Consider the following 214,588-nt stretch of genomic DNA (forward strand, 5'->3'; position numbering starts at 1 on the left):
TCCTCTAAAAATGAAATTTTCCTCTAAGAGAAATAAACAGACATGGTAGGAGCGAGACAACGTTTTAATATTTTATATTTTTAATTCACCTTTATTTTCTTGTTTACAATTACAAGAACAAAACCTACTGCACAGTAAATTACATATTATATGAACAGAGAAGCATATGACGTTTGCTGACATCAGCAACAAGCTAAAAATGCCTCATCTAGATATGCTCTGAAACGCGTACCTGTCGCTGCTCCATAAAAAAACAACAGAGGAGTAGTAGAACAAAGCCAGGGAAAAAACCCACAAAGAAAAGCTCCTTTGAAAAGCATGATCTACATTTAAATGGACTAACTGCAACCTCACTGCTTAATACAATTGTAAACACACACACAAAAAAAAGGGTGAAATTATTAGAAAATATGATTTGGACTTTACTTTTGTCCACTCTTCTGTAAGTTTAGCAACACAAAACTTCCTTTATGCCAGGAATCACTTCATGCTCTAGTGTAGATGGTACACTGTTCATCCAGGCCTGCCAAGTTGATCTACAGTTGGCTCCATGAATACACCATCATAGACTGCCTGGAGAAGGCAGATAAAGAATGAAGCCAACAATAGGTTTTTTAATCCAGTGACTCTGCAGGCGCCTGGTTAGTCAGATTGGTACAATAGGCTATAACTTCCCAGAAACCAACCAGATCAGTACTAAGTTATTTTGTTACATGTTAATCTACATTATATACTGTAAATACTTTCTGTAAATATCATATAAAACAGCTATGCAATTTAATTTTATCTAATCACAAGATATGTGATATTATGATAATGAATGCTAATAGGATATAGGAGAGCATATATTGGCAAATATTTTGAGGGAGCAGTTGATTCCCACATTTGAAAAGAAAGCATTCAAAAAAAGCAACAACGAAAAGCTATAGATTTTTTCACTGGCATCTAATTTTTCTAAAAAAAAAAAAAGTCACCCCTGTACTTACATATACACACATATTCATGGAGCCTTAGTGTCTAACTTAGCTACTTTAACAGGCACACAAAGCAACAACCTACACATAACACATACAGGAATCTTTGATCACACAGGCAATACAGATGCACCCCTAGCCTGGCTTCAGCTCTTCACAGATATGTATCACAACCTCAGTCACACTGATACAGGCACAAACTATTGTATGCAGCCTTGATCTCACATACACACAGCCTTGGTGACACTTAGGACAGTCATTGGACAAAACAGCACCCCAGAGCAAGGGTTGCTTTGGTGTCCCTAGTCCCTTTCAGTTCAAATTCAGATAACTTTCTTGGCATGACAATTTTAATAAAAGTGGCTAGATTTAACTGCACAGCTGCAGTCATACAAATGGCTGTCCTAAATCTAAATTAGCAAACAGAGCAAAGACTGTACTCAGTAATAACAGTTCCACCACAACAAGTGCAGAAACATGTCACATAGTCCAATTTTTAAAGTTCCAAATCTTTTTATTTTTAAATGAATGGCAACTCCACTGTTATCATATAAATACTTCAAAGGGTCCCCCGACACGCACCCGTGTTTCGCCGAGGCCGCGTCGGGAGGGACAGGCAGTATTTTAACGAAGTCTAAAAACAAAACATAAAGACGGACTATGTTAAAGTGGGCTACAATACCAACACCCTTATGTTTTGTTTTTAGACTTCGTTAAAATACTGCCTATCCCTCCCGACGCGGCCTCGGCGAAACACGGGTGCGTGTCGGGGGACCCTTTGAAGTATTTATATGATAACAGTGGAGTTGCCATTCATTTAAAAATAAAAAGATTTGGAACTTTAAAAATTGGACTATGTGACATGTTTCTGCACTTGTTGTGGTGGAACTGTCCTAAATCTATCAACAAACTCTTTCCAGCTAGACTGAAGAGGATTTTCAGCTGCAAATCTGGCAGATGAATCTGAAAATCTGGATAATTACAAGTTTACTCACTGATGGGCCGATACAGTAAAAATTGAGGGAGAGCGGGCAAGTTCTCCCGGCGCGCGCGCACAGGCCACTCTCCTGTGCATGCGATTCAGTAAGTTAATTTATTTAAATTATGGCCCGCGATAAAAAGAGGCGCTAGGGACACTAGTGCGTCCCTAGCGCCTCTTTTTTGACAGAAGCGGCGGCTGTCAGCATATTTGACAGCCGACGCTCAATTTTGCCGGCATCGGTTCTCAAACCTGCTGACAGCCATGGGTTTGGAAACCAGACGCTGACAAAATTGAGCGTCCAGTTTTCAAGTCGCGGGCCCATTTTATATTTTTTTTTTTTTATTCTTAACTTTTTTTTTTTTTTTTTTTTTTTACTTTTGGGACCTCCGACTTAATATTGCCATGATATTAAGTCGGAGGGTGCACAGAAAAGCAGTTTTTACTGCTTTTCTGTGCACTTCCCCGGCGCCGGCAGAAATTAACACCTACCTTTCGGTAGGCGCTAATTTCTTAAAGTAAAACGTGCGGCTTGGCTCACATTTTACTTACTGTATCGCGCGGGAATGACTAATAGGGCCATCAACATGCATTTGCATGTTGCGGGCGCTATTAGTTTTAATTTTTATATACCGATGTTCCTGTATAGAATACATATCGCACCAAAACCGGTGCGATATGTATTCTATACAGGAACATCGGTATATAAAAATTAAAAATAAATAAATAAATATTAGTCTCGGGGGGGGGGGGGGTTTTGAATGCGCGTTTTCGACACGCTATTACCCCTTACTGAATAAGGGGTAAAGCTAGCGCGTCGAAAACGTGCGTCCAAATGCCGGTTAACAGTGCGCTCCAGTAGAGCCTTGTTTGGGCCTTGTTCAGAAAGAATTTTCACCCTTCTCTATTTATAGAAAAAGTCTTTGGTGAACAAGGTCTTGTGTGTTGCAATACTTACAGAAGGGTGGACAGATGTTCAAGGCAAAAATTCAAAAATTTAAGAGTACCTCAGTCAAATTTTTTTTTTCTTTTTTACAATTATTGTGGTTATTGTATTAGTCCATTTGAATTGAAACAAGCATAGAACATATTGCATAATATATTAGTAATGATATATGTGAAGTACCAAACGAGACTGAAAGTTGGACAGCAAGACGTAGCATGGAACATAACAGATAAACAACCATATATTATTGTAGCAAGATGCTTCCCACCCCTCTAAACCTCTTATTGATGAGTTCATGAAGTTCAGCACACCTGAAAAGATCTAAAAAAGCAAAAGAATGTAAAAAATGTGAAAACTGTGCAGCTTGGACTTGATTCACCAGGTATTCAGGACAGAAATAGTTCCAGCAAAATGTAAATTTGCTTCATCAAGTGACTGGAAATAAATGTATACTACACTGGAAAATAAAGAGAGAAGAGTGACAAGTGGAGTGCCTCAAGATTGGACCGAAGCGATATTGCGGTTGGGTTAGAAGAAAAAGTTTGTCTTCTTACAGATGACACTAAGATCTGCAACAGAGTGGAAACACCTGAAGGAGTAGAGAGAATGAAATGTGATCTAAGAAAATATGAGAAGTGGTTGGAGTTTTGGCAGCTGGGATTCAATGCCAAAAAGTGCAGGCGCATGCATTTGGGATGCAGAAATCCAAAGGAGATGTACGTGATGGGGGACAAAAGACTGATGTGCATGGACCGAGGGAGAGCCCTTGAAGTAATAGTATTTAATGATTTTAAGGGCAGCAAAGCAATGGGCCAAGGTCATGGCTAAGGTCAGAGAGATGCTGGCCTGCACAGAGGGAGGCCTAACCAGCAGAAAAGAATGTACAGGTCATTGATGAAACCTCACTTGGTATACTATGTTCAGTTCTAGAAAGCATATCTCAAAAAGAGAGACAGGATGGAAGCGGTCCAGAGAAAGGCAACCAAAATGGTGTGGGGTCTGCACTGAAAGACTTATGAGACTGAAGGACTTAAATATGTCTCCTGGAGGAGAGGAGAGACAAGGGAAACACTTAAATACCTGAAAGGTATTAATGATGCACAAAAATCAATCCTTTTCCAATGTAAAGAAAGCTGTAGAAATAGGGATCATGATATGAAACTCCAAGGGGCTAGAATCAGGAATAACATCAGGAAATATTTTTTCACAGAGTGGATGGCATACCCTCCCAGAAAAGGTGGTGAAGCCACGAACGGTGATGGAATTCAAAAAGACATGGGATAAACACAAAGGGCCCCTAGTGGCTATAAGATAGAAAAGAAGAAACAGGGTAACTTGTGTTAATTTTAGGTATAACATTTCTATAGGGGGTAACCTGCACAGAGTGCAATTACTATCCTAAAGAACTTGCTGGACAGGACCACTGGGGTCTGTTTCTGCCATCACTTACTATGATACTATGTAAAATGCAGCCATTAGGGTGTGTAGGCCAGCCCCCATTCTCCATCACATAATACACAATTACCTACATTACAACATGCACAACCCTTATTATCCATTTTTGGAAACAGTACTAAGATCTGGAAAAGGGCAGAGGAAGATCATGGAGCATACTGACAACAGCAGCAGCTAAAGAGGCTTGCTCTAGCTTCAATTACTGCTGTGTCTTATTTAAATATGCTCTGAAACGTTCACCTGCCCCATTCTCATAGGAAAAATTGGCAAACAAAGCTAAAAGAAACCACAGAGAGAACCTCCTGTTAAAGTATGATGATCTGCAGCAACGGACCACTAACAAAACAGAAACCTAGAACTAGTTCCGTGCATGTGTTCACCTTAATTATTTAAACACTGTCCTGTCCAAGAAGTACTGTGATAGAGCACATTTAAAAATAGAGATTTTATTTCTTTATAAAATTCCTGCACCTCTTTGTGGTTTGTTTTCAGAAATCAGTGGAAAGTAAGTTTCACAAAAGTATTACTAAAAATAAAGAAAATTAAACATATCTCCCTCCTACCCATGTCTTTGTTTCTTTTGAAGGAAACAAATTCTTATTTGGAGGTGATAACGCCTCTATACAGATGCTTGGTGAGGCTTCACCTGGAGAACTGTGTTCATTTCTGGAGCCCTCATTTCAAAAAAAAGGATAAGGACTGAATGGAAGCAGTTCATAGGAAAGTGACCAAAATGGTGTGGGGTCTGTACGGAAATCCATATGAGATGAGACTGCAGGACCTTAATTAACATGCATAACCTGGAAGAGAGAAGAGACAGGGGAAATATGATACATACCTTCAAATACCTTAAAGAAATTGATGCACAAAAATCTTAACATTTTCTGATGGAAAGGAAGCTGCAAAACTAGGTGTCAAGATATGAAACTCCAAGAGGGAAAACAAAAAACAATGTCAGGAAATATTTCTTCATACAAAGACAAGAGGAATTGAATTCAAAAGGGCATGGGTCAAACACAGAGGATCCCTGCAGCCTAGAAAATGGAAATGAACAAATGGGTAACTTTACTGTTTACACCTACAGTTTACATTTCTGCTTGGGGGTAGCCTACATGAAGCAACAGTTTCTACTATCCTTACCAGAAGGCTTGGGGGTGAACAGCACGAAGGGTTAGTTGCTACTATCCTTAAAAAAAATAAAAACCTTGCAGGGAAGGCTAGATGGAACCATTTTGGTCTTTATCTGCCTTCATTCATTATGTTACCAGGCGAGCAGCACAGGAAACCCAGTGTATTCGACTTGACGTCAATCTCCCCCACTCCATTAAATGTATTGAGGTAACTGCAGACCTGCTGCTTCCACATATAACAATCGGTAAGTATTACAGATATCAGAATGCACCAGGAGCAGGCCGGGGTTTAAGAAAGCCAAGGCTGGTCTAAAAGCACCTGACAGGAACGGGGTCCCTAGAAAACCAAACGAAGGGTAAAGTAGCAGACTCTTCCCGCTCGCCTATCGCCTTCTTCTAACAAGTCCCACTCTGTTGCCCACCCTAACCACGCACGTCTGCCACCTGCAACATGGCGTCGGAGCGGAAGTTCCTGCCTGGGAGGGGCGCTCTAGCGCCTCACTCTGTGACGTCACAAGTCGGTAGTCTCGGTTTCCTCATCCCGGGCGGCATGAGGAGTGTGGCGCATGCGCGGAGCGCGCCGGGCAGCCGTTGCTTGCTGTTGAGAGACCGTAGCTAACGGGCAGATACCGGTAGCGGCGGGAGTCGGCCTGGCTCCGGGCCTTTTCTCATTCCGGCCCCGGCGCACTGCACTCTCCGCGGCTACTGAGAGCGCGGGCGCTGTCCTGCCCGACAGCCAGCGTGTACGGGCCGCTGGAGGATTTCCGCTTCCCGACGCCGCGGGATTTCAACAGCAACGTGTAGAGAGATTCACCCACAACAGTGAGTGCCTGGGTCACGGGGCCTGGCCTACCCCACACTTTTACCCTTTGTACATAGTAAACCCCCCCCCCCCCACACACACACACACAATGTCCTGTTGTCCCCGAACCCTTATCCTACTTTTCTTCTACCCTATATCATCAAAGTATCCCTTTATCCCGGTATCACCATGTCCTGTTTTACGCGATATCCCCAGTATTGTCATGCACTCTTCCCTCCCCACATCACCTCACCTCTGTTTTGACTCACCCACCCACCCAAATCGATGTACTTCACAACACTTAATGCTGACCCACCACTTTTTCCGACTCTACCCTAGCTCATCTTCTCAAAGTCCCAATACTAACTTTACGTCTCTTCTATCCCCATAGCCAACCGCTACTTATTGTATCACCGATTGCACGAAGCCTTGCTTTTTCTCAAACATTCTACTGTCCCGCTCTGAAATCTTAACCCAGCACCCCAGATTATCCCACAATAATAGAGAATACCTATCTCCATCCTTTCCACTCCCCATCCTTTTCTCATTTGTCCTCATCCTGATTCTAACCATTGTCATCCCACATTCTCTCGTCACACGTCATTACCTTAAGTCTTTGAGAAATTAACTTCAGTTCTTGATTTTATATTTGCAGCCATTTTTGAAAGTTATAGGTTACACACTTTACCATTTTTAATGTTAAATTATAATTTAATGAAAAGTAATGTTTTCTGTAATATTGGTCTCCGTGTGCATTTGAAATAGCTTGTTTTGTGTTGTACTGCAGGGAGGCTTTTCAAAGTGTGAATAACGTGTCTCGTACCCTTTCCATGTCTTTAAAATAGTTTTACATTCCCATGACTAAGTGCATAATAAAGAAACAGTGATGACCTCTGGACTCCAGTTTCTACTCAGAGCACATTCACATCAGCTAAACTCACTCAGTCACAACTGAGCCCAAACATTAATTGGATATTGGAAACTGAACTCATGTAGTATGCACATCGCAGGCAGCTTTCTACAAGCATTCTAGTCAAGATTAGAGTACTAGGTGGACCCTTGCTGTATAACTCTGACTTAGGTTGCACTTTATCTCCAGTTCTGCTAAACTGCTGTTAGTATTGAATGAGTGCATGTGATCCCACAAATGGATCTGGGGACTAGAAATAGTTTGCTTATTTCTTTCAGGATTTATTTAGTGGGTAAGAACATGAGAACATAAGTTGCCTTACTGGGTCAGACCGAGGGTCCATCAAGCCCAGCATCCTGTTTCCAACAGTAGCCAATCCAGGTTACATTCACCTGGCAAGTACTCAAACATTAAGTAAATCCCAGTAATAGCAGTGGCTGTTCCCTAAGGGATCGATTTTAAAACCCACACGTGCGTGGCCATACACACAAGGTTCCTAGTGTGCGTGCAAGGACTGACAATTTTGTAACATCCGCGGTGACATGCGCATATTATAAAATACAATTCCCGCGTGCATATGAATGGCCGATTTTTAATATGGGCACGCATATGTGCAGGCGGGTGGCATCACATTTGCACAACGGGGGAGGGGATTTAGCAAAAATACACACAGTGACGTAAGTAGGGTTTTTCCATTTCCCTATACCCCTTCCTACTCCGCCTTCCTTTTCCCCTCTCCTTCCTGACTCCTAACACCTACCTAGCTAGTGTAAATTTTTTTGTTTTCTTACTGCTCCTTTGGAGCAGAAGTAACTTCCGCATGCCGGCGCACGCTTCCCCGGGACAACATCAAATGGTGTTGTCCTGGCCAGCCCCAGCCCAGACTCTGCTCCCCAGCCCTCCCCTTTTTGATGGCCTGGCACTTCTGCGTGTACTGGGAGATACGTGCATGACCGGGCTGTTTCTAAAATGTGCTCGGCATGCGCACGGCCCCTGCCATATGCGTAAGTCCCAGATTTTGTGTGTGCCGGGCTTCGAAAATTTGGGCATAAGTCAACTTGATAAATAGCAGTTAATGGTCTGCTCCTCCAGGAACTTATCTAAACCTTTTTTAAACCCAGCATCACTGTCTATCTTAACCACATCCTCTGGCAACAAATTCCAGAACTTAATTGTGCATTGAGTGAAAAATAATTTTCTCCGATTTTATTTTAAATGTGCCACTTGCTAACTTCATGGAGGCCCCCTAGTCCTTCTATTATCCGAAAGAGTAAATAACTGATTCACATTTACCTGTCATAGGTACAGACCGCTGTCCTCTTCTCCAAGTTGAACAGACCTGACCTCTTTAGCCTTTTCTCATAGGGGAGCTGTTCCATCCCCTTTATCATTTTGGTTGCCCTTCTCTGTACCTTCTCCAGTGCAACTATAACTTCTTTTGAGATGCGGTGACTAGAATTGTACACAGTATTCAAGGTGCAGTTTCACCATGGAGCGATAACAGTGGCATTATGACATTTTCCGTTTTATTCACCATTCCCTTTCTAATAATTCCCAACATTCTGTTTGCTTTTTTGACTGCTGCAGCACACTGAATCGACGATTTCAATGTGTTATCCACTATGACGCCTAGATATCTTTCTTGGGTGGTAGCACCTAATATGGAACCTAACATTATTTATTTTTTATTTAACAGTTTTTTATACCGACCTTCATAGTAAATAACCATATCGGATCGGTTTACATTTAACAGAGGGTATAACTGAAGGAACAATTCATAACATTGCATAACTATAGCATGGGTTATTTTTCCCTATATGCATCACCTTGCACTTATCCACATTAAATTTCATCTGCCATTTCGATGCCCAATTTTCCAGTCTCACAAGGTCTTCCTGCAATTTATCACAATCTGCTTGTGATTTAACTACTCTGAACAATTTTGTATCATCTGCAAATTGATTACCTCACTCGTCATATTTCTTTCCAGATCATTTATAAATATATTGAAAAGTAAGTGTCCCAATACAGATCCCTGAGGCACTCCACTGCCCACTCCCTTCCACTGAGAAAATTGTCCATTTAATCCTACTCTCTGTTTCCTGTCTTTTAGCCAGTTTGTAATCCACGAAAGGACATCGCCACCTATCCCATGACTTTTTACTTTTTCCTAGAAGCCTCTCATGAGGAACTTTGTCAAACACCTTCTGAAAATCCAAGTACACTACATCTACCGGTTCACCTTTATCCACATGTTTATTAACTCCTTCAAAAAAGTGAAGCAGATTTGTGAGGCAAGACTTGCCTTGGGTAAAGCCATGCTGACTTTGTTCCATTAAACCATGTCTTTCTATATGCTCTGTGATTTTGATCTTTAGAGTAGTTTCCATTATTTTTCCCAGTACTGAAGGCAGGCTCACTGATCTATAGATTCCTGGATCACCCCTGGAGCCCTTTTTAAATATTGGCGTTACATTGGCCACCCTCCAGTCTTCAGGTATAATGGATGGTTTTAATGATAAGTTACAGATTTTAAATAACAGATCTGAAATTACATTTTTCAGTTCCTTCAGAACCCTGGAGTGCATACCATCCAGTCCAGGTGATTTGCTACTCTGGCCTACTATATCTTCCAGATTCACCATGATTTGGTTCAGTTCATCTGACTCATCACCCTTAAAAACCATCTCCGAAAATGGTATCTCCCCAACATCCTCATGAGTAAACACAGAAGCAAAGAATTAATTTAGTCTTTCTGCAATGGCCTTATCTTGCCTAAGAGTCCCTTTAACCCCTTGGTCATCTAACGATCCATAGAAATGACCACAGAAAAGGACCAAATGGTCCATCCAGTCTGCCCAGCAAGCTTCTGGTGGTAGTGTCTGCCGTGCAGGTTACCCCCATGTATCAGTCAGTCCTGCTGGACGTGCTGTGCTTATGGACTTGACCGTAGAAGCAGTCCTGTGGTGGTGTTTTGTTTTTTTTCCTTAATGTCTGCACTTCAGTACTCCAGACTTAAAAAAAAAAAAAAAAAAAAAGTCATTGATCATGTTGGTTGTCCCTGAATCCAAACTTCTCTTTTCCTCCACCCCCCTCCTTTGAAGCAGAGTGCGATGTTGCATCAAGGCTTATTGGGTAGTAATCCATATCCATAATGACCTGAAAAACATCTACTACAACTTTAAAATTGCCAAGCTTGCTTAATATAGCATTGGCATCCATTCATAGTTCCTAATGAATTTAAAATTATGATTTTTTAGCAGTAGCAAACTTTTCACCCCACCTTTCTGCCGAAAGGTAGAGGGAGGCCCTTTGTCCGGTACTTTGGGAAAGTAAAGTAATTAAGATTATTTTGGGAAAATGTTTACAACAGTGCCAGGCTTTCCTGAAGATCCGAGAATCTGTGATGGTTTAATTTAATTTTACAGTATAAGGGGCTTATTCACATTTTCCAGTAGGCACAGAATGGGAATAGTCCTTTTTTTGAATAAAGTCCTAAGGGTCTTGAGGGTGTGTATATTGTATGAAACAAGTAAATGTCATTCAGCCTTTTTTTTTTTTTTTTTTCAGGAGCAGAGAGGAGTCAGGGATAGCACCAGTAGATAAGTTTAAAAGGTGTTTTGCACTCTGCACTTACCTGCTATATTTTAGATGTGTTGTGGAATAAATGATGTTCCGTAAACTGTTGGAAGGTAGACAGTTTTAATTTTGAATATGAATTATAAAAAATTTTGAGGATAAATTCTTATTTTATGTAATATAGAGCATATAGAAAGGACAGTAATTTATCTATTCTGAATATATTGATGAGCAAAATTATTTTTATGTTAAATATCTCATGGACATTTCTGAATATTTGTCCACTTTTGAGCTAGATATATGGAGGTAGCTGTTTGTTTTTAAGCATGTGCATTGGCTTACTGAAAATGACAGTTCTTTTTCAGTACATCTAGTCACAGTCAGGGCCGCCATCAGGGCAGTATTCTTGGGCCTGCAGTATGGGGCCCCAGGATCTACTGCCACATATTGGGGGCCCGCTGTAGCGGGCCCTCAGCAGCACATCCTGTTTTATGCGCACAGAACTCCTTGCTGTATCCGGAGCAAAGCGTGCACATGGCTGCAGGTAAAAAAAAAACAAACTGCTCTGCTGAGATCGTAAACCCTGCCATAACTCACTATACCTACAGCTCGGATGGTGCTGTCGATTGCGGGTAAGACTGAAAAGCAGCCTCGGAAAGGTGGGATTTTGCACAGCACGTGAGTAAGTCTAGGGAGGGAGCCTATTCCAGCCTAAGGGGCAGCAAGCTCAAAGTTGGGAACTGGGTGGTGGTTGGGGTGGGGAGGAATATGGGGAGACCCTGGGCTGAAAATCCGCCTCTTAAAACATTTTCTTTCCCTGCCCCCCCCCCCCCCCCCCATGACAGGTAGGAGAGTTACTCCGTATTCAAAAGTTATCCGGCTAGGGAAGTTAATCGGATAAATCCCCCCCCTCCCAAATAACTTTAGCCCTGCTCATGTAGCCAGGTGGACTGGACTATGGCCGCCTAGCAGGCCCTCCCTGGGCATTGGTAGCACGGCCGCTGCATGCTCACTCGCCGCTTTCACTCCTGCCCTGCTGTGGCCCACGTTGTTTCCGGGTTCAGGATTTCCTCAGGAAGGAAGTTGGGTTTTCAAAGAGAAGGGACCCAGCGATGGCCGCGCCCGTGCTCCTCCGGGTAAAGCTTTGCCCTCCTCCTCCCCTCGTGATGTCAGCGATCCGGGGCCCCGGGACAGGAAGAGGAGCTGCGGTGGGCTGGAGAGAGTCACAGAAGAGGTTTTTTTTTTATTCTTTCTTTTCGCTTTGAATTTGCAGATAAAACAGCTGCAAACATTGTTGCATATACTTTATCCACTGAATGCTTGTGGCCCAGACATTTTGGCTGTATGGGGCCTCAAAATTCCTGATGGCGGCCCTGGTCACAGTGAATGCTTCTTGGGCTTGCTGTAATTTTTTTCATTTGCTGATCTAGTGTCCTTGACAACCAGATTGTTTTTTCTTTAATGTTACTGTGCATCATTGAAAAGATACTTTACGTCCTCAATTGTTTCCAAAATTTATTTATTTAAGTGTTTATATACCACTTTTACAAATATAATTTAATCAAAATGGTTTACAGTTTCATTTTAAGACAAAATAAGTTTAAAAATCTTTTGTACACAAGTGAATAATAATTCCACTCTCTCCTCCCCCCCCCCCCCCCCCCCCCACCCCCCCACTGCCTTTTTCTTCTACTGGACAAAAATCCCTCCAGCATGAGCTTTGAATGGTTATATATTGGATTTCAAAAAGAATGGTACAAAAGGCACAATTACAAAGAAAAGAACTTTGTGTTAAAAAAACAAAAACCAAACATACATTTTTTTTTGTTTGCTTTATCTTGTGTAGTTAAAATGCATTTCCCAGCCTGCTGGCCCATTGTGGGAGACCAGGGCTGAATTCCCAGCCTCTGCTCCTCCTCCACTGGTTGTCAAATCTAGCTTGACACCCGTCTCCTCCCCATCCCCTCCTCAGCCAGTTGGTTTTTCAGGATATCCACAATGAAATACATTGGCATATGTTGGATCTCTAATATATGCAGTTGGTGCAGCAAAAAAAAGTATGTACTCTGTGCTGTGCCTGATATTAATGCATGCATCCGCCATCTCTCACCTGCAGTATCTTCTAAGGGACTGGGATTGTTAAAACTAAAATGCTATACTTTTATTTTTTTTTTTTGTAAGTTTTTTACATCAGAACATTATCAACAAACTGAATTGTCTCCTTTAAATCTTTTAGTTCAGTTATTTAGCAAATTTATAGCCCCCTGGTCCTCAATACTTGCCCTAGTTTTAACACGTCTCATGGTTCTTTTAGTAATTTTCAAAGGTTTGCTGCCAAGTAGATCAGCAGGCTGAGAACCAAAGAAGCCAGGGTTGGTATTCCTGCTGATGCTCCTTGTGACCTTGGGTAAATCACTTCATTTTCCATTGCCTAAGTTTCAAATTTAGTGCTGGATTTTCTATCGGCGCACAGCTTACTGAATTTCGCGGTGGCGGGGGAGGGGGGGGCCTGCGAACACCGGCAGCGATCACACCACCGCGGTGTTATTGCTGCCGGCTTTCACACCCAGTAGCGTCACCGTGAAAGGCGGTGCTATTGGGCGCCCTACTGGCGGCAATAACGGGTCTTACCTTATCGCCGCCAGCAAAGTTACCGCTGCGTCCGCCCTGACACCGCCCTGACTCCTCCTCTTCCGATCCCGACTCCACCCCATCAAGCTATCGCACATGAAAAGGGACTTTTTGCGTGCGATACTGATAGAAAATGACCCCCTTAGATAGTAAGTCCTTTAGGGACAAGGAAATACTTACAGTAGCTAAATGTAACTTGTATTGAGCTATTAATTAAAGAGCCTCAGCTAAATATAAGTAAAATAAACAAATAATTTTCTGCCTCTGATAAGTACAGAGTGCTCCCTGAACAGCACCAAGTTTTCAACCCAGCTAAGTTTGCCTTACATAATCAAAACATATTTGTTTGCTTGTATTTTTGGCTAGCGTTGGTCATACCTGTACTTTAGGGTTCTAACAATGGAAATCCCACCCGAAGGCTGAGAAGTTACTAGTTTCCCTGCTGTTTACTCAGATTAAAAAAACATTGTTCCTTTGCTGTTTGGAACAGTGTGTAATGTCTGTGTTTTACATTCTGATTTTGGATTGGAAGTGTCCCTTTGGAGATTTCTCATTGAAAGGGTGTATAATTCCATACTTGTCCAAATCTTTTTAAAACCCATTTATACTAACTACCTTTATCACATCCTCTGGCAATGAATTCTAGAGCTTAATTGTGCATTAGGTTAAGGAGAGGTACTTTGGTTTTAAATGTCCTACTTATTAACTTCATGAAGTGTCCCCTAGTCTTTATATTTTTAGAAAGAGTAAATAACCAATTTATATTTACCTTTTCTATTTGACTCATGATTTTAGGCCTCTGTCATATATCCCCTCATCTGTCCCTTCTCCAAGCTGAACAAAGAAGCGGACTGGGAGGGAACTTCCCTAACCCCCTAGCTACTGTTCCTCCCTTTTCTGCCACAACCCCTAAACCCACTCTAACCTAATTTTTTTTTTTCAAGAACGTACCTGCTCTCCTGAGCAGAAGTAAATTCCACGTGCTGGCAGCTGGCTGGCGCTGTCCCACTCCTGGCCTGCCCCCTTTCGGAAACCCAGCACTTCCGTGCATACCGGGAATATGCACGCTCTGAAAATGCGCTCGGCACGACCACGCGCATATCTCCCGGAATTTGTGCATGCCAGCTTTTCAAAATCAGCCCCATAGAGTGTGACAGAGATGGTTTTAGGGAAATTCTAGATACTACTTTAGAAAAGGAAAGATTGTGATTCTCGGGAAAACAGATTTGCTTGAGCGACTCTAATGTATTTTTTATTTTACACAGTCTGTGCTTCCTAATTAATATTTTACCCTTCTTCCATTTTCTGGTCTGTTGTGTTAGGAGGTTTTGGAATCTGTGACTGTAATTATAAGGTTTTGATATTCATGCATGTCCATATTTTTAGACATCAAAACTGAGTTTTTTTGGAACCAAAGACTTTTATTAGAAGTTGATTTAAATAAATGCAATTCTTCTATTTTGCTAGTAAGTTTAAAAGTTACAACCCCATTTAACAGTACTGATCCATGGCATTATATTTTAATACATTTTTTAAAATTGTGAGGGAGGGCACAACTAATTTTGATTAATGTGAAAATCAGTTTCACTTTATTACAAGTATTTCCTCGCTCTCCTACCACAGTACTCAGTGAGGTACAGAGTTATCTTTATGTATTTTTATGTTCTTTGTTTTTTGCTCAATATCTTTTAGTGATTGTCATTTGGTGGGAGTCCATTCTGGTCGCTGCTGTACCTGTTGATGCTTTGAATCTGGACTTGCACTCGGAGTATGCTCCATTATTGCTAAATATACAGTATCTCTTTCTGGCAGCACTCCTTTTTTTTTTTCTTGAGCGTTTTAATCACTGTACCATCCCTCTATACCATGAAACAGTTTGGGTCCTGCTGCAGTTAACTTTTTTTTCCTTATCCTGCTAGACCAGTCATTACAAATGGGATTTCCCTCCTACGCAACCTAATCAGACAGAGGACATGCTATTTTCATGACCTCACTCTGGTATAAAGGAGGTGTGGCCCTAGCCGAAACCAGTATTCCTCTGGCTCCAGCAATGATAGACACGTGAAGAGGACATAGCTTCCAGAGTTGGGGTGTCCCCTGGGCTGCTTGAGTCCTTTTTGCTTCTGAGATAACTACCCCAAGGGGTTACTTCTCCCAGTGGAAGCAGTCTCCCAGGTCCTGCCCTGGTTGAGCTCCTGGGTTGTTTCAGTGGGAGCAGTCTCCCAGGCCTTGCCTGAGGACTCAGGGGTCTCCCAGTTGCCTGTGGACCTTTGAAACTCCCAGAGCACTGTGCATGCCCTCAGTACCCTGTGGGGGCTGTAGTGTTGCCAGAGCACATTGGCAGTCACCTATGTGTAGAGAGTGATCCTGGATTCTCAGGAGTCTTGCAGCTAGGAATAATGGACTAGGACTCCAGTTCTGTTTTGTTGGTTTTTGGAACTGAGGCCATGATTAAGAGGGATGGCTGGGGGCATCTCTATAATTAGAAGTGAAATTATTTGAATGGTGAAAAACAAACTAAAGTGAAATAATATGCCATGAATGTTTTCACCAGTCAAAAATGAAAGTCTGAGTTTCAAAAGACTATAAGATGCTGCTGTAGTTCTGATCATAAACCATGCAGGCTAGCAGTCCAGTGAAGGTCTTAACCATCATCCCCCGAGCAGCTTCCGGGAATCCAGTCTTTGGATTTCAGGAAGAGTGTGGTAGCAAAGGTGAAACTTAAAGGAATTGACAGAAGGACACCACCAGGAGTGGAACATGCAGCTTAATTTGACTGAATATGTAAAATCTCACCCAGACCAGATATGGAAAGGATTGGCAGATTGATAGCTCTTTCTGGATTCTTTGGGTAGTGGAGTGATTTCTCTGATTAAGTCCAATAATGAACAAGACTCCTCCCATGCTAACTAGTTGTGTGACTCCCCAGTGGTCTGTGTCCAACCTCTTAGAGGGACAAGTGGCAATTGAGTAGTAACAGGTTTGTTATGACGGTAGAGCTCCGGGGCTGCACACACGCTATGCTAAACAGATTGGCATGTGTCTACTCACTGATCCCTGTTCGTGATGGAGATTGGGAATTGCAGTTATTTTCCATGAACGAAAGACACCCAGTAAATGCAAGTTATAAGCTTGCATTGATTGTCCTTGCCCTTTATACACACTGTCCGTTGTTACCACTGATTTGATAGTTTACTGAGTTCTTTGGAGCAGCCCCACTGAGGTCGGCAGTGTTCCTGGTGGAGAGTCATGAAGATGATCAAACTTGACTAGAGGAAGAAAAAGTCATAAGAAAAGGGTTTCCATACGAGAACCTGCAAAAGGGTCACTCACCAAGATGGAGGAAAGTGGTGCAGGCTTGCTGCCCTATTTTTGTGTGTGAAAGCAACCTTGGATAATTTACATCCATGGGTGGGCCTGGTGAAGTGGTCCACCAGCTGCGACACAGGAGGGCCAGGTCCAGCAGATTACAATGACCTTCCCATCTCACAATTTGCCACTTATCCTCAGCAGTAGAGGCGGTGAAGAAGGGGAATTTGCCTCATCATATTTCATGGGTGCTGGGACAGGACCCTTACTGGCTCTGACTGTCATGTTGTTTCTCTACCCAGGTGAGGGCTTCAGATGTGATAGGGCCAGCACCCCTCTTTTTCTCATCATGGGACCTGGGAACCAATGGAATGCCAGCTTCTCTGAAAAGGGGTAGTGACACGTGGTAGACCATCTGTGCCCTATGTGGTGGATAGATGCCCGGTATGCTGGATGGCTTGACATTCTGGGCCTGGATAAATGGCAGGCAGGTGCTGTGTTCTCAGTCTTGAAGGGCATGGATCCGACCGGTTGAGCACTCTTCCCTCTGAATTCCGGGTACCTAGCACTGTCCACCCTTTGCCCACAAGCTGGGCAAGGGGCATGGTGGACGTTTAAAGACTTGTGGCCCGATGTAGCTGTTGTGAGACATGCTGAAGGGCCTTGGTACCACATGCAGAAGTGGTAGGGTCACTGGGAGAGAGGCCTGCCTCTCGTCTCCATGAGTCTCTCCTAGCAGCAAAGGGAGAGGAGAAGCCTCTCTGAGCGCCTGGACTTTTCTGTGGCTCATTCAAGCTTTTTCAGATGTCAGATTTCTGTCTTTTGTCAACCCTAGTGTCCTGTTTCCTCCCTTCTCAGATCTCTCTCATTGTAAGAGAGATGTACTTGAGAAACTGCTCACTTGTGAGTCTTAGTGGTGGATGACTGTGCCTTGATGAAGAACACAGCTATGAGAAGTAGTGTGAATTGCCAGACACATTGATCGTCGATAATTTGAATAGGAGTAGAGGAGTAGCCTAGTGGTTAGAGCAGTGGGCTACGAACCAGGAGACCAGGGTTTGAGTCCCACTGTCTCTCCTTGTGACCTTGGGCAAGTCACTTTACCCTCCATTGCCTCACGTACAAACTTAGATTGTAAGCCCTGTGGGGATAGGGAATTACCTACAGTACTGAAAAAAGTGCGAAAAGCGGAAAATAAATCTAAAATAATAAAAAAAGAATGCACATTGAAGCACTAGGGTCCTTCCAGGGCTACACTTGTATGTCAGTTGCCTCAAGGTTTTCCAAGTATGCAGTTGGGGCTGGTCATAAGATTCCACTCGGGACCCTTTGTCCCCTCAAGCACAAACTACTGGGATGCCCACCTTGACCCCAATGGAGCATCAATACAACTTCTCATTTCCTACACATGTCCCTTTCCCTTTGCAGGGACTGATGTTTGATAGAAATGGATTGCTGCTTCCTAGGTGGAGGCTAGCTATTCCATCTTCCTGCTTGTGGAGCTATTTTTGATCATGCATGGCTACCCTTGGTACATGCACCTCACCCTGCATTCCAGGCATGTCCTTGCAGTTGGGTAGTCTGCCCTCTTTGCAGTTGACATGGTATCCTTCCGCTGGAATGTCTTCTGCTCTTCTCCTCTTGGGCCTGCCCACCTTTTCCCTCCCTTCCCAAGAGCCCACTCACCTCATTCTTTGTGAGGAGGGTGGTGGGAAAGACCTCAGATCAGACGTGGTGACCCGGTGAATTTAAGCATATTACTAAGCGGAGGAAAAGAAGACTGCCTCCCCAGTGCCACTCACAGGCCCAGATCTTTCTGATTGAGGCTCAGCTCGCAGATGGTGTTAGGCTGGTAGCACCCCCTGGTACATAGGCATCAGGTCTTGGAATCGGATTGCTTGGGAAAGCAGCCCAGAGCAGGTGGTAAACTCCAACTAAGGTTAAACACCGACACAGGACCAATAGCCTAGGCGAGGGCATGAGTGGAGCCACTCAGGTGCAGATTTTGATGGTAGTAGCAAAAATTAAAAAGAGAACTTTGAAGGCCAAAGTAGAGGAGCACCAGAAAATGGGTCAGTCGAGGTGATGGCCTCTGTTGTCCTAAGCCAATTGAAAGGGAATTGGGTTCAGATTCCCAAACCCAGAGTGGCGGAAATGGGCACCACAAGACATCCAATGCGGTAATGCAACCAAGCCCAGAGAAGCCAGTACTCATATCGGGGAGAATTCTCTTTCTTCATGAAAGGTAGGGTACTTTGGAATGGGCTCATCCTAATACAGGGGCCAGAGCCTTGGAAAGTGTAGTGTTTCTGGTGGCCTTGAAAATCCTGGGGAGATGGTATTAATATAACATCGGACCATACCCATCTTCCCAGAAGGTCTCCAAGGGGTAAACAGCCTCTGGCATGTTAGAACAACGTAGGTAAGGGAAGTTGGCAAGTCAGATCTGTAACCTCAGGATAAGAATTGATGCTTAAGGACTGAGTTGGTTGGACTGGGGTGCAAAGCAGGGCTAGGCATGTGCCATGGCTGAATAAGGTGCCACCCCTAGGTGGTGACTCTGGATGCAAGCCAGGCCCTTCCTGAGGATCACCCCAGCTATGGAGGACTTCTCTTGCCCTCCCTCCCCTGATGGGAGCAAGGGTCGGCCAGTGTTCTGCCTTGGCTGGCAGCTAGCAACTAATTTAGAACTAGCCATTCTAAAACCTTTACTAAAAAAAACCTAACCTAACCTTCCGACGTCTGACCCTGCTAATTTCCGACCAATAGCAAACCTACCCTTGATCTCCAGAGTCATGGAAAGAATTGTAAACAAACAGCTGTCTGACTACCTCGAGGAAAACAACATTCTCTCTCCATTCCAGTTCGGATTCAGAAAGTCGCAAAATACTGAAGCCCTTTTATCCTCACTATCTGACACCATCCTTCTTAATCTGGAAAGAAAACAACCCTACCTTCTCGCACTTCTCGACTTATCGGCCGCTTTCGATACGGTTAATCACTCCATCCTACTGGAGCGCTTATCAGATATCGGTATCCAAGGAGAGGCATTTAGTTGGTTCAAATCGTTCCTTGAGAACAGATTCTACAAAGTCAGGATTAATAACAAGGAATCACACCCAATCAAATCGAACTGGGGAGTCCCACAAGGATCATCCCTCTCCCCCACACTCTTTAACATTTATCTGCTGCCACTTTGCCAATTACTTTCCAACCTCAAACTAAAGCATTACATATTCGCCGACGACGTACAGATCCTCCTACCAATCACAGAATCCCTGCAAAAAACGTGGGCACACTGGAACAGTTGTCTACAATCCATCAATAGTCTGCTTACCAGCCTTAACCTTATCCTCAACTCTAACAAGACTGAGATCCTCATTTCACCAGACGAAAACCACGTTCTCCTCAACTCTCAAAGCACATCCCAATTCGCCAAAGCATTCATCAACCATTCTCCTTCCGTCAGAGACCTAGGGGTTCGGTTCGATAACCACTTCAACTTAAAATCTTTCGTCCTCAACACAACCAAAGAATGTTTCTTTAAACTACAAGTACTCAAAAATCTGAAACCTCTCCTGCATTTCAATGACTTCTGTTTAGTAGTTCAGTCAATTATCCTCACAAAGCTAGACTACTGCAATTCTCTACTGCTAGGTCTCCCAGCGACAACTACCAAACCCCTTCAGATGGTCCAGAATGCCGCGGCAAGGTTACTCACAAACTCTAATAAAAGAGCCCATATCACACCCATCCTTCATTTCCTTCACTGGCTTCCCATAAAATCTAGGATTACCTTCAAAGCGTTGATGATGATCCACAAGGACATTCACGACATCGCCCATCTCAATCTAAGCTCTCAACTCCGTCTGCATACATCAGACAGACCAATCAGAAATGCATATAAAGGTTCATTATATGCCCCACCGGTCAAAACCTCACTAAGAAAGCATGCAATCTCGACAGCTGGACCCACCCTTTGGAAATCTCTGCCTCCAGAGCTTCGTCAAGAACCTTGTAATCAAACATTTAAGAAACACCTCAAAACATGGCTTTTCAGAGAAGCCTTCCCGGATTCCCAAGACCATTTTGACACAGGTCAAAGGACATAACAGAATATAATTGTCCTTCAGGGTCCCCTTTACGCTCCATTTGATTTGTTCACTTGTTCTCATATTTATACTTGTTCACTTGTTCTCATTTTTATTCTCATATTTATTCTCATATTTATACTAGACCCTATGTTTTAATGTAACGCCTTAGCTGCCACTGTTATGTTGTTCTATTTACTCTATTAGAAGCTTTGTTTTAATGTAACGCCTTAACCGCGATTGTTCTGTTAGATTGTAAACCGATATGATTTGTCAATTGTACAAGAATGTCGGTATATAAGAATTCTAAATAAATAAATAAATAACTGATACAGATCAGGGGAATCCAACTGGTGGGCGTCGACTTGATATGATTTCTGTCCAGTGCTCTTACTGTGAAGAAATTCAGTGAAGTATGGAAAATGGTGGGAGTAACTAGGACTCTCTCTTAAGGTAGCCAAACACTGCCTCATCTAATTACTGATGCACCTGAATGGATGAGCAAGGTTCCTACTGTCCCTACCTACTATCTAGCAAAACCACAGCTAGGGGAACAGGCTTGGTGGAATCTTTGGAGAAAGAAGACCCTGTTGAGCTTGACTCGAGTCTGGCACTGTAAAAAGACATGAAAGGTGTAGGATAAGTGGGAGACCTTTGGGCTGACTGTGAAATAACACTACTCTTACTGTTTTTCACTTTCTCAGTGTGGTGGAGGAGGCAAGCCCAGCGTGGCTCTCTATTTTGGTTCCCTGCACCTGGTTCATGCTGGATATGGCTCGTTCCGGGTATAGTGGCAGATGAGTTTGACTGGGGTGGTATACCACATATGTCCTAAGGCATGCTCAGGGAGGATGGGGCAAAAGCTTGTGTGATCTTAGTTTTCCGTTTGAATGCAGACTTTGAAAGTGGGGCCTCACAATCCTTCTGACTTCTTGGGTTTTAAGCAGAAGAATTACCACAGGGATGGCTTGTGGTGGCCAAGCATTCATAGCAGCATTTTTATCCTTCAGCATCTGCTCTTCCTGTCATTGCGAAGCAGAATTCACCAAGTATTGCATTGTTCACCCACTAATAAGGAAGGTGAGCTTGGTTTAGATGGTCGTGAGTCAGGTTGATTTTACTCTACTGATGATCTTTATCTTTATTAAACTTTAAGGACCACCTTATGCACAGAGCTCTGGTGATTTACAAATGTATATACACAATAATAAAATTCAAAACACAGGACAGAACTAAGCATAAAACAAAAGCCCATTAGAAAATCATTTATATGCTGAACTGAACATAATCGCCAGAGAACACATTTATTGTTACTCTTAAGCAAGCCTAAAGAAATATGTTTTCAGCAAAGATTTGAAACTTAGGACAAGAAGTAAGCCATAACTCTTGAGGTAGGGAGCTCCAAAGCTCAGGTGCCACAGTGGAGAAATCTTTTTGTCTTGTTTCATTCAAGTGTGCCATTTTGGGTGATGGCACATCTAACAAACCTTGCCTAGCTGAAAGTAAAACACAAGTTGGAGGATACATCCCGTAAAAGAGCAGCAGCTCAGGAAATAGAGTCTAGTCTTAGTAAATTAAACACCGCCTCTCTCCTATAGTGTACCTCTTGTTCATGGGGAGCCTAGTGCTAAATTACTCATAGACTACCTGATTCTGGGTCAGAGTTTGTACATAGCAGAGTAACTACCTTGTGATCTCTTGAAAATCCCACGTTTTTGTCTTCTGCTCCAATCCAACTGGGAAATCATGCCTCCTGCACAAGGATGATGGCTGGGGCCTATCAGACAGGGAATCACTCTGGCAGGGGAGTGTTTCAGTTGCTGGCTGTCCTCTGCTCTGGCTCAAAAGAACCAGATGGTCATAGATTGAGGGCGGCATGGCTGCCGAAGAGCATGGTCCCTTTGTAAGGAGGACGTGGGGCTTAATAATTGGCCACCAGAAATAAAAGGAACAGATGGCCAGAAAGCATGATCCTTTGTAAGGTGGACAGGAGGGCTTAATCGTCGGTGAAAACAGGTAGTCCACATTGGGACTTAATGCTCGCCCATTCAGAGTAGATAACAAAAGGAAGAGGAGAAGAACATGTGGAAGCGCAACAATTTTTTGGTTTATAGTGGATGTAATATCTAAGAAACAAGAGCTTGGGTCATTTTCTAATAGAGGAGTGCTTCTATTTTCTAATAGAGGAGTGCTTCTAATAGAGGAGTGCCGCAAGGATCATCACTTTCACCCACCCTTTTCAATGTCTACCTGCTACCACTCTGCCAACTACTAACAAAATTAAGCCTGAAACATTTCCTTTTTGCAGACGACGTACAGATCGTAATCCCTATAAAAGAATCAATCTCAAAAACAATGGAATACTGGGACAGTTGCCTATTAGAAATTAAACTTCTCCTCAACAGTCTAAACCTTGTACTCAATGCTTCGAAAACAGAATTCCTGCTCATATCACCGGAAAACAATAACACACTTCCTAAACCACCCACACTCCTTCAAACAACCCACGTAAGAGACTTAGGAGCCATCCTAGACAATCGTCTCAACCTCAAAACATTCATTAACCAAACCACCAAAGATTGCTTCTACAAATTACATATCCTGAAAAGAATAAAACCGCTGTTTCACACTCAGGACTTCAGAACAATCTTGCAAGCAATAATCTTTTCCAAACTAGATTATTGCAACTCATTACTATTAGGCCTCCCAGCTTCTTACACCAAACCTTTACAAATGGTTCAGAACTCTGCAGCCAGAGTCCTTACAAATTCCAGGAAAATTGACCACATTTCACCTATTCTCAAAAACCTCCATTGGCTTCCGATCCACTATAGAATCATGTACAAAACCATTAACATCATATACAAAACTATCAACCAACACACGCAACTTGACCTACAAATACCACTTAAAAAATTCACCTCCGCCAGGCCTATCAGGGAACACTACAAAGAGTCACTCCAAATTCCAAAGGCCAAAACCTACCAACATAAATTCTTGAGTCTCAGAGCCTTCTCATCAGCAGGTCCAGCTCTCTGGAACTCGATCCCACCTGATTTGAGACAAGAGCCATGCTCTTTAACATTTAGGAAAAGACTAAAAACTTGGCTTTTCAAAAAAGCATTTCCAAGCCTTGAATAAAACCTCCTCTCACTAGCACTAACTCGTATGCAATAATGGAATGTAAACACGAATCAACCAACCTCAAACCCTCTCTCACTAATTCCTGCTGAATATTTATCATACTATTACCATTCACAACTGTCATATTTATTCATTTGATTACCTATGTACCGTTTCATTTTTCACTTGCTATTCTAATGTATCAATAGGCTGAAATGTAAATATTGTGCTGTTCAATTTCTCCCCTTCCATCCCAAGTTTATTTTCCTTGTTTTTTGTAACTTTCCCTCTCCCTTTTTCTGATTCACTGTATTTAAAGTTCAAGGTTCTTATTGAAAATATTGTTTTTTACGTTACGTTATGCTTTACACTCCTTGTTATTTGTAAACCGGGTTGATGTGATGCCTATCATGAAACTCGGTATAACAAAAACAATAAATAAATAAATAAAATTTTGAAATGATAGCATATCTATATCACAGAGTGAATAAAATGCAATTCAGTGATTTTTACATAAGGATATAGACACGCCAGGTAAATACCTAAAGATGGGCTTTAATGTTAACAAATTAAGGGAAATGCACTCAGGGAAAGAGTGATTAGGTATGATTCTTTCTTCAGGGAAATATGTTTAATTTTGATTTGAAATAAAATGCAAAGCTAAGCAGCAGCGTTAGTTTAGGCATTTGTTGGCCTTCATTAAATGGTAGTGGGAGGAGGAGAGTGGTGATCGGGTGTCTAGATTAGGGTGCCTGTCCTCTAATGGGTATCCATATGTTAGAAAATATTCCATATATACCACTAAGTTAATAAAGGTGACACGAGGGCTTACTGTTCAAACTTGGACTGTTTTCCTTAGGAACAAATTCAGTTGATATATATATTTTTTGAGAGGTGTTAGGAGAGCGAATGGCGTGTGGGGGTTTATTAGTATAGAATAAAAACTTGTTTATAATATTGTCTCCTTTTACAAAAGGAAGACAGATTGTCTTTTGAATAATTATAAAACACAAACAGAAAAATTAAGATGAATATTTGGTTTAATGACATTTCAGTTTGTTGGCACAAGGCAATTGTGAACTTAAATGTGCATTGTATGTAGTGAATGGGAAGTTCTAATAAACTGATTTATTTAAAATTTGCATGATTGTATTTTTTGTAACATTTATATTGCAGTTGTAAAAATATAACAATTGCTACATCGAATACATAAAGCTACATAAAAACTAAAAAAAAAAAAAAGAGAGCCTGGAAGATAGTGTATAGCAATATATTTATAGTCTTAAAATATGTATTTGTTTGAAAAATATTTTTGGAGCGTAGTCTCTAATTTGCTGTGATGTGCTGCAAGTTTTCAGCATCTTTAAGATGGATTTGTTCTAACAACTCTTTCATCGATGGGTGTAGATAGAGAAGCAGATTTCCAGTGTGAAACTGATCTTCTGACAGTTCAACACAAATTTTATTTAAAACAGATAATTAAAAGTGGGTTTAAAGTAAGTGCTGGGGATTGAAGAAGGCAAATTTAATGCTCAGCTACCAAGTGCAATTTTTCTGAAAATGTAGTTGCTAAAGGTCTTGCCTTAACATTGATATTCTCTCATCCCACCCCTGCCCCAATTACTTATCTATTAAACAGGTGTCTGCAGAAAGGTTTCTCTCTTTTTTTTTCTTTCATTTTTTTAATCTTTGAGCTGGTTACTTTGGCAACCTCAGAATGTTGCTAAGACACTACTTGCTATAAATGCCCTTAGAGCTGATTCTGCTCTGATAATTAATTATATGACTGAGGCTGAACGAGGAGAAAAAAATCACCAACTTTACCATAGTTACAGCACTTTCTGTATATTGCAGGCTTACTGCTCAGCATGGAAAGGGGTGTCTTTCTCATCTTAAAAAAAAAATTAAGCAGAGATTCAGATTTGCAGAGAGTGGATTCTGTTAGCCTGCGGTTGTAAACAGGCGTTATCTACCTGGCAACTGTGCCATTTATTCATCACTTAGATGAAATTTAGATTGAAAAGAAACAAGCTTGCTGGCTTTATGGCCCAAGTATGCCACTTAAGCGAGATGCAGTTAATGGGGGCAGCTGTTTAATGGTATATTTTTCTGAGAATGGATTGGGTTGACTACTTTTGCTAAGATCTCATAAATTGTATAGCTAGAACACTATTTACTTGCACTTCGCTTACAGGAAACATATGGCCCAATAGAGGGCAAGGCTGAGAGGCATAAAAAGTTTGTTTTTGTTTTTAAGGTGCTGTGGCCTGTATTAGGTTTTAAATTGAGTACCTTTGGGAAATTGAGGTGATTCACTTAATTTTTTGCATTAAGAAACTTTTACTTTACTTAGCTATTAGAGGGGAAGGTGCTGTAGGAAAAAATGATCTGAAAACAAACTTCTGAAAAAAAATTTTTTTTTAAGAGGGCTGAGGAAGAGCTGTGGGTTACGAACTAGGGAAACCAGGGTTCAAATCCCACTGCCACTCCTTATGACCTTGGGCAAGTCACTTCACCCTCCATTGCCTCAGGTACAAACTTAGATTATGAGCCCTCTGGGGACAGGGAAATACCTACAGAGCCTGAATGTAATCTGCTTTGAACTGCCAAAAAGCAGAATAAAAAATAAATACTCCAAGTACTCTGATCCCAAAGAAAACAGGGAGACTCCATCCCATCCTACACCTGAGGGCTTTGAATAAGTTCCTGAAAAGGGAAAACCTCAGAATGGTTTCCTGGAACACCTTGATTCCCTTTCTCGAAAGACTGGCTATGCGCTCAAGACTTAAAGGATTCTTACTCCAAGATAGAACATCAGGTCACAGAAAATATCTCATTTTTAGTAAGGAAACAGTTCTATCAATATTGAGTAACGCTGTTTAGTCTGGCAACCTCGTGTGTACTCACAAAATGTCTCACAAATTGGGGATGCATGTTTCCCAATCTGATAATTGACTGGTCAAGAGCACGTTTCAAGGCAGTGCTTCAGAATCAATGAACAAAATCATCCCAGATGTTGGAGTTGGTAGGTTTCGTCCAACTATTCCAAGTCCTACTTGAGCCCTTCATCTCATTTGGAATTTATAGAAGCGTTGTCAGACATGATTCGGATGAGAATCTTCTTCTCGCAAGAGAGGATGATTATGTTGATATCCACTACAGAAAGGATAAGAACGAGTCAGCAGGCATCAGAATAGAATATATCGATGATACTGGGTCTCATGGAATTAAAAGTCCATGTTACTCTCTTGGCACAAGCCCAGTTGACCCTCAGATTGCAATGGGGTCCAGATCTCAGATGTAATCTGCTTCTGAAGGAGTCTTTCCTACTGGCTGATTCCTTTCAATCTGGCCAGGAAAATACCTTTCCAAATTCCTCCTATGCAAATTATGCTAACCATAGATGCATGCAACCTGGGCTGGGGGACCCACGTAAATGGGCTGTGCATCCAGGTTTTTTGATCTGCTCAAGAAAAGCTTAATCGGGTATACTTCCTAGAGCTAAAGGCAATACAGTTTGCTCTGAAAACTTTCAAGGATCGGTTAGCAAACAAAGCTCTCCTCATCCAGACGGACATCCAAGTAACAATATTCTACATCCACAAATAGGAAGGAATGTTATCATACCTTTTTTTTTTTTTTTTTAATCAGGAGACTGTTCCGATATGGGACTGGACCATTTCTCAAGGAATGGTACTCAGGGCCACATACATGTCAGACTAGGAGACTGACCTGACAGACGGACTGAGTTAGGTCCTGGAACCCCACTCATGGTCTCTGAGCAAGGGGATAGCATACCAAATATTCTGCGAAAGGAACGCACCCATGGCGGATCCATTTTGCATCTTCTCTGAAAAAAGATCCCATTCTTCTATTCCAAAAAAGGGGTCTTGAGGCAAACTATCCTTAGATGCCTTTGCCCTGAATTGAGTTCAAAGTCTGTTGAACCCAATTTGTATCCTCCAGTTTGTCACTTTTTAGTCAGAATTATGTAATACATATGTTTTATGTGCGTAATTATAGATTTTTTTTTTATTGGAAACCATCTAGAAATGTTGAAAGTGTGAGGTATAAATCTTAGCATTAAATAAATGAATCCTTTTGCAGCAAAGACCTTCTGAACTCAGAAGAGATTGGCTGAGACAGATTTGGTTTCCACTCCTCTGGGAGATGTCCACCAGAAATTCATTAAGATTGGGGAATTCCCCAAATCTTATCTCTCAAGATTAGGGGCTGTTGCGCATTCCCAAAATTAGGTCTTTGCTCTCACAGCCTGGATGTTGATAGGGTAGTGTTGTAAACCCTAGATCTTCCTGAGGAGATCTGTCTTGCAGTCTTTTGGCTTCCAGGAAGGATTTCACAAATAAGTCCTTCTAGTTTAACGTGGAGGAGGTTTGTCTTGTGGTGTGAGAGGCCTTTAGATCCTTTCTCCTGCTCTACACAAAAACTGCTTGAGAACCTTCTAAATCTGAGTAACGTCTTAAGACCAACTCAATTAGGGTTCACCCCAATGCAACTGTCACTTAGCACTATCATGTAGTAGGTAAACCCATCTCTGTACATCCTTCAGTTGTCTGTCTCTTGCACAGCTTGCTTTACTTGAAGCCTCCCATAGAATCACCTGCTGTGTCTTAGAACCGTAATGTGGTTTTGACCTAGTTAATGAACATTCCCTTTGAGCCTTATAGACCCATTTGAGCTGAAGCAACTTACCTGGAAGATCATATTGCTGGTGGTGGTCACTTTGGCTTGCAGAATCAGTGAGCTCCAGGCCTTAGTGACTTATCCACCATATACCAAATTTATTTTACAATAAGGTTGGCTCTGTGCATGCATCCTAAGTTGCTGCTTAAGGTAGTGTCGAACTTCATCCTTAACTATTCAGTCATCCTTCCAACATTCTTTCCTAGGCCACATGACCACAAAGGTGAACACAGTTTGGACTGCAAAAGAGCCCTGGTCTTCTATCTGGAGCAGACTGAAGCCCATATAAAGTCCACCCAGCTTTTTGTTTCTTTTGACACTAACCAGCCTGGATTTGCCATTCCTAAATGCCCCCTTTCAAATCGGCTAGAAGATTGTAACTTCTGTTTTATGGCTAAACAGACCTGAATCTGAAAGTCATGTCTAGGCTCCTAATTTAAAACTCCAAGTAGTTTATTTAGCAATGTGTGTTCTAAGAGAAAAGTGGTCATTTTTCATCCGTCACTAAATTTTTTCAGAAAAATGTGACAGAAGTCAATCTCTAGTAAAACTGATTTAAATGTGTTCCTTTTATGCTGCTTTTCACAATTTTTAAATTCCCTTTCACCTCTCTGGTTGTTTTCCCAGTGTTACTCATCAAAGTTGAAAAATCTTCTCAAAAGGGATGCAAGATCAAGAATCAATCTGAAAGGACTGATCTAAGATCTTTTCTTTTACATCTCTAGTTGCTTTTCCACTGCTTTCCCCAAGTCAGATCTTGTTTTATTCGCATTTCAAGTCATTTCTCTACTATTTTTGTTTTCAGATTTCCTGACACTTGCTGTGAGCACACGCCATCATGGAGTATAATGAAAAAGTTCCCACCTTGCTGTAATTCCTTTTTATTCATGACTAGGGCTGGATTTAGGGGTCGGCGAGCTGAATAGGTGCCGTTAGCAGAGGGGGGAGGGGGCACTGCCAGTATCACCCATCTCACAGCAGTGTGGCCAAAAAGAGGCATGGGGGGAGTGAGGTACTTTTCACAGAGTACCATTTCCCCAAAATCCGGCCCTGTTCATGACAATTTATCTTTGTTTTCATAAGAATCTAGGCATTGAAGAAAATCTACAGGAAAACTTAGTTTCTTAAAACTCTTTGAAGAATTGATGCCATTGTAGTAAGAACTTGGATTGAACATTCTGCACTTGTATAGTTTGAGTTAATAAAGAGTCATATTAGAATACCTTGAACAGTACTTTTCCATCCTCTCCCCTTATAATAAGATCTGACAACATAATATAGTGACTTGAATTGCAGTGTTCTTACTTCCATGTTATTAAGCTGTTTTTGGCCAAACTTGCTTGAATTATACCAAACCAGGGATGGAAAAATATTTAGAAATGTTAGGGTAGCCAACATTTTTAGGAGCCAGCAAATGTTGCTTCCACAACAACCTCAGCACTGGCTAGCATGGGATACGAAAGCGGTATCCAGGAACTGAATACAGATTTTCTGCATGTCAGTATGCAGCACTGATGCTGAACCATTGGGCCAGTCCAAGATCCAAGAAATATTTTTAAAGTTAATTATTTTTGTCACCTTACTGTGGGAGAATGTTTTTTAAACTAAAAAGTCTATTTTAATTTTAAGTTCTGAGCATAGTTGTAAGTCGTGACAGCTGCTCTTGTTTTTCATCTTTGTTTTAGTGTATTTTATTTTCTTAGTTTTATTTGTAATTGTATTTTAATGTTTAATAATTGTGTGATTCAGTGTGTTATGGTTTTCATGATTGTAATATTGTAAACCACATAGAAATGTTGGAAAGTGTTAGAATATGTATTTATAATTTTTATTTCTCAAAGAAGTGGAATGTTTTGGGCAGTGACTGGATTCTTTTTTTTTTGTATTGTACTAAAGAATTATCAAAAACATTGAATTTCACAGTTTTTCCCTACTGATTTCTATCTTTTCCTTTTTTTTAAATGTAATGTTTTAGTAATGTTTTAACAGTAAGGTAAAACTGTTTCCTATATTTTTGAGAAATGTATGAAATATTGGCCACCCCTGGTGTGTAGACAGTAGACGTGATGAACAGTGCTTCCTGGTGTTTAAGCTTTCCGAATGCTAATTTATATCCTTCCTTTCATTTAACATAGAGATAGGGGGATATAATATGCATTAAATCTCAAATAATCCTCCCAGCCTCAAACTATTAATGAAAATATATTGTGTGATTGTCATAAGCATTATCGAAAAATACTTGAACGTAACCTTTTCTCCACCTTATTCTTAATCATTGGTCTTAATGACAACCATTAGAGTATCTATATACTGATGCAAGTGCTGGACACAGTGTTGCACGAGTGGAATTTTTATATGTATATATATCTATCTATATATATATATATATATCATTAGTCTCATTGATATATATCAAATAACAGAACTTATCTCTCTTTTGAAATGGCAAATATTGCTATTTCTTTTCGTTCTAGCCCAACATGGGACCATGTTTCTGGCTCAGTTCTTCAGGGTACAGTCACCACATACTGTCTGTAAATGAAAAATGTATTATTGCAATGAAGTATGTTCTAATTTGTCACCTTGGGAAAATATATACTTTCACTTCGTGTTTCCCCAGTAGTCTTAACATGGCATGTCACAGGAAATGCCATCAAAACTGTCCTCCATTTCCCCTCCTACTTAATTTAATTGACATAGTCCATTTAACAAATGCTAGTCTGTTTTGTTGTTCAGCCCTTTAGGATGTGCCATGTTAAAATAAAAAAAAAATCCAGTATTGCTCTCTCCAATTTAAATATTTCAAGGGGTTCCTCCGTGTGCACTCTGGTGAACTTGCTCAGTAACCCTCCACTTTAAGTCCTCAAACTGATTCAAGTACTGGACACAGTGTTGCACGATTGGAGTTTGCAATTTTTTTGTGTGAACACAACTCCAATGTTCAATGAGGCGTTTACATACATGGTGCAGAGTTCTTCCTATATACTTTTTTAAGCACAGACATATGGACATATACACAATGCTTGGCGTATGACGGTCCAAATAAGATTTAGCCTTATAGGTCTTCCCCATGTCCACATCATTCCAGTTTGGACCTATAGGCCACATATCCAGTGGCCCCTAGGGTGTTCTTCCTCCTTGGCAGCGAGAATGCACTACATAGTCACATAAATATTTCCTTTAGCATACGCTATTAATGGTGCTTGTGAAAAGATGGAATATATCCATAGAATTGGCCAGTGTTTAAAAATTAAAGAAGCCACTGTATATCTCAATACGCATACCAGTCTTGTATCCTCATCAGTTGATGCATTATCAATTAACAACCACACTCTGCAGATACAGAATTTATTCAAACTGAGCTAATTGTATTTGCATCAAAAATTAAAAAAATATATATATTCTAATGGTTGTCCCTAAGACCTATGATTAAACATAAGGCAGAGAACAGATTATGTGAAAGCATTTCTTGATGATGCCTATTTTGATGGACGCATAATGTATTTTCCTCACTGGTTTGAGGTGGCAATGATTATTTGAGATTTAGTTTGATTTCCATATATGCTGAAGTTTTTCACCAAGCATAAGCATGTGTACAAAATAAAATTTTGGCAGCAGTAATTAGAAAATGAAACACTGAAGGCTGAAAAATGATTCTGGTTCTTAAATTTTGAGGTTGGCTCCTAAATCCAAAAAAAATGTCAAGGCTTGACATAGCATGTGATATGGGAGGGGTGGGGTGCCTTGTAATCTTCCAAGGAGATGTGTTTAGTCCATTTCTGAGCAGATTGAGAGACAGATTTAATGATTCAAATATGGGCGTTTGTATGAAACAGGCACCTTAAGCCCGAATTGGAGACAGAAGGGAAGAAGAAGAAAAAAAAACAAATGCCTTGTTTAGATCCCCTAGTAAGGGAGTGAGACTTCTACAGCTGCTATGGGAGAAACCGTTCAAGAGTGGTGATCCCTAAGGCAAACAAATTAACCAAGATAAAAGAAAAGGCTTAGTGCTGCATAGAGCATATTGTGGATACGGCTATAACAGTTATTTGTAGAATACATTTATTCCAGAAGATGGTGCTATCGGGCTAAAGTCAGTCAGGAAAGAGTAGCTACAGCTCTAAAAAGATCTTGAGAGATCCTGCAAGCTGCAGTTTCTGCTTTTTGTATTTGGAAGCATGACTGAGTTGCTGTTTAGCTTGGGGAAAGGCTGTGTTTCTGTTGTTGGAATCTGATGCCAAATACATCAGATGCTGCATATGATTCAATATCTGAACCAAGCCACAGCAATGGGTTTTGGAGTCTTTCTGGGAAAGGGTTTATGGCTTTAGCAGTGATCGAATAGTTTCTTCTTAGCCCCATCTGTTAAGCTTATCTGACTAAGGGACCATCTTTCTAGTTGAAGATGGGGTAAGATTATTAAACACCAGGTTGAAAGGAACAAGACTTTTTTTTTATTCTTGAATAGACAAATATTTAAGGCTTTTGCTCACAGAGGGACAATAGGACTAGATACAGTTTTTGACCCTTTAGAATCTTCTTTTCGTAGAGGTGCAGATATCAAGAAAGAATAGTGGCAACAGATTTAGACAAAAATCTCAAGAAAGTACTTCCTCATAATAGAAGCAGGCAAGTATTAAGCTTGGCTGATTCATTCTGCTGTCTGCAAAGAGCCCTGTTTACTGGTAAGCAACATGATTTCTCAGTCAAGGAGCAGGCATGAATTAGCCATTGCACATGGAGGATCCCAGGTTGAGGATTGCATTGCGGAGCACTTAGACAATCTGGTCCCACCAGGCGGGACAGTAAACTACTGGGCGAACAGGCTGTACATAACCATTCGTCTAAAGATCCTGTCACCTAGGGGCATGTTTGGATAATAATGGAACATGAAGGTTTCCACAGACGACCAAGTAGCAGCTTTGCATATATTTGTAATAGAAGTGTCCCAGAGGTAAACCACCAAAGGCATCATGGCTCTCACTTGATGAGCCTTGACAGGTTCTGTAATCTATAAGACAGCCAATGCATAATAATGTGCAATACAGTCCACTAGCCAACTGGACACATTTGTTTGGCTATTATCATTCCCAATCTTTTGGGGACAAAAGATACAAACAGTCGACATGTAGGTAATCCATAGTTTAATGTGACAAGCCCAACATGGAATTAGCCAAGGGAAGTCTTACTTCACCAAATCTGCTACATTTTTTTGAAGGCATGAATAAACATGTGGATAAAGGTGAGCCAGTTTATACAGTGAATCTGGATTTCAGAAAGCATTTGACAAAGTTCTTCTTCACAAAAGACTCTTAAGGAAATTAGTCATGAGATAGGACCCAATGCTCTATTGTGGATTGAGAATTGGTTAAAAGTTAGAAAACCGAAAGTAGGGCTAAATGGTCAATTTTTTCATTGGAGAAAGGTGACTAGCGGAGTACCCCGGGGATCTATGCTGGGACTGCTGCTGTTTAACATTTATAAATGACCTAGAGATGGGAATGATGAATGAGTTGGTCAAATTTGCTGATGATACAAAATTATTAAAAGTTGTTACATCACAAGAGGACTGTGAGAAATTGCAAAAGGACCTATGAGGAAAGACTAAAGAGGTTAGGATTTTTCAGCTTGGAGAAGAGACAGTTGAGGGGGGATATGATAGAGGTGTTTAAAATCATGAGAGGTCTAGAACGGGTAGATGTGAATCGGTTATTTAGTCTTTCAGATAATAGAAGGACTAGGGGGCACTCCATCTGGCACATTTAAAACTAATCGGAGAAAGTTCTTTTTTACTCAACGCACAATTAAACTCTGGAATTTGTTGCCAGAGGATGTGGTTAGTATAGCTGTGTTTAAAAAAGGATTGGATACGTTCTTGGAGGAGAAGTCCATTACCTGCTATTAATTAAGTTGACTTAGAAAATAGCCACTGCTATTACTAGCAATGGTAACATGAAATAGACTTAGTTTTGGGGTACTTGCCAGGTTCTTATGGCCTGGATTGGCCACTGTTGGGGAAAAAGGATGCTGGGCTTGATGGCCCCTTGGTCTGACCCAGTATGGCATGTTCTTATGTTCTTATGACCTTATGAGATTGGGCATTGAAATGGCAGATGGCATTTAATGTGGACATTGATGCACATAGGGAAGAGGAACCCTAATTATAACTACACAATGAAAGGTTCCACATTGGCAATTACCACCCAGGAAAAAGATCTAGGCCTCATTGTGGATAATATGTTGTAATCCTCTGTCCAGTGTGCGATGGCCAAGATAGCAAATAGAATGCTAGGAATTATTAAGGAAAGAATGAAGAATAAATTAGAAAATATCATAATGCCTCTGTATTACTACATGGTGCAACCTCATCTTGAGTATTTTGTGCAGTTCTGGATACTGCATCTCAAAAAAGATATAGTAGAATTAGAAAAGGGAAGGATGACCAAAATGATAAAGGGGATGGAACAATTCCCCTATGAGGAAAGGCTAAAGAGGTTAGGACTCTTCAGCTTGGAGAAGTTACATGATAAAGATAAATAAAATGAGTAGATAGGAAAAGGGTAAACACAAATCGGTTGTTTACATTTTCAAAAAGTACAAAGACCAGGGGACACGCAAATAAGTTGTTAGGTGATGCTTTTAAGACAAATAGGAGAAAATATTTTTTTACTCAATGCATAATTAAACTTTGGAATTTGTTTCCAGAGGATGTGGTAAAAGCAGTTAGTTTAGCTGGGTTTAAAAAAGATTTGGACAAGTTCCTGGAAGAAAAATCATGAAACCATTAAGATGGACTTGGGAAACCCACTGCTTGTCCCTGGGATAAGCAACATGAAATCTATTGAATTTAGGATTTCTTAGTGTCCAGTCAGATGAATCCACAAGTGGGTTATGCATCTCTACTAGCAGATGGAGACGGAGCAAACTGACATCACAGTACATATGCCCCTGTAGTGACATCAGCCTGCCAGTATTCTCCATCTCCAGCAAATGGTGGATGTGCATCTTCCCTCTGGGAATTGCTTCATTTTAAAGAAAAGGAGAATTAAGGAAATTTGCCCCGTTCTCCTGTGGTGATACCAAAAGCTCTCTCCCACAGTTGAGAATTCCTGAGGTGATTTCTGTGGGCCCTGAGACGAGCGCCTTGATCTGGTAGTTGGTTTCAGCCAGCATGGACTTAGCTGCTTGAGCAGCTGAAAGGCAGCGGGTGAAGGAGGCAGAGCGTGGCGGTGACCGTACATGCCCTCTCCCCCCACAGCCGAAGACAGTCTTTGTAATCAACCAGGTAAGGCTGAGCTCCGGTAAGTTTTAAAAAAAAAAAAATTATACAGAGACCCAGAAGGAGGTTTTTGTTGTGTAAGGCTTTCTCCTTCTCCCGGTCTCCATGCTCGGCGTGCCGGTCAGACGTTCATCCCGCTCCATGGGAGGTCGAGGGGCGTGGACAGCTTAGCGGATTGAACAGCCTCTTTAGGCTAGGCCCCGCTCCGAGTCTTTTTGCTGTGTGCCGCATGGTAGGCCACAACGACATTTCGCGCGCTTTCTAAGGCTGCCCTCTACAGGATTGTCGGTCCGGCATGTGTGTCCATCTGTATGTACAGTCAAGCCTTGTAGTCTGTGTGTCCACGTTAAGCAACGCCGTAGTGGCCACTCGCCTGCCTTCCTCTGCGCACAGGTAGTACTGTGTGCTTGGTTTTTTTTTTGTGCACTTATTTTTGGGCACCTAGGTAGGCCCATAGGTGTGTGACGCCTAAGTGTTGAATGCATAGTTTTTGGATGCCTAGGTTGAGCGTGCATTAAAAAAACAAAAAACAGCTAGATGCATGCCTTTGACTGCCGCTCAGCACACCGTCAGCCATAATGGCGCCTGTACCTAAGAAGCCTAAGCATCTTTCTCTTTGCACTGCTTGTTATATTCGGGCATCTCAGCCAGGAGTACCCACTAATTTGTGCCAGCTCTGTTTTGGAGGTTGAGGGAGAATTGTCTTCCTCTGATTTCACTCAGCCTGGTTCTTCCCAGCCGGATGTGGGTCTGAGTAAAGACTACTCAGGTGGGGCACCTGATTTTGGAACTTTCCTAAGTGGTTCCTCAGCAGAAAAGGTAGCTCAGCGAGTATACCTCAGGTGCCTCCTGGTCTGGATACTTCTACTTTTTAACTGGTAGAATTTTTTCCAGGGGGTGCAATCCTTTCTTCAGGTGCAATCCTCAGCCCTGTCAAATGCTCCCAGAGCAGAGGTGCAGGGTAGGATCCTTGCCTGGACCTTCTGTCAAGCCCTGGAGTACTCCTGGAGCGGCAGCGGGACCTTCAGATAGAGATACAGATGGCATGGATGATGCTGATCCTGACTCTCTTGAGGATGGTGAAATTCCTCCTGGATTAGAATTATATAGAACTGTTATGGTTCTTTCATAGAGGTGAACTGCCAGCTCTGATTTCCCAAACCTTGAAAATGCTTGGAGTTCTTGGGGCAGATTCAGTGTCTGAGCCAAAATGAAATACCATTTTGGTTGCCTTGCGTAAAGCCTCTTACTTTTATCCCTGTGATGGAGGCCATTTGAGAATCGATTGATCTTGAGTGGGGCGCCACAGAAGCTAATTTCAAAGGGGGTTGAGTTTTAGAAGACCTGTACCTTACTTTCTCATTCTCTCTGGCAGCTGTGAGAGAGTTCCTAGAACATGCAGTGTAGCAACTAGGAGGAGTCAATAGTGGGAAGGGTCTTATCAGTGCCAGTGGTAGTTTTTGTTGTTAACTGCTGAGAATTGATTATTGAGTAGGATATACATTTTTTAAATAAATAAGGGTGTTCTTGGCGCAGGTGGGCGGACATTGAGTTCCAAATAGTTGGTCCAGCAATGGAGAGGGTCCGTTCTCTCGTGGCTGTGTGATGGAAGATTTTGGGGGGGGGGAGATGAAGAGGGTTCCTTTATACGCCTTTATCATGGGTCTATTCGACGTGTGATATTGCAGGGAGTTATTTAGCCAATGGATGTCTGGGTTGTGCAGGGTTTTATGGATGATAGTAAGAGACTTGTGAAGGATTCTAAAGTGTATAGGGAGCCAGTGAAGGTCTATGAGTATGGGGTAATGTGATCTCTTCTACGGGAGTTGGTGAGGATTCTGGCCGCCGTGTTCTTGAGCATTTGGAACGGCTTGATCGAGGGAGCAGGGAGGTATAGGAGGAGGGTGTTGCAATAATCAATCTTGGTGAAAAGTAAGGCCTGGAGAACTGAGTGAAAATCATAGGAATGGAGAAGTGATCTTAGTTTTTTTAGAATGTGTAATTTGTGGAAATATTCTTTTGTGGTAGCGTTTATAAATTTTTGTAGGTTTAGGTGATTGTCTAAAGTGACTCCTAGGTCTCTGACCTGTTGGACCTTGGCTGTTGGTGAGTCAGGTTGAGGACTGTTGTGATGGTCTGGTGAGATGACAAGGAGTTCGGTTTTGGTTGTGTTGAGGGCGAGGTTGAGGCTGGTGAGGAGGTGATTAATTGAGGCTAGGCAGTTATCCAGGATCTTAAAGGATTTGGGGAGTGATTCTGTTACGGGGATGACGATTTGGACATAGTCTGCGTATATGTAATGAGTAAGGTCTAAATCGGCGAGGAGTTTGCAGAGGGGCAGGAGGTAATATTGAACAGAGTGGGGGAAAGGGAAGAACCTTGGGGCACTCTACGTGTGAGGTTTATGGGGTTAGATTCTTTGCAGCCAATATTAACCTTGTAACTTCGATTGTGGAGGTAAGATTTAAACCAGTTAAGGGCTATTCCCTTGATGCCTATTTCTGAGAGTCTATCTAGTAAGATGTTATGGTTGATGGTATTGAAAGCTGATGAAATGTCAAGTAGAGCAAGGATGAAAGTTTGACCCTTATCTAATCCAGTGAGGAGGGTGTCTGTAAGGGAGATAAGTAGAGTTTCGGTATTGAAAAATTTACGTAAGCCAAATTGGGAAGCGAATAGCAAATTGTTTCTTTCCAGGTGATCCGTGAGTTGGAGGTTCATCACCCTTTCCATGATTTTTGCTACAAAAGGGAGGTTAGAGAGAGGCCTGAAATTAGCTAGGTTCATGGGGTCAAGATTAGGTTTCTTAAGGATGGGTTTGAGGATAGCTTGTTTGTGTGTCTGGGAAGTGTCCTTGAGTAAGCGAGCAGTTGATGATGTTCGCTAGAGGGAGGGAAATTATGTTTGGGATGGTTAGTAAGGATTTTGTGGGAAGGGGGTGGGAGGATGGATTCGATTTCTGATGGGGTGGTAGTTTCGAAGGAATCCAGGGGGTGATCAGGAGTGGTTGGAAGGTAGGAGTTGGTGGTGGGGAGATGTGGGGAAGGAGAGTGGAATCTAAGGAGAAGCTTGGTAATTTTGTCCTGAAAGAAGAGAGCTAGATCATCGCATTTGTTTTTGGCTTCGATATCGGGAATTTGGGGGGGGGGGGGGGACTGTTTTTGTGAGTTCAGAGACTAAAGTGAAAAGGGCTTTAGCATTGTACTGGAACTTATGGATTTTTTGCACGTGGTAGTCTCTTTTTATTTTTTGTATGGATGTTCTATAAGTGTGTAGTGCTGATTTGTAGGCAGCTTGCAAAGGGGCGGACGGGTTTTTGCGCCATTTCTTTTCCTTTGATCTTAAATCCTGTTTGAGTTTTTTTAGTTCCCCGTTGAACCATGTTTTTTTTGAGTTCTGGGTAGGGTTTAGCTTGAGGGACTTTAACGGGCGGATGTTATTGATTATATTGTTCCAGGAAGAAAGGGCAGCCTCTGTGTTGGCCAGGTCTAGGTTATCAATGGCCTCTGAAAGGGCAAGAATTAGATCTTCCTGGTTGCAAGGAAAGAGTATCGTGTTTTTTGAGAGTGGGGGGGCGGGAAGGGATTTTTTTTTATATTGAGGTTAGCTTTTATGAGGGAGTGATCTGACCAGGGGACTGGAGTGCAGGAGGGGGGGTTGGCTGTGAGGAGAGATGTGTTCGTGAAAATTAAATCTAGGGTGTGACCGGCCTTGTGTGTAGGTGAGTTGATTATTTGTTTGAAGCCCAGTGCATTGACGGATGAGAGAGGTTTCACAATTAGGGAATAAAGGGGAGGCATCAACGTGGAGGTTGAAATCTCCTAGGATGATGGATGGATAGTCGGTCTAAATTCTCAGCTAAGAATTCAATGAGGGGTGAGGGATTATTTTCAAGGAGGCTGGGGGGGGGGGGGGAATACATGAGGCAAACTTGCAATGAGGGTGATTTAAAGAGTCTGATTTCGAATTTCTGAGGTGAGTGTATGGGCTGAGAGATTAGTCTAAGTTCCTTTTTGGAGGCTAGAAGACCTCCGCCTCTTTTTTTGAGTCTGGGTAGTGAGATAATGTCATAGGATTGTGTGGGAAGTTGGTTCAGGAGGACAGTGTCAGTGGGTTTGAGCCAAGTTTCAGTGATGGCCCAAATGTCAGGTTGGGTATCAATAAGGAGGTCATTGAGGATAGGAGTCTTTTTTTGTAAGGGATTGGGAGTTGGAAGAGTAGGAGAGAAAGGGTAGTAAGGCCAAGGAATTGAGTGAATGGGGAGACCATGATAGGTATTAGTGATCTGTGGGGGTGTGTGGTTGTTGTGGGGTTTTTGATAAGAAGAGTAGGGCGCATGACTGATGGGTGCGATAGAGAAACGTTGTGAAAAATTGTTCAGGATTATAGGGATTCGAAAGAGAATTGAAGGGGGTTTGAGGATGAGGTTAGCTAGGAACGAGAGAGGGTTGACTGTGAGGGGGAAGGCGTGTAGGAGAGCGGAGCTCTGAGGGGGAAGAGGGGTAGGGGAGTTGGGGGCAGATCTTATGAACTGAGCCTGAAGAGGTGAGGGGTAGGGTCGGGGTCGCACAAAGGGGCGCAACAAGGGGCAGGCTCCTTGTTTGCGCTCCTTAGGTGCATGACGCCTGCATTCGCGGGCAACTTTTACTTGCAAGGGGGGCCGGCTGGAGAGACGTCGAGGAGGTGGTCCCAGCGAACGGGTCGGGTCGGCCTTGCCTGCAGAGGCTCCGGATGGCAGCGGTTGCGGCGATCCGGAGCCTCTGGTCCAGGGCCTTGCTCCGGACCCCGATGGGTCTGCATTGATCACGTGGGGCAGCAGAGCCAGGTGGGTCACGGGCGCCGAGAAGTGAAACAAACACTTTTGCATCACCTGAGAAATTACTGGAACATCTTAGTGGGGGACACGCTAAGGGGCACGACAAGGGGCAGGCTCCTTTGTCATGCTCCTTCGGCGCATGGCGCCAAAGGCGCGCTTACTGCTCTTTTAAAGGTCCCTTCAGGTCCCACGTTGCCGCCTAGGGAGCATCGATGGGCGGGGTCTACGATGGTGGTCTCTGGGTGTTCTGGGAGAGCTCGGATGGCGTCGGTGTGAAGCTGTTGTTGTCAGGGCCGCTGGGGTCCACCGTGGAGGTGAGTCCGGTGGCAGAGGCGGAGGTCTGGGCCTACCGTGGAGGTAGGGCTAGGCCAAAGCCTGTGTTCCGTCCGTCTGATAGGTCCGGAGGGGCATTGTGATATTTTATTGAACATTCAGTTCAATAAAATATCACAATATCGGCTGCATTTGACACTGTTAACCACTCCATCCTCCTAAACCAGCTGTCAAAAATCGGAATAACAGGCACTGCATTGGCCTGGTTCAAAACATTCCTTGATGACAGAGGATATAAGGTCAAAATACACAATAAAGAATCACACAGTCATCATTCCTCCCTAGGAGTTCCCCAGGGCTCCTTCCTTTCCCCCACGCTTTTCAACATTTACCTTCTCCCACTATGCGAGCTGTTATCCAGAATGAACCTAAAACACTTCTTATACGCCGACGATGTCCAGATCGTGATCCCCCTTAAAGAATCCATCACTAAAACACTTGAATACTGGGAAAACTGCCTTCAAGAAATCAACAGCCTCCTCACGAGCTTTAACTTAATTCTAAATGCTTCTAAGAGCGAACTCCTTCTCATGTCCCCAGAAAACAGTACTATTACTACGAATACACCAACAAACCTGCATATCACCCAAGCAAGAGACTTAGGGGTTATTATAGATAACCGGCTAAATCTAAAATCCTTCATCAACCAAACAACTAAGGACTGCTTCTATAAACTACATGTCCTGAAAAGAATAAAACCACTCCTTCACTTCCAAGATTACAGAATGGTTCTGCAAGCTATAATCTTCTCTAAGTTAGACTACTAGGCCTCCCCTCATCTCACACCAAACCTCTTCAGATGGTCTAAAATGCGGCAGCCAGAATACTAACAAACACGAGGAGAAGAGACCACATTTTTCCCATCCTTAAAGACCTACACTGGCTGCCAATCCACTATAGAATCATTCATAAGTCCATTACCACTATCTCTAAAGCCATCCATAACTATGCTCCACTTAACCTTCAAATCCCATTCAGAAAACATACCTCCCATTAGACCCATTAGAGAAGCTTACAGAGATTCACTACATGTACCTCAAGCCAAAACCTCTCATCATATAACATTTAGAGACCGGGCTTTCTCTACAGCAGGACCTTCTCTATGGAACTCCATCCCACCGGATCTACATCAAGAACCGTGCCTCCTAACTTTCAGAAAAAGGCTTAAGACGTGGTTGTTTAAACAAGCCTTTACAGACACCAGCTGAACCACAATTCAACAACAATCGCAATCAGACGTTCCTAGAACATTGTAAATAATTGCTCTCTATGTTAAATTCCTTTAGACTTTCCTCCTCCCAGTTTCGAATCTCCCCTGTTTTATTGTAACTTCAGTTTTTTCTTTTCACTTGCTACAGTTTGTTAATTTATTTATTTATTTTTTCAACCCCCCCCCCCCCCCCCCCCCCCCCCCCCCCCCCCCCCCCCCCCCCCCTGTTAAATGTAAACCGGCATGATGAGATGTTTATCTTGAATGCCGGTATAGAAAAGCGCTAAATAAATAAATAAGATATCACAATGCAATAAACAAAGTACCATAAACTTACCAAAATGGGCCATCTCACAGGAACTCTGGTCTCAGAACCAAAATAACCCCATAGAATGCATGAGCCATTAAATCCTGGATTAATAAACAGAAGGCATCACCCACTCCCAGTTGCTCAGAGTTCCTGCCATCAGAGGCAACCCACACCATGATCCTAAAGCAAACTCCACTGACCTGGATAGGATTTTGCAATACTAGTCATTAGGAAGGTAGACCATTACTCTCTCCCCACTTGCTGACCACACAATAGTGTTGGACTAACAGCACATGGAGAACGCAGAGGCCTCCAAAAAGAGCTGTTTGTAGACCATTCAGGTGGAGGTGCGGTAGATGTGTTGCTCAGACCAGTGTGATTGATTGCACCTGCTGCATGGACAGATTAACCAATCTCTCTCTGCTGGGGCTTTGACACACACTGCATGCAGCAACCCCCTTGTCTAGCACTTCCTTCAAGCCCACACCATCCCCCCACCCTCAGGAAATCTGTAACAGGCCATGGACCAGATATGGAAGGCCTGGAGTTGGACATCTGTGCAGTGGGTGCTGAAGAACCAGTACAGCACGAGAGTGCCCTGTGATGCTTTACTGCTGAAGGACTGCATATTTTGCAGATGGCAACTGGTAAATCCCATCATCTCCTGCTTTCCTTGTGAACTGTTGGTCTTCTTTTGGATATGAGAATGAGTCTGTTTTACACACTCAAACTCAACCAGTTTTATTTGTCTTTTGTATTTGCAACATTTGCAACAGTGTTGCAATATTGTTTGTCAATACAAATATTTTGTTTTGGAAAAATTCTTTGGTTTATTTTCAAGTGGATTTGGTTATTGAGGGAAGGGACCTTCCTTACACATGCTCCTTCCTACTGAGCTGATTGAGGGCAAATAAGAGAGACGGATGTGAAACTTGGAGAGAAACAAGGTAGGAGATGTTGTCACCCCCTCACTTGCCCTCTCTCTTTTTATACTTTTTAGGCGTTTGATTCTACCACCTGCACGCTAGGCTGTTGTATTCCAGAGCCCACACCATCTGGTATCTTCCTCCATCCTTTCAACCAAGGTCCTGCATTTCACAAAGACCCAATGAGTTAGGGCCAGTTCAAGATGTGCAACCACGATTAGTATTCAAGAGGGACTGGTGACATTGTTGCCCAAAGCAAGGTTATTCTGGGCCTGAAAATCCAGGGACATGGCCACCTTCTTTCTCTCCTCTACTTTCTCTTTCCTTCCTTCTCTTCCTTCTCCTTCACTTCTGCCTCTCCTCCTTTCTGTCCCTTTCTTCTCCTTGTTCACTGCAGCATTTTGCGACCTTGGCCCAAGACACTTCACCATGTATTGCTTCAGGTACAAACTAACCCCATCATTCATCAAAATGCGTTATGGCGTTAATGCATGCGCTAAAGCCATAACGCATGCAGTAAGAGCAGTAACGAATAGCGCGAATGCAAATTTTTGGGAGGGGTGGGATCAGGGAGGAGTTTGGGTGGGATTTAGTAAAATGAGGGGCAATATCGCACCATGCGATAGCATAAGGCATGCTATTGCATGGTTTTAACACCAGAAATAACTACACCTTTTTTCCTGGCGTTAGACTATGCAATATGCCCAAAATGGCCATAACGCAATTTGCAATACATTTTTTTTAAATGCATTTTGGCCGTTTCTAGGCTTGGGAAGGGAGAGGGGGAGAAGGAGTGGAGTAGAGAGAGAGCAGTTATGGGGGGGGAGGGCCTTGCAGTGTGCAACTATTTATATCTCTATAGGAGGGCCATCTAATAGGTCAAGGTGAGGTTTTGGTAGTGCTTTAGGGTTTAGGGGCCAGTTTCTCATGTAGTGAGATATATGAGCAGCACAGTACACCTTGGTGAAGATTTGACTTCATTTGGAGTGAGGAAAGTTTCACAAAGATGAAATTTCTACTGTTATCTCACCCTAGCTTGATGGAACCCTGTTATGGAGTCCATCAAGCTAGGGTGAGAGAACACAGTAGAAATTTCATCTTTGTGAGACTTTCCTCACTCCAAATGACGTCAAATCATCACCAAGGTGTACTGTGCTGCTCGTATGTCTCACTCTACATGAGAATGTAAGCGAAATCTAAATAAATTAATTTAAAAAGCAGTATTTTTAATGAATATAGATGAATAGATGGGGTTAATTTCCTTGTGCTGCATTTTATTTACATGAAAATAAACTTTCTGTGCTCTGATATTACATGAAAAATTCTTGCAGGTGTTTGGTTCTGAGTAAGAGCTGACTATCTTTTGTGTGTGCGTGTATGGGAGGGGAAATAATTTTCTATTTTATTAGATACCGTGCAGGATCATTCACAATAATATCACTATTCAATATCTTCTAACATCACCCTGCGCATTCTGAGGGTGGACATGGTGAATGATGGCAGATAAATACCAAAATGGCCTGTTCAGTCTGCCCAGCAAGGTTTTTAGGTTGTTATTGCTGCTCCATGCAAGTTACAACCCTCCGCAGAAGGCAGAAAAATTACCACAGGATATCTCCATGGTTTAAGCTCCATTCACTCACCTGGAGCTGAAGTGACACACCCATGATGTAAAGTAAATGCACATATGATGTGTATATAATGCTGTACTTTGTATCAGCATTTGGGAAATGTTGACAATTAGCTCATGCTATTGAAATTGGCTGTTTTTCGTACTTTGTCTAGAGCTATGAATACACGTGTACTTTTTAGTTGGATTTGTTCAGATTTTTTTGGTTAAGATATGTTGTCTATGACATGAAATTAATAAGTTAAAAAAAACCAAAAAACTTGTGATAAGCTCCAGTTTTTACTACTCTATTTTTCCTTCCTTTTGTTAATTATTTATTTAAATTATTTCTCACCTTAAAAATATATATTTAATTTTATTTATTAATGTGCTTACACAGTTTGGAAGTGAATCCAAAGTTTAGCATATTGCTTGCAGACTGGCTTAATCTGAGTAAGCTTTGTGGCAGCTACAAAAACTCTTATGAAAAAAAAAATTGTATTTTGGGGCTGATTCTGTGCCTTGACTATTTGCTCTATATGCTATTACTCAAAAGATCTGGGTTTGGATCTCCTTTTTGCTGGGTCGGTATAGTTCTGTCATGTTATGAAGGTGATACGCTGTGGTGGAAGGAGGGAATAGTTCATTTCTATAACACTACTAAGCTATAGGCAGGGAAATATCCACAGTGCCTGAATGTAATCTGCCTGAAAAGCAGAATATAAAAAATCAAATAAAGTAAGCAGCATTGCACAGATACATATAAGAGAGAGTTTCTTCTCCATCAAGCTTACAGGCTGAAAAGGAATATAGTGGTCTGCAGAGGAGACTCCCTGCAGGAGGGAGAGAACATGGCCCAGCTTAGTTTTGCAAGCTTACCTTTTTAGCATTCAAGCGAGAAGAGAATTTGGTGATCACCAAAAGGGCTGCTATATTTATTTATTTCTTATGCTGAGATAAAACCATTTGAGATTTTGAATTCTTTAGGTGTGGTAGGTAGTCCTGGCTATCAATGGCATACTAAGGCGGAGGTGCGGTCTGCCTCTGGTGACAGCCAGCAGAGGGGGGGTGTCATCAAGAGGAAGGTTGGCAGCCGTGAGCTGATCCCATACCACTCGTGGAAGAAGGCCGCTGGGTCACGAGCGGTGGAAGACAGTGAAGAGAGCTGCCAGATAGCCGCAGGCGGCTGAAGAGGAGGGAGGGGGCCAGAATGATCGCATGTGAGTCTATTATTGAGAGAAAAAGGGGTGTGTGTATGTATGTGAATAAGAGATTGGGAGCTTGCATGTGTATATGGGAGTGTGTGTATGTAAGTAAGAGACTGGGAGCATGTGAAAATGGGAGTGAGGGTCTATGTTTATGTGTGTGAGAGAGGGAGCCTGAGTGAGGGTGTATGTATGTATGAGGGAGAGACAAATGGAGGGGAGCCTGTGTGAGGGGGGGTGGGGGGGAGACGGAGAAGTGAATTTTGGGGTGGGGTGCCAAAGGATGTATCCACTCCGGGTGCCAAATACTTTAGGTACACCATTGCTGGCTATGATATAATTTCTGTTCTGTGCAATCATAAATAGTACTTAAAACGTGAGGTTTTTTTGGGTTGTTTTTTTCATGTGTATATGCACTTTTATGCTGCAAGTTAAATGGTTTGCGTAAAGCACAAGTACTTGGCAACATGCCATCCTGATCCTCTGATGTGACAGGTTCTAGAGTAGTAACGGGTAACGCTTCCCTTGCTGGCACGGGTCTTGGAGCAGTCACACAGGGCCTGATGTACTAAGCCTTTGGGAGAGAAGCCTTAGAAAATAAGCCCCCAATTTTCTTTCTTTTTTTTTTTTTAATATTCTACAAGTGCCACCTGGTGGATTCATTTTGTATAGAATAATTGTTTTCAATGAGAAAAGATTTTACAAAATAAAAATATATCAATTTCAGGTTTTTTTAATCTGACACTAGCCAGGCTTCCAACAGTTCATTCTTAAACATTATTTTGCTTTCCTTAGCTGTATTTGTGAAGTAAAAGTATTTCCTGATAAACTGGTAGCAGTAAAAAATTGAATGACACTGGGTGAGAAAATGTAACACTAATGATAAAGTAAGAGCCCAGACTAAAGGTCTGTGAATCCAATTCAAATAAGATTGTGGGGCAGACTGGATGGGCCATCTGGTCTTTTTCTGCCGTCAGCTTCTGTGTTTCTGTGACTCTAACCCTCATATGCAAGCTGTTTTTAAGGCTGAAGTGCAGTTCTGTTTAAGTTGTAATTTTGTTAAATCACTTATTTGTTTTGTATTCTGGGTTTTGCTGCTGTTCTCTTGTTTTGTCATATTTTAACTATTTCTTTTTTTTTTTGTATTTTAGTTTAAATTGTAAACTTGACTGGGCATTTCTTATTAAAAGTTGGAAATTAAGGATTTCTTTTTGTGGTTTTATAAATTGTATTTAATCCATAATAAGGAATTGAGTTGTGTGTTGTATATGTTAATTTTGAATTGTATTTTATAGATTGTAAGCCACCTCAGGTGGTCCTTTGAGAAAAAGATGTAATTATAAAGATGACTGATGCATTTAATTTAAAGCTTTAATTCTAGTTGTACTTCTCATAATGTCAGTGTCCTCATTCTGTGACTTGTTCTTTCACTCTAGAGGTAATATTCCAAGAGCTTCTTGTATGCAGGAGATTTTTTTCCTTGTTCCCATGTTTAAAATGTGTTTCTTGAAGAATTTGTTGACAGTGCTGCTGCATATGCCCCCTGAGTTAATTCTGCCGCTGCTCTGGATATTTCATTCTTTGACTATACATGAGTAGCTCTTGCATGGTATAATGACCAGCATAGTAGCACCATGATTTGTATATATCCATAAAGGAGGAGGGGGGGGGGGGGGATGGGGACGACAGTGATTGGTGGGGGAGGAAAGATACTTTGAAAAAATTCAAATGTATTCCAGCTTCTGGAATTAAATAAAAATTAGATGGATGAGAGCAGTTTTAAAAATGTTGTTTTAATTGCACTGGAATTATAAAAGCTGTAGAGTGAATATCTTGTGAATGCTTACTCTTCAGGTTTTGGGGGACAGCGTGCATATGTCAAAGTTTAATATGTATATTTTTTTCTTATCAATTTTGGGTATGGAATCTCGGGGTAGAGATGGACTGAGATTATGTATGTGTCAGAATTTCCACACAGTCATAGCTGCCTGACAGAGCACACCTGGACCAGACAAAAGTGATGATCTTGATCTGATCTCACACATTCTGTGTGTGTGTTGAGATATATTACATAAAGTAGCAGTTCTTAGTAGCTCAGTGCCCTCTGTTGACAGATGGTCTTTAATACAAGTTTCATTGTATATTCAATTTGATTACTGGAGAGTTTATTATGAGATTTTTCTTTCTGATTTGCTTTGCATTCTGTCCAGCAGAGCACATAGTAGTATTAACAGTCTTCACACATAGTCCATTGATAGGAAAGCTGCATTTCATTTGATACCATTTACACTCAGAACTTTTAGTGTAGGCTGTTTAAATTGTTTGACTTTAATTTTATGTTTCTATTTAATGTTGTCACGGATGTTGATATGTTTTATTCTGCGCCTTTAACTCTTTTAAAATGGTATGTTTTGTGTTCAGTGTCATTGTTGATATTAATGTGTTTTATACTTCTGCACCTGTCCCTGAGCACTTGAAAAAGGAAATCACAAATTTGATAAAACTGAACATTTAATGGCTAAGCAGCAACAAGTTGCAGTTAAAACTGAAATTACTAACTATACAATGGATTTCCTTGTGGAAATTTTAAAAATGTTCTTTCTTGCAATTTGTTTTAAAGTAAAACTCAGCTAGGCTGAAACCATAGCCCACTTGTGTAGTGGGATAAAACAGTTCCAATAAACCGTCAAATGAACAAGAAGAAGAAAAAAACCTATACGTGCAGCCAGTTTCTTTTTGTGTTTTGAGTGCTTAAGAGTGCCGCAGACACAGCTGCTGTTGGCTTTTGGGAAGAAGGCGCCTGATGTGGGGGTGGGAGGAGTCAGGGGTCTGCTTGGAGAGCCTAGATCTGTTTGTTACGCTCAGTAGGGCCACCAAAGAGAAACCCAAGAGCCTGTTGGTTCATGGCAAGTTTCAAAATTACAGCAGAAGAGGACATTTGCTGGTGTGAAGGATTATTGTGGAGTTTTATATTCATCTACTCGTTTGATGCCCCTGTGCCCAGGAGAACATAGCTTTGCATGTGTACATTGATATTCAGTTGACTTATGTCAGTAGTACCCAAACATTTGTCTTTCAGGGAGCAGCATTAACATTAGTCACAGTCCAACACAGCCTCTCTGTTTGCAACCATGGCCTTCAAATATTTACTCCATTATTAGATTTAAGAAAATTGTGATGGTCAGCATTCACCACATTTCTCAACTTTAGAGTGGAACCCTGCAGCTCCTGGATCTTAGCTAACATTTGAAGGCCTAGAGAGTTGCATAGATTTTACCCTAAATGCCAGGGTAAAATCGGGGATATTGAATATTTGCCTGTGACTCCCCACTCTTTGAGGTAATACTGACAGCACTGAGAACATGAATTTTGACCTGAGCCTTAAAATGAAACTTTGCTCGTGTCAGAGATTTGTTATTGTTACCAGCTAGGAACTAATGATGTCAGGTGCCATGTCACTTGAAATATGTACCAATTTGCTCCCCATGGGATGGGGAAAATTGTCAGGGAACTGCTGACAGAATAAAAAAAAACCAAAACTAAAATAGTTGAACTGTTAAGTGAAAATGACTGTGTTGGTGAAAGTGGTTTGTATCTGGCACTCAGGTCACAAGGGTTGGCGGTCTTTTTTTCAAATAGCTTTCATGTACCCAATCAGAATTACACTGAGTGTGCCTACAGGAGATGCTTAATCAGTTCGGTACTTTGTTTAAAAAAAAAAAAAAAAAGAAAAAAAAACTGTTTCACAAAAGAAGTCATTTACTAAGCATTTTTCCCATAGACACAGAATGGGAGAAAAGTAAATAAACCCCAAAGTTTGGTATTAAGTTTCCTTTCATACTCATGCCCTTATAGCTATAGCAAGGTGTCGTTGGCTGTAGATTTGATTGCATGAATTGTATAATCCTGGTCTTTGAAGCTGAGAAGTGCCCATAAGCTTGGAATTAGCATGCACATATTAAATTAAAAAGTGTGATTCCAGCCTAATAGGCGTTTAACTAGCTGAGTGGCTCGGCCACAGGAAAAGTTTGACATCGAATCCTTTGAGAGGCTGCACCTGTAACCTTACGTTTTGGTTTAAAACTGGGATTTTTTTGTAGTTATAAACAAATGGCATTGCTATGTAATATCCTAGCTTTATTTTTAGCATAGGATTTACAATGCCATAGTGTGTTTAAATTATACCCTTGGCAACGGAAAACAAAAAGGTAACAGATATGCTCTTCATGAAGGATGAAGTTGTAGCTTTTTTTCTTCCCCCCTCATTACCTTGAACAGGACTAGGTAAACTTTTGTTAAATAACTACAAGAATATTGTGCCAGAGAAGAAGCATCTTCTGTTCTTCCTCTCATGGGGAACCCTTGGCATAGTAGCCTAGTAGATCTGTCCCTTCCTTATTCAGGAGTTTCTCTGGCTTTAGTTTAATGTAGAACAAAAATGAGTTTTTTCTTCAGACTCGGCTGGCAAAATCTGTAAAATTAACGTGTGCAGCATAACTTCAATCAAGTCTTACCATGTTTTTGTTTGTTTGGTTTTTTTTAGCTCTCTGTGTGTGTGAATTTAATGTGTGCCCTGCAGTTAGTTCATCAAACACGTTCTCGCTATATGATATTCCTTTCAAGACTTGTGCTCAGTTACTAAGCAAAACAAATAGCACTTCATTCTAGCAATGAAATGTGATATTTGAGTCTGACATTTTGTACAAATATATTTTTGTCAATAGCTCTGTACACATTATAATGCTGTTCCAATAGGAACATTTTCTGTAGCCCATCAACCTTCAGATGTGAATATTTTTTAAAATCTTTTTCAAACACATGGGGAAATCCTTTATCTACCTGAAGTAGTATTTCTTTTCTTTCTGTTGTAATGAGGATTTTAATAATCCAATTTCCAGGACCCAGGTGCATTTTAAATAATAAAGTTAGCATGTTTAATATTAGTTTCCAGACTCGTGTGTGTATCCTTTAAACTCAACTTTAGCAAGCCTGTTTTTCAGGTTTGGTTGCATATCAGAATTGGAATTCAGTTTATTTTTTTTACATGTATGTAGTTCTAAATGGAATAGTGTAGGGGTGTTGGATGGGCAGTAACTAGAAGCAAGGCAAATGTCTAGAAAATATAGTGTGATGATTTGATTACTTGCCTTTCTAAACCCAAGCATTAGGCGAGTTACAGTTAAGGTACAATAGGTAGGTCCCTGCCCAAGAGGGCTTACAATCTAAGCTGGTATCTGAGGCAGAAGAGGGGGACATGACTTGCTCAAGTGTCAATGAGAGAAGCAGGAGAAACAGTTTGGATATAGGAGAGGTGTCATTTTAAAATTGCAAGAGAAACAAATTGAACGGATATAGAAGAGAGGTGTCATTTTAAAATCTGCATAAACTGGTAAACCAAAGTGGTTCTACTTTTGTACTGGAGGAAGCTGGTTCTACCAGAAGGACCCGTCCTAGATGAACACACATGGTGATATGGTTTATGGCTCTTGAGACCGATCACTCAGAGCAAAGTGTCTCTGTTTTTTAATATCTTGCAAGAAGGCAAAATGTCTGAGGAGGTCCATTAATCATGATTAGTCTCCACCTCTTATTTGTGGGAGTGAATATGGAATGGATTTTCCTATTGGAATCTGCTGGATACTTATGAGTGACCTGGACTGGCCACTGTCTGAGACAGGATTCCGGGCTCAATAGAACATTTGTCTGACCCAGCAAGGCATTTCTTATATTCTAGGATCATACATAGTCTTTTATGCAAGGATAACATTTTTACAATGGTGTTTTAACACAAATGGAAGTTAGGAAAGTCTTAAGGGACAGGCAGCGATGTGAGTTTTGTATGAAAGGATTCAACTGTCCAATAGCTTCAATCTGAATTAGCTGAAGAATTTTTTAAAATCCAGCTGGAATATTGTAAGGCCATGAATCATTTTTTTGCTTAGCAAAGAAGATTGTTCTTTTACAAGTATTAAATAGATGAAAGCTGTAGGATTTTGCAAGTGCTTGCGATGGAGTGGTACAGGTAGATTCCAGGGTAAGTCTTTGGTTCCTCCTAGCTGATGGAGACATGGACAAATGTTAAGAATTGTTTGACCAGACAGGGGTCAGGAACAGAAACAGAACAAAAGGGGAATGTTGCTTCCGCTTAGAGGCCTTTAATTTAAGATCATATGATGATATCTGTCTGGAGCATCTGCATTTTAGAAAAGATATCCGAGAGAAAGGATGTCTTGGATGACAGAGCTACCGACCTTTGTATTATTTCCATAGAGATGATGTAAAATGCAGAGCAATAAATCAGACCACCTGGAATTAGATTTGTTATGATGGAGAAGGCCAAGTTGTGATACCATTTGTGTGATGCCGATTTGTGGCCCAGCCTGTGCTTCTCCCTTTAAGGAAATATATAATTCCTTCAGAGTGTATAGGGCACATGGGTTACTCTGCCAGCTCTTTCTTCTGTAAGGGGAGGGGCGATATCTTGGACAGAGTCCTGCTAAATAAAAGACAGAAGGCCTTTGTCTTTGAGATCTGTGGTCCATTTTGCTCTTGTTTAGAAGACTGCTGTCCTAAAGCATCAAGTAGTTCCCTACAAGACACCAGGGTGGTTTTGGAATTCACATTGGAAGTGAAGTGGAATATGTAGATGCTGTTGACAGTTTCTTACCCTGGAGACCCTCCATGAACAACCCAAAGATCCAGCTTGATCTTTCTGCTAGGATTTATATCACTAGTATTTTATTAGTGGAATGTACGAGCAGCCACTATCCATTGAGAGATTCCAGAATGCAGGGATAACCCTCAAGCAGTCAAGGCATTCATCCCTGTGTAAGCTGGCTATCTTTGTGTTCTGGCTCCAACCACTTCCGCCTAAGTGTTTAGAGCAGTGGGCTGAGAACCAGGGCAGCCAGGATTCATATCCTGCTACTGCTCCTTATGACCTTGGACAAGTCACTTCAGGTACAGATTTAGATTGTGAGCCCTCTGGCGACAAGGAAATACCTACAGAACCTGAATATAATCTGCATTGAAGTGCTTGAAAAATAATGTAAAATAAAGAAATATCTCGGAAAAAGAGAGATTATGTTGGGAGCATCATTGTGCAGTAGTTTAAATAGCTTGGCTGTGTATTGTGCCACCACAAAGCTTTAGTTTATTTGGAATATCCACCTGCCCCACCCCCATTGATTTTTGTTTTTATAATTGCAGTTGCCTGGTTTTCAAGATAGTATTTCTCATGCATATTCACTCTGGCTATCATACATTAGCCTGTGAACAGGTTAATTTGTATATATTGGTTATTTTGAAAAACATTCCAACTCTTCTAAATAAGTCTGAGAATCGGATACAAGAAACAATTGTGAATATGGAAATAGAGAGCAAGGACCGAGCCTTGTGATGCCCCAGCAGAGAGAGGAGAAGGGAAAAGAATGTCAGGGAAGTAATGTGAGTGTAGATGAGATTGAGATCGGGATAGGGAAGAGATAGGTAGGTTCTTTTTGGTTTTTTGTTTTCTAAATAGCTGGGATCTACGCACTGTGCTTCAGAGCTCCTGCAAATCTGTCAGGTTTTCACTGTATCCAGAATATATATAAGAACCAAATTGCATCTGGGCAGAGCAAATGTGCACGAGTTAACTTAAAACCCTTACCTGTCCTGGCATGTAAGGAACAGTTACCTGCCCCTCATATAAGGCTTTTCAAGAGAAATGTAGGTATGCTTTTATATGAATATAAACATGTGAAGGTTGCTTTGATATTTGTGATGCTAGAACCTGTTAGACTTGTAGAGGAAGCATTTGCAGTAAGAAGAATGGAAATTGATATTCCTGTGCATTGGACCCAACTTTTCAAAATGACACGGTGAAGCAGTTTGCTCAGTATTGGAGGTGTTTTCTCAATTGTTTCTTCCTGATGTCTGTGTATATTTAATCTGCTATCCATTTGATAACCTGTTCTGCTAGCCAGTAGTAATGCTCTTTGGGGAGGTTACTATTCACAGACCTCTGTCTGCAGGCTGAGGACACAGGACATTTAAACGTTTCACTTTTCATCTTATTTGCAGGTAATTTGTTTTAAAAGATTTCATTGAACTCATGTTCCTTCAAGAAGTGGTAAAAGATGTTTTCAAATGAATCATTTGATTTATTTTGTATGGCACTTAAAATAGCCATCAATCTGAATTGGCGATATTCCAGCATTGTTTCAGGGAGGACATTAGCTGTATATTGTGAAAGTCGACGCCATAAATGGAGAACTCAAGACTGTTCCCTCAGATGTTGCTTTAATCTGGGAACTAAATGTGTTTTAGCAGATTGTTTGTTTGACCATATATATATAGAGAGAGAGAGAGAGAAAATGATTACTACAAATCAATTAGAATATCTTTAGCCTCTGAGAGGTTGGAAAAAAATGTAAATTATAAATAAGTAAGTAAATGCTTGCTACTGAGAAGCAGCAGTCCCCTTTATTTAGGTTTTCTGAGGCTGTGAGTGGCAGGCCAGCATGTCTGGTGGCATTGTTTGTCTCTGCTCTCAAGGTGGTTTCACATTTCGGTTTTCAGGTTTCTGACCACCTTTTATATTCTATTTACGGCACCCCATCTGTGTATAACAGAGCAGAGGTTTTTCTTATTTCTTTAGTTATTTTTTAAAGCTATTCATTTATTCTGATTTACATATTTTCTATTTGCAATGCAATTTTTGCTAGATTTTCTGAACATTTCAAACTGTTCTTGTATGAGTTTGTAGAAAAGTGTTTCTGTAAGTTATTGGACTATTAGTAAATATCGGTCAATGGTATTTTATCCACATTTGGCTTGAGCCAAATAGAAAATGAAAATTTTGTCAGCAAGTCAAAAGAACTGACTGTCCACTCAATTTTGTAAGGCAAGTCTGCTTTTTTCCCCCCTGTGGTTGTGACTAAATAGAAAAAGAGAATTAGAATTAGCTAATGAATGATTTTAGAACTTTTATTTTGGGTGGGGTGGGGGGGAATAGGCATGTAGGAAGAGGGGACCATTTTTTCTGGATGGACTTTATAAAAAAAAAAATCATTTCTGTTTAGATGTAACTGCGTGAAATGTTCATAGGATGTGAATGGGAAAGGCTTCACTGGGCTCTGTATGAAATGTTTTATAATACCTTTTCTCCTAGCTGAGGCTATAATTCCAGTAAATGAAACAAAATGTGGAAGATGAGACTGCTCGTCTGTGTTCAGCCTGTAGATTCCCGTAAGCTGGTTAGACAGTTTTTCATAGACTCCCCTAAAAACACTGTTCATTTAGTGAAAATACTGCTCAAAGGAATACCATTTTAGATTGCCAGCCTATATAAGAAGGCAATAGCTTAGTGGGGCATGAAGAGTTTTATTTTAGCAGGAGAAAAAAAAATATATAATCATAACTGTTAGTATGTGGTCATTTCTTCGAAAGTGGCAGAAAGCCAAGTGTAAACCCATGGGTAGTTCCACTGATTTCACTGGTACATTTTATAAGCAACCATATGTTTGTGTATGCATATGTGGGTGTGTATGTATGTTTATATTTATATATAGTAAAATCGCTGCAGGTGCCTGTCACTTACATAGAAATGACGGCAGAAAAAGACCAAACGGCCCATCCAGTCTGCCCAGCAAGCTCCCACACTTATTTTCCTATACTTATCTGTTTCACCGACCAGCAAGTTCAGGGCCCTTGTTGATAACTGTTTGATTTGAATTTCCTGCCACCCCCTGCCGTTGATGCAGAGAGTAATCTATTAGAGATGATTCACTAGTTGGTAGCTTTCCTTACATCTTTAGTAGTTTTATTCTGACATTTTATTTTTATAGGATTGTAGGGAGGAGGCAAATAATTGCAGTAGTATAGCATTGGTGATGTGATGGAAATTAAACATTTTATTTTTTATACTATGAATAATTCATAGAGCGTCAATGCATAAAGTACTGTACAAGAGGTGATGAATGTAGGCATTCTAATGACTTTATGATGACTTCTGTGGCACATAAAGTCGATAAAGATATTGATGCATTATGGAGAAATAACAATAAGCGATCACTATTTTTTGGTGATCTAAAAAATTCTGCTTTTCTCTCATTAAAGTCATAAATGGGTTTTTTTTGTCTTTTTTTAAAGATCTTGAAAATAAAATGGTACTGTATATAAATACTTTTTTGCTTTGTATTTTTTGGGGTGAGGGGTTTGTTTACACACCAGTAAATTATTTCCAAATGTTCTAACAGTTTCCTAGAACCCTTTTCTAGTGTACAGAGCTGTGGCACGTGTCCTGCTCTTCCATCCCCTTATGCTGTATTACTTTGGGGGCAGAGAGGTGGAGGAATCAGGAAAGTCAGATTGACAAATACCATTTTTTTTTAATGTAGATCTTGATATGTTTGTAAATCATAACCTAGAATTTTTAAATTGTAAACTGTAACCTATTCCCATTGTGATGGCCAATCCTGTTGGAACATGCTTTATACTCTTCTGCTAGAAAAGTATGATTAGAAATGTACAAGGATGACTGAATTTGTTGGCGTGAACACGGCTGCTATTCTTCTAGAAATGCCATTTCATTGACTTAACTGTGCATGATGCTCATATAAATATGTATTATGAAAAAAAACCAACCTTTACATCCAAAGTCAGATTTTGACTCCTGATGGCAGTTCCTTGTTGAACAGGGCACTTACTGTCAGTTAATGCCTTCTCTGTTAGTTAATGCCCCCCAGCATTAATCTGCATTGAATGACCTGCCCAAGAGAGGATTTTGTCTCTGCTTTTGAATGCAGGTTTAAAAGGGTCCTAAAATTCTAGCTACTTTTTTTTTTTTCTAGCCAGGCTGCCACTTTTCTTTCTTTTCAGCCTCCCTCCCCGAATTGGAACCTAATACAGCTGTGTGCACTGCCATGGTGATGTTGAAGCCTGAACCTGAAAGCTCTTAAACATCTCTCAGAATTTCAAAGGTTTTATTGTAGCACTTTAACCCTTTCACCATGGCTTCTGAAAGAACCATAATATGGCATCTTCCTGGGATTTATATTATACAGGGTCTAGGCAGTACTGTAAGATGTGACATGGTGCTTTGTTACCACATGAAGGTTTTCTTGTTTTGGTTTTGTTTTTCCAAAATTTGGTACAGCACTGCTTGCATATTACCATAGTGAGTGTTAGAAACTGGATTCTGGGCATACTTCATATTCTTCCCTCTCCTCCACAGTTTCCTTGTAGGTCTAGTGTTGCTGCGACTGGCCTTCAGCTATAGGGACTATTACTTCTACTTAACATTTCTATAGTGCTACTAGACATAGACAGCCCTGTACAAACAACACACAATAGACAATCCCTGCTCAATAGAGCTTACAATCTAATCAAGACAAACATTCAGGATTAGAATATGCCTATGAAACTTTAGTTGTAGTGCATACCCTTGGCCAGCAGGTGTCACCCAGGAGCACCCTCCAGTGTGTGAGTCCTGTGGTTGGAACAATAAGCTCTTCTGGTAATTTTCTAAAATCAAGGTCCCAGGTTGGAGCCAGGGGCGGCCTCCACCTTCTACACCTGCTGCAATGGGGAAAAGGAAGCAAGTTATTTTGTGTATGAATTTCTGTTATTTGTATTTTATGATTGTATTTTATTTGTGTTGTGTAATTTTATGACTGTAAGTTTGTTACCCACACTGAATGGATTTTTTTCTAAGAAGTTATGGGATATGAGATTTTTAAATTAAAATAAGCAAGCTCACAAAGGCTCCAGGTTGATAACTTGGCATGACCTTGCCAAAAAAAAAAAAAAAGCAATCACCATTGGCTGGCTTCATAGTGCTACTGTCTGCTCTAGCCAGAGGATGGGGCATCTGGAAATCACAGTGATTGTTAGAATTTTGTAAAATGTATAGACCACCTAGACAAAGTTCAAGGTGATTTATAACATTACAAGCATAAAAGCAGGTTTGATTTCATAATAAGAATACTATTAATTGTCATGAGTTTAGTTTTTGGTGGGTGATGGGAGGCCGAACTGAGATGAGCAGCTGATTTCTCCTAGACCTCCAACAAACCACAAACTGGTAATATCTTTGATTATTGACTTTGGCCGGAGGTGAAAGTCAATTTCCTTGCGCCAGTTTCCAGAGCAGAACTGAACATGAAAACTCTGTATCTCAGTGCCAATCCCTTTGGGCATCTGATCCTAGAGATGAAAGAATTTGCATCCTCTTCCAGACCGCCGGGCTATGGTCGTTCTAGGAAGTGAGAGCTGCATGGAAATTTCAAGTAGAGGAGTAGCATAGTGGTTAGAATAGTGGGCTGAGAACAAAGGAAAGCAGGGTTGAAATCTCCCCGATGCTCCTTGTGACATCACTTCCTCCACCGTTGCCTCAGGTACAGATTGAGAGCTCACTAGGGACAGGGAAATACCTACAGTACTGAATGTAATCTGCATTTGAAGTGCCTGAAAAGTGGAATATAAATAAAATAAATTATATTCCATACAATCAACTAACATAAAATTATTCTTAAAACAGGTTGACTGACAGCTGCTTCTAGATAATTACTGTAGCTGTCAAATTTCAAACGGAGAGCAAGAAAGTGATTTGAATCTGTCTGGAGCTGAGAACCCTTCTAAATATTTATTTATTTATAACTTTTCTATACCGAAGTTCGTTTGCACATCACATCGGTTTACAGTGATGTTTCAGGGCCCAGTGTAATATCTGCAGCAATAGTTTTTCTTGCTTAGGATTGTTGCTGTATGTGGGATTCTCTTACAGAGTAGAACGCATAACATCGTAACGGGACTACACACGAGATGGTTCAGGGCTCGTATATTTAGGAGCATTTTAGGGGGAGTGAGGGCAGAGGTTTGTCATGTATATTTTAGTTGGATAAATACGTTTTAACAGACCTTATCCTGCTGTCAAGAATTAGCTTTTTCCTTTTCTTGTTCACCTCCATTCCAAGGCAGAGAACAGAGAAGGGTCCAGTGCCTCAGAATCTTTCAAATCCATGTGTTCATACTGCTTTCAGTTTGTGTTTAAAAATTAGTGTATTTTCTAAATATTTTAAGAACATAATGGGAGATTTTTCTGAGCTATAATAGCTCCTATCTGTGGCCAGCAAGACCCTGGAAAGGTTCTTCTAGAGCTCCCAAGAAGACGGGGTTAGCTTTGTTCTGAACTTGCAAGTATTAAAATATCCTGGTTGATTTTGCTTGATTAACTATATTGTGTATATGTGTTAAACTTTGTGGAATGTCTTGGATATTTAGTGCACAAGCTGCACCTGCTTGGAAAAATTACCTGCTGCCTTCAATTTTGCATAGCAAAGATTGAAGCAGGTTAAAATTTAGATGCATACATTTATTTTTAAAATCCTTTCTTCCTTTCATTGTCACACCAATTTCTGTAATTAGGGCTAACGCTCCCCTGTTGTTTTTTTTTTTTTGTTCCAGTAGCATCCTCCTGTGTTGTGGGGTTTTGTTTTTTTTGGGGGGGGGCAGGGTGGGGTTGGGTTTTTTTTGTTTTTTTTTAACTTCCAGCTGACATGAAACCAGCCCATATCAGGACTATAGTGCCCTAAACTTTCAATCATAATTACTTGGGTCTCTGAGCCTCTCCCCCCAATTCCAGTGTAGCCCGGACACTGCAATGGCAATCCTTGTCCAGCGTCTCCCTTTGGAACCTCCTATGTGCACACAGTATTTTCAGTAAATGTTGATGTTAAGCAGTAGCTGGGATCCCCTTTTCCCCCCCCCCCTGGTAGATGGGTGGGGAGGTACTGCAGATGTTACCTCTGAAACACCACCTCCCCCCCACCTGCCCCTGACTTGACTGTCCCATGAAGCCAGGTTCAAGAACTGAATTCAGATTTCCTGTGTGGCAGTGCACAGCCTCTCCTTTTTACCCATTTGAATCATAAATGTAGAAAGCTGCCCTGGGTACAATAATTTGTAAAGAGTACTTTTCAGTCGTATTAGACTATAAAAATATTTGGCAAGCAACGTTGCAGACACATGCAGCCCCCTCTGGGGGTGGATGATTGCAAGGCTCACTGTTAGCACATGTGCACGGCATCCTGTTTTCTGAAGTCAGGAAGGGGAACGACATTATACTTCAGGGTTGATGGGTGGAATTGATCTCCTGTTTGTTTAATCCCAGCTGCTTGTGTAGTGGACAATCGTGTTATGTTACATTGTGACTGATCTGATAAACCTGGCTGTATCTGAGTTGCTTGCTTAATTAATTTTTGTTACCAGCAAAGAAATAGCAAGCTGAGTGAGGCCCTGCAGGTCAGGAGAATGCTGTGGTTTATTTCACAGTGTATATTTTACATCTAGCCTGTTTTATTTTTTAACAGCAGCATTTGCTGTCACGGAGACTGTAATGTGAATTGTAGCATGAGATGATAAAGCTTTGGTTTCACAGCCAGTAGCTGCATTTACATTTTTTTGGCAAAACCTTTTTGCTTTCTCTATGGTGCATGGTCAAGTGGATTGCGGCCCTTCAAATTTAATTTGAAGGGCCCCTAGAACTAAGACAGGAACCATGTCTTCAAACCTTCAGGAAAAGACTGAAAACATGGCTGTTCTTGAAAGCATTTCCGGACCCTTAAAGATTCTCTACCATCAAATGCAGCATTACTGATCATTTCCTATTAAACTGAAACAGTCTCTATCTACCAATCATTACAATGTTTTACTTCTCGTTAAACTGTTTATCTTTCCTCTAACTCTAATCCCAGTTAGAATGACCCCGTTTTATTGTAACTTTTTTCTTCCATGCACTTGTTTTACCTTTTAATGTATACTCTTATGTTATTAGTTATTTACGTTATAATGTATTTCTCACCCCTTGTTTTATGTAAACCGACATGATACGAACTCCGTGAATGCCGGTATAGAAAAATACAAATAAATAAATAAAAAAATAATTTGGACCCCTGGTTGTGGAATATTTCACTTTTATGAAGCTACCATATGGTACCAACATTCTGTAATTTAGGACACTCGTTCTATCTTGTGTGTGCTTCGACAAGGACATTCTCTTGTCAGTACCAAGCTCACTGGCCCTAAAATATGTTAATTTAAATTGCCACCAAATTCTAATTTGTTACCAGATTCTTCTCCTCCCCTTCCACATCTTCTTCCAGGACAACGGTGCATGCCAGTGCAACTGAATATACAAGAATATGTCTAAACCTTGTGTTTTAACAGCTCCTTAGTATTAAGGGCACAGTTCATAACTGTGACAATATTGAGCCTTTTACTCCATGTTAATGTATATTAAGGAGACAATCATCTTTTTAATGTCTTCAGTTTTATAAGCTTTTGTTGCACCTGTTTCTTCCTGTTTTCTTTGTGTTTTGGAGACTGCTTTGATTCTTTCTATTATACAAAGACCCAGAATAGGTGGACAAAGTGATCCTTACTTACCAACAATTTCCTGTGTTTTTAGGAATAAAATAACTTGGTGTCTGTTTGCAGTTAATTGGGTAGACATTGCCTTTGTGCCCAGCCCTGCTTCTATAAAGCCTTTTAATACTTTCCCCATATGAAATCTCAAGTAAGAAAGGTAGCTTAAATTCTGCCTTTTTAAAGTTGCGTTTGCATGGGCCCTTAAAGAGGATCTTCTCTGTGCAAGGTTTTAGAATGGTTATGCAGGTGTTGGTACTTCGAAAGTTGGATTATAGCAATTCCCTACATTTGGGGTTACCAAAATATTTAATCCACGTTTTGCAATTGATACAAAATGCCGCAGACGCCTTATTTGTGGGCTGCCTTGAGGAACGAGTGTTACCCCAAACAGGAATCAACTTCATTGGTTGCCTTTAAACCAAAACCGTAAGTTTGAGGTTCTTACATTAGTTTATAAAGCATTGTTCTTTGATTCTCATTGTTTGGCCCTTAAGAGCTCCATAAAAAAAAAAGTGTTAAATTATACCAGCATTCACAGAATTTTATTTACAAGAAACAAGGCTGAAAACCTTTCTATGGCTGCTCCCTCTGTCTCGAATTCTTTACCTGTTGAGGTTAGAAATGAGCGATTAATTAAAGTTCAGTAAAGCAGTGAAAGCAATATTTGCTTAGGCATTTTCAGATTGGGTAGTATAGTTTTGGTTAGCATGTCCTTTACAATTTCAATTGTAAATATGTTCATTTGTTCTGTGATTATTGTATTCAGTTTTAAATATTTTATGATTGTGTATGTGTCATGATTTATTTTATCTGTTTTATGAATGTGATTTTGTAATCTGTTGAATTTTATTAGAAATTGCTGAATATAAAATGAGGTAAATATTATGGGGAGCCAGGGCAGCTGTGGCAAAGCACTTTTTATGTGTGTGTCTATACAGTATGTTGGAGGCAGGCCATTCTGTTGCTATACAAAAATAGACTCTCTTTGGATAACATACTTTTGCAATTCTGGCTCAGTATGCTCAGACTGTAGCAGATTCCATGAAATCCAAGATTTTAAATGCACTTTATTCTTGTACATTTTAATGTCAAGTTGTGTGCCTCAGTGGGAGAGGGTGGATATAGGGCAATTAAAGTGGGAAAGGTGGGTCATCTCTTTAAATCATGGGTATTGAACTGGCATTGTGTTTCCTAGTAAGGATCACATTGATGTTCCGTCTTGGCCTACTTTAATGTTTTTTATGATACAATTTGGCAAATGCTGCAGATTAGAGCGAGTTATATTGTTTTTAGCATTGAGTTTTATGGCTTGGTAGTAGCAGGGACCTGATTATTCGGAGGGACACCCAAATTTGTAATCCCTCGAAGCTGAAAATTACCATAGAAATCTGTTTGCTGAAGTTCTGTGGCACATTGTCATTACAAACAAAACCAAGCAGACCTTGTACCCCTTTTTGGTAATGAATGAAATAATTGAATAATAATTGAATAGTGCTTATTGGAGATCTTACAGGTGTTCGTTTTACAAACCCATACCATACTTATTTTATTTCCTAAAATATTTATAGGCTGCACTATTCACATTTCTAAGTAGCTTACATCACAATATATGTAGATAACACACATAATAACCCCACCCTATGCTGCCTGCAAAAATTACTATGCTTCCATCTGATATTTCCAAAGGTAAACCTGAAATGCTTGCCCAAAAAGATGTTTTCAGATGCTGCTTAAAAGTTTTATAAAGCAGACCTCTGCGCAGTTTCTAGAAAGCCATTCCATAGCAAGGTGCCTGAAACAACAAACAGGCAGTCCCTTGCCTCGGCCAGCCAGACAGCCTGCACAGACAGGACATCTAACAGAAACTGTCCTGAAGATCTTAAATTCCTCTCTGGCCTGCATATGTTTAGCAGAGAATTGATACATAAAGGGGCATAATTATTTAGTGCTTTGTGAATCAGATAATTCTCCATTTAATTGGTAGTCAGTGTGGTGAAAAAAGGAGTGTTATGATCCAACCAACATGAACCAGTGAGGGTACATATTGCTGAATTTGAATTTTGAGTCTGCTGTAACTTCAGCATTGGAACTGAATAAAGAGAACGGGTAGGCTTTTTCTACCCAGAAGTCTAAATGATAACGCACTTCTAAAAGTACATGAACCAACCACACTTTTTTTTTTTTTTTTTTTTTTTATTGTAAGCAGGCTTTGAAGACTGCAGTGATTGTTTTTTTTTTTTGTTTGTTTGTTTTGTTTGGTTTGGTTTTTTCACCGAAGCATCCAAGAACCTGCCAACACCCATGGACGACGCACAAGATTTACCTGAGCAGCCCGTAAGTCATGTTTCTTTACAATTTAATTAAGTAGACTGCAGATACTTACCCTGGTCCTTGATGTACACTAAATTAAAGTTGTATTGTGCACTCAGTAAACACAGCCTCTTAATGAATTTCTCTAGGGTTTTTTCCTGCTGATGGCAATTTTACTGTCTGTGAAGCAGTTTATTTCAAGATGCTATCCCCGTGCTCTGGTAATTGTGCAGATGGAGAGAGAACCTAAATATTTGTGGTTAGGCTGAGGTGCATACAGTATCATTTTCAAAATATCTTTAATATATATTCTCTTGTGTAAGAGAGGGAAGATACTAAAGAAGATCCAATACATTTTCACAAAGTAAATTAAGAATTAATGGGCAAGGATAGTAGAATCTTGTCCCAAAGGATTATTCTGCCTTGTAGATACACTTTTTAATTAGTGTTGTTTGTAATAATTATTGTGAAGAACCATGTTTGTACAACACTGTCCAAGAAAAGAGCGATAAGTGAAGATAAGTCATAGAAGTCAAAAGAATAAGCAAATAGGCACAGGAGATTGCAGGTCCCTTTTTTGTAAAAATTGCTAACTTAAAACTACAGACAACTTTTTTTTTTTTTTTGCATTTATTCCTTGTTATTGGGCTCTGTTAGGAAATTGTCACGTACAGACTCTCTCATTATGTCTTTCTGACTGATTCTAATCTGGGAATCGTCACACCTCCCTCCTGTACTTGCCAGGGAACCATTATGGATAATTTCTCTCCTTTCTGTCTGGCATTCCTGACAGATACATCATCCATAAAATGTACTGTCTTCCTATGTCCAGGCCAGGTAAGTGCTGTAGTCAGTAACCAGGGCAGCAAGATGCAGCTCCTTTAATAAACAAGTGCAGCGTGTGTCTGGTGTTGGCCACTGGGTGGTGGCCTTTCCCTAAACTCTGTGTTCCATTTCCATGGACGCTGTCAACCTGAGGTGGGAGTCAAACCCAGATCCTCTGCTTAAAAGTTCAAATTAACAAACACTAGGCCCTGAGGCTGGTCCTACAGACATTCTATTCATATCTTACGGCAAGAACATGATTGCTTGCCAGTTTTAATGTTTAGAGGAAATAACTTTTGTCCAAATAAAATGACAGTTTATGTAAAGCTGATCCTGCACCTGGTTTACTAGTGCAGTTATCAAAGCAAATGATTAATCACATGCACATATTCCTCAACACTATGTTTCATGTTTCTATACTTCTGCTGTAGAAAGAAACATGTAATACAGATGTGTAATGGCCAAAATGTAATTGCATTTGCTGAAAATGCTCTTTCACTGTTTACATTGAAGTATTTTCCATAGTACTGAGACTAGGTAGTTACAGTGTAAATTTGGGTTTTTTGCTTCAGTATTGTACCAAAAACTGATCAACACTGATAACCTTAAGGCAAAATTTCAAAGTTATCTAAGCAGTGGATACTTGGGGATCATTTGAGCTAGATGATGGACATGAACTGCAAGGGTGGGAAGTCCAGCACATGATTGTACCTATCCCTGCCTGTTCTTTATTTATCCATGGGCAGCAAGTGTAGAGAGGAGCAGTATCCCTGCTATAATCTGTGTATATGAATCTAGGAGAGAGAGAGAGAGAGTGGTAGCTCAAGTGGAAATGGCTATGAGAGGAGCTCTTCCTAATGTTTTTTTCTGGTTGTCCAGCGGGGAGACTCAAGCTGTTAGAGGTAATGGACAAAGTAGTTCCTGATATGGATGGAGGATGGGACAGCTACGGCTTGTTAATCAGGACGTGCCTGTAATACAGTGGCGGTGTGAGACTTGTAAATACTACACTGACCCTATTCCTTTTGACAGAAATTGCCTTGCTTGTGGACAGCAATACTTTCCATGTTTGTGATCCAGAGATGGCAGGGCATTATATAGCTAAAATATTCCCAGGAGAAATTCCAGACTTGGATGTTATGATGCAGGGTTGTATTTTTTTCCCAACTCTGTTTCAGAAGGCATACACTATGTCATGTTGAGTGATTTCCAACAAGAATTGTTTTGATTCCGGTTCTGATAGGACCCTAGTGAGGATACCTTAACTGGGACGGCCGTTTTGAATTAGGCTGCTAATGAGCAAGAGTACTAATCTTGCTAGTTTTTTTTGTTCAGTCTACTACCTCAGAATTAAATGTTAAAATGTATCTTGTTCTTGAACATTAGAAACACTAGCATGCAATCTTCATGTCCTAGTAACTATTCCTCTTTACACTTTTAGTTAGGATAATGTGTTTTAAGTTCTGTTAATGAGTAGCAAAAACTGGAGGTGGAAGTTATTATAAGGCAAGTTAAAATACTACTTAATATTCTGTGAGGTGCAGTTTAAAGCTTTAGTCTTTAAAATATCCACTTGGCTATTTTTGACTCCCATTTCCCTTTTGCCTTCTTCTAGTTATCTTTTCTTTTCTCCCAATATATTTTTAGTTCTTATAGTTTTCCACTTTTTGGGATAAAATGTATACTTGCTTGTGTTGTGACTGCAACTTCTGTTTTAATAATATCCTTGCCTGAACTCAATGTTCAGCTCTTCATAGTGCATTTATATGCATTACAGTAAAAATGCCGAGTAGTTGACTACATGGTATTTTTAGGAGGTTCATGAAAGATGCAGACACCTGCCCAGAGTGGTCAAAATTTTACACCAGCCAGCTCATAAGCAGCTCATGGAACAAAGATGGGTTTTTGGCTGTGCCCTGTCAAACTGGACCTGCAAAAGTGTTAACAAAAAGAACCTGTGCTTTCACATGGTGTCCAGATTTATTTCAAAGTGACATAATTTCTCATGCACTAGCATTTGCCATCCTTCAGTGATCTATTGTGTATAATCCAATGCCCTTGATCAAGAGTGATTACTTAAACTGTTCTGAGCTTTATAGGATGACCTATTTGGGTTTGATTATCCACTGTATCGTGTTATACCCCACAGCGCAGTACAGTAAAACAGTTGTAAATACAATGCATCCTAAAACGTAAACACAGAACATTGTAACTAATACTCTAAAAACATCGCATTGTAGCCTCACAAACATCACAATAGGTTCATCAGCACCATAACTGGTAAGAATTTAGAGGCTGTCTGTTTTACTGAATCAGATTATAGCTATTTTAGTAGCTAGCATATTATTAATTGGGGATTATATTTATATTTGTATTTGTTTTCTATGTTTTATTGTGCTCACTTTAAACAACCTTTGAAAAAGCAGACTATAAACACAAGCATAAAAATCAGTTTTTCTTAATCAAATTGTGTTGTTGGTTTGCTAACGTGGAGGCCCCCTTTTTATTTTCTGATATGTGCTATCCTGATGAGATCCCTCATTAGTGTCCCCATTATCTGTGAATAAGTCGGAGACGTTGTCAAAGTCCCTAAACACTAATATCCGCTTGGGAATTGAAAACCAGAATGAAATGGAGACTTCAAATGATTTTGTCCTAACAGTTAAATTATGTAAACCAGGATTTCCAAAATTCTATCATTGGGATCCTCAGCCAGCCTGTTTTCCTAAATATTCATGAGTTGTATTTCAGTATATTTGGTCTAAGAACCAAGCTGTTCTGCATATTTTGGTATCTCGAGAAGCAGATCTGATTGAGGCTATTGAGGATCTGGTCTGTAGTTTGTTTTTGCAAGTGCAGCTACTTTAGTACACTTTTTTTTTTTACTGTAAATTTTACGTAGCCTTTACTGAAAACAAAGATAAGTAATATAAACTCTTGGATTTATAAAACTTGTCTGACTGCTTTTAAGAGAGACATAACATTTGAGGAGTTTGTTCATTAGTACCTGTGATGTGCCAAGCAGGCAGTCCTGGTAGTATCTGGTGATGCCAAAATGATTAATTACTCTATAGTCACTTTTATAGTTGATTACTTAAGATTCCATTGTTAGTTTTTCTGGAATGCCACATTCTATTCTTTCTGCCTCCTCTCTGTGCCGACCTTGTAGATCTTTCCTAACCCAGATCATTTAAAAAAAACTCCTGCCTATGCCAGTCTGCTAGGCTGTCCCCCCAAAACTGAAACAGTGATCAGATCCACCCGAGAGACAGAAGTCACAGTTCCTGAAAAGGCAAAACGTGATTCAGGTTTGCTTCTCCCTGTCCCAGGCAAATACTTTTGTGGGAAATTTCATGCGTTGGGATAACATTTTAATCTCGGCCTGAACTGTCCACTTTGATAGCCCAATGTATATCGGCTGATCTTTCTCTTCTTCACTGGCATAGCAAGTCAGTATTGCTAATCTGGCATTGTTAATTACATGGTATTTTATACCCTACTGAAATGCTCAGGTTTTTTTGGTTTTAATTAAAAACAAAAACAAAACACATCTCATGAATTCCTGAGAAGAAATAATGCTTTGTTTTTCCTTCTTCTTCGTCTGTTAATGATAATCCTATCAAAATATAGCAGCTCTGAGTTACCTATGTGCATTGTCAGACTTTTTAAGGCTTATCTGCTTGCTTGGGTCAGCTAACAAAGCTGATGACTTTGTATTTTATTCTACCTGTGATTAGCAGTAACATTGAGAATAGGCCAGTAACAGCCTTGAGATTCCAGATTCCCTGATGTGCGTTTTAAGGTTTGCAGAGAAATAAAATGTAAGAAGTTACATGTTGTAACCCCAGGCTGTAAGTTTAACAGAGGGGCCCCCTAATGATAAGTCATTCAATATACCTCAACATGCCCAGTGTAAATGAAGTGGTTACACAAAATTTGTATACATAGTTTTTCAAGCATGGAAAATAAATTAGTACATATGAATTTGAAGCCCATTTGTTTCCATCCTGATGACCTGCTTAGTTGCTGAATCAGTATCTGGTCTCTGCAGGCTTTATCTGGGTTTTTGAATGTTTGAAGAGAAAGGAACAAGTTTGCAAAAAAAAAAAAAATATATATATATATATATATTGTGCTGTACTTATACTGTGCATAGGGGCCAGTGGTGGAGGGGGGGTGGTGGTGGAAGGTTTTGCCCTGCGGTATTAGTTTGTGATTAAAAATGTGGCTTTGAAAGTACTTGCAGTTAATCCCGTGCTGTGCGCTAAAACGGCAGAGGATTATATTCTTTCATGAGTAATAAAGGGCAAGCAAATAAATAAGGAATACGAAACAGTGTTCCTGGTTACCTAGCAGAGCGAGACTGAGAGAAACTGATCAGCAGCACATTCTGCAGTGCGGGGTAAAGGGTTTTTGTTCTGTTTTTAATGCTTGCGGTATTGAAAGCTTCAAAGTGTATGCTAGCATCCCAGAGATGCATTTTGAAGTAGAATTTAGTTAAGAATAGCACTTTGAAATAAGATTTGACAGAAGGGTATTAGATATGTATATGCTTATGTATCTTTTTTTTTTTTTTTTTTTTTTAAAGCACAAAATAAATTAAACTTAGATGTCTAGCATTTGTTCAGAATTTTTTCCTAATAAATAGTGGGTAGACATACTGCTTTATAGCGGGCTGAAAGGTTTTTTGTTTTGTTTTTTTTAAGAGGCAAATCCTATTTTGTTAGTGTAACTTGTATGAATCATTTCTTGTATCTTTGTCTTGACAGTCATTGTTTGTATAGTGCTGTGATAAGGAATGAAATTGGTGATTAAATATAGATGAACTGTGGGTTTTGAAGTTGAGAATTTCAGCTGGAAGGTGAAGTTTGGTGTTGTATAGATTATTGAACAGATTTTATGCAAAAAATGGCAGTGGGACTGTTTTTTAGGGACGGGGAACTTGACTTTTGCCTTTACCAGTACAGATCAAGGAAGGAGCCTATGGGCAGAAGTAATCCATCGCTATTTCGTACCAGGTATAGCATATTTTTTGTACTTCATAAAATGTGCAGTAGGTACAACATTAACAGAGACATTAGTAATCCTATCCCCTTTTGACTACATTTGTATTGCTGCTGTCTGTTAGTGTTTTGTTACGTGGACACTTGACTTTTCACATCTGCAGGGTTATAATAATTTGCAGGCTGTTGTAAACTGGATTCTACCTTTCACTGGCCCAGCATATATGAATAATCCAAAAATGATGATGTATACAATTTGAGGTCCCTTCTTCAGATGTGACTTATGTGGCCTCAAACTCACCAGCCATATCTTTGGATTATTCTAACATAGGCAGCTGCAGCCTTCCCAGCAACTCTTCCCCTACCAGTCTCAAGAATCATACATTGACATGTTTTAAGGTGTAGAGGAATAAGATGTTAAAGTGGCCATTAACTGAGTAGATATTAAAAAATCATAGTCAAGTTGCATGTTGGTTTAACAGATTAACTTTTATCATTAGGGAGCCATTCAATATACCACAACAGGCCCAGTGTAATCGTAGTTGTTGCACAAAATTTCACACATGGAAAATAAATTTAAACAATATGAATTTGAAACTCGTAGAGCACGTGACTGTGGTATGAACTCTTCGGAGTTCAAAAAAGGAATGGGGAAGCCAAGAGTGGTACTGTGATAGACTTGGTCATGCATGGGACAGATAAGAGAGGAGGGTTAAAAGATCAGGTGGAACATCAACCTGGGGATTTGATGTTGGGTTGCATTTGGGAATTTTATATGCACAGCTACCAAACGAAGATGAATCTCAACTGGGCACTTTGGATGGGATATTTTGGTCTTTATGTGCCATCGTTTACAATGTTACTTTGTCATTATTTCTGATCAACAGGAATAAATGACCCATTCTTCATGGCATAATAAAGGCTGCAGCTTTATGTAACAATACAGCAATATCTTGTTGTGTATACCTCTCTACTAATCATGTGCCCTCCATGGGGCCAGCTAGTCTAGTCTGAGCCATTTTGCCTGCCATAAGACCCAGCAAAGCCAATTCAGCTCTGCCATATTACTAGCTAGGTTTCCCTTTTCTAGTGCAGCTGAACCTTGCTTGTGCCATGGAGCTTCATGGGTTACCTTGTGCTGTACCACCTACCAGCAAGGTGCATTGGGGACAGCGCCAACGCATCTGCTGCTCTATTTGCTTCAGGCTTTCCAAAGGGAGGGATCTCCATCTGAAGAACAGCCTCACAAGATAATCTTCTATCTGTAAATGGCATCTGGCTACCTTAATACCTTAGGTTCAGGTACTCTCTAACCCTCCTCCAGGGGTAGAGCGTACAGTAATATAGCCTTCCTTTTATCCTGACTTGTGCAAAGAACATCTGCAATGAGGGATGGTGGGAGAGAATGCCACTGAAGAAGGAGGGCAAGTCACCTGGCTGCTCTCCTTTGAATCCCTTTGCAAAGGGCTCATAATACATAGGGAGCAAGAGAGCTGCAGGCATAGTGCCATGTTAGAGGTGGCTTCTTACAGGCTGGCCCATCACCCCGCCATTTATCCTGGGCATTAAAACGTTTAAAGAATCCAGATATCTCCAGGATCATTGTAGCTACTAGAGCTCCGCATTATGCTGAGTAATTCATAGCCCACCCCCCCTCAAAAAAAGAAAAAAAGCAATATAGTTGGTCTTCTTTGCAGGGGATTGTGAAGAACTGCAGAAGGATCTTGAGAAAGACTAGGAGACTGGGCTTCTAAATGGCAGATGCAATTTAATGTGGACAAGTGCAAAGTAATGCAAGTAGGAAAAAATAATCCCATTTGCGGTTATATGATGTTGGACTCCATGTTAGGAGTCATCACCCAAGAAAAGAACTTCTGAGTCCTTGTAGACAATACGTTGAAATCTTCGGCTCAGTGTTCAAAACGGAGAATGTCATAATGCTTTATATAGATCCATGGTGCAGCCACTGTTGTATTTCTTGTTACCCCCATCTCAAAAAAGACATAGTGGACCTAGAGAAGGATGACAAAAATGTTAAATGGGATGGAAGGGAGAGAGGCTAAAGAGATTAGAGCTCTTTAGTTTGGAAAAGAAACGAGTGAGAGAGGATATGATTTGAGATTTATAAAATCACGAGTGGGGAGGGGATGGATAAATAGGGAATTATTTCTCTCTTCAACCAGCACTAGGACTAGGGGATGCTCCATGAAACTAGCAACCAGCAAATTTAAAACAAATCCTAAGAAGAATATTTTTTTCGCTCAGTACACAATAAAGCTATGGAATATGTTGTCTGAGGATGTGGTCAAGACAACTGACATAGTGGGGTTCAAAAGAGGATTGGACAAGTTTCTGAAGGAAAAGTCCATAGCCAGTTACTAGCCAGGTAGACTTGGGAAAGCCAGTGCTCATCCCTGGGAGTGAGATAGAAGAAACAGATCGACTATTGAGGATCTGACAGGTACTTGTGACCTGGACTGGCCACTGTTGGAGACAGAATGCTGAGTTCAGTAGGCATTGGTCTGACCCAGGATGGCACTTAAGTTCTTAAAGTAAAAATAAAACCACAGACCTGACGCTGGCTCTAAACTGGACAATGTTTTTATTGCACAATGCATGTTTTCCTGTGTCATCTGCAGGGAAGCTCATTGTAAAGACCACTGTAATATTCTGCGTGCTGTGCTCTGATGTAGGAGCTCTCTCTCGTTTATACTGCAAGAACGTTTGTGGGTCACCCTAAAACGTGTCCTTTAAATTACCAAAAACACATTCCCCCACACAATTTTAGGATTTTTTTATATTTTTAGATAATACAATTATCAATTTGAACAGATATATTTGGATGTCACTGTTAGGCAAAATGAGTGTTTGATTATTATAATAATAATAATTGGGATTGTATTATGTGATTCAGGCAGGCAGGTTCCCAATGAGAATTACACAAAAACAATTAAGGAACTGCTGGAATATCTGACATGACAGTACGTGTCTTGCACATGGACTGTAGCAAGGGAACAAGGAACAGTGTTATCCAATTATACATTTTTGCTTGAAATATTTGCCAGGTTTGCCGCATATCTGCGATGGTGCATTTGTAGATTACAATACAAGCTCACAAAAGTTAAGTTGCTCTAAAGAAGGTACACTAATATCTTTCAGAGAATGCAAATTGGTTGTTAAAACAAGCTCACCAAGAGAGTCCTTTTTTTATACTTTGCTTTATTTTGGAGGAGGATTTAATGTTTGAAGCTTTAAAAAAAACAAAACTCAGCCATTCCCATTTATAAATTTTTAATAAATCAGTCTGCTGCCATGCTTCCTTCATCAGAACCTCCAGGAATTAATTACCACCGCACTAATTCATATGAAGTATAGCATCAGTAGGGGAGTTGGGGCAGATGTTTAAGAAGAAGGTGTAGGGGCCATAACAAAAGGCTTGTTTCAGAATAGCATAAAAACCAAGTGTGGCACTGTATTTGATTTAAAAATGTCAGGAAAAAGCAAAGGAGGCAAGAAACAGGTTAGTTTCTTCTAAGCAATTTAGGTAATACTGCTGCTTTAAGAATTCTGTTTAAGCAGCTGCTACTGCCGCCATGACTTATCTCTTTAGAGCTGCTTGATCTTCACACCAGTCTTCGGATCTTTAATATTAAAATTGGTCATATCTCATCTCCTTTTTATTCTCATGTCCAAGTTCTTGTCCTCTTTTTCTTCCTGGCACCCACCAAACGTTGCTTCTGCCTGCTCTACTAGCTTTCTTTTTGCCCTGCCAGCCCATGATCTTTCTGGTTGTGTAGTAAGGTGAAGGAGGGAAACAGGCTGAAGCCTTATCAAATTAATTTAGCTTGAAAAGAAAATTATGGCTTAAAAAATATTTTTAAAAAACCCCAAACAAAAAGAGAGACTTGATTAGACCTCACAAGAATTTTGTATTTTATTTATTATGCTCCAGATTTTATAGGGAAACATGAAAATGGAATTTGCAAGATTCATTTTTATTTTGCAGGCAGAGATTTCCACTGCCCTGAGCTAGGAATATTTCCTGAAAAGTGACATTGGGGGACAGGGGATGGGAATTTTTTTTTTTTTTTTAAAGACCAGCAGTGTGGAATAATTTCAGAAATATAATGAACCAACTGTTAAGATATAAATGATACTGGAGCTTTTGTTCCCTGGGTCTACCAGGCATGGGGATGCTGTGCAGACAGTTGACAGCCTCTAGTGGGGCAGGAGAGAGAGTCTCAGCTATCTCTCCACACTGACGCCGGCTGGCTGGACTTAAGATGCACAAATATTGGGCTCTGGAGGGAGTCGCCATTTAGTGCACTAGCAGGGCCAGGCAGGGAGGAAAAACACCAGGGACTTGCAAATGAAGGTTCATGTCGGTTGTAGCCCAGTTAAGGCTGGTTTTAATAGAGGTGGAAACCCAAAGGAACAGGAAGAAAATCCTTGACCAAAAAAAAAAACAAAAAACCATGAATCGGGAATAAAACTGATACAGGGAGGAGCCGGGGCCAAGCAATGGATAAGCTGACACGGAACATCTAGAACAGATGATTTCACAAGGATTCCACTGTAAAATAAAAGATGTAATGTTTCATTGGGAAATTGAAGAAATATAGCGGAACCTCCCTATGTCCACAAAAGAAATACAATTGGAGAGGCAAAATCCTAATCGGTTAAACTAAATAAATGCTTATTTATAACAACCTGAACACAGTATCAGAATAAATGTGCAAAGATTTAATCTACTGTCTCCCCTCCTCACTTTTTTAAAAGCGTTTGCACCATATTGAGATATGGTTATTCTTGGTTGGAGAGTTTGTTACCCTTGAAGCAGGCGGCGGGAGATCGCTGAAACATGGCCTTTGTTGGGGTTTTATAAGTTGTAAATACTACCTGGGAGTGTTTATAGATCAACCATAGAATGAATAAGATAAGTAAAACTGTTTTTGGTTCTGTTTTTTTTGTTTTTTTTTAATAAAGTTTTTTGTAAAATTGTTAAATGGTGTTGAGAGGTAATATAAGGAACTGAACTGGTAAATGATTGAATCAGAGCGCTGTTTTCTGATACTGCTTGAGGCCCATTGTGAGGAGGGGAGACCAGTAGATTAAATCTTTACACATTTTTTCTGATACTGTGTTCAGGTTGTTAAACTAAATGCTTATTTATAAATGATAAGGATTTTGCCTCTCTATGTTTCAATGGGAGATGTCATGACTTAACACCTCTGCTTTGGAGCAGATGTACTAAAGGGGTTGTCCCAGTTTTGTGTCTGAGGGGGAACGATGCGCAGTACAATTGGCGCTTTGAGCCAGTAGATGAAGCCATATCATCTCTTAATTGTAAGTTCTGGTACCTCAGTGACAGAATGTTCTTAACTGCATCAATTTTAGGAATAATGATCAAAGTAATTAGCTTTGATGGTATTTTTATCTTATTAGTTGTGTTTTCTGGGGGTACAGTGTGGCAGCTTCTGAAATACAGATTCCCAAAAAATAAAAGAACAGGTTTAAAGCAAAGTAAGAGAGTATTTCCTGTGTATGAATAGCATCGGGGCTGACCTTGGAATAGCATATGGTTCGTTTTTCTGTAATTGAGCTATATGGACTGATAACATTTCTTATATAACTGTTTTACCCAATGAAGATTACCAAGCAGTGCATACTGATGCTGCTTTTAATTCTTCTATAGGATGAGGGGGACAAAATTAACCTTCTAGTGTGGTGCTTTGAGTTTTGCAATCAGTCAGGCCACACCTCACATCCCAGCAAGGTTTAACCACACTTCACAAGAGCGTGTTACAGGTCCCCTTGGGTGTTTACATGCAGTTTGGTCTGGAGAAGCTGAAGACCTAAAGCGAACCTAACGGAACACAAGGTGTTAACTGAGGACAAGATCCTCTGGTTACTACTGTCTGAAAATGTTTAGTGTTTGATTCTGCTTAGGCGAGGGTTTTTCTTTGCTTGAATTTATTGTAAAAAGCAGAACACATGAAAATTCCAACTCACCTGAAATGTCTGTTGAACCAACCAAATAGCAGGAATGAATGCTGACAGCCTGTTTAGCTGACATCTGAAGTAGTGTTGCTTGACGGGACGCGTTCCCTGGGTGACTGTTGGGATTACTTGGGTGTGCTGAGGTATGCATCCTGCCATCTTGAATGTTCAGCAAAACTCACTATTGGCACCAACCAGAATTTGCTGAAAGGGGCCTGCAGTGTTAAGCTTTGCGCTTTTTTTTTTTTTTTTTAACATTGTACGGAATGCTGCCATACATATGGGTTTGTTTTCTAAACAAAGACATGTAGTATATGATGTAAAATAGTTTGCAACAGAAAGCTAGATTAGAATAAAACCAGCATAAAGAGAAGCGGACAAAAAATGCACAGATCTTGCTGTTAGTTTTTAAATCCCGTTATGTGCAGAATCTGTGTAACAGCAGAACAGTACAGAATGAATTACAGAAACAGATCTAAAACAGAGGCTATGAGGTATATTATTTTGGAAGAACATATGATGCTTGTGGCCTTTAATCCCAGGACATCAAGATAAAGTTGTTCTCCATGAAGAGAGAGTAGGTGATCTGCCATCTAGCTGGATCCATTATCCAAACTATGTTTTCTTCAGCCCTTAAATGGAATGAACACTGAGACAGGAAGAGGTGCTGACATTGCTTACCTCTTTCTCCGCTTGTAGTAATTAACTGGAATTTCATTGGGTTCAGGCCTCGAGATTACGGTTATTAGTTCTTAACTACTTTGGGCTGTTATTGAAAAGCTATTTAACTGCTCTCTTTGGAAGTAATTTTCAAAGGAGTTAAGCATGTAAATGTAACATGCTATCATAGCAATTTTCAAAAGCCATTTACCCATATTAAGTGCAGGTAAAACCTATGGACAATTCAATAGCATATATTGTAGTAATTTTCAAAAGTCCACTTGCACTTGTAAAGTGCATTTGCATATGTAAAACCCAGTTTTAAGTGTACAAATCCTTTCAAAAATTACCCCCATAATATTCTATCACCTTCACATGCCAGGGATAGAATTTAATACACAGATGGTATGATACTTACAGAGAGAACATTTCCATGCTATTGGTTATCATCCTGTCTTAACTAACTTTGTTCACTGTGGATTGCATGTAAGGATAGACTGCACTGGTACTTTCTGTTCTGTACCTTTTACTCACACTGACCACGCATTTTAAAGAAAATTCATTTAATTTAATAAAATTCTTGTTTCCATTTTTTTTAGAGTGTTTCTTCTGAATTAATTTAAGAGCAGAGGCTGCTGAGTTGTACCTGTTACTATATATTGTTTTTGTCTCAAGGCTCACAGATAAGGGGATATTATCCACCATATTACCCCCAAAATACTAAATAATCTTTAAAAACTGGAAAAAAATTTTAAAATAGTGTTTCACTTTCTGGAGAACTTCAGACAACATAGTAGCATAGTAGACTGTCTGATCCAATTTTTCATATTTGTTCACTTGAATACATTGAAATAAAATCAATAAATAAATTTGATAAAAAAATGACACTTTCATTGGCTTATGTTTCTTGACTAGTTTTTGGGAACTAACACTGCCTTCCTATTTATTAATCTTTATTTCCTCATAAATTACTCAAATTTCAAGGTGTAATATACAGGAACAAAAAGCAAATGCTACCTGCATGAGGTCTAGGGGGAGACAGAGTTGTAAATTTCTATTCACCCCAAATAACCCTCCTCTGTATTGCTATTTTCTATCAGTTGAACACAATAGAAATTCTATTAAGGATAAAGGATTGACTTTCATGTTTGCTCTTCAGTACAATGTTATAAATTCTATGTGTAGTGTTCCTTACTACACTGGTGAACTGTATGGAAGGAATCACCAAAAACATGGATTCAGTAGTATTTTACTAATATATAAATTCACATTTACTGAGAATTTATGGGACTTTTAAAGTTTAGGGAAAATAGAAAAAGTTGTCTTGTTTTATACAGAAAAATATCTTTGCATATATTGGAGACAAGTTTGTAATTTGTGAGCACGTGTACTAATCGTCAAGGCTTCAAACCCTAGTGACTATCCATTTGTGTAGCTTTCATATGCATTCATAATTCAGTCAGTTCATAAAGGTCTATCTGAGTGAGATTGTCTCACGTTTTGTGTGAGGAGTGGTGGTAGTAAGCTCATAGTCCAGGAAAGGCATTGAAAGTTGGCACAGAATTCCTTTAGCTGTAATTTAAAGACTTATATAAAATACTGCACAATTTAGAATTTTCTATGATCTTATTCCATGAAGTAATTTCTGTCAAATGGCTATCTTATCTACACCGAGGTCCCAGATTTACTTTAACAGGTCCAAGAAAAATCTACCTGTCTTGACTGCCTAGTAAGAAAATGTTTCTTTTTTTCATGTGTGGATCTGTAGTTAGAAAAGGGTTAGCAATTTCCAATTTTGCTTCACAGACCTCCAGTTTTTCTCCGGTTAAGCACCATGTGCCAGGAATCTTAAATACCATGAAAATAACATTGAATTAAAATGAACAGTGAATCGGGTTACAAAGCTGCATGGGGTACAGTTCCATGTTGAAGGCAGTACATAGCTGCTGGAGACATGGAAATAAAATACAGGCATCAGATAGCCCAAACAGGTAAGTATTAAATTAAACAAACACGTTGAAAGGAAATTGGAAGAATAATAAACGAGCTATTGTTGACAGTAATGGAAAGACAGTAGGGCCCCGGAGCAGGTAAGAAGCACGCTGCAGTAGAAAGCTTTGCCACTCTACAAGATGCAAGACTGTGATTACAGACATGTATTCACAACTGAAATATAGGGGTTTACTCTCTTGGCTTAACTTAGTTTATTCATGGTATTTAATCAGCAAAGACTTCAGTTAGATTGGGATTTTGTTTTCCTGAGCATCTTGATGTTAACAGAGACTGGTTAAAGCAGTAGTTTTTTACCTGAACCTTCTCTCCTCCTTATCCACACCCAACCACATAGCTCTCTCAAACATAATGGGGTGATCTCATTAGTTAGCCAGAGTTATCTGTACTTTGTTGCGTGGTACAATTATAAGAGCAGCACACATTTGGAGCTGTGACCTGCTGCAAAGTCTAATTGACCACCTCTGGGAGGTAATGGATAGAGCTATGGTCACTCACAAGTGGGTGCTTTGAGTTATCAGAGATTGGTACTGTGGGTCCTTTGTTTCCTCACTGCCTGCTACAGTGTGAAAACTATTCCTGGAAATTGGGGAGCTAGAGTGTGGTGCTTTCACTGGACCCTACAGCGGGCCCAGAAAGGGACTGAACTCAAAAGAGACATCTTGCTTTTAAGTATCTCTAAGTGCAAAAACATGAATTCTGTTTATGGAGCAGCTGAAAAGATGTGACACCATTACTAAGGTAGAAACTGAAAGGTCTGTAAATAAAGGAACTATAAGTTTGAGAAAGATATTGGTTGAGTATGTATGAGAGAGATGGTTAAGGACAAGGGGTGAAATCCAGGAACAGCAGTGATAGACAAGGGGAATAGAGAGAGAGGTTAGAGATGTACAGTAGAAGGAAGAGAGTAATGAAGGAGAGATTGAAGAAGAAATACACAACCGGGTGAGATCTGGAGAGGAGAGATTGAAGGGAGGGAAAGTTTGAGAGAGCCTGACAAGAGGTAGAGCAGGAAAAAGAATGAAGACAGTAAAACATTTGGAGGAGAGATGGAGGACGGAAATGCATACTAGGAAGAGAACTCACAATTAAATAGAGGAAGTGCTGGAAAAGTGCATTTTTAAATATACAAAAAGAAGGTGGAGCATGCAAATAGTCTAGATTTGGCCTTCAAGGAGGTGAGTAATCATTTTGCTTTCCCTTTGAAAGTTAAATGTTCTTGGTTTTGAGACAGTACCATGGTATAGCGGAAGATCTGTTAATGCAGATGAATTATTAGGCAGGTTGGAGTGGAATTTTGACACCTCAGCAATATGCTAGTCTGGGATGAGAGGGATGGGTGTAGAAGACTGCATATTCATCAAAATAAGGCAAGGTCATTGACAGAGAAGAAAAAAATGTTAATTCTGTGGATGACAGCAATGCAAGTACTCTGATTAGAGCAAATGCAAGGATTGTCCTGGTCTGTCTGTTATGAGGAAAGATATTTGTACAAGTGGGAGATGCTGCTTTTCTCAAATTTTTGATACATCCGTGGTAAGTGTTCTGATTGATTGTTTCTCCATTGGTGCAGTAAAAGTTCTTCATCTTAAGCCAGTACAGATCTTGGAAGCATAACAATGTCTGCCAAGCACCGGAGGGACCTTCCCATTCTTAAAAGAGAAATGGAGATGCTGTTACACTTTATCACACAGCAATGGGAGGGAATCTGTCCAATTGAGCAGAATGAAATCATATCTACACATGGGGGAATTTGTTTGCTTGTTTTTGTTTGGGGTGGGGAGGGGAGGGGAGGGGAGGGGGGTAAGGCATGGGCAGTAGCTGAAACACGCTAGGTGGCAGCCCTTTAAAATACATCCTTGTTGACCAATACCGTGAAAGCCCCTTCCCTCCCATGCCTGTTCTGTGCATGTGGCTCTGCTTGGCTACTTCTGATTCCATGTGGAAACAAAGGAGGAAGCCTGAAAACTCCGCTGTTACACATCCCTGGAAACAGAATCAAAAGCTAGTTAAATTAAATAACAAGCTGATTCTGTCAGCCCATTGCAGTGCTTCAATTTATGATATGAGCTTGTCATTTGAGTAAGATTATATCAAGGACAGAGAACTCATTTTAAAACATTTCTGTGCCTTTGTGTTTTTTTGTTTATTTTTTTATTTGCATTTGCAGGTGAAAAAAGCCAAGATGCAGGGATCAGCAGAGCAAAGTTTAAGGTTGGTGCAATTTTAAGGGTTGAATTGCTGCTTTGAACATTATTTTTTCTTCTCCTCTTACTATATGCCAGGTAATAGAGGAAACCGGCATTTACTACGCAAGGGCCTATTGTACATAAATTTATTACTCAAGCAATGCATTTTCTGATACAAATTTGAATAAAACAGTCATAAGCTCTTAAAATAAGTTAATATTCCCTGTATGTACCAGGATCAGTCCAGACGGTGGGTTATGTCCCCCATCCAGCAGATGGAGTCAGACAAAGCTTCGGAGGGTGCTGCCTTATAAACCAGTGCACCCTCTGACACTCTTCAGTATCTTTCTGACTCCAGCAGATCGGAGCAGGGGAACCTTTGTTTCCCCAGTATATGGAGAGAGGCATTCTTTCTTTCCTTTCTTCTTTTAAGCTTTGTTAGATGGATCAAGTTGTTTAGATTCCAGAAAAAAAAAAAAGTTATACTGCTTTAACTTGCAGACAGATCTGTTCTTTCACACTGTCTGTTTTCTCCTTTCCCTAATTGGCTGTATGGGGTAAGTTACTTTATACCACCCAGTGGGAAGATTCCATACTACTCCCCCCTTTTTGTTTTTTGCTTTATTTTAGTCCTGGTTGAGGAGAGAAGGTTCTTAGTAGGGATGTGCATTTGTTTACTTTCTAGTACACAGGGGGAAAGGGATATAGTATGTGTGTATCTCATTATTAAAAATAAACATATGCTATGCTTTCATCGCGTGCACTAGAAAGTCAGCGAGGTACGCGTATACCCGCCAAATCAAGGAAACAAATGCACATCCCTAGTTCTTATATGAGAGATGTTACTGTCACTGGGAAGGTGCCCAGTTGCCTTTATGCATGGCAATGTAGGAGTTTGAGCCCCCAGTTTACAAACTAGGTATTTATTCACAGATGTCAGTTGCTGCTTAGTAAGCTTACAGTGTACACTGCTGTTCATTATATTGACCCTCTATTTAAAGAGTCAGGAAGTTGTATTTCTATTTGTTTATAAGAATTGTCCCAGGTAACTACACTTGATACATTTTTAATGTAATTTGGTCTACCAGAATGTTGTAATCTGCCTAGCATGAATTTTTATTGCTATAGGCGGAATAAAAATATTTTTAAATAAAATAAACACCAGTATTTGTAGTGCAATGAAATTTAGTGTGTGTGTGTATATATAATATATTATCTATCTATATAATATATTATCTATCTATCTATATCTATCTATATCTATATATAATATATATGTATGTGTGTGTGCTTTGTTTGTCCTTAATTGGCAGGTAAGTAAGTATAAAGCAGAAAATATATTTTATTCTGTTAATATAAGGTGAGAAGTTTGGTGGTCAGTTGTTATAAGAAAACATATAGTGAGATGCAGATATTGCTTTATTTAGCCATTAGAACGTTCAGATTCATCTTCTGTAAGTAGATATGCCATCCACAAAAGAAAAGACCTTTGCAAAAAAAAAAAGTGTGTGAAGAATAATATTGGGATAAATATCAAGATCATTCAGAATCCTCGCCCATACTTTTCCTCTCTTTTTATTTATTTATATTTCTTTTGGGTTGGGTGACTTGCTTTTTTGTTTGAACTCCCAGCCCACTCAGAGCCTACACAAACTGCTTACTGCAGTTAATAACTAGGTTTAGGGATCCAATAATAAGGTACAATGGGCTTTCATTTGCAGTTTAATATTGTTCTGCATTGGTAAACAGGATTAAATCAGCTATAACAATAGGTGATATTATCCAACAACTCCAACACGAATCCAGCTTTCACCACTCAGAAACTATTTCTGAGCATGCATAAAAGCTCACACATGAGACCACTGCCTTGTAAGCGTTTCCAGTCTTTCTTCATCCAAGTTACTGCACGGATGCATTACCGCTCTCTTGTATTTTTAGCATTTTTGCCTGATCATTAAAGTTTGTTGTATTGATTATTTTTTGCTACTGCCTTGCCAAGCCCTCTTAAAACAAAAATAAAAAGTTGTGGTTTCATACAGTAATAAAATTACTGAAAGGTCTGGAGAAGGCTAAATCCAAAAACACCTTTGTCAGTGACTTTAAGGCCTGTGAGTGCATGCGGAAGATGTCATTACAGATACCTGTTCCATCTGCTGCTATTGCCTAGGCCCAGATCATGAGGTCACTGGCTGTGCAGGCTGAGGTGAGGTGTTCTCCAGAGTGTTCTTCCACTGATGAAAGATGCAGATTCTATGATCCTCGACATTGGGCAAGACCTCAGCACAGAGTCAGTAAACGAAGCCATTCCACCTTCCGGAGTGAGGTTTTGTCCTCCACCACAGACAGTGCTCCGGTAATGATTAAGAATTGACCTCGCCCCCCTCCTCCCTTTTGTAAAAGCATTTTAGGGGAAGCTTACCCCACCCCACCCTCCCTTTGGTGCCATTTAATGGATCTGCGTCAAGATAAGAGTGGGAACATGACGTGGATGAATAAGGCATAGGGCAAAGTGCTGAGAAGAGCATCTAAGAGACTCAAGGGGCCCCCTCCAGGACCAAAGCTCCCAGAGTCGAAGATAACTGCATCATTGGCTCGGACTACCATGAAAGATGGAGCCTAGACCTTGATATCAACAAGGGCACCATCCGCATCATCTGTGAGGAGCACCCTAGTGCAGAAGGCAGCCCATGTGTTGTCATCTTCAACTTCGGCCTGGCACCTGGCAGCCTATTCTTTCCAGATGATTCTCAGTGATGAAGGTGACTTCGGTGTCGTCAATGCCAAGGAGGGATCAACTGGCAACCATGGAGCAGAATGCATTGGCAAAGAGGGAATTGTTGCCTGTGCCCATGGTGAAGTCTGCTTCAAGACTGGTGTATTTAGTACATAGAACACTGCAGGAACCAGTCATGGTGCCAAGCTTATATTTGGCACCTCTAGCTGTTTTGCCTCTGTATCAGAGTGAGAATTAACCTATATGATATGAGACTGAAGGGTCTAAATATGTATTTCCTGGAGGAGAGAAGGAATGGGGAATATGATACAGACATAAAATACTTGAATGGTATAAATGATGTATGGGAATTGAGCCTTTTCCAATGGAAGGAAGGCTATAGAACTTGGGGTCATAACATAAAGCTCCAAGGGGTGTAGCCTCAAGAACAATATCAGGAAATATTTCTTCACAGAAAGGGTGGTGGATGTATGGCATTCCCTCCCGGTAGGGGTAGTTAAGAGCTTGTGATAAACACAACAGGATCTGTAGTGGTTAGGGGGATGGAAGTGATGATATGGGGAAACCTGCATTGGGGTAATCTGCATAGAGCGGCGGTTACTACACTTAACAGAATAAAAATAAATGAAAAGAATACACAAATAGTCTTCTGGGCAAATTGGATGGATCACTTGGGTCTTTTACTGCCGTCATTTACTGTGTTAGAGGATGTCTCTCTGCTCCTCTATGATCAAATTTGATTTAATGACTGGAAGAGGAACTGTGTGCAAATCCAAGGCTCTCGTGCTAAACTTTCAAAAGGGAAACTTTGATAAAATGAGAAAAATAGTTAGAAAAAAACTGAAAGGAGCAGCTACAAAAGTAAAAAATGTCCAAGAGGCGTGGTCATTGTTAAAAAAATACCATTCTAGAAGCACAGTCCAGATGTATTCCACACATTAAGAAAGGTGGAAAGAAGGCAAAACGAATTACCGGATGGTTAAAAGGGGAAGTGAAAGAAGCTATTTTAGCCAAAAGATCTTCATTCAAAAATTGGAAGAAGGATCAAACAGAAGAAAATAGGATAAAGCATAAACGTTGGCAAGCTAAATGTAAGACATTGATAAGACAGGCTAAGAGAGAATTTGAAAAGAAGTTGGCTGTAGAGGCAAAAACTCACAGTAAAAACTTTTTTTAAATATATCCGAAGCAGAAAGCCTGTGAGGGAGTCAGTTGGACTGTTAGATGATCGAGGGGTTAAAGGGGCACTTAGAGAAGATAAGGCCATTGCAGAAAGATTAAATGATTTCTTTGCTTCGGTGTTTACTGAAGAGGATGTTGGGGAGGTACCCATAATGGAGAAGGTTTTCATGGGTAATGATTTAGATGGACTGAATCAAATCACAGTGAACCTAGAAGATGTGGTAGGCCTGATTGACAAACTGAAGAGTAGTAAATCACCTGGACCGGATGGTATACACCCCAGAGTTCTGAAGAAACTAAAAAATGAAATTTCAGACCTATTAGTAAAAATTTGTAACCTATCATTAAAATCATCCATTGTACCTGAAGACTGGAGGATAGCAAATGTAACCCCAATATTTAAAAAGGGCTCCAGGGGCTATCCGGGAAACTACAGACCGGTTAGCCTGACTTCAGTGCCAGGAAAAATAGTGGAAAGTGTTCTAAACATCAAAATCACAGAACATATAGAAAGACATGGTTTAATGGAACAAAGTCAGCATATCTTTACCCAAGGCAAGTCTTGCCTCACAAATCTGCTTCACTTTTTTGAAGGAGTTAATAAACACGTGGATAAAGGTGAACCGGTCGATGTAGTATACTTGGATTTTCAGAAGGCGTTTGACAAAGTTCCTCATGAGAGGCTTCTAGGAAAAGTAAAAAGTCATGGGATAGGTGGCGATGTCCTTTCGTGGATTGCAAACTGGCTAAAAGACAGGAAACAGAGAGTAGGATTAAATGGACAATTTTCTCAGTGGAAGGGAGTGGACAGTGGAGTGCCTCAGGGATCTGTATTGGGACCCTTACTTTTCAATATATTTATAAATGATCTGGAAAGAAATACGGCGAGTGAGATAATCAAATTTGCAGATGACACAAAATTGTTCAGAGTAGTTAAATCACAAGCAGATTGTGATAAATTGAAGGAAGACCTTGTGAGACTGGAAAATTGGGCATCCAAATGGCAGATGAAATTTAATGTGGATAAGTGCAAGGTGATGCATATACATAGTGGATAACACATTGAAATCGTCGGTTCACTGTGCTGCAGCAGTCAAAAAAGCAAACAATGTTGGGAATTATTAGAAAGAGAATGGTGAATAAAACAGAAAATGTCATAATGCCTCTGTATCGCTCCATGGTGAAGACCGCACCTTGAATACTGTGTACAATTCTGGTCGCCGCATCTCAAGAAAGATATAATTGCGATGGAGAAGGTACAGCGAAGGGCTACCAAAATGATAAAGGGAATGGAACAGCTCCCCTATGAGGAAAGACTAAAGAGGTTAGGACTTTTCAGCTTGGAGAAGAGACGGCTAAGGGGGGATATGATAGAGATGTTTAAAATTATGAGAGGTCTAGAATGGGTAGATGTGAATCGGTTATTTACTCTTTCGGATAATAGACTAGGGGGCACTCCATGAAGTTAGCATGGGACACATTTAAAACTAATCGGAGAAAGTTCTTTTTTACTCAACGCACAATTAAACTCTGGAATTCGTTGCCAGAGGATGTGGTTAGTGCAGTTAGTATAGCTGTGTTTAAAAAAAGGATTGGATTAGTTCTTGGAGGAGAAGTCCATTACCTGCTATTAAGTTCACTTAGAGAATAGCCACTGCCATTAGCAATGGTAACATGGAATAGGCTTAGTTTTTGGGTACTTGCCAGGTTCTTATGGCCTGGATTGGCCACTGTTGGAAACAGGATGCTGGGCTTGATGGACCCTTGGTCTGACCCAGTATGGCATTTTCTTATGTTCTTATGTTCTCCCACCAAGCACTGCTTAGTTGACGGAGCTGATTAGGAACTTTCTTGCCACCTTGCTCCCAGTGGATCAACGGGGAAGGATGGAACCACTTTTGTCTCAGATGGAGGAGTATTTCCTTCAGATTGGTATTCAGGAATTTTCCAGAAGTACTCATGAATCTTCCAGAGAGCATCACCATCTAGGGAGAGCCCAGTGGACATTGCCTCTTACCCTTCTCTCCTAAGTGTTTCATTCCCAAGGGAATCAGAGGGGGGGGGGAGGGAATGATTAATGTGGTCAGGATTCCTGCAAGTATTCTCCCCCTCGAAGCTTCAGAAGTCCTCTCCTTGATCTCATCCTCCATCTCTGGCTAAATCATAGATGAGTGCCTCATGCTGATCAGATGGCAAGAAGTCCACAGGAATATTCGATGCCTCACCAGTGCCACCAAAGCATACTTTACTTCAGGAGAACCTGATGTACTCCAGATTCCTAGAAAAGGTGGCTAACATCTTGTCCATTAACCTCAGGAAAGAGGAGGACCATGGAGTGATGTTTTCAGGTTGCTGCACTGCATCAAGCCCCTCCAACTAAATCCACCTCCATGCAGGTGCATGGCTCCTAAGAGACTTCCAACATAGGATGTGGTAGAACCCTATGTTTTGCTGACCAGTGGCACACAAGATTGACTTGAAATATCAGGTCCAGCCCAGTCTGGGATTTGGATTAATTCAGTTTCTTCACCACTTTGTGGCAGTGGACTCAGCCTTGAAACAGGCTCAGAAGATTATTCTAACATGCCACCTGGGAAAGACCACAAGGCTCTAAATAGGTTCAGGAAGAAAACATTCCAGGGATCCATGCTCAGTGTGATAATTGCAACTCACCAACTCTTTTATGGTTCAGTGCCTACATGAGTTTATGCAGAAGCTAAAGCCACTAGTGGATTCCAGAGTTCCAGCAATCCTTTGCTGTTGCAGAGAATATAGAAAGAAGCTAATTAGGTTGACGTATGAAGCATTTGACCCTCAACTAGGACATCAGCTGTGTCAACTGGAGCATGGAAACTCAGGGCAAGCAGGCTCAGGGATGACATGCATAACTGTCTGGCAGATGTCCTATGCACAAGCAAAAACATCTTCAGGGACAAGTTAAAAATTAAAGTTAAAAGATGTTAGTTGCTATCTACTGCTCCAGTGGATCACTATCCATTTATTTATTACTTTTAGCCTGCACTCTCCAGTTATATAAGAACATACATAAGGTAATGCACGATTAATAAACACAAGACAATTCACAGATGATAGCAGTTAAAACTTAATTTAAAATAAAAGCAGTACTACGAAGCTGAAAAGGAAGCGTATTCCACAAAGTAGGACCTGCTAAAGAGAATGCTCTCTCAGGTACTTTCTAAACAGGCTTGGCAAGGAGATGGGACTTCTAGATATTGTTCAGAGGACCATAGGATGCGGCAAGGGGTAGGTGTTTTTAAGATTGCTTTGATCCAGGGAGAGGGTATATTGTAAAGCAGATTATGGACCAATAAAGCCAGTTTGTACTGGATTCGCCATTGCATGGGAAAAAAGGACAGGTGTAACGTGTTCTCTGTTGCCGAATCTGGTAAGCAGTCTCAAGAAGGTCTTACTTTTCTTGTACAAGACCTTTCTTCCAAAGGGGAGACCATTTCAGTCTATTCAGAGGTAACAGCCTCCACCGCTTCAACCTTGGCCTCTCCCCATCAGGGGGCACTGAGAGGAGAAAGAAGGCAATATAAAGCACTGCCAGCACCTCAGCCCAAGCCCGGGGCAGGTTTGTGATGTGTCTGCCTACTTCCCTCCCATCTTCCACCTTGGGGGTAGCCAAGTTCAGTCCTTGACAAAATGGAGTCACATCACATAGGATAGGTCGGTCCTGAAAAATGTGGAGTGCAGTTACTACTTTCCTTTTCCCATTCTCCCTCTCAAACATCTGATTTGCAGTCGGACTGACTGAGACCTAAAGGATGCATAGGCACACATTCCAATTCATCCCATGCAATGGAAGTTCCTCAAGGACACTGCTTTAAGTATTATTTGGAATGCCTCGATTTCTGTGGAGCAAACAGTAATGTCTCTGTGGATTTACATTCCCGAGTGCAGACACAAAAAGAAAATATTGCAACTTATGTGGAAAGGATTGAGAAGCTGGAGCAAGTTTCTATCCCAATGAAATCTCTGCAGAGAATTTTGATAAGGGACAGAAAGTTAATACACAAGAGACTTGAGAATATGGAAAATTCTCTTAAGTTTGGAAATCTTAAGGTGGTGTTTCTTCCTAAATCTCCTGTATCACCTTGACAATTTTTTATGAAATATTCCAAAGGTTTCTGAAGGTAAAACTGTCCTGCCTTTCCACGGAGAATTGGTGGTGAAGGTGCTTTAGGTGGGGCAGAAAGGGCAGCTGTGAGTTTTCCTTTGATAGTCTTGCATTGATTAATTTTCATGAACAATCTAGAGAGAGAAACATTATCAGAGCTGCACTATTGGTCTGCTTTGTGTTTCCTCAAGGCAGTGCTTCTGTCCCGAGACTGTGTTTTCAGTATTGTTGATGGATTCCAAAGTCTGGATTTTTCCAGACTTGTGTCCTGAGTCTCAGGAACAAAGGGAAATATTTTGGAACATGTGACAAGAGGTGGTGTCTTTATGTGCCTTCTCTGTTAGATTTCCATGTAAATGTATTCTAGTGTTGGATACATTTTCTTTGAGCCCTCTCTTCCTGCACAATAAGGCATTAGATTGGTCAACGTGAATTTTTCATTAGCTCACTGCACAATGCTCTGTAGTTTTCTTTTTGCATTTAGTAATTATGGGTGACTTTCTCTCGTATTAATAGATTTACTATTGCTTTGAATGTTCTTTTATATCTATATTCAAAGTTTTTCTGTTTGTTCCTTTCCTTTTTTGTGGTTCTCACATGATGCATATATCTGCATTTTAATTTCTTTACTTATTTTACTTGGATGTTTTTATTGTGCGGTTTTCTTTTTCAAGTGTTCTTGATTAATTTGAAATACAAATAAAATCAATGTAAAAAACTACCAAGAACCAAGGAGGGAAAGAGAAAAAAAAGCACTAACATGCTAGAAAGTGCAGAAAAAGAAGCAAGTTCTATCAGTACTGAGCAGGCTGCTTTGTGTGGCAAGAAGAAGTATCCAGGAAGCGTGGGAGAAAAGGAGATTGAGACATGCTGCACAGGAAGTTGAGGAATCTCCTGGAAGATTCTGGAAGAGACTGATTCAGTGCCACCAGGTTGATGCCACCCAGTTACAGGATGGGTGAATTGCTTCATCTCAGAGAAAGTTATAGCATTGGTATGGATTAGAGATGTTCTTCGGGTAAAACTTTTGTCAGGCTTCGTTTTGGGGCTCCCCCGCGGGAATTTTGTTTTTCCCGTAGTTCGGGGGTTTTTTTCGGGGGGGCCACGTTGGTTAGCACACACTAACTAAAAAATGAATTTTTTTCTGAAATTTTGGAAAAAAATTCAATCGTTTTTCGGTTCTCCCGAACCATTCCGAATTAGGCAATTTTGTTGACATTGCCTAATTCTGGAAAACCGATTGCACATCCCTAGCATGGATAGATATCTGTAAGTGTGGTCTGTGAGTTACAGTAGTATCACTGTTCTTGCATTGATGTCCTGTGCCCATGTTTGTGTTTCCTCCCCAGTCAGGTGAGCCACAGTGAATCCAACACCCAGAAGTCAGAATCTTCAGGACTTGGTGTAAATCATAGCATGCCAAGCGAAAGTAAGTGCTGAACGGCGGTTATTGCACATATTTAAAGTTAATATATGAAGACAAAAATGGAACCTTGTAGTCTGCTGAAATGTCATATTTGTGTAAAACACTCAATTCTTTATTAGAAAAGCTTTGAATCGTCCTCAGTCAAGCTCAGCTGCTTTTGTGTGCATTATCATGTCCCCTCTATCTTTTTGATTTTTTTTTTTACTTTTTATTTATTATTATATACTCCTTAATACATCTAGAAACATTCTTGAATAAAAATGACTTTGATCAAAATTGTTAAAATAAGATAATTAAAGAAGATCCAAAATCATATGATTGATTGCCCCATCAAGGTCTCAAAAAATATAGAATTTAAGTCAATAAAGCAAAAGAAAATAGAAGAAAAAATACATAAACAAGTTATTTCAAACAAGAGTAGCAGAGTGCAGATGTTACAATAATAGTGTGCAAAGCTAGTATAAATTCATATTAAACAGGTGCCAAGGTTGGGCTGTCGTGGGGGGTTGGAGGAAAACTGTTGGATGGTTTATCCCTGCTGATATCACTGAAATCATTTACAAGGAAATTTGAGAAAAAACTGTGCACATATTTGGCCTACTTTGTCCCGTAAGTTAAGGAAAGATTTCTTCTTTTTTGCATGGGTTTTTACCACTTCACAGAATACTCCCATCTTTAGGTTAATGAATAATCTGTTTTGAGAACCCAGTCTCTGACTCCAGGGCAAAGCTTGCAGTCCTCTCCTCTTCAGGTGTTTCCAGCAAAGCAGAAACATCTGCACTGTCAAAGGACAGTTGAGCATCAGCCTGGCTTCCCTCTCCATCCTTCCACTTCACTGGTTGGGGGCACCTTCAGGATCTTATGCAGGTACTTTCTGAATATATTAACAGTCTTGGGCTTCATGAAGACTGACCTGGCAGATTGCTGAGGCTTCTGGTTGCTGCTGCTTCATTGGTCTCCAGCCGCATGAATCCTTTTCTTGCTGTCCCTTTTGCACTCAGGGCCATTCTGGCTACAGCAGCCCCATCACTGAAGCTCCCTAATTTCTTCTGCTGCACTTTGGCCCCAGAGCTGGGCTTCCAATGTTCTTGGCCTTCTGTACACACCTTTTTAGATGATACCTCCCTCTGCATTATGTAATTCATTATTGGCTTTGTTCTAGCACGCATGACCCCGATTATTCCTTTCCCATTGGATGGAGGTGCTCTCTTGATGTCCCCAGAAGCTGGAATCGGGTAGAGGAAGCCCACATTTCATGCTTCTAGTGTAATATCATTTCATACTAAGCACAAGAAACCAAAAATACTTCCTGTACTTTAGACACATTTCCTCATTTAAACATGCTCAGAAACACTTATGTTACCCAACTCCATTGAGATTCAATTGGAGAAAAAGGAGAAATAAATGATAAATGCAATGCAAGAAAACATTGGGATGAGCACAAAGGATCTATAATTGGAAAAGAATGAAGGGGAAGAGGCAGGTTCTATATTTTTATATTTTTATATTTTTATTTCTTAGTCTCCTGAGGTCATCTAGGTGCATTAAAGTTTGGATGATTGTGTATACTACATGGCAGAGTCTAAGGCCATTTTTTATGTATTTATTTTATGTAATTGTTTTATGAGCTTATTTTTTATGCTTTTAATTATATACAGTATGTTTTTATATATACCTCCTAGGAAGTATGATAAGTAGTCTATACATTTTTTTTTTAAGAAAGAAAGAAATAAGAGAGAGTACACTTGGAAGCCTAGGAGCCAGATTGGATAAATGGGCTTACAATCTTTACTTCCATTATAATTTCTGTTTTGATGCTTCCAGTAGAAAAGCACTGCCATAATTAGAAGAAAGTTAACAAGAATGCTGTACAGAAATTAAGAAAGCATATATGTATGCAGAAATCCAAAAGACTAAAATATTTTATCCTATTTGCTTTTCCCTCACTGTGTGAGCAATTGAACTGCTTGTCAAGGAGGCATATTCCCTTCATATCTCTCTCGGTATCATGCAGTTCTAAAGCTTATGTTTCCTGTTATACTGTGTGCTCACGTGTATGCAGCAGAAGGAGCAAAGTATTGATATCTGGATAGGACACCAAAGCTGCCTTAGGCACATGTCTACTTCAGCAAGCACAGGTGGCCCTCTTCACTGTGTCATTCTTTTGTGGATGGCATATCTGCTGCCAGAGAACAGAGTTATGCTACTTGTCTTTTCTTGCCAGCAGGAAACCACTTTTCCAAAGTTATCTCTTACACCTCAATTAAGGCAACAGACATCGTTCTACTTAATGGAAGAGATCAGCCAACAATGTAAAACAAGAGGGTCACTCATTCTTCATTGCCCTTTTACAATATTATTGTTTCAGATTTTGTAGGACACTTTGAGCAGGGTCCACATTGTGAGCAAGAGATACTGCATAAGTAGTATGTCAGGATATGCTAGTTTTAAATAGGTGAGGTTTAAGTTTGGCCTGGAAGAGATGGAGCATCTTGAATGTCAGATGGCAGCTTATTCCAAAGATAGGAAAAAAAGAGAGATTTAGGAGGGCTGGGGAGTAGGAGGGAGAGTATGTGATTTGATAGAATTGGTGAAGAGCAAAATATCAATGAATGATTCCGAGAGACTACAAGGCCAGCCAGTGTATACATTCATGTATTAAAAAGAAAACAAAAACAAACCAGAAGGTGAGCTGTATGTGATACTTCAGTGGAAGCCAGTGAAGAGAGCATAAGGGGTGTAACCTGATGATAAACTAAGTAAGCAATAGAGTTCTACAGAAGCTGGAGCAGATGGAGCAAAAGAATCAGAGATGAGCAAGAAAAAAGGGTAGGATATTTTCCCATCCTTTGCCTATGTAAAACTATTTATTGAGTAAGGCTCTCTTAAGTCACAGCTACTAGAATGAATGCTTGGCTCACAACATTTTACTTGAATTTGGCTACATCTTCAGAAATGAGAATACTGATTAAAGGCTAGCAGGTGAGGGCTATCAAAATGATGCAGCGTCTGCATCACAAGCGTATATGAGGCAACACTGATCTAAATATGCCTATCCTGGGGCAGAAGACAGGGAATGTTTAGGGACATTCATCTCTCTAAAAGGTAAAATAAGGCACAAGAGGAAAGGAAGTTCTAGAATGAGAGGATATGATTCAAGAGTAGCAAAAGAAAGCATTTCATTGAAAAGTTGGATGCATGGGTCAGCCTTCCAGTGAATTTGAATAAGTATGGGAGAAGCACAGAACGTCTTTACCTGTGGGGAAGCTGGAGATCTAATGCAGTCTACAGTATTTTGGGAGGAGGTGCTAAATGGGCCCTGGGATCTTTATCTGTGTTCATTTTCTGTGTACCCATATTGCATTTTTCGAGAAAAGGATTTTCACTAGTCCCAAAACCTTGCATCTTAACAGTCATTGGTGTAATAATATCATCTGTATCCAAATTCTTGCAGTTCACCTTCCATTTTCTATGTGGTGCATGGAAATAAAGGTTAACAAAAACAAATCGGGTGAATCAGTTGTATTGGACTAACTTAATATAGTTCTTGACTAGCTTTCAGGAGCTAACACTCCCTCCCTTAAGGCTGAGCAAAAGATGGCATTGCTAAATAAATAAATCCATAAGTGAATCATGGAGAATCATTCCAATAATAAGGAGAAGGCAGAGGTTGACAAGTAATCAGAAGGTGAGAAGCAATGGAGTTTTAGGGCTCATAATGAATTAAGAAGCCTAATTTTCAGTCCTTTCTTGTCAGTTTGGAAGTGTCTGTGGGAGCTGAGCCTTGCTTTTAACGTCTGGCCTGTCTCACCAATCTAGCATCCTCCTCCTGTGTATGAAAAAATGCGTGCAGCACTTTTGCAGGATAGCCTTTGGGAACCGAGGCCAATATTTCAGTTGGAAGAAAATTATCTATTATTGAACACAGGGCAGAGTATTGCGGCTTTATTTGCTTCCTTAATAAATTTAATAGTGATTTTGTAGATGAGAGGTTCAGATACTCCTGTGAAATTAGAATCGCAATGGGAACAAGTTTACCAACTCATGAAAATATATAGATTCAGGGTTTGTTTGTTTTGGGGTTTTTTTACACTGAAACAGAGTTTACCATCAGCATTTTATGCATAGCTGGATTTACTAAGCTGAGATTCATCCATTTGTGCACTAAATTCTGTAACATCACAAAGCCTGTGTAATGTTGACCGATCGCAGATTGGCCCCATGACTGCCCACACTTACCCCGGGTCACCACAAGCCTGGCAAGGATGCCACCGATGCTTTCCCCTCTGGGCTGCCATGCTCCCCCTTAGGTGCCCGCATGACATCAGTATGCCACAATGACCTCAGAATGACCCCACTATTTAAACCCTGTCTGCAGTCCACTGCCTTGCCTCAACAATTAGGTCCCTTGCAGCCTTGCAGTGCATGTTGCTACTCCCGGATACTGTTGTGCTCCCGTTTCTGCTCCAGCCTTGTTCCTGGTCATATCTGTTGTCTTCCTCATCCAGCCTGCCCTGCCTCGCTCCTGCTTCCCGCCTCATCTCGTCTCAGTCCTTCTCTTGCCTGCCACCTGGTACTGACCTCTGCTATGGATCAGGACCATTCTCTTGCCTGCTTTTTACTGACCTCTGCTACGGACTTGGACTACCCTTTGCTCACTGCCCACCCTGACCCTTATCTTGGACCCGGTAACTGACTATTCACTGCCTGCTCTGACCTCAGCTTATCTCTGGACTCTCTCCACTCTAATTGCCCTCCAAAACATTTGCCTAAATCCTGCCGGCCCCTGGAATTCAAGGGCTCAACCTGCCCTGAGAAATTAGGAAATTTGCAAATTTAGGGTTGGTTGGAGAGGTAACATTAGGTTGATCCTCCCTCTCTCCACAATTAGTGGTGCCTGTCTGCTTCACTATTGGGGAAACCATGGTCCTCACAGAGGTATTTTTAAATTTTATTGAGTTGGTTCGCCAGTATAATCTGCCCATGACCACCTTGGCTAACTCCCTCACCAGCTCATCAGTCTACAGTGAGCCTCTTCCTGGCCGGTTGATCATAGTCACTGCACATACACCCCCTACCACCACCACCATGCAGACAGATCTCCTTCACAAGGAAAGTATTGATTTCTGTTCCTCCCTATGGCAGTCAACCCTGTCTTCCTTTGACTGACCTAGCTCAGACTTCAATTGTCCATAGATTGGGAGAAGCTGCAGATTACCTACAGGGGTCCTTCCTGCTCTGGAAAGTTCCTCTCTGATCCTGCCACCAGACACCCTGGCTTGGGTCACTGCTCCCAACCTGCCAGACTTGCCACCCCAGTATGCTGCTTGCTTGAATGTTTTTAATAAGCAGCAGCTCAAGACCTTGCTGCAGAATCATTCATACGACTGCCCGATAGACCATCTAACTGGGAATTTGCCCCCTAGAGGCTGGGTCTTTCTCTTGTTTGTGCCACCTGTAAGAATCGCTGCCTCTCATTACCCAGTTGTTTGATTGCCTTCGAGGAGCATAAATCTTCACGAAACCTGACCTCCATGGAGCATATAATCCTTTGCGTACTTGAGAGGGTGATGAATGGAAAATGGCCTTCAACACTAGGGATGCCCATTATGAGTAACTTGTTTTGCCATTTGGCCTTTGTAATGCACATGATATTTAACAGCATATAGGTCAACGAGATCTTCCAAGACCACCTATTCTCACATGTGGTGGTGTATCTAGATGACATCATCTTTTCATGATCCTTGGAACAACACTGTAAGCAAGTAAAACAAGTCCCTTGCAGCCTTGCAGTGTATTTTGCTACTCCCAGATACTGTTGTGCTCCTGTTCCTGCTCCAGCTTTGTTTCTGGTCATATCTGTTGTCTTCCTTGTCCACGCTTCCCTGCCTTGCTCCTGCCTTCCACCTTATCTCGTCTTGGTCCTTCTCTTTCCTGCCGCCTGGTACTGACTTCTGCTACAGACCTGGACCACTCTCTTGCCTACTGCCTAGAACTTCTCTGCTATGGACTTATATTCTTTGTTTACTGCTTGCCCTGACCCTCGGCCTGGATCCAGTAACTGGCTATTGGCTGCCTGCCCTTACCTCAGCTCGTCTCTGGACTCTCTCACTCTAACTGCCCTCAGGGATATTTGCTTAAGTCCTGCTGGCCCCTGGAACCCAAGGGCTCAACCTGCAGGGAGCGGAGCTGTTAAAGGTGAAGCTGTAGCTCAGTCCCAGTCCAGGGCATGTCTGCCAGCGTGGGCCTAGTAGGTTTACTAGGCTGTGTCAGTCACGCCACAGCACAAGATTCATATCCGTGAGAGCCTGAGCTCACAGCAGTGGGGACACAGCACCTGTCGCTCGTTATGTTTTTTACTGACATGAAATTCATTTTTATAGACATGTTTTTTGCTTGTTTTCTTTTTGTGTTTTGTTTTGTTTTTATTAGTAAATTTACAGACAACTCAGGTTGTAAGTCACCCTTAAAATTAAGAAACAAGTTACTTCAGCAAAATAATATGGAAGATTGCACAAGGTCTTAATGCAAAAGAAAGCTGTGTTCTGTTTTAATAAGGAGAAAAACAAATAATCAGCTGGGCTACAGTGTATCTTTTAACTCTTGTCGCACTTAAAATTTGCCAAGAATATCATTTTATTAGACTTTGTGTGTGTGTCTGAATTTATAAGTTGCAAACTTATTGCTATTAACCCCGATAGTACAGGGGTAGGCTACTCCGGTCCTGGAGTGTTCTACAAGCTGGTCTGGTTTTCAGGATATCCACAATTAATATGCATGAGACACATTTGCATGCACTGCCTCCATTGTATGCAAATCTATCTCCTTCTTATCCATTGCAGGTAACCTGAAATCCAGAGTTGCCTAGCCTTGCTAAAGCACTATTAGATGTACCTGCTCATTTTATAGCCTACTTTCTGAAGGAAAAGGTTTGAGATTACTGTGTCTGTCCTATCCACTCCAAACTTTCAGGACATGAGGGGGTCATGAGAACTCTGACAAGGGTTGAGGATGGGTTTTAGATTCACATATATGCACATCTTTAGTTGTAGGTACAACTTCTTGTTGTATTCTTTCAGCTACTTCCCTTTACCAGAGGAAGCAGCTATATTTGAAAGCATCTCAGTGCATGGAGTTTAATTTGTGACATATAATGGAATGGATACTCTGTGAAACTGGGTACTTCCGAAGTACGAGTATCAAAACATATGTACAAACAGTTGAGATCAGTTTCCAGTTTGGCCAGTTGCTTAAGTATTTTTCTTTTTATCCTTTTGAAAATGAATCCTAGCATCCGTCTTGCCAGAGTATTTGATTGTGGGCCACACTTTCGTTATGGACTTTGAAGTACAAGTTTTTCTATAATTGGAATTGTCTTAGTTCTGTATAAAATAACTTTTTTTCCCCCCCTCCTAGTTTTGACGTCCACTGATTATGTGTCCAGGTCAACTGGTGATTATACCTCACAGATGTACCCTGCAAAGTAAGCAACTGTAATCACTAAAAATGATCAATTCTCTAGGATTCTTTGGGGGGGGCGGCGGCAATGTTTTTTTGTGTGTATATTTTAAAACCTTCCATTCTACCCCCATCCAGAAGAAAGCTTTTCCTGGTTGAGAACTGCTCTGACGAAGCCTCCCCCCCCCACCCCCAAGAATGACCTTTTCCATTGCTGCTTGTTTGCCAGCATGGGCAAATAACCTTGCCTCCACTACAGCCTATGCTCCTAACCTCAAGGGGCAGGACACCCTCAGTCCTTGGCCCCTGCATTGTAATGCTTCCTGATACTGACAAACCAGGGAGACAGATATAGCGTCCTGCATTTTATATAAGTGAAGAAACATCATAAAATTCATAGCTATAATAAACATATCCAGTTTGGTTTTACATTTAAAATGGCTACCTTCCCACTCGGAAAGTCAATACATTTGGAGCTTGCTGTAGTTGAAACTCCAAATATTGGGATTAAAACATTATCTTCAGGTGTCAAAATAAATTTTCATTGTGTACCATGAAGTATTTCTGAAATGTAAAAAGCAAACAGTAATGCCAATATACTACGGTAGAAGAAAAATAGTACCTTCAAGTTGTCTTTTTTTTTTTCTTTTCTTTTTAAGATTCTTTCAGATTCTCCCCATACACCCAATGGAATAGTCATGTTTGTCATGTGATATTTATTTAACATTTTTATATACCGAAATTCATGTAGCAATGTTACATATCATTTCGGTTTACATTATAACATTTATAATGTTACACTCTCTCTAATTGGCTAGATTCATTTGTGGCATTGCCTGTATGGTGGTATGGATATGTTGTAGGAGTGGATGAAAGTTCGTTGATCCACTTTACTAAAGTAGTCAGCTGTTTAGGTCTAGAAGTAAGATTTGTTTTGGTCTAAAAGTAGGGCAAAGGTCTGCAGGTCAGTTTGCTGCAGTATTTTAAAAGAAGATTTTTGCAGCTTCAGGAATGGAAAAATCTACTAGCTGATAGGCAAAAATATTTGCAGAAATCACTGTGGGTCCAAGAATGTTAAGAATTGGGCAAATTTTCAACAGTACATTTTGTATGTTTTGACTTGTATTATTTTTAATTTTTTTTTTACTATAAACTATTCTCTTTTTCCCAATCGTGGGAAATCCAAACCCTTGGGTAAACTGTTGCAAGCAAACTGATTTTCAGATTAATTTTATTTGGTTTTTGCTTTTTGTCCTACATCCGCCAGAAACCTCCTGTTTGCCTTCTAGCGTATTTAGCCTACCTGTTATTGTATGTGTTCTCTTGATTGAAGATCTCTCCTGTGCATGTTCTCCAGTCATTGCACATATTTCTGAATAAATGCTACAAAATGTGAACATTTATTTTTATTTTCTTCTTAGGCCATACCCACACATCCTTTCTGTACCCATAGCAGAAACAATGACAGCATATTCTGGCCAGACGCAGTATCAGACATTGCAACAATCGCAACCCTATACTGTATATCCTCAGGCATCGCAACCATATGGTCTACCTCCTTTTGGTAAGCAGGGGCTCAAAATATATACACGATTCCATGCATCATATGAATCCATATCAGCAAGTCATGGTTTGTTTGTTTATTTGCGTGAAAGTTGCACATGTTTTAGATATACATATAGAGCAGACTACTAGAAAGATGCAAATATCTGGGCAATCTGAGGCTCCCATAGGATAACCCAAGGGTCCAAATTCAAATCTCCTCTACTAGTGCTTCTGTGTGATCATGGAAGTCACTTTATCTCTTTTTTTTTTTTTTTTCTGTTCCAATTGTGTTTATATATTATACCCCCCCCCCCCACACACACACACACCACCTTTTTTTTTGTTTGTTTTTGTTAACTTGAAGTGCCTTGCTCAGTCTCCTGCAGATGTCAGAGCAGCACCTCTGAAGGAATGGTCTGAAAGTGTGTGTGCGTGTGTCACTTGCAGGTTGGATCTTTGAACAGAGCAGGTGCCATACACTTGCCAGCTTCCTAAATTGTACTAGAGACTATTGTTTGGTCTTTCTATGCAGGAATGACCCGTCTAGTCCCCGACAGAAATGAACCACCATTAGTCCTTCCTGTTAGCGGGAATGCTGAGGGGAAACAAAAAAACACATGATTTCATTTTCCTTTTCACTCATCCTTTCCCCAGTGGCTCTTGTTATAAATGTCCAAGTTCATTTCTAAAAGCAGATCCCCCCCCCTCTACATTTCCCAGAGCAGATTGTAAACATATCTATTGTAAAGACACAGGGATTGCAAGGATCTCTGCTTTAGCTATAGGAAACCCTGTCCTTGCAGTATACGACTTGAGGAACCAAGCAAAAATTCAAGAATATATGCCACTTACAAAGGGCTAGCTTATGGGGAAGCTAACAGGGTGCAAATTGGAGCATGATAAACATTGGCTATTGGGCTGATAAGTTATGTGGAACTTGGCATGACCAGGTAAGTCTTGAATTTTAATTATTGGCATGAAATTACTGAGCTATACTTTCTGGTTTGGAATTTATTTTTTTTGTTTACCTTTTACATGCTCTTTCTTGCCTGACATATTCCTATCATTTTTTACCTTCTTTCATGAAGTCTCTTTGCCATCCAGTTCCCCTCAAAGAACCATTGTGCATGGCTCTGTCTTTTCACTTGTCTAGTTTTTATCAGAAGTTTGTCTTGTGTGGAGAGATTACTTACTGGGGGGGAGGATTTAATTAGCATTAATGAGGGTGTCATTGTTTGTAGCATTTCTTCTTATGCTCACTCATATGTCTTGTCAGGTACAGCGCCTTGTAAAAAATCTTCACATCCTTGTATGTTTTTCACATTTTACTGTCTAAAAAATACAAGTCAAAATGCATTAAAGTAGGAGTTTGTTTCTCTGATCTACATAAGAAGAAACAAGGTGCTTAAACTTTGTCATATGTTGACAAATCTGCACAAGACAAAGTGAAAATCATAATTTGTGGAGATTTAAGAATGCTCCTCTAGAATCAGATATTATATATAAATGGGGTATTAGCTAGCCATTGTTGTACTTGGTTTCACTTTACCGCCACCAGACTACTTAGTCATCCAGCCCAAAGAATTTTTTTTGCAGTAAAATATTTGAAATATCGAATCTGTAACAAACTCAAAATGTCAACAAACTAGAAAACAGACTGGACACCAGCTGGTGTATCGTAGAAAAATTTCATCAGGGCTTGACTGTATATAAATTACTTATCTCAATAAATATTGTTCAAGGAATTGTCTTGTCTCCATAATCGGTAGACCAGCTTGTCTCAGGGGTCGATTGTAATCCTTACAGGCCATCTCAGTGTACCACGGTTTAAATGTCTAGATACAGAATGACATAACACAAAAGAGCTATTTGTTGTTAAACGGCACTAGCTGAACGTTCATCAGAACAATCATGGCTACTAGGTTGCTGACAAGTTTCATAAGATTTTATGAAAGATTTTCATAAAATTTTCATAAAATCTTATGAAAATTTTCATAAAATCTTAAATAAAATTTTCATTAAATTTTCATAAAATCTTATGAAAGACTTCATAAGATTTTATGAAAGTTCTCTTTTAATAGTTTTCCTGTATACTTGTGTTAATGTATTCTGCCTTGAGGCGACTGTTTTAATGTATTTCCGCCCTGGAGGCGACTGTTCAGTTCCTTGTAAACCGGTGCGATATGTATTCTTTACAGGAACATCGGTATATAAAAATTAAAAATAAATAAATAAATAAGTTGTAATATTGCTAAATAAAATACACTACAGTCACACCTAAACTTATTGGTCTTGATTGATTACACAAACTGTACAATATGTCATAAAAACACCAGTTCAGGATCAGATTTCAATCCTGCAGGCTTGTTGGTGTTGAGCCAATAGATCCAAGATTATTCTAATTGTAAAAATCTATTAGCAAAGTCTCCTCCCCGCCAATCTTTATAACTAATATCGATCACACAAAAACAGAGCTTCAAAGAGATGGCCATGTTTACTGATCTATACAAGATATTCTACACTTTTGTCATGAAAGAACAATTCTAGAAATATTTCAGAAGTAATTATTGAAGGAAGAAGAAAAAAAGCAGTCTGTCTTGTATAGGTCTCCATACCCTTTGTCATAGCAAACCCAAATTAACTGTGGTTCAAGAATTTTCATAAAAGACCATAATAAGTTAAATAGAGCCCATTTGTATCCTGTCACAGTAATTGAGCTGATTCAAATACTCCTAAATGAAAAATCAAGCTGTTTCTGTTGTATGAAGTGATTTTAAAGTAAAGGTCAAAACACGTTGAACAAATTGCTTCCAAAAGAAGTCCAGGATAACGTTATTTAAAGCTACAGATTGGTAGATGGCTATATGAAAATGTTAATGTATTTTGAATATCCCTTGAGGCATCATCAGATCGATCATTTTAAAGTGGGAATAGTTTAGACATTGCTGCGATCAGGCCATTCCTCCAAAGTCTGTAGCCATGGGTTAAGGAAATTGTGGTGGAAGGTCACTATGAGGCCTAAAATTACTTTGAAAGAACTGCAGAGGTCTGGCTAAGACTGGGAGAATGTTGATTGTTCAGCAATTTCAAGATTATTTATTTTTTTAATTTATTTAGCATTTTTTATATACCGAGGTATAGCAGAGTTGCCTTCACTCCGGTTTACATTTATAACCACCTGTTACATTAAAAATTAAAAATTTAATTTTAACAAACTGAGAACTGGCATATAATGTAGTATAAACAAAACAAGATATACAAAAGGATAGGTACATTGAAATATCTGAGTTCAAATCATAAAAAGGAGACATCTGTAGCTTGAAAGCAGGAGAGATTGTCATAGGGGGGAGATTGAATGTTAGAAGGCTATGGGATTATATTTTAAGATCATTGTGCGTGCTGTCATTAATAGTTTGGCTGAGCAGCCAGGCTTTTAGGTCTTTTTTAAAAGATTTTATGTTTTCTTGAACGGTTAGGTAATGAGGTAACGAATTCCATAACTTTGGGCCAATGATGGAGATGGCTCTGTTTCTGGTGGAAGACAGTTTGGCATGTGGAAGTGATGGAATCACTAGTTGAAGTTTACTAGTTGTTCTTGTTGGGCGTAGAGAACAATGGATATGTACCCTGTTTCCCCGAAAATAAGACATCCCCCGAAAATAAGACCTAGTAGAGGTTTTGCTGAATTGCTAAATATAAGACCTCCCCCAAAAGTAAGACCTAGCAAAGTTTTTATTTGGGAGCATGCCCGTCACACAGAACACCAGAACATGCAGCTGTGATATTTTTACCCTGCAGGATTCACAGTTAGTTGTCATCACAAACAAGCATAACCAGACAACTATTCAGAATATAATAAATGTTCATTTTTTTGTTCAACAATATATGTGAATTCTTCTTCATGGAAAAATAAGACATCCCCTGAAAATAAGGCCTAGTGCATCTTTGGTAGCAAAAATTAATATAAGACACTGTCTTATTTTCGGGGAAACACGGTATGATGTCATCAAGGGCAGTGTAGTCTGCTTTATAAATTGCTTTATGAAGTATTGAGAGAACTCCATAAACATGGCCTGTGTGGGAAGTGCTGACAAAAATCCATAGGATATTCCACATAGTGTTTGCAAAGAAACCCTTAGAGGACACTGCACGCATTTGGGAGAAGGTTTTGTGATCCGTTGAGACCAAAGTGGAACTTTGGTTTCAGTGCTAAGCGAATATGAGTGGTATAAAACAAACATAACACATCATCCTGCTAACACTTGAAATAAAAAGCCCGTGGGGGAGTCATTTGGGCCACTAGATGACTTAGGTGAAAAAGGTCAGGGAGGACAAGGAAAATAGCTGAGAAACCAAATTAATTCTTTGCCTCCTTACTGAGGAGGATGCTGGAGTCTTTCCCATACCAGAAACATTGTTTATGGTGGTGACTCTGAGACACTAGATGGAATCACTGTGAAACTGGAGGATATATAATAACTCAGATTGTCAGACTAAAGATTCACAAATCATCAGAACCGGCTGGTAAAAATGAAATGGCAGACCTGTTTCTAGTGATTTGCAACCTATCATTTAAAACAGCCATGGTACCAGAAGACTGGAGGGTAGCTAATGTGCCACCAGTTTCTAAAAGGGGCCCAGTGGTGATCCGGGAAACTTTAGACCAGAGAACCTGACCTTGGTGCCGAGCAAAATGATTAAAATTATTCTTAAAAACAAAATTACTGACTGCATAAATAGAGATGGTTTAATGGGGAGAGTCAACATGGTTTTTGCGAAGAGAAATCTTGCCTTACAAATGTACTAGATTTTTTTTTTTGAGGGTGTAAATAAACATATGGACAAAGATGAATCTGTTGACAATAGGGTATTTGGATTTTCAGAAGGCATTTGACAAAGTCCCTCATGAGTGATTCCTCAGGAAATTGGAAGGTCATGGGATTGGAGGCAGTGTCCTATTGTGGATTGGTTACTGGATAAAAGATAGGAAACAGAAGGTAGGGCTAAATAGTCAGTTTTCCGAAAGGTTGTTAGTGGTATGCTCCAGGGGTCTGTACTGGGACCTGTGCTCTTCAGCATATTCATAAAAGATCTGGAGAAAGGAGTAACGACTGAGGTACAGATGACACACACAATTATTTTGAGTCATTTAAAATGGCAGTAGACCTTGTGAGACTAGGAGACCGGGCAGATGCAATTTAATGTGGACAAGAATAAAATAATGCACGTAGGGAAAAATAATCCCAACTACAAGTACATGATGCTGAGTTCCGTATTAGGAGCCACCAGCCAGGAAAAAGACTTTGGAGTCCTTGTGGATTATACTTCGAAATCTTCGGCTTAGTGTGCGGCAGCAGATAAGACAAAATGTTAGGAATTATTTGGAAGGGAATAGAGAACAAAATTGAGAATAATCATAATGCCTTTGTATAGATCCATGGTGCGACTGCATCTCGAGTATTGTGTGCAGTTCTGGTCACCACATCTCAAAAATGACATAATAGACATGGAAAAGGTACAGAGAAGGGTGACACAAAATGATAAAGGGGATGGAAGAGCTTTATGGAGAAAGGCTAAACAGATTAGGGCTCTTTAGCTTGGAAAAGAGGTGAGTGAGAAGAGAAATTTATAAAATCATGAATGGAGTGGAACAGGTCAATAGCGAATGGTTATTTACCTTTCAAACATTAAGACTAATGGCACTCCATAAAACTAGCAACTGGCAAATAAATAAATTGTAGGAAGTATTTTTTCACTCAGTGGACAATCAAGCTAGAGAATCTTTTGCCAGAGGGACATGATCAAGACAACTAATGTAGTGGGATTCAAAAGAGGATTGGACGTGTTCCTAAAGGAAAAGTCCGTAACCAGTTATTAACTAGGTAGATGAGGGAGCTTATCCTTTTTCACTCACTACATGCAAATTTTCTCTCATGCATATTCATTGTGGGTATCCTGAAATCCTGACTGGCTGGGGGGGGGGGGGTCCCCAGGACAAGGTTGGGAACCACTGAACTAGATCCACTGTTTGTTTTTGTCAGAAGCCCTGCTTGTACTGTCTTCCGTGATGCGCAGTTGCTTCTGTTTGCACTTGCATCACTCCCCTACTTTAGGCATCCCTGCAACGCATGGGGATTTGTGTCTTTTTCTTGGCTTTCTTTGTAGAACCCAACACTTCTCCAACCTGGTGGGTCTGCTGCCTCGCAGGCAGAGGATGGAAGCAGTGCTCCAGCACTGAGCGATTTACTGGTGTCCTGCTCAGACAAGCCTGTAGCTTGGTATTCATCCATGTGTGAGGACTACCATCCTGATTGTCCTAGGAGAAAGCAGAGTTGCTTACCTATAACAGATGTTGTCCTAGGACAGCAGGATGGTAGTCCTCACAAAACGCTTCCGCCTCCCCTGGGAATTGGTTTCTCCATATATTAGCTATATCATGGACTGAGGGACTCTGCCTAGGGGCAGAGTAATGACTACAGCTGCACATGCTCAGTAGGCATGTTTGAGAGTTCTAGAATCTTTGAGATCAAAGTTCCGGACCAGGCTCCATCCAGTGATGTTGACCATGTGTGAAGGCTAACATTCTGCTGCCTAGAAGAGCACCTGTTACAGGTAAGCAACTCTGCTTTCTCTTAGTGTCCTCAGCATTTTCTGCTTCCCCACCCCTAAGGAAGACCCCCACTTTCTCTCTTTGCTCCCCACCACTCCAACCTCTCCGCCCCCTGCTCAATCTCCTCCCCCCCCTAGTTGTCTTGTTCTCCTTTCCTCCAAGCAAGACTTCCAACTTTCTCTATGCACCACCACCTCCCAAGCTTGACCTGCTCTTCTCTACCCCACCAGGCTCAAATCTTCCCTCCCAGAAACACCACTGCCCAGCTTTGTCGCTCTTCTCCCTCTATGAGCAAGATCCCCAGCTTTTTCTCTTTGATCCTCCCTCCTCCAGCTTGATCCTCTGCCCAGCTCTTTCTGTGCTCCCTGCGCTCCCAGCTCTTTTTCACTCCTACCCTCTAGCTCAGGGGTGAGCAATTCCGGTCCTTGAGAGCACCAAACCAGTTGGGTTTTCAGGATATCCCTAATGAATATGCATAAAATTTGCATACAAACAAGGCAGAATGCATGCAAATCTTTCATGCCAGGTTCATGTGAGGCCTCTTCTCAAAGAACTTACTTTATTATGGGACATTAGTGATGTTTACACAAGCCTCTCTGAAGCTCATTGTTGATAGTTGCTTCAGCCCACTGAATTGATAAACTCTTTGCTCCTGTGAGCACTCAAATACAAGGTGGTTCTCTGCACCAAAGTTGTTGCCTGAGACACTTCTGGAGTTCCATCTTCTCCTTACCCCACATGCCCACAAGGGACAAGCAGCCCTCGTGAACCTGGACTGTGGGAAACTATTACCTTTTATTTAAGGCAGACCAAAGCCATTGGAGCATCCCACGCAGCTTTACCTACATTATCTACCCAATAAACCCAATTTTCATATGGGTGTAAAAGGTTTCCAAATGGCTGTCAGACTGCATTTGTTGTTGTTACATCCTAAAAGTCTTGAATCATGGAAAGACGTGCTAGGACTCCTACTTTAGGGTGAGGGCAATGTCTGTAACCAGCTTCACAACTTCTATCTCCAAGGCTAAAGCATGAAGTTCAGTTCTGTTATTCACTAAACACAAGTATAGAGAAATCTTTTCACATCAGGACTTTTAGGTTTTATTTGATGGCTTTTCAGAAGCTACTTCTATGATGATGTCCAAAATCCACCCCAAAATGGTACATTTTTACTAGTTTTCCAGTCTGCTGTATATTTTTTCCTTAGTTACAAAAAACAAACAATTGATGTACAAAACCTCTCTTTTGTACCTTAGTATTTTTCCATAGGATGTAGCAAACCCTTAGGAGTCTATTTTAAAATGTCCCGCGCTCACACATGGACGCACCAATTTTATAACATGCACGTCAGCATGCATGTTATAAAATACGGTTCCCACGCGCACATGCACACCAGATTTTAATGTCCGTGCATGCATGTGTAGGCAGGTGGCCACCAATACAAACGGCGACGGGATTGGCAGATTCCATGTCCCTCCTAGTCCGCTCCAATTAAGGAGCAGACTGGGAGGGAACTTCCCTATACCCTTCCTACTCTGCCTCCCTTTTCCCCTCTCCTCTCCTCTACCCCTAAAACCCCTTTCCCTATGTTTTTTCCCTTTATTTCATAACTTCATTTAAATAGATGCTCTGCACACTGGCTGCCTCCGGCACACGCTTCCCTGGGACAGTGTCTAATGGCATTGTCCCAGCCTGCCCCCTTTAGCTGGCCTGGCACTTCTGTGCATCTCGGGGGTTACGAACATGGCCAGGCCCTTTCGAAAATGCATGCGCAGGGTCCAGTCACTCGAATTTTACGCGCGCAGGGCTTTTAAAATTTAGGCATGTGCCAGCTAGTCTGTGTATGTGCTATGCTATTTAAGACTTTTATCTTTGGAGAAAAATTATTTACTCAAGTATCCTTTCTTTTAACATAGTATTCGAAAAGTCTCTTCGTATGCCTTTTCCCCTGGGTGGAAGTTTTCCCTTTCTTCTCTAAGTTGGCTGTACCAAAGAAATTTAAGCCATTGATCCCAGCAATGGCTTGTATGTGCTACTAGGAGGCAAAGCTTGTGGCGCGTGGAGATTACACCTCCAAGTCAGTACACTGTGCGATTTAAGTTACCTGGCATATGGACTATTCAAATGCGTTCTTTAATGGACAGTTGCTGATGATAAATTCTCCCATTAGAGAATGGGAACCCTGTTGATAAAAACAAAAATAACAAATAATGAAATTATACTATGCTGCTACTTCACTAAGTATATTGGAGGATTGTAAGTGTAGGTTTGGATAGAATATTTCTTTGGAAATAAGTACCTAAAATATCTCTTTCAAGTATACACGATTGAAATATAAGCAGAATTGTCATGGGTTCTACTTAGGAATTTGCTTTGGGCATTTGCCTGGTTGGTCACACATTGGAACCCAGTAGAGCCTCGATCAAATTGTGCAACTTTCACAGAGTGGGATCTACTTTCATGTATTGGCCTGCAGGATGGTAATAGCCATAAGACGTATCAGGTTATGCAGTCATTTAACTACACTTACTGCACCTCTCAGCTGCGTTATGAGGAAAATGCTGGATCCCTTCGAAGTTTTGTCTAGACCCCACTTTAGAAGAACAATCTAACCAAAAAAATCAAATTACAACCCTCAACATTCCTTTTACTAATATTGTAAATGTCATTAAACTAGAAGCGTTTGTATTTTCAGATCATAAAAAAATGAAAATATTTTTTTAAATTAATAAAAATTACCAAATTTATAGTTGACGGTCATGCATGGTATTTTTGACTGTCATAGAGATGCTATGCCTTATCACAAACCTACATGATCTCTGTAGATTAATAGCAAAGCGTGAACAGAATCGAGATTTCTGCCTTAGGACATGATTAGTTGCTTTACTGTATGTCCAGGAGTACACTGCATGAAGTTTGTTGGATTGCATCGCAGCTTGCTACTGACTCTCATTTCTACTGGCTGGGCTAGCCAGGTTCTTTTTTGGTAGTAAAGCACAGTATGTATTGGACTTGCAATGAGGTAGAGTAATCTGGAAATGCAGAACATAAGCATGCTAATTTATCCCACCTATGCTGTTTGTAATTAGTCCAATTTATTTGATTCAGGTGCACTGTGGCCGGGTATCAAAACCGAAAGTGGTTTAATTCAGACACCATCTCCAAGTCAGCCCAGTGTTTTTACCTGCACGACAGGGCTAACCATCAGCCAACCCAGCCCAGCTATCTATTCCTATCCTGTGCAAGGTAAATTGGCATGATTATTATTCTACATTTCTTTAGATAACCAAAAAACAAAGTTGCAAGTTTTATATACCAGAGCCACTTTTTTCTATTAAAATACTTTTTTTTTTTTTTTTTTTTTGTGGATGACTCTCTTAGGAAACCTTTGTTCACATCTGACAGTTAAAGTAGGGTTCAGTTAACAGTGGGACTAGAGAAGGGAGAGTGAAGACCTATCTCATCACGGGTGTAACTGGTTCAGTGAAATTTATCAAGTAAAATGTTTTACAGTGCAATATCATTTGAAATGTTAAACATTTTTTTTAACCACATTAAATCTCTGCGGGTAGGGGAAAATAATTGTATTAGGGAGATTCATTCTGTCGTCTGATTTTTGATAGTGGATCCCATGATTTTTATCATACATCTGTAGTGGGCCTCTAAGAAAAGAAATATATAAAAACTTGTTTTTACCTGCATGCATCCCCTGAGAAGCAGACTGGGCCAGAGATAGTTAGGAGCTAGGGGAGAAAAGATTAAAAAAAAAATGGAAGGAAAGCAAAGTGAAATAGAGACAGGAAACGGAAGCTGTGGACGGGATAATGGATTTAGGGGAGAAGGACAGGAGCAAGAATCTGGTGAGAGAGAGAGGCAGGCAGGTGAGAGAGTGCTGCAGCAAGTTTAGATGTCAGCTGGAAGGGAGGAGACGGGGTGAATAATCTGTTGTAAATTCTGCCCAAGAGCCTGCAAAGTGCAGGGGGGCCCCCAGGAAAGAAGCAGGCCCCGAACCCACCACCCCAGTGCTTGATTTCTGGTGGAATCGGCCAGTGCAGGCCAGGAGGAAGAAGACGTTGACAATGGTGGTAGAACTGGCACTCTTGGGTCAGAGAAAGTTGCAGTGACAGAATCAGCCTGGGGCTGCAGCCTTAAAGGTTTGGGGGAAGAGGGGAGAATGTGTTGGTGGAGAAGGGTAAGGTAGGAGAGTGCTGGGGTCGAGCATTAGGAAAGAGGAGAGGACTGGGGTCAGCCTGGAGGGTAGAGATCGGGGGGAGCACTGGCAGGGGAAGAGGCGGAAAAGATCAACCTTTGGAGTCATAAGAGTGCTGGGATTGGCCTTTTGGCAGGGAGGCGGGGAAGAGAGTGCTACTTCCCACCCCAGATCACAAGAGAATGACCCATCATCTTTCTATTATGGGGACCCTCTGCTTGAGTCAACACTCTTTGCTCAATAAGGTTTCCATAACTTACATTTGTTGAAATTAGACATTTGACATCAATGCCAAATTTTTCTTTTGTGATGTTGCCCATATAAACCCCTCCTTGAATTGGAAGATTATTGCTGAAACAGGCTGTAGATTCAAATATTTGTTCCAGATACAGAGTGACTGTGACCAGACAGCTACACAAATCTTCTGTCAATGGAAATCCCCTTCGGTTCTGCATCAGTGCATTGAAAGAGGAATACATTATTGCGGTTTGAGGTTCATATTCAGAAAGCCAGTCATCCAGGTAAAGATACCTGGATATTCAGCAGACGTTATGTGGATAAGTTTTCTACTGAATATTCAGATATCTTTAGATCTGCAATTTGTGTGCACCTACTTGTCTACACAAATTTATCCGGATAGTGCTAAAAATGGTGATCAGTTAAATGTTAGCCCACCTCAATATACCTCCAGCCCTGCCCTTTTTTGTCCAGATAACTTTGCTCAAACAATTTGTGAATACATCGTTACCCGAACAAAAGAGGGATATTTTAAGGGGGTAGATTTATGTAAGTAAAAGCCAATTTTACTTGTATGAATCTTTTGCATATCAGCCTCAAAGTGCCTTTAGTCCTTTAGGTTGCAATAACCTTGTCCGTGTAACGGTTAATACTTTTCACATTGCTTGTGAATATCCAAACCATGGATATTTGACCTAGCAGGACATTAAACTGCCAGGACATGCAGTCCTTGTCAAACACCATTTACTACTTTACTGTTGACTTTGTGGGAGCCAATGCAGAAATACAAGTTTTAGTATTGTCCCCCTCAGTATAAATATTTTGACCCACTATTTAAACTGTCATCCACCCAACCAGTAGGCATTATAGTAGGTAAACGGCTATAACGCACTGCAGCGTTCTTTCCATGGTAGCCGAGGCTTTGCTAGAGTTTACCTTTTCCCAACTTTTTATTCATGTAGACTCAAAATAAAGGGAAAATCTTCCTACAGTGTTGGCGCTCAAGTTGCATGACTGCTTCCAAAGCTTGACATTGTTATAATTGAGCACACTAAGGCACAAGCAGGTCCATACAGTAAAGTGCACTCAGCCGAGCGCACTATTTAACATGCAGTTGGATGCGCGTTTGATACGTGTCCACTACCCCTTATACTGTAAGGGGTTTAGCACGTCAAACATGCGGCCAACCCCCACCCTCCCGGAAACTAATAGCGCTCATCACATGCAAATGTATGTTGAGGCTATTAGTCATTCACTCAGGATACAGAAAAAAAAAAGTGCTGCCGATCCGCCCAAAAAAGTGTACAAAATACTGTTTTTCTGTGCATCCTCTGACTTAATATCCTAGTGATATTAAGTCAGATCCTAGTGATATTAAGTCATAAGTACCAAAAAGGTTTAAAAAAAAAAAAAAAACCAAAACAAAATTGTGCTGGCTGGTCAGGGTAGGAAAACGGACGCTCAATGTTACTGGCATCCATTTTCCTAACCCATGACTGTCAGGAGGGGTTTCCTCTGCTAAAGGGACGCTAGGGACGCACTATTGCCCTTAGTGCCCCCTTTTTAGCGTGACCCCTCATTTAAATATAGTATTACTCGCCCAGGAGAGGTGTCTGGGTGCGCATCGGAAGAGCAGGCGCTCAACGTGGAACGCTTGTTCTCCTACGCTCCTTACTGTATCTACCTGTAGGTGATGCTTACTCAAGGTCACACAGGGTCCGTGGCAGAGCCAGGATTCCTACTCTTATCCAGATCTTTCCTGGCTTGTGGTTTGGTGTTCCATCTGCTTGACCCCCCCACCTTTCTCCTGTGTGTACATGTCCTTCCTTCCTTTACGAGGTGGATTGTTTTCTGTTAGTCCTTCATTCACCTGCTTTCTCATCTTACAGCTTCAGGTACCAGTGCCAGCCCAATCTCGAGCTCCACAGCAATCGCCAATATTTCAGCATCGCCCGTTTCCAACATTTCCCAGCAGGTAATCCGGTTTAAATTGCTGTGCTGTAAATACTTTTGAAAATAGTTTAGTTGAACTGCAAGCAAAAAAAGGGGTCCAACATTTTCTTTAAATTAACATTTTGGAATGCCTGAGCAGAGATAAGGTTACCAGACAAGTCATTGTCACCTAGGATAGGCTAGGCCTCTGGGGGGGAAATCAAAACTACATCCCCTTTGTATACACGGGGATGTAGTTTTGATTTCCACCCCCAAAGGTCCAGCTAGCAACTCCATGCAGGGTAATAGGTTAAAACCAGAATTGACAACGTCTCTCCTAGGTTTATGAAGTTCCCTGGTAACTGTAAATATAATAGTCTCCAGTACCATTTAATACTCCTACGGGTACCATTTAATACTCCTATGGTTCTGTTGTGAGGAGGAGTCCTATAATTTGCATTTCTGAGGCATGGGGTGGGGAAGGACTTGCTTAACAGCTTCTTCCTGCTCCTTTTGGATTTTCGGCTCCCTTGGAGTGTACCACAGCTGGGGCTATGGTGCCATGAACCTTCCTCACAGCTGTCTGGAAGGGAGGGAGAGGGTTCACATTTTAATCAAATCGCCCTCCCCCTAAGTTTAGCCAAAACATTGCAATGAGAGCCCTTTGTGGTTCCCCTCCAGATCCTGGAAAGAAAATGCTCTTTAGCTGCCCAGCAGATGTTGAATGGATAAGATTTCCTGCCTATGCAGCAGGAGCCAGGTCTTCCACGTGCTCGTGCACAGTATTTGCATTAACTTTGCACCAGTTCTCCAAGGGAAAGTATGTGCAGGTACATTCCCTTGGAAAATTGCCCTGGGAACAAGAACCCACAGATGTTAGCAAAACTATGCATGCTGTTGCATTCCTTGCCCTAACCCAGCCCCTGGCAAAGCCCTCCATTCAGTGAGGGTAAAAGTTAGGACTTTTACCTGCAAGAAAAAAAAAAAAAACCTCTTACCTGAATAAGTGGCTTTTGAAAATTGCCCTTGTAATTTTAAACTGCTTAATCATGCCAGAGGAATCTGGAGGTTTCAACCTGGAAACTGAGGTCGGAGGCAGCAGTAGGTCCAAAGTGGTGGCAAGGAATGAGAGAGAGGCTGTAGTTACTGAGGTTCAGACACGGTAGCTGACACTGGTCAGTTAGCTGAACTTAAGCTGACTTTGGTCATCCACTTACAGTAAAATCCAGATGATTGTTTATTAGAGAAATGTTTGCATATTGTGAATGTTTCGCTGCAATAATTGGACCTCTGGTGGTGGTGTGTTTTTTTTTTTTTTTGTTTTTTCTGGGTTTTTTTTTTAACTAGGAGTACCCCACATACACAATCCTCGGACAAGCACCATACCAGCAGTGCTACCCCAGCTCCAGCTTTGGCGTCACATTGCCACCCAGCAGCACTACAGAAAGCACTACGTTGAGTACAGCTACCTACCAAACTGGAAAACCAAACACTGTGCTGACTGATGAGGCCACACAGAGACTCTCTTCTGGTAATTATCACAAGCTTCCCCAGATCTCTGCTGGTATTACATTTATTTATTTATTTATCGAGTTTTATATACCGTCATTCGGTTTCGCCATCATAACGGTTTACAAGTTTTAATGGAGTACAATATATTAATAAGTTAAGATAGACATTATGATTACTATTCTTTAACTGTAATTGTTATGTTAAATATACAAGTTCACATGGTTGCGAGAGGTTATAAAGAAAAGGTTAAGTATAGAGGTTATCATTTAGCCCTACTCTCTCTTTTTTTTTTCTATCTTCTAACCAGTTGGCAATCCACAATAGGACACTGCCCCCTATCCCATGACTTTTTAATTTCCTAAGACGACTCTCATGAGAGACTTTTATAAACGCTTTCTGGAAATCTAGATACACTATATCAACTGGCTCACCTTTATCCACATGTTTATTTACACCCTCAAAAAATGTAGAAAATTTGTTAGACAAGACTTCCCTTGGCTAAACCCATGTTGGCTTTGTCCCATTAAACTATGCTTATCTATATTTTCAGCAATTTTGTATTTCACGATAGTTTCTACCATTTTGCCTAGCACAGATGTCACTCACTAGTCTGTAGTTTCCTGAATCACCCCTTGATCCCTTTTTAAAAATTGGTGTTACATAGGCAACCCTCCAGCCTTCAGGTACCATAGATGTTACCGATAGTTTACAAATTTCCAACAGCAGTTCTTGCAGCACTCTGGGATATATATACCATGTGATTTGCTACTCTTTAGTTTGTCAGTTTGCCCTAGTACATCTTGCAAGTTGCCTGAGATTTGTTTCAGCTCTTCTGAATCATCCATCACCTTTAGATATAATTTCTGGCATGGGTAAATCTCTTACAGCTTCCTCAGTGAATGCATGCATGTTTTAATTTAGCCATTCCATAGAGTAAAGACATTACTTCTTGGTTTTTAATTTTATCCAGTACTTGGTAAGCATGCAAAAATTCAAAACTAGAAAAGTACATTGTATACTATGAGCCACTCAGCTTCCTGCCGAAGGACACACTAACATTATCCCTTAAAAAAAAAATTAGAACTTTTGGGTTTCTCTGTGATTTTGAGATTTTAGATGTGCAGTTTAATGACTTAAAAATCAACTTTTATTGACCCAGAAATTTTCACCTCTAGATCTTAAGAACCTCTAGATCTTAAGAACATAAAAAGTGGCAATCTGGTCAGATTAATATTCATTGAGCCTAGCATCCTGTCTCCAACAGTGGTAAACTGGGTCTCTTGGAAGTACATGGCAGATCTTAATGGGAAGATCCATTCCCCATTGCCCACTCCCTGAAGTAAGAGGTGAAGATCCTCTCCCCTCCCGCCTGCCTGGTCCAGTTGATACCTATCCTCCAGAAACTTGTCCAAACTTTTTTTTAAATGCAGCTATACTACTAGCCTTGACCACATCTGCCAGCAACAAATTCCACAGTTTGAGTGTTGGCTGAAAAGAATACTTTGTTAAATTTGTTTTAAATCTGCTGTCATTCAGTTTTATGGAGTGGCTCTTTATACTGCTTGAAAGGGTAAATAATTGTTCCCTATTTACTTGTTCCACATATCACTCGTAATTTTTTCATAGCTCTTCTCCAGGCTGAAGAACGCCAAGCTTTAGAGCCTTAACCCACCATAGATTTATCTAAATATAGTCTTAGTTTTATTTTCTATTCCCTTCCGAATAATTCATAGCATTCTATTGCTTTTTTTGTCCCCTGCTGCATGTTAGGCTACTCCACATGAGGCATAGCCTAATGGTTAGAGCAGGAGGCTGAGAACCAGAGAAGCCAGGGTTCCAATCCTGCTTCTCCCACAGATGCTCCTTGTGACCCTGGGGAAGTCACTTCATCCTCCATTGCCTCAGGTTCAGCTTAGATTGTAAGTCCTCTTAGGGAAATAACTACAGTACCCAAACTGTAAATCGCTTTGAGCTCAGATTCGAAAACTAAAACCCAAATCCACCAAGCTAAAGATTTCAGTGTATTGTGACTTCCAAGGTCTTTTTCCTGAGTGGTAACTGCTAATGTGGAGCCCTACATTGTGTACATCTAGAGATCAGAATTCAGTGGGCTGGTGAGTGGTAAAGTTACCTGGATATCCAGATAAAGTCATCTGGATATCTTTGGGACCAATATTTTCCAACCAGACTTGCATGGCCAACATTAGCTAGGTTGTGGCAAATTTCAGGGCTCACGGTCTAAAAGTAACCATGCTCCCAAAATGCTTCCATCTCCGCCAATTTGTATCTGGTAAGTTTTGGGCTGCTATAATATAGTCATGCATGCGTTTTTGAGAGACTGCTGCAAATATGGTTCCATTTCCATTATCACAGAAGATTGTTTTCACATCTTCCTACAGGCAGAAAGTTGTTACTGTCATCTCTCACCTCCACTTCAATTTGCATTCCTCTCACCCTGCACCATAGATAAGACCTCTCTTCTACAAGGCTAAAGGCCACCACCTGTTGGTTCGTAATTAACATAATTGGTTTAGAAAGAGCCATTCCTGTTCTGAATTCCTGTCCTCCTATTAATGAAAGTTACTGCAAATCAAACACCAAGTAGCTTATCTGGGGCTGCACTGTGCCTTCCAATTTACTGATTAAAACATGTTAGCCAGACAGTGTTCGGGGAGGTGCAGTATTCATATCTCATGTTTTGTCTGTGTAACTTGAAATATTGACCTCACAGTTTGGATGTGTGCTTCATTTTGCACTTGTCTACATTAAATTGCATCTGCCATTTGGATGCTCATTTCTCCAGCCTCACAAATCTCTTTTATAGTTCCTGACAGTCTGCTTCTGTTTTAATTGCTTTGAATAATTTTGTGTCTTCTGCAAATTTGATCACTTTGTGTAATCCATACATTTTAAAATCAGTAAATTGAGTAGATATGAATTGGAAGGCATAGGGCAGTCCCAGATAAACTGCTTAGTATCCATTTTGCAGTAACTTTTATCAATAGAAGAGGACAGGAATGGCTCTTTCTAGGAAGTACCAATTATGTTAATTACAAAACAACAGCTGGGGGCCTTTAGCCTTGTAGAAGAGATGTCTTATCTATGGTGCAGGCAAGAGGAATGCAAATTGAAGTGGAGGTGAGAGATGACTGTTCTTCCTGTAGCAACTTTCTGCCTGTAGGAAGATGTAAAAACAATCTTCTGTGATAATGGAAATGAAACTATTCTGGAACCATATTTGCAGCAGTCTGAGAAGTTCATGCATGCACAGGGTAGCCATCTAGTGGAGGAACCAAACTAAAGGCTAGGGATATGCAGTCAGAAAATTGTTAGGGTTATTTCTCATTTCAGTGCATGCTATTTCCATTTAGTGTGCACTAATTTCTTTAGGGTCCACTAATCAAAATGAACCAAAAACAACAAATGCACATCCCTGCTAAAAGCTGGGTTTGCTTTTTCAATGGAAGCAAATCACATTTTCAGATAGAGCAGCAGTGATGGCACATCCACAATCTCTGAAGTCAAAATCTGTTTGAATGTCCTGCCAGAGATACTTATGAGAGTCTAAAATATTAATCACTTTGTCTACAGCAACATGAATCAGTGGTTTAGTGATCATTTTGTCTAAAGCAATGTCACTCTTAAACCATTCATCGTCATGATATGGTTACTGCCTAAGTATCAGGCCAATGAAGTAAGGGGCATTCAGCAGAAGGCACAGTTTTACCTATGGCTGTGCATGCATTTGGTGTGTGTAAACCTTGATGCAGCAAGGAGTTTTATATGCACAAAATGTGCCCTTAAAACTATGCATCCTGCTTAACGCCCTTGCATGGAAATCCTATGCAGTTGAGGGCATTACAGCCCCCGCCCCCTGCTCTCCAATGCAGAGAAGTGTGCTGTCCTAACCCAGGTTTTCTTAGCACTGGCAACGTTATTACTTATCAAAAATGGAGTAAAGTTTCCAGCACTGATTCTGTCTTCCTAATGCCTTAGAATGAAGCAAGTGAAAATCAAAATTTAACAAAGAGATGGTGGTAGCAGTAATGTGGTTCCATCTCTGTCTCTTTTGCCCCTGGTCCTATCTACCTCCCTCTCTCTGGCTTTTTCCTCATCTTCCTCCGTGTCTTTTTCTCTTGCTGCCATCCCCTTCAAATTTTAAAGGTATTTTTTATGCAACGAGTTTTTCACTACGCTGGTACCAGTGATGAGCCATGAGTCTTTCTCTCCTTCTACATTTAGCTCTAGCCCAAATGCATCTGCTGATGCTCTTCACCACCTGGTTAAACTGTGCGTTCAGCAGGTGTTGAATGCACATTTTAATTCAGTATGCACACATTTTAACTCCTAATACATTAGCATAAATTTGGCATACTGCATTGGGAATTAAAACAAAAAAAAACACAAATGTAGCTTGTGTGTTAGGAAATTGTGTGCTGAATTTCAGCACATGGTTTCAATGCTCAGCTTTCTGCATCAGCTTGTATACTAGTTGTTCTCATCCCTGTCCTCAAGTACTCTCAGGCTAGTCTGGTTTTCAGGATATCAACAGTCAATATGCTTGAGAGAGGTTGGCATGTTCTGCCACCAGACTGGCAAAGGGGGTACTTAAGGTAGGTTGACAACCACTGCACTATACCAGCCTATGAAAATTATTGCCAAGCCTGACTCTTTCCCTGCATTCCTATTCGAGCTCCTCCCACTTCTATGCCCATTGCTTCTCCCCTTCACTGCCGCCATGAGCATCACTCCTCTCCGCCATGATCACTGCCAGCATGCCTTCTTCCTCCCTCAGCAAACGTATGCAGGCTTTACTGAGAACATTGCACTGTGTACGGGATTGTGTGATTGTCCTTCTGGCTCTGCAGCAGTGCCTGCATACCATATAATCTCATGACTACCATTTGCGGTTTGTGAGCTTTCAAATAGTATTCTTGAGTTCCATTTTATGTACATGTACTTAGCTCACTTATCACAAGCACAAAACAGGAAAGAACTTTTTCTGATAGGGTTGCTCGATATTTTAATTTAATTTTCATCCTATACCTGAAGCTGTAAAATATTTTTAAACAATTTGCCAAAGTTGCTGTATAGCTTAGAGTCTAGCAGCTTTTAAATAATTATTTTTAAAGTTGTAACTCGCTTTATCACAAAGCAATTACCGTATTTCCACGACAATAACCCGCCCACGTATATAACCCGCCCACACACATAACCCGCAGGTTTTCAAGATTTATGAAAAAAAGTTTTAATATACCCCGCCTCCTCATATAACCCGCAATTCAAAAAAAAAATAAATTTTTAAATACCTGTCGGAGGGCCGCGTGGGTCCAGGCGGGCGGCGGGAGCCGGGTGGTCGCGTGTTAAATCTAGGCCGCGGGCGGGTGGGCGCTTGTTCCAGGCGGGGGCGGGTGGACGCGCGTTAGTTCGAGACGGCCGGCGGGTGGTCGCGTGTTAAATCTAGGCCGGGTCGCACAGGCGCGCATTCATTCACTGCCGGTGGGGGCAGCCCCCACCGGCAGTGAATGAATGCGCGCCGAAAGCAGCTTGTTCCAGGCGGCGGTGGCGGGTGGACGCGCGTTAGTTCGAGGCGGGTGGTCGCGTGTTAAATCTAGGCCGGGTCGCTCAAGGCAATCTAGGCCGGGTCGCTCAAGGCAGTCACATGCCGTGACGTCACGGCATGTGACTGCCTTGAGCATCGAATCGCAGGGGTCGCATTCATTCATCCAGGCGGAGGAGCCGGCTGCTTTCGCCGCTACTGCCTTGAGCGCCGAAAGCAGCCGGCAGCGGCAGCTGAAAGCAGCCGGCTCCTCCGCCTGGATGAATGAATTCATTCACTGCCGGTGGGGGCTGCCCCAGCCCCCACCGGCAGTGAATGAATGCGACCCCTGCGATTCGATGCTCAAGGCAGTCACATGCCGTGACGTCACGGCATGTGACTGCCTTGAGCGACCCGGCCTAGATTGCCTTGAGCGACCCGGCCTAGATTTAACACGCGACCACCCGCCGGCCGTCTCGAACTAACGCGCGTCCACCCGCCACCGCCGCCTGGAACAAGCTGCTTTCGGCGCGCATTCATTCACTGCCGGTGGGGGCTGCCCCCACCGGCAGTGAATGAATGCGCGCCTGTGCGACCCGGCCTAGATTTAACACGCGACCACCCGCCGGCCGTCTCGAACTAACGCGCGTCCACCCGCCCCCGCCGCCGCCTGGAACAAGCGCCCACCCGCCTGCGGCCTAGATTTAACACGCGACCAATCAGGAAGCGGCCGGGCGCAGGGATAGGACGGACTCCTCTCAGCTGCAGCCTATTCAGAGTCGGGAAACTTTATTGGTTGTAAAATTTTTTCTGGATAACCCGCCCACGTTTATACCCCGCGGGGGGCATGCGGGGTAGGTAAAAACGCACATTACCCGCGGGTTATATGCGTGGAAATACGGTAACTGGAATATAAAAGAGAGGGAATTTAGGGCTGCCAAGGGCAATTAGTAAGAGTAGAACATGGCACTAAGTAGACAACCATTATGAAAATCACAATGTAAAACAGAAAATATATTGTCAGATGGTCCTGCTAGAACTCTGACGATTGACTAGTCCTGAGCTTTTTCTGTTAGATACCACTGGGGCTCCCAGCTTTCCTGCCAGAGCCTGCTGGAACTCAAAAGTGAACTTTTTAAAAGAGTAAAGTACATCTAGTATCTTTTTCTCCAGGTGATCCTCCCGGCAGCCCATCTCCTCCACGAGCAGCAGCCAGGAAAGAGTTAGATGAGCAGAATCGGAAGGCCATGGCTGGAAAAAACCGAGGCAAAGGGAAGAAACAGGACGCTTCATCCACAGAGGATAGTGAGCTAGAAGTATGGGAACACCTTTTGGTATTGGCTTATACTGTGGGGCGTCTCCCTCACAGGCATTCTCTCTCTCCGCAGCCAGACTGCCTCGATTCAAAGTGTTTTCTGGACCATGTTTCTCTCACGAATAGGCTTTTTGTGTAAAAATATTGGAAATACATAGTTTGAGTGGCCCATTTTAGCTTTTACAGCATGTAAACACTTTCCGCATGGAGATGCATGGCTCATATAAAGTAGTATGCACTTCAGGGTGAAACAGGTCAAGTTGTGGAGTTCTTTTTCTGGTTCAACAAATCAAAATGTTTCTTTCAAATTTGCAGGGTCTCATGCCAACCAAACATGATCAGTTGTGTCCACTAAGCAACTCTCTGAGGAAACCACAAAGCTTATTCTTTCCTGCTGGCTAAAATTGTGGTTTCCTTTAAAAGGGAGAGGACCAGAAATTCATTAATAATTCTAACCATAAAAATAAAGTATGTTTGTGTTGGGGGGGGGTGGGGGGGGTGTTTCTACTTCCGTAGAAGTTCCTATAAGAAAATGGCTCCCTAACAATCTGTAGTCCTGGGGGAATTCTGCGCTATTGCAGAGCGCAGAATTTGCACAGAATTCCCCCCCCCCCCCTTGCGCAGAATTGCCATTTTCTGTGCAGAATTGCAAAATTCTGTGCAGAAAATAGCAGAGGAGACCCTGGCATGCTGCGAACAGAGCATGTCCCACGTGTGCCGCAGGACGTGCTCCGTTCGTGGCAAAGATGAAGGCCCGGGTGCGCCGTTCGCGGCAAAGATGGAAGGCCCCCGTGTGCTGCGAACGGAGTGTGCTCCGCTCATGGCGAAGATAAAGGCCCCGGTGAGAGAGGGGAGGAGGTGTGGGGGAGGGGAAGGTGAGAGAGCATGGAGGGTAAGGGGGGGTGGATGGGATGCTTGAGTGTATGTTTCAGAGAGGGAGCCTATATGAGGTGAGGGATGTGGGGGAGGGGAGGGTGTGAGAGAGAGCATGGGAGGTAAGGAGGGAGTTTGTGCTGGTGTGTATGCAAGAGAGGAGAGGGCCCTGTATGAGGGGATGTGTGTGAGCGAGAGAGTGAGGGAGCCTGTATATGGGTGTGTGTATGTTTATTAGAGAGAAGGAGCATATGTGTAAGAGAGGGAGGGACAGAGGGAGCCTGTGTGAGGGGGGCAGTACTGAGAATGGGGTCAAACTCTGGGACTGGCAATAGAGTGGAAGGGGTTCAGCCTAGAGGTGGAGGGGCGAGATACTGGCAGGTGGAGGAGTTGGGGCCTGCAAGGGCAAAGTGGCCAGGGGAGTAGGGAGAGCGAGTGGAAGGGACACTCTTACAGTGAATTTCTAGGGAAATTCTGCTCAAAATATTTAAAATTCTGCATCTTTAAATAATAACTTTTAATTTAAAATGTAATTACTTAAAGACTGTCATATAAATTGTGTTATTTTGACCAAAAATAAAGTTTGCAGAATTTTAAGTTTTTGTGCGCAGAATTCCCCCAGGAGTAAACCTGGTCAAACACTCGTCCCCTCCACTCGTCCCATTAGTAAAATGTAAACAGTAGAAAGAATCCAGCAACTTTTTAAAATAGTTATGGCCTTTATGTGCTCCTGGGAGCCTTCTCATTTCCTTTTTAAGGAAAAGGGGGATCTATAATGGGAGTGTGAACGTGCCTTAGCATCTTAACGTAACTACATATGTCTGGGGCAACATTGTAGCTTTAGTTAAAAGGTCTAGTGAATAAAGCAAAATAGCACTGCTTCCAGTCTCATAGAATCTGTACTAATGACACAGAACATTTATATATTTGGAGCTGACCTTTAACTCTAACTTTGAAACATCTGAAAATCCAGACTTAATGCCGTATTGCTTGTATTCCTCTTACATTGGCATGTCCATTCTAAGTGGATTTCAGTCAAACATACATAAATATAATTCATATTAAAAAAATTACATGATTATACAAACACTCAGACAAAAATGGCACAACACAATAAATAAAGCAAACAAGAATTGGGAACTTAAACAGTAAGACTCCCCTAGGTTTCTCTAATGGCACATTTCATGCTCATGTTAGAGATGTCATTACGTCCAACTGAAAGCAGTACAGCTTTGCTGCTCACAGCTGATAATCTGTGATTTTAAATTGTGACATGCATTTTTTTATTGTCTTGGTAGCGTGTGTTTTTGTGGGACTTGGATGAAACTATTATCATCTTTCACTCGTTGCTGACAGGGACATACGCACAGAAGTATGGGAAGGTAAGTTAACAGTCCTTTGTTTGGAGTTAAAAAAAACCCATATCTACATTACAGCTGAAAGTGTTTTGCTGCTTAACCCACAAGAGACTATCTCTGGGGTATGCAACATGCAGATGGTGGCACAACATTGTGTTCTTCACCTGGAGGGCTCTTGTGATCAGCAAAATAGGTCTTGTTTTAAGCTGGAGAACAGGATAAACACCATGCAGTGATTGACTCATAGTACTTTAACTCTAGCCCCCAAACGCTCCTCTTTCCATCTCCTTCAGACCAGCATGATAATGTACAGATGTGTACAGACTGATCACCTTGGGCATGAAAAACAAGATATGAGGACTAGTAAGTGTAAATGCAACAGTCTGGCTAGAGCTGGTATCCTAGGGCCATTATCAGGGCCTCTCTTTTGTCCATAGGGATCACAGTTGATTGGAAATGCTGTTTCAGAGAAGTACCTGTACTTCGCCCTAAGATGAGCCAATGTGCTTTCACTACCTCTGTAGGTCACCATTTTCTGGGTTCTATTTCAGTCTGTCCATCTCACGTAAGACCTCAGGGTGGTACTTTAGCCATGCCTGCATTGCTGATGGCATAGCCCCAGAAAACAGTCCCAAGGCCCTGGTGTTCACCCTTTCACCAGCAATGAAGTATAGGTTAGACTTGGAGGGGACATAGTAATATAGTACATGACAGCAGATAAAGTCCAGTTGGTACATCCGGTGTGCCCAATTGTCTTCCTCTGTCTAGTTTTCTACTGCTTTGGGTAGATGAGAATATGCATTCCCATGCTTAAGCCAACACTGGCTCCCTCCCACCCCCTACCCCATGCTTTACCAGACCTCTCAGGCCCCTTCCCACCACTGCCCTCTATATCTGTCCCAAGCATGCTTATTGATATGAGGGTTGTGACTATTGCCACTCGGCGCTGATCATCCCATGTGAAAGCTCTTTCATTTCTAACTGAGAAAAAGTGGATGATACTGCTGCCTTTCATATGTACTTCTGAAGCAAAACAAATTGCACCAAAGTATAGTTTTACTTTAAACTAACAGGAAGTGCCTTCAGCCAGTCATATTCTCTGAATTTTTATGAGACTGGTGCCTTTCGTTATATACTAGTCCTTGGCCACTCGGCGAGAGGTGACTCTGCTAGGTGCCACAAATGTATTCATGGTGCCTGGAGTCGGCCTCAGATTTTAGAAGTTTTAAACAAACTGGGACTCCTTTTGCCGGTATATGCTTTTGTGTTCACTAGAGCTTCAGACTTGGAACTAGTTAATCTGCTTTTCAAGCAAGAAAGAAAGTTGTGTCTTTTAAATGTGGTACTTTGTTTTTGACAAAAATTCTGTTCTTGGCTGCCTTCTGTCACCTCAGCATGTAAGGCAGTCTTTGAAAAAGTAATCTCTTCTACTTGTTCCCATCCATCCAGCCCTTACCCACAAACCCCATTTCTTGCTTTTCTTATATGTTTTTGGGGGACACAGATTCAACTTCTCTCAGATCTTTCCTAACTTCAATTAAGCTCCCCAAACACTTACAGGCCAATGCGCAATATCTGTGCAGGAAAAATGGGTGCTTGTGATTGAGTGCCTGCTTTCCTAACGGGGGCCCATCCACCTCCCCGGGCACGCGATGCGGTAGGCAAATGAGCCACTGCGTTAAAAAGGAGGGGCTAGGGGAAATTGTGCATCCCTAGCGCCGCCTTGATACCAGGCACCCAGGAGAAGTTGCTGTGCGCAGGTTTTTAAAACAGACGCTCAATTTTACGAGCATCCATTTTCCTAACCTGACCACTGTCGAGATTTTGTTTTTTGGGTTTTTTTTCAACGTTACTTTTCTAATCAAATTTTGGGGCTCCTCAAAACTTAACACCAGCTACGAGGCCGGTGTTAATTTTTGAGGGTTAAAATGTGCACGTCGGGCGCGTGGTAATTTTTTACATCAGGGGGTAATAGCTAACTCATCAGCATTGCATTTAGATGTAACGAGCGCTACACCATGGTTTGGACTCGATGATCCCCTTATTGCATCAGAGGTTATGGACACACAACCGCGGGTTAACCTGTGCGCCAGCATGAGTCACGGTATTGCATTGGCCGGTGATTTGTCTGTTGTCTGCTTATAAACTTCATGGAGCAGGGACCGTCTCTTATGTGTCTTTACAATGCTGCGTACACCTTGTAGCGCTATAGAAATGTTTAATAATAGTAATTGTGCCAGATATGCAAATGAGCTCTGTATTATGAAGAATTCTAGTGATACTAAATATTTTCACAGATCTGAGACTTGGGCTTAGAAAATATTTTATTCATTTGCACTGAAATTATTCTGGCTACTTTATATTTAAGGCAAGAGTGTTTTATGCTATATATTCAATGGTATTATTGGATGTAAATAGATGTTTGTCTCTGCACGCTCTCCTGGTGTACAATTCTGATCTTGTGTGTGGTTTTTTTATTTTTATTTTTTTAGGATCCAACAGTTGTGGTGGGTTCTGGTTTGGCGATGGAAGAGATGATTTTTGAAGTGGCTGACACACATTTCTTTTTCAATGACTTGGAGGTACAAAGCTTAAACATCACCCTCTTGTTGTGCTCCATTTTTCTGTGGCAAAGGAAAATGCATAAAGAATGAAAAAAAAATAGCAGCTGACAGGTAAGAGCATGTCTCTTGCAGAAGGAAGCAGCTCAAAGACACAAATCGCTCATTTCCGCCATGCCAGTTCCCATTGTGACCATGGTTTGCATCCTGTGTTGCAGCCATTTTTCTTATTGCTGATGATTCCTTTAGGGGGGGGGGGGGGGGGGATCAATTTGGCCGCAGCAGGATAAAATGAGATACTGGGCTGGGGAGAAATAGCATATGGCAGGGTCCATTCCCGTACCTTTTGTTTACCCCTTTAGATACATGTCTGCTCATCGTAAAGCCCAAATGTACTAAGCATTTTTCTCATAGAAACAAAATTGGAAAACTCTGTTCTATCTCAAGGTAGCAAAACTGTGATAAGGCGGTGGGTCAGAGCCAGGAGGATGCTTGGGTGTTTAGGGAGAGGTATAATCAGAAAAAAGGAGGAGATAATGCCTCTGTATAGGTATTGGTGAGGTTTCACCTAGAATACGGTGTTCAGTTCTGAAGGTCGTATTTCAAAAAGGCTAAAGCCAGTTCAGAGAGAGGCAACCAAAATGTTGTGAAGACTGCCCCAAAAGCCATATTGAATGAGACTGAAGGACCTAAATATGTGTGCCCTAGAGGAGAGAAGAGTTGGCTGGGGAGGGAGGGGGGAGGTAGGGGATTACGATAGACATTTAAATATCTGAAAGGTATTCATGGTGCTCAAGGGGCAAAGCTTTTCATCAGATGGTAAGTTGTAGAGCTAGGGGATCATGATGTGATGCACCAAGAGGGGAACAGCATCAGAAAATGTTTTTTCACCAAAAGAGTGGTGGATGTCCAGAACGCCCTTCTGGAGGAGATGGTGGTGGGAAAAAAATGGTAGCAGAATAAGAAAAAAAAATGCTTGGGATAAACACAGAGAATCCATAGTGGCAAAAAGGATGGAAATGAAGTATGTTAGCATAACCTGTATGTAGCGGCAGTTACACCCCAAACACAGCAGTGGTATGACAAAGCATGGGCAAGCCAATAGTATGATGACCATGAGAGGAAGCTTGACAGATTGGGTCTTGGGTTGCATTTGGTAATTGTACATGCACAGCTACAAAAAGAGGATGAATCTCAGCTGGGCAGACTGAATGGGCCATTTTGGTCTTTATCTGTGTTGTGTCCGGTGCCCGACGCCCTCTCTCCGCCCTCCTCACCTCGTTGGGGCCTCCCTCTTCGTCCGCGGAAAGATTGGCTGCCGGGGTGTTCTCTTGCCGAGGTCCTCCGGCATCCCCGGATCGGCTCCACGCTGCAAACCGCCATGTTCCTGAGAGGACTAGGGGTGCGCGCACGGCGCGGCCCCGACAGAAGTACCGGCAATGGCGCGAACCTTGGTGGCGTCCCCCAAAGATGACGTCACCCGCGACGGATATTTAAGGTCTCAGTATTTGCTAACACATCGAGTTAGCAAGGATAAGGATTCATTCTATCTGAGCTATTCTGCCTCCTCGGACTTACCAGGGGTACCCGCTCCTCGGGGGCCTCGCTCTCTTCTTGTTTTTCAGGTCAGTCTGGAACCGGTACTCGCTCTTCGAGGGCCTATGTTCCCGGACTTGTTGCTTAATTCCCTTCTGCCTGGAAGTCTTCACTACCAAGCTACTTCAGTGAGTTACCATCACTCTCTCAGAACTTTCCCTGGAACAAGTACTCACTCCTCAAGGGCCTATACCTTCCAGCTCTGGGGCTTCTGTGAGACAGTGTGTGTGTTACCATCTGGTTCGGTGTATGAACTTTGCATACCTTGCCTACTCACTATATTTCAGTTTTTCTCCAACTCAGCCTCCAGGGATCAATGTTCCAGTATCTGAGGGACTGCAGCCCAGCTGGGTGCCGGGCATTCCAGCTCACTACTGCCACCTCTGGTGGTTCAGTATACTGTTTAATAAAAACTAGTGTGTGTCTGCCTCCATACTCTAAGCCTGACCGGTGGTTCCTCTCGGGATCTTCCCTTGAGGGTGTGGTCATCTGCCACTGATCCAAGGATCCACCCACAAATACCTACAGACTGCTGTCTCCCAAGCAGTCTGTCCTCTCCAAAGATAACAATCTGCCATCATTTACTATATGTTACCATGAATGCACAAGAATAATAGATTTCTTGACTAGCTTTCTGGAATTAGATTTCCTCTATTAAATCAACACAAAATGAGCAGGTAAAGCCTGTTTGTTTTGAAGTATCTGTTCTTAATTTTAAATGTTTTCGGTTCTTAGATGTTCCATAGGCACAGAATGGGTTTTGAGTGAGGCCCCCTCTGCATCTCTCGATTTCACATGCAGAATAATCTGACCTAACCTATCCATTATAATCTGCCTTGAAATGTAACACCCTCCTAACTTGGCCTAATCTATCTAACTGTAACCCATTTCATAACGTAACACCTTGTTATATAACACCTTCCTAACTTGATCTAGTCTTCCTCAGTGTAATCCACCTTGAAGTGGCTGACTGACCGAAAAAAGGCTGAATAATATGAAATAGTTCAATATGTATAGTTTTCCCTGTTTAATTTCTTGCTCTCACTCTATGTGGAATCTACCCTCCGACTTTAGATCTCAGGTAGAGTAAGAATCTCTTTTAGAGCCACAGTAATTCCTTCATTGCTGTAAAGGCTCTGCCCTATCATCTGAGCTCATTTTGTGCAGTGTGTTACTAGCACACTTTCCTTTTACATTTCTCCATTTGGAAAACTGACCATTTAGTCCTATCCTTTGTTTCCTGTCTTTTAACCAGTTACCAATCCAGAATAGGACACTGACTCCTAGCCCATAACTTTTTTTTTTTTTTTTTTTTTAATTTTTTTATTTATAATCTTTTAACAAATATACAAATAAACATTTGTATTGGAAATACAGAGATATAGTAAACAAAAATAATCTGGGCTAACCAGCCTTATAACTTACAAATCAAAATATCTCTATCTAAATCTCTTATTACATAGGAAAAACAGGAGAGAACAGAAACTCTTACGAGGAGTACATAACATAAGCATTTTCAAGTCTAGGAGCCCTGACCACCAACTTATTTATATATACCCGTTATTCCTCATCAGGATGTCTCCTACCAGAAATAAAAGCCCTTAACTGTTCCGGTAAAAAGAAAACATAGGTATTTCTGGCCAGTTGAATGATACATTTACAGGGATAGCGTAACTTAAAGCTACCCCCTAATGCTATGGTCTCAGCTCTCAAAGTTAGGAATTCTTTTCTACGCAATTGCGTAGACTTAGCTAGGTCTGGATATACTCGAATTAGGGCCCCATGAAAAGAAACATTGATATTTTTAAAATAATTCTTCATTATCAGTGAGACCGCCACTTCATCAAAAAAGGAAACAAAAAGCACCGCACGATCCATTATTTCATCATTAGAATTTTCCAAATAATCTGTCAGATTCTGGAAGTCTGACTGTGGAGGAAATGTTAACGGTGTGCTGCTTCTCTTAGGCAAAAAGAATAATTTTTTAACAGGTGGTATCTCTTCACATGGTATTTTTAATACCTCCATTACATATTTCCTAAAAGTCAATAGGGGTATTTCCCCTGATATAACTGGAAAATTTAACAGTCTTAGATTAAGATGTCTCATGAAATTTTCAATAGACTCTAGCCTTCTCAAAGAAGATACTTTTTCTAAGACCATTGTAACATTTACGTTTTGGAGGCTTTTTATATCTTCATTAATTTTCCTAATAGAATTATCTTGCTCTTTAAATTTAATTCTTGTGTCCTTTTCAAGAACTCCGACCTTAGCGGCTATCTCGTCAAGTTTTTGAGCTTGTACATCTAGTTTGAAAGACATTCCTGCCATGAGTTCCCAGATATTATCCAGGGTTATTACCGCCGGTTTGTTCAATTGCCGGGAGAGACTTCTTACCCCGAGACCGACGACTTCGTCAGATTCACCCGATATTCTGGGGGTTGCCACTGCCGTTCCACCTTCTCCACCCGGCGTTTCAAATTCTCGGGGATCCAAGATGACTCCCTGCTCTCCACTCGTTCGGTCGGCGTCTGGGCCACCCAGCGAGTTTCTCCCGATGATGTCATCGGGCTGCGACTCAGCTCCTCGGTCGACTGTTGGAGGCAAAGTTCGCGGCGGTGTTCTAGGTTCGGGAGGGCTCAGTGAAAGTTCCCCAGGGGAGTAGGGCTCTCCTCCAGCCTGCTCTCCAGTGGGGTCTGCCGCCCTTAATTGCGTTGGTTGGAGGGCAAAGTCGGAAATCAATCGCTGTCCGGCAGCAGAGCTTGGGTCCGGTGGAAAGACCCGGACTTTACCTTTCCTTTTATGAGGCATTTGGAAATTTCGATATCTACGGCTCTCTCAGCCGAATAAAGAAGAAACTGGAGCCGGAGCTAGCGAAGGTACACCCTCTCAGGGCGCCATCTTAGGTCCTCTCCAGCCCATAACTTTTTAATTTCATGATCAGTCTGTCATAGGGGTCTTATCAAATGCCTTCTGAAAATCCAAATACATTCATATCAACTGACTCACCTTTATCTACATATTGTACACCTTCAAAAAAAAATCTAAAGGATTGGAAAGGCAAGACTTCCCTTTGCTAAAACCGTGTTTACTCTTCCCCATTTAACCGTGTCTATTTATATAGCCAATGATTTTGTTTTTAAGAACAGCGTCTATCATTTTGCCCAGCAATGATATCAGGTTCATAGTTTCCCCAGATCACCCTTGGACCCCTTTTTAAAAAGTGGCGATTCTTTGGCCACCTTCCAATGTTCAGGTATTGTGGCTATTTAAAATGATAGGTTACAGATTACTAGAAACATGTTTGTAATTTCATATTTGAGTTTTTAGGACTTCAGGGTGGATGCCATCCGGTCATGGTGATTCATTACTCTTTAGATTGTTTGTTTGATCTATTATATCCTCCTTATCACAAAGATTTAGCTGCTCAGAATCACCACCACCAAAGGTATGTTCCCAACATTTTCCTCAGTAAAGACTGAGACATTCAGTTTTTTTGCTATTCCTTGTTCTCCCTGAGCATTCCATTTACCCCTCGGTCATTGTGTGACCCAGCTGACTCCTTCACAGGTTTTTGCATTGAATGTACTTGATAGTTTTATTATTAGTTTTTGTGTCTATGGCAAGCTTTTCAAATTATTTCTTGGCCTGTTCTACATCTAACTTTTCCCGTCGATAGCAGGGCTGAATTAGCCATGCTGTCTGGGAAGCATCGTGACCCGAAGTAGGCGGAGTCTCCTCAGCTAGTAACAGATGACTCTGTGCAGCTGCGCAGTGATGTTCCCGCACGGTTCCCTCTCCTCTTCGGTTTTTTTTCCACGGGCTGATCGCAAGTGAGGTTTTTCTCCTCACACAAAATTTTTCCTCAGTGATTATTTTTCATCAAATTTTTTCGCTATTTTTCACCGATTTGAATCCCAGATGGCTCCGAAGCCTTCGGGATTCAAATAGTGTCAATGTGGCAAATTTCCTAGTGTGTAGCAGATGGACTCAGGACCAATGGGTATAGTGTGCTCCTGATAGCAGTTGGAGACGGATCAGATTTCAATCTGATGTCAGCCGTAGTACATATACCCCTGCTCCTCAGTATTTTCTGTCTCCATAGCAGTTCTGGACTCTATACACGCTTGCACAGCGTTAGAGTACTCTAATCAAAGAAATTCAAAGCAAAGAAGAAAACTTACCTTTACAGACAAACCCAGCTCTCCTGCGGTGATACCTACGGGTCCCTCCCCCAGTCGAGATTCCTGAGGTGATTTCCGCGATCCCTCAGAGGTAGGCCTCGGTCCGGCAGCCGGCTCCCGGCATGGACTTAGCCTCCGGCAACGGATGCGGCTGAGAGGCAGCAGGTGCAACTTCGAGCTCGACGGTGAAGGTACTTTTCCCTCTCCCCCCACAGCTGGAGACCGCCCGGGACGAGACCGGGAAACGCCGAGACAAGGTAAGGTAGAAAACTTCCTAAAAGTCTCCGGTCTCCAAGGCTCGAATAGCCGCACAGATCGCCAGCCGGCGTCAGTGCCACCGGTTTGATCAGCCCTACCCAGGCTAGACCCCGGTCTGACACAAGGGTCCTCCCACGTAGAGACCCTCCGAGGTGGTAGCCATATTGCTCACGTGGTCGCCATCGCCATTTTCACTTGATCGCCGCCCTGTCCACTGATTCAGTGCGTGCACACAGAGGCGAGCCATGCGCACAAAATCACTTGTGCGCACACCGGCGCGCGCATAAGGGCGCCGGGCGCACAGCCACACGCTTCACTGTGCCGGGCGCATAAGTAAACCCGTGTGCACAGCGGTACACGCATCTTATTGAGCACGCATCCGACCTACACGCACAACTTAGGCGCACTCAGAGTGCATAACTATTTATTTATTTATTTAAGTCTTTTCTATACTGTTGTTTAGTAGTTTCCGTCGCAACTAAGCCTCCCAGCGTACACTTGAACGCACAAACCGGAGTTTTCTGCAATCCTACACACACAAACCATGGCATCACTGGACAAGAAACTCAAGGCTCAGGGCCTCTGCCCAGCATGCCACATCAGAAATGCACAGCACGAAGATGCCACAGCCCTGTGTTTACAGTGCGAGGAGGCTGTGGGTGAACCAGGCCAAGATCCTTTCCAGATGGCACTGGGAACCGGATCCACCAACAGTATACCGGATCTGGCTACCCCCGGCGGAAGCCTCCTTCAAACCGGGCTCCCTGGGGACACGGCGCCTCACAATTTAGACCCAGCATCTTTCTCCTGGGTAGAATTCTTCAAAGGCCTATATACCTTTGTCCACATGCAACCGGCGCCCCTGATGACACAGTCACAGCCTGCTCCAGAGGACCCGAACATCCCGGGACCCTCTAAACCCAGAGAAGTGGCCTTCCCGCCTCAAAGCCCCAACTTTGGGAACACGGACACCTTGGACAAGGATCAAGACTCCCTGGAGGAAGGGGAAATCCCTTCAGAAACGGAACCGTACTGAACCATGAGGCATTTCTTCACTAAAGACGAACTATCAGACCTCATAGTTCACAGCCTGAAAGAACTCACTATCCCAGGCACGAGTGCCACAGGGGAACTGAAGACGAACCCCCTCCTCAAGGGACTCCATCAGGCCTCCCGCCATTTCCCTTTGCTGCAGGCCGTTCAACAGCTGATTGACCTGGAATGGGAGGCTCCAGAGGCCACGTTCAAGGGGGGACGGACCCTGGCAGCTCTATACACCCTGGACCCCACTGCCAAAGACCTTCTGACATTCCCTAAAGTGGATGCCATGGTCTGCGCGGTCTCAAAGCGCACTACCATCCCAGTTGAGGGAGGAGCGGCACTCAAGGATGCCCAGGACAGACGTCTCGAATCCATCCTTAAACAGTCATTCAACGTTTCAGCTATGTCACTACAGCTCGCGGCCTGCTGTGCCGTGATGACAAGTGCCTGCTTATCAAAGACCAGGAAAGCCACCACACCCATCAAAGCACGAGAACCAGCAGTATCATTCCTTATGGATGCGACCTCCAACCTGGTGCGCACCGCAGCCAGAGGCATTTCCTCCGTTGTGGCAGCCAGAAGACAACTCTGGCTCAGAAGCTGGTCAGCCGACGCGACGTCCAAAACGAGACTCACGAGAATGCCCTTTAAGGGAAACCTCCTGTTCGGAAGCAAACTGGAGAAGTTAGCCGACAAATGGGGCAAAACCCCACTACAGTGGCTACCAGAGGACAAGAACAAGTGAAGCCAGCATTCCTCCCCCCGAACATCTAAGGGCAGGGGATCACAGCGTTTCAATCCGTGCAGAACTACATATCAAGCATCTCGCCCCGCAGGCAGGGGCCAGTCCTTTCGGAACAAACACAACAAAAAGGGAGCCGGCGCGGGTCCAGGACCCAGCCGCACCCCACAATGAAGATCAGCCAACCCATCCACAAGAAGAAGCCATAGGGGGCAGGCTTGCTCTATTCTACCAAAGATGGGTCGAGATAACTTCAGACAAGTGGCTCCTAACCATCATTCGAGAGGGATATTATCTGGACTTCCACAATATCCCTCCTGACAATTTTGTGAAATCTCCCTGCCACGACCCTTCCAAGAGGGCGGCAGTGGAATCTACACTGACCAAATTGCTCAACTTAAAAGCCATAACACTGGTGCCCACGCAACAAGAAAATACAGGGCACTATTCCATCTATTTTATCATTCCCAAGAAAGAGGGTACATTCCTGCCCATCCTGGACCTCAAGTCTGTCAACCTCCACCTTGAGGGTACCTCGCTTCCGCATGGAAACCCTACGCTCGGTCATAAGGGCGATACAGCCGGGAGAATTTCTCACATTCCTGGATCTGTCAGAAGCCTACCTACACATCCCGGTCCATCACGAGCATCAGTGTTTTTTATGCTTTATGATTCTGAACCCACCACTACCAGTTCTGGGCACTACCCTTTGGGTTAGCCACAGTACTCCAAACGTTCACCAAAATCATGGTTGTAGTGGCGGTGACACTGAGGAAAGAAGGAATCCTCGTACACCCATATCTGGACAATTGGCTGATCAGGGCAAAATCCCCAGAGGAAAGCCATCAGGCGACCACCAGAGTCAAAACTCTACTGGAGAACCTTGGGTGGGTGGTCAACACAAACAAGAGCTGTCTGCAGCCCTCCCAATCTCTGGAATACCTGGGAGTCTGGTTCGACACCAGACAAGACAAGGTCATTCTGACTCCTACAAGGAGAACAAAACTGATGAACCAGTTGCGAAACCTGTTAAGCAGTCTTCACCCCAAGGTGTGGGACTACCTCCAAGTCCTCAGTCTTATGATATCCACACTGGAAGTGGTCCCATGGGCGAGAGCTCACATGCGACCCCCTACAGCGTTCCCTACTGTCACGATGGAATCCGATGTCCCAGAATTACTCCGTTCGCCTCCAGCTCCCAGAGGAAGTTCGATCCCAGCTACGATGGTGGCTACAAGAAGACCATCTGAGCAAGGGAGTAAGGCGATCCCCGCTGACCTGGATCCTGCTCACCACGGATGCAAGCCTACGAGGGTGGGGAGCCCACTGCCAGGAACTGACCGTCCAGGGGCAATGGGACAAGGAAGAGTCGGGATGGAACATCAACAGACTGGAAGCACGGGCAGTCAGGCCAGCCTGCCTACGGTTCAGTCACAGACTGTCGGTGTTTCTCGGTTGAAGTGCACTGGCGGTCTCCAGCTATATCCACATCAACCAGTTCAATTTAATCAAGTTAACCAAGTTAATCAAGTTGTTCAGTCACACACATATCCACAATTGCTTTTCAAAGAGAATACTGAGGAGCAGGGCTTCCTGCAGGGGTATATGTACTAGGGCTGACAGATTGAAATCTGATCCGTCTCCAACTGCTATCAGGAGCACACTATACCCATTGGTCCTGAGTCCATCTGTCTACACTAAGGAAAACGAAATTATCAGGTAAGTAATTTCTCCAATTATGTCCATAACCAATGGACATAATTATTGCTACATATGCTTAGTTCCGGAACATGACCAGGCGTCATGTAGAGACTGCGGCAGCATGTCTCCCCGGGCCCAGCGACACAGAGCAGCGAAGATAGAACGCCTATGGACGGGCTCCTATGCGCCATCAATCTCTGTTCACTCTTCGCCTGGACCGGAAAAGTCGGGTAAGGCCCATAGCAAAAAGGCTTCTTCTGTAGGCCCCTCTGAGGCGAGGGGTCATATCCCTTCGGGATTTCAGAAGCTGGCACTACCCTTAACTCAAGTCGGAGCTCCGACAGAGGGTACGCCGCAGGACAAGGGAGATGCGTCGAAGGGTGTCAGGCCTTCAAAGCCTAAAGAACCCCATCCATTCGGCGTCGAAGCAACAGGCGCATATCGCAGGTTCAACGCAGGCTCGAAGCACGGCGCATCTAAAGAGCACGACGCAGGCTCGAAGCAGGGCGCACCCATTAAATACAGTGCAGACATGGCGCACCGTACTCCCAAGAAGCACGGTGCGGAAATGCTGCATAGCACACCTCTGAAGCACAGTGCACCTACGATGCAGAGCGCTTCACTTCTCACATCTTTCGAGCATACTCCTAAGAAAAGGGCGCTAAAAAGAAAACATCAGGAATATTCCCCTACTCCTTCCACTTCCAGTGGAGACATTGACGTGGAACTTCTTTCTGCAGTAGAATCCTCCTCATCATAACAGTCTATTAGGAGTGACCACTCTTTCTCAGAAATGTCATCAGTCTCTAGATCTAAGTGATTGTCTTCCACACTACAAACTGACCAAGAAATATCACTTGTCTCCGGTCATCAAACCCACATCCCAACTTGTGGGAACCTCACCTGAACATATTCTATTACCGACTATTCCTACAAAACATAAGAAGTCGAAAATACACATTCCTCCGCAGGGAACACTAGCAGAATCTGCGATGTCAAAGATATCAGAGGCGTTGTCTGCTTTCTTTAAGGACTTGGAGCAAGCTCAACGATTACCACCTGAGCCTCCCCCCACCCCAAACACCTCCACCGGATCCTATCCCACAACCGGAATTTCAACCAGCCAGCCCGGTTTCACAAGTTTCAATTGCTTCCTCTACGACGGAACTACCATCGGATCCCCCAGAGGGACCACCACAACCTTATTCTCCTCCAGAGGACTTAACCTACGTTAAGTTTATTGAGAAGTTAGGTATCCTCCTTCAAGTTCCGACAGGGAAAATACCAGACCCGAGGGCTGAAATGATGGGCATTCTAAAAATATTCAAAGTCCCCGCTGAACCAACTGTCCTTCCACCGCATAATGTCTTACAGAATCTCCTTTTAAAGAATTGGAAAACCCCTTTTTCCACTACTGCAGCCTCCAGAAAGATTGATATTAAATACAAAATGTGAAATTCCTCCATTTATGAAATACCTCAACTTCCCTATCAATCAGTCGAGGTGGAATCCGCCCTTTCAAGAGCAAAACGTTCCAAGCTACATTCTAACGCCCCAACAATTAAAGAGAGTAAATGCTTGGATGACTTTACAAAGAAAGTGTACCACTCCTCGATGTTGACCTCCAGGATACAACACCACCAATTTTACACCACGCAGTACCGTTTTGAGACTCTGCAAAAACTGCGCCCACTTTGCATCTTGAAGAATAACACCCTTCCACAACCTTTTCTAGACCTAGAAGAAGGTCTTCGACATCTCCTCTAATCTGTTTTTGAGTCCTTTGAATCAACAACACGGGCTTCTGCTACGGCCATTGCTACCAGACGTCTTGCATGGCTAAAAGTGAGTGCTATTCAGACAGACGTCCATGAAAAGCTGGCAGACATTCCATGTGTGGGAAACAATCTTTTTGGTGACCAATTACAGATATGGTCTCTCGTCTCAAGGAGCAATCTGCAGTGGTACAATCACTTACCTACCCATCAGAATCACAAAAACATCAACAGAGATATCAACCTTTTTACCGTCGCCGGTATTATCCACGGGCATATTCTCGTCCTTTTTCTCAGTATAGGCCACAGCCATATGCTCCTCCCAGGTCCACACCCCAGGCTGCGACAAGAGGAAGGCCCAGACAAAAAGGTAACAAAAACAGACACTGGCTGCGCAACAGAAGCAGCCATCATCATCATCTTTTTGAGTGCAATTCAGCCACCACCACCACCCCCAAATTTCATAGGAAGATGCCTTCAATTCTTCCTAGCCAATTGGAAATTCATTACCTCAGACCAATGGGTGATCAACATCATCAGAGAGGGTTACCATCTAAACTTCAAATCCGTCCCACCTCTTCCTCACATATCTTCAACACGGATTATACCTACCCATACAGCATCCCTCAAGGCAAAGTTAACCAACCTGATCTTGCAGAATTCCATACAAACAATCCATCTTCAACTTCAGAATCAAGGATTCTGTTCCCATTATTTCCTCATACCAAAGAAATCAGGAGGCCTCCGTCCTATTCTGGATCTCAGTCTCCTGAACCAACACATTCAGAGAGAAATTCAAGATGACCTCTCTCTAGAACATCCTACCTCTGATACAACCCAATGATTGGCTATGCTCCATCGACCTGAAGAATGCCTACTCCCATATTCCAATTCACCCTTCCTCTTGGCAATACCTCTGTTTTCAAGTTCAAAATTCGAACTATCAATACAAAATTCTCCCTTTTGGTCTTTCCTCAGCCCCCAGGGTATTCATGAAATGCCTAGCAGTGGTGGTGGCTCACCTCAGACAACAGTCGATCCAAATATTTCCTTATCTGGACGATTGGTTAATAGTAGCATCCGATTCGTCCACCCTGAAAGCGCATACCTTGCGTACAATCAATTGCTTACAAACACTAGGCTTCCTCGTCAAATTCGAAAAGACCTACCTACAACCTACACAAATACTTCAGTTCATAGGTGCTCTTTTCAACACGATGGAAAAAAGGGCCTATCTTCCATCGGACAGGATGCACACTCTTATGATGTTAGCGTGCAGCCTACTCAACAAAGCTCAAGCACCCGCATGCCAGATTCTTCAGCTTCTAGGACACATGGCAGCAGCCATTCACGTGGTCCCCCACACCAGGCTTCACATATGTCGTTTACAGTGGGGCCTAAAGACTCAGTTATCTCAGTTTCGACAACCACTCAGTTACAAGATTCGCATTACAGACTCCTTGAAGTTGGACATTCGCTGGTGGCTCTCTCCCACCAATCTATCCACGGGGGCCCCCTTCCGTCTACCCCCTCATCAATCTTCACTTACCACGGATGCGTCAAGGAGGGGTTGGGGGGCCCATTTGGACAACCTAAAAGCCCAAGGCCTCTGGACTCGCCAAGAATCCATGTACCAAATCAATCTCCTAGAACTACATGCCATTTGGAGGGCACTTCAAACATTCTCAACTCAACTACAGCACTCAAACCTCATGGTGTACACTGACAACCAAGTGGCAATGTTTTTTATAAACAAAGAAGGAGGGTCTGGTTCTTGGATAATATGTCGGGAAGCACTTCGAATACTTCAATGGACTCTAAAGTTCAAAATCTCAATCCTGGCCACTTACCTTCCAGGCCTGAACAATATAACAGCAGATCGTCTAAGCCGAGTATTTCATCCACACGAATGGACCTTGAATCCAGAGGTGGCAACCAACATTTTCCAACAGTGGGGTATCCCCTCAATAGATCTATTTGCAACAGAAGACAACAGACAAGTTCAAACCTTCTGCTCCATTTATCCAAGCAGCATACAGTTTGCTCCAGATGCCTTCCTCATTCCATGGACACCAGGCTTGATGTATGCTTATCCTCCTATTCCACTGATCTCTTGGACAATTCAAAAGTGGTACAGGATGTAGCAGATATGATACTCATTGCACCAGCATGGCCAAGACAGCCATGGTATGCGTATCTAATGCGTCTTTCCACACGCCCACCGATACTCCTTCAAAATCTTCCACATCTTCTAGCGCAAGAAGGGGGCTCTCTCCTCCACCCGATGAATCAATCGCTTCATCTCACAGCATGGAGATTGAACGGCAAGTATTGAATCACCTTCACTTACCCACAAAGGTGGAAGATATCCTCATCGCATCTAGGAAACCTTCCACCAGGCGCAACTATACAGGGAAATGGCAGTGCTATCTAAATTGGTGCGATCCTAGAAACATAAATTCTTTTTCGGCTACTGCCTCTCAATTATTACAGTATCTCCACACCCTATACGAGACAGGTTTAGCTACCACCTCAGTCAGAGTCCACATCAGTGCTATAGCAGCATTTCACGACCATCATAACATCACCGCGCAGCTGCACAGAGTCAAAGCTCTGTTACTAGCTGAGGAGACTCCACCTTCTTCAGGTCGCGACGCTTCCCAGACAGCATGGCTAATTCATCCTGCTATCTACGGAAACACTGTTTACGGTAAGCAAACTTGCTTTTCCAGTACTTATTATCTTGCCTGTTTTCTTATTAAGGTCTACTTTCCATGTTTTGAAAGATGCCCTTCTGGCCTTAATCTGTGATTAATTCACTGAGTCAAACCATTTTTGGAGAGACAAGATCTAAAATCTCTAATGTATTCATTGATTCTGAATCATTTAGCCTATTCTCACAGGACAAGCAGGATGGTAGTCCTTACATATGGGTGACATCATCAGGATGGAGCCCGATCACGGAACACTTTTATCAAAGTTTCTAGAACTTTGACTGGCACCTACTGGGCATGCCCAGCATGGCACTAACCCAGCATCCAGCAGGGGTCCACCTTCAGTCTCTTTTTTTTTTCCGCGCAGCAGTAGCCACGCGGGTTAAGGAGCTCTCCAGAGATTCCTGACAGGAATTTTCGTCACGGACCTTTTTAAAACATTTTCAAAAAGTTCTACCCCATAGGGGTCCCCCCATCGATAAATCTCTAATGTATTCATTGATTCTGAATCATTTAGCCTATTACTATCACAGTATTTATGCCAGCTCGATTCACAGACTTCCACTGCAGCTAAGCTTATTTCTGGAAAAAAACAAATATCACGTTTCCCTACTATGCTGGTTGCTCATTTATTGTCACATACAGTTTAAAATCGATTTAACATTTAAAGCACTTAGGTGGGGACCCCCCTCATATTTAGCAAATTTGTTGTTTCCTCATAACCCTAAAAGAACATTGTTCTTCCCAGTTAGAATTGATAAGGCTTCCATCTCCCAAAATTCGCTTGGAACATATAAGGGACATGACTTTTTCCTATCTAGAGCCTTGTCTTGGAACTCCTTTCCTCATTCTCTGAGGGAGGAAAAAGATTTCAGTAGACTTGGAAAGAGATTGAAGACTTGGTTTTATTCCAGAGTCTTCAACTCTTGACAAGTAAATTCATTTTTGTTTCTACAAACATGATTAATTTTTTACCTTACAATTCTAACTTAAGCAATGTATAGTAAGGCTAAATACCATAAAACATACAAAATCAAAACTTCATTAATCATCAGAACAAAACAAAATATAGCATATATCATCAAATATAAAAATAAATTATAATAGAATAAATGAAATTCTTATAACAAAATATAAATGAGAACCCAACACTGTAATAACAAGAAATACAAATAATAAAATATCTTTGAGCAGTACCTTTTGTTTCACATTGATTTCATAGATTAAAAACAGATTATAAGTTCTTAAGTTTTTTTTTTAATACTGATTTAGATATTTTTGTACTTATTTATTGGTTTTGTAACTAAGTTTTTCTATTTGAATCTGATTGTACAACCTTTTTAATTGTACATCACTTTGATTGCTTATAAAGAGGTTGATTTAGAATTGTGGGTATGCAAAACAGTTCATATGCATGGTCTGCTAGGTAAAATTAATGAATCGGATAAAATGAAAATATGGCTCTTTACAAGGGAGGAAGGAAATGTGTTGAAATGAGACAGTGGAACTGGAAAGTGAATGGAAGAGAAATCAGAGGCAATTTGTTGAGGGCAATTTTCAAAGCCATTTTCACAGGTAAAGCAGCGCTTACCTGCGGAAATGGGCTTTTAAAAAACTTTCCTGCCCAATATGCGGGCGCGAGTAGGGCCTGTATGCGCATATTCTTCCTTATAGCGTGAAAAGGAGTTCCCGGGGGCGGAGGCAGGGAGTGGTCAGCACTTAGACACACAATTCTGCCTTTTCCAAAGGATGTACGGCATTTTCCCTGGAAAAGCTTTGTGCGCACATGAGCAGGTGTGAATGTACGCAGGTAACTTTGGTGGGATAATTTTGAAAGGGAAAGTATGTGCTTGCTTTCCCTTTGAAAATTGTAAAGTTTGCAAGTAAAAAGTAGCCACAGACTTAATGTGGGCAGTTATAAAATTAGCCCCAAAAAGGACTTTTCCACTATATAATGTCAGATTATTACTTTTTTACCTATTGGGAGGAGGCAATGTAAGGTGTGAGAGGAAAAGGTTGCACAGCAGTTTGTGGAGCCAAATGTTCTAGGGTAATTTTTACAGTTCATAATTTGTTCTGGAGGATTCAAATGCAGAAACTGCAAAAGTATTGGTGAATGTTGATAGCTGTGCCACATCATTTTAGTATTAGCAAACTATGTTGTATAATATGTTGGTAGTATCCTCCCAGACAAGTTAATTGTATACAAAAGATTTCTTGTGAGTACGAGCTATAGACACCACAAAGTGCATTGGTGCATGAAGTTGTCCAGTCTGTTGTGACCTCGTCATGTTCCAAACTAGGAAATCTCTTCCATGATTTTCCTTGACATTATGCAGAGAGCACTTAATCTGGGCGGAATTAATGGGAACTAGATCTTTCTGTAAACATGTTCCTTGAGATTCAAGTCAACACACTTTCTGCTAATTAAAAGCACACAAAACTAGATGCTTACAGTAATCTTCTTAATGCCCGCAGCTACTTTCTTGTGCCAAGTTATATTAAATTAGTTTTTCTTTCTTCCAAATGAGTTAATGGCTCTCGATTGGTGGCGGTGTAATTTGACACTTGTCACAATGACACCTGTGAAGGAAAATGGTCATCCTTTTCACTAACCTAATGTCCAGACTGATGCACCTTGGGGGTGGGAAGGTAATGGGGTTGCCAGCGTGGAAGGCACAAGGAAATGTTGAATTGCACCAGTATTCTGCACTTACAGATTTTATTTTTAAACATTTCTAGCCCACCTTCCTGATCTAATGATTGCCCAAGGCAGTTTATAAAAACAACATATATCATAAACGGAAATAGAGCAAAAATAATACAAACCCCGTACATAACAAAGACCACAAATTAAAACTGAATGTTGGCCCAACTGAGCCAAGCAAATTCTACATTTATTTTTTTTAAATGTCTATACCATCTCCTCAGGCAGGCCAAAAGGAGTGCCCGAAGCATTGTACAATAATGATCAGCATAACACATCCAGCTTACCTTTAAACATAAAAACAGTCCTGCTAAATTCCAACTCACCTTATACCAACCCGCAACAATTACATCAGATAAGTTACACTGGAAACAGAAAAGTTTTTACTTATTTAAAAAATGCAAGCAGGTTAGATTCCATCCTAAACTCATGTGGTAAACTATTCCAAAGGCATGGAGCCATCACAGAGAAAGCACGAGTTTTCCATCGCAGTGCTTTCAAATTCTTTAAACCTCCCAAAGTAGCAGATCGCAGATGTGAAATGTTACATACTTTATAAATGAATTACCATGCAGCCTTCTCATGGCAAAATTCGTATTTATTGCAAGTGAGCAAAAATCTACTGTAGTAAGGGAGCTGAAACTCAAGGAGGTTTTGTTTTTTGTTTTTATTTTGTTCTTTTAACATCCCATTTTAGAAACAGTGATGTGTGTGAACATTTCACAATGCCTTGTTTGGTACAGAAATTTGCATGGGATAATGATGGGTGTAAATTTCTGTGTAATAATAGGTACATCATTAGACATCACAGGTAGGACACCAGAAAAGAAATAGTGTCAGTTGGTGACCACAGGCACTAACCAATAACAAGGCAACTTTAAAAATGATCGGTCAACCAATGACAGAGCAGCTTCAAAGATACTATGTGACATCATAATGTTCTGTGACCTAGCTGTGATTTCAGCTGAACTGGACTGTTTCTCTGTAGGGAATAATAAGAATGCATTTTAAGTGTCAGGGGCATCAAGGGCGCACATGAAAAGCATAAACTGGGAGCTCTGGCATCTCTGTCACAAATCTTTAATAAAATGGAATGAGCATTTCAAAAGATACTGTGGGGGTCAGATATATGGTAATCTTTCAAGACCAGCTTCCCTAGAGGAAACTGGATTAAAATGTTTTAGTTAAAATAACTAGTAAAGAATCCAACTGACTTCAGACCCCTGAACTTTCTTCCTTTTCTTTTACTTATCCTAATAGTAAAATGGATGCCTGCTTTTTAAAAAAATATCCAAACCAAGCATTTTATTACAAAGAAGTGACTTTCCACAAGTAAAAGAATAACTGAGTAATCACAGCATTTGTTCAAGATTCTGTAGCTTTATATCAGAGGGTATGTTACAATAGAGAGCATTCTGAAGATGGCAGAGTCTTTACGTAGACTAGAGGAGGTGGGGATTTTGTTAGCTGGAAATAGAAAGGTTTTAAAATCCAGGTGCTACAGAATGGGATATTTTGTGTACATTGGTAATAGTGTCCCCTGAGCAGGCGTCTTCCAAGCCTGCTCAGGGGACACTATGTGTTGAGGGGATTCTCCATCTATGTGTTGAGGGGATTCTCCACCATCACAAAGTCATTAACTCCAGGAGCTCTTTTTTTTTTTTTTTTTTTTCCCTAATCACTTCTGGAAATTGAGTTCCAAGTAGTTTTTGTGACTGGATTTTCTGTACTTAGTTTGTTTTTGCTCTTATTTTATTTATTAATTTATTAGTTGCCTGGTGCAATGCTCTAGTGTATGCAACTTACAAAGTAAATATACATAAAATTCATAAAAAATATAAACACACAAAACTGTAAAAACATAAATACACAAATATAAACCATAAAAACAAAAATAAATTCATGATATGAAGAACTAACTAGGACGTTAAAAAATTAAACCGAAGTAAGCTGTCATGCTGCTCTTAAAAACAAGGATACATCGTTTTGAAATTTAAAAAGAATTTGAGCTAAAAAAGATTGTTGTAAACCCGTTAATGTATATGTATAATATTTTCAAGTGTTGTTGCTTAAATTGCTGTCGGAGACACAAGTTGCTGTAACGTTCTGTATCTCCATTTCCTTCTGTGCTTGTTCCAGCAATGCTGGGTTACATCCCTGGAGACCATAAACTTGGGTTCTGCAAACTTGTCATTTCACCTGCTCTGACTCTTAAGGATTCTCCTCACAAATATCTAATTACCTTTCAAGACAAGTCTGAGTTATTTGGCAAGGCAAACATTTTGTTTTTTTTAGGGCCCTTTATATTCTGGAAAATAATTTGACGTCCAAGGATTTTGTGTCTTGCATTCTATGCACAGCTAAGATTCCCGCTGTGTATAGCCATTCTACATGCGTGGAATGTCTTGGACTGCTAATCTGTCTTTAGTTTGTCCGGGAGCTGCTTCTTGCTTATTTGGGCTTCCAGCTCCATCTGAACCAGCTGCCCTTAAGCTACAGGGCCATAAGCCTTCATTCATACCTACCCAGAGATTTTTTTCCCTGTTTTATAACCTCCCTCAGCCTGACCCAGACATAAGATGACAGCTCCTTCTTGAATCTGACATCCTGAGTCCAGCCAGTAGGTGACACCATTAAGCAATCACTGAACCCACGCCGTGGCCCACTGTTTTACTTCTGGAATCGCCCCTACAGTTCAAAAACAAAACAAAACTGCACAATCTGTTTTTAAATGGAGCTAGTCTGGTGAATGAAGAAATAAGGAAGTCAGAGAGAGAGTTGAGTCTGGAAAGGCAATGTTGTATGCATGAACTACCTAAGGAATTGATTAGAGGATAAGACATTTTCACAACTCAGTCTAATAGGAAGCAGACTAATAGAGACTTATTCCAGGAATGTCAGTTCCCAGGGTGTGAAGTTGCAGTCCTTGAGGATCCTAAATGGATATGGTTTTCAAGATTTCCCTAATAAATATACTGGAGATATTTGTATACAGTTGAGACCATGCTTTCGAGTATATCTCCTGTACATTGATTTGGGATAGTGTGTATACCAAACCAGTTAGTGGTCCATAAAGACTGCAGTTTGACATCTCTGTCCTAGACCAGATGCAAGGGTTGCAGAAGTGGGCAATACCTCTTTTTAAAGGGCTTTGTTCCTAGCTGGCAAGTTCTTAATTTGCACCTAAAAAGAGGGGCTAGGCAGAGAATGGCTAGGATTCCTCTCTCATTTCCAGAATTGTCCTTGTTCTTCATAGGGATAGACACCTTGACTTACCTTTTTGTGTAACTTTTAAAAGCAGAGCAAAGAAAGCTGGGACAGTACTAATTGTCCTCATGCAGACTTCTAGGAAGTCTACGGCTGATCTTGTGTTGAACAGAAAAGATAACTTTTTTCCAAGGTTTTTGTAATAGGCCGTGATTCTAGGCAGAGCAGATCTTGCCGTAATTTGGAATCACTTATTTTCCTTATTTGATTAAAGCTTGCACATTGGTACCATGCAGGTGCATCTGGTAGCTGTTGTAGTTATTTCTTTTTCTGTTCAAACACTTAAGGGTGTGGGGTCTTTTCCAGTAGTTTTTCGGTGTAAAGGTAAAGAACTATAGGTTAGTTTATTGAATAATTGTTATGGAACTACACACTTAAGACTGTAACTTTCAAACCGGTACACAAGCGCGCATTTGTACTCATACGTTGGTCCACGCCCAGGGATGCGGCCATTTTATAACATAAGCGCGCATGTTATAAAATAGTGTGGCCGTGCACACGTGCCAAATTTTAAGTGGGCATGCCTTTCCCAGTTTTACCAGTTCATCCCCAGTTCACACAGTTCAGAGAGGTCCGCCAAACCCCCCTAGTTTAATAGCCTTCATTCCCCCCAGTTAGCCCCCACCTTTAAAACCCCACAGATCTGCTTCGTTTTCTTTATTTTAGAACTTACACCTTCTCCATAGCAGAAGTAAATTTACGCAGCAAGGGACTTCTACACGTGCAATTGCTTATACTGTTTAGCTATTAAATGGTTACTTAGCTTTCGCTTAGAGAATCCCCGATGGTTACAATGTTCTTCAAAAAATCCCCGATGGTATAATGGTTACAGTGTCCTTCCGACTTGTACAAGTTTCAGCATCAAATGCCTTCCTCAGGAAATATTCTTCTCTTTTATTCGAAAAGCAATTGTTTAGGCTACACTGATGGTGATAAAAATTAAGAGGTGTGCACACACGAAAAATACACGTTTTTTAAAAAAGGAAAAATAAAAAATAAGTCACAAGTTATAAGTAATGGGCAAATGTTGGTGCCAAACTTGAAATTTTAAAAGATTTGTTCGATTGAAAAAATGGAGGTTGGAGGGTAGTTAATGATTAAATTAAAAGAGGCAACATGGAGAGTGCCCAATAAAATATATGAAACTACCACCCATTCTCATAACAAATTTAGTGAACCATTTCATATACTGGTAAATAGTTAAGTAAGGCAACAACATTTGTTTGAAAGGCATACGGTCCAGGTAGTATTTTGTGAGTACTTTAGTTAAACCTGGGTGATTTATCTCTCTAGTATACGGGGTTATCAAAGTGGCAGACAGGAAGGCGCACATATATTTAATTTATAAAAGTATCTCTTCAGATTACTGCAACTTATTTATTTTTTTTTTTTAATTTCTCTTTTACTGCAACTTATTTAAGGACACTACTTTTCTCTTTCTCTGTTAGGAATGTGACCAGGTCCATATAGAAGATGTGGCCTCTGATGACAACGGACAGGACTTGAGGTGTGTATTCTGTAGCATCCATGCACTTTGGCAATAAAAAGTACATTAGGGCACATGTTGGACGGCCACAGCAAAGGAAACTAGATGGCCTGGAGACAGGCGTTCTTATCTGCCATGTCAAGTCTTCTTTTATAACTTAATTTAGGGCTTCTAGCTCAGTCTGTACCAGAGCTGGGGTCCTGGCAGTATGAACCTTCATTTGCACCTAAATGTGGATTTTACTCCCCCCCCCCAATTTTATGTCCTTTCTCAACTCGCCTATTCCAATCATCATAGCGACAGTCCTGGGCTGGGGATTATGCACCAGGACTCCTTCAGGATCTTTGCAAGCTTGGGCCCGGGGCACTAGGGGGCTGTTAATGCTGCCTCCCTCATTACTGACCCGAGAAGCAGATCATCTTATCCAGGAACTGAAGCCAGGTCCTCCAATTGGTACTGGCACTGGGCCAGTTCCACTAGTGCCAGTTCTAATCCACTTGTGGAGTGCGATGCTTTTTGTAGTTAAACAATGACTTTCTTCAACCTTTGTTCAATTCCTTAAATTGTTTAAGGCTGGTAAGTGTGACATTTTTTCCTTTCAGTAACTACAGTTTTGCAACAGATGGTTTCAGTGGATCCGGAGGAAGTGGGAGTCATGGCTCCATGGCAGGTGTTCAGGGAGGAGTGGATTGGATGAGGAAACTGGCTTTCCGCTACCGAAAAGTAAAAGAGATCTATGATAAATACAAGAGCAATGTAGGCGGTAAGTCTTTGGAGATCGTAGTAACAGTTGTGGGGTCAGCAAAGAGGCTTCTACTGGGCTTATAAGAGTCATCCAGAAGCATTTGTGATAGATACATGGCCAGCAAAAGAGTAGATTATTATAATTAATTGTAACCTTTTAATTTACATTCCTGTTGGCCAAGCCTTCTGGTGTTTCTGCAGCAGGAAGAAAATAAACCTTGGCAGAACAAGCTTTATGCATCAGTTATCAATGTCAGAAGAATGTACTGAAAAAGGGACCTATATGTGGGGTCTCAAACTAATTTATTGCATCTTTTAATGTCGATCCAATAAAAGGCATTGCAACCTTCTAAGATTCCAGAAACAATACAGCTGCTTGAATTTTGCATTGCAGTCTTATACTATGAATATACATATTTAAATCAATGACCTGCATGTTTGTGCATGAGAAGAGACCTCAAATGTTGTAACTGGCCTTATGTGGGTTTATCTTCTCAGGACTGCTTAGTCCTCAGAGGCGAGATACTCTACAGAGTTTACGAGCAGATATTGAAGCCTTAACGGATGCTTGGCTAGGAACAGCCTTAAAGTCTTTGCTGCTTATCCAGTGCAGGTAGGAATTTGGTCACTTTGAAAGCCATGTGTTTATTCTTCTCATGTCTGTCTAGCAAAGTCTATTTCTTTCCACCAACGAGCACATTTTAGCGCTTGTGAGTTGGCCTTAATAAGATCCTGCGCTGTGCAAGGGTCATCTTCAAGCAATTAACAGACCAAAAAGTGTCGCATGATCTGCCTTCTGCAAGAATCACAGGTCTTTGGTCTGGTGGAGTATCCCTATCTTGCCTTGTCTGCCCTTGGCCTACCAACTTTGGTACAGAGGCTGTCTAGGGTCTTTCAGGTAATTCATTTCTCCTCTTCCCCTACAGGAAGCTGCTCTAATATCCACACTAATCCCAGCAGCAAGGTCTCCAAGTCGCACTTGCCTCATCTTAATAGGCAGTCACTGATGTAATATTAATTACTTCTGTTGTCTGAGTTTCTGCGTGACTTCCGGAGCTTTTGTTTTTGCAGTAGTGTAACTGTTCAGAGGGTGTCTGGCATTCTCTGCCACTTTCTCTCTGACCGATGTGGATGTCTGAGGTGGAAAGTTTCTAGTCTTTTATGCTTAATAGTAAAGTGGAGTGGAATGAAAAGAATTTCAGCTGCTTCACACTTACCTATTATTCTGGGGATTGCAGGGCTCATTGCAGAAGGCTACAGTCAAGGGCTACCTTTATAAAGTTTCAGCTTTACTCAGTCCTAGAAACAGTGGATTTCTGTTGTGTGCACAAACTTTCTCCAAAGGCAAGCAGGATAGTAGTCCTCACACATGGGTGACATCATCAGATGGAGCCCCAAATGCGGAACACTTATATCAAAGTTTCTAGAACTTTGATTAGGCAACTGAGCATGCTCAGCATGCCCTATACCACGCGTCCACCTGGGGTACCTAGTCAGTCTCTTCTTTTCCACAGAGCTGTAAGCCTCACGGTGTGATTGAGCTCGCTTTGACTGTTTTCAGCCTTGTGGGGAAACATTTTTGCTCTTCACTTTTTTTTTTTTGGTGGTTTTTCCTTCAATCCATTGCTGGATCCCTCTCTGCCTTCCCATAGTGCATTGAGTAAGAAAGAACTTTCTCCGATTAGTTTTAAATGTGCCACATGCTAACTTCATGGAGTGCTCCCTAGTCTTTCTATTATCTGAAAGAGTAAATAACCGATTCACATTTACCCGTTCTAGACCTCTCATGATTTTAAACACCTCTATCATATCCCCCCTCAGCCATCTCTTCTCCAAGCTGAAAAGTCCTAACCTCTTTAGTCTTTCCTCATAGGGGAGCTGTTCCATCCCCTTTATCATTTTGGTTGCCCTTCTCTGATGCAACAGTAGATTCAGAACCATATGGCTGTTTATTGTGTAAAACCCAACTCTCCCAACCTATGGCCTATTGTTTGGGTTCAGGCTGTCGTCTCCTCTATTACCAACAGCACTGTGGTGGTTTTGCCCATTGTCACCTGGTTAGTTGTCTGTTGGTCCCCTTTTTGTGTTTGGGAGCAGCCTGTAGCTAGGGATTCACCCATGTGTGAGGACTACCATTCTGCTTATCCTTGGAGAAAGCACAGTTGCTTACCTGTAGCAGGTATTTTCCACAGCAACAGGATGTTAGTCCTCATGAAACCCGTCTGCCACCCCGCAGATTTGGGTTTCTCCTATATTTTATTTTTAATTGTAACTCTGTTATGAGACTGAAGAGAGACCATGCATGGATGCATGGTATAGAGCCTGCTGGGCATGCTCAGTGTGCCTAGTTAAAGTTCTAGAAACTTTGACATTTTTTCTGCATCGAGGCTCCATCTGATTATGTCGCCCATGTGTGGGTCTAAAATCCTGCTGTTTTCAAAGAACACCTGTTACAGGTAAGCAATTCTGCTTTCAGTTCTCTACAAATTAAATTTGAATGAAATTAAAATCATCCAGAATGTTTGTGATAGAAGCTAGTTATTCATTTTCATTATATATAATGATCTGTTACTAGTATAGCTTGAAAGCCACAAAACCATATATATACTCTGTGTGGTATGTTTTTTACATGTAGTTGGTAAAAAATCTAGATAAATTGAATGTGCATACATGAAAATCAAATTATATATAAAATTGAAATGCATGTAAGTAATTTCAAAGCGGTATTATAAATTGGGCAATCAAATGTTCTCCATGAGCTTGTAATGCTGAAATTTTAAAAAGCAAGTTTTTTCCCATGGTTCGAAGCTGTTTAATTTATGTAGATTTTTTACCAACTACATGTAAAAAACATACCACACAGAGTATATCTCTTGTTCTTTCCAGTTGCAGAATCTTCTCCTTTAAATGCTTTTTAATGAGCTCAGTACTGGGAGGAGGAAGGCACAAATGCCATGCACACAAAACAACCCCAATAAATAGAAAAAAAATATTTTTTATTCTCTGATAACAAACAGGAACGATGCATCAGACTCTTGTGGGTCATGTGACCTGTGCTGCAGGCATCATTTAATAGCTCCAGAAACTCTTCTGTCAGAGGAGGATGCCTGCTTAGATCACTGCCACTAACATTTTGGGCTTTCAATTTTTTGGGCTTTTCAGCACTTTCATGCCATTTTTCAAATAAGATCCTTTTTTTTTTTTTTCCCCTTAGTGTCCCTAGTTAGGTTTTTTTTGTCTCATTTTTAGTTTTCTTGTTTCTTTGGTGTTGCTGCTTCAGCTCGCCACCAAATTGGCACCATAAACACTGAAGAACTGGACTTGATACTTGCAGCCATTTATCTTTTTAGCGTGTTTTATGAAAACAAACACACACTTATGTTTTCAGTTTGTCAAAAAAAAAATGTTCACAGTTAAAAATGGAAGAGTTCAGGATGGTTTGCCTAGGTACCAAGGATACTGGGAGTTGATCTGAACAGTGAGGACAGGAGCTGGTGAATCTCTCAAGGTTCTCCATTATTTTATATCTGTTTTTGCATTCTTAAGCCAACCTCGTTAAGCTAAGCAAATTGCCGAAAAATTTAGAGGAAGAGTTGTTTTCAGAGGCACTTCTGCAAGTGGAATTGTTTATTCTGCAGAAATGGCCTTTTACAAAATTGCCTGCCTGATATGCAAGTAAACTTGGGTGCATATGTCCTGTTCAAATGTAAATTTGCCCAGACTTAAGTATAGGTGTTCTCATGGGCGGACGTAAGGAGGCATTAGAACTTATGGGGTGAATTTTAAGAGTTGCTCGTGTTAAATGGCCCCCCAGAAAAACAAACTAATCAGACAAACTACACCTATGGGAGACTGATGTAATGGTGAAGTCTCCAATCTCATTAAATATCACAGAGATTTCACATAGTCATGCATGAAATGGTGGAATTGACTCTAAACTTGAATAATAACAGAGAAAGTAATTTGTAAGGGGTAATCTGCACCGAGCGGCAATTCCAACCTAGAATCAGGAGTGATTCAAGGAAAGCATGGGGAAGCCAAGAGTGTGATGACTGTGATGGACTTGGCTGTGCATGGGATAGATATGAGAGGAGGGTTGAGAGATTGGGTGGAACATCAACGTGGGGAGTTGGTGTTGGGTTACATCTGGGAATTTTATATGCACAGCTACCAAAAGAGGATTTATCTCAACTGGACAGACTGGATGAGTTGTTTTGGTCTTCATCTATCATCATTTGCTTGAGATAAATTTGCATGCACTGCCTCCATATTATACAAATTTTATCTCATGCATATTCATTGTGGATATCCTGAAAACCTGACTGGATAGGGGTCCCCAGGATAGGTTTAGGAATTCTGCTCTAGAGTAATTTTTGTCTCAAGATTTAGCCAAAAATAAAAATATCAGAGAGATATGGAAAAATGAAATATAATGTGAACAAGTGCAAGGTGATACATATAGGGAAAAATAACCCATGCTGTAGTTACACAATGTTAGGTTCCATTTTTGGAATTACCACCCAGGAAAGAGATCTGGACGTCATAGTTGATATTACGTTGACATTGTCAGTTCAGTGTGCTTTGGCAGTCAAAAAAGCAAACAATGTTAGGAATTATTAGGAAGGGAATGGCAAATAAAATGGAGGCTGTCATAATGCCTCTGCATCGCTCAATGGTTAGACCTCACCTTGAATACTGTGTGCAATTCTGGTCGCCACATCTCAAAAAAGATATAGTTGCACTGGAGAAAGTACAGAGAGGATGACCAAAATGATAAAGGGGATGGAATGGCTCCCTTAAGAAGAAAGGCGAAAGAGGTTAGGGCTGTTTAGCTTTGAGAAGAGATGCCTGAGGGGGGATATAATAGAGGTCTACAAAATCATAGAAGGACATGAAATGGGTAAATGTAAAATGGTTATTTACTCTTTCGGATACAAAGAGTAGAGGGTACTCCATGAAGTTAGCAAGTAGCACATTTAAAACAAATCTGAGAAAATTCTTTTTCACTCAGTGGAATTTGTTGCCAGAGGATGTGGTTAAGGCAGTTAGTGTAGCTGGGTTTAAAAAACGTTTGGATAAGTTCCTGGAGGGAGAGAAGTCCATGAAATACCATTAATCAATAGGAAATAGCCACTGCTTGTTACTTGGTATCTGTTATGTTTGGGTTTTTGCCAGGTACCTGTGACTTGGCTTGGCCACTGGAGACAGGATTCTGGGCTTGATGGACCCTCGGTCTCACCCAGCATGGCCTATCTTATGTTCTTATGTAGATTTCTACCTCTCAAGTAGAAACTTCACTTTCACCAAAATACTGTTTATATAGCTGGATCGATTAATTTTCTCTTTCCTGGCACCTCTGTTCTGATCAGGTCTTGTGATACTCTTCCTTGGTATGTGTCTGATCATCACGCAATTTCCATGACTCTACATTTCCATTTTTTTTAATGGCTCTAAGGGACCTTGCAGGCATAATTTATCTCTTGGTAGGGATAGATTTCATGAGTTATCAGAAAAACCAATTAGTGTTTAATGGTATTCATCCATTTAATAAATACACACCTACGCTTCGCTGGGAGACCTTTAAAGTGGTTTTGCAAAGGAAGATTATTGTATATATGAGTCATCACCATAGGAGTTGAAAAAAAAGAAAAACAGGAATTGTATTTAATTGAACAAACTAAAGGGCTGGAGAAGTGTCGTAAAAAGGATAGCCCTAAAAATGGCATTAGCTAGAGATGAACTGAAAGTATTACAGGTATTCAAATAGAGAAATCTCTTGGATACACTGTAGTCAGAGATGGGAGTGAATTAAGGGTGCCTTGGATTCCAGACAGTACCCTGGCCACAGACCCTCCGACTCCCATTACATGCCCTCACTCCCACCCCCACCCCTCTTAATCCATCACTGGGCAGAGGGATGAATTTGGCAGTAAACCAGTTTCCTTGCTAAAGCAGAAAGGAATAGGATGTCCCAGCCTATGGAATCATGCATGGCCCTTTAAGGAAAGCTGAATATCCAAGGGTTCAGTCGTTGTGACATATCTGCACAAGGTGGGAGTGCATGCGTATGTATCTGCATGACTGACTGATGAAGAGAACATTTTAATCAGGGGCAGAAAGGTCATTGCAGCCTACTCTGCAGCTATTCAACTCACTAGCATTCATAATAAACTTCATAAAATCTTTAGATGTAATTATTTTTCTCCAAAGATAGTATCCTACTAAAGTTCTACACTACCCTGCTTCTAATCCAAACACTTACTATTATCATGAAAGAACTGAAATAGTTGGCTCCAGCAGTTGTAGATTAACCTAGTGGAGCAAGAATTTTGTGACTCAACATGCTATAGGTCACACAATGCTCAAGCAAAATTCTTTAAAAGACAACCAGCAAAACACTGGGGTAGGAACAGGGCCATATCTAGGGGAGGATGAATCAGCATAAGCACCATAGGACCCTCACTTTGGGGAGTCCTGTGCTGCTTTCTTCTTCCCTCTCGCAGAGCTGGTACAAGGAGGGGTATTAGACAACCTAGATGAGCCTTCAGCCTTGTTCACCACCTTTCAGGTCCATAGACCAACCCCCTGGCTCCATTTGACATTTTGTTAATTAAACTCAACTATCATGTTTGTCACTTTTTATGCATAACCTTAGAGAATGTAGTTCAGAGCTGTTTTTATTTACTCTAAGACCTCTTAAGCCTTTTCTAACTGAATCTGACTAATGGACTGGTAATCTCTGTGCTTGACTACTGCAGTGTTCCATATCTTGGTCTACTCATTCTACGCTTAAAGCTCTCCAAGTGATACAAAATGCTGCTGCACGGATTGTTTCTGGCGTAAGCATTTGAGACCATAAAACACCTGCTTTGCCTCATTTACATTGACTGTCTAATAGCTGGCGAATAAAGTTTAAAGTCTTGAGTAATTCATGCCCTTGCGCCATTGTGTGTTAACTCGCTTTTCAAGGTTTACCGTCCTGCTCGTTCATTGAGGTCTTTTTTACAAAACCTTTTAATGGTGCTTTCAGTCCGTCAGGTTCGGTTAGAGGAGTCCAGAGAAAAGCTGTTTTATGTGGCTAGGCCGTGTTTATGGAACACTTTACCTGAGGAGATTAAGAATGAGATTTCCATAGACAGAATTTGAAGGCTTATCTGTTCTGGCAGGCTTTTGAGTAATACCTGAGTCTTTTGCTAGTTTTACTTATAGAAGAGTGGGTATGTGATTTAATCATGTTCACAGGCTGGCTTGTGTGCAGGGTATGTTGTAATTTTTATTGATTGAATAATTTGTGGTGTTTTTGTTTTATGTATTTGTTTTTTGTGATGTATTTATATTTTTATGATTTTATTTGAATTTTGATATTTTTTATCGTCTTGTTTTGTGGTGTTATAGTAACTATTATGTATGGATTTTTGTTAGCCGTCTAGTATTGTAGATAGGCAGGCTATACAGTTTTAAATAAATATGTAGCTTTCCTCTGAGTCCTTGCAACGTAAGGTAAAAGAGCAAATTTACAAAATAAAAATGACCCCTCTCCCAGAACATTCCTGAAAAAAACACAGAAGTGGTCATTAGGAGGACAATTCTCAAAAGCTATCCCCAGCCCGTCCGCCACCCCTGACTGGTGATCACTCAGGAAAATAATTGTCTGGAGTGCTGCAGCTGCTTCCTCAGGATCCCCCCCCCCCCCCCCCCCAATGTTATAAAATGCCACCACGAGCATTTTCAGACCACTTGCGCTGATCTTCTGCCTGCAGTACCCTGCAAGGAGAATGCATGTAAGATGGGGCTAACTTTAAAACAGGAGAGCTCATGCCTTGCCCCCCCCCCCCCCCCCAGAGAGTGCATGCAAATGATCACAAAGGACAGCAAGAGTTGTTCCTAAGTCATCTGCTGGCAGTGCAGGACTGGCTTTTATCTGGACTTCTGCTTCAGGTCAGGGGGGTTCTGAGGCTGATGAGATGTCATTTCTCAGGGGGTGGGGGAACCCAATTAGGATCTTCATAGCAGCTTTTGAGAGAAAGCAGGCAGCTGGATTTTGATTTTGGATTTACTTGCTCACCTTTTTGAAATCAGCTCAAAGACTTACAATTCAGGTGTTATAGTTATAAGGCATAGCTGAACAGGAGGGATCAAGACTGCAGAGGCAGTACCTCCTTGATTAAAACTGCTAGAGAATATTTCTTAAAAATCAAAGACAAAATTTACAGTATCAGTGAGATGCTGAATAATCTCTTGCCAGGGCTAATTAAGGCATCGAGCACTCTGTAATTTGCTAGATTTGTGTGTAGGTTACTCTTTGTCATGCTCTAAAAAGCATATTTGCACTGCATTTTTGAGAGAATTAATGATTGGTTTTGTTTCTTTAGTGTGTACTTTCGGTACCCCACCCAAAATTATGCCTTAAATAACGTTAATTGAAGGAAAAAAAACAATAAAATGATGTTTTTCATAGAATGCAGAGACAGCGATTTCCCACGGGTAAGAAAATGCATACGTTGTATAATGTGCTTTGGGACATTGTCTGGCCTCTGTGTGGGTAAAAGAATGCATGCAGTGTAACCATGCATGTACTTTTTCCCGCTACGAAAAGTCCACAGCATTTTGAGACTGAGATATAATGATGCGTTCCTGGTGGCAGGCAGAGAGGTTGGGGAGTGACTCGACATGCGTACATGCTTTTTTACCTTGTCATTTTTGATAGGCCCTTATACTAATCTTCCATAACAATAAAGCACATTGTAGTAATTTTATCAGCTAAGCAAATGTAGAGGTATGCCTAAAGATGATCATGAGCATTTTGCACTTGGAAGAAGGCTAGATAGATATAAAGAACAAAAATCTGAGTTCTAGCTAAAAGCTATGGCAAAGCCCCCTAAATACAGTTAGCTGAATTAAAGCCTTTGCAAATGTATCGACACTGAGCTGCTAAATTTAGTTGCCTAGTTCCACTTTTGAGATCAGGGCAGCTAGCAGCGGAAGGAAGATTGGAAGTCCAGGGGACCAGCTACGTTGACCTGGAGCTGCCACGTGTAAGAGAGAGAGTTACAGAATCTGGGAAGGGGGACGAGATCTTTAAAGATCTTGCTTAAATATATTATAACCAGCTAGATTAACTTAGGGGAGTTTTTCAACCACAAACCAGCCAACTAGATTTAAGCTGAGCACCTCCTGAAAATGTTACCCCTATTTTACTATTTAATTTGTCAAGATGATAAAAAGTGAAATGTCTCATCGTAATAAAGGAAGCTTGAAGTGAAGGGCGGTAGAACCTTAGGAAGGATACTTGAATTCATTAGCAAAGAGCTGTAACCTGATTGTGCCGGATGCCTCATTTGATGTTATTGATGACTGATGGTGTCTCAGGGACCTTTTACTTTTTCCCTCTGCAGGAAGAACTGCGTGAATGTTCTGATCACGACGACACAGCTGGTACCTGCTCTGGCCAAAGTTCTTCTCTATGGCTTAGGAGAAGTGTTTCCCATCGAGAACATCTACAGTGCCACGAAAATAGGTATTTCTGGGCATTATTTTAACTGTTCTTCCTGGACCGCTTACCTAGAGTAACCGGATTACGTGTGTGATTGATGACCGATATTTCTTTGGAGGTAGTCATGCAGATTTAAATTATTTTCTGTTTTATCAAAATTTTCATTTAAAATCAGTGGCTGCTGGTCATCGACCGCTCACTGGATCTTTTTGAATAGCGTTGTCGAGTTTTTCTCGATGTCGCCCGTGAACCATGTCTCTCAGACCCACATGATGTCTATATCCTCTGCCTGGAGGCATCGCACAATGTCTGGGGGTTTTTGTGATCAAATGACCCCCAAGGATCATCATGCCCAGATAGATAAGATGGAGAAACTCTTTGGTTCCAGGAAGTCCGATCCATCGATTCTGGCGTTGATGCCAAAACCACGGGGAGCCAATGGACATGGCGCCTTTGCTGTCTGCTCCCCCTCCAGGGGCCCTCTTGGGAGAAAAGGGCAGGAGATAGGCTGTCATTGGGATCATCACGCTCCAAGATATTGGAATCGTCTGTCCTCCTCAGTGCTGGAGAAAGACCAGGTCGAGCACAAGGAAACTCCAGAAGCATCATCATCGGTTGCCTTCATCGCATGGCACCAGACTCACATCGGCACTGGAGGCTACCACGATACCACCAAAGTGACCCCATGGAGAGGAGGCACTGACCTCCATCGAACCCAGGAGTTCCAGGCGTTCCCCACAGATACCGGTGCCGGGCACCAAGCTCCCTCAGGGCTCCAAGGGAGTTCTGGTGACACCTTCTCCACCTCCTCCTCCTCCTCAATCCATCCTATCCTCGGTGGATTTTCAGGAGGAGCTGGCCCACAGGGTGCAGCTAGCAGTGCTCCAAGCCCTGCAGGGCATCGAACCGCTGGCTCCCCCATGAACTCCTGCCAGTGTCGGAGCCTGCACCTTCAGTGATGGTGCCGCTGGAGCACCTAGACGTTGCACTGGGTGTATTGCCTACGCAGCAGTTGCAGTGCCTGGGGTACATCGATAACCCAGCGGCCACTGATGCCTCCTCCTTCTGATGCAATTCCCATTGTGGGTTCCTCTGAGGAGGATGAATTGATGCAACCCGCGGCACCGTCGGGGCCATTGGAACTGCATCCGGTGTTGCCTGGTCCGGTTCCCGGTCTCGGTGCTGTCGGTACCCTCTGTCCACAGTGCCCTCAATGCCCTCTGCCGAACTGAGAGGCCTGGGCAGGGGCCTTCCACGACTGCCCCCAGAGGACTTTAGTGAGGAGGATGCCCCATATGACCTGTGGGGGAATGATACCTGAGAGTCTTTGTCAGATGACTTGGGGGATCTTCCTTTGGACCCATCTCCTCCAGAAGAGAGCACAGGTCCCCACCAGAGGACCTAACTTTTGCAGGCTTTATTCGGGCCATGGTGGAAGCTATCCTGTTCCAACTCCTGATGGAGGAGGATGGCCAACATAAGATGTTCCAAGAAAACAAAGAGGTAGGCGATCTATGATAGCCGTCAGGAAAACAAAGAAAGAATAGATACCTCGGTCTTTTTCCAATATTTATTAAAACAGAGATGTGTTGCCTGAGTCGGGCAATTTGTGAACACATCTCTGTTTTAATAAATATTGGAAAAAGACCGAGGCATCTATTCTTTCTTTGTTTTCCCAACATAAGATGTTGGAAGTCCTTCAATTTGTCGATGCCCCAAAGGAGGTTGTGGCTATTCCTCTCCATGATATTTTTAAGGAGTTAATCCTTAGGATCTGGGAGCATCCTATCTCCGTTCCTCCGGTCAGTCAGAAGACAAATGCGGTCTATTTGGTACACCTGGCCTTGGGGTTTGAGAGGCGTCAACTCCCACATCAATCAGTTGTGGTGGAGTCTGCCCTCAAGAAGGCCAAGTGTTCCCGCACCCCTGGGTCGAGAGCATAGGGGGTTGTTTGCCTTAGGCAGGAAGGTATATCAGGGCTCCAGGTTAATCGCCCATATTGCTTCCTACCAGTTGTACATGACCCAGTACACGCAGAGTCTGTGGAAGCAGGTTCAGGAGCTATCCGAGAGCCTGCCCCAGCAGTAGCAGCAGGATGCTTTTTTGGCAATGGTCTAACAGAGCCTAGAGTATGGTAAACACGAGGTGAGGTCCACCTATGTCATGATTGAGACAGCGGCTAGAGTGGCAGCAGCGGGCATTTGGGCCTGCAGGATGACATAGCTCTGAGCTTCTGACCTCCAGCTGGAGGTCCAGGAGAAGCTCGTGGAACTGGCCTGTACTGGCGAAAACCTTTTTGGAGACAAGGTCAGGGATGCTGTGGCTCAGGTGAAGAATCACCATGAGACCCACCATCTTCGGCCACAAAATCCTCGAGCCAGGGCTCCAGGAGGTCCTTCTATAGCCAGAGGAAATACTATCCACCTGCCTCGTGTGCACGGAGTCCACACATGGGCTCCCAGGGCCACTCTTGGCAGCAGTTTTGACTTGCTACAGAGGAGCATAAGCCTTACCGCCGAACCCTCGACGCCATGCCCCAGCTGCAGCTTTTTGTAGACCACTGGCCCCAGGTTACCTTGAAATAGTGGGTCCTGTCCATCATTTGTTGAGGGTACCTGTTAAACTTCCTGGGTGTCCTTGTGGACTCTCCCCCATGCCCATCTGGGGGCCTGTCCTTGCATCAGGAAATACTCTTGATGGAGCTCTCTGCCGTAGTAATGGCCGGAGCAGTCGAACATGTTCCACTGTGGCAGCAAGGGCGGGGGGGTCTATTCTCCTGATTCCAAAGAGAACAGTGAGGCTCTGCCCTATTCTGGACCTGAGAACATTGAACAAATTTTTTCAAAGAGAAAAGTTCAAGATGGTCTCTTTGCAGGAGTGGGATTAGAGTGCCCAAAGAGGGGTTTGGCTTTGCTCCCTCGATCTAAAAGATGCCTGTGCCCACATTGAGATCTTCCCGGTCACAGGAAGTATCTTCGGTTTAATGTGGGCGAAAGGCACTTCCAGTATAGGGTGTTGTGGTTCAGCCTCACTTCGGCCCCAAGGGTCTTCATCAAGTGCCAGGCAATAGTGGGGAATACCTCTGCCGACAGGGGGGTGCACGTTTCCCTACTTGGACGACTGGCTGGTCAAGAGCGCTACCCAGGAGAGGGCACTTCACTCTGTGTTTGACCATTCAAGTGCTGCAGTCTCTCGGGTTTATCAACTACCCGAAGTCCCATCTCAGCCCATCGCCTCAATTGAGCTTCATCGGTGCCTGGCTGGACACTGCTCAGGCCAGGGCATATCTTCCCTGCAATCGGGTGCTTGTTCTGGCGACCCTTGAGAGTCTGGTCCGTCGAAACTGGCAGGTCTTTGCCCGCCTTTTGCTTTGCCTTCTGGGTCCATGTTACCCCCTTGGCTCACTTGCACATGCGCAGGGCTAAGTGGATCCTGCAGTCTCAATGGCAGCAGGCCACCCAGGACCTCTGTGTGCACAGCTGCATCACGCCGCCTCTCCAGATCTCCCTGTCTTGGTGGGAGAGTCTACCTAATCTGGAGCAGGGGGTTTCTTTTCAGTCTCCCCCGACACAGGTTGTACTTACCACAGATGCATCCATGCGGACAGCTTCTGCACACAAGTCTGTGGTCTGTTCAGGAAGCTCAGTATCAAATCAACTTCCTGGAGCTGTGGGAGATCCACCACGTGCTTTTGGCGTTCCGGAATTGCTTATCCAACAAAGACGGTCCTGATCCAGACAGGTTGCGTTGTGGCACATCAACAAGCAGGGAGGCACTGGGTCATTCCTCCTGTTTCAGGAGGCAATACAGATTTGGTCATGGGCTCAGTCCCAGGTCATTCTTCTGTGGGCCATGTACCTGGCTGGATGGAGAAATGTGGTGGCGGACCACCTAAGTCAAGCATTCCGGCTCCACAAGTGGTCCCTGAATCCAGCAGTGGTGGATCGCATCTTCCGCCTTTGGGGGATCCCGGATGTGGACCTCTTTGCCTCTTGCAACAGCAAAGTGAGACACTTCTGCTCCCTGTTCGGGGGGGGGATGAAAAAGCCAGCCTCTGACACCTTTGCCTGTCATTGGGATGAAGGCCTTTTCTATATGTGTATCCTCAATGTCCCCTGGTGCTGAAGAATCTCTTGAAGCTCCAGCAGTACAGGGGAACCATGAATCCTCATGGATCCCCACTGGTCGAGGCAAGTCTGGTTCCCGCTCCTGCAGGATCGGTCTGGCGACCTCCCCCAACCTGATCACGCAGGATCAGCGCAGGCTGCACCATCCCAACCTCAGGGCATTGTCACTGATGGCCTGGATGTTGAAAGGCTAGTTCTGCGGCCCCTTGACCTGTCTGATGACATGTATCGGGTCCTGGTAGCTTCCAGGAAGCCTTCCACCAGGAAGTCTTAGAACCTGAAGCATTAAGAGATTTTTCCGTCTGGTGCGAGGGCCACGGCTTGAATCCATTCTCTTGCTCCACTCCGAAGTTGTTTGACTACTTGTGGCACATTTCAGAAGCTGGTTTAAAAACCAACTCTGTCAGAGTACACCTGAGTCCCATCAGTGCTTATCACCAGGGTGCTAGTGGTATGCCTGTCTCTGTGCAGCACATAGTGGGGTGGTTTATGCAGGATTTGCTTCAGCTAAAGCCTCCCTTGTGGCCTCCCGTTATGTCCTGGGACCTGGTGGTGTTGGCTCAGCTCATGCGAGTTACTTTCGAGCTCCTGAAGTACCTGACCTGGAAAGGTCATCTTCTTGGTTGCTATCACTTCGGCGCGCAGGGTCAGCAAGCTTCAGGCATTGGTGACTTATCTGCCCTACACAAAATTTTTTCATGATAGGATGGTCCTGCGTACTCACCCTAAGCCCCTGCCTAAGGTGGTTACTGATTTTCATATCAGTCAGTCATTCTGCCCACCTTTTTTCCTAGGTCTTATTCGCACCAGAGTGAACGGACTCTGCACAATTTGGTTTGCTAGAGGGCCTTAGATTTCTATCTCAAATGGATAGCAGGTCACAGGCAGTCCACGCAGCTCTTCATCTATTTCGATAAGAACAGATTGGGAGTTGTGGTTGCCAAACGGACTTTGTAAAATTGGCTGGCAGATTGTATTTCCTTCTGCTATGCACAAGTGGGCCTTCAGCTTAAAGGCCATCTCAAGGCTCACTCCGTGAGAGCCATGGCGGCTTCGGTAGCCCACTTGCAAGTGGTTCCCATGGCCAAAATCTGCAAGGCTGCGAAATGGAGTTCCCTTCACACGTTCACTGCCATCTGGACGGCATGGCCAACATGCCTCCTCCCCTGTTTTATTGTAACTTTTTTGCTTCTTGTCACCTGTTAAATGTTCTAGGTTATCACCCCCTTGTTTCCTGTAAACCGGCATGATATGATCCTATCATGAATGCCGGTATAAAAAAGCTTTAAATAAATAAATAAACATGATAGCTTCGGCCAATTTGTCCTTGGGAATCTCAGTTGTAGAACCCAACTCTTCCTGCCTGCCCATTGTTTGGTAGAACCAAACTCTTCCTGCCTAAGGCCCATTGTTCGGGTTCAGGTTGTCTCCCTCCCTTTCCAACAGCACCTTTGTTTTTTGTGCATGTTAGCACCCGTCTTGTTGCTCGGGAGCAGCCTGTAGCCTGGTATTCACCCATGTGTGAGGACCATCATCCTGCTTGTCCTAGGAGAAAGCAGAGTTGCTTACCTGTAACATGTGTTCTCCTTTGACAGCAGGATGTTAATCCTCAGGAAACCCACCTGCCACCCCGCAGAGTTGGGTTTCTCCTAGGTTTATTTTGATTTTTTCCATAATTCTATGTTACAAGTCTGAAGGGGGACCCTAGAAGTTTCTAGAAACTTTGATGTGCTGGGCTCCATCTAATGATGTCACCCATGTGTGAGGACTAACATCCTCCTGTCCTAGGAGAACACCTTTTACAGGTAAGCAACTCTGCTTTGCTTAATGGTGATACCTGTTAACCAGATTCAGGCCCATGATTGCAGAGTTCCAGAAGAAGCCCAGAACATCGCCTCTGGCCAGGAGCATCACTGCAATGACAAGACTACATATGTTGGGGTTGGACGGAGGATATTAAATAGGGAAAAAAATCACTGGGCTATTGCAAATGAAGCCTCCTGGTGCCAGATTCCAGCCCTGAGTACAAGAGGAGCAGGAAACTGAGGGAGCAAAACAAAAGGAACAGTTAAAGCAGTCATGGGTTTTCCAACTCCCGTTTCAAAGCGGTTTTGTCCCTTATTGAAAACAATCTCTGAATATTTTTAATAAAAACTCAGAACTAATTCACTTATTCTCAATGAGCTGCAGCCAGGTGAAGAATCATTCTTCCTCCAAGGGCAGAAAGATGTGTTGTTTTTTTTAAAACCTGTCGTCTCCAGGGCTCCTCTTAATTCTGCCAGTAGGTGTCGCTGTAAGAGTACATCTGGGTTCCCTCTCTCCAATCACTGCTGCTGGAGGAGCACTCCTAGCCCGGGCAAGTCACATTCTTCCCCGATTGCCTCATGTATTTGGAGCAGGGACTCCTACCTGTGTAAGATTTGTTTTGGTTTATTTACTTTGGATAGCCGGTCCACCTACGTACAGCATGATCAAGTTGTACATCCCATGTATTCCTTCATGAAAAAGCTGCACTGGGAAGCCAGACTAGTGTTAGTGTTCTGACTCGTGCTGTATTGCTTTGGCAGGTAAAGAGAGCTGCTTCGAGAGGATTGTAGCCAGATTTGGGAAGAGAGTTACCTACGTAGTGATTGGAGATGGACGGGATGAAGAAATTGCAGCCAAACAGGTAAACTCTTGCTGGGCAGAAAGCCGTATGTCAGAGTCACGTTCTAAGCAGGGATGATGCCGAAAAAAATAAAAAGGTCATTGAAGTAGCAGTTCTATTCAGCTGGAGCACAGGAGCACCACCAATGCATCTGTATTCCAGTCGTTCTTGAGAACAAATGCAGGCTTGCAGCCTTCTCCCTACTTTCCAGTCCCCAAAGCCTAGAGGTATTGTAAAAGATTTTGTGGTGATATATATTTTTTAATGTTGAATGAGAGAGGATTTGTCTCTGTTCTGATGCCTTCAGGTTATGTTAAATTATGTTGTCTTTCTCCTGCCTCTCCCCACAGCATCAAATAACAGGGCAGGTTGTAGCTAACTCTTGCTGCTGCTGTATACCTCTGCAGTAAAAGAGCAGCGTCTGGCCAAAAATATTTCTTCTTAGCAGCAGCCTCCTAGTAAAACCGGCCCGGAATTACATTCCTGAAGAGTTGGAATTTGGAGATTTTCTGCTGCTGTTTTGTTTTTAGTTCTTCGGTAATGGGCCAGAGGCATCTCCAAATGTTAAGCCAGTAGTGCCCTGACATTGGGTGGATTTAGTGACGTGGTCTTTGTGCAGCGGTATAGAGCTAGCAAACCACACTGATAGCTTTGCTGATGGTAACCCAAATTCATTTTTAAATAAATATATTAATTTCAGGGTGAGTTTTAAAAGCCCGGTGCACCCATCAGTTGGGGGCTGCAAGAATAAGTCAGGTTCGCATGCCCGGATACGCGCATAAATGCCGCAGTGCGCACATCTCAAAAGTTTTCAAAAAGGGGCGGGGTGTGATCTGGGCATTTTGGGCTATGAACCTGAGATGTGCGCGAAAATTACGCAATCTGGCACACGCCGAGGCCCCTGCTGCATAACTTTACTTCTGCAATGGATGCCATGTGAGTTATAAAATTAAATAAAAAACTAGGCAGATCTGCGGGGTTTTAAGGGTCAGGACTGACTGGGGGGTGAAGGCTATTAAACTAGGGGGGGTGGAGGACTTAACTCTTAATTGTGCGAACTGGGGATGAACTGGGAACACGCCCCTTTTAAAATCCCAATCTAGGTAGTAGAAGCGGGAATTTAAAATTTGGCACATGTGTGCACGGCCAGGCTGTTTTATAACATGCACGCATATACACGTGCAAGATATAAAATAACTGCATCCCTGGGCGCCAGTTTGAAAGTTACCATTCCTGGGTGTAACTCCTATGAATTAGAAGACTGTAGCAGTGGTTGGTGGGTCAGCTCTGTGTGTTTTTCCTCCCCTCCTTTTAGCACAATATGCCCTTCTGGAGAATCACCAATCATGGAGATCTTGTGTCACTCCACCAAGCTTTGGAGCTGGAGTTCTTGTGAAGAGCAGAGAAGAATTTGGAGCTTTCTCTGAGCCTCTGCGTGTTTAAAGGAGAGGAGATGATGTCCATGCACATCTTGGAGTCTTGGATTGCCAGGTTCTACCATGAAGAAATACTGTACTGGGGAGTCAGTGTCATTTTATACAAGGATCGGGTACTTAAAAAGTACTGAAGCATTTTTATGGCCATAAACAATCAGTGGATTCTGTGATACATTAAGGTTTTAATTATAGTTTGTTGTTTTTTTTTCCAAAGAAGGGAATTCTTGGGACTGGATGAAGTTCTACCTTGCGGTGTGCATCAGGAAAGAATAGTTAATTTAACTTGAAGTTGTTACCTGGCAGTTCTTTCTGGGGACAAGCATAATGCGGTTGGCAAACCTGTTTATGTAAACATGTTCCCAAACCTTTCCGAACTGTAAATATTTCATTTTTATATAGAGAGAAAAGGGTCTGGTCTCCATGGAAGAGAGAAATGTTTTCCCTTCCCAGAAAGCCAAAAAAGCTGCCGCCATTTTTTTTTCTTGTGGAAAATGCTTATGGAAAAATACCTCTGCCTATGAAAATATCTGCCGGCACTTTCATCACTCAGCAGTTAACTTATTACTGTTTCTTTTTCTGGTTGTTTTATATGGATAGTGTTGTTTTTATCACTTGCTAAAACTGAAGGGATAAGAAGTGGGGTAAATGGATCATTAGCCAGAGGGGAGACTTTTTCGCCACCTCTTTCTCATCTAGGGAAAGGGGCTTGGTGGCTTCATCCACATATGTGTGGTTGCTAGCAGATACTGAGCCAATTCTGTTCCATTAACTCAGTCCAGTGCATGCTGCTACTTTCACTCCTGGTTTCAGCAGGGCTGCAATTGCTGTGCTGTAATGCTCTGAGCAAAGTAAGACAGAGTCCTAGAATGCAAGTCCCAGCATACGCTGGCATGCCTTTAAAACAAAAGCATTTATAGAAAACTCTGTGGACTGGCTCATCTGTGTACTGGTGCCAGGCAGTGAATACTTTACATGATAGTGTGCAGCATAAAATTACTATGTACCATTTTGTTATAACTCAAATCTCACCCTGAACAGCAGCTCTGGCTTTTTGGTTCTGCTGCGTGACGTTTCCTGGTTTAGCCCAAAACAGTATCTGCGGTGTGTGATGGAACTAAAGAATTGAGCATTAGCCAATAATGCCATGCATAATATAGAGTAATATTTTTATTTTATTTTACACCTGTCAACCAAGGAAGAACTAAATGGCTGCAGCATTTAACAGTGCAAAACCGAGAAAATCAGTGTCAAGAAGTTCCACTTCACCAAGCCAGATAATGGATTGTCTTTTTATTAATCCAGTTCCCAGCTTTTTGTGATGTAAAACCAAATGGTAATGTCATTTTCCTAAATGTATGTATGTAAGATGTGTCAAACCTGTGCCAGAAGCCAAAGCAGCAGTACTAGTGAAAAATCAGCCAGGGCATTCAACTGGCAGTTAAAGTAAATAAGATCCTTTTGTGTTCTAATTTTTATTTCCTAGATAAAGAGAACTTTGGCATTAAAGTTTTGAAAACTGTTCCTACCTACTTACCCACCCCCACTAGTAAGAATCAAAGTATATTAGGGATGCTACTGTGCTGATCATCATTGGAACCCAAGGTAGGCTTCACCTTGGTAGGTGTAAAGGAGAAATACAGTGCAAAAAAACTGAAGAATAAACTTTTAGAAATCAGGTACCTAGTCATATTAAAATACATTGTTTGCAAAATGTTTAAAATTTAAGAAATGAAATATATTGCACCCAAAGAGGAGTCAAGCAACGAGTTAATATTTCGAACAGTTCAGCTATGTACTGCTGCTTTAGCCTAAGGGAGTGGCAGAGTGCTGCTGGTTGGGGATGCATTTTAGCAGTTTTCAAGGCAATCATGCTGTTGGTGGGGTTTTTTGGTTTTTTTTAAAGTACTCTGGACCCATAAGTCACTTTGGAGAAATGAGACATTCCTGTTACCTTGAGTGACTCCCTGTTCAGATGTACTCCATTGATCTGATTAAACTTCAGCATCCTCTCACTGCCCTGGGGGAAATGGGTTGTGATGATCAAGCTGTACTGTCTCTGCCCAAACCACCAAGCGATCAATTGATTCTTGTCCAATATACGGGCCGATACAGTAAAAATCACAGGAGGGCGGGCGAGCGCCCGCTCTCCCGGCGCACACACAGGACACACTCCTGTGCGCGCGATACAGTAATTTAATTTATTTAAATTAGGGCCGGCGGTAAAAAGAGGTGCTAGGGACACTAGCGCGTCCCTAGCACCTCTTTTCGGACAGGAGCGGCAGTTGTCAGCGGGTTTGACAGCCAACGCTCAATTTTGCCAGTGTCTGTTTTCGAGCCCGCTGACAGCCACAGGTTCGGAAACCGGACGCCGGCAAAATTGAGCGTCCGGTTTTCAAGCCGCGGGCCTATTTCAAATTTTTTTTTTCTTTTTTCTTTTTTTTTACTTTCGGGACCTCCGACTTAATATCGCCAGTCGGAGGGTGCACAGAAAAGCAGTTTTTACTGCTTTTCTGTGCACTTCCCCGGCGCTGGCAGAAATTAACGCCTACCTTTGGGTAGGTGCTAATTTCTGAAAGTAAAATGTGCGGCTTGGCTGCACATTTTACTTACTGAATCGCGGGGGAATACCTAATAGGGCCATCAACATGCATTTGCATGTTGCGGGCGCTATTAGTTTCGGGGCGGTTGGTCGCGTGTTTTTGACGCGCTATTACCCCTTACTGAATAAGGGGTAAAGTTAGCGCGTCAAAAACGCGCATCCAATTGCGGGTTAACAGTGCGCTCCACCGGAGCGCACTGTACTGTATCGGCCTGATAATGAGCAGTGACCTCAGCTTTTTCTGCATTTACCTATGTCCTATATGGCAATAGTATACAAAACAAAAATGTCATTTCTTTAATATACTTTTTTCCTCTAGTATTGTTACCATTGCCACTTCATGTAAGCAGATGTAATCCAGTCACCTTCTCACCCACACTTTGCCTTAAAAGAAAAAAAAAAGAGTATTAAAATGGGTAGAACTAGTGGATCAGTATCCATGAGTACTGGTGGACCCCTTCCTCCCTACACTTCTTGGCCACGGGCCACAAGCAATGACCCTTGAGGAATCCTTTCCCATCCAGAGATTCTTTAAAAGTCCCAAACTTACAGTGCAGCTTAACCTTTTTCTCAAACAGCAGGCTCATCTCACAAGCTCTGCCTTCCTACAGGCAGACCTAAAAAGTGATTTTGAATGAATAATCAAAGCAGGGATGGCCTGGCATGACTGGATGGGCTTATAATGAGTTAATGTATCCCTTAAAAAAAAATTGAATTCCTTAAAAATTCTAATGAACATGTTTCAATAGCAAACTCGTATTGCTAGTTCTTAGTAACATGCATCATGGTTATTCCATTTCATGGAATTATCTAGTTCATTCCACTAGCTAAGGACTACAAGGATACATTTAATTAAAAATAGATGTGCGTGTCCATGGGAAACCAGCAATTCTGACTAAAGATGCAGATAATCATTAGATCTTAGAAACATAATGGCCTGAATTCTATTTTTTTACTTCTCTCAATGGGTTAAGTATTTAAAATCAGATGATATGTTTCTTTTGAGAAATGTGTGTAGTTTCAAGATGAAAATTGTAGCTTTAGACTGTAAGCCAAGTATCATGTTTGTTCTTTCTGATTTAAAATGGTTAACATTGGCCTCTGCCCTAATCGTTAGTGCTCTGCTGGGATTTATTCCTAGCCCTCTTCAGACTTCTTTTCTTCTGGAAACCTGCTGAAGTAATGCTTTCCTCTGGGGACGGAGGAGGGTATCCTGAGAGCGAGCATCAGCAGCGCTGGATCCTCCTCCTCCAGGAGACAGCTGAGGTATTCGGTCTGCGTGGAAGAGCGAAAACACTGGAAATCGTGTGATGGCTTCCCAGCAAGGCCTTTAAAGAGCAGGAGAGAAACTGTGCATGCGACGAAGATAAATGGAAATAAAAATCAATGCAGCTAGTGGTGGAGATCTTGTAATAAGCAAAGCTTCATTGATGGGTATGGGTTTCTATTTCTTTTGACAATGGCAGTAAGAATAAGGGATGGTTACTGAAAGCATGAGATATACTGGAGCAGAGTGCACAAGTTGACTTTCACATGTATTTTACCTATCTTTCAGTATTTGTAAGAGAAAGGGGAATGTGTATAGTATCTCCTCAGCTCTCTCACCTATTTTGGGGTACCAGCTTGTTCCTAAGACAGCAAATTTTCATCAGTCCTTTGAATTATGCTCTCTTATTCAGTAGCAATCCATTTGCGCACAGAAAGAAAGTCTTGTAAATTATTCACAGAAATAGTGCACTTGATAGTAGAGACCAAATAACATATTTAAATTATTGCTCTAATAGGACCACCATCCAGTGGTCTGTTTTTCTCCTTGCCAGCCACTGTGCCCTCGGCAATGCGATGGACATCTTATAGAGTGGGAGGAGACTGGCCATTGGACAATTTGCTTATTCTGTAAAGAAACAAAGGGATGAGTTTAATTTATGTACTTTTCCCATGCACTGCTTTATTCTTCTGAACAATTTTGAGGATGTATGACAAGAGACCAAATTTCCCATTCCTAGGGCCCAGAATTTTCTTCCTGAGAAAGTTTTGGTTTTGTCCATCGAATGGCACTGAAATTACTGAATATGCTTTCTGGCTTGGCTTGAAGGAGACATGGCGCACCTTTTGGCTTAACTCTTCCTGACTTAAGCAACTCACTGCATGTTAAACAGATTCTTAGCTAGGCATTGGGAAAATGAATCACAAGATTTTAGGAACTTTAAACCACTTAACTGATGACAAAATAGTTGTTAGAGCTTTTCAGTTAAGCAATATTACTAAAACAGAAAAGGCATTATCCAGGTGTTTCTGTCCAGAGCAGGCCTATGATTCTCTGCTTTCATAGAATTCAACCCTTGAGTTTAGGCTCTACTACTACCATTAATGCTTCTTATATTTAAAGCACTACCAGAATCATGGAGATGCGGTACTACTAATTTATCTCATGTATATATTCACTGTGGGTATCCTGAACATCTGACTCTGTGAGGTCACTAGGACAGATTTTGGAACCACTGCTCTGATGTCTGGTTGGTCCTAATAGTGGCTTCCATCTCTAGTCCTTATAGCCCCCAATGAGATTTCCTATTATGGATACCTTGGGACTCAGAATTGGCATCTATGAACGTGGTATGGCAGCTGACAGAATCCTGGTAATTTACAGGAATTTCTTTAAGAATAGAGCATTTTAGGATGACCCTGAGCCTCTGTGATAAGTGCACACTACTGTGCGGAAGACCTGACTTTGATTCCTGGGCCAGACTCCTCTTGTGCAAACTGACTTGGAGAGGCAGGAAGTGTTCAGTGTCCTGAGGGGGGGGAGGGAGTTTTTGCCAGCGCTCAACAGTGACACTTAGTGGCCAGAGTTAAGATTTGTTAGTCAGGTTCCTGTGGAAGCTACAGTTTCTGGCCTCTGCAGGGCTGTGACTGTGATAATGGGTCTGAGTTGGGAAGGGTTTTTGAAAATAGGAGAAAATAATAATGGGTAGCTGGAAATTAAGTCTCAGGGAACCATAGCCCAGTAGAGGATGGTTCTGATTGAGGGGATTTCCCAAAGGGGCAAGAGGAACACTACTGAGCTAGGAAAAAAGAATATCATCTTTCTTCTGTTTTATGAAAAGAGTCACATGTCAAGAGGCATAAGTCCTAGTCTTGCCCCATTGTATGGCTGGAGATGTAGTCTTGTTTATTCTTACACAAATCAATTGCAAAATCAGAACTTAACTCCCCATAGGTGCTTTTGCATAAAAGAGGGCAAACCCAGGATTGGCTCAGTCTGTCCCCCTTGACATGGAGCTCTATGGTCACCAAGTCTATAAATTGACTGCTACAACTGGAGGTATCTGCTGGCCTTGGCAGCAGCAGTGTCTTCATTAATCTTTCCCCCATTCCTTCTCCAGGAAGTTGTCTCCTGTCTTAATAACAAGCCAATGATTTGCCCTTTTGCTGATTCCTACTTCTACTACTAGGTCCCTTTCACCAGCAGGAGCCTGATATGCCTCAAGCTTTACATGAATTTAACTTGTAACAGGACTTGTTTACTGTGACTGTGAAACAGCTGGTTCCCTTTTTTCTTCCTTATTCAGCTCGACTTCAGAATGTAAGACTGTGCCTTATTCCTCCGCTGTCATTGTTCCAGGATCCGATCTTGTAGACATTCGCTATCAAGTGATATTATTCCTGTTCCCCGTGTTGCTTTTCAGTGTGTCAGTTCCTTATCGGGGGGGGTTACAGCCCCAGTACAGACAGTAGTGTCAGTTTTCTCAGAGCAGCGGTACTGCCTGTGCTCCCATCGTGTATGTCTGGGGTTTCTTGGTTCTTTTCCTCCCCTGCTTCTTTTGTGTCACCTCCTCCTTTTCCTTAAATGAAAATTAAAGCATTTTTTATTCCACTGTGGCCACATATCCTGTGTTTTGTTTTTCCAATTTGGCTCTTGAATTCGGGCTGTAGCCAGTTGAGGCTTGCATTTGTCCATGAGATTTTCAAAAGGATGTTAGGAAAAGGTGCGCAACCACAAGCTCCACGGCAGTACCTGCTTCCACTATTAACTGGGATTCTTCGGGAAGAAAAAGAACCCAGAAGGGGGAATGTGCGTGTGGATTCTTTTACCTTTCATTGGCACCACTGCTTTGGAAGAAATAAGAGCAGAGGGAAAATCTTAAGTGAGGTGACTTTCAAAAAAAACTATTTATGAATTCTGATCTGTTGACTGTAAAATTATTTTTTGTAACTAGGATATCCCTGGTATGTTTACTTGTTACAATAATAAAGTTTATCCTGTATATTTTATCAACTTGGACGCATTAGTCTCAGCATTTTGGGAAAATGTTCTGAGAAGAGGAGGGATACCTGCTGGTGGGTTCATTCACTCTGTTTCCGGCTAAGCATTACCTCTGGTTTCAGACAATCCACCTAATCAGATTGGCTCTGTTAGCACTAATGCCTCTTCATTCAATTCATGTGCACGTTAGCTCTCCTTGGGATATCTTTTCCTTGGTCTGGTTTTATTTCATTTGAAATCATTGACACCTTGGGGTTTCTGCCTTTTGCAATCCTATTGTGGTTTTTCCAATCTTACCAGAAACTGCAGTGCCAGATAAACTCACTAAGTGGTTAAACTGTGCCCATTATAATCTTGTATGTATGTATTTCAAACTCTGTATGTGTACCACACGTACACCCTCTACAGTACACACATTTTAGTATACACATTTTTCAGGTGAATACTGTGTGTATAATCTGCTCATTGCTGAAAATTGGTGAAGAGCATACATGATCTGTTCATTCAGAAAGGAGCTCTAATTCAGAACCAAAGAACTCAAGACTGAGCAAGTGAATGGCAATTCAGGAAAAATAGTGAGACCCATGTCCATCCATGGGGGGGGGGCGGTAGAGAGAGAGCAGGGGGAAGGTTAATATGCATCCATGGAGGGGATAGGAAGGAAATAAACACAACTTCAGGTGCAACAAATCTTACCAGATCAGCCTTTATTTATATCTTCAACAACTTATATACATACATACATACAGCATAAAACACAAGACAACTATAAACCAAAACAAAATTAAAAAATAAATTACACTTAAAACCAAAATAAAATTAAAAGCCAAATAAATCTACGGTAACATAAAACTGCTAAAAATATCTATCAGTCAAAAGTTAAGTCTAAAAAGTCAAACCTTAATTAATTTCTGAAAACAGGTAAGTTAAAATATTTGGAATGCTATAAAACTGGCCCTCTACATGAAAAGAATTTTGTGTTTCCACCACCCTTACTTTCTTGGGGGAGGGGAACTGAAGTCTAACCTCTTGGAAGCACCTTAAATTCCTAATCGAAGTAGAACGTATCAACCGATTCTTTGGAGATAATCTATGAAATATATTAAAAACTAAACAATCTGAAAATCTATCCTAAAGGCCCCAGGCAACCAGTATAAAGTTTTTACACTGGGGAGATGTGATATCTAGATTCCAGTCTCTGTATCTATGCTGCTGCACTTTAGTGACCCCAGCATACAAAGTGTTACAATAATATAACCAGTTTAATATAAATTGCCCGGTTTCCTTAAGAAAGAAGTTGTAAACTACGAATCTCTCTTCACTGTAAAAAAAAAAAAAAAACAAAACAGCAAGAACATGCTATTTTAGAAATTTGGGAATGCAAATTTAAATCCGACTCTAAGACTAGCCCTAACATCCATATTTCTTGAGTTTTATGAGTGTTAGCACCTCAATGTGGGCTGTAATTGATGCAGTTTACTTGTATACATAGCTTTAGCAAAATTTAATACCCCCTTGAAAGGCTGATTTTGATATATTTGATACTTCAAGATTGGTTCTGAATGGGTTAGGGTCTGGTTGAAGGCGATATACTGGCAGGTCATAATTATGGCAGGAATCCCAGGGCCGGTGCAAGGGGAACCACCTGCCCCGTCACACCTCCACCCCAGGTCTCAGCCTCAACTCCTACCTCATTCTCGATTGCGCCCGCCAAGTGTGTGCTTTGGGCCACAAGCAGGTTGGGTGCTTCTCGCATCCCGCCGAATCTCCACTCCTCTTTCCCACGGCTCACAGCCCCAAGTGGCTGATCTAGTCTTCGGCGCCCCCTACTGATCGGCGCAGGTCTAGTTGGCCTAATAGGACTTGCCAGCCCTGCATGTATCTAATTTGATTAGGGGGTAGCAAGTGAGATCCCACTTTGGACTGTTAACCTTTTAACTATCAGTGATTATGAGGAAGGAATAACTAATACGGACCGTTTTTGAAAATGACAACATGCAAGGCTAACTGATTTTACATGCATTTTATTGCCTTTCAAACAAAATACAATTAAAAATAAATAAAATATTCAAAAGAATTCTCTTTAAAGAAATCAGGAACCAATCCATACTATATTTTGCTTATAGTCCACAATAGTTAAGAAGCAAATAAAATATAGCAAAATTAAACCAAAATTTACAAACGGCTACAGAGCTTCATTACTTTATTTGCTCACACGATCCTCCCAGCCCACCAGTCAACTGCCTCACACTAAAAAACAAACAAACCAGTAATGTTACTTAACCACTACCTTATCTAAAGAAAAATAAGCAATTGGAAAGGCTAAGCCTCTTATAACTAAATATTTACAGGGAAATGTAAGGAAAAAAGTGGTACTAATACCTACCAACTGCTGCTGCAACTGGAGAAGTCGTCGTCCTCAGCTGGGGGGGGGGGGGGGGGTCCAGGCTGTCGGGAAATCCTGATTTTGTACCAACAGAAATATATTCTTCTAGACATGCTTAAGCACAAGTTCCTTGCTGGATTCATGACTGAAGGAGGCTGACAATGTGGCCTGAATATAGATCATATCCTAGGTTTCAAGAAAAGTTGATTAAATCCAAGCTATCCACAGATGAAATTGTATCCATTACAGATGTGCAATCATTTCATCTGTTTTGGTGGTGCATGCATATTCTGCTGACTTTAAAGTACATGCTAAAAAATGAACTTGCATGTATTTTGGAGTTATGCACATATCCATTTCTTTGTATGTACTATAAAGTCGGCGAGGTAGGTGTGTACTTCTGATATGTATGAAACAAATGCACATCCCTAATATCCATTCTATCTGCCTCCATGCTGACCTATATAAAATAGTAGGAATGTAATAAAGCTTAGACCGCAGGGGTTAACTTTCAATATCTCCTGCAAGTATTTATTGAACAGCTTGCATGCAGATAGAAGCTTGGTCTTAGATATGTTCAACCACAGATTCCTTACCCTGGTCAGATTTTTTTTTTTTCCTGGATTCAGCCTCGTGTAGTGCCAAAGACTCTTTAATAAAGGCTATAGGAGACACTTGTAGGCCAGAGACCTGCCCTCCCAAATTGGTTACCTTCCTGTGGAGCTCTTCCAATTTATTATCCTAATCCTGGAACTTGCACACTGCTTCACGTGTAAAATTACATAGTTTGGAACAGGGATGGATTGCAGCCCACAGAGTATCTGACTCCCTTGTGCCACTTTTCTCTGCAACACATGCATTCAACACACCAAGTCGACTCTGAAACCTGGCAGAATTAAGCCCAAATGTCTTCAAAATAAATGTCACATTTTTCCTAAAATAACTAAGAAATAGAGCATATTCTAGAAAAGCACTTGAATAAACAAAGCTGTAGACCCCCATTCCATCCATGCAACTTGGCTGGGGCCACCCCACAAGTCTGTTTAGCAGAGTACCTCATCTTAGTCACACATGTAGAACACAGGCCCTCACCAAATACAGACTGAAAAGATAATAAAATATAAACAGAAACATGCAGACAAAAACTGAATTTGAAACACCAAGCCAGACTGTATGGAATGGAAAAGCAAATATTATTCCTCACTAAACAAACAATATCAAGAAATATAAAGCATCAATCATAATAGTAAAACCAAACTCATAGAAAGAATAAATATTTCAAAACAGCTGATGAAAAGATCATTCAATGATTACAAACATATAGCATTGTTTTGTTTTGTTTTATTTCTCATTGATAAAATATTTCAAAATAGACACAGCAAACACCCAATAATTAAAACTAGACTAAATCTCCTGCTCTCTGTTTCTGGGAAATTTAGATTCCAGTCACCCTGAGATTGTCATGGATTAGTAAGGGGTGGGAGATGTGCACAACTTTCTTCTCTGTAACACATGTTCATTCTCACACAAACTCCCTTATATTCTCTCTCACACATGCTCACCAGATCACTTACTGGCTCACAGTGCTCTCTCACAGTCATGCTCACTGTCACACACTCATGCTCTTGCTCCCACACATGCTCACTGGCTCATTTGCTCTCTTATTATACGCACACACAGGCCCACTGGCTTAAATAGTCCTCTTGCTCAAACATATGCTCATTGGCTCACTTGTTCTCTCTCACTCGCAAACATGCTCTGGTAACCACAACAAGCCTGACTGTATTATGCAGTGCAACAAAGGAAAAACAAACAGAACATCAAGCAATAAAATCAAGAGATGTGACGACATATTAAAAGCATGAAAAGAATGACTATATCAAAACAGCCGCCAACCATAGAGGATCAATATTCAAAGCACGTTCAGGGCTACTTAGCCGCATGAGTAGGCCTTACGTAGTTAAGTAGCAGCTGTTGAATATGCGCTTACATTTAGTTGCATTAAGTTGTGAGCGGGCAGTGGGTGAAGCGACTTAGCCGTATAACTTATGCAACTAAGTAGCAATATTCAGTCTTGGCTGGGTAAGTTTACCAGCTACAGTAGATGGTTATAACTAATATGTCTAAGTACAAAAATATATGCGTATATTCAGCACTATAGCCGTGCCATTGGATATACTGTGTAATTTAGCCGGATCAGTTACCGTATATCCAGCCAAGTTACTTAAATGGCCATCTTTCAATATTGGGCCCTAATGTTTTAAGAAGTCACACAAATTTGTTCTATTATTTCCCAAACACCAATAAACTACGGTATTTCAAAACAGCACCCACATGAAATAACACTCCAAAATTTGAAATAATTAAAAAATCTCCAGCTCTCCATACCATTAAATTCCTGGCATCTTTTGATTGCACAGAGACTGTTGTGGATTTGGGTGAAGAAGGCCACACAATCGTTATCCACTCTCTCTCATGCACACATGCATGTACTCATACAGACATTAGGTGCTCACTCTCATGCACATATTCAGGCTCTCATACACACAGGCTCTCTCATACACACAGGCTGTCTCATACACACATGCAGGTACTCATACAGACATGTACGTGCTCACTCATGCACATATTCAGGCTCTCATAAACACTTGCAGGCTCTCATACACACATGCAGGTACTCATACTGACAGGTGCTCACTCATGCACATTCGGGGTTTCACACACTTGCAGGCTCTCTCTCTCTCATGCACACATGCATGTACTCATATAGACATTAGGTGCTCACTCATGCACATATTCAGGCTCTCATACATACTTGCAGGCTCTCTCATGCATACATGCATGTACTCATACAGACAGGTGCTCACTCATACACACTTGCAGGCTCTCTCATACACACATGCATGTACTCATACAGACATTAGGTGCTCACTCTCATGCACATATTCAGGCTCTCATACATACTTGCAGGCTCTCTCATATACACATGCAGGTACTCATACTGATATTAGGTGCTCACTCATGCACATATTCAGGCTCTCATACACACTTGTAGCCTCTCTCTCTCTTTCATACACACTTGTAGGCTCTCTCTCTCATACACATATGCTGGTGTTTTCTCTCACATATACCTCTCAGCCATTGTCCTTTCTTGTGGACCTTGGCTATGCCAGCACTGCTCATTTACTGCTGGACGGGAAGTGGGAGGATGTGGCCCTGCAAGGACAGGATGGACTCCGGTGTGGCACGCCTGAGCCCTTCCTTGGGCTGTATCAGGTGCGATTGATGGTGGACAAATAGCGTTGTGCACTTGGGGACATAAGAATAAGCAGGTGAGATGTACTTTCAGGCAATACTTCTAGCCCTAACCAGGAAAAGGACTTTGGTGATAAAATGGGGGCCAAAAGCAGGAGTATGTTAATGTGTATTGAATAGGAAGAGCGAGCGATGGAGATAAAGTCAAAGATCTTATCCTGCCCCTGTATTCATCCTTTTTCAAGCCATTATTGTATTGTAGTGCAGTTTTCCTGCAACCATCCTCAAAAAAAAAGATACTGAAATGTTAACCCAAGCCAAATATTCTCCCTGGAGCATTCAACATTCCCAAAAATGCTCTTTTCCTCCTCGCACTTAAGCAAGAGAAAATGCACTCACCCTGAACTCCTCCTGCCATCACTCCCAATAGTATAGGGATCGTCCACTCCCATTCACCCTCCCCATCTCGGCGTGCAGCTTTCTTCAGCTGGCAGGCCCTGCTGCAGTGCTGCTGCCTTTCAGCCAACGGAGCCAGGGTGCTCCTGCTCTCTGCTCCTTCTGCCTGACCCCTCAGGTTTTCTCTCTTTGACCTGGCACTTTCCTCCTGCTTCTGTGCATGCGCAATCAGAATCGGGGCCGAGATATGGCGTGATGGCCTTTCCCCCATACCTACTCTGGTCCTTGCAGTGACAGGGCTGGGTCTTAACCTTAAGCAATGCACACAACTCTAAATGTTTGCCCCCCCCCCCCCCCCGGCTCATTTCCTTTGCTGATCCAGCCCCGCTAGCACTGTAACTGATGTCCCTGTAGCTGCCCAAGCCAACCTGGGAGTGGGAGATCTGACTCTGTGATGAAACCAAGGCCCAGCAAGCACTGAACCACCTGCCTGGCCCTTCATCTGTGTTTTTAAACTTGCACAATTTTCCTGTCACCGCTATAATTTTCCGTTGTCTGGAAAGTTATGCACACAAGTTCATCTATGGTTGGTAAATTTTATAGATGGATCCATTGTCAGGCACATGAGGCATTATATTGCTACATTTTGTGTGTGTGTGTGATATTAGGCCAACAAACATGCGTTGAGCGTAAACCATAATTACAATCCTTTATATCATTTACTGTAAGAAATGCCTAATAAGGGTCATGAGGTTAACAAAGGGTTACATGTACTGCAAGACTGCCCAAACTTGGGCTCGCTTACTTATAAAAGAAAAACACAAGGCACTGTACTTAGGCTGAGGCAAATATATAATGGAATGGACCTGACTGAGATCTTAAAAAAAAAATTGCATCTCAGGAGAAGCAAACAAAATAAAGCAGGAGCTTCAAGGAATGGGGAAATAGATGTCACCAACTTCAGCAGAAGGGATTCCTAACCCAAAGAGTGTAAAATTAGGAAACATTTTGTAAATGACTTTAAAAAAATGAACACACAATACACATTTCCTATGGGTTGGGCTTTCATTTCTGCTTTTTATGCTAAACCAGAACTGGTTTTACTTCCCTTATGTAACGTATGTAAGCTTTAGCAGCAGGGGCGTTGAATATTTTTTTGTATTTATGTTTTTATAGCTTGCCTATCTCAAAATGGTCATTCTAAGTGAGCACCACAGTCACATATGCTAAACCAGAACTGGTTTTACTTCCCTTATGTAACGTATGTAAGCTTTAGCAGCAGGGGCGTTGAATATTTTTTTGTATTTATGTTTTTATAGCTTGCCTATCTCAAAATGGTCATTCTAAGTGAGCACCACAGACCCAGCTGGAGTACGAAACCTACACAAAGCAGAACACCTCATGTTGGTCACCCACATGGAACACAGAAAATCCCTCACCACAGAATAAGTGACTACAACTTATAAATAGAAACAAAAATTGAAGTCTTATCCCCCTCCTGTTCCCTGGAGTAAGGAGCAGAATGGCTCTTCCTTGCTGTCCCATGCACACACTGCCTGAGGGGAAGGGCCAGAGCAGGAAACCAAAGGTTGTTTCTCTGCTGCCTGCGATTGGGCCACAGGTCACCACCAAAGTTGCAGTACTCCAGCCAATCACCTGCCTAACAAACGGGCTGGCCCTGAATCTGCCCCGTTTACACAGGTTGTTATTCTGAAAATCCACCCACAATGAGTTTGTCTCTTTTTTTTTTTTTTGTCTCTGGTCCTGTTCCGGGAAAGGTCAGTTTCCAGTTCCTTCAATTATGTGACATCCAGCTTTGTGCAGTACTAGGCCACAGTCTCATGCCCTGCATCAGGTCCTCCTCACCCCACAAGAAATCTTCATACCGCTGCCCATTACTGGGGCTTGATTTTTGCCAGTTGTTATCAGGGGGAAACAGCATAATGACTGGGCAGCCAAAGCCTGATTTTCGAGTGTATATTTATTGCTGATGTTGCTGGCTGTCGGGAGCTAATCTATTATGTGGCTATGCCCGTTGGCAGTCAAACCCGAAGTTCCAACATGCTTCCTCCAGAGTAGAGACAGGGTGACATTCCTTCCCCAGCACAGGCAAGATAATACACGTCTTCCTGCGCACAGGTAGGGGATGCCTGCTTTCCCAAGCAATGCAAGGTGGTTCTTCTTGAGCACAGAAACTGCTGGACTGTTCAGAGAGCAATGCTGGAGATCCATGACCCGAGAAGTGATGAAGCCTAATCCAGAAAGGTCATGCAGTGAGCATCACTTGTTTACTTCAGCAGTTAAGGCCCGGTGAAACAGGATTACTGATTTGTGCTCTCCTCTTATGGCTTATTATCATAAATTGTTTTCTTGTTTTGCAATATTTAGTGCTTGTTTTCTTGTCTTGCTTTTTTATTGCTTGTTTTATGTTAATGATCATGGATGTATAATATTATACCCAAAAAACAAAGCAGAAGCCGATCAATAATGCTGGGTAGCGAAAAAACAAAAGGATCGGTGTAACAAAGGATTCTTTATTGAAGCAAGTTCAATAAAGAAGCAAGTTCGATAATCCTTTGTTACACCGATCCTTTTGTTTTTTCGCTACCCTGTATAATATTGTACTCCATACCAACCCCTATGGACAGTAACCCAAAAAATGTCTAACCATACAACCAACAGGGCAGCATCCCTCTTCTTCCACCCACATTTATAATATACCTTGAATAGCAAGTTGGGGGTTTTTTTTTTACAAAAATATTTAAATAACATTTTACTTATATCCTTAACACCAAAATTCTATTTTAAAATGCACCACTGCCCTACAAACCTCTATAGGGTATATGAAAGTAAGGCGTTTAATAAATCCAGACTCTGGCAGAGAGAGAGAGAAGTCATCTTCAGGTGCTTTTTCTCTGCTTAATACATTACACAACAGTGACTAAGGATCTGGACTACAAATGGGTTACAAGCAAGGGACATAATACGACATTCATCGTTTGAATTAATCAAGCATTATGTTAAGAGAAAGTTGACACGAAACAATATTTGTTATCCTGAATGGAGGAATTGTAATGCCAATGAACACTTTCTTTCTTGTGACTCTTGTTTGTTTGAATCAGGCCCCTTAGTCCATGAGTGTTGAAGCCTACTATTGGTTTTGCATCCATCACCCTTCCTGGAGGAAGAAAAAAACGTGAAGGCTTGCTCCTGCTTCACATTATATATATAATATCTATAAAAACCAACAAATAAAAAAAGATTCTTAACCTTACTCCTACCCGAACACACTTCCTGCTTCATCCCTGTTCTAGAATTTCCTCTCTTTTGAAAAGGGTTTGATTCTAATGAATTAAAGACTTTTGCAGCTTTGAATACCTCAATCTCTCCTCTCGGGCAGGAGTGGCCAACTCCACTCATCAGGTGCCATACCCTGGTCTAGTCTTCAGAATATCCACCCTGAATACGCCCGCCTGTCACTTTTTAGCCCTAAGGAGGATGTTGCCTGCTGCTCCTATAGGTAGGAGCAGTTTTCTGTCTCCACTGAGCACAGCACATAGCCTCTCTGCTTCCAACACTGCTCTCATTTACACCCATAATTATTACAGCTGTGGAACTGAGGCGCCACCCTTGCACCCAATTATGAGGGTGTGGAGGAAAGAAAATAGCCAGCTTAATTAGGGTTTGTTCACATACAGCTTCTCCTATCCTCTCGCCCCTCAAGCACGGCAAGTTGCAACAGCCGCTCCCTCTCTCATTGATAAAACCCATCTGCAAGTCACCTCTCCCCCACTGAAGTGATCCCTCCCTGCCTCTGGTTAACCACTCACAGGGGTGAGTTCTACATCCTTATTATTGTAAGTGGGTGCTGTTGGCAGAGGCTCTGTAAAGACACAGGCAGGGAAGTGGCCTTGATGTTAGGATGTTGAGCAGTTCCAGGTTGCTAGCTCACCCCTATCATTCAAACTGCAACCTACAGCAAGTTACTTTACCTCTCTTTGCAAACATTTAAACTGTAAGTCCTTGGGGGAAGGGTCACTGTATCCATAATATTGATTTCATGCAATAAAACTGAAAATAGCAGTGAAGGATATCAAACTGTGGCCTAAGCTTGATGATGAGGGTCAGAGTTACCTGTCCCTGAGTGCCACAAGCCAGTCAGATTTTCAAAGTACCTCCACTTAATATGCCCTAGCTGTGACCACAGCATGCAAATCCATCTCATGCATACACCGGGTAGATATCCTGAATATGCAGCTGACTTTCAGCACATGTGGACCAGCTTTCTACCCCTCCTTTATAACTTCGAGCCTGCAGCTCTTTTGCATAGGGCATATAGGAAAAGAAATATATCAATGCAGATGAAGGGCCTATATCATTTCTAAAGTATCTATAATGTTTTAAACTACCACAAATTCACACCCTCAACAATAACAACCACCCTATGGGAGGGAGGGGATGTCAAAATATGAGAGCCATGCATGTATAAATGATATAAAAAAAAAGTGGCTGCTGATCTCTACACAGGGGGAATAAATTCCCCTTCATAACTGCAGACCATTCCCACCCAAGCTTTTACTGTTTTGTTTTTTTTTGGCTACAGTTATTGCAAATAAAATTATCCAAAAACTGCCCCAAAGATTACAATAACTAAAGCATCAAGGATGCTCAAGCTCGCTCATAATCCAAAGCAAGGCGCTGAGCTTCGGCACGGCGAAACTGCAAACGGCTTACACGGCCCAGGCAGCCTTTGTCAAGGTACAGCTTTGGTGGCCAAAAGCGGCAAGTGAGGAGTTGCATCTCCAAAAAGAAAAGCATCATGTGGCCAGGTCCTTCCACAACTGCCCCACGAGTTACACCTGCTCTTTGGCAAGCACAGGTTGGACGGATGAACTTATGTGCACACTTCTTAAAATGGAAAAGAGTATGCCTAAGTTTTAACTCCAGCCCCTATACCTCCACAATGACTGAAACCTCAGCCCTAGCCTTTCGTATGACTTCTTTAACCCTTACAGGTACATCCCCTCCACACCGTACACCATTATACACTCAACTTGGGAGCAGGTCTCTTTCCTTCTAAATATTAGGGATGTGCCTTCATTTCTTGTTTCAGCGGGTACTTGCGTACATCACCCACTTTCTAGTATATGCAAATAAATGGATAATATGCATGTATTTTTAATAAAGAGTTATGTGCATAATATCCATTTTTTTTCATGTGTACTAGAAAGGCAGCAAGGTATCCACAGCAACAGAATGAATGCACATCCCTAGTAAACAGAAGCAAGTACTATCCCTTCCTAAGTATATTCTCTTGCCTTGTGCCTCACGTGTAATACCTGAAACCTAAAACACGTTTCTTTACCCAGTGGTCAAAAGTAAAAGCACAGTCCTCTTTATTTACACTGTGGCACTGTCTGATGCAGTCTACGAAAATAGAAAAATGCTTATTGCTTCCTCTAGATGACTGCTGAAGTGCGAGTCTTAAAGACTCTCGTGTGCATGCTAAAAATAGCAAAGAATACGCAAAGGCCTTACTGTGCATGTCAAAGGGGTCCTAAAAGGACATTAGTGTTAGCTTAGTAAAATTTGCATGCAAGCAAATGCCACAGAATGTGGAACACATAACAGTGTTATATACAAAGCAGGGGTTACTAAATTCATTAAATATCTTGCGATGCTCACCCTCTACACTATTTTGTGTGCGTGCTCGTTAAATTGCCACTACTGCTTACCTCCAACCACTAAGGGCAAGAGAAATAGCGTAGACGCACAACAGAGCATGCTGTTCTCCCTTTCCCTTCATTCTAGTAGGCCTCCAAGAGGTATAGAAGCCTGCCACATGGTTGTTGCTTGTCAGTACAGACAGAAGTGGGAGGACCCACTACATGCCAGAAGCTTAGGTCAAGAACACAACAGCCAAATCACGACCGCTCACTCAGGCGGCTCACCTATTGAGCAAGGAGAAAGAAGAGCTGTAATGGGGAGGCTGGCAGGCAGACGCAGCTGCTGCTACTTCTGCTGTCTGTTTACTTTTATTAATGAACAGGCCACGGCAATAAGAGGTGTGGGAGAACCAACACTCAGTGCTGAGCTCCCGCCGCGCACCCAGGCACCTCTCCTGGGCGTGCGATTTTGTATTCAAATGAGGCCACGTGCTAATAAAGAGGCGCTAGGGACACTAGCGCGTTCCTAGAGCCTCCTTATAGTGGAAGCAGCGGCTGGCTGTCAGCGGGTCCCTCAACCGACGCTTAATTTTACTGGCATCAGTTTTTGAACCCGCTGACAGCCGTGGGTTCAGAAAATGGACGCCAGCAAAACAGAATGTCTGTTTTGGTTTTTTTTTATTATTATTTTTGGTGCCTCCAACTTAATATCGCTATGATATTAAGTCAGAGGGTGTACAGAAAAGCAGTTTTTTCTGCTTTTCTGTACACTTTCCCCAGTGCTTTCAAGTTAATACCTGCCCTTGGGTAGGCGTTAATTTCTGAAAGTAAAATGTGCGGCTTGGCAACACATTTACTTTCAGTATTCCGGGGGAATAACTAATGACCTCATCAACATGCATTTGATGAGCACTATTAGTTTCAGGGGGGGTTGGCTGTGCGTTTTCCACGCACTATTACTACCCCTTACAACAGCGCTTCTCAACCGGTGTGTCGCCAAGCACCGGCAGGTGTGTTGCATGCTCCCGGTCTCTCCCGCTGCTCTTCCTTCCCTGCTGCCATTGCCACCGGGCTATCAGTATGTTCAAGCCCAGTGGCAACGGCAGTGGTGGTAGAAGAAGCAGTGGCACCTGTGGCTGACCTTTTCTTCTTCCCGCCCCCCCGTGACCCGGAACAGGAAGTGATACGTGGTGCGTAGGAAGGAGAAAGAGCCGTGCCACTTGGAAAAATAGCAGCAGCGGCAGCAGCAGCGGCCCCCCTAGCAATCAAAGCAGCCGGTAATCGGGAAAGGAGACAGCAGCATGAGCCTCCCGCGGCCGATGGGATTCTTCTTTCTTGGCCTGCGGGGGCTGGAGGAGGAGGCTGCTGCAGTTACCATTTGTGCTGGGGGGGGGGGGAGGGGGGGAAGAGGAAGTGAGTGAGAGAAGCAGCCAGCCAGCCAGCCTGTGTGTGATTGAGAGAAACTGGTCAGAGAGCTGATGTGTGTGTATATGTGAGAGACAATGAAAGTGACTGCTCAGGGAGGTGACTGATGTGTTTGTGTGAGAGAGAGAGAGAGAGAGAAAAAGCATGGAAGTGAGAAATCTGGGTATGTGAGAAAGCATGGGCATAAGAAGCCTGGTGTTGGGGGGGGAGGGGGGTTTGAAAGAAAGCAGGGGAGAGAGAAGCCTGATTATGTGAGAGAGAGAGCATGAGAGAGAGACTGGTGTGTGTGTAACAGAGAGAAAGTGATTATGGGAATGAGAAGCCTGTGCATGTGAAGAGTGAGCATGGGAGTGAGAAACCTGGGTATGTGTGAGACACAGCATGGGAGGGAGAAGCCTGTATATCTGAAAGAGAACATGGGCGTGGGAAGCCTGTGTGTGTGTATACATGAGAGAGGTCAGGTGACTGGTGTGTGTTTGTGTGTGTGTGTGAGAGAAAGAAAGTGATTATGGGAAGGAGAAGCCTGTGCATGTGGAGAGAACAAGCAAGGGAGTGAGAGACTGGTGAGAGTGAGTGTGTGTGTGTGTGTGTGTGTGTGTGTGTGTGTGTGTGTGTGAGAGAGAGAGACAGAGAAAATGATTATGAGAGTGAGAAGCCCATATATGTAAGTAGAACACGGGAGAGGGAAGCCTGTGTGTGTTTATGGCATGAGAGAAACTGTTCAGGAAGGTGACTGGTGTGTGCATGTCAAAGACTGTTTGGGAGATGATTGGTGTGTGAGAGACAGAAACTGGTCATGGGGGCATGACTGGTATGGTGTGTGTGTGTGAGAGACATGGGCACTAAGAAAGAGGACCATGAGTGTGTATAGCATGAAAGAAACTGTTCAGGAAGGTGACTGGGGTGTGTGTGTGTGTGTGTATATAGAAGCTTAGCTTCTACTGCTGCTTCTGGTGTGTGCCATGGCCTGCAGGGAAGGGGAGTAGGAGAGCTGCTGGAGGGGGTAAGTAAAGGTGGCTTTTTAAGTTTATTTTTCTTGACTGCCATTTTAATTGTGCGATGTCTGCTTTTTTGAAATATTTTATTGGTGTTTCGAGAATGTTTAATAGTTTTTATGAGTTTTTAATTGTTGGATGTTATTCTGTTCATAGCTGTTTTGAAACATTTATTCTGCTTATTAGTATAGTTTTACAATTATTTCTGTGTGGGGATCTATAGTTGCTTGCTAGTTCTGTTTTCCTAATAAGAGGTGTATTGGTTTTTAGGACCTGATTTAATATTTGTAGTGTTGCCTTTTCATAGATAGGGTTGCTCCTGTTTGAGTGTATTCCATAATACAGGTGTAACTGTGTGCGGATTAGTTTATGTGCATTACTACAGATCCTGGGAGTATGTTAGGTCGGTTCTGTGTCTGTTACCGAGATGAGATATTTTACTAGCATGTAAGCGTTTGTATCAGTCTTATTTGTTGTGTTTTCTCAAGAGGACATGCATTGGTGGTAAACTGCTGTCTTTTCATAAGTAGGGCTATTGAGCCTGGAAGTAGAAGGAGTTTGAGATGCTGTTACTGAGATGACACCAGAACATCTTTTTTGTAGGGTGAGTTGTATGGGGAATGTCGTAATTCTGCTTTACATCCATTATTGTGGGTCAGGGGGGTTCCCGTGGATGCAAACTGTACTTTTACATCTAGCCCCATGACGATCATGGGTCAGCGTGTCATGCATGTGAGAACCATCTGTCAGGTGTGTCCCGACAGAAAAAAGGTTGAGAACCACTGCCTTACAGTATAAGGGGTAATAATAGCACATCTAAAACGCGCAGCTAAATGGAGCGCACCGTTCTGTATCGGCCTGTTAGGATGCTCGGTGCTGTGGGATAAGCACAGAGAATCCTTAGCTGCAAAAAAAAAGAGAGAAGATTGAGTAGGTGGGTCTGTCTGGCGGGCTCCACTTTTTCCCTTCCTTCTTCACCTGGCATTTAAATGTCTCTCCATCACAGTTTTATTTTATTTTTTTTTAAGGAGGAACAGCCCCACTCCCTCGCAAGCCACAAAAGCAGGGCCTCCCCCTCCAACGAAGGGTGGCTCCCCTCAGGGGCAAGTGACTCGGCAGCGAGTCCTCCCCTCAGCTCCCTCCCCCACCATGTAAAAAAACCAAAAAGCTTTCAAAGGGGGCCAGACATACAGGGAACACTTCTCAAAAATAAAATGTCCTTTCTTTATCCAAAGGCAAATGTATTTCCATTGCCTCAGGTACAAACTGAGAGCTTTTCTCCTGTTCTGTCTCTATGGGAAAAATGCTTAGTGAACGAGACCCTTAGATTGGGAGCCCTGACTGTAATCCGCTTGGACGTGCCCAAAAAGCAGAATCCATGTCACTATCTAAGTTACCAGAAGACAAGGGTCACTGTGGACATTGTCACTGTAACCGATGAGCACTGGAGGTGATCAGAGGACGGAGGCTGAAAAGCCACCTGTGCTGCAAAAGAGTTTTTTAAGCTGACCCCGTTGCTTTGGCTCGAGTGCAGAGCTCACTTCTGTGAGGGCTGAGGCAGTAACAGGATGGTTCAGCACAGGCAGCGGGGTGCCCACACCCCAGGGTGCTCGTTTTTGAGGAGGGAATGATCAGAGGCTGCTGCCCTTCCGAGTCAGGGTGGCCGGATGCTGCCCTGGGCTGCCGCCCTCGCCTGCTTGCTTCTGGTCCCGGCCCCGTCCTCTTCCACCAGTCTCTGAAGACGGATGGTTTGAAGCGCACAGTCACGCCGGCTCTCTGATCTTTGGGAGCGCTTCACTTTGCTTTGGGCTGCCTCACACCTGCAGGCCGCTGCAATCTCGGGCGCTCAAGTCAGCTCGCCCCTTACCACGCGCGCTAGCCTTACGTCCGATGCGATAGGGGAGGGACCTAGCGCGTCGCTAATAGTGCACGGCACAAGCAAATTCCAAGTAGATGAGGCTATTGGCTATTACCATGCAATGCCAAGAATTTCCACCCAGCCCAGGTGCTCATTTTAACACGGCACATTTAACGCCTGCCTGGGAGCAGGAGGAACCACAGAAAGCAGCAGTCTCAACTTCTGGCCCAACTGAAGGAGTGAATAAAATGAATATTAAGTGGCAGGCACTTAATTTATTCACTCCACTTACTGCCGATCGGTCCACTCACTGTCACATCAGCAAAAAGGACCAATCCCCTTTCAGAAGGCTGTCCTGAAAGAGGATTGGTCCTTTCACCGACAGGTGAAATTAATATTTATTAATTTATTACACTCCTGCTAGAGCGTGTATTAGGTTTCCTACTTCTCTCTGCACTCAGAAACAACCCCCCTGAACCAGGCTTGGTTATACCAAATGCAACATGGCTTGCAGTTTTGTAACATTTTCTCTCTCTCTTCTCCACTTGTAATTGTAAAAAGCCCTTCTTTATCCTAGACTTTCTGCTGAGCCATAGATAAGAAAAAAAACAAAACAAAACAGGATTTACCCCTCTGTTCTTTTTCTTAGATTTTGTGGTACCCTGGCGTTACCCTCGCTTCCCTCAGGTGAAATTCTGCATATATGCAAACGCTCAGCAGTATTCAGGAAAGACAGACACATGCACCATTTCTAAATTATATATTTCTGTTAAATTAACATTGGCAAATATTCCAAGAGTCACATTTTCTCTGTACTGAAAAATATATCTTATGAATTCTTTATTTTTTAAAAATACTTTAAAAAGTGTTTAGAAAAAGCATTATTGTCTAACGGCATCATAGGACCATGCATTGAAATCTGAGATACAATCTGTGTATCATAAACCAATGGCAAGGCAGTGTTACACTGAATGAAGACCTTACAATGTACTCCAAATGCAATCAGATTGCACCGGTGTTGGCTGAACATATCCTACTGCAGACTATGTAGTGAAGGATTTCAAGGTGCAGCCCCTGTGCTGAGGATATGCAGCTTTTGGCCTCCTGCCCGCCCAACACACCCAAGGCGTGTAGCTCAAATCCTTTAATGCACAGCCTACAAAATGCAATTACCTGCCGATTTACACATTATTAAGGCATGAGAAGGGAAAGAAAGGCACACCTGGCACTGGAGCAAACATTTTGGAGGAGACGCCGTTTATACAGCATTAGAGCAATACAACAGTTCTAATTCATGGGGAAGTTATACACAAACTTTTCAGCATTTTTCAAGGTCACCCGTAGTAGGCTGAGGTTACTTGGGCCATCACCCAAATAGGATCCTGAGCAGTCCTTCGGAGGAAAGTTATGGCTCCAGCTAAACAAACTGAATTGCCACATACATTTTACATTGCATTGTGCGCTGAAACACAGGAACATGACGGCAGAAAAAGTCCCTATGGCCCATCCAATTAATTTAGCATTATAATTCTCATCTCTTCCTTGGAGATCCCCTGTATTTATCCTGTGCTTTCTTGAATTTGGATACTTGTTTTTTTGTCTCCACCACCTCCACAGGGAGGCCGTACCATACATCCACCACCCTCTCTTTAAATAAATATTTCCCAAGATTACTCCTGAGTCTGCCCCCTTTAAACCCTCATTCTAGAGCCTCCTTTCCATTGAAAAAGGTTCACCTCCTGTGCATGGAAACCTTTGAGATATTTGAATGTCTCTATCATATCTCCCCTATCTCGCCTTCCTGTAGGGCATACATGTTTAGATCTTTAAGTCTATCCCCATATGCTTTAGAGCAAAGACCACTGACCATTTTAGTAGCCGCCCTCTGGACTGATCCTAACTGCTTTATATCCTTTTGAAGATGTGACCTCCAGAACCGTACTCAGTATTCAAAATGAGGTCTCACCAGGCCCTTATACAGGGGCAATATCGCCTCCCTTTTTCTGCTGATCATTCCTCTCCCTGTGCCGCCAACCATCTTTCTGGCTTTTACCATCACTTTATCCATCTGTTTGGCCACCTTAAGATCCCACTCTTCCTTTGTGCTTAGAAGAAAGTCACCTCTAATACTGTCCCTTTCCCTTGGGTTTCTGCATCCTAAATGCATTATTCTGCATGTTTTTTAGCTGCCAGACTTCAGATCATTCCTCGAGCTTCACTAGATCCCTCCTCATGTTTTCTACACTGAAAGTTCTAAAAAGCGTAGGGGGAGGGACAGCTCAAGCAATGAGATTTTTCCGTTGGCCACCTTGCTCCACAACCCCTACTACATTCAATGCACATTCTATTGAAAATGGCCCCAAACAGCCTGAGCTGAGGTAAAGAGAAGCTTATTGGTAGAAGGGATTTCAACTTGTGGCCCAGGATTTCCACCGAATCAAAGCTCAGTCCTGTAAGGCCATCAGATCACACTTCAGCCCTAGTACAGTGCAATCCATCCGTTGCCCATAAGACAAGTGCCATCACAAAAAGAAATTCAATGTCTTTACGTCTCGTACACAAAACACAAACCTATGAAACTAGACTGCTTAATACTGTGGCAGGAGCCACTCTTGTTAGCAAAACTACTATTTTTTTTTTTTTTTGGAATGACTATTCAAAAAGTACTTGCAGTCTATGAGAATTATGAAGACCACAGGTGACTTCAGCAAAGTGACAAATGCAACTGTATTAAATCATGTCCATGAGGAGGGACAGGAAGACCCCTGCCAGTGCCCTACGTGTAATGCTCAGTTACGCAGCGCTCCATCTGAAGGTCTTCTTAATCTACACCAGCACCACCTGCCAGTAAACAGGGATGAAGGGAACACTATTGTGGTGTCGCCATGTTAAACGTCCTCCTCCTGGGGAGGAGAACCTCAGCAAGCCCAAACCGGGGCAAAAGAATCAAAAGCAAACCCAAAAATATCCCCTGTAGAAGGGTAAGTGAGCCAAGAGGCTGCAAGCTCTCGTCTCTTTCATGTGAACGGGAAGATGAACTGTGTCACATTTGCCCTTTCAGTTAACATTAAAAGGTAACTGAACATGTAAAACATTTTAAAAGGGAATTCAAGAGTGTTAATGTACTAAGACAAGCACTTTTTAATACTATGGATCAAATTCATTCTTTCTATGCTACCGGGGGGGGGGGGGGGGGGGTCAATTTTCAAAACATCTGGTCAGCTACCTTTGGGAGTTAGCTGGTTAAAAACAAAACACAACTCTTGCAAAATGTACCCATCTAAATGCAAAAGATGCACACATTTAGCTGGATAACCAAAGGGGCATCTCCAAGGATATTTCTGAGGCTGGCCTACAACAGCTGGTTAGGGCTGATTTTCAAGGCTAACCAGCTAAGTTGAGTTGGTTACAGTGAGATGAATGAATTGCAAGCTTAAATCAACCTAACAGGTCAAATGTTCAGCCAAAAACCTAGCCAGTTAGGTTCATCCAAAAACATCCCTAAAAACAATTAACAGATGACCTTTTGCCACTCAGCAGTGAAGACTGACCCCTCCCCTCCACTGCCTGCGTATTAAATCTTCCTGGGACCACATCTGCATTACAGAGCAGAGTTTTGGTCTCATTTTTTCAAACACACTGGCGCTGGAAAAGTGCAGCCAAGGACTAAGTTCTTTAGAGGCTGAGGTATCTACAGGACCGAAATATCAACAACAGTACAAATATTCATTGGGAACTATGGGATAAAGAGCAACCAGAGCAAATCCAAGGATTTGGAGAAAGGAGTGTGTGGTTGTGTTCCATTTGTAAGCAAAACACCCCCCCTCCCCCACGTGCCACAGTGGAGTGCGCCGGAGGGGGGGTAAGGAGAGCCCAAAAGGGCGACTCTGGCTCTCACTGTCATCCAAGCCAAGCCCTCTGCCTTTAATTCTCAACCTAACATGAAGCATCTTCACCTTCCTCCCTATATCTAACCAAGAGGAATGAGCAGAGGGTCGCCGCGCCGGCTGCGTGCACGGTGGAGATGCTGTAATAAGCGCGCATACTCCCAGCCTCGTGCTGGTCCTGTCCTGCCTCTACTCGCAGTGCGCCAGCCTGGCGAGGGCATTTTTGGAGCAACGCGAATACAGGACTGCAAACGTTGAGACTGTACAGCACCCTGCACGGACGACCCAGAAACCCATGAGAAGGATTCGTCGGGATTAGCCTACTGCTTCAGGGCTAAAGCTGGGAGTCAGGAATAAGGAAACATCTCTAAATCTCGCCCTGCAACAATTAAAAATGTGTCCCCGTTTCATAGATCCGGGCACAAACATCTCTCCAACCTCATCCTCTCAGCGACCCTAACGGACAGCCATTTTGTTTGCTCCACGTGACCTCATCCTGGTAATCCTCGCGAAACAGCAGAATGTGTACAGCGGCAGCATAAAAAAAAGAGGGAATAATCTGTTTGCAAGCACACCAACCCCTCCCCCCCCCCCTCCTTCCCCTGACAGGAGGTCAGATGATAACACTAGCAAAAGGTTACAGGACAAACCGAAGCTGGGTCTACGTTAACTGGAAAAGCAAAGATTGAGGGCAGTCTGCAACTACATAAAGGGGGGTGAGGGGGAGATGGCTGGGGACCGGACGAGAGCTAATGGGTCTAAACTGCCCCGTGGAAAGAAAGCTGCATCAGCAGAGGCTTTTAAGGGCAGGGCAGACCGAGGCAAAGGGTCCTGCAGGAGCTGGGATAAGGGATTTCTTGCATTCCTTTTCAGTGCTGTTTTTCTAAGAACTTATTTTAAAAGATTGTTTTGCTGCAAAGTCAATATACACATATGGAATAAGAGCATTTCCCTGCCAATACTGCTATGCATCCACAATAGGGCTCTGTAGCACAGCTGAACATTTCAACACTGGCTGCTCCGGATCAGTCAAAATACTGCTTTAAGTAAATACTGAGAAATTCCTGACAAAACATCAGAAGAGACTCTTTGTTCCAAACTAACATTAGATGCCAGTCCTGGGGTGTCTGCACTTTTAGGGTCAATAGGTCCAGGTGCTGGGATTCAAGCTCACAGAAGAGGCAGAAACCATATTCTGGGATAACTGGTGCATTCTGGGATTCAGAAAAGAGACACGTTTTCTGGTGTCTAAGCTTCTAAAGTCAACTTCATCATAAAATTCCTCCGCTCTCCCCTGTGCCTTCGGATGGAAGCACAGATAGTACACACCTCTCACCAAAATCCCAGCGATGAGGCAGCACACTGCAGCTAGAAAAGCAGGCAGGGCATACGTGTCCGTGGTAAAAGGATCTCGGTAAACCCACCAGGAGAGCAGAAGGATCAGACTATCCGTGCTGATAAACGAATGATAAATTATACTCCGGTATAACGTTCTCCCCTTGGCCACGTTGAACCAGCAGAAGTACAAGATCACAGCCACCGTCGCCCGATAGAACCATTCCAAGGCAGGGTGCTGCATGAAATCCGTCTTCTGAAGCTGGACCCAGGCGAAGAGGCCGACCCAGACCAGGAAGAAGTGCAGCATGACGTAACACGGGAAGACAGCAGCAAACAGGGCGATGCTGAGGATCCTGGGGCAGATCAGGAGCAGGTTCCACAGGAAATACAGGACAGAGCCTCGCAGCTCCAGCTGGCGCGTGTCCTTCAGGAAGGAGCGCAGGGCCCGATGGTAATCCAACACAGCCCAGGCAATGGCGAGAAAGGACACACAAATGCTGACGTCTGGAGAGGAACAACAAAGCAAACATCATCCCAGGAAGAGAGCTGCCGAACCTTTCTCTGGCGCTCTTCACAAGAAAGGCTCGGGGTTACATTTAGTTAAGTTTATAACTTTTTACATTCTGTCTATCGTTCTAGGTGGATTCCAAGGTCTGAAAACATTGGACATCCACATATAAAAAAAAGACAAAAGAAAAAAAAAAATCATAAAACAGCGTCTCTTCATCAAATTAAGCTAAAGCTTAAAAACGATTGCATTTTAAAAGATTAAGAAAATGTTTGTGAAAAATTAAAAAAACAAACAAACAAACAAAAAACTTTAAAGGGTTTTTTTTTTCGGAACGACTGAAAATCCTCCATTTCACGAAGTCCTGCAGGGAGTGTATTCTATGGGGGCCATGCACAGAGAAAGCTCGCTCCCCTATATCCTGAAGAATAAGAACCACCAAAAGCTGTTAATCTAACGTGTGAACAGTCAACAAAATATTGAGGATCATCAAGTTTAAGAGCTTTTAAAAAAAAAAAACCAAAACCACAGCATTAACAATCTTAAAGTTAACCCTCTATATCCTGCCTCGAGGGGCAAGGTGCAATAAGGCGAGCGGCGGCATTCTGCAATCTGGTATTTGGGAAGCCCGATGTAAAAAGTGCATTTCAATGATCAACTGTGGTTGAAACAAATGACCGGACAAGGATCCAAGAGTCCCCTTTAGACCAGATGTATTTTAGTTTCCTGATCATCCTAAGGTCTGTATTCAAAAGCCATTTAGACGGACAATGTAACAGTTATCCATCTAAATGGCCTGCCCTGCTATATTTAGCCCTTATCCAGAATAAGGGCAGGCAAGAGGCATCCTAACCAGGAGCCTTAGCCGTGTAAGTTAAGCGACTAACTCTGATCACGCCATAGGGCTGACGTAAAGTTAGCCGGGCATATTCAGCGGCACAACTGCACCGCTGAATATGCCCTACTAGTTAGCCCGATATGTTTATGCAGCAAAAAATCCTCCCCCAAGTCTATAAAAGGAGGAGGTCAGAATATTTTGTACTTGGGACTTTCATGTGGACGGAGAATATAGAAAAAGCTCGTTCTTCAGCAGAAAACCATTTGGAGGGGGCACCCCAGCTCACCCACAGGGCATCTTGCAAAAATTTAGGACAAGTTTGTTCTGGCTCAGCCAGGTATTCCTAGCCTGGATACAGGCGGAAATTAACTCAAACATAGAAACCACAGGGCACGGACTGGTAACCACGATTATGTCACCTGCATACATCCTGAGATGCACGCCAAAAGAAGAAAATAAGAGGACAAAGCAGCTGTAAATATACATTTAAAAAACAGTGGTCCCCAACCCTGTCCTGGGGGCCCACCAGCCAGTCGGGTTTTCAGGATAGCCACAATGAATGTGCATGAGAGAGAATTTGCATGTTATGGAGGCAGTGGGCCCCCAGGACAGGGTTGGGGGACCACTGATTTAAAGGAACAATTGAGCAGGGCGATCCCTGTGGAACACCAGCAGACCCCAGTCCTTCAACCCAACACCACCAACACGAGGCCGATCTAACCAAAAAGGCAAAATTCCCAACCAACAGCCTTGAAAAAAGTGCTACCCAAACTCCTGAGAGACTGTGGTATTTGGGCCACGGAGTCCAAGAACCAGATATGGCAACCTCTCATTCCTAATTTAACAAAAACATGTTGGAGGCATGATCTTGGGAGAAATGCCCTCTGTTGCCTCGGGAACCAACTTAGAGTTGTAAGCTCTCGGGCAGGGACTGTACATGAACCGTAACCGCCTTCAGCAGGAGTTTGGAAAGGTGAGTATTGATATCCAAGACCCCCATTCACATGGATGCATCTGGCACAATGCAAAGATGATGCATTTCCTAGTCTTCTTTCCAAGTTACCAATGGCCTGGCTCTTCCGTGCCCTCCCTTTGGATGGATTTGGTTGAAATTTGACAGGCATGTTGGCACCTCTCCTACCAAATATGCACAAGCAGAGGGCCCCCAAAACATGCATATGCAGGAACAGACAGACAGACAGGCAGGCACTTTTCGCTGATGAAACGCACCTATAATAAAAGAGGCTGCCAGACACGGAGAAAGCAGACAGCAGAGCCACTACAAGGGGCTGAGGGTTTGCTCAGTATTTTTCTTTTAAACCTTCATCTTACACCCACAGTGGCGTAATACAGGAGTTTCCATTAGTGACTAGAAGAGCAACACAGTGGGACTACCCCACTAACTAGCCTCAAATGTCCAGCATCTGTGTAAAAAAACAGGACAAAAGGGGTACCAACAACTATTGGAAACAAACAAATCAAGTTCCCTTTTTGTGCTTTTCCTTCATATTTTAATTCTTGTCAAGCCGCTCCCACCATATTCTGAATCTCATGAAATTGTGATGCTCCTGTATAGACACCGTGCAGAACCCCATGTAGACACTGCACGGCTGCAGAGAAAACATGAACAGCACCATAACCTCACAGCAGAGGATGGCAGGGAAGACACATAGTCCTACACAGAGCAGTATAGGCAGGAGCAAACTATCACCCAGCCAAGCTGAATCACTGGCTGCATATCGCTCAGTTTATTAAAATGTTGTATACCGCTTACATCATAAAATATCAAAGCGTTTAATCAGGGACATACATAGTAAAATGCATCACAACAAATTAACAGAACATTGCTCCATAATGGCCCTCTTAAAAAGGCAAGGGGGGCTCCATTCTAATTTTATCAGGAAGGCAGATCCACGACATGGGCCCTGCTGCAGACAAAGGCCCGGTCCCTAGTGACTTTAAGGTGGGCTAGGTTCACTGTTGGGACTTCCAACAAATACTTCCGAGCTGATCTCAAACACCCAGCTGGACGGAATAAAGCTCACCCAGCCAGGCTGGTCTAAGTTCAGTGAACTGACAACAATCACTGCAGGCTTATACAGAAGTCACCATCTGGTAAGGAAGCCAGCGTGGGTCTGCCAGGACCGACGAGATGTGGTCATGCATTTTGAAATCAGACAGAATTCAGCTGGAGTGGCCAATACTGAATTACAGAGAAGCCCAACGTATGATGCGTCGCAGTTCTCCAAGCTACGAAGCACAAACGACTGAAGGACCACGCGGGTCAAGCAGGGGGAGCAATTTCTTTTTTAACCAGTTGGAGCTTAAAGAATGAAGCCCTCGTAACAGATTTTAGATGAGGTCTGAAGGACAGGTCAAAATCCAAGGGTCACCCCAAGGGATACTGCGGTTAGTACGCAGGAAGTTAAGAAGGCAAATTATTTATTTAAGAGGAACCTGCTGAGAAGAAGGATCTCAGTTTTTTCCAGCATTCAAAAGCAGCTTGTTAAGGAGTATTCACACGTTGCAAACAGAGGGAGATGGGTTGGAAAGTGAATGCCGAAGGAAAAGCTGAACTCGGGCAGTATAAATTCTGTAATTCATGCCGAGAGTACTGAAGATTTTGCAAACAGGGGTAATGTAAATGTTTTCCCAGTCAGGTTTTGCTGTCCTTGCTTGGTCCCTTATCGTTCCCCAGCCTGCAGACTCCCTAACAGGAATGTGTTTTTTGTGTCTGCAAACAGATCATTCCACAGTCACACTACACAGATTCTCCATAAGAACTTAAGAAACTGCCATACCGGGTCAGACCAAGGGTCCATCAAGTCCAGCATTTTGTCTCCAACAGAGGCCAATTCAGGTTACAAGTACCTGGCAAGTACCCAAACACTAAGAAGATCCCATGCTACTGATGCAATTAATAGCAGTGGCTATTCCCTAAGAAAACTTGATTAATAGCAGTTAATGACTTCTCCTCCAAGAACTTATCCAAACCTTTTTTAAACCCAGCTACACTAACTGCACTAACCACATCCTCTGGCAACAAATTCCTGAGCTTAATTGTACGCTGAGTGAAAAGGAATTCTCAGATTAGTTTAAAATGTGCTAATTGCTAACTTCATGGAGTGTCCCCTAGTCCTTCTATTATCCGAAAGAATAAATAACCGATTCACATTTATCTGTTCTAGACCTCTCATGATTTTAAACACCTCTATCATATCCCCCCTCAGCCATCTCTTCTCCAAGCTGAAAAGTCCTAACCTCTTTAGTCTTTCCTCATAGGGGAGCTGTTCCATTCCCCTTATCATTTTGGTAGCCCTTCTCTGTACCTTCTCCAGTGCAACTATACCTTGTTTAAGATGTGGCAACCAGAATTATACACAGTACTCAAGGTGCAGTCTGACCATGGAGCAATACAGAGGCATTATGATATTTTCCGTTTTAGTCACCATTCCCTTCCTAATAATTCCTAACATTCTGTTTGCTTTTTTGACTGCTGCAGCACACTGAGCAGACGATTTCAATGTGTTATCCACTATGACGCCTAGATCTTTTTCCTGGGTGGTAGTTCCTGATATGGAACCTAACATTGTGTAACTACAGCATGGGTTATTTTTCCCTATATGCATCACCTTGCACTTGTCCATATTAAATTTCATCTGCCATTTGGATGCCCAATCTTCCAGTCCTCCTGCAATTTATCACAATCCGCTTGTGATTTAACTACTCTGAATAATATTGTATCATCTGAAAATCTGATTACCTCACTCGTCTTATTCCTTTCCAGATCATTTATAAATATATTGAAACGTACCGGTCCAAGTACAGATCCCCGAGGCACTCCACTGTTTACCCTTTTTTCCACTGAGAAAATTGACCATTTAACGTTTCCTGTTTTAACCAGTTTGCAATCCACAAAAGGACATCGCTTTCTATCCCATTTCTTTTCACTTTTCTTAGAAACCTCTTATTAGGGACTTCTGTCAAAAATGCCTTCTGAAAAATCCAAATGCACTACATGTACTGGCTCACCTTTATCCACGTTTATTAACTCCTTCAAAAAAATAAAGCAGATTCGACAGTCAATGCTTGCCTTGGGTAAATCGAAGCTGACTGTGTTCCATTAAACCATGTCTTTCTATATGCTTTGTGATTTTGATCTTTAGAATAGCTTCCACTATTTTTCCTGGCACTGAAGTCAGGCTCACTGGTCTATAGTTACCCGGATTGCCCCTGGAGTCTTTTTTATATATTGGGGTTACACTGGCCACCCTCCAGTCTTCAAGCACAATGGATGATTTTAATGATCTGTTAGTTAAAATTTGTAACCTATCTGAAATTTCATTTTTTAGTTCCTTAAGAAACCTGGGGTGTGTACTATCCAGTCAAGGGGATTTCCTACTCTCTGATTTTTCTATCTGGCCTACTACATCTTCCAGGTTCACAGTGATTTGGTTCAGTTCATCTGACTCATCACCCTTGAAAACCATCTCCGGATTCTGATGTGTAATGAGGACTATTGAACAAATGATGTAGAAAATGACTTAGCTGCTTATTTTATAGGGAACCTGAATAATTTTAGTATACTATATTTAACCCTATTTTATGTAGGATACTGTATTTTATTCTGTTTTATTTAGGCTATATTTATTTATGTACTCTTATTTTTTATAAAGATGTAAACTGCTATGACGGCTTGACTGAATAGCGGTATAGAAATGTTAACAAATAAATAAATAAATAAACAAACTGACAGGGGATTGAAGAGTTTGGTGTATACTGGAGAGAGATGATCAGTGTACACAAGTTCCCATCCTTAAACCAACTTTCACCTCTCTGCTTATTCTCTCTATCTGGCCAAGGCAATTTTAAGTTATGAACCAGTACTGGTTTCCATCAACTATTCCAGGCATATACCAAACATGTTCGCCATTTAAACCAACATCCAGCAGAATACAACTTAGAGTGAGCTTGGGAAAAGAGAAAACATGTGGAAACAATAAGATGCATACAGCTTTTACACCACAGATAGAATTGCATTACGAGGAAATTAAAGCAGAGCTAAGAATATATATATATATATATATACACACACACACAGAGGAAGCAAGAGAGTCAAAATTCAGGCAAATGCATCTATTGAGACATCTAGATAAAGGCAGGAAATATCCAGGTGAAATTAGGCAATCGGAAAAAGGTTAAGCTTAATTAAATCTTTCATCTTCTTTCAATCTAACCGTATTAAAAGAAAAAAACGCAACCGCAACATAGTCTCTGCAAGTCCCAGAAAATGTGGCATGGGCATAAATGCCTGGGTTAAGACACCAAACGGTGTGGGAGTGTGGAAAATCTGGCTAAGCACACGTTTAAGCCCGTGCCAGCAAAATGAATTGTGGATCCTTTGGTCAGGCATGATTTCCAGAAAACTCAACAGGGAGCAGCCTGTGAATGACCAAAGGGTGCCTACTTTCCTATAGGGGAAAAAAAAAAAAATCCACCCAGCAAATTCTTTATGTCCTGAGAATTTGGTGTAGATGGGGGGGGGGGGGGGGGGGAAGGGAGAGGAGGAGGGAACAAGCACACGGCAATTTCATAATCCTCTCTTCGGCAAGCAGGAGAAAGAGAGGGAGTCTCTCTTGGAAGGTTACTGGTGCAAGACGTTTAATGAAGTATTAAACCCATTGCTGAGGGTGAGTTAACAATGGTGTAATGTGTGAGCTTGACAAGAACCCTGTTCCCTTGCATTTGTGTTTCACCCTAAAAACGTCTCAAATGGAGGAAGACTGCTGGGCAGAGCATGACGAGGCCCATCATTCTAACCAACCTCATCTCCACCTGTACTGGAGGACACTTTATTGCAGCCTTTTACCCCAAAATAGATATTACCCTATTCATTCTAAAACATGATTTCTCCCAGTGCCTGCAACACCACTGCAGGTTTCATTTTCTTACATAGCCCTAAAATAAAGGAAATTTTACTACTTGCATACGTACAACCAATTGTAAGATGCAACCATACTCTTTCTCAAATCCACCCACACTCAACCTGCTTGGCCCATGCACCTTGTACATTATTCACTCCTCTGTGTTATGTGAATGTCTGCATACGTTCACCCTCTTCTAGAATGTAAATATTTAGGTTCCTAAGTCTCACTTCATAATGCTTGTGGTACAGGCTTGGCACCATTTTGGACAGCCTCTAGTATCTCCATCCCCCTGAAGATGTGGTCTCCAGATTTGTTCAAAAGGTAATACCACCTTTTTATCCCATCAGTCATACCTTTCCCTATGACCCATAGCATTTCATTGACAAGGGTAGTGCGGACAGCCAGACTGCTTGGAAATCCTGAGGTCATCAGGTGTGATCACAAACAGATCCCATTTCATGGTCATTACTAACTCGACTCCTCACCCCCTGTACTGCTCCTGGAGTTCATGTGCCTTAGATGCAAGGGTAGGGCTGCCGCTGCTGTGGAAAACCCAGGAGGAGCCTCTATAGGAGGCCCAGCTCCAGAAGATGCCACTGCAGCCTGGGGCTGTTCTTTGCCCACTCAAAAGACAAGTTGGAGGGAGAGATTTAAATATAGAAAAAAAAAAGTACAAAGACAAAACACCCAAAAAACAAATACAAAAATGACAAAAAAAACCCAAAACAAAACACAAAAATGAAAAAAAAACAAAAAAAAATCCAAAATTTAGGCAAAATTAGAAAAAGCCACAAAAAGAATAGACCACAAAACATGGGGAAAAAAACAACAACCAGTTACAAGAAAAAATGTTTACTCTGACTCCTAAAAGTGTGTAGCTGGCTCCCAAGTTTTCTAAATACTTCTCCACCCCTGCCCAGACATATGAGTGCACTTTTTCACATGGTACCCAATGACCACACCTCAAGCTCTCTTAAATCCAGTTAGGCCAACCTTATTAAAGATCTTCCAGTCATCTGTATAAAGACATACTGTCCGTCCTAGCCCCTCGGTAATACAGGTTATGAAAACACTGTGCCTAGCCTCAGTTTACAGCTTTACACCTGGCACAGCATTAAGCAGCAGAAAAGTTCTAACCTGCATATTACTGCTATAACAAGGAAGGAAGTGAAAACCAAGTTTGTGCAGGCATTTTCTCGTGCTTTGCAAGTTTTCAAATGATCTGGCTCTCACTGGATCAAGGTCGTGTTCAATAGGATAGACACTAGCCCCATGCTGCACCTCCCTCCCATATCTGGGCCCAATTGGTGAGTTCTCGCAGAAGTTATCTCACCTCTTGACTGACAGACAAAATAGACTCAACTGGCCCCAAAGCGTTTTCCTAGCTCCATTTGCAACAAAGTTGATCAAACCATTCTTTACCGGTCTGGTAAACAGCTCAACAGCATCGAACCTTCTTTAAACTCAGAAGTTCTAACCAAGAAATTCTGGAGGAAACTTTCAAACCCTGTGGGGCCTGCAATAGTTTTCAAAATTTGGGGCCGGTGGGACCTGGAGATTTCTCGGCCTGTGCTTTAGCTTCCCGTCCCTTTCCACTCTGGGCCGTATGTACTTGTGTCTACTTCGGTGGGGGGTGGAGGGGAGAAGAGGGATACATTTTCAGCCTGGGTAATTTACTTGTGTAACTGCTTAGTTACACAAGGGAAATTCCTCTGAATCCTGCCTAGGTCTAGCGTGCTCAGACAAAGCAACATCAAAACCTATGACTGACATTTCAGGAGAGCAGCTGAACCCTGGGCAAAGGTGCAGCAGCAGCGCTTACAGCTTTTGCGGCCAGCTGGCTCTCGAAGGTCGGTAAGTGGTACTCACACTGGTATATTTCTGCTTTGTTGGTACGCAGGATGATGTAAAGCATCAGCGTGAGCTGTGGGGTGTTCTCCAGGAAGGTCTCAAAGAGCCGCAGCATGCTGATATCCTGCGACAGGAAACAGACGTACTCCGCGTACTTCGGGTTCTTCATGCTCTTCCTGTAGGCCACCATCCCCGCTTCCAGCGCGTGGACGCACCTACCAAAATAAAGAGAGGGAGGCTGCTAGACGCGACTGCTCCAAACATGCACTTTTCAGTTTGCTCTTTCAAGACCAACCTGCTTGGAAATCATCCAACCTTGGGCAATTATTGGTTTCCATGGAGAGCTAAAAACCCGTGTAACTTCGGTCAATTACTGCAATTTCTCCCCCTCCCCCTTCAAAAAAAAAAAAAAAGCCCAACAATTCCTTCTTGACCACAAATAGGAGGATTAAATTCTGCCTCAGTCGCCATCAATAAAATAGATCTGCTTATGTAGAATTATAAAAGCCAGGGTGTCACCGTTAACACGCATATTCTACAAGGACTCAAACTGTGGCAAGCTCAGAGCATTAAAAAGGAAATTGCTCTACAGTGCTAGCAGCACTTGGATGCAGACAAGAAGAGGCCCATGTGGACTGCTTCCTGATGAGAAGGAGGAAAGAGACTTCCCACCTACAGTTAGATGCAAAGGAGTAAGGGGAAAGGAGAGGCCTTAACAATAGCAGATGGGAAAGAGGGTGAAAAGTTGAAATCCATCTTAATCCTCAGGTCCAACCCTTATATCAAGATACAAAGTGCTGAGCATAAGAGTGGAAATTCTCATTTCCCAATTTAAGGCATTAGGTGAAATAGATGCTAGTTATTAGGAATGTGCATTTTGTTTCATCTGTTTTAGCAGTACACACATACCTCACTGAATGGGGACGTCATCGGGCAGCACCAACCGTAGCTGGCTCTCAAAGCTTTAGAGCTTTTGTTCTATTGGGCATGTACGGCAGTTCCTGCATGAGTGATCATTCTAGAAGTCTCCTCGCTTCATCTCCAAGCAAGGAAGATACCCAGAAGTGTACAAATGCTATCCAAGAAGGAGAGCAGGAATGCATGGCCAATTCATCCTATTATCTATGGAAAACACCATTTACGGTAAGCAAACTTTCTTTCTTCTGTTGATAAGCAGATTAAATTAGCCATATATACATACACACATAGCAACCCAGATTCCTCTGTGGACAGTATTTATCTAGACGATAGTTTGTGCAATACTGCCTTCCTCATTAAGCCATCTGCATTTGTCAGTTCATCAAGGCAGTAGTGGAATGTGAAGGTGTAAACATGATCAGGTAACTGCTTTACAGATTTCTTCTATGGACACGTTTCACAAGTGTGCTATAGAGGCTGCAGTTGCTCAGACTTGATGAGCCTTTATAGGATGCGTTAGAGTAAGGGACTATGCCTCACAGCAGTGTTCTATGCAAATTATCCAATTGGAGAGTTTTCAAACTGGTAAACCCAGTCTATTGGGATCTTATGATACAAAGAGCTGAGAGGAGCATCTATGATCTTGCATTCTGTGTTTCTAATAAGCTAATACTCATTTGCAGTCCAAGGTATGCAGCTGTCTGTCCCGCTCCTGTTTATGTAACTTTGGAAAGAAAGTGGGAGCATGATGGATTGATTCAAGTGGAATACAGATACCTCCTTTGGCAAGGACTTCGGATAGGTCCACAGGACTACCTTGTCATGGAAAAGTAGGTATGATGGGAAGCACACCAACGCTTGCAATTTGCTTATTCTTCTACTTTCCACATCAAGTATTTTAGGTTGGCTTTTTCCAGGGACTCAAAAGGCCATTCCATTAAAGCTCTGAGAACTACATTTATGACCCAAGGCACTGAAGGTTTTTGTATAGGCGGATGTACATGAATGAGTCCTTTCATGAATCGGGAGACGAGCAGATGTATCATTCTCTTGCTGATGATATGCTGTTATTGCGCTTAGATGCACTTGAATGGAAGAGGTTGCAAAGCCCTTTTTAGAAAGGTGAAGTAGATATTCCAGTAACTGACAAGATTTACAGGTATTTGGATGGAACGATCTCTGTACCATGCAGAATAATGCTTCCATTTGAAGTCGTAGTTACAGTGTGTATGTGCCTATACTAGGACGTTTTCAGTGTCATTCGGCAAACAGTGTTGAGGTTTAACATGCATGCCGTGAGTTTAAGTGAAGGCTGTAGGGGGTGAAAAAGTAAGCTTTCTTCATGGGTTAGCAGTGCTGGGCTGTTCCCCAGAATCTGCGGAAGACTTACTGAAAGTTGTAAGAGATATGCATACCAAGTTTGTCTCGGCCATGCTGGTACTACTAAGATAATCTTGGCATTGTCTTGCATGCATTTCTGCACAGTTTTGGATATTAATGGAATCGGGGGGAAAGCATAGAGTAGACCCTGTGACCATGAGATCAGGAAGACATATGGAGCCTTTCAGCATGGGCTGGGATGTATGGAGCAAAAATGGGTCACCTTCTTGTTCCCATCTGTGGTGAACAGGTCTATCGCAGGACATTCCAATCGATGGAACAAGCGATTGCTATTTCCTGCAATAGGGCCAATCTATGTGGTCGGAAAACTCTGCCAAGTCTGTCCACTTCTGTGGTCGCAATCCCAGGAAGATAAACTGCCTGCAGGGGTCACTAAATTGATACTTGCCCAGTTCCAGATTTTTAGTGTTCCATGGGAGATGGTCCAAGAACCTGTTTCCCCCCTGTTTATATATCTCACCATTTGATTGTCTGATGAATCATTGTTTTGTCTCCAACATATGTGCTGAAAAACTTCCAATGCACGTCGTATTGCTCTTAACTACAGTAAATTTATTTGACAGAATGATTCTTGGGAGGACCACAGCCCCTGTGTTTTGGATTGTAGGATATCGGCTCCCAGCCCCAAGTAAAGGAATTTTTGATGAGTATAATCTAATGCAGTTTTAGTTGAGGTTGGCCTCCCATTTCCAATACTCCTTGATGGAGCCACCATTTGATATCCATCTTCATGATAATCAGTAATGAGAATTTTGGAGGAAAGGGGTTGGAGGAATTGATTCCTCTGTGTTCGCAACCCCTATTGCAAATGTCGCATAAGCAGATGGGTTAAAGGCACTACATGTATTGCTGCAGCTAGATGTCCCAGTAATGTAAGGATGTGTCATGCAGACACACAGGTTCGTTGTCTGAGACAGTTTGCTAGGTTTTTTTTTTTGTTCTGGTTTCTGGGAAGAAAGCTCTGGACTAAAGTGAGTCTATCCGGGCCCTATAAATTGTATTGACTGAGTCGGATGTAGGTTTAACTTCTCGTAATTTATCATGAAACCTAGCATTTCCAGGCAGATAATGGTTGATTGTGTGTCAGCATAAGGTATCTTTCAAGGGGGCGGTTATCAGCCAGTCGTCTAGGTAAGGAAAAATTTTTATTCTTGGACGACACAGATGGACTAACTGCCACAGCTAAGCATTTTGTGAAAACTCTTGGGGCTGACGACAGGCCAAATGGGAGCACCTTGTACTGACAGTGCTTCTCTCTTTCTCTGAAGCAGAGGTAACGCATGGGTGCACTGTGAAATGAATATACACACCCTTGCGATCTGGAGAGCACATCCAGTCCTGTTGTGAGCTGAAAGATAAAATAGTCCCTTGAGATGTCATTTTGAATTTCTCTCGGCGAAGAGGTGTTTATTTATTTAGCATTTTTCTATACCGACCTTCATGGCTGAATACCATATCAGATCGGTTTACATTGAACAGGGATATATAACTGTAACGGAAGGAACAACTTTTTTATAATCAGAGAAACAAAAGTTACATTTAACAAGGACCGTAAACTTGGAAGCTTAAACAGCTGGAAGGAAAGGCCCAAAGAGGGCATTAAATTAAGAACAAGAGTCATAATGGAATCCGGTCTAGTGTTAGATAAATTATTAGAGGGAGTGCTAATGTAAATGAAGTACTTAGAGGAGGAGCGGAGTTCCATTGCTCGTGAGCAGATTAATCATCTTAATGTGTGTCCGAGGGATCCGGGAAGGCTTGGCGGAACAGCCAAGTTTTGAGTTTTTTCTTAAAATGTTAGGAGGCAAGGTTCCAGCCTGAGTTCTGCAGGGAGGTTGTTCCAGATGGCTGGGCCTGCTGTCGAAAAAGCTCGGTCCCTGGTCGAGATGAGGCATGTGGCTTTGGTTGGAGGGGCTTGTAGCGCTCCTTTGTAGATTTCTCTCATTGGTCTGTTGGAAGTATGGAGTTTGAAAGGGATTTCAAGGTCGAGATGAAGGTGATTATTGAGAGATCCAAGGTCTAGGATAGGACACAGATCTCTGGATTTCTTGGGAATATTTGGAGTAATAGCCCTGCTTTAACTGAGAGTAGACTAGTTCTTGTATGGCTTTCTGCATTTGTGATCTTTCCCTGGGGGCAAGTTAGAGTGGAGCCTTGATATTTTAGCACTCTTCATTGTTAAATTTAACAACTATGGAGTAGGAGGGGATTCCCACAATTTCATGAGTGCCTTCTGAAGAACTGGATGCGATGGGAGAGCGGTGGGTTCTGCCAGGATCGCTAAGATTTTTTTTTTTTTTTAAGATATCCATTACCTCTGCCTGGGGATCTGGGTCTTTTTGTCTACTTTAAACCAAGTTCCCATCTTTTCTACAAACAGAGAATACATCAAATCCTCAGGAGGAGAGGAATGGTCTGGAGGCTCCTCAGATGGGTCTGATGGTAAGCCCGCAAGTTTCCCGGGGACTCCCCTGGAGATGGTAACATGGTGCTCTCTGATCTTGGAGAAGGTGCCGGTGATGGTTCCCTAAAAGGGACAAAAAGTGGAGGAAAATCTTCTCAGTTATCTTCCGAAGAGGTGCTCCCAGCATCACCGATTCTGTTGTCACAGGTCGGATGGGGTACACTGGTGGAAAACTTGGTGGCTGAACTTATGGTAATAATGATAAAAATAAATTCCTCACATGGAGCAGAAACAGATCCTAATATCAGAAGAGAATGTCCCTCAATTTCCTGGCCTCCGGACACAACAGGCCAGGAAATTGAGGGACATTCTCTTCTGATATTAGGATCTGTTTCTGCTCCATTGTGGTTATGGGGTTCTTCGGTAAGATGAAACAGACAGCGGTGTTCGGAGTCGTAGACCTGGTTGCCATAGGCTAGAAACCAGAAAGGAGCTTGGCCCTCTCCTGCTGGACCAAGGATTGCCTTTTTTATAGGATGAAGAGATTCCCATGGCAGTCTTGGTGGCAGTTCTGCGGCCAGTATTTAATGAGCTGGCGCTGGTCCTAAGGAAAGAACTGGAACCTGCCACGCTATAGGACCGAAATCCCTTCTGGGGGATGTGAGACCTGAGAAGACTTGATGTTCACTTCCCTTTGAGGACACTGAAGTATATGGAGAGAGCTCCTCAAGAATAGTTTGCTCTTAACAAGGGGATCTTTTTCCCCTTTTTTTGTGGAACCGTGGTCCCTGGCTGCAGAAGTCATGTCATGGGATGAGGGCTGTGACCCTTCCTTGGCATGTTTTGATTTTTTCTGTTTGGTGGCAGTTATCCTTCCACTGCACGTTTTTCTCCGCACGATGCTTTCTTTTGCGTCATGTAGTCTGAGTCGCAGGCACAGAGGCATGTGAAATCCTCAGCACGTGATGAGGGGGGATATGATAGCAGTGTTTAAAATCATGAGAGGTCTATAACGGGGTCGATGTGAATCGGTTATTTACTCTTTCAGATAATAGAAAGACTAGGGGGCACTCCATGAAGTTAGCATGTGGCACATTTAAAACTAAATCGGAGAAAGTTCTTTTTCACTCAACGCACAATAAAGCTCTGGAATTTGTTGCCAGAGGTTGTGGTTAGTGCAGTTAGTATAGCTGGGTTTAAAAAAAAAAATTGGATTCCATGACAGAGAATAGGTACAAACTGCTCTATTGCTGGCATTATTCTCCAGCGAGAGTGACCAGATGGTGCCTGGGCAGATCATCTCAATGCTGGCGACAATGTTCCCAGAAAGATACCTATTGGCATATGTGGTGGCAGTGTCCCAGGATGCAGGGGTTCTGGAGTGCTTGTCAACGGCTGGTGGGTGGAGTGTGGGGAGTTCAGGTTCCCTTGCAAGCGGAGTTCTGGCTACTTGGACTCCCATACCTAGATTTTGATGATGAAACTCAAAAAATGTTTTTTTTTTTTCATCTTACTGCTGCTGCTGCTGCTAGATTATTGATTGCCACACAGTGGAAATGAACAGATCTGCCCACACTCAAGCAGCTCTATGGCAAATTAAGACAAATACATTACATGGAGAAACTAACTGCCCATAGGCGGGACACCGTTGATTCGGTACATAACAAGGATGGAACAGCACACATGACAGTCTGAGGAGGACATGAGGAATGGCAGGGGGAGGGGGGAGGGGACCATCAGGGAAGAGAGGGAATTGGCAGTTACAAATATGGTCTTATATGTTAGCTCGGGGAGAGTATACTGTATTGTAGTTGCTATGTATTTATTATCTGGGAGGCCAGATTTTTCACCTTCAGGTTTATATTGCTGTTCTCATCTCTACTTATACTACCATTTGTAAGCTTTCTATTATAATTGATAATAAAAATTTTAAATAAATAAAAAAGGATTGGATAAGTTCTTGGAGGAGAAGTCCATTACCTGCTATTAATTAAGTTGAGTTAGATAATAACCACTGCTATTACTAGCAGCAGTAACATGGAATAGACTTAGTTTTTGGGTACTTGCCAGGTTCTTATGGCCTGGATTGGGCCACTGTTGGAAACAGGATGCTGGGCTTGATGGACCCTTGGTCTGACCCAGTATGGCATGTTCTTATGTTCTTTGTGCCGTGATTGGTAGTGGCGCTTTGTATGCCATACAGGGAGGCGTGTCATGCGCTGTGCTGCGCCATGCATAGACTCTTTCGGCATCATTGTTCTTTGCCTCTTCAGTCCGACACTATGGGACTTTTCCCGCACCAAGACACTTTCCGAGGGCATGGTTTGCACGTGCAAGGCTCCCACGGAGGCCAGTCAGCACTCCTGCGCCTTGGACTGAGGAAGATTTTGTCAGCCTGGTATGGTCTCCTGCCTTGCCAGATGAGGATGATGGTGAGACCAAAGAGTGTCCTGAAACCAGTGTACTGTCTACTCAAAAGCGAGCAGATTTTCTCCACTCTCTGCCTCTGTGCCCTCAGATATCCTTCTACAGTTGTGGCAATTGATCTACAGTATTTAAAGCCTGACGTTTTCTTCTGGGCCATGTTTAGCACCAAAAAGTGCTGTTTTGAGGTTCACATAAGTGAAGAAAATCTGAGGAGAGGAATCAAGAGATAGGATTCCACCGTGCATGCGAAGCACGGACACAAAGAACTACGGAGACTTCTAAAATGATCATTCATGCGGGAATTGCTTCACATGCCCAATAAAGCAAAAAGGTTCTAAAACTTTATGAGACTGCTCCGTCTGGTGCTGCCTGATGTCACCATTCAGCAAGGCTAATTCTTAAGAACATGCCATACTGGGTCAGACCAAGGGTCCATCAAGCCCAGCATCCTGTTTCCAACAGTGGCCAATCCAGGCCATAAGAACCTGGCAATTACCCAAACACTAAGAAGAACCCATGCTACTGATGCAATTAATAGCTGTGGCTATTCCCTAAGAATAATTGATTCGTAGCCATTAATGGACTTCTCCTCCAAGAACTTATCCAAACCTTTTTTGAACCCAGCTACACTAACTCACTAACCACATCCTCTGGCAGCAAATTCCAGCGTTTAATTGGGCGTGGAGTAAAAAAAGAACTTTCTCCGGTTAGTTTTAAATGTGCTACATGCTAACTTCATGGAGTGCCCCCTAGTCTTTCTATTATCCAAAAGAGTAAATAACCGATTCACATCTACCTGTTCTAGACCTCTCATGATTTTAAACACCTCTATCATATCCCCCCTCAGCCATCTCTTCTCCAAGCTGAAAAGTCCTAAACCTCTTTAGTCTTTCCTCATAGGGGAGCTGTTCCATTCCCCTTATCATTTTGGTAGCCCTTCTCTCTACCTTTTCCATTGCAATTATATCTTTTTTGAGATGCAGCGACCAGAATTGTACACAGTATTCAAGGTGCGGTCTCACGCTGGAGCGATACAGAGTTAGTATGACATTTTCTGTTTTATTCACCATTCCCTTTCTGTCTGCTTATCAATGGAAAATACCATTTACATATGCTAGAGAACTGGTACAATCAAATCTCTCTCCTCTATATACATGTCTAGTAACCCGAAAACTGGACTAGCTGCTGGGGTCATCAGGACCATCTGCTGGATGGGGGACATAACCCACCGTCTGGACTGATCCTGGTACGTACAGGGAAATATGTATTTCAAAGCCTACACACCACTTTTGGTCAGTAAACTTTAATTTCATTTTCATCTAGCTATTTTGTCTTTCTAATCTAATCAAGAAGTGCTTCAGTTCATTTACTGGTATTTTGTACAGATTTTACTAAGCTACTGACAGCAAATCATAGACACTTATCTGGATGATCAAAGTTACCAGCAAAAATCAAAAAGGAGGACATATCTGATGCAAGCAAGAAGTGTCATGCCCGATACTGAAAAGTAACAGGGGCAGTGAGGATCTTAAAACGCAGGATGGTGCTCTATGTCTGCAGAAAACGCTCATTTACATTTCAAAACAAAGCTTCCCTATACATAGCCAAATCTGTTTTGGGAAGCGGGGGGGGGGGGGGGGGGGGGGGGGGAGAAGAAGAGGGTTTACATGTGACAAATCCTACAATTTTTCCAGGCCCTATGGTATAGTGTTGGCCCAGGACAGCAAAAGTTCTTCTGAAGGATCAGCAGAACACTTCTGATTTGGTAAAACTCCTTGTCTGGCCATATTCAAAGTCCCAATTAAAAGCTCAAATATCCGAGGCAGCTTTTCAATCCTAAACACTTCTTTACATTTATACACATTCCCCACAGATTGTCATGTATGTTTGTTTTGACTAGACTGTAAGCTCCATGGTGCTTGTCTTTTATTTATTTATTTTATTTCGAGGCTTTTTTATACCGAAGTATAGCGGGATGCCTTCACTCCGGTTTACAGGATAAACAACTTATACATAGTGGTGACCAATTGGTAACTTATACGAATATAACTTTATATGAATCTGTACCGAGCTTCATATGATAGTGGCACATTAAAAACCGTAAATAGCAGAACATTCTCTCTTTGCAGAGGTTGCACCAGCTCGGAAAGCCCAGGGCCTTCCCGTGTTTAGAGATGTTAACTTTATTAATGTTTTTCCTCAAAACTGGTCGGCCTGCTACCGACAGAGTTCTCATTCCTTGCCATAAATACTTGAGGATCAGAACTACCCAACTTATACTAAAAGAATTAAAAAACAGTTTATTGGATTCCACCATCTATCCTGTGCTGGAAGTAGCGAACGTTCAGAAATTAAAAATAAGGTGCCTGATTTTCTGTCATTAACCTCTATAGAACTGAAATAAAACAGAAGCTTAACAAGTAATAATAATAATAAAGTTATATCCTCTGTTCTGTCAACCTGGGCTACCGCAACACATTCTTACATTTGCGGTTCTTTGTTGATCCCATCCCAAACCTCACACCCAGAGTAGGGTTGATTCGCCTCAATACCAGCCAGCGTCCATTCACACCTGAAGCCGCAGGATATCCCCGGGCCGCACTGTCCCCCACCCTGGCTCAAGTTCCAAGCAGAGCTTCCTCGGGGGCGGAGCATGCGCACTCCACTTCCACACCTAGCCCTCCTGCCGCCCCTAAGCGCCGCCGCGGCAACATGACGCCATGGCCCGTCACTGCGGCCCATTCTGACGTCATGCCGGCGGCCCGTCTGGTATTTTGAGCCTGGCCGGGCGGCGAGGCAGTTCCAACGACTGCCCCAGGCACGGGTGCTGCCATATGATGAACGGTGTGGAAAGCAGGGGCTCCGTGTTACCTGAGAAAATAGCCCAGCTGAAAGAGGTGCACTAGTGCCAGACCGCGGTCGCTACATCGCAGCGGGAAGGAAATGAAATCATCCGGTCTGAAAATCTGCTGCGCGGTCGCCGGTAGCAGCACCTGCCACAAGTCCCCCAAGTCTTGCTCCGGCAACGGAGGAGGAGGTGGAGGGGGAGGCGGAGGAGGTTGTGGTGGTGGTGGTGGCGGGGGCTGCCAGGGCGGGGGCTGCGGGAGCGGCGGGAGCGGCGGGAATGGGGGTTGCGGAGGAGGCAGTTGCCGGGCCCACGCCTCCGCGAACTGCGGCCGCTGCGCTACCGCGGCCGCCGCCGCCTCCTGCTCCAACTCATCCAACTCCAACTCCTCACCCAACTCGTCGTGCAATGGCTGCCAGCAGTCGTGCAGCGGCTGCCGCTCTTCCTTGACCGCCGCTGCCTTCTGCGCCGGCTCAGGCTCCAACATCTGCTGCGCCGTATCCACGACCTCCTCGGCCCCTTGCGGCAGCGGTGGCAGCAGCGGCGGTGGTGGTGGCGGTGGTGGCGGCGGCGGGAGTACAAACGGCAACGGAAGCTCGGGCAACTCAACCATCTGCAGCGTCTGCAGCGTGGCAACCTGCACCACTGGAGCCTGCGGCGGCAACGGCGGCGGCGGCGGCGGGAACTGTGGGGGCGGCAGCGGCGGCGGCGGGAACTGTGGGGGCGGCAACGGGAACTGTGGGGGCGGCTGCGGTGGGAGCTGTGGGGGCAACAGTGGAGGAGGTTGCGGCGGTTGTGGCAACTGCGGAGGCAACAACGGCGGCGGAGGAGGCGGCGGCGGCGGCACGGGCTGCAACCATCCGTGCACCTGCTGCTGCGCCCTGTCCGCTCTGTACCAGGCCCAGCTGAAGATCTGCAACGCGGCCGAGGAGAATACGAGTAGGAACAACAGCTGCGCGCACCACTGAGCGTGCCCGGCCCGGAGGTGCTCCGCGGCCGCCCACAAGTCCGTGCACAGGTCCGCCAGGAAAGCGCCCGCCCCCAGCCACGCCAGCACCAAGTCCACGAAGCGGTACCGGGGCCTGCAGCGTTTCATCCTCGTCCTCTTTTCTTCTCCTGTTGCTCCTCCGGAGGCCGAACCAGCTCAAATCCTCGCGCAGCACCTTCGTCGACGGCACCGGAACCGCCCCTCCACAACCCTCGTCGGACTGAGAGCGAAGACCACGTCAACGGGCCTGGAAGACACCTCCCCCCCGTCCTCTTACAGCCACGAGACAGCGAGGCCCGCGACCAGCTGACGTCAAGGAACCAAGGTCAGAAAGAACCAGGGAGGAAGGGGCGCGAGTGGGCCGGATCTCCTTCAGCAACGCCGCCGCCCGAAGCCCCTAAATCCTGCTCAGTACGGAAACGCGGCCGAGGCCCGCCCCAGGGTCTTGAGAAGGTCGCCGCCGTCCCCGTCCAATTCATCATCATCATCATCATCCCCGGAGCTCAACCGCCGCCGCCGCCCGAGGTGGGAAGAAGCCGGCTTCTGCTGTTAACGAATAAAAAAAAAAAAAAAAAAAGCTTTGCACCTGGCGTGAGTCTGCGCAGCTCTCTGTGAGCGCCGGCCCGGGAGGCGGGGTGGTGGAGGGAGGCGGCCCGAGAACGGGAAGGGGCCGGCCTTGCAAGGCCTGGGATTTTTCGCAGAAATGGGCCTTAAATCTGGGAAAAGGAAACTTGCACTAAGCCCCCCCCCCCCCCGTCCCTTTCTTGGCGGGTCTGCCGGCTCTGGGGACAGGGTCCTTGCCTCGAAGAGTTCGACTTGCTTGGGTGGGGTGGGGGGTATTAAAGCGCCTGTAGTGGGTCTGGGAAGGCTTTCTTTATGCTGAATAATTGTATATGTCCAGGTGATCTATCTACCGGTAGCCATAGGGCAGTAGGGAGATTTCAGTGCTATTCAGCACCTGGACAGCACCTGTGCTGTGACAGTTGTTCCGTTCAAAATTAAGTAGAGCTTTTCAAATGTTTGAAAAGCCCTAAAACAAAAATCATAAACCATATATTATTGCTTTATAATATGAAGAGATGCGATTGCAGGTTTGTCTTATTCTTTAATACGTGCACAGGTCAAGCTT

The 214,588-nt window shown here is 42.3% G+C and overlaps 2 protein-coding genes across 5 annotated transcripts; one reads left to right on the forward strand and one right to left on the reverse strand.

Moving 5' to 3' along the window:
• Positions 1–6,005: 6,005 nt before the first annotated feature.
• On the forward strand, positions 6,006–166,800 carry EYA3 (EYA transcriptional coactivator and phosphatase 3). 3 transcript variants are annotated; one of them, XM_029619176.1, is made up of 18 exons: positions 6,008–6,306; positions 63,939–64,066; positions 80,711–80,754; positions 90,136–90,215; positions 97,629–97,695; positions 99,092–99,234; positions 108,934–109,071; positions 112,162–112,247; positions 113,552–113,735; positions 120,429–120,571; positions 122,742–122,825; positions 125,294–125,383; positions 146,796–146,854; positions 147,436–147,596; positions 148,076–148,190; positions 156,973–157,094; positions 163,765–163,865; positions 165,160–166,800. In XM_029619176.1, exons 2-18 carry the CDS (start codon positions 64,034–64,036, stop codon positions 165,238–165,240), a joined length of 1,731 nt encoding a protein of 576 aa, XP_029475036.1. In that variant the 5' UTR covers positions 6,008–6,306; positions 63,939–64,033; the 3' UTR covers positions 165,241–166,800. The 3 variants fall into 3 exon arrangements, with proteins under 3 accessions (XP_029475038.1, XP_029475036.1, XP_029475037.1); XM_029619177.1 differs by lacking the exon at positions 108,934–109,071; XM_029619178.1 differs by lacking the exons at positions 156,973–157,094; positions 163,765–163,865; positions 165,160–166,800 and adding an exon at positions 155,950–156,057 and having other exon boundaries at positions 6,006–6,306.
• On the reverse strand, positions 99,550–214,034 carry XKR8 (XK related 8). 2 transcript variants are annotated; one of them, XM_029619175.1, is made up of 4 exons: positions 212,498–214,034; positions 202,495–202,691; positions 107,930–108,007; positions 99,550–101,050 (listed from the first exon to the last, which is right to left on the reverse strand). In XM_029619175.1, exons 1-3 carry the CDS (start codon positions 213,565–213,567, stop codon positions 107,946–107,948), a joined length of 1,329 nt encoding a protein of 442 aa, XP_029475035.1. In that variant the 5' UTR covers positions 213,568–214,034; the 3' UTR covers positions 99,550–101,050; positions 107,930–107,945. The 2 variants fall into 2 exon arrangements, with proteins under 2 accessions (XP_029475035.1, XP_029475034.1); XM_029619174.1 differs by lacking the exons at positions 99,550–101,050; positions 107,930–108,007 and adding an exon at positions 190,182–193,856.
• Positions 214,035–214,588: the final 554 nt, after the last annotated feature.

Source organism: Rhinatrema bivittatum, chromosome 11 (genome assembly GCF_901001135.1).
Source record: "Rhinatrema bivittatum chromosome 11, aRhiBiv1.1, whole genome shotgun sequence".
NCBI lineage: Eukaryota > Metazoa > Chordata > Amphibia > Gymnophiona > Rhinatrematidae > Rhinatrema > Rhinatrema bivittatum.

Coding starts and splice junctions, on each gene's coding strand:
- EYA3 (XM_029619176.1), top strand. CDS start 64,034: ATGGACGACGCACAAGATTTACCTGAGCAGCCC. Junction 109,072..112,161: donor CTATTCCTATCCTGTGCAAG/GTAAATTGGCAT, acceptor CTCATCTTACAG/CTTCAGGTACCAGTGCCAGC. Junction 122,826..125,293: donor ACGCACAGAAGTATGGGAAG/GTAAGTTAACAG, acceptor TTATTTTTTTAG/GATCCAACAGTTGTGGTGGG.
- XKR8 (XM_029619174.1), bottom strand. CDS start 213,567: ATGAAACGCTGCAGGCCCCGGTACCGCTTCGTGGACTTGGTGCTGGCG. Junction 202,692..212,497: donor CAGCTGGGCTATTTTCTCAG/GTAACACGGAGC, acceptor TTATTTTGGTAG/GTGCGTCCACGCGCTGGAAG. Junction 193,857..202,494: donor CAAAGCAGAAATATACCAGT/GTGAGTACCACT, acceptor GTTCCTCTCCAG/ACGTCAGCATTTGTGTGTCC.